The sequence below is a fragment of the Bos javanicus genome, chromosome 20 (assembly GCF_032452875.1).
Source record: "Bos javanicus breed banteng chromosome 20, ARS-OSU_banteng_1.0, whole genome shotgun sequence".
Taxonomy (NCBI): Eukaryota; Metazoa; Chordata; class Mammalia; order Artiodactyla; family Bovidae; genus Bos; species Bos javanicus.
Window position 1 is genome coordinate 48,126,370 of NC_083887.1, and position 288,358 is coordinate 48,414,727.

Genomic DNA, 288,358 nt, shown 5'->3' on the forward strand with positions numbered 1-288,358 from the left:
GTCTTCTCCAACACCACGATTCAGAAGCATCAGTTCTTCGGTGATCAGTTTTTTTATAGTCCAACTGTCATATCTCATATTCATACATGACTGCTGGAAAAACCATAGCTTTGACTAGATGGACCTTTGTCAGCAAAGTAATGTCTCTGTTTTTTAATATGCTGTCTAGGTTTGTCATAGCTTTTCTTTAAAGGAGCAAGCATCTTTTAATTTCATGGCTGCAGTCACCATCTGCAGTGGTTTTGGAGCCCCAAAAATAAAGTCTGTCATTGTTTCCCTTGTTTCCCCATCTATTTGCAATAAAGTGATGGGATCGGATGCCATGATCTTAGTTTTTTGAATGCTGAGTTTTAAATCAACTTTTACACTCTCCTCTTTCACTTTTTTTAAGAGGCTCTTTAGTTCTGGCTAAAGTTATCAAGCCCATATGTTTATCTTTCAACAGAAATTTGCTGGCATAAAAAACATGTGTGCATTTATATGTAAGTTCTTTTTCACTGAGCAATTCAAGAGCAAGTTTTTATGAAAGGAAGGAATTAGACCAATGAGATAGGTATTTATTATTAGGAATAGTAGAACTTAATAAAAGACTCTGAGCAGAAAGTGGGTCTCCATGGGCAAGAAGGGAGAACAAGAAGAGGGGAAATATTTTTAATATTTCAGTTTTATTTTTTTCACCTGTAAAATGCCATTAATAATAGTGTTAAAAATTATATGACACAATACATATAAAAGTTTTATCACAGTACCTATAATTTTCTTACTGTTTTTTCTCCTATTACAGACTTTTCTAGTAGAAAACAAAATTTACATGACATCCCTTTTCTTCAGGTGAAGAACTATTTTAAAATGTCTTCCAAATTAATATCTATAATTTAATTACTTCTGTTTTGAAACCATCCTATTTATAATACAAATTAAACATAAATGAATCCTGGACATAAGATCCAGACAGAAAGAACCCCAGGGGCAAGATCAACATATTAGGAGCATTTCTTTCCAAATTCAAAAGCCGTGACTAAGACACTGATGAGGAATCAGATATTTTGACAGATCATTAGGACAAAATTATAGATCAGGTTCCAGGAGATAGGAAGTGTCCTGCTAAGCTTCCTTAACTTTGAATTGTAACTTTGAAAGTCTACACGGTAGGCTACACTATAATGAAATAGAGCGTTTCTCTCTTTCCCAGATTCTCATCCTTCAAGAGAACAGAATTCCTGACTTTAGACTGGGAATGAAAGTCTCAGTCAGTGACTCATACTTCTGGGAACAAGGACACCTTTTTATACTGTAAAACATTATTGAAGACTCCAAAGTGGTTTGTTTATGTGCTTTGTATTTATTGATATTTATCACATTAGGATCAAAGTATAATTTTAAAATGTAGTTTTTATTTGCATGTAGCAAAACCTAAAATATGTTGACACAAATAATGTACTTGATGCAAAAGGTATTTTCAAAGAACATAAATGTGAGGCATTGCACTGTTTAATATTTGTGGAAATATCCTTGGTCTGTTGTGATAGAAGACCATTAGAGTATAACATCTGCTCCTGCATTTCATATGCTGTGGTATTATAACATGTCATGAAATTTCAAGAAAATGTCACCATGCAGTCATCAGAGAGTAAGTATAAAAAAGTTAAGTAGCATCTTAATATCATTGTGAAAAATCATTTTGACCCAGTGGACCTCTTGACAGATCCCCACAGGTTGCCCAGTTCTGTTTTAAGAGTGCTGCTCTAACTTAATTTCTTGACAGTAGAAGTCAGTTATTCTCAAGAGTTGTGTTTCTTAGTATTTTTCTCTTCATTATCATCCTGCTAAAGAACACTTTTTATATATTTTTGTTAGTCATGCTCCCTTCATGAAATTAATAACCAAGGAAAAAAATTCTGTTGAATAAGATTAAACTCTCAAGAGCCACACATCATTGTAGTATAATATCTAAGGAAATGTTTCACACCTCTAAAGATAGTATTGCCCAGCTCAGATGGTATGCTCTGGAGAAAGTCACCATTCAGAGTCTCACAATGTATCTTCATTTTATTTGACTTAAAATATATGATTGGATGGTAGATGATAGTGATTATGCTGAGGACTGATAAGTAGGTAGGTAAGAAGATAGCAGATCAAATAGATATATACTCATAGTAGGCCCAGTTACGGAGAAGGCAATGGCACCCCACTCCAGTATTCTTGCCTGGAAAATCACATGGGTGGAGGAGCCTGGTAGGCTGCAGTCCATGGGGTCACTAAGAGTAGGCCACAACTGAGCGACTTCACTTTCACTTTTCACTTTCATGCACTGGAGAAGGGAATGGCAACCCACTCCAGTGTTCTTGCCTGGAGAATCCCAGGGACGGGGGAGCCTGGTGGGCTGCGGTCTCTGGGGTCACATAGAGTCAGACATGACTGAAGTGACTTAGTAGTAGCAGCAGCAGGAGCAGTTAATTAATTAATATGTTAGTTAACATAGTAATACATAGTTAATATGTAGACTTTATAAGATATGATTTTAAAAGTACAGAGATTAATTTGTTTAATGTCAAAGTGTGTATGTGTTAGTCACTGAGTCATGTCTGATTCTTTGTGACCCCATGGACTGTAGCCCACCAGGCTCCTCTGTCTGTGGGAATTCTCCAGGCAAGAATAATGGAGTGGGTTGTCATGCCCTCCTTCAGGGGATTTTGGTGAACATGGGAGTGCAGTTATATCCTCAAGATTCTGATTTCACTTTTTTTGGAATTTTACCTATCAATGGGCTTACAGGATTATATGGTAGTTCATTTTAATTTTTGAGGAACCACCATATTGTTTTCATGAATATTCTACCAAAGCACAAGTGATAGAGAAAAAATAGACAAGTGGGACTAAATAAAACTACAAAAACTTCTGCAATCAAAGGTATCAATCAACAGAATGAAAGAGCAACCTACAGAGTGGGAGAATGTATTTACAAATCATATATCTAATAAGAGGTTAATTTTCAAAATATATAAGGATCTCTTAAAATTCAGTAGAGGTCATCACTGTCATCCTCCTCCTCCTCCTCATCATCATCCGATTAAAAAACAGACAAAGGACTTGATGGCTATTTCTCCAAAGAAGAAGCACACATGGCCAAAGGGTATGTTAGACTGTGCTCAACAATTACTAAACATCACGGGCATAAAAATTAAAATTTTGGTGAGATATCATCTCACACATGTTAGAATGGTTGTCGCCAAGTAAAGAAAGAAAGATAACAATGTTGGCAAAGATATAAATAAATTGGAATCCTTGTACACTGTTTCAGTTCAGTTCAGTTGCTCGATTGTGCCTCTTTCTGATGCCAGACTGCAGCATTCCAGGCCTCCCTGTCCATCACCAACCCGTGGAGCTTTCTCAAACTCACTTCCATCAAGTTGGTGATGCCATCCAACCATATCATTCTCTGTTGTCCCCTTCTGCTACTGCTTTCAATCCTTCCCAGCATCAGGGTCTTTCCAATGAGTTGCCTGTTCACATCAGGTGACCAAAGTATTGGAGTTTCAAGTTCAGCATCAGTCCTTCCAATGAATATTGAGAACTGATTTCCTTTAGAATTGACTGGTTTGATCTCCTTGCAGTCTAAGGGACTCTCAAGAGTCTTCTCCAGCAGTTCAAAGGCATCAATTCTTCAGCGCTCATCTTTCTTTATAGTCCAACTCTCACATCTATACATGACTGCTGGAAAAACCATAGCTTTAACTAGACGGACTTTTGTCAGCAAAGTACACTGTTGGTAGGAGCACAAAATTGTACACTCGCTGAGGATGAACTTTTTTAAAAACTGAATTTTGAAATAAGTATGGATTCATAGGAAGTTGCAAAAAATACACATGTATATGTATATTATGTACTTCTCATTTAGTTTCCAAAAATATCATCTTTAATAATTATAAATCAATATAACAGAAAATTGCCATTGGTATAATACACAGAGATTATTCAGATTTCCCAAGTCTACATGTAATCATTTGTAGACACAAATGTGTACACATAGTCCTATGTAATTTTATAGTATGTATGGGTTCATATAACTACCACCACAATCAAGATACAAAGCTGTCCCATTAACAGAAGGCTCCCTCTTGCTTCTGTTTCATTGCCACATACTCCCACCCTCACTTCCATCCCTAACCTCTGGCAAACACTAATCTCTAATTTTTTTAAATTTTAAAATGCTATATAAAAGAAATGAAACAATATGTAATCTTTTGAGATTGGCTATTTTTTACTGAGTGAAATTCCCTTGAGTTAACACTAACTTTTTGAAATTTTAGTTTCTCTGCTGGCATTTGCCAAACAATGACATCATGCAAGATGCTGAGAATTAAAATTTTGCCCAGGAAGAGAGCCGAAGAGAAACAGGAGATCATTTTGTGTCTGAATAAAGATAGACAAAATTGGATCCTAGGGAGAATAAGATCCTGATAGAAACAATGAATAAGAACAGTCTGCCATAGCTGATTTTCCTCTTCAGGTCTTTGCTGCAGTGCTGTGGGTAGGAGCAGAAATACCTATATACAGAGCATCTGAAAATTACAGCAAGTAGCTAGCAGTCAGAAGTCTTGCAATTTTGAAGAAACAAGTGTTAGAATTCAATACTATCTAGAGATAAGGAGAGAATGGGTAACAAATATGCAAATCTTTCAGTGAAGGCCCCTGGTGGCTCAATGGTAAAGAATTTGCAGGAAACTCGGGAGAACCAGGTTTTATCCCCGGGTCAGGAAGATCCCTTGGAGGAGGAAATGACAACCTTCTCCTGTATTCCTGCCTGGAAAATCACATAGACAGAGGAGCCTTGTGGGCTACAGTCCATAGGGTCCCAAAGAGTTGTAGCATGCACTACATATGTGAACTAACACTGGTGCTCTTTATTGATGTTTTATTCCACTTAATACTTGTACTTTTTTGGTAAATATTTAAGGATTATAATGACTAATTTCATGAAGTTGATTCCAAAATATAATGATCACATCAAAATTTGCAATTAAACAGGTGGATATTTGCATAAACTTTTTTGTGTAATCTATCATAACCTAAGAGAAGTTAATTTATTTTTCTGAGTATATTTGCTTCCCTTTTGTTATGTCTGCACTTCCCTCTATGTTTGTTATAAATATATGGATCCTGTATTATTTGGTGGCAACAGATTCATAGAAGTTGCATTTTAATTTTTATCAAGACTTTCTGTATAACAAGCCTGATAATTTATGAGTTATTAAATATGTGTTGAGATCAATTTAACTGAATTTTTTTCCTTTAAGGCAGTTCTTTGCTTTTTATTTATTTAATTTTATTGATCTTTGTTCACCCTTCCTCATTAATATTTTCTAAGATATAATTCAGATAAACAAGTTTTCATATTTATGAACTGGGCATCAGGGATTTTTTTTCTCACAGACATACTTATCCCATTACATGCTATTGCAAATAGAGAATATGTTGAGCATTTCTGTATTTTGTTCTGTTCTTTTCTCATTTTAATCCTTTCTGCTTTTGTATTTTCTTTAATAATAGTATATACATATTTGTTTCCATTGTTTTGAAAAACAGAGTATTTGCTGTTCCTGTTGGTAACATAAATTTAAGTAATACATTTTACCATCTATTTTATTTTATTTTAAAAATAAAAATAAAGTTGATAATGTTGCCCATTATCAAATCATCTTAAGAATGATAATTATAGTTTAAATTTCTTCCTGATGTTACCTAAACAACTTTTATTTTCATGCTGTGAATTTTGGCTCTAGTTATTTCAATGATACTGTTAATAAATCATATAATTTTCATGAAATATATAACACTTATGTTCATTTTTGTTCTGATTTTTTTCATTTATTCAATTGAACCATTTCTCATCTTCTTATTGCTATAGTAAGCAGCATTTAGAAAATAAATCTATTGCTCAGTCTTTTATTTATATTCATATCTAGATTAAACAAATTTTAAAATTAGTAGTTTTCATTTGTAAGCATATATTTTCACTGTGATGTTGAAATAATTAATATAAACTCTATCCCTTCAGTCTGCAAGATCAACCCAGTCAATCCTAGAGAAAATCAGCCCTGAATATCCATTGGAAGGACTGATGATGAAGCTCTAATACTTTGTCCACCTGATGCGAAGAACTGACTCATTGGAAAAGACCCTGATGCTGAGAAAGATTGAAAGCAGAAAGAGAAGGGGATGATAGAGAATGAGATGGTTAGATGGCATCACTGACTCGATGGACATGAGTTTGAGCAAGCTCCAAGAATTGGTGATGGACAGGGAGGCCTGGCATGCTTCAGTAAATGGGGTTGAAAAGAGTTTGACATGACTGAGTGACAGAACTGAACTGACTCTTTTGATATTTTTTTTGTTAATGATTTATTATTTACCTGATATTTATTTTAGTCTATAGTAATGATTTTAGACAAAAAGCAAATTGAAGAAATTTTTAATTGGAATTCAAAATGGGCCATAAATCAGTGACGACAACTCACAAAATCAATAATGCATTTAGCCTAGCAACTGCTAATGAACATACAGTGTACTGATGGTTCAAAAAGTTTTGAAAAGGAGATGAGAGCCTTGAAAATGAAAAGTGCAGTGGCTGGCCATCAGAAGTTGACAATGATTAATTGAGAGCATCACTGAAGCTGATTATCTTACAACTACACTAGAAGTTGCCCAAGAACTCAACATCAACCACTCTACAGTAATTTCATATTTGAAGTAAACTGGAAAGGTGAAAAAGCTCAATAAGTGGGTGCCTCATGAGCTGACTGCAATTAAAAAAAGAAATCATCTCCTCTTATTCTACAACAACAATGAACCATTTCTTGATTGGATTGTGACCTATGACAAAAAGTGGATTTTATATGATCCACTGTTGATGATATGTGATCCACCAGTGATGGCCGGCTCAGTGGCTGAACTGAGAAAAAGCTTCAAAAGGCTTCCCAAAGGCAAACTTGCACCAAAAAGAGGTCATGGTCAGTGTTTGGTGGTCTGCTGCTGCTCTGATCCCACTACAGCTTTGTGAATCCCAGCAAAACCATTACATCTGAGAAATATGCCCAGCAAATGATGAAATGCACCAAAAACTACAATGCCTGCAGCTGGCACCGGTGAACAGAAAGGACCCAGTTCTTCTCCATGACAATGCATGACTGCACATTGCACAACCAATGCTTCAAAAGCTGAACAAATTGGACTACAAAGTTTTTCCTCGTCTGCCATATTCACTTGGCCTCTTGCCAACCAACTACCACTTACTTCTTCAAGCATATCTACAACTTTGTGCAGGGAAAATGCTTCCAAAATGAACAGGAGGCAGAAAAGTCTTTCCAAGAGTTTGTTGAATCCCATAGCACAGTTTATGCTACAGGAATAAACAAACTCATTTCTCATTGACAAAAATGTGTTAATTGTAATGGTTCCTATTTTGATTACTACAGATGTTTGGAGCTTAATATAATGATTTAAAATTCATGATCTGAAGCTACAATTACTTTTGCACCAACTTCATATATTTATGTCTTTCTTCTTATAAATTTTATGTTTCTCACTATTTTATTTAATGTCATTAATCTGGTAATAATTCTTGTTTCTGATTACTTTTTTGATATAGTGTCATTTTCCATCAATGTGTTTTTGTTCTTTTTTCAAGTTCTTAATTAGTGACATTCTGTAGACTATCACGTCAGCTCTCTTTAGTTTCTTTGATTATGTAATTTCTTTCTGCTCAAAATTTGTTTTCTAAGGTTCATGAAATAAAGTTTTTACATGTTTATTTGCAAGACAATTTTTTAGTTCTTCTATAATAGTTATGAATAGTATCATGCTGATTCTTCTTGGCTTCTTCATATGGGATGAGAATGGCTCCATAGCCCTTCTATTTGTAAAATCATAGGGAAATCAAATTGTTCTTATTCTGCCTTTTGCTGTATTTCAGTCTTGTATTTTTTATTTGGAGTTTCCACTTGAATGCTTGTTGTAGACAATCTGCATCTATCAATGCATTCACTTATTTTATTGTCTATTCCAGGAAGAAAGAATGAAACAGTTGGAGGATTTATGCACTAAGCTGGGTGACTTTGGCCTTTCTTCACTTTTTCCAATTTTCTATCTAAATTTTGCTAAATAACATCATCGGACTGACACTTTACCTTCATTTGGAAATATTTATTGCATAAGACATTCCTCTTTGTTTTAGATTAATCTCTTGAATCAGAATATTTCATTAAGTTGAATTAGTTTAGCTTTAGGAGAATAATAGCCTTAGCTAATGATGGGGAAGTAGAACAGAAGTTGAATTTGGAGTTCTTGCAACTATGACACCGCATGTGTCATCAGTAGTGAAATACTGAGCTTTCCTGAGACCCTTTTGAGCATTTTCTTTCTGAGTCACTGGCATCTACATTTGTTATTTTATTCCCTTTTTCTTTTGGGAAAATAATGTAATGGAGATAATACATTTTAGAAAATTATTTTCCTGACATTCTCCTAATTTCCTCCCAGAGAGAAAAAGAAAGTGTGAATTTTGGGTAATTCTTTTGGCTTCTGGTGGACTGCCATTTATTAATCATGTAGAAAAAGTGCATTGTTTTATTCTCTCAAAGGAAATATCAGCAAGGCATTTTCCCCTGCCATTATTATTGTTTTATTTATTGCTATTCAATCACTTTTTTGAGTTATTATCTTTAAGAAAGATAATATTCTAATATTGAAGTGTTATCCAATCACCTCAATGCAGATCTCTGTAATAGTGAAAAAGTCATTCATCGTCTGGATTTTGTTTTTAAATTTAATTATTCAAATTCATTTGACTTTGTATTTACTTTATATATATATAAAATTTCTAATTATATAAGCACTGGGGCAATTGCACTTGTGATGCCTCCTTGAAGTGGCATCACTTCATGTGGGCTTCCATTTCCTTCTCCTTCTCTTATATTTTATATTATCACTTAATCACTATATACTGGCTCATTTATGTATATATTATATATTATTATTATTTATTTTATTTTCCTGGTGGTTCAGATGGTAAAGTGTCTGCCTATAATGCAGGAGACCCGGGTTCAGTCCCTGGGTTGGGAAGACCTCCTGGAGAAGGAAATGGCAACCCACTCCAGTATTCTTGCCTGGAAAATCCCACGGATGGAGAAGCCTAGTAGGCTACAGTCCATGGGGTCGCCAAGAGTCAGACACAACTGAGTGACTTCACTTTCACGTATATATTTTTAAAAATTCAGCTTTATTGGGATATAATTGACATATCACATTGTGTAAATTTATATTGTGCATGTCTATTTGATAAATTTATATGTTGCAAGATGATTACCCCCATAATTAGCTAATACACCTTCCTGATACATATAACTTTTAGCCTCTCAACCATTTTCAAGTATGTGTTTCACTAGTGTTAAATAAATTGACATTGTTGGGCAACCTATTTCCAGAATTCTTGTCATCTATCAAAACCAAAACTCTATACCCTTTAAACAGCAATTCCTGTACCCCTCTCCTCACAGCCCTGGCAACAACCATTATGCCTATTGTCTTATAATTAATTTTAAAAGTATATATTATGCTAAATATTTTGCAAACTTAACACTATTTAATTTTTCTCCCCATTAAGAAAAAAAAAAAAAGAGGTAACTTAGGGTAAGATTTTATCTAGTGTTTTCATTACCATGCTTCTCATGCTAGAAACATATGTTTCAACATATAATTTTGGAATGAATGACACCTTCCAAAAATGAAACTTATCCCAATTTTATTTTTGATGATGAAAAATAAATGTTTGAAGAGCATTCAACTAAAATGTTCTCAAAAGCTCTTGAGTTATGGTTTCATTAAATTCACATACTTCCAAAAAACTATAAAATGCATGACATTCAATTATCTTCATCACTCAGTTGTGTCCAACTCTTTGTGATCCCATGAATGGTAACCTGCCAGGCTCCTCTGCCTATGGAGTTCTTCAGGCAAGAATACTGGAATGGGTTGCCATTCCCTTCTCCATGGGATCTTCCCAACCCAGGGATTGAATCTGGGTCTCCTGCATCGCAGGCAGATTCTTTACCTTCTGAGCCAAAATGTGACATTCATTTAGGTACATGAAAATGGAAAAGCTTATTTATTAATGAGCTTCTGTATTTTATATAACATAAAATACATCATCTATAAGAACATATGTATTCTACCAAAATGTTATTTTATTATATTGTCTGATTTATAAATCCTTTAATTTAGGAATCATTTTTAACATTTTGGGGGAATTACTTTGAAATTTTATCATTTGAAACTTATGTTTTATGAAAAGTAAGGAAAACATACCAAATGTTAAGAATATTCATTGCTCAGTAGTATTAAAGTCAACTTTAGTTGTAATTAAAATTTTACAGTTATAGTTTTGTTTTAATCAGATATTAAATGCTAATCTTCTCATGTATTATAATTTGCTGAAAATTTTAATACTTATCACTTGGGAATCTTATAAAAACTGTAATAATAAAATTGAAAATAATCATTCACAATTGGGAATGAGTATTAGATGAATAGATTGGCAATGAGACAGAGATGGGAATAAAGAGAAGTTGCTGTCCTTGAAGAGTTGCCCTGAATCGATGTCTCCCACATGGTATTAATAGTATGTAATAAGGCTTTCTCCTAAAAATACTCTGTTGGTGATAATTTCTTAAATCTCATTTGTACAACAGAGAAATCTGGATGAACAAAAAATGAGAAGAAATGCCAGCTATTTTTATAATTAGTTGGGAAAAGAACACAGGTTGAAAATTTTTCTAATAATTTCTAATGGCAATTATAGTTTCCTTAAAAGGTGTTTAACTATATCAGTATATTTTGATTAGAGAAAAGCAGGGGGAAGGAAACTAAATGACAAATGATATAAAATTTTGCAGTTCTCAGTTTTGTTCATGCATTAGAATTACCTGTGTGTGTGTCTGTTTCCTGTTTCGGTGTTTTCCAAATAAAGAAGAGTAAAATGACTTTGGTCTCAAGAATAATTTTATCATTTTTATGAATGTCATTTTTTCTTAATATACAAAAAAATAGACATAAAAGCTTATGTAAGCACACACAAAGAAGTATGGATATTTATCTCTAAAGAGTTTGTTGATCCTATTGGGAAAATGAGATCTTCCTTTTCAGGCAGGTAGTTTCTTATTTGATATTTTAGCTCAATCAATTGTAATTAAATTGAGACTAATTAAAATGGGAAATCAAAAACAAATGAATTGACAAGGTGAATCATTCCCTTAAGACTAAAAAGAAATTTAAAATTAAAACTAATTTTCTCAAGCGAAGAGAAAATTATCATCATTATAGGTCAAATACCTAAGGCATTGTGAAGTAGTTTTATTGTAAGAAATAATGAACAGGGGGCTCCACATTATTAAGATTACAAAGGAAAATAGTTGGCCAAGAAATTAATTTTAGCTTTTTGTTCCTATAATTATGACTATCATACTTATTTATTAAACAATAACTGTAGAGATGTGCCTAAGGTATCAGAAAGTGCAGCAAAATCAGAGTTGTTATTGTATCATTGCAATTGTAAATCATAATTTTAGTTTACAGATTTTATGTGTCTGTATTAGTCATTTTAGGCAAATATGAAACATATATTTTTTGTTTGTTTGTTTTACACTGTCCTCAAAATTGAATATGTAAGGTTCTGAGTTTTGGTTCTCTAACATGTTGAGAATAGTGTGCATGTGTGTGTGTGTGTGTGCATGTGTGTGTGTGTTAGTCACTCAGTCATGTCTGACTCTCTGCGAATGCATGGACTATAGCCTGCCAGGCTCCTCTGTCTGTAGAATTCTTCAGGCAAGAATACTGGAGTGGGTTGCCATTCCCTTCTCCAAGGGATCCTAAAATAGCATACGGATTTATAAATGAAAAATCAGTTGTAGATGGAGTGATAAAATTTTGCAGCTTTTGTAAGTTGTTGTTTTAGTATCTTATTTAACTATATAGTTTTAAACTAAGCTTTTATTATAAACATATGTGTATTGGTAGTCTCTTCCTTTAGTTATCATAGTATACCTAATGGCTACTTGAGTTTCTGTTTTATTTGCTTAATGTCACACTTTCTGTTACTGAAGGAAGTAATTTCCCAAAAAATGACTGTGAAGAATTTAGATGCATATAGTTCAGCACACAATCAGAACAGAAATGTGTTGACTAATTTTCTAGGCCAATGGCAATTATATTAATATTTCCTATTATATTTTAGGCATTACTTCTAGGTTATGTGTTGTTTTACACTTTTATCCATCAAATTTTGTCACATATGGTTAATTAAGTTTTAATTTTCCTGCAAAATAATATTGGTGGGGCAGACACAGTATAACATATTCTAAGATCCTTATACCATAGGGATTTCCTTCCTTATACTAACTTACAAAGAGTGTTTTTTCTTTATATTTCATTTGTAGAAATGCTCTTCTGGCCACAAAAATTGCTGAAGAGGAAATGTGAAGACTTTATATCCCTCATCTTTACTTGCTGAGATTAACCAAGTGATACTGCTAAGTTTAATATATAAATAAATCATATTGTTACTATTAATTAATGATTATTTAAAATTTTAGTAATATATATGACCCATCATATGAAACTACAGAGAATAGCATTTCATACCAAACTTTGTGAAATTCTGATTATCTGAGATTTTACCTTTTGTTTCCACAATTAACATATTTATTTTCCTACCCAAATTATACATAATTAGTAAGTTGATAAACTCTAGCATATATTAACAATTAATTTGTCCTAAGCATTTTACCTTACATATCTGTCACAATAGCTCAAGAGTAGCAGTGCTCTTACTGGCATTTTGAAACTAAGGAAGCTAAAACTTATTGGCATTTCACTATTAAAGGACATGTATTAATATGAGACTGACTTAGGATTTAAACCTAGAGATGTTTGATTCCATAAACTATAATTATAATCAACTGAGTATAGCAGATATTTCCAGGTGTTATGATTTCCTAGAATTGCAGCCTTTCAAATTATTCTGGGTAAAACCCTCCAGATGTATTGAAACATGAAATATTGTACAAGTTTAAATTGTACAGTGTAATGATTTGACACACATATCTATTGTGAAATATTTATCCCAATAAGGTTAATTAATCTGTCCTTTACCTCATATAGTCACCATTTTGTCTTTGTTGTTATGATAAAATCATTAAAGCTCTTCTCTCATAGTGACTTTCAAGTATACAATACAGTGTCGTTAAATATAATCACCACAACCTTAGATCCTTCAAACTTACTCATAACTGAAAGTTTGTAACCTTTGACTTGGTGTTTTAAGTTTTGTAATAACTTTGTCATATAATTTTGTTAGTTTTCATCAATAATATTTGAATTTTGCCACTTCTGAAATTAAAATCCTTAACAGAATATATGTGAGTGTGTGTGAGACAGAAACAGAAAGAGAATGTATGTGCTTATGTGTGATTTTTTGTGCCCAACATCCATGCTCCTCTTTTGCTAAACCTACAGTTTTTGGGAAATCACCACTTCACTACTCTTATATATGTGATCCAAGTGAAACTGAAGCTCTGTTCATTCTTGCTGCATTAGTGAATACATGGCCCAGTATTAATCATCAGTTTATTCCAAAATCTAGCAATAGTCCTGGTTTTGGGGATAAGGGCTGGGAACTGTAATTAATACAGTGACACCCATTTCCATGATATTTGATAGTACAATAAACTGGAAAATTCTGAAAGAGATGGGAATACCAGACCACCCGACCTGCCTCTTGAGAAACCTGTATGCAGATTAGGAAACAACAGTTAGAACTGGACATGGAACAACAGACTGGTTCCAAATAGGAAAAGGAGTACATCAAGGCTGTGTATTGTCACCCTGCTTATTTAACTTCTATGCAGAGTACATCATGAGAAACGCTGGGCTAGAAGAAGAACAAGCTGGAATCAAGATTGCCAGGAGAAATATCAACAACCTCAGATATGCAGATGGCATCACCCTTATGGCAGAAAGTGAAGTGGAACTAAAAAGCCTCTTGAGGAAAGTGCAAGAGGAGAGTGAAAAATTTGGCTTAAAGCTCAACATTCAGAAAACGAAGATCATGGCTTCTGGTCCCATCACTTCATGGGAAAAGAAGGGAAACAGTATCAGACTTTATCTTTTGGGTTCCAAAATCACTGCAGATGGTGACTGCAGCCATGAAATTAATAGACGCTTACTCCTTGAAAGGAAAGTTATGACCAACCTAGATAGCATATTGAAAAGCAGAGACACTACTTTGCCAACAAAGGTCCATCTAGTCAAGGCTATGGTTTTTCCAGTGGTCATGTATGGATGCGAGAGTTGGACTGTGAAGAAAGCTGAGCACTGAAGAATTGATACTTTTGAACTGTGTTGGAGAAGACTCTTGAGAGTCCCTTGGACTGCAAGGAGATCCAACCAGTCCATTCTGAAGGAGATCAGCCCTGGGATTTCTTTGGAAGGAATGATGCTAAAGCTGAAACTCCAGTACTTTGGCCACCTCATGTAAAGGGTTGACTCACTGGAAAAGACTCTGATGCTGGGAAGGATTGGGGGCAGGAGGAGAAGGGGACGACAGACGGTGAGATGGCTGGATGGCATCACTGACTTGATGGATGTGAGTTGAGTGAACTCCCGGCGTTGGTGATGGACAGGGAGGCCTGGCATGCTGTGATTCATGGGGTCGCAAAGAGTCGGACACAACTGAGCAACTGAACTGAACTTAATCTCTTTTTTTTACTTCTTTTGTGATTGCAACTTTTGTGGATATTTTAAGCTTGATTTTCAATACAGTATAGATAGGGTCTAAGAGAGAATTAAAGTAAGATGCTGAGATATTGAACCTCTGGCTCCAGATATCACTGAAGATAGCTTAACGTCATCTTAATGTTTTCATATGTCAATAATTTCCATTGTTTGTTTAATGCATAATCTAGTTTGCCAGGCACAGTTTTATTCTATTGATGTGTAATCTACTCTAGTTAGCTTAATCACACAGAAATTCCTTACACATTATTAGGTTTTAAAATTTACAGAATGAAAAAGGAAAAATGTTTGAATCTGCCAGGCAGGAAAAGTGATTAAACTTTATCATTGCCCATCCTGTAACCTCACTGATGGTGGGAACTGTTCATTGGAAACCCCACTACATAACCATATGCTTCTGCTACTCTACTTATAAAGAGATGGCCTCTTCCCAGAAGGGTGTTATCTCACATTGCTCAATTCTGTCTTCACATCTACATGGAGCATCTACATGGAAGAACACATCCTGTGTGTCTCTTAGCTTTGAGAAAATATTGGAAATGTTTTCCTTTCCTTTCTTTCTAGGCTCTGTGGCACAACAAAACACTATAGAAAATACTGGAGCAGGTTCTGAGTCAAGCAATATACAATACTGGCAAAATTAGCAACTGAAAGGATCCTAAAGCCGAAAGTGCAGTTTTGAATCATTCATCTCATAGTTTGACATCCTCACCTCTCCAGCTTACCTTATCAGCTCAATGTGAGCCTCTGAGAATGACTGTTTTTCAAGTCCAGTTAGTTCTGAGGATCTTAACATTTAGAATGTTGTTATCCAATTTTCATAACTTATGAAATATTAGAGATCAAAAAGTCTTTTTAATAATTAATTTGGAACCTCAGTTCATATAAGAAGAAATAAGCTAAAATACAATCCATCATCTTGCCTTAGAACATAGATTACTGGTGACATCAGATTGTTTAAAAGAGCTCGGAGGGAAATCATTCTAGATTCCTTCAATACCCTTCTGCTGGTGTGCCAGAATAAAGGCCCCATAACAATCCACATTATCAGAGTGCACTCTGCATTTTTCAACCCCACACAAATTCCCAGAGGAATAGTTTGGTGTCTCTAATGAATATTGTAATAGCATCAAAATTACAGATTATCAACTATATGAGTTGCAAAACATATGACCTATTTATATTTTTACACTAAAATTATAAAATCAAAATTTCTCATCATGATGTAAAATATAAACACTCAAAACAAATTGCTGGGCTTTGCCATGGTTAGAGGACAAACTGCTTTATCATGTAGTTCTGGTTGATGACAACCAGTGAAGACATATTTGTCCTTCTCAGTTCAGTTCAGTTCAGTTCAGTCACTCAGTCGTGTCTGACTCTTTGCGACCCCATGAATTGCAGCACTCCAGGCCTCCCTGTCCAGCACCAGCTCCTGGAGTTTACTCAGACTCACATCCATTGAGTCAGTGATGCCATCCAGCCATCTCACCCTCTGTCGTCCCCTTCTCCTCCTGCCCCCAATCCCTCCCAGCATCAGAGTCTTTTCCAGTGAGTCAACTCTTCGCATGAGGTGGCCAAAGTACTGGAGTTTCAGTTTTAGCATCATTCCTTCCAAAGAAATCCCAGAGCTGATCTCCTTCAGAATGGACTGGTTGGATCTCCTTGCAGTCCAAGGGACTCTCAAGAGTCTTCTCCAACACCACAGTTCAAAAGCATCAGTTCTTTGGCGCTCAGCTTTCTTCACAGTCCAACTCTCACATCCATACATGACCACTGGAAAAAACATAGCCTTGACTAGATGGACCTTTGTTGGCAAAGTAGTGTCTCTGCTTTTGAATATGCTATCTAGGTTGGTCATAACTTTCCTTCCAAGGAGTAAGCGTCTTTTAATTTCATGGCTGCAGTCACCATCTGCAGTGATTTTGGAGCCCGAAAAATAAAGTCTGACACTGGTTCCACTGTTTCCCCTTCTATTTCCCATGAAGTGAGGGACCAGATGCCATGATCTTCATTTTGTGAATGTTGAGCTTTAAGCCAACTTTTTCACTCTCCACTTTCACTTTCAGTCCTTAGATATTGATAATTTGGTTCACTACTCTCAGGGCAGATTATATTTGATATCTCTGTCTATATCAATGGCCAGTAACCCTTCCTTCAATATGTTTAAACCATGCTAGAATTCTAAGTGTTACTAGATTTGTTCTTGCTTTAGAACCTTGTCCTTCATATTTTCTGTCTGTAATGTCCTGTGTCCAGGAGTCCAGTTCAACTCACATATGAGTCCTTTTTGTTATTGAGATCTTAGCTCAGATATCACCTCCACATCTAAACTTTCCTTAACCACCCAATCTGACTTGAATTCCTGACTCCAAGAAATAGTTACCCAGCATTATTTAGTTTTCTTTTTGTTTTGTTTTAATCACTCTCTGAAATTATACAATTAATGAATGTTTCACTAGGGTATTGTCTGCTCCATTACTGGAATATGATGTAATTAAAAGCAGGACCTCATCTTCTTCAACCCTGTTTTAGTACCCAAATTGCACTAACATATTAATAGAATCATGGACAAATATTTATGGAATGGGTGATAGAATGACTTTACAAACTAAAATGAGAACTTCCAGGACAATTTTTTGAAACATTTAAATTCATCTATTTTGATTTTTTAATTAAAATTATTATTTCTTTTTTTAATATAAATTTAGTTATTTTAATTGGAGGTTAATTACTTAATAGAGATTAAATGTAATTTGATCCTGAGTCTATTATCCTACTCATTATAATTTTTTCAAGAATTTATAGAGTACTGTCTTTTTGCCTTCATGCCCTATATATAAACATAGTTTTATGTCTCATTATAAAATATAATTCTCCCCCAAATAAGCATTACCTCATTGATTACATCTCTATCCTCTAAAATGTTACAAACACAACCAGTTCAAAATAATCCATGCCCAGTCTTTGAATTTTCATAGCGACTAATTATACATCTTAGTGCTTGTTTCCTATTTCTCATCATTTTTTTGTTGTAATTATCTACCCAGCAAGATTTACCCACCATTATTGTAGTCAAGTTGTACTGACATTTTTTTTCCCCCAAAAAGCACTGCTTTTAGGATCCTCAAAGCAAGAAATATTGTGTGAAATATGACTTTTTGTCATTTGTATTTACATAAAGTATTATTTAGTTACCTTTTTCAGCTATAAGAGAAGATATATATTCTATTTAAAAAGAGAAAAAAATTTTCTCTTGTCTTTTCAAGAAATAGAAAAAATGTTTCTGAAAAACCTTAACAGGTTTAGGCTGATAAGTAAATGTAGAAGAGATTGTCATATGTGAGTTCATTACAGTGTAATTATTGACATAGTAGTCTCATAATGAGTAAATAGAAAAATATTTTCTACAGCTTTATTCATTTTTTAGTGCAAGGATTCTGACAAAATATGTATATATATATTACTTATATATACAAAACTTATAGAAAACATTGAATGATTTTTCATGACTGAGATAAAGAACATCCAATAATGGATTATTCAAAAGACTTGGCATTTTAAGTGATAAAAATTAATATACTCCATCTTTTTATTAAAAAGGAATAGTAAATAAGCTAAAATGTAGCAAAATAAAATGTTTAACAAACTGGATGATTCATGCTAGTGAATAGGTTCTACTACTAAAAATAATAAAGATAATAAATTAGACAAACATTCATATAGACATTTCCTGGTGGCTCAACTGGTAAAGAATCTGCCTGCAATGCTGGAGACCCAAGTTCAATCCCTGGGTTGGGAAGATCCCCTGGAGAAGGGAAGGGCTACCCACTCCAGTATTCTGGCTTGGAGAATTCCATGGACTGTATTGTCCATGGGGTTGCAAAGAGTCGGACAGGACTGAGCAATTTTCACTTTCACATTCACTTACAATTTTAACATGTCATTGATTTTATATGAGATATGCATTATGTTTATTTAATATCTTTTGTTTATTCATCATAGATTGCATAACATGTAACTTGCACAATGTCTTATTACAAGCAGAAAGAAACAATAGGTGTGATATTATACATCAACATCACGATATTGATCATCACATAAGCATGTTGATTGTTTAATCCATTAAGAAAATAAAGATAAAATTCTTCGATAACTTTATTTTTATATTATTATTAAAATGCAGTTTTTCTTGTGGAACAGATTTTATTTTGAACATTATGAAATACTTTCTAGCAGTTAAAGAGAAGGCTTTTAATAAAATAAATATTCTTTGTTGACTCTGCCCATGATTTTCTTTCTGTCAAATTAACAATAAAAAGCAAAATATTATGATAGTCTTTAATGTTGAATTTGAAGCCTATAATGGTGTTTAAATATGTAGTCATTTTGCTCTGTTACTTACAGTGTGACAATTAAGCCATATAACAGTATCATCTTAACATATATTGCCTGCATTACTCAACATTCATGATTGAATTTATTTTAAAATATTTCTTGTTAAACTTCTCAGTTTAGATTTAAGCTCTGTGGTGGATGTTGGGATACAATAATGAACATGACAGGAGAATTGTTCTGGCAGCAGAGTAGGAAGACAGTCAAATAAGCAATTGTATTAAAATGTGGTAAATATAATATTAAGATTCACAGTGTACATATTACACAGAGGCTTACTGGGCAGATTGAAGATTTGGAAATACTGAGGATATTTAAAATGAAACTTAAACTTGTTTGACTAAACCAAAATTAGATTCGTTACACATTCTCAGCACCAGCTGCTTTTGGAAATCGCTTGGGTAGACTGTAAAAAACACTAATATATGGGTTCCATCGTTAGGGTTCCTGTTTTATCACTATAGGTTAAGAACCTAACCATTGTATTGTTTTCTTGGGATGACCCTAACATGGAATTTTAATTTAGAAACAGTTATAGTGTGAATTATGTCTAGCTTCCCAAATTCATATGTTGAAATCCTGTTACCAGTATGACTATATTTGGAGATAGGACCTTTTATGGAAGTGAAGTTAAATGCGATAGGTCATAAAGGTGGAACCCAAAACAATAGGACTGGTGTCCTTGTAAGCAAAGGAAAAGACATCAGAAATCTCTCTTTTTCTCTGTGTGCTTGAACATAGAAAAACATACCAGGGAAGCCCAGTGAGAAGGTAGCCATCAGCAAGCCAAGGAGAGAGAACTCTACATAAACTAGTCCTGCTAGCATCTTGATCTTGGATTTCCAGCCTCCAGAATTATGAGAAAACAAATTGCTGGTTTTTATGGCATTTAGTTTGTGCAGTTTTGTTATAGCAGCTCAAGTGGGCTATTATAGAATTTTTCTGTCAAAGAAAGTGGTATGTATAAAATTTTAAATCTGAGAAGCAACTCAAAATTTCAAAAACGGGTAAATTTAGAATGGATACCGGAGTCCATGTGATATTTTCATTTAAGAGATTGCCATCAGGAAAGAGATGATGGTGACCTTGATTTTAACAATGGGAGTGTAAAACATGTTAAGGACTAATGATTAAATTTTTCTGTGTCTCTAGTGAAAAGTGAAGTGAAGTTGCTCAGTCATGTCCGACTCTTTGTGACCCCATGGACTATATACAGCCCATGGAATTCTCCAGGCCAGAATACTGGAGTGGGTAGCCTTTCCCTTTTCCAGGGGATCTTCCCACCCAGGGATCGAACCCAAGTCTCTCTCATTGCAGGCGGATTCTTTACCAGCTGAGCCTCAAGGGAAGCCACTGTGTCTCTAAGTGCTTCACAAAGTACTTTATGTTCATTGAGATAGGAATCAATTATTCTACATTTAAAATTTTTACAAAGTACTTCATGTTCATTGAGATAGGAATCATTATTCCACATTTAAAATTTTTTCACAATATCTATCAAAATATTTTGTCAGAGATATTTAATATATATGTGAGCATTAATTGAAGTTTATAAAATTAAACATTAATTATATATCATACAGAACCTATCCTAGTTAAGTGATCTGGAAATTTTCCTGCTTTTATTATAATGTTATAGAACACAAAAAGAATACATATGGCTTTGTTAATATATTATTAAATAATTAAATTAAAAACCAATTTTTAAAAAGTTTTGTCTGCAATCAACCAAGAATGTATTAACACCTTGTATAATTAGCAAGATGTTTATCATTATCAACACATAATGGATTTTTAAAAATTGATGTATGTTGAAATGATGATAAATGGAAGGTATTCAATATTGAATGGAAAATTGACCATATAAAATAAAAAGACAAGTACCCAATTTTATGCTAAAACTTAATGTTGCCATGTTCCCTTAACCCTGGCAATCTTTACACCAGAAAAACCATGTAGAAGCATATCTAGAAAATAATTGGCATTTTATCTCTGAGTGAAAACAATATCATCTCTGTTACTGATGTGTGGACAGTAGTCACCTTCCTGTAAGAAGAAGAAATTAATACTTATTAATAACTTTCCTCACAAATACAAGAAGGAACTTTAAGTCCCAGATTTCTTATTCCACTCCTTGTGTGATCTTTCAAGGGTCAATTAGCCTTTTGTGATATGTTTTCCTTTTTAATTGTAAGATGCAGAAAAATATACTCACACTTCAGAATCATTATGAGAATGAAATGAAATAATTTGTGTAAAGTATGGCACTATTATATAATATTTCAAATAACTCCTTAAACATACACACATGTTTTTGTAAGCAAAACTAGTATAAAAGAGGAAAGTAATGTGATTGTAATCTGAGTGATAGAAAAATCATGAGAATACTAAATATTAAACTTGATAGGAGGTTAGAATTTGAGCAGAGTGATTTTCAGTTCATCTTTTTTTTAGAATTCAGAATTTAACATTTTGATTCTTCACCACAGTGAGAAGAAATGAGCAAATGAAATCTCAAGGGAAATTCCTCTTTGATTCTCTGCTTTAGATCTTTTCTCTCTGTTTGGGATCTATATTGCATATTCTTTCTTTGATCTCTGCCTGAAAAGGCCACTGACAACAGATATAAACTCTGGTATGAAAAGTCCTACATGAACACATGCAAGAGAAAAGTTTAAAAGTGAGTGTAATAAGCATGTTTTGTAGATACAATAAGAACTACAATCAATTCAACTAGCGTATTTTAAAATAACTGACTATCCAAGTATTAATAATGAGTCTACTTACATACCCATCCTTTCTCTCTCATACATTAGTATTATAAGTTTCATAATTATACAAAAATGTTACCTCAGTATTAGAAGTAGAATGTAAATAAAGAAAAAACCTAATAAAGAATATTAGAAATACCCACATTTTAAAAAGTCTTCAAATATATTGTAGAAAAAGTAAACAATCATTTAAAATGGGTCAAAATTACAAAGATGAACTCCATAGAAAATGGTGAAAATATCCAATTGATATATGAAAATCTTTGCTATGCTCAGTTGTTCAGTTGTGTCTGACTCTTTGCGACTCCATGGACTGTACCCATCAGGGATATATGAAAAGAACATTTATTAAGTTACTAGTCACGGAAAAGCTTATCAAAAAAGTCAAAAATTATTGTCAATGCATAGGTTGTAAAATTAAACAGTGTAGCTATATCTAGTGCCTATTAAAGAAGAGTGTATGGGAACTCTAATACATTATTGATGGGAAGAGTAAATTGCTAAAGTCATTTGGAACAATATATGGCAGTAAAGAACTTTTATAAAAAATTAAATATGTTTATTATACATTCAAATAATATCACTTTTGGGGAATTATTTTGCAGAAATAAAGTCTACTATATATAACTTTCAGGTTTCCCTTGTGGCTCAACTGGTAAAGAATCTGCCTGCAATGTGGGAGACCTGGGTTCAATCACTGGGTTGGGACATTTCTTTAGAATAAACACTCAAACATGCACACACACATCATGTTTAGTACTGATAAAACAAAATCTAGAATTGTTATATTTAGGAACATTACCTAAACTTCTCATATAACCATATGATGAATTGAAATCAGTAACATATGAACTAAATCAAAAATTTTAAAAAATATTACCACAGACTTCCTCTTTTTAGGCACTCTTTTAGGTCTTGATGATAGAACGATAATTAAAACTGTTGAACTAAAAGACTGTATAATTGCTAGTTAATATGAAAGCATGATATCTGATAGACAAAAACATAAAGGGTTTACACCGACTCCCAGGCTCTTCTCCAATGATGTCCGACATATGGTACTCATGAGAAATACTGGAGCTAGTTAAGACACTGGATAAATCTCCTTCCATAGGGCAATTGTGGAGCAGGGAAGCAGCTGCTACTATAGTAAAAGAATGAACACTCACCCAGATTATTTTATTCCAAGAAGCAAAAGCCTTAAACTGGCAGGACAAGGGTAGCAAATTTGTTACACCAAAGGAACAGAAAAGAATGCCAAAGCTGAAGAAAGGGAAAAGAAAAAGTCCTTTACCCCTGGAGAGGGGAAATTATCTTCAATGTCATCAGAGGACTCAGTGTGGGGGAAGTGATGAGTTGTGTTAGTCACTCAGTAATGTCCGGCTTTTTGTGACCCCATGGGCTGTAGCCCACCTGGCTCCTCTGTCCACGGGATTTCCCAGTCACAAATACTGGAATGAGTTGCCATTCCCTTCACTAGGGGATTGAACCCAGGTTTCCCACATTGCAGATGGATTCTTTACCATCTGAGTCACCTGGGAAAGGATAGATTCCCTGAGAAAACCCTACAACTGTGACTCAGTGACCTAAGACCTGCCTGAGACTGATACTGGGACAGGACACCAAAAAACCCTCCTCTGCTCCCTCCCCAAGCCCCAGACCAGGTTAACTTTGGCTAACAAACAGCAGTCTACAGAGGAGAGAAGAACAAGTAGAGACACAAACACATACCAAAGACTTAAAGCTGAGGATAGAAATGAACATGGAAAAGATTTTCTAGAAAACCAAATCTTATGTTAAGCACACTGTGACACTAGAGGAATTTGAAAGCAATGATGAAGGAAGACAATGACAATATCCAAAACCAGTTCCACTTCAGACTAGTAAAATAACTAAAATGAAAATCTTAACACCCTTAGCAGAACAACATGCATGATCATGAAGAATTTCAACAGAGAGACAGAAAGAAGAGAGAAATGGAAAGGTGAAATGTAAAAATTATGGTAACAGAAGTGAAGAATGCCTTCAAAAAACTTATCAGTAAACAACACAGCTGAGGAAAGAATCCATGAACATGAACTTAAATGGTTGGAAATTACCCAAACTAAAGCAAACAAAGAAGAATAGAGTATAAGGAAACAAACCAAACAACAGAAGAAAACAATCAGGGCAGAGCACCCAAGCTCTAGCACACAACATCAAATGCCTTACATGTTTGCAACTGGAATCCCAGAAGATGAAGAGAGATGCAAAGAGCAAAAGATGTTTGAAAACTTGATGAATCAACATTTTCCACAAAAAATAAAAGGCATCAAAAAACCACAGATCCAAGAAGTTCAGAGAACAGTAAACAAAACAAATGTCAAAAAAAAAAAAAGAAAAGAGTAAATTCACTTTATACTATAGTAGGGGAAATTCGGAGAAGGCAATGGCATCCCACTCCAGTACTCTTGCCTGGCAAATCCCATGGACGGAGGAGTCTGTTAGGCTGCAGTCCATGGGGTCGCTAAGAGTCGGACACGACTAAGCGACTTCACTTTCACTTTTTACTTTCATGCATCGGAGAAGGAAATGGCAATCCACTCCAGTGTTCTTGCCTGGAGAATCCCAGGGATGGAGAATCCTGGTGGGCTGCCGTCTATGGGGTCGCACAGAGTCAGACATGACTGAAGTGACATAGCAGCAGCAGCAGCAGCAGCAGCAGCAGCAGCAGCAGGGGAAATTACAAAGAAAATAAAAACAAAACAGAAAATTATAGGTGGAGAAAAATAGAGAAACGGGACACAAAGAACAAATGGAAGAAATACAAAATTAAAAAGAAAATATTTTTATCAAATCACAATAATTATATCAAAAATAACTTATCTAAAAATATCAGATTGTTTAGACACATTATACCAAAATTATGAAAACCAAAGATAAGACAGAAGTTTAAAGGAAGCAAAAGAACATGTTACATACAAAACAATGATAAGAAAATAAGCAGATTTCTCATCAGAAACTACATAGATTTGAAGATAATAATTTGATATTTGCAAAGGATTAAAGGGATAAAAAACAACAACAACAAGCAGCGACACACAGCCCCACCACAGGGCCGGCACACCCACAACCCCCTCCCACAGAGGGGAGGCGGGGGGCTTTCTGCTCACGTGCTTTGGCAGTTGCCACGGTGGCCACTGTGCACTTGCGGGGAGCAGCGGCTCGGAGATCCGGTACCCCAACTCAGCAGTGGCCACAGGACTGGAAAAGGTCAGTTTTCATTCCAATCCCAAAGAAAGGCAAAGCCAAAGAATGCTCAAACTACTGCACAATTGCACTCATCTCACACGCTAGTAAAGTAATGCTCAAAATTCTCCAAGTCAGCCTTCAGCAATACGTGAACCATGAACTTCCAGATGTTCAAGCTGGTTTTAGAAAAGGCAGAGGAACCAGCAATCAAATTGCCAACCAGCAATCAAATTGCCAACATCTGCTGGATCATTGAAAAAGCAAGAGAGTTTCAGAAAAACATCTATTTCTGCTTTATAGACTATGCCAAAGCCTTTGACTGTGTGGATCACAATAAACTGTGGAAACTTCTGAAAGAGATGGGAATACCAGACCACCTGACCTGCCTCTTGAGAAATCGTATGCAGGTCAGGAAGCAACAGTTAGGACCGGTCATGGAACAACAGACTGGTTCCAAATAGGAAAAGGAGTACATCAAGGCTGTATATTGTCACCTTGCTTATTTAACTTCAATACAGAGTACATCATGAGAAATGCTGGGCTGGAAGAAGCACAAGCTGGAATCAAGATTGCTGGGAGAAATATCAATAACCTCAGATATGCAGATGACACCACCATTATGGCAGAAAGTGAAGAGGAACTAAAAAGCCTTTTGATGAAGGTGAAAGAGGAGAGTGAAAAAGTTGGCTTAAAGCTCAACATTCACAAAACGAAGATCATGGCATCCGGTCCCATCACTTCAGGGAAAATAGATGGGGAAACAGTGGAAACAGTGTCAGACTTTATTTTTCTGGGCTCCAAAATCACTGCAGATGGTGAGGGTAGCCATGAAATTAAAAGACGCTTACTCCTTGGAAGGAAAGTTATGACCAACCTAGATAGCATATTGAAAAGCAGAGACATTACTTTGCCAACAAAGGTCCGTCTAGTCAAGGCTATGGTTTTTGCAGTGGTCGTGTATGCATGTGAGAGTTGGACTGTGGAGAAAGCTGAGCACCGAAGAATTGATGCTTTTTAACTGTGATGTTGGAGAGGACTCTTGAGAGTCCCTTGGACTGCAAGGAGATCCAACCAGTCCATTCTGAAGGAGATCAGCCCTGGGATTTCTTTGGAAGGAATGATGCTAAAGCTGAAACTCCAGTACTTTGGCCACCTGATGCGAAGAGTTGACTCATTGGAAAAGACTCTGATGCTGGGAGGTATTGGGGGCAGGAGGAAAAGGGGACAACAGAGGATGAGATGGCTGGATGGCATCATCGACTCAATGGATGTGAGTTTAAGTGAACTCCGGGAGATGGTGATGGACAGGGAGGGCTGGCGTGCTGCAATTCATGGGATCTCAAAGAGTCGGACACAACTGAGCGACTGAACTGAACTGAACTGAAAAGGATAAAAACAAAACACAAATAATATATGTCAACCAGGAGTTTAATACCAGCATAATTATTTTTCAAAATTGCAGGGTATAAAAATTTTTCAAAATAAAAAATCTCTCTCACAAACACACAGAAAAAAATACTATTAAACTGAACTGTAAGAAACACTGAATGAAATTCTTCATATAAAATTATTACATTTTTCAAAAACCTGTGTTAGTTGATATAACAAAGTAAAACCTTTTCTTAAAAGTTAAAACTAAATTTGAAATATTTTTCTTTTATTTTTATTTCAGTTATATTAAAAAACACTTGAAAAGGAAAAGTGTGTCAGTGTATTATTTTTTTAGAGCATGGTTATAAATGAAAGTATGGGAAAAATAGAACATAAGATAGGAAAACATATTTTGGAATTATACAGTTATAAATTTCCTAAACTATAAACGAAGCAGTATAGTTACTTAAAAATAGGTTGTGATTAATTAAATATAAATATATATTGAAAGTCCTAGAGCAATCACTAACAAAATTACAAAAAGGGGGTTAAATTGTAAGCCAATATTAGAGAGAAAATGAAAAAACGGAAAGCTCATATATTCAGAAAAAAAAGGGTAGAGAAATACAGAAGCAGAATACAAGACAAAGGGAAGAAATAAAAAATAATAGAAGAGATTTTAATCAAATGACAATCTTTATATCAAAAGTAACCTTGATAATAATACCAAATAAAGGAAAGAGATTTTCAGATTAAAGAAAATAAGTCCGATTATATATCTACAATATTAGCATTTTAAATATAAAAATATATAGAGGTTAGCAATATATATCATGAAAGCATAAATCCAAAGAAAATTAGAGCAACTATGTTAATATAAGAAAAGCAGACACCAAATCAAGAGATATTACCAGATATAAACAGTTATCACGTAACACAGAGAAGTCAAATTAAAAAATTATTAATACATATAAAATTATTCACCCAAGCATAGGTCTTCAAAAAAAATACACATGAATCAGCAAACAGTGCAGATAATATTAATACATTTCAAATGTGAGGGTGAGGAATAATTAGGTATATCCTAAATCTTGATCTTTATTTCAGATACAGAAATTAAAAAACCCATTGGGCATACACACTGAAGAAACCAGAATTGAAAGAGACATGCATACCCCAATGTTCATCACAGCACTGTTTATAATAGCCAGGACATGGAAGCAACCTAGATGTCCATCAGCAGACAAGTGGATAAGAAAGCCGCGTTACATGTACACAATGGAGTATTACTCAGCCATTAAAAAGAATACATTTGAATCAGTCCTAATGAGGTGGATGAAACTGGAGCCTATTATACAGAGTGAAGTAAGCCAGAAAGAAAAACACCAATACAGTATAATAATGCATATATACGGAATTTAGAAAGATAGTAATGATAGCCTGTATGTGAGACAGCAAAAGAGACACAGATGTATAGAACAGTCTTTTGGACTCTGTCGGAAAGGGAGAGGGTGGGATGATTTGGGAGAATGGCATTGAACATGTATATTATCATATGTGAAATGAATTGCCAGTCCAGGTTTGATGTATGATACAGGATGCTCGGGGCTGGTGCACTGGGATGACCCAGAGGGATGGGGAGGGTGGTGGGAGGGGAGTTCAGGATGGGGAACACATGTACACCTGTGGTGGATTCATGTCAATGTATGGCAAAACCAAGCAATATTGTAATTAGCCTCCAATTAAAATAAATAAATTTATATGAAAAAAACCATTTGTATTTTGAATTCCAAAGAAAGGCAATGCCAAACAATGCTCAAATTACCTCACAATTGCACTCATCTCACACTCTTGCAGAGTAATGCTCAAAATTCTCCAAGCCAGGCTTCAATAGTACATGAACTGTGAACTACCAAATGTACAAGCTGGATTTAGAAAAGACTGAAGAACCTGGAATCGAATTGCCAACATCCATTGGATCATCGAAAACACAAGAGAGTTCCAGAAAAACACATACTTCTGCTTTATTGACTACTCCAAAGCCTTTCTGTGGATCACAACAAACTGGAAAATTCTTAAAGAGATGGGAATACCAGACCACCTGACCTGCCTCCTGAGAAATCTGTATGCAGGTCAGAAAGCAACAGTTAAAACTGAACATGGAACAACAGACTGCTTCAAAATAGGGAAAGGAGTATGTTCAGGCTGTATATGTCAGCCTGCTTATTTAACTTATATGCAGAATAACCCATGAGAAATGCTGAGCTTGATGAAGCACAAGCTGGAATCAAGATTTCCAGGAGAAATATCAATAACCTCAGAAATACAGATGACACCACCATGAAGGCAGAAAGCAAAGAGGAACTAAAGAGCCTCTTGATGAAAGTGCAAGAGGAGAGTGAAAAAGTTGGCTTAAAGTTCAACATTCAGAAAACTAAGATCATGGCATCCGGTCCCATCACTTCATGGCAAATAGATGGGGAACCAGTGGAAACAGTGTCAGACTTTATCTTTTTGGCTCCAAAATCACTGCAGATGGTGACTGCAGCCATGAAATTAAAAAATGCTTGCTCCTTGGAAGAAACGTTATGACCAACCTAGACAGCATATTAAAAAGCAGAGACATTACTTTGTCAACAAAGGTCCCTTTAGTAAAACCTATGGCTTTTCCAGTAGTCATGTATGGATGTGAGAGTCAGGCTATAAAGAAAGTTGAGCAACGAAGAATTGATGCTTTTGAACTGTGGTGTTGGAGAAGACTTTTGAGAGTCCCTTGGACTGCAAGGAGATCCAACCAGTTAATCCTAAAGGAAATCAGTCCTGAATATTCATTGGAAGGACTGATGCTGAAGCTCCAATACTTTGGCCACTTGATACGAAGAACTGACTCATTTGAAAAGACCCTGATGCTGGGAAAGATTGAAGGTAGGAGGAGAAGGGAATGACAGAGGATGAGATGGGTGCATGGCATCACTGACTCAAGGGACATGAGTTTGAGTAAACTCCAGGATTTGGTGATGAACAGGGAGGCCTGGCATGCTGCGATCCATGGAGTTACAAAGAATCAGACACGACTGAGTGACTGAACTGAACTGTTATTTTGAATAACCTATTAAGACAATGAAATTAGATATGTTTTTGAGAAGCTTAAGATATGATTCATACTACAAAAACAAAGTACATAGTTTTAAAAATTATAGAGGACACAATACAACTACCTGTTGTTATATAGAAATACATAAATCTATACAGATAGATGATATGGGCATGATGAGAATATATTTAGAAGAATATTTAATGTTACTTATATATGTCAATAATATATAACAGAAAAAAGGAAGATGATAATGTTATGAATAGAAGTATTACAGATATAATTATATGTTTTTTTTTCTTTTAAATTTTTTTTTATTTTTTTATTTTTCATATCGCATTTTATTTTATTTTTTTAAAACTTTATATAATTGTATTAGTTTTGCCAAATATCAAAATGAATCCGCCACAGGTATACATGTGTTCCCCATGTATTTTCACCATTTCACCATTACTATTCAATATAGTTTTGGAAGTTTTGGCCACAGCAATCAGAGCAGAAAAAGAAATAAAAGGAATCCAAATTGGAAAAGAAGAAGTAAAACTCTCACTATTTGCAGATAACATTATCCTCTATATAGAAAACCCTAAAGACTCCACCAGAAAATTACTAGAAATAATCAATGACTATAGTAAAGTTGCAGGATATAAAACCAACACACAGAAATCCCTTGCATTCCTATACACTAATAATGAGAAAACAGAAAGAGAAATTAAGGAAACAATTCCATTCACCATTGCAACGGAAAGAATAAAATACTTAGGAATATATCTACCTAAAGAAACTAAAGACCTGTATATAGAAAACTATAAAACACTGGTGAAAGAAATCAAAGAGGACACTAACAGATGGAGAAATATACCATGTTCATGGATTGGAAGAATCAATATAGTGAAAATGAGTATACTACCCAAAGCAATTTATAGATTCAATGCAATCCCTATAAAGCTACCAATGGTATTCTTCACAGAGCTAGAACAAATAATTTCACAATTTGTATGGAAATACAAAAAACCTCAAATAGCCAAAGCGATCTTGAGAAAGAAAAATGGAACTGGAGGAATCAACCTACCTGACTTCAGGCTCTACTACAAAGCCACAGTTATCAAGACAGCATGGTACTGGCACAAAGACAGAAATATAGATCAATGGAACAAAATAGAAAGCCCAGAGATAAATCCACGCACATATGGACACCTTATCTTTGACAAAGGAGGCAAGAATATACAATGCATTAAAGACAATCTCTTTAACAAGTGGTGCCGGGAAATCTGGTCAACCACTTGTAAAAGAATGAAACTAGAACACTTTCTAACACCATATAATTATATGTTTATATAGAATTTTAATTTCTAGATAATTCTGAAAAAAGCTGCAATTTGAATCATTGACATATCTGGTAGCAAAATTAAAGTGTTATAACAAGATATTACAATGATTTTTAATCATATATATACCTATATTTCTATTGCAAACATGATAAATATTAATATAATTACCTTATAGAAGACTTTCAAATAAAAATGCATGTATACCATATGTATAAATACATAAAACAGGCAAAAGAAAATTGAGCCATATATAACAGCCAAAATAATTTCTCATAACATTTTTTAAAATGTACTCATGGAGTAGAGATGCTCTAAGTGTAACAATCTTTGTTTATGATTATCTATATGTGATGGGATTAAGGTGCTTTGTTCTTAATTTTTTTCTATAGAACTTTTTACTAATGGGTTTCATCATTCTTTCTTTGAAAGATAATATGTCTGAACATAAGGAAGCTATGTCTAAATATCTTCTTACAGATAATCATTGATGTACTTATCTTTTCTCATACCAAGTATTGGAAAAAATAAATTCCCATGTATATCATATACAAATTAATGAATTTGTATTATGCTGTAAATGAAAGGCACTTGAATTAGAATTGCTTAACACTTGAATGGAAGTGAAATTTCCTTAAAAAATAAATATGTTTATACAAAATTCTCTAAAGTCTATACCCAGCAGTCATGACTATTTTTTATTTGCTGGTGATATAGAGGGTATTTGTCTCCTGACAAAACCAACACCTAATTGGAACCATTGAGCCAGGGAAAGAGCACAGAACATGACCATTCTTATCCTTAGGTATCTCAGTTGAACTGGAAAGAGAAGTACACAGCAGAAGTTTAATCAGTAATTAAAAACTATATTCTTGAAGTGGAGCTTCCCTTGTAGTTCAGTCAGTAAAGAATTCACCTGCAATGCAAGAGACCAGAGTTTGATTCTTGGGTCAGGAATATCCCCTGAAGAAGGAAATGGCAACCCACTCCATTATTCTTGTCTGGGAAATCCCATGGACAGAGGAGTCTGGTGGGCTAGAGTCCATGAGGTCACAAGAGTAGGACATGACAGAGCTACTAAACGACCATTATTACCATTCTCTCAGTTTAATTCAGTTCAGTCTCTCAGTTGTATCTGACTCTTTGCCACACCATGGACTGCAGCACACCAGGCTTCCCTGTTCATCACCAGCTCCCAGAGCTTGCTCAAACTCATGTCCATCGAGTCAGTGATGTCATCCAACCATCTTGTCCTCTGTCATCCCCTTTTCCTCCTGATTTCAATCTTTCTCAGCATCAGGGTCTTTTCAAATGAGTCAGTTCTTCACATTAGGTACCCGAAGTATTGGAGCTTCAGCTTCAGCATTAGTCTTTCCAATGAATATTCAGGACTGATTTCCTTTAGGATTGACTTGTTGGATCTCCTTGCAGTCCAAGGGACTCTCAAGAGTCCTCTCCAACACCACAGTTCAAAAGCATCAGTTGTTTTGGTGCTCAGCTTTCTTTATAGTCCAAATCTCACATCCACACATGATTACTGGAAAAACCATAACTTTGACTAGAGGGACCTTTGTCGACAAAGTAATGTCTCTGCTTTTTAACATGCTGTCTAGGTTTGTCATAGCTTTTCTTCCAAGGAGCAAGCATCTTTTAATTTCATGGCTGCAGTCACCACCTGCAGTCATTTTGGAGCCCAAGAAAATAAAGTCTCTCACTGTTTCCATTGTTTATCCATCTATTTGCCATGAGGTCCTGGGACCAGTTGCCATGTTCTTAGTTTTCTGAATGTTGAGTTTAAAGCCAACTTTTTCTCTCTCTTCTTTCACTTTCATCAAGAGGCTTTTTAGTTCCTCTTCACTTTCTGCCATAAGGGTGGTGTCATCTGAATATCTGAGGTTATTGATATTTCTTCCAGCAAACTTGATTCCAGTTTGTGCTTCATCCAGTTTGGCATTTCACATGATGTATTCTGCATATAAGTTAAATAAACTGAATAACAATATATAACCTTGAAGTAATCCATCCCCAATTTGGAACCAGTTCATTGTTCCATGTCCAGTTCTAACTGTTGCTTCCTGACTTGCTTGAAGATTTCTCAGGAGGCGGGTAAGGTAGGCTGGTATTCCCATCTCTTGAAGAGTTTTCCAGTTTGTTGTGATCCACACAGTCAAAGGTTTTGGCGTAGTCAATGAAGCAGTAGATGTTTTTCCGAAACTCTCTTCCTTTTTCTATGATCCAACAGATGTTGGCAATTTGATCTCTGCTTTCTGTAAATTTAGCTTGAACATCTGTAAGTTCTTTAAATACATGTAAAGGAAAGGAACATGTTTACGACATCTTGTTGATTTACGTACTCAAAATCAAAATTTTGCACTTACATAAATTGAGCATCAATTACTGTGAAATATATAAAAACCAAATTAGAAAAAGCCCAAATTCCAACAGAAATTGTTAAAAGCCTTGAACAAGTGTTTCATAGAATAGGAACCACATATGTTCATAAAGCGTATGAGCAAATATTTAGTTTTAATAGTAATAGACACATGTACATTTAAATTAGGAGTACATGTACCACGCATTGATATGAAGAGTTGAATTGTTCTCAATGTCGTATAGATAAAAAGCTTGTCTATAGGTGAGGGAAAGAAGTGAATGATGGTATATACATATAGCCGGATGTCCAAATATGGTTGCCCCTTGAATAACATGTTTAGGAATACACAAGCTATTTTAAATGCAGATTTTTCAATAGTATTTAAATCCTATAATATTGCACTGTCTGCAGTTGGTTGAAATATAGAGTTCATATAAACAGAAAATACCCAATAGAAGGCATTTCAACAAATCTTTAATAAAGAATGACAGAGTAATTTACCATTAACTATTGCCATCTAATTTTACAGAACATGGAGCTACATTCCTGTACTTTTGTTGTTGTGTTTCCTATTACTGAAATAGTCTTAAGTACTAAAAGGATGGGTGCTCTGTGTCAAGTGAAATGATTGGGTATAATTGTCAGGTAAATCATATGAAACCAGATCATCTCTGAACCAGCTCTTGTTGCCTTCTTATTTGGTTATTCTTAATGTCCTGGCATATGCAGTTGTTTTTACAATTGCCAATTTCACTTGCCTACTCTGTTTCTTCCCGCCACCCCGCCCCCGGCCCCCTAAGACACAAGCTTGCAGAGAACTGTCTCAGCATAGGTATCAACAAGTGAATGAAAAATTACCCATGCAACACTGTTGGGACTTTATTGACTTAACACTGTATGCATATTTCTTCCATCTTAACATACTACAAGAGAATAGTAGATAATATACGGTATATTAGTGTCATGCAAGCATCAGAGAAAAATCCTGAAAAAGCAGAAAATCTTTTACAAATGATGCTAGAAGTTTGCATAAACATGACTAGCTTCTACAGAAATCTACCACCTATCCCCTGAACAAAGAGTCTGGGACTATAGAGTGCATTTTAAAATTAATTTATCTTCTAAATGCACAAAAGATGAGCCAGAACAGGAAGAATCAGACTGTAGTCTGACTTTGTGAGGCATGTACTGCTTAGTCAGATTATTCTTTTATTCCTAAAGCACAGAAGGAAATGGGAAGAAAAAAGCACTAGCAAGTGGGCGTGTTAAATAAAATAAGAAACAAGGCATGCTTGTTCTTCTACTTCTGCTCTGCTTCTGTTCATGCCTCAGTAAAACTCCACAGAGTTAATGCTAGGTTCTTTCCAATAAAAATAGAAAATGTTTCTACCATGCAGAGGATGGTGAAAGGGACTGAAAGATTTTCCTATAATAATCTCCAGACTGAACAGAGAAAGCTCAATTGGAAATTCTGTTCTTTTTATCATAAACCTATGAGGAAAAAAAATGTAGTATTCTGCTTCATAATTATATAATGATCTGCTTTAAGAGTCTGGGTGTTAAGAGTGCTTAATTTGAATAGGCTGTGGCTCCTAGAGTTTAGGGAAGACTGGGATAAGCTGACCTGCTGGTAATGCAGCTGGTGTCCGACGTCTTTCAGTTGACTGGTTTGAAGGCTTAGAGAAATAGATAGCTTATGACACATGAGTTTGCTTTCACAAAGTGCTAAGGATATATTTTCAGCAGAGCATACTAGGAGCCATTGAGTTGGCAGTTATTCAATGAAAATAATTTCTTGACTGTGTCCAGATTCTTATAGGAAACTAGAGGATGCAATGCTGCCAGATTGTGGGAAGCATTTTATTAAGGATCATCAAAAGAGCTGTTTCCAAATTGTTGCTGTTGTTGTTGTTTAGTCCCTAAATAATGTCCAACTCTTTTGTCAACCCATGGACTATAGCCTGCTAGGCTCCTCTGGCCATGCAATTTTTCAGGCAAGAGTAGTTTAGTGGGTTGCCATTTCTTTCTCCAGGGGATCTTCCTGACCCAGGAATTGAACCTGCATCTCTTGCATTGGCAGGTGCCTTCTTTACTTCTAAGCCACCAGGGAAGCCCCTATTTCCAAATATATCACCCTAAGAAACATCAGACTACTTGATATGTTCACAAAAGTATATTTATAAACCAAGCTTCCTTATCTAATATTCAGGTCTGGGGCACAGTTTCTTTCCTAGAGCTATGTTATACTCTGTATCCTGTTATACAGGATCTAATACATGAGCAATAAGATTGCACCTAGGTAATCACGTACTGCCTACAGAATGCTTGCCAGTTCAAATTCTAGGACAGGGCAGGAAACAGTAGGTAGATCTCAACAGAATCAGCCACAAGCCCTACTATTTAGCTTAGAAATGTTCTTCTTTGGTTGTGGTTGAATGGCTTGTTTGTTCAGTCCTTCCATCATATCCAATTCTGTGATCCCATGGACTGCAGCACACCAGGTCTCCCTGTCCCTCACCATCTCATGGAGTTTGCTCAAACCCAAGTCCAGTGAACCAAAGATCCCATCCAACCATCTCATCCTCTTTCATCCACTTCTCCTGCCTTCAATCTTTCCCAGCATCAAGGTTTTTCCAATGAGTTGGCTATTCACATCAGGTGGCTAAAGTATTGCAGCTTCAGGTTCAGCATCAGTCCTTCCAATGAATAATCAGGGTAGATTTTTCTATAGGATTGACTGGTTTGATCTCCTTGCTGCCCAATGGACTCTCAATTCTAGTATCACCCAAAAAAACGTTTGGCACAAAATAATTAATAATTGTGTTTAAGTACTCATGCACAGATAGTTCTTAAATGTCTCTATGCCTGGAAACAGCCTGTAGCTTTTCAAAGTGTATGGATTCTTATGTCCTTCAAGTCAGGGATATAATGTACTGTTCAATAGCATTGACTTCACTGTTTTTAGCCGTATTCTCAGTTTTTGTTTGTTTGTTTTGATTGTGCTCTCTGCCTCAGGATGCTGAGCCCTGTGGAATGATCACATGGCCTCCCTTAAATGAATAATTTTGTTTGAGTTTGATCAACATGATGCTTAGGAGATGAAAGGACAGATAAGGAATTAGACCAGGATATTGCTTCACTTCTCTCTTTTGTGTTTATTTGCAACAGTGACTGGATGCCTCATTGACTTCTGCTTTCTCTATTGAACCCTCCTGGTTTACCAGTGAGTCTTTGCAGAGAAAGAATATCTAAAAAAGAGAAAACCCTGAACATATTACTTCAACTCCTCATCTTTAGTGTTATGTGATCCAGTGATTTAAAGAGTTGAGGGATGTTGCATCATTGCATCATTAATTAAAATAGCATGAACTCAGCCCTCAAAGTCACAAGCTATTTGTAAGCAAGCATCATTGTAATTCCTATAGTACTTACTTCTGATTCAGCAAAGCTTAAAAATGCCTAAGGGCCTGTGAGAAGTTCCATAAGATTAGTTAATGAATATTAAAATATGTGGATTTCAATTTTAGATGGTAAGAGCAGAAGTGAATTTTTAGTGGATTAAAGCTGAAGTGACTCAGGAGGTCATTCTGTACTTTGGTTATCCACTGTGGTGCAACAACTGAAAAACAATAATTGTTTTATTACATATCATAAGTTTATGGGTCAGAAATTTGGGAAGGGCTAAGCTGGGTGGATCATCTGTTCTATATGCTGCCAATGAAGGTCATCTGACAGTACTCATTGGTGAATGTCTGGTCTGGAATGTTCAAGATGGCTTCACTTGTATGCCAATTGACTTGGCAAGAATAACAGGAAGGATACACTTACGTGAGGTGGTCAACTGGAAAATCTATTCATGACTCTTGCAACATAGTGGCTGAAAAAGATTGGAGTTTTAATAAGGTGGCTAAAGGGCTTCAAAGTGAATATTCTCAATGAGTGAAACAAAAGTTAGTTAGCCTTGTAGCGTCTATCCTCACAAGTCACATAATGTTGAAATGAACAGCATGAGAATAATGGCTGTGTTACATCTTTGTTGAACTTTACAATTTACTAGCTGCTTTCACAAACTGTTAAATTTCATTCTTTTTTTTTTAGTATTTGTTTTTTTATTTAAATTTATTTATTTTAATTGGAGGCTAATTACTTTACAATATTGTATTGGTTTTGCCATACATCAACATGAATCTGCCACGGGTGTGCATGCATATCTTAAAGCCACCACCCTATAAAAAATGGTAGTAGGAAGTCTATCCTTTTGGCAGAAGTTTGAACAATACATCTAATTTTCCACATTGCTTTGAAAGAAAGATGTTATCGACTCATAGTGGCTAATTTGTCCAATGGAATAACCTGAGGAAATAACATTATATTCTTCCTACCATGAAACAAGTAGCATTTTTTTTCTTTATTGAGATAGACATATGTCCAGGTATGGACTTTGCTTTCTTTGTTCAAAGTGTTTCTATAAGCACCGTTTCTTATCTAATAACTTCAATATCATGCTATATTTCACAACACATTTTTCCAACTTTATGACAATGAAGTAAAGAAGTGAAGTCACTCTGTCATGTCCAACTCTTTGTGACCCAAGGATTGTAGCCTGCCAGGCTCCTCCATACATTGGATTTTCCAGGCAAGAATACTGGAGTGGGTTGCCATTTCCTTCTCCAGGGGATCTTCCTGACCCAGGGATTGAACCAGGGTCTCCTGCATTACAGGCAGACTCCTTAACGTCTGAGCCACCAGGGAAGTTATAGAAAAGTGGGACCGTGAGATTATGCTTATGGATCTTGATATGTTTTCCCTGATTCCAAAGTGTCCAGACCAAGAAAAATGTGGACTGTCTTACTAAGGACTCAGCTCCAATGTCAGCAAAGAGAAAAGCAGCCTTACTCTAGGAGATAATGTCCTAATATAACACATACACCGCATGTGATTCCACAAGATATGAGCCTTGGTTTAAACCAGTGGATATCTCTCCAAGAGCCAAGATATAAGGGCCAATAACCTGTTATAAAAGGGTAAGTGTGGCTTTCCTCACCATTAGACCTAATAACTCATCAATGATTGAGCCTCTGTGATTTTGGTGGTTCTAAGGCCCAAGGAGTGAGTAATGTTACCAGGAACAGTCATAATTGTAATGTATTAGAAATTGAGGCAGCTCCATTTAGGTTGGGCTTCCCTGGTTACTCAGTGGGTAAAGAATCTGTCTGCAATGCAGAAGACCTGGATTCTATCTGGAAGATCCCCTGGAGGTTACCTATGCCTCTAAACCAAAAGACAGAATGAGATTGTACTCTCTAAGGTCATCAATTGTGACAGATTCTTGGCCGTTATATCCTGGCTCTTGAAGTCAGGGAAAGTATATCAACATCCATCAGCATAATCCCACTGCCCTGTGAATTAGGTTGTAGTAATATATCAATGCTAACTTTCTTATACTGATGCTTGTATTGTGGTTACATAGGATAATATCCTTGTTTATAGAAAATATAAACTATTTTGGGCTGGCAATCTCCTCTTAAAGGTCTCAGGAGAAAAAGGTCTTTGTACTGTACTTATCTTTTCCCTAAGTTAATGATTGTTTAAAATTTAAATAAAGATTTTAAATACTTTAAAAAGCCAAAAGATATAAAAATGATTAATTAATTTGGTAGAAATTCTATGGTATGATTTCTTTATACTGGCTTCATTTCAAAGTGATGCAGAATAGAATGACTTTCACCTGTGTAAGGAGACAAACTTTTGGATAATTTTCCTCAGATGTTTGGGAGGAAATAGGAACTGGGATAAGGGAATTTGTAGTAATCTATAAAGAAGGACAAATTCCAGAGTTTGTTTTATTCAGTTGCTGCTAAGTCACTTCAGTCGTGTCCGACTCTGTGCAACCCCATAGATGGCAGCCCACCAGGCTCCCCCGTCCCTGGGATTCTCCAGGCAAGAACACTGGAGTGGGTTGCCATTTCCTTCTCCATTGCATGAAAGTGAAGTCGCTCAGTTGTGTCTGACTCTTAGCGACCCCATGGACTGCAGGCTACTAGGCTCCTCCATCCATGGGATTTTCCAGGCAAGAGTACTGGAGTGGGGTGCCATTGCCTTCTCCTTTATTCAGTTAAGCGATATAAAATCTGGTTTCACCATCCTATACTTTCTACTACTTGTAACTCCCCACTCTTTCAGTATTTTATGTTTGCAATTTTTTATGCACATCTGAAATAAACTAGTATAATGAATTTATAAACAGTGTTATTTAAAGGAGATGCTCTATGTGTTTGAAACATTTTAAAAGTGACTTTTAAATACAAGTTATGAAAGATGGTTCATAAATTAAAGTTATTATACTTAAGATTAATATTTTATATTCATATTTTCACATGTCAGTGAGAATAATAGTACTTAACATTTTGACATCTGATTGTATTATTATCTCATAGTTGTTCAATTTGTAATTATTTCAATATAATTAAGGGTAATTTTATTTTTGAAAAGCAATTTTCACTTGAAAATGGAAGTGAAGAGAAAAATATGACAATATGAAGAAATTTGCTTAACACTCTGTAACTAAAGCAAGCATTTATCCTTTATGCTATAATATATATTTATATAATTTTGTCTTAAAGATCATTTGATAACCTAAATATAAAGCAAAACCAGTGATTAATTGTTTCATCGTATTTAAAATAGGATTTCAAACAATCTTTCCAGAAAAGAGTAAAGAGCAGAAAAAATATATCAATTAAAAGAATTGGATATGTGGCACATATATGTAAATGGAGTAAGAAAAAAATAACCATCAATTTTGTTCCTGAAAAAGCTTTGAGTTTCAGCCCTGACTTCCTATACCTACTATTGGCATGACTTGGATAAAGATGATCGTGATCTCAGCTAAGCCTTTCAGCATTCTAAACTGGGGCATCAACTGCATAAGATATAGGATGCCCTCTCCATTTGATCACATGTAAATTTGCCAATAAAAGTATTGATGAAGTTATTTATGGAGGTTCCCCCAAGAATCAAGCTTCTAGGAGAATTGAATTAAAGTGCTAGTAGAGTGGTTCTCAATACTCACTGTAACTCTAAATTGTAGAAAAATGTTTTTAAATACCAATATTTGGGGGCCACGTTCACAGATTCAGTTCATGTGGTCCAAAATAGGACCTAAAAGAAGTGAAAAGCAAAGGAGAAAAGGAAAGATATAAGCATCTGAATGCAGAGTTCCAAAGAATAGCAAGAAGAGATAAGAAAGCCTTCCTCAGTGATCAATGCAAAGAAATAGAGGAAAATAACAGAATGGGAAAGACTAGAGATCTCTTCAAAAAAAATTAGAGATACCAAGGGAACATTTCATGCAAAGATGGGCTTGATAAAGTACAGAAATGGTATGGACCTAACAGAAGCAGAAGATATTAAGAAGAGTTGGCAAGAATACACAGAAGAACTGTACAAAAAAGATCTTCACGACCCAGATAATCACGATGGTGTCATCACTCACCTAGAGCCAGATATCCTGGAATGTGAAGTCAAGTGGGCCTTAGAAAGCATCACTACGAACAAAGCTAGTGAAGGTGATGGAATTCCAGTTGGGTTATTTCAAATCCTGAAAGATGATGCTGCACTCAAAATGCCAACAAATTTGGAAAACTCAGCAGTGGCCACAGGACTGGAAAAGGTCAGTTTTCATTCCAATCCCAAAGAAAGGCAATGCCAAAGAATGCTCAAACTACCACACAATTGCACTCATCTCACACACTAGTAAAGTAATGCTCAAAATTCTCCAAGCCAGGCCTCAGCAATACGTGAACCGTGAACTTCCAAATGTTCAAGTTGGTTTTAGAAAAGGTAGAGGAACCAAAGATCAAATTGTCAACATCCGCTGGATCATTGAAAAAGCAAGAGAGTTCCAGAAAAACATCTATTTCTGCTTTATTGACTATGCCAAAGCTTTTGACTGTGTGGATAACAATAAACCATGGAAAATTCTGAAAAAGATGGCAGTACAAGACCACCTGATCTGCCTCTTGAAAAACCTGTATGCAGGTCAAGAAGCAACAGTTAGAACCAGTCATGGAACAACAGACTGGTTCCAAATAGGAAAAGGAGTACTTTAAAGCTGTATGTTGTCACCCTGCTTTATTTAACTTGTATGCAGAGTAGATCATGAGAAATGCTGTGCTAGAAGAAGCACAAGCTGGAATCAAGATTGCTGGGAGAAATATCAATAACCTCAGATATGTAGATGATACCACCCTTATGGCAGAAAGTGAAGAGGAACTAAAAAGCCTCTTGATGAAGGGAAAAGAGGAGAGTGAAAGTGTTGGCTTAAAATTCAACATTCAGAAAACGAAGATCATGGTATCTGGTCCCATCACTTCAGGGGAAATAGATGGGGAAACAGTGGAAACAGTGTCAGACTTTATATTTTTGGGCTCCAAAATCACTGCAGATGGTGATTGCAGCCATGAAATTAAAAGACGCTTACTCCTTGGAAGAAAACTTATGACCAACCTGGATAGCATATTGAAAAGCAGAGACATTACTTTGCCAACAAAGGTCCGTCTAGTCAAGGCTATGGTTTTTCCAGTAGTCATGTATAGATGCCAGAGTTGGACTGTGAAGAAAGCTGAACGCCGAAGAATTGAAGCTTTTGAACTGTGGTGTTGGAGAAGACTCTTGAGAGTCCCTTGGACTGCAAGGAGATCCAACCAGTTCTTTATGAAGGAGATCAGCCCTGGGATTTCTTTGGAAGGAATGATGCTAAAGCTGAAACTCCATGCAGTTATTCTTTTATACTTTTTTTTTTCCTTTCAAGCAATTTAATTATATTGATGTCAATTGTTGATTTTTAAAAATTACATGTTAATAAATTCAAAATAATTAAATATGTGAAGAATAATTGTTTTACTCTGAAAATCAAAGTACAGGTATCTCCCACTTTTTGAGCATTCTCTTTATACCACTTCACTTTTATGAAAGACCTACATTACTACCTATTTTTCTTAACCTAAAGAAATCCAAAGAGGATCTTTGACTTTACAGGAAAGAAAAAAGACAAAAAGCAAATATAGTGTTCAATGTCTGTTTTGTAGCAGGCCTCTATGATAGAGGAAGCCAACACTCTGAGGGACAGTGACAATGCCAAGCTCCTTCCCCAGGAACTACACTTAGTATCACAGCATCAAGCCACCATGATTTTGAACTATGTGATCATGTGTGCTTTACCTCAGTTTATTTTGTGTGTGCATTAGTAAGATGTATCCTAAGGTAACCACATCTTTACTTTAGGCCATTTTGCCTCAAGAAAGATTTCACAGGACTGCTCTAAATGGCAACCCACTCCAGTGTTCTTGCCTAGAGAATCCCAGGGACGGGGGAGCCTGGTGGGCTGCTGTCTATGGCGTCACACAGAGTCGGACACGACTGAAGCGACTTAGCAGCAGCAGCAGCAGCAGCTCTACTTTCAGTTAGTGAGGGAACCCTATATTTGAAAAATGTAGCTTGTAAGACAAACATTATTAATTAAATATAATCTCCACCTAGTGTCAACTTGCTGAAACAACAGTCATATGATGCATTGATTCTACAAATACTGAAATCACACGAAGTTATCTTTAAAATAATTTAGTCCATCCTTCTCAAAATGTAGATGACATTACAAAAGTAGGTGCTTTATTTCTCCAATCACATAGGTATATGGAACTAGAACCACATACATAGGTAAGTAAAAAATATATTTATATCTGCTAATGGGAAAAAATAAATGAGCTTCACAGGTGGCACTAGTGGTAAAGAATCTGCCTGCCAATGCAGGAGACACAGGGACTGTGGCTTTGATCTTTGTGTCTGGAAGACGCCCTGGAGTAGGAAATGGCACCCGACTTGAAGACATGACATCCTACTCCAGTATTCTTGCCTGGGAAATTGCATGGGCATAGGATCCTGGCAGGCTATGGTCTATGGTACTACAAAGAGTCAGATACAACTGAGAACAGTAGAAAAATAGCTTGGTCCATATTATTTATTAACCCCGGAACTTCCATGAATCATCAATCCACAAAATAATTTACTGTAACTTAGTCACTAAGTTTATCTGTGGGTAGCCTGTTCAATAAATTATCAGGAAAGAGAGACTCATCCAACTTTTCACTACATAATGCACTGAATTTTTAAACAATATTCTCAGGGCATGCTCCATATGCAGAATACAAAATAATACAAAAATAATTATTCAAATATAAGTATGATTAATGACTGTATGAGTAATTTAAACTTATACATTAAAAGTAAAATAATTGAGATAAAGTTGTAAAAAAAAAATAAGCATGTATAAACACGAAGTGTTAAATATATGTGGGTGGTATAGATTGATAAAGTCTTGACCTGAAACCTTTCTCCTGTAGTGAGTTATATGATGCTCAGTAGCCATTGGAGATAAAACAATGTTGCATTTGAAGACTGGAAAATTTTCCACCTATGCAAAATGTGAATTTTAAATACAGCAAAGTATTTTAGTTAATAATACAAATTTTGCAGCCAGATATCTAGATGGACATCCTGGATCAGCAACTTACTCATTATAATACTTAAATACTCCATTTTACTTTCTAGTCTTTAATTATGTTTTCATCTTAAAATTAGGCATAATAATATCTACCTAAGAGATCAGGGAGGGTTAAATAAATGAGTTACTGTGTGTAAAGGGACACAAAACAATGTCTGGAAAATAGAAGTTTCTTGATATTTTATTAACTTAATTTTATTGCAGTAAAATACATTAAAAAATTATAAAATACATTAGGTGTAGAATTTAGCAAGTAGTAGCAGAGTATTAACATTTAACATTACCCAAGTCAAGAAATATATTGCTGCCAACAACACTGAAGACTTTCTTTTCTCCTTTCCAAAATCAACATTTGTCTTCCTTTTCCCCAAAAAAACTGTCCTCTAACTTCTAATACTGTAGACGTTGTACCTCTTTTTGTAAATATACATGTGGAAATATGTATTCAGTATGCTTTCCATAACAGCTAATTTCTTTGCCTTAATATGTTTCTGAGAATCATGTGATTTTCTATAACTTAATTTCCTGTTTTTACTTTTGTATTGTATTCCTTCACATGAATATAATACATTTACTGTAAAAACACAAATGAAATATTCTGTTTTATTCTGTTAGTGATGTTTATTCATGAGCAGAACAAAATTTTCTTTTATTTTATGTAGTGTTATTTACCATTTTTTTTCTTTATAGTTGCTGCCTTTTTGTCTCAATTAAGTCATTTTTCCCTACTTTGGAACTTGAAATTATTGACCTGAATTATTTTCTTGAAAATGTTCACTTAATTTCATATTCATATATATAGTTCACTTAAAAATAATTTTATTTTTTAGGCAGGAGATAATTTTATAATTTCTTCATAGATACATAAATACTCAATTGATAGAATACCATTCTTTGAAAAGATTGTCCTTTCCAGATTGCTCTACAATGTCACGTGTGGTATAAACCAAATGTTCATATATATATCAATCTATTTCTGGACTTTTCTCCCTAGTTCATATGTTTATTTGTCTCTTCTTGCACCAAAACCTCATAATATTATTTGCTGTAACTTCATAGCATATCTTGAAATTTGGTGAAGGAAGGTCTCTGACTTTGTTGGATTTCAGTATTGTCTTGGATGATCATATTCCTTTACATTGCTATGTATATTGTGAAGTCACCAACTTTATTTCTGTAAAAAAAAAAATCTGGGATGTATTTGGGGTTTTTAAAATTTTTAGATTAATCTGGAGAACATTTTTTATCATTATAACATTATGTTCTGACTCATAGACTTTATAAATCATCTAATTTTTTTTTAGTGTCTCATAATATTTCAAAGTTTTCTTCATAAAGAGCTTGCACATCTTTTAGATTTGTTTGCAGGTCTTTTTTTCTGGTTTTATTCAGAAATAATTGACATATATCACTGTGTATGTTTAAGGTATACAGAAGGGTGATTTGGTTTGCATGTACTGTGAATTGATTACCATATTAAATTCAGTTAACATGCACATATGCCAATAGACACAATAAGAAAGAAAAGGAAAACAAATTATTATCATAGAAATCTTAGGATTTACTCTCTTTAAAAATCCTATATTTTATCTTATAATAATATTAGCTATAGTTATCATGTTGTAATTACACTGATGACTCAGACAGTATAGAATATGCCTGCAATGAGGGAGGCCTGTGTTCAATCCCTGGGTCAGGAAGATCCCCTGGAGAAGGAAACAGCCACCCACTCCAGTATTCTTGCCTGGAGAGTTCCATGGATAGAAGCACCTGGTGGGCTACGGTCCATGGAGTCACAAAGAGTCAGACATGACGGAGCAACTAAGGACACTGACTTCTAAGGGAAGATTCTAAGTTTTGACAATCTTTCTCCAATCCCCTCTTGCTTCATCTTCAGCCTTTGATAACTACAAGTTTTTTCTCCTTTTTAAATTCTGTATAGGAGTGAGCTCATACAGTATTATCTTGCACTGTCTAACCTACTTTACTTTGCATGATGCCTTCAATATTTCACCCATTTTTATGGCTAAACAATAATCCATCATTCGTGTGAATATAGATTTATATATACATACATATGTATGTTCAGTTCAGTTTAGTCACTCAGTCATGTCTGACTCTTTGCAACCCCATGGACTACAGCATACCAGGCTTCCCTGTCCATCAGCAACTCCCAGAGCCTGCTGAAACTCATGTTCATTGAGTCAGTGATACCATCCAACCATCTTACCTTCCATCATCCCCTTCTCCTTCTGCCTTCAATCTTTCCCAGCATCAGGGTCTTTTCAAATGAGTCAGTTCTTCCCATCAGCACTGGAGTTTCAGCTTCAGCATCAGTCCTTGCAATGAATATTTCCTTTAGGATTGACTGCTTCGATATCCTTACAGTCCAAGGGACTCTCGAGAGTCTTCTCTAAGACCACACTTCAAAAGCATCAATTCCTCAATGCTCAACTTGATCTATAGCCCAAATCACACATCCATGCATGATTACTAGAAAAACCATAGCTTTGATGAGACAGACCTTGGTCAGCAAAATATCTCTGTTTTTTAATATGTTGTCTAGGTTGGTCAAGCTTTTCTTCCAAGGGGCAAGCATCTTTTATATCATCTGCAGTGATTTTGGAGCCCCAAAGGTAAAGTCTGTCACTGTTTCCACTGTTTCCCCATCTATTTGCCATGAAGTGATGGGACCAGATGCCATGATCTTAGTTTTTTGAATGTTGGGTTTTAAGCCAACTTTTTCACTCTTCTCTTTCACTTTCATCAAGAGGAATTTTAGTTTTTCTTCATTTTCTGCCGTAAGGTTGGTATCATCTGCATATCTGAGGTTATTGCTATTTCTCCCATTAGTCTTATTTCCAGCTTGTACTTCATCCAGCACAGCATTTCACATGATGTACTTTGCATATAAGTTAAATAAGCAGCATGACAATATACAACCTTGACATACTCCTTTCCCATTTTGGAACGAGTCTGTTGTTCCATGTGTAGTTCCAACTGTTGCTTCTTGACCTGCATACAAATTTCTCAGGAGGCAGGTAAGGTGGCCTGATATTCCCATCTCTTGAAGAATATTTCATAGTTTATTATAATCCACACAGTCAAAGTCTTTGGCGTAGTCAATGAAGCAGAAGTATATGTTTTTTCTGGAACTCTCAGCTTTTTTCGATGATCCAACAGATGTTGGTAATTTGATCTCTGGTTCCTCTGCCTTTTCTGAATCCAGCTTTAACATCTGGAAGTTTACAATTCACATATTGCTGAAGCTTGGCTTGGAGAATTTAGAGCATTACTTTGCTAGTGTGTGAGATGAGTGCTATTGTGCGGTAGTTTGAGCATTCTTTGGCATTGCCTTTCTTTCGGATTGGAAGGAAAACTGACTTTTTCCTTCCTGTGGCCACTGCTGAATTTTCCAAATTTGCTGGTATATTGAGTGCAGCGCTTTCATAGGATCATCTTTGAAGATTTGAAATAGCTCAACTGGAATTCCATCACCTCCACTAGAGATAGCGATGCTTCCTAAGGCCTACTTGACTTCACATTCCAGGATGTCTGGTCTAGGTGAGTGATCATACCATTGTGGTTATCTGGGTCATGAAAATCTTTTTTGTATAATTCTTCTGTGTCTTCTTGCCACCTCTTTTTAGTATCTGCAGCTTCTGTTAGGTCCATGCCATTTCTGGTCTTTATTGTGCCCATCTTTGTGTGAAATTCTCCGTTAGTGTCTCTAATTTTCTTGAAGCGATCTCGTCTTTCCCATTTTATTCTTTTCCTCTATTTCTTTGCATTGATCACTGAGGAAGGCTTCCTAATCTCCCTTGCTATTCTTTGGAACTCTGCATTCAAATGGGTATATCTTTCCTTTTCTCCTTTGTCTTTAGCTTTCTTCTTTTCTCAACTAGTCGTATGGCCTCCGCAGACAAATATTTTGCCTTTTCGCATTTCTTTTTCTTGGGGATGGTCTTGATCACTTCCTCTTAGACAATGTCATGAACCTCCATCCATAGTTCTTCAGGCACTCTGTCTATCAGATCTAATCCCTTGAATCCATTTGTCACTTCTACTATATAATTGTAAGGGATTTGATTTAGGTCATACCTGAATGGTGTGGTGTTTTTCCCTAATTTCTTCAATTTAAGTCTGAATTTTGCAATGAGTTCATGATCTGAGCCACAATCAGCTCCCAGTCTTGTTTTTACTGACTGTGTAGAGCTTTTTCATCTTTGACTGCAAATAATATGATCACTCTCCAGACCAGAATACTGGAGTAGTTAACCTTTCCCTTCTCTGGGATATCTTCCCAACCCAGGGATCAAACCCAGGTCTCCCGCATTGCAGGCCAATTCTTTACCAGCTGAGCCACAAGGGAAGCCCACATATGTATGTATAACTTCTTTATCCGTTATCTTTTGATGGACTCTCAGACTCAGGTTGTTACCATATCTTAGACAGTGTCACTATTGCAGGTATGAAGATGGGATTGTTTCCTTTGGATATATTCCCAGGAGTAGAATTACTGCATCACACTGTAGTTCTGTTTTTAATTTCTTGAGAATCTTCCATGTGTTTCACGTAGTGGCTGTACCAATTTACAATCCCTACAGCAGTCCAATATGGTTTCTTTTTCTCCATGTCCATGCCATCATTTTTTTATTGTATATATTTATGATAGCCATTCTAATAGATTTGAAGTCATATCTCATTGTGGTTTTAATATTCATTTCAATAATGACAAGTGATTTTGAATTTCTTTTCATGAACATGTTGACCTTTTATATATATATTCTTTAGATAAGTTTCTATTCAGGTTCTTTGCTCATTTCTTAATTGAAGTATCTGGGATTTGGGGAGTTGTTATTTATTTATTTGCTATTGAATTGTATGAGTTATTTATATATTTTAAATTAATCCCTTATCAGATAAATGGTTTGCAAATTTTTTCCTCCCTTTATAGATTGTTTATCCTTTTGTTGACGATTTATTTTGCTTAACAAAAGCTTTCTAGCTTGATGTAGTCCTACTTGTTTACATTATATTTTGTTGCTTGTGCTCTGGTATAATATCCAAAAATCATTACCAAGACCTGTTTCAAGGAGCTTTACTCCTGTTTCCTTCTAGGAGTTTCATGGTTTTAAGTTTTACACTTAGGTCTTTGAACTATTTTGATTAATTTTTGTGAGTGGTATAAGAAAGGAGTCCAGTTTATTTACATGTGAATCTCCAGTTATCATAGCACTACTTACTAAACAGACCATATTTTCTCTAGTGAGCATTCCTGGCACCCTTATCAAATATTGCTTGACTGTTTATGCTTGGGTTTACTTCTAGGCTCTCAATTCTGTTTCACTGGTGTATTTGTCTGTCTTTATGCCAGTACCATACTCTTTTTGATTATTGTAGCTTTAAAACAGCTTGAAAACAGGAAATGTGATGTCTCCTGTTTGGATCTTCTTAGTATCGCTTTAGCTGTTCAGTGGTCTTTTATAGTTCTATATAAATTTTCACAGTATATTTTCTACTTCTGTAAAAAGTGTCATTAAAGTCTCTGTGGGGACAGGCTAAACCTATAGATGACCTTAGATAGTATTGACATTTTAACAATATTAATTCTTCCAATTCATGAATAAAAGATACATTTAAATTTAATTTTATCTTCTTTGATTTCTTTTATCAATGTCTTATAGGACTTGAAGAGGTCTTTCACTTCCTTAGTTAAATTTATGCCAAAGTATTTGGGTGGTGTCACTCCCTCCAATATTTTTGATTGTACATCAAATAGTATGATCTTTTACAATTTTCTAATGCTTTGATTCTACTGATTTTTGTGTATTGAGTTCAGGGACTTTGTTGAATTCATTTATTAACTGTTGATTTGTATAATTTAATTATAGATCACTTTAACTCAATGATCATGGTTTTTAAACATAATGGTATTTATGGTTGTTATATTTCTTTGCCACCAATCCTTTGATTTCCTTTTTATTCCCCCTTATTGCAATGGCTAAGACTGTGTGTACAAGATTTAATATGGATGAAATTTGTAGATTGCAGAATCGTTATTTGTGCCTGATCCCAGAGGAAAATTTTCAAACTGCTGATAAAATTATGTAATATAGGTCAGTAGTTGATCTCTTATTATCAGATTAAGAACAATTTATTTAGGTCTGGATATCTTAAGACTTTTTTGAGACAAAAATGGATGTTAAAAATTATCAACTGTGTATGCATATATTGAGATGATAACGTTTATTTTTAATAATATTAATATGGTAAATACATTGTTTCTTTAGTAAGTTAAACTTATATTCTGAGGTTGAAGTAAAATTGGCCATGACTTAGTACCATTTTGTGCATGATTTGATCAGGTTCATTAATATTTTCTCAGGGATATTTCATCTATTTATCTTCAAGAACTCAAATGCCCTTCACAGGTTGTTGAATCAAGCTTATATTGGCCTTATAAAATGAGATTATTAATATCATTCAGCTAAAAATATTTTTTATTTAAATTTTGACTACTTTCATGTATGGTTTATTTGGAAATGTTTTGCTTGATTTCAAGCATATGTTGATTTATTCTTACTTAACTTTTTGCTATTTATTTCTAGCTTAACTCTACTGTGTATAAAGATCACAGCTGTATGTTTTGAAACATTTATAATTAAATAATTAAGCGCCAAAGAATTGATGCTTTTGAACTGTGGTGTTGGAGAAGACTCTTGAGAGTCCCTTGGACTGCAAGGAGATCCAACCAGTCCATTCTAAAGGAGATCAGTCCTGGGTGTTCTTTGGAAGGAATGATGCTAAAGCTGAAACTCCAATACTTTGGCCACCTCATGCAAAGAGTTGCCTCATTGGAAAAGACTCTGATGCTGGGAGGGATGGGGGGCAGGAAGAGAAGGGGATGACAGAGGAAGAGATGGCTGGATGGCATCACCGACTCGATGGACATGAGTCTGGGTGAACTCCAGGAGTTGGTGATGGATAGGGAGGCCTGGCGTGCTGCAATTCACGGGGTTGCAAAGAGTCAGACACGACTGAGCTACTGAACTGAACTGAATTCCAATTATATAGCTGCCTCCAGTATTAATACCTGGAAACTTCTTCAGACAGAAGAACCTAGCAGCAACAATCCATGGGGTCAAAGAGTTAGCCACAACTGAACATACATGCACACACATTATATAGCTGAAGAAAAGTCAGAGTATATGACTTACTTGTTGGGAACATTATTCTATATCTGTCAATCTAAATTAGGAAGGGCTTTATATGTATAAAATAAAATTCTAGGTATAGAAGTCTAGTTTGATGGCTTGTTTCAGCACATTGAAGGTTCCATTTTATAATTCTCTATGATTCAACATTAGTTTCTATTGAGAATCAGCTGACAAACTTAGTTTTCTCATTTGAAGGAAGTTGGCCCTGGCTTTTTCTGGTTTGATGCTTTTTTTGGTTTTAATGCTTTTACCTAGATCTATCATTGTGTTTGATTTCCATAAGTTCTACCAGGGCTGAGATAAGAGTAAAACAAGTGAAGTGTGTAGGTTGCAAAAGATGAGGAGGTAGGTACTTATCTGAGAATCATGCAAGTGGACACACATATTTCTGTGTTTAAGTATGTGTATGCTATATATGCACACATATGTAGTTTAACTTTTTTTTTTTCCCAGCAGGAGAATAATTCTGACCTTTGTAGCCAGCCATTGTCAAATTAAAAACAATATATTACCCAAGATTTTTGTATCATCATTGTCATCAATATTATCATCACCATCTTTATTATTGTTATTGATGTTACTTACTTACTTAAAGTCACTCAGTTAAGTCAACTCTTTGTGACCCCATGCAACTATACAGTCCACGGAATTCTTCAGGCCAGAATACTTGAGTGGGTAGCCATTCTCTTCTCCAGGGAATCTTCCCAACCCAGAGATCAAATCTAGGTCTCCTGCATTGCAGGTGTTAATTTCATAATTACTAAATTTATTTTGATAGTATTAAAAATTGTAGAAAGTTACATTCAACAGTCTTTCCCTTTGGATGAATTGGTAAAAATAGAATTAGCAAAAGTTAAGTTCAACAAAGTGTTTTATTTTAGGTGAATGGATTCTCAGACCAAACATACTGAGTTTGAAACCATCACAGGTCTAAGACACAGAAATAAGATCTTTCTTGGCCCAGCAAAGTATTAAGGAAGGTAGGAAGGAAGTTGTAAAAATGAATGCCATTATGATGATGGGGGAGGAGGGATTTGAGTCCTTGTCAGATGTTTAAGATAAAAACAGGGCCATTATTTCTTCATAAGCTCTGATTTTATCACTTGGAAGACAAGAGATATGGCTCTAACCTGAGCTTGTAGACATAGACACAAGTTTAAGCACATCATGTGAGTTATTGTTTTTGTGTTTTATTTTTTATATTTTTTGTTTGTTATTCTAGCCTAATCACTGTTGGTCATTGCCTTTTCATTTAATCACTCAGGCAATAGACATCATTTCTACTTTTGCTCTCATAATCTAACTTGCCCCCTGTGTGATTTTATGCTGATCAGGACTCTCTTTCTATCAACATCAAGGATTTTCTGAAACATTTGACCTGACTCTTAGTCCTAAATCCTCAAATTGGATTATTGATTGCTGTCAGTGTCCCTTTCCCTGTTGGTAGTCCCAGAAGAATATGATTCTTCAGCCTCCTATTAGATCATGTTTCAAAATCCCCTTGCACCACCTCTTATCTAAGGCAGTCTGCGTGGTACAATACCTTTTTAATTAAATCCATACACTTAAGGCGTTACAAATGATGCTGAGAAAGTCTTAGAAATAACTTACCTGAAAAACTTGAACAGAGGGCAAAAAACAAGAAAGACGGAAGAAAAGAAGAAAAAAAATGAACAAATTGTCTCATGGTTCCACTTTTATAAGTCTCTTGAATCCTACTGCAGGCCTGGTTTCTAATACTGGAAACAACCAGAGAAAAGTTTTAATAGCATTGGTCACTCTCTGTTTCTCCATTCAGTTTCTTTTCCAGGGCTGGATATTTCGCTTGTTCTGGCTTCCAAAATTATTCTGACTCATGCTCTTTTCAGCTATTCCTTTCCCCTGGAAATGTTCTTTTATTTGGCATTTCAGGATTTCAAAACTGTTAAGTGATCTGAAGTTTACTCTTAGGATACATTTATTTCTCCAGACTCTTTTGTGAAATGAGATCACTACAGACATGTAACTGGATTTGCTTTATCACTCAATCAATACTTCTTTCACAGAAAAGTGGCAAGAGGAATCTCAGGGAAAGCAGTGGCTATAAGGGAAAATGAGTTTGAACAGAAATGGGGGCACAAGGGCATACAGGAGAATTCTTTTTAAAGTAACATAGAGAAATAAAGGTTTACAGGATGAGAATTATTACATCTACAAAAATTTCTTGAGTCCCTTTCTTTCTTTTGCAGTCTGTGTTCTTTCTTTAGATCTCTTGCATCTAATCACCAGTTCTCTCTGACCTATTTATTCTTTTACTATATTTTGCTGTTTTATTGAAGAGAACATCGACTCCAATTTCCCTGTCTGTCCTAGTTTCCCTTTCCTTTTTAAGTTAGTTCTTAAAAATTAACAAAAGCCAGGAATTCAAGTAACTGAAAAATTTTTGATATAAATTCACTTATATGAGAGTTCCAAATACATGCACTGCCTAATACAATTTGTACAATGATCCTGATTACTGTGAAGGTTTTATTATTGTTGTTGTTAATAAAAGTCTTATTCTAATTCACTAATAAGAAAACATGGATACTGAGAAAGTGACTTACAAAAATCAAAATGATTGAATGAAAGAAGGGACAGATACAAATTAAGACTCTTAAATGCAAAATTTTTAACCATCATTAATTTTTTCCAAAGAATGTGGTATTGTATTTTCTTTTAAAAATACACACAAAATAAAACTAACAAGTAAAGCCCAAAAATAATGGCAGGAAGAAACTTTCTTTCTCACTGGATCTTTTTTATTAAATAGTTTTAAGCATTCACAAGTATAGAAAGTATTTCCTTCAAAAACACATAGTCATAATTTCATTATTTTGTGTGTTTTGCATAAATTATTGACTGTAGCCTTTTCCACATTTAACTTCAAATGGGTAATTTTATATATGTATGATTTAGATGAAAGTCTTTTAAAAAAAGACCAAAAATTCTTGAAGACATTCAGCTGAAAGAAATAAACCAGGCTCAGAAAGACAAGTCTTAGATGAGGTATCTAAAGTAGTCAAATTTATAAAATCAAAGACTAGAGTGGTGGTTACCAGGACGCAGGAAGGAGGAGGAAACAAGCAGTTATTACTCAACATGGATATATTTTCAATTAAGATAAATAACCTCTATGGATTTGCTGTACAATATTGTACCCATAGCCAATAATAGTGTTATGTATACATACAACTTGTTGAGGGTAGATCACATGTGCTTATCACAATAAAAATTTAAATATCTGTACATAGATATTTACCATCTATATTTTTTATATGTCTTTAAACATAGCTAACTAAAGGCAAAATTACAAACATAAACAATTTAAAAATCAACAAACATAAAAAAAATTATTTTTCTTCACAATTTAATGCTATATGAGTTTGGAATTCGGGGGAAATTTGTTTTGAAATATGATTTTTTTTTTAATTTTAGAGGGTGAAATTATATGGTTATATCTGATGCTAAGTCACTTCAGTTGTGTCTGACTCTGTGTGACCCTATGGACTACAGACTGCCAGACTCGTTTGTTCATGGGATTCTCCAGGTAAGAATTCTGAAGTGGGTTGCCATGCCCTCCTCTGGGGGATCTTCCCTATCAAGGGGCAGAACCCACATCTTTTATGTCTACATGCATTGGCAGGTGGATTTTTTACCACTAGTGCCACCTGGGAAGCCCATATGGTTATATAGAGGTATCAATTTATGTGATTCATTTCTAAGTTAAATTAATAGTTATTTCAAACAAAAACCATCTCAATCGTTCATTGTTATTCATTATTTGACATTTTTAAGACCATAAATTTTTGCTATAATTGAGTTTTGCAATCTGTTATGAAAGTTGGAATAATAGGGCATTTGAAACAAAGAATATTTAAGAATTAAATTAAAATAAGTCCTATGAGAATGCCATCAAAATGTCAAATATTATTATAATAGTCAAAAATGGCATATTGGTCTTTTATTAGTTTAACTGGCTTTATTTATGTAGCAGCTGAAAAAAAATTTCTGTAAAATTTTACACAAACTGTTCATTAATTAGTCATTTATATTTAAAGATCATTTAAAATTATATTCATATATATAGATTTTTATTTTTTTATTTTAAAGTTTATTATTGTAGAGAAACTTTTTGCATTATATTAAATTGAAGCTAAAAATATATTCCTACAATTGAATATAGCATTGTACATTTCTTCATTTTTTTAAAGTAATCACATAAAAGTCCTGAAAGAAAACATTTATTCTAATTTCAGAGGGAGGTTCAGGAGGGAGGGAACACATGTATACCTGTGGCCAATTCATGTTGATGTATGGCAAAACCCATCACAATATTGTAAGTAATTAACCTCCAGTTAAAATAAATATTTCTTTAAAAAAGGTAGACACCTATATATATTCCTGAACATTCTTTTAATGATAAAATCTTGATTGTTATAGAAAAGTCCAAACGTTTTTAATAAGTTGTCTATACAAGTTAGCAAATGTGTAAGTATATGTTACCAAGTAATATTTGATATATAAGATACAAATAAATGTTGGTGAAAACTTTTTAAATATTATTTTTTAAAAATCTTAGTTTAACCAGATACGACAATGATATCTCACTTTATACTTCCCCCTCAATGCAAGGCATGCTTTGCCTTTTCTGTTTCTAATATTTATAAACATTCCGTTTCTAGCACTACTTCAGAAAATAATTTTAATTGCAGGTTTGGTAGTGTATTTTTATAGGGTTTTATATTTTTTAGAGTAATTTTAGGTTCACAGAAAATTTGTGGGAAGGTAGAGAGATTTCACATGTACCTCCTAACCCAACATGTGCATAGTCTTATGCATTATCAGCATCACTCACCAGAGTGGAAGCTATGTTATAACTGATAAAGCTATGTGGATACATCATGTGTGTTTGTTAGTCACTCAGTCATGTCCAGCTCTTTGCGACCCTATAGACTGTAGACTGCCAGACTCCTCTGCCCATGGAATTCTATAGGCAAGAATACCGGAATGGGAAGCCATTCCTTTCTCCAGGCGATCTTCCCAACCCAGATATTAAACCTGAGTCTCCTGCATTCCCCACAGATTCTTTACTGTCTGAGCCAGCATAGAAGCCCTCTGATACATCATGATCACCCAAAACCATAGTCAACCTTACAGTTCAGTCTACATACTGTACAATTCTATGTATTGTCGACTCTTTGCAACCCCATGGAAACAGTAGTCCACCAGGCTCCTCTGTATATGGAATTTTTCCAAGCAAGAATACTGTAGCAGGTTGCCATTTCCTACTCCAGGAGATCTTTCCAACGCGGGGATTGAACCTACATACCTTGCACTCTTGCACTGGCAGGCGGATTCTTTACCACTGCACCATCTGGGAAGCCTATACAATTCTACAGGCTTGGACAAATGTTGAATGACATATATTTTTAATTACGGTATCACACAGAGTGTTTTCACTACCCTAAAGATCTCCTGTGCTTTGCCTATTCATCCCTCTTTTCACTCAGTCCCTAGCAACTACTGATCTTTTTACCTTCTCCATAGTTCTGGCTTTTCCAGAATGTCACATGGTTGTACCAGATACATCTTTGCAAATATTGTCTCCCAATCTGTGGCTAGTGAAATCCAGCTTAACAATTATTTATTTTATGATGATTCACTTTGGTGTTGTATCTGAAATATCATTGCCAAATCCAAGGTCATCCAGGATTTCTTATATGTTATCTTCTCCAAGTTTTATAGTTTTGCTTTTTGCATGGAAATCTCTATCATTTTGAGTTACTTTTTGTGATGGGTGTTAATATAAATTGTGAAAACTCAACATTCATAAAACTAAGATCATGGCATCCGGTCCCATCACTTCATGGCAAAAAGATGGGGAAACATTGGAACAGTCACAGGCTTTATTTTCTTGGGCTCCAAAATCTCCGCAGATGGTGACTGCAGCAATGAAATTAAAAGATGCTTGCTCCTTGGAAGAAAAGCTATGACCAACCTAGACAGCCTATTAGGAAGCAGAGACATTATTTGGCTGACAAAGGTCTATCTAGTCAAAGCTATGGTTTTCCCAGTAGTCATGTTTGGATGTGAGAGTTGGATCATAAAGAAAGCTGAGCACTGAAGAATTGATGCTTTTGAAGTGTGGTGCTGGAGAAGACTCTTGAGAGTCCCTTGGAGAGCAAAGAGATCAAACTGATCAATCCTAGAATAAATCAGCTCTGAATATTCATTGGAAGGACTGATGCTGAACCTGAAGCTCCAATATTTTGACCACCTGATGCAAAGAACTGACTCACTGGAAAAGACCCTAATGCTGGGAAAGATTGAAGGCAGGAGGAGAAGGGGGCGATAGAAGATGAGATGGTTGGATGGCATCACCAATTCAATGGACATCAGTTTAAGCAAGCTCCAGGAACTGGTGATGGACAGGGAAGTCTGGAGTGCTGCAGCCCATGGGGTCACAGAGTCAGACACAACTGAGTGACTGAACTGAACTGAACTGAACCTAATATATATTGTATTGTGTTTTCAATTTTAGATTCCATTTGTTTATTGCTGATACTTATGAAAACAATTAACTTCTGTATATTAACTTTGTATCCACAAACTTGCTATACTTGCATACTTCCATGAGGTTTTTTTTTGGTTTTTTTTTTTGCCTATTTTCTCAGATTTTCTACATAGACAGTCGTGTCAGTGATTTTTCAGTAGAGTATTTCAGTGCTGTTTGGTGAAATCTCAAAGCAGAACACTCCTCTGGAAAATTTTCTAACTAGTACTAATTTACCACTAAATAAATGGGAGTTGTGTAATCCAAATGATGCTGCTGACAATATGTATGTATATATGTATTTGGGTGGGTGTGGGTATGTGTTTTGTGTGTCTTACCAAGGTATCCGAGTACTTTCCATTTCCTCTGATTAGTTTTAATTAATATTATGTCACCAATAAAGAGGACTAATGTGATGTTCTACAGACTATTTAAGGGTTGTAGATCTGGTATAAGATAAACCATAAAAATACTAAGGGACCTACCACAGTTGTGATACTTTAGGAGTTTTAGTATTTCTGTGACACCCTGGGATATTCTTTGCAAAATTAAAGACAAGATAGATCAGTAAGTAATTCCTACCACTTTAAAAGAAACACAACACATGGGAGATTTCCTTGAGGTTTTTAGGACATATATTTAATGCTTGGAGAAAACTCTTAAACTGAGATAATTTATCAAGCTACATAAAGAGCTGCTTATTTTGAGCGTTTTCCTGAACATAAAAGGTCTCTTCTGAAAGTCAACACTTTAGGACAGCAGCTTTTCCACTCCTGCCATGTGAATAAAGTGATTCCAAGGTATTGAGGGTAAATGTGGTAAGAAGTAAGGCTGGTGAAACCAATGACAAGGCCTAATAACATATTCACTCACTGAATACCTTAGAGTTCTGGCTTAGAGTTCTGGCTCAAAGACCTCCAGAAGATAAGTATGTACCATTTGGCAAACATCTCATTGCATGCTATTGGCTCCTTCTAGAATCTTTACATCAATTTACCAAAAAGGCAGCATTGACAACTGAGTTTAAGTTCAGGTGAGCCCAGAAGACATCCACTATAGACTGAAAGTGGTTAGTTTGAAACTGGGAAGGGGGTCCAGAGGGCACATGTAAACTACACAAAAGATGGTCAAGCTCCAGTGTTATCTTCCATTATTGCACCGATAATTCTTTGGCAAATTGCAACTATGGCCTTACTGAGATTTCCTATACCTTCCTAATGGAGAATGGAAAAGCCCAAGGTTAAATCAAGGATAAGGTAGCTTGGTATGTGTGTGCATGTCATGGTCTGCTTATGTTCTGTAGTCCTAAGCAAGCTCAACCTTGAAAGACAGCGGTGAAGAGTGTATTCTCAGGAGGCAGAGTTTAGGCAGTGTTACTGATAATCCACTTTGTATAGAAAGAGAATTAGCCTGAGGAAATGTATACAAGAAGCTTATGGATGGGCCTATAAGATGCAAAATATTCTGTGTGAATATTTTCATCAAGAGTTAATGCCCTTCATAGAGCATCAACTGAAGTAGAAGCACTAAACCACCAAGTGCACAAGATACATATTAAATTAAATGTCATTAAATGTCAGCCAGTCTTTGTCACTTGACATCCTGGTGCTTATGCTATAGATCATGAAAGGAACAGCCATGGTAGTACAGATGGAGATCCAGGAGCATGTTATCTTAAACCAGTGTGCTGTAGTTCTTCCTGGTGCTGAGTATATGACATGTCAGTACCAGAGAACAGTGCTGAGCCCATTGTAAAGCATCATCCCTCAAGTAGAAGGTCCAGTTATGCTGTGTGTGTGCTCAGTCGCTCAGTCATCTCTGCTTCTTTGTGACACCATGGACTGTAGCACTCCAGGCTTCACTGTCATGGAATTCTCCAGGCAATAATATTAGAGTGGGTTACCATTTCCTTCTCCAAAGGATCTTCCCAACCCAGGGATTGAACTCTCATCTTTGGCGTCTCCTGAATTGACAGGGAGATTCTTTACCACTTCACCACCTGAGAAGCTATTTGGTTTCAATTTGGTTACAATAAATTCCTTAGAATCTGGAAAGGACAATGGCTTGTCCTGAATTGTCATGTATTCTAGAAATAGTTTTGCTTTCCATTTGTGCCATGGCTCAGCCAACCCCACTACTTAAATACATACCAATGTGGGATCTCCTATAACATATTCTCAAAAAAAGGACCCTTCACAGCAGAAGTACTGCAGCAGTGTGCACATGACCTTGGTTTAGCCACAGACTTCACTGTCCTGAAGCTGTTTGTCTGATAAAGCAGGTTAATAGCCTATTGAAGAAACAACTGAAGTGCCAACTTGAAGATGACTCTTTGAGAGAATGAGATTCTTTATTCAGAATGTGGAATAATCCTTAAAGCAATGGCTGTGATACAGTGTCTTGTTTCCAATAAATGGAATGCATCTTTCTGGGAATGAGTGGAAGTACCAGTGGTTCCACTCACCAGCATCCCAGTGACCAATTTGTGCTTCCTGTCTCCTCTAGACCAAATGTTTAGCGGGTCACTTCCATAAGGAGATGCACTAAGATTATCACTATTTACTTAAAGATATTACCCTTATGGATTTAAAGCTGTAACTGCTACCTAGTGTCTTTGGGCACTTTGATCAGCTGGTCCAGAAGGATGTTACTATACTGGCAAAGGTGATCATCATGAGGACTGCTGTCCCATAACAGGCCAAGGTAAAATGTTCTTGGCAGTCAGGAAATCCTGTGGGTATTTCTTAGTAATTTTTTTGCTTAACTTTAATTGTAAATGAGTCAGTAAATAGACACAACTTGATACAAATACAGTGACCAAGGTTGGAATCCTTAGGGATCAGAATTTCCACCATGCAACCACATAGACTAGTAGAAGCACTACTTAAAGGTAATAGGGGTGGGCAGCAGAAAAGCTAGACGATGTGTATCAATTACAGCCTTAGATCAACTCTAGCAGCATGTACTGCAGTTCTTTGTAATAATCTTTCTATTATAAAGTTTCTCCTAAGTTGTGGCCAACATTTGGCCTTGATGCAATGAAGCAAATGTGAGAACAAAGCAGATCTGAGCAATACAACATGTTGACCATGGTGGAGACTAATGATGTCCCATTTAAGTCCCCTTTATTAGGACAATGTATCCTAGCCTTGAGAGTTATCTCTTACTGATTCACAGCTCCCTCCCTTTCAAAAGGTTACTGTTGTCCAAAAAGGATATGTTATGTTCATTGCAGGCAGCAACCTACAGTCAATGATTGGCTGACGAGGATGCTTAAGCTTTCCTCCTGCCTCAAGCTGAGACCCATTTGTTGAACTCTTCATGCTCCAGAACATCGCATGGAATCAGAAGCTGCTTCCTCACTATGATCTCATTCAACTTTTGCCCTATTCTTCTTACTTCACTCCCTCTATTTTGAGATGGAGAGAAAATTCCTTAAACAAACCATGGTCAACTAAGACCCTGTATCAGCTTCTGCTTCCAGGAAAGCCAAACTAAGACAATTTGTCACCATAAGGTTTTAAATTTAAGGTACAGATTTTACACTTTCTCCATTGTAATCCATTAAAGATACAGTAAGGCCTTGAACAACCTGGGGGTTAGAGGCACTGAGCCCTGCAAAGTTGAAAATATAGTTATAACTTTAGAGTAGGCCCTATGTATCTGTGGTTCTGCCTCTGTGGATTTAACCAACCCTGGATCATTTGGTACTGTAATGCATATTTATGGAAAAATATCCACATAGAAGTGACCCCCTTGCACTTTCAACCTGCAATGTTCAAGGACCAACTGTGTATGTTCCTGCCATTGCTCTATAGGTACAGGTTTCTACAAAACCTGTCACTCTGTGATTTAGTCCCTCAGTTGTGTCCCACTCTTTACAACCCCAAGCACTGTAACCCACCAGACTTCACTGTCTATGGAATTCTCCAGGCAAGAATACTGGAGTGGGTACCTCTTCTCCAGGGAATTGTCTCCACCCAGGGGTCAAACCCACGTCTCTGAGTCTTCTGCAGTGCAGGCAGATTCTTTACTTGCTGAACCATCAGGGAAGCCCCTGCCTTTGGTCAGCTGAGTAGCTGAGTAATCCAATAATGGTATCTTCTATTATATCACACAGTACAATTTTCAAATGCTGGGAAGAGGGGTAATTTGCTTGGCTTTGGTAGAGAATAAATATTCTAGCCTTTCTCTAACTGTATCTCCTACTATTGTTTCAGGCACTTGAAGAATGGATTCTTGTACACATGACCTCAGGTCACTTCTGCAGACTCCAGTCCAGGCTCCCAGGACTTTGGACTTCTTACCACAAAACTCAGCTAAAGTCTATGCCTGGTATTGGCTTTTTTCCCAAAATGTGTTGCCAAAGTGTGAAAGAATCATACTACTGGGGAGTTCATCCCTGGGAGAAGCATACGACTGGTGAGTTCATCCCTAAGCCTGAAAGTTATGGCAATTGGTCCTTTCAGTTCAGTTCAGTTCAGTCACTCAGTCGTGTCTGACTCTTTGCAACCCCATGAATCACAGCACACCAGGCTTCCCTGTCCATCACCAACTCCCGGAGTTCACTCAAACTCATGTCCATCGAGTTGGTGATGACATCCAGCCATCTCATCCTCTGTCGTCCCCTTCTCCTCCTGCCCTCAATCCTTCCCAGCATCAGGTTCTTTTCCAATGAGTCAACTCTTCGCATGAGGTGGCCAAAATATTGGAGTTTCAGCTTCAGCATCAGTCCTTCCAATGAATACCCAAGACTGATCTCCTTTAGGATGGACTGTTTGGATCTCCTTGCAGTCCAAGGGACTCTCAAGAGTCCTTTAGAAAGTGCTAAAGTGCTGGATGGGAATGTCCAAGAAAGCAAGTGCAAAGACACTTGTCACTTAGTATAGTCCTAGAGGCACTGGTGTCCAGGGTGCTGGCTCTTCTCATATCATCAGTGTTCCAGAACAGAGTTCTTAAAGCTCATACCTGTTCTTCTGAAGACTATAAAGATATCTCTTCAAGGTAGGAGAATTGGACATTACTTACTTAATAGCTTTAGCTTGTTTATGTATTTTAATTATTTAATCAAAATATGTGGGTTTTATACTCTTCAAAATGTTGGGTTGGACTTAGTATTGCAATCATTAGTTTAGACCTTAATTTCTATAGCTGAACCCAGGTAGCGTCTTTGTATAATAGAAAGCATTACAATATGTCTAAGCATTCCGCATGCACAATTTTTTCTCCTTATTCATCTTCTTCATCTACACATTTTTATACTTACATGCCCCTGAATTGTGAAATGCACATTAACTCATCTTTTTAATAAATACATTTCATTTTATTCAATACTGTCCCTGCTACTAACCTCATTATGTCTATTTGTATTATTTCTCTGTTTTTGACATAGTTTGTAACACCTCTCTACTTTGTATCATATGAGAACCTTATTAATATTCCATTTACTTGCTCTTCTAAAATTCTTAATTAAAATGCTAAACAGGATATTAAATCAGATGGAGTCAAAGAATGACCTCTGTGACAGACCATAAGACAACTTCCTCAATGTAATATATTGCTATTTATCATGTTTCTTGATATATTACTTCAGATAGTTTTCCATGACTGTGAAATCAATTTAATATTTTCTTAAAATACAGTTCTACTTTAAAACTTTACTTATGGATCTCAAAGTCATCATTATAACCTGTAAGAAATAGAATTCTTCCATTTTATAAAAAGCATTAAATAAACACTTGTCCTAATCAAGATTCACTTTAAGAAATATTTTATTTTTCAAAGCACTATCCTGAACCATAATTAAAGTATAAAACATAGACTTTTGCTTTATTATAACTAAAAAGTGGGATCGTTGTAGGGAAATATGAATACCTTGTAAGAATGGGTTCAACACATGTCTATAATGTCCATTCTTTCCTTCTAAGCTCATTTTATTAGGGAACTGAGGTTTCTACTTGACGACCAGAGACTTACTTAACATTTAAAAAAATAGCTGAATAAAATTCACTTTCTCACTAACTCAGAAGAAACTTGGAAGATTCTGACAGTCATTCAACATGATGTGGAAATCATTATTTCAAAACAATGGAAAAATTAGAATTGTTTTACATATTCATACAATTTACTTGAAGCACTGAACAAAACATTTTTTAAGGTGTATTGTCAGTCATGTCCAAATCTTTGTGACCATATGGAATGTAGCCCACCAGGATCCTCTATCTATGGGATTCTCCAGGCAAGAACACTGGAGCAGGTTGTCATGCCCTCCTCCAGTGGATCTTCCTGAGCCAGAGATCAAACCCACGTCTCCTGTGTCTCCTGCACTGCACACTGATTCTTTACCCACTGAGCCATCTGGGAAGCCCCCTCCTTATTTAAAAATACCTCAACTAAGTATCATGTTTTTCTAAAACCATAAGGGGAGTGGTTACAGATGTCATATTTTCTGGTTGTGAGTCTTTCTTTATATATAATTTGGGGTCAGGTGGTACCTAGCAAATTTTTTAATATATTCCAGTGTGTATTACTTTGTCAATATCCCTAAAATATAGCAAACATCCTAACATACATTTAAAAGGACAGGGGTAAGAATAAAAATGTTACAAGGCACCCCAAAAGGATCAAATCTGGAAACATGTATTCAAAAATATTTAAACATTCACAAAGAATAATCATATAATCAAAATGACTATAATTGAATTGTTTTAATAAACCATAAGACCTATAAAATTTGAATATTTATAAACTATAGGACACATATTTTCAGTCACAAACACTGGAGATTATGAATAAACATTTTTTCAAAAGCTTATGCTTAGCTTTGTGGAATGCCATTAACATTCCCCAGTTTTATATGTCACTAATTGAATATATATTTGTTGAAAATCTATGATACATGAGGCTTTTACAAGTAAATAATGGGCACAATACTGAATAATGAAGGACAATGTTTTTGTCCTCATAGACCAAAATGGGCAGAATTTTATAAACTAGTGAATATTATGAGCATTCCAGAGAGTGAAAGTATTGGAAATATAAGCAGCATAATTGGAGAGACTGATTAAGAGACTGTAGAATTAGGAAAACAGATATGTCGTCATGATTTTTGCCGAACTTCTGGAATTTAATGAGTTGCATGTGTATATCTTACAATGAATGTCTATTGGCTTATGAAGAATTCCAAATTGGGCCCCTAGAACAGAGGAAAAGACTCCAGAACTCTACCATGTTTCATGCTGAAATAATTCAGCACTTGGCAGAGACCAGAAATAATTTTAGTCATGTTAATACTTTAAGTTGTGAAATTTTATTTTCTATAATGAAAACTATAGTATGATAATGACAATGGTGATTATTATCTACATAGAAGTATAGGTTAAGATACTATCATTCCCATGTCTGTTATTATATGCAAAGCACCATTGTATATACATTTATAACATTCCCTTCTTTTTTTTAAACTATTGTAAACACAGATAACTTTTTCAATTTCATCTTAACTCTATTAAATGTCTTCAGTCAGTAAAGAGTATATATAAAAATATATGTGTGAAAATAAATTGAAAATAGGTAAAATAGTAAACTGTGGAAAATTCTGAAAGAGATGGGAATGCCAGACCACCTGACCTGCCTCTTGAGAAACCTGTATGCAGGTCAGGAAGCAACAGTTAGAACTGGACATGGAACAACAGACTGGTTCCAAATAGGAAAAGGAGTACTTCAAGCGTGTATATTGTCACCCTGCTTATTTAACTTCTATGCAGAGTACATCATGAGAAATGCTGGGCTGGAAGAAGCACAAGCTGGAATCAAGATTGCCAGGAGAAATATCAATAACCTCAGATATGCAGATGACACCACCCTTATGGCAGAAAGTGAAGAGGAACTAAAAAGCCTCTTGATGAAAGTGAAAGAGGAGAGTGAAAAAGTTGGCTTAAAGCTCAACATTCAGAAAATGAAAATCATGACATCTGGTCCCATCACTTCATGGCAAATAGATGGGGAAATAGTGGAAACAGTGTCAGACTTTATTTTGGGGGGCTCCAAAATCACTGCAAGATGGTAATTGCAGCCATGATATTAAAAGACGCTTACTCCTTGGAAGGAAAGTTATGACCAACCTAGATAGCATATTGAAAAGCAGAGACATTAATTAGCCAACTAAGGTTCGTCTAGTCAAGGCTATGGTTTTGCCAGTGGTCATGTATGGATGTGAGTGTTGGACTGTGAAGAAAGCTGAGCACTGAAGAATTGATGCTTTTGAACTGTGGCGTTGGAGAAGACTCTTGAGAGTCCCCTGGGCTGCAAGAAGATCCAACCAGTCCATTCTAAAGGATATCAGCCCTGGGTGTTCTCTGGAAGGAATGATGCTAAAGCTGAAACTCCAGTACTTTGGCCACCTCATGCAAAGAGTTGACTCATTGGAAAAGACCCTGATGCTGGGAGGGATTGGGGGCAGGAAGAAAAGGGGAAGACAGAGGATCAGATGGCTGGATGTCATTACCGACTCGATGGACGTGAGTTTGAGTGAACTCCGGGATTTGGTGATGGACAGAGAGGCCCGGCGTGCTGCAATTCATGGGGTCGCAAAGAGTCAGACATGACTGAGCGACTGAACTGAACTGAACTGAACTGAAAATAGTAAAAAGAAGCAGAAGTGCAGTAACAATGTAAGATAGTCTAAAAGTATTCCTCAGCATCTTTTCCTTATTTCTGGTGTATCTATGTTTTGCCACAAAAAATAAGAAATTATGTAATAATGATTTGTATTTTTGTGTATCAAATCTAGAGCTTTAAAAAAAGTTAGGTATTTACACTTTCAGCTTATTGGGTCCAAACTATTTTGCCAACCCCATTAAATTCCTTAAATCAGTTGACTAATTAAAGTCACAGACATTCTGTCCAGGGCTTCAGAGTCTGACAGTTATTTCTTCAAATATATGACCCGTTGTTGAATTATAGATTTTTGCTGTGGGAAATTATTATATTAGTGGTGGTCATGTATTCATTGACTTTATGTCTAAATGGAAAAACTGAAGGCTATTATACATATTAAAGTGTAGTGGAAGGAACTATAGAGCTTGACCATTCTCTTAAAACCAATACTTACTTCATCTTTTCATTGTGTGAATATAATACCCATAGACTGTATCTGGCATCTAAATGTCAATTTAACCTTCAGGCTTCACAAATTTCATCCACATTAAACTACATCTCATAAGTGCAGAATGTCAGAGTCCAAATGCATGCTCTAGATCTTTACTAATAATCACTTTACTGTTCAGGAAAAAAAGTTAATATTACAGTGTTTATATTCTGGACTCCTAGAGCATAAGTCAATTTTATTTCATAGATGAGTCACTTAACAAAGGAGCTTGTTCAGGAAATACTGGTTTCACGTCTATGATAAAGAGAAAATAAAATGTGTGGAATGGAATCAGGGTATGGAAAGATCAAAAGGCAAGTTCACACTAAATGATGCCTCTTTTCATTCAAGTAAATGTCAGCTATCAGTTTCAGCACACTGTTCTGATTTTTAAGAATTGAGCTATGAATGCAATGGAGAATATGATGAAAAATAAAGATCATAAAAATTTGGGAATTAATAAAATCCTTCATTGCAGGAAAGAAGGTGATTACTTTTAGCACACAGGACATAGGGGTCATTTTCAGGGGATATCTTTGGAAATGTAGCCCTTTAAGTGGCATTTCATTCTGTAATATTAAAAAGTAATTTTTATAGACCAATTTTTTAATCTGAAGTCAAGTGAAACATAGAAATATTCTTTTATCTCTTTACCTTCGGGATAGCCACCCAAAGGGTTTTATTGATCTAAAACACAAGAGCAATTTGATGGTCCCTAATCAGAGAGGTACAATGGAAACAATTGAAGATAAAAAAGGTTATTAAACTACACTTTACTCCCAAATCATATGGCAGCTTTCCTGGAAATAATCATTTATAAGACATCAATGTCAAGTAGTAAGTTTCATAGGTATGGAGTGTATAGAAATCTTCCCTGATATGTGAATTTTATCTCTGAGGTTTCCAGAAATGATATGTTACATAACATGAAATCCTCATGGAATCACTAATATTTGCAATAATTTTGATCTAATAAAATGTTCAGTTTTATAATTCATTTGATTCATTTTAATTATTGGATAATCTTTTTTACTGTATTACTTTAATCAAAAGTGGCAAAACAAAGCAAACCTGAAGATTGAAATGTGCTTCATAATTAAGGATTATCTATCACACACAAAAATATAAGCTTTACTTACATAAGAAAAATTCTCAAATAATTACTTTCATTAGAACACTTTTGTTTCTGAACTAAACATAGTTTAAAAATCTAAAAATAACATGACTTTATGTTTCAACTTGATTTAACATAAAATTTAATATAAATTTAAAAGAAGATGAACTAGTTTATAATTATTACATTTTGGCCACATGGTCTTACTTGGACCTAAGTGTACAAAACAATTCCTGGTTAATAGTATCCATTTAGGATAGAGATGGATGTTCGTACTGATGTCCCAACTCCAAATGCTGTGGCCAGTAAGACATTCATTAGCCTACTTCAAAATTGGAAAGTATGACTATTTAAAGATAGGTTAAATCAGAATCATAAAAAGGATGTCCACTACACAGGATTTTTTCAACCTCTACTCTGCCTTCCTCACAGTTTGACTTTTGTGCCAAGGTAGAAATTTTCTCCAGAGATCCCCTCGCATATTCCACCTTGTGTCCTTCAGTTCAGTTCAATTCAGTTCAGTCGCTCAGTTGTGTCCGACTCTTTGTAACCCCGTGAATCGCAGCACACCAGGCCTCCCTGTCCATCACCAGCTCCCAGAGTTCACTCAGACTCACGTCCATCAAGTTCGTGATGCCATCCAGCCATCTCATCCTGTTGTCCCCTTCTCCTCCTGCCTCCAATCCCTCGTAGAATCAGAGTCTTTTCCAATGAGTCAACTCTTCATATGAGGTGGCCAAAGTACTGGAGTTTCAGCTTTAGCATCATTGCTTCCAAAGAAATCCCAGGGCTGATCTCCTTCAGAATGGACTGGTTGGATCTCCTTGCAGTCCAAGGGACTCTCAAGAGTCTTCTCCAACACCACAATTCAAAAGCATCAATTCTTTGGTGCTCAACTTTCTTCACAGTCCAACTCTCACATCCATACATGACCACTGGCAAAACCATAGCCTTAACTAGAGGAACCTTTGTTGGCAAAGTAATGTCTCTGCTTTTGAATATGCTATCTAGGTTGGTCATAACTTTCCTTCCAAGGAGTAAGCGTCTTTTAATTTCATGGCTGCAGTCACCATCTTCAGTGATTTTGGAGCCCCCAAAAATAAAGTCTGACACTGTTTCCACTGTTTCCCCATCTATTTGCCATGAAGTGATGGGACCAGATGCCATGATCTTCATTTTCTCAATGTTGAGCTTTAAGCCAACTTTTTCACTCTCCTCTTTCACTTTCAAGAGGCTTTTTAGTTCCTTTTCACTTTCTGCCATAAGGGTGGTGTCATCTGCATATCTGAGGTTATTGATATTTCTCCCGGCATCTTGATTCCAGCTTGTGCTTCTTCCAGCCCAGCATTTCTCATGATGTACTCTGCATAGAAGTTAAATAAGCAGGGTGACAATATACAGCCTTGATGTACTCCTTTTCCTATTTGGCTCCAGTCTGTTGTTCCATGTCCAGTTCTAACTGTTGCTTCCTGACCTGCATACATATTTCTCTGGCATTATATGCCCATTCTTAAATGAACCACTAGCACCCAGAAAGGAATGATCCTGGTTATTTAAACTAATGCAAATTAATCACTACCCATGGGGAGTGCTGCGGGGAAAGGTGTGGATAGGTTCTCCATAGAAGAAAGAAACCAATTATTAAGCAGGTAACAAAGTGTATTTTTTACACCAACAATATTGGGAACAGTTGACTTATTAAGAGAAACTGTGAATCAATAAACTTATTCAACCCCTCCTGCAAACCCAAGGGGAGGAAAAGAGAATTATTCAAAATGAGGAGATTACATATATTTTCTGAAAAGATAGCCTAACGTTGATTTTTTTTAAAGCTAGTTTGTCCCAGAAAGTAGGGCAGGATTTGAAGATATTTTTAATAATATTCTGTCTGTCATGAATTTGAAATAAACAGTACTAAAATATATTTGAGTGATTTGAACAGTGCTGACATGCCTCCTACTTTTTTACTTTAAATCATGACTATCTCTTTTAACCTTTGGTTTTAAGCCTTTAAGAGAATCACTTTATATTTACATAGCATATTCAGTTTGGGGAACAAGAAGCAGTCCATAAATTGATTTACTAACTATAGACCATGTTCTGCACTTAATTATTCACCATTATATTCCTCTTTGGAGTCTAAGGACAAAAAAATATATAATTTCTCCCCATACTGAAATAAATTCAGTCATGTCTGCTGGGCTATTTGGAAACTATTCAATAGAATAAATTAACACTCAGTAACAGCTTAGAATTGCTACCAAACATTTTAACGATAGAAATACATCAAAAGTCTCTTGCTGATATCTAACTATAGAGAAGTAAGAGAAGCGAAGAAAGGAGGAGATAGGAGAGGAAGAAAAAAATAGGAGAGGAGAGGAAAGGGGAGTACAGAGAAAGAAAAAAAAAATGAGTCTTAGGAAAGAGAGTAAGAAATATTTTAATCCCTTTTTAAAAGTTTGCTGCTGCTGCTGCTGCTAAGTCGCTTCAGTCGTGTCCAACTCTGTGTGACCCCATAGACGGCAGCCCACCAGGCTCCCCCGTCCCTGGGATTCTCCAGGCAAGAACACTGGAGTGAGGTGCCATTTCCTGCTCCAATGCGTGAAAGTGAAAAGTGAAAGTGAAGTCACTCAGTCGTGTCCGACTCTTTGCGACCTCATGTTTAGTGAGGTTAAATTAACTGCTTTATTTAGAAAAAAAAAGAAAAAAATCAAGTATGCCATTTTTCTGGTGCTTTAATTATAGAGCCCCAAAATGTATATTCAAAAATAATAGTCAACTTTTGGATAAGAAACACATAATATTCATCGTTATAGTACTATAACCCTCATCTTTATTCAAATAATCTCCTGTAATTTTTTATATGAGCAATAAATTCTAATACAATGAAGTCTTTGAGATGAAATAAGGTCCTATAGTGTCTGATTCAATCAGAAACTCAACCAAATATTATCTCAGATTTAACACAGATGTAATTTTAAGAAAAGGCAGTGAAAGACTCTGTTCTTAACAGGCAGAACTTGGCTTGAATGTACTGCTTACTCTGTTAAAATTTTGTTGTTATTCAACAAATTTAAATTTCTTTGATTTATCTGAAGAATAGCAATGATAAAGTATATCTTTGTTAAAACATCTAGATGTACATATACAGGTATTGTAAATGAGTGTGTGTGAGGCTCAATATGTGTGTGCTTCTTGTACAGACAGGTTTGTATGTATACAAAAAGCATAAAATTTAAGTCAAAATATATTATTATAACAACTAAAATTGGCTGTGATTTATATTAATCAGTACCTTAATATCTCAGTCTGTTTTCAGTAGTGCCAAATCATTTTATAAAGCCTTTTACAGAATATGAAAAATGAATTCAAAGTTTATTTTAAACTTGACTAATATTATCTGAAATTTGCTTCATATATGCAGAAGCAAACAAAAAACTAGTACTCGAGAAGAACAAGCTGGAAACAAGCAGTTTAAAATGATAAACTATTTTACCTAGTTCATTACATTGAATTGCAATATAAGTTTGAAAATAACAAACTCAAAGCCATGCTAGTATGTTTACCATATGTGTGAAAATTTGTAAGTAATATTTCTGGATTTTTTATTGATTAGGAGAAGGCAATGGCACCCCACTCCAGCACTCTTGCCTGGAAAATCCCATGGACGGAGGAACCTGGTGGGCTGCAGTCCATGGGGTCGCTAAGAGTCGGACACGACTGAGCGACTTCATTTTCACTTCTCACTTTCATGCATTGGAGAAGGAAATGGCCACCCACTCCAGTGTTCTTGCCTGGAGAATCCCGGGGATGGAGGAGCCTGGTGGGCTGCCGTCTATGGGGTCGCACAGAGTCAGACACGACTGAAGCGACTTAGCAGCAGCAGCAGCAGCAGAATTGATTAAGTACTAAATATTAAGTACTACCTTTGAGAAGCTCTTTAAAATAAATTTTGGTTAAAATCTAGAGAACTTGATTCATAATCATTATAATTTATCCATGCAACATGTACAAACAATACGAGCATTTATTATTTATTGATGATCTTAAATAGATTCAATTTGAAATTCAGATAAGTGGAAAACAGCCATTGACTTGACATCCTTTCATTAAAATTGGTGGATATAATGACCAACTCTGAACTATCCACAGTTTCTTGTTGCCTGGTTGTTGTGCTACTATATGGAAAGGCCCACTTCTGTATTCCATGTGTAATTATCTGGTTTAAGCTTATTACTTATAGGTTTGGTGAACATATGCATAAGCTCTGAATTTATTTTTTATGCTATAAACCGATTTAAAGTGTTGAATTTTGTAAGTATAGTTCTCATGTTAAGATATTTAGTTTAAAAAGTCAACACTCTCCTATAACATTTATGAAGAATATGGTTAAGTACTCATTATAATTTCAGAGGCCCAAAATAATTCCCAGTTTTATCTGCATATAACATTCTCTCCCCTGAACTAGAATGAACTTCACAGAAATAAACCTGAATAGCTTAGGTAAGGGACAGGGAGCACTGATACTGATCTTTTCCCTTGGAAGATCTTTCTGAGTTCTGTATGGCTTAAACCTAAATAGAACCTTCTGTTACTAGAATTGTGGAACAGCCTATATAAGTTATTTGTTGTCTTCCTCTTTTTCTTTCTTTCCTTCTTCCCTCTCTTGTCTCCTCCTTTCTCTCATGTATTCATGCAGCAGACCTTACTTGTTTAACATGAACATGTGGCTAAAAGTTGATAGATTCACCATGGCTACCTTGAAAGAACCATAAAGTGTAATAATTTTTGGCCAGTTGTAGAAATCTATTTTCCAAATTTCACATTGTCACAGACAGTCATGGGTCTGTTTGGCAATCACTGCATAATTAATGGGCTATTTTATTGGCTTCTATTGACTCTCATATAATTTAGTTAGAATCTATGACAATTCTTATCACCCCCATAAAATCAAGCCTGCATGCTGACTATGTAATACTGGTTTTTTTTTTTTGAAAAGTTAGTTCTGTATTCATACTGATAATTCCAATTTTTCCCATAACTAATAGCTTTCATTTCATGTTAAAGAGAGGACTCTTTAAACTTCTAAAACTTCTGAAACTTCCTAAAGTGATTCTAAACTTGTTCAAATAAATATTTTTTATTCTCTAAAATCTAAAATTAAAAATTTAGATCACATACAACTCTAGTAGATTTAGATACTTATGCAAATAATTTATGTATACTAATAAGTCCATGTACCTGAATAATTTTGCAATAAGTTCATGATCTGAGACACAGTCAGCTCCCAGTCTTTTTTTTTTTTTTTTGCTGACTGTATAGGGCTTCTACATTTCAGCTGCAAAGAATATAATCAGTCTGATTTTGATATTGACCATCAGGTAATGTCCATGTATAGAGTCATCTCATGTGTTGTTGGAAGAGGGTATTTGTTATGACCAGTGCATTCTCTTGGCAAAACTGTGTTAGCCTTTGACCTGCTTCATTTTGTACTCCAAGGTCAAACTTGCCTGTTACTCCAGGTTATCTCTTGACTCCTTACTTTTTCATTCCAGTCCCCTATGATGAAAAGGACTTATTTTTTTGGTGTTAGTTCTAGAAGGTCCTGTAGGTCATCATAGAACCATTCAACTTCATGTTCTTTGGCTTTACTGGTTGCGGCATAGACTTGGATTATTGTGATACTGAATGGTTTGCCTTGGAAATAAACAGAGACCATTCTGTCGTTTTTGAGATTGTACCCAAGTACTGCATTATGAACTCATTTACTGACTATGAGCACTACTGCATTTCTTCTAAGGGATTCTTTCCTGTAGTAGTAGATACAATGGTCATCTGAATTAAATTCACCCATTCCCATCCATTTTAGTTCACTGATTCCTAGAATGTCAGTGTTCATCCTTGCCATCTCCTGTTTGATCACTTCCAATTTACCTTGATTCATGGACCTACCTTTCTGAATTCCTATGCAATATTGCTCTTTACAGCATCAGAGTTTCACCACCAGAAACATCCACAACTGTGCATTGTTTTTTCTTTGGCTCTGCCACTTCATTCTTTCTGGAGCTATTTCTCCTCTCTTCTTCAGTAGCCTGTTGGACACCTACCAACCTGGGGAGTTCATCTTTCAGTGTTATATCTTTTTACGTTTTCATACTGTATATGGGGTTCTCAAGGCAAGAATGCTGAAGTGGTTTGCCATTCCCTTCTTCAGTGGACCACATTTTGTCAGAACTCTCCACCATGACTCATTCTTCTTAGGTGACCATACACAGCATGGCCCATAGTTTCATTAAGTTACACAAAACTGTGATCCATGTGATCATTTTGGCTAGTTTTCTTTGCTTGTGGTTTTCATTGTGTCTGCCCTCTGATGGATGAGAAGAGGCTTGTGGAAGCCTCCTGATGGGAGAGACTGGCTGTGGGGAAAATTGGATCTTGCTCTGGGGAGAGGAGCCATGCTCAGTAAATTTTTAATCCAATTTTCTGCTGATGGGTAGGGCTGTGTTCTATCCCTATAGTTTGGCCTAAGGCCTTACTATGGAGGGGTAATGATGTCCTCCTCCAAAAGGACTTATGCCAGCATCCCTTGCCTCTCAAAACTGCTGCTGCCAGTGCTCCTGACCCCGAAGCAGGCCACTGATGACCCACGCCTCCAAAGGTGACTCCCAAACACTCACAGGCAAGTCACCTCGCTTATATAATTGATATGCAGAGCACATCATGTGAAATGACAAGTGGGATGAACAAAGCTAGTGGAGGTGATGGAATTCCAGCTGAGCTATTTCAATTCCTAAGAGATGATACTATTAAAGTGCCACACTCAATATACCGGTAAATTTGGAAAACCCAGCAGTGGCCACAAGACTGGAAAAGGTCAGTTTTAATTCCAGTCACAAAAAGGAACTGACAAAGAATGTTCAAACTACTGCAGAATTACACTCATTTCACACGCTAGCAAACTAATGCTCAAAATCTTTCAAGCTAAGCTTCAACGTTATGTGAACTGAGAACCAAGGAATTAAAGAGCCTCTTCCTGAAGGTGAAAGAGGAGAATGGAAAGAGGAGAGTAGAAAAGCTAGCTTAAAACTCAATATTCAAAAAACAAAGATCATGGATCCGGTCCCATCACTTCATGGCAAATAGATGAAGAAACAATGTAAACAGTGACAGACTTTATATTCTTGAGCTCCTAAACCACTGCCAACAGTGACTGCAGCCATGAAACTAATAGATGTTTGTTCCTTGGAAGAAAAGCTATGATGAATCAAGACAACATATTAAAAACCAGAGCTATCACTTTGCCAACAAAGTCTAGATAGTCAAAGCTATGGTTTTTCCAGTAGTCATGTACAGATGTGAGAGTTGGCCCATAAGGAAGGCTGAGCACTGAATAACTGATACTTTCAAACTATGGTGCTGGAGAAGACTCTCAAGAAAATCAACACTGAATATTCATATGAAGGACTGATGCTGAAGCTGAAGCTCCAATACTTTGGCCACCTAATGTGAAGGACCGGCACATTGGAAAAGGACCTGATGCTGAGAAAGATTGAAGGCAGAAAGTGAAGGGAGTGACAGAGGATGAGGTGGTTGGATGGCATCATTGACTCAGTGGACATGAGTTTGAGAAAACTCTGGGAGATAGTGAAAGACAGGGAAACCTGGTATGTTGTAGTGTATGGGGTCACAAAGAGTCAGACATGACTGAGCAACTGAACAGCAAAACAACAATCATAATATAATCTGAAATACTTCACTCTGAAAGTTTGAATGAAAATCTTGCTCACTAGCATAGTGGCAAATTCTACCTCATATAGCTATTCGTTTACTAATTATATGATTGCAAATCTTATAACCAGAGAAAGCCGGGAAAACTATTGGTTTAGTGCCACATTTCAATTACTGAGTAATATACTCAGTTTGTTTACATTGATATAATACCCTGGAAAACATCAACACATTTCATATAATCAGTAAGTATACTATATGTTTTATTGAAAAGTAGTTCTGAGATTCAGTCATCCATTCTTTTGTGACCCCATGGACTGTAGCCCACCAGGCTCCTCCGTCCACGGGATTCTCCAGGCAAGAACACTGGAGTGGATTGCCATTTCCTTCTCCAGGGGATCTTCCTAATCCAGGGATTGAACCCAGGTCTCCTTCATTGCAGGCAGATGCTTTAACCTCTGAGCCACCAGGGAAGCCCATTCATATAATATATACACAATTAATACTATATTATCAGATATTATGATATTATAATGAGATATATAGTAACTATTATAACATTGTGCAGTTAACACAATATCTTTAATGAAGATTGAGGAATCATCACTATCATATCAGCAGATTTCTAAATGATCACAATGTAAATAGGGAAATATCTTATTGTCTCTGTAATATAACCTTTTTTCAAATGCCTACAATATAATAAACTTGTAGGAAACTATAATCATATGCATTTTTCACTGTAACTATCTCTCATAAGTATATATGTTTTATTTCACCAACATTACAGGTCATAATACTGGTAAAATAATATGTTGATACAAAGTTAGAATTAAGAACTATTCTTTTAAAGACTCTGGTGGGCATTGATTTTCTTTAAGTAATAATCATAATAAATCAAAAGGGCAGGAGGAAACTTTTGGAGGTGATAGATATGTTTATGATGATTGAAATGGTGGTTAGCAAGAGATGGGGAAGGGAAAATAAGGGTTATTTTTCAATGGATGTAAGTTACAGTTATACAAGGTGAATAAGATCTAGACATCTACTGTAAACCATATTGCCTGCAGTTAACAAGTAGCTTAATCAAACCCTTAAACATTTATTAAGGGGGTAGATTTCATGTTCAGTATTCTTACCAGCCTTTCATGGATCACAACCTTGTCATGGCAAAGGGGCTTGCATAACTCACTGGAGCTATGAGCCAAGCCATGCAGGATCACTAAAGATGGGCAGGTAATGGTAGAGAGCTCTGACAAAACCTGGTCTGCTGGAGGAGGGAATGGCAAATCACTCCAGAATTCTTGCCTTGAGAACCCCATGAACAATATGAAAAGGTAAAAAGATATAACATTGGAGGATGAGCCCCTCAGGTTGGAAGGTGTCCAATATGCTTCTGGGGAAGAGCAAAGGACAATTACTAATATTTCCAGAAAGAATAAAGTGGCTGGACCAAGGCACAAGCAATGTTCAAGCAATGCACAAACGAGTTGTGGATGTGTCTGGTGGCAAAAGTAAAGTGATGCTTTAAGAATAATACTATGTAGTAACCTGGAATGTTAGGTACATGGATGAATCACAAGCTGAAATTGAAGATTGCCAGAAGAAATATCAACAAACCTTAGATAGAAAGATAATACCACTCTAATGGCAGAAAGTGAAGCAGAACTAAAGAGCTTCTTGGTGAGGGTGAAAGAGGAAAGTGAAAAAACTGGCTTAAAACTCAACATTCAAAAAACTGAGATCATGGCATCTGGTCCCATCACTTTAAGGCTGAAAAAGTGGAAGTAGTGACAGATTTTATTTTCTTGGGTATCAAAATCACTCTGACAGTGACTGAAGCCATGAAATTAAAAGATCCTTGTGCCTCAGAAGAAAGCTATGACAAAGCTAGACAATATACTAAAATGCAAAGACATTAAACTGCTAACAAAGATCCATATAATCATAGCTATGATTTTTTCCAGTATTCATGTACAGATGTGAGAGTTGAATCGTAAAATGGCTGAGCACTGAAGAATTGATACTTTTCAATTGTGATTCTGGAGAAGACTCTTGAGAGTCCCATGAACTGTGAGATCAAATCAGTCAATCCTAAAGGAAATCAGCCCTGAATATTCATTGGAAGGACTAATGAAGCTGAAACTCCAATTCTTTGGCCACCTGATGTGAAGAGCCATCTCATCGGAAAAGACCCAGATGATGGAAATGATTGAAGGCAAAAGGAGAAAGAGACAACAGAGTATGAGATGGTTGGATAGCAACACTGACTCAATGGACATAAATTTGAGCAAACTCCAGGAGATAATGAAAGACAGGGAAACATGGTGTGCTTCAGTCCTTCGGTCATAAAGAGCTGGACACATCTTAGTGACTGAACAACGATTCTTGACACACATACACAAAGCAAAGAGACAAGAAAACTTTTGGAGATGATGAAAAGTGAAAGTGAAGGTCACTTAGTCGTGTGCAACTCTCAGGTGGATTCTTTACCAGCTGAGCCACCAGGGAAGTCCAAGAATACTGGAGTGGGTAGACTATCCCTTCTCCAGCATATATTCCTGACCAAGGAATAAAACTGCGATCTCGTGCATTGTAGGCAGATTCTTTACCAGCTGAAGATATGCATGCTTATTTCCTTAATCACTGTAATGCACACATACATGGTTTATGAATGTAGTCAAGTTCATCAGGTTGTAGGCATTAAATGTGCTGTTTTTTGAACATCATTTATACCTCAATAAATCTATTTTTAAAATCCACTTAGAAAAACATGTACTCAGGCTAGAGATATAGGCTTAAAATTGTAAGATGCCTCAGGGGCAATGCATTTATCTTTTGTAAAGATATAACAATATTTTGCTTTTAAAGTGTGAAGTATGTCTATGTTTAATAGAAAGAACTCTGAATTTATCTTTTTTCATCAAATTTATACATAGATGGGACAACTGTGAGTTGAGAAAGCAAGTCATCTAATTTCCCTTTCTAAGCCAAACATCTATTCTTAACTACAAGGAAATATATTCTAACCAAAATTAAAAAAAAAAAAATCAGCCTCAGATATATAAAATTTCCCTCAATTTTTAAAGAATATAGAAAAACAAGAAAATTATATTTATATATATGTTCTGCATTAGCACACAAAAATTGAATTTTCCATATAATGAAGAATTAGTGTGAAACAGTAAGAGTACAGAGATCATGGTAGTTATAATTGCACATAAGTGGTAAGAGTATGATAGGAACTCTGAAGGAAAATTGAGTTAATCTCGGAAAATTATATGTGTGTGTGTGTATATATATATATATATGATATATATATATATATTCTTTTTTCTACCTACCTATCATCTATCTATCCATTGACTACCCCAGAATATTCTAGGAAATATAAGAATATATAATACACACTACCACTCACATCCTTTAAGTCATAAGAACAGTTACCTTGTTAAAGTCATGTAGCATATAGATAACTCCACTCTATAATTCTGAGTGAACATCAGTGAAAATAAAAAATAATGCTTTAGTATCTTTATAGAAATATATTTGACCTCAGTCAGTTCAGGTGTCTGAAAAAATTAACCATCAGCCTCTGTGAACCACTAATTTATGGAATGATTTCCATTCCCAGAACATTTAATTTAATTTCTAGGAAATGATTCACTTTGCCAGCCTCTTTTTCCTTTTTGTGATATGTAGGTAAATGTGTGAATTGAATATAAGTAAAGAAAAAGATAAACATGTTGAACACTCTCCTACCAAAGAAGTCTGCAAGCATAACATGTTTTCTAAGTCATGTACAAAATCATGATGGTTTTTCTTTTATATTTTTCTAATAATAAAATTATACTTTGAATATTTCAAGTATGATTATTTTCTTCTAGTTTTCAACTCATTTTCAAATTAAAGTATTGATTGTTTTTTCTGAAATTAGGAGTATAAATTGTGTGTTTCAGTCATTGTTGAAAAATTTAAAAATAAAAAATAAATGTAAAGAATATTAAATTATCTGAAGACTTGGCATACATAAAAAAATGAATCATATTGTTTTATGACTTGCCTTAAGGTTATATTATTTATTATAATGATATAAATGTCACTTATTATTTGTAGAACATACAATAATAATATTCATTTTAAAGTTCTCATACTCTAGATATGTGTGATTATGTGTGTTTAGTAGGATTGTGTGTGTTTAAGTGTTTGAGTATGTGTATATTCTCTTACATTTGTATTTAACAAAATGTTCTACAATGAGATTTTCTATTATTTTCATTGATTAATAATTTTTTTTGTTCTAGTACATTACTTTTTGTAAAGAAGTAATGTTTTTAAACATAAGATAGTAAAACTAGTCTGTATTTTATCAAATACAGTCTGCATTTACTATTTGTGTTTTTATTCAAATTTTGAAATAACTTTATACAATTATAAAATACACTTGTGACAATAGGGTATATTTAAATATAAATTTTATTCAGAACCATTTATAATATTGATTTAGCCAAGTATTCAATCATATTGTGTATTACATTTTGATCAGTATTGAATATTTATAATGGAATTAACTTCCAGAAAACTATTAGTAAATAATGTGTCATTTGGTGTTTTTCAGTGAAATGGAATATGCATTCTATTTTAGTTTCTATCTTGTTTCTATCTTGTTCCAAACATATATAATTTCTATCCTATTATTGTTGATATATGAGAGTTATTGACTTCTATAATTTTATGTTGTAACAGGGTAGTGTGTCAAACTCTTATATTTCTTTATGTTCTAATTTTACATTAGCTTCTTGTAATCTTTCCAAATAGATAGTCATATTCTTTGTTAATTAGAGCAACTAGCCAAAATCCATCAGTTTTCTTCATGATTCTTTACTTCTTGCAGGACATCATTAAATAATTGTGGTGAGCATTCCTTCTTATTTTCAACTTTTTCGTGAACTCCTGCTAGTGATTTACCATTAAGTATTTTACTGTGTAGTAGGTTGATTTAATCATTTCAGTAGTCTCCTTTATCTCAAATTATGTATTTTCTTTTGTAAAACACCCCGTTGATTTATGTTTGAATATCTTTTCAGAAATTTCTTGGTGATAAGTATCAAATGATTAATCTTCAGATAAAGTGAGATAAACCATAGTATTTTATTTCCCAAAGAACAGTATATGAAGCCTGAACTTAGCTTAAGTTTAGTATTATTGTGGGATCCTTTATTAAATTATAATTGTTATCCAGGTTTAGATGAAGTCAATTAAGTTTTTACTTTTTAAAATGTGATTCTTATAGTCCAGACATGCACTGATAAGATACTACTAAAACCACTACATACACTACTGCTTCATTTTCTAATTCTTTGAACTGATCAAATTCACGAGAAAATACAATCCATTTATACCCTGCTTCTGGGATTCTTCCTCTTTGTGCTGCCACTTCTTCATTTAATTAAGATTTCTATAAATCGCACTATCCTCTACCTCTGCCTTGCATTCTTTTCCTTGGAAATTTTCATTTCTGAATAGGTTAAAGTGATTTCAGTCACTACTCATTGTTTACTATTATTCAAAAACTTTCAAAGTAGAAATAGCATCTGAGTGATTAAAATTCTACTTACAAGGCAAAAAGATGGCCACTTAAACTTTTGGTTAGTATAATTTTAATCTTGTGGGTTAGGAGACTGAATGTGTGGTGTAAATCTTGACTTCCTCCTTGTTTCAGTTAAATTCAATGTGTTCAAATTTGTATACCATAAAATATGGATAGTTTAATATTTCCTCTACACATCTTTATAGTAGATTGTTTACAAAAATGACTGTAATTATCCCACTCTTTGTAATCATGTCCCTTGCAAATTGATTTTGCTTTACTTTCCATCAAGAAAAGAAGTCTACTCCATTCTTTGAGCCTAAGTTGGCCTTATGATTTATTTTGTTGGTTGAGTCAGTCTCTTAAGTCGTGCCGGAAGCATGTCAGGCTTCCCTGTCCGTGACTATCTCCCTGAATTTGCCCAAACTCATGTCCAATAGTGATGCTGGAAACATACCTAGAAGTACAGAGATAAGATCACAGCCTGTGTTTAGGTATAATAACAATAACCAATGTTAAAGTGATACAGAATATGTAAGATTTATGATGCATAGGCTTCCCTGATAGCTCAGTTGGTAAAGAATCCACTTGCAATACAGTAGACGCCCGTTCAATTCTTGGGTCTGTAAGATCCTCTGGAGGAGGGGATAGGCTACCCACTTCAGTATTCTTGCCTTCCCTTGTGGCTCAGCTGGTAAAGAATCTGCCCGCAAAATGGGAGACCTGGGTTCGATCCCTGGGTTGGGAAAATCCCCTGGAGAAGGGAAAGGCTTACCCACTCTAGTATTCTGGCCTAGAGAATTCCATGGACTGTGAGGTCCATCGGGTCCCAAAGCGTCAGATATGACTGATATTCACTTTCACTCTTTTTCAATTTCATAATTTATGTGCATGCTTAGTTTCTAGGACACGTCCCGACTCTTTGTGACCCCATGGACTGCAGCCCACTAGGCTCCCCTTGTCCATGGGATTTTCCAGGCAAAAATACTGGAAATACTGGGTTACCATTTCCTCCTCCAGGGGATCTTCCCCACTCAGGGACTGAACCCGAGTCTCTTGCATTGGTAGGCAGATCACTTAGCCACCTAGGAAGCCGTTAAGCTTTATATACAGTATGCAAATGTATTAAAAGATAATAAAATTATATTTTAGGAAATCCAAAAGTTTACATTAGCCCTAGTTCTGGGTAGAATACGGAGAAGGCAATGTCACCCCACTCCAGTACTCTTGCCTGGAAAATCCCATGGGCGGAGGAGCCTGGTAGGCTGCAGTACATGGAGTCGCTAAGAGTCGGACATGACTGAGTGACTTCACTTTCACTTTTCCCTTTCATGCATTGGAGAAAGAAATGGCAACCCACTCCAGTGTTCTTGCCTGGAGAATCCCAGGGACGGGGGAGCCTGGTGGGCTGCCGTGTCTGGGGTCCCACAGAGTCAGACACGACTGAAGTGACTTAGCAGCAGTAGCAGCAGTAAGTAGAATAATTAGACTCTTTTTCCATTCCATTGAAGAAAATATCATTAGCCCAAACTCATTTGTTAAAAAAAAAAAAAGTCTCATATGAAGGCCAGTAATTAATGGTATATAATTTGTGTGTATTAAAGATCAGTTTTTATTTATTATTCCTGATACAAGCTGCTTCCAATTTTATTTAATGTGTTTATGCTTTCTTGTGAGTTTCAATTTGAATCAAATAGAATCATATTTTATTTTTACATTGCTTTTTATAGCTAATAATATTCTGTTATAGTGTGCCTCTCATACAAATTTTAATACTATTAAATCGCTATTTAGCATTTTGTAAATTTAGATGACTGAAACATTTAACTACAATATTTAAAAATACAGTACATAGAATTTCTAAATATTGTGAAAAGCTTGATAATTTTATGGTGAAAGGGAGAAATAAAGTCAGTCAGATATTAAAAAATAATAAGACAAAATCAGAAAATTCTCTAAGACTAAAGAAAATAAAACATTGTGACTGGAGTACAAGCATTTTCAGGAGATAATTGAAGGGAATATAAACATAAAGTGGAGAAGGAAACGGCAACCCACTCCAGTATTCATGCCTGGAAAATCCCATGGACCGAGGAGCCTGGTGGGCTACAATCCATGGGGTCGCAAAGAGTCGGACACGACTGAGTGACTTCTGTGTGTGTGTGTATAAACATAAAGACTTGGAACTAGAAAATTGAGAAATGTGAAACATTAAAAAAAATCTTTTTTTTTTGTTGTTGTTGTTGTTGTTTTGAATTTGATAAGTACTACTTACCACACCTTGCTCTTCTTACCATTTATGCTGTTGGTGGTTAATTTTATACACCAACTTGCCTAGGCTAGAGCACCCATTGGTTTAATTAAACGTAAAGTGTTGTGAAGGCATTTTGTAGAGGGGTTGACATCTACATCTATAACCTGACTTTAAGAAAAGTAGATTACCTTTGACAATGTGAATGAGCCTCATCCAATCAGATGAAGAGCTTAAGAGCAAAAACTAAATTTCCTGAAAGAAATTCTATCTCAAGACCATGATATTAGCCTCTGCTAAGTTACCTGATGAATTTTGGACTCACTCTGATATCAATTTCTACCTGAATTTTTGAGATGACTGGCCTGAGTTACGAATTACGTACTCACCAGCCCTAACAATCACATGAAAGTGAAAAAGTGAAAGTTTTAGTCACTCAGTCATGTATGACTCTCTGTGACCCCATGGACTGTAGCCCACCAGACTTCTCTGTCCATAGAATTCTCCAGACAAGAATACAAGAGTGGGTAGTCATTGCTTTTTCCAGTGGATTTTCCTGACCCAGGGATTGAACCTGGGTCTCTGGCATTGCAGGTAGATTGGTTACCATCTGAGCTCACATGAGCCAATTCTTAAAATAGAAAAGCCTATAAATATATGTGTGTGTATATATGTATAGATACAGACATAGACCAATCTATATGTATACATATAGATGTAAATGCAGGGTAGATATAGATGACCTGCCCAGTGGCTCCCCAGTGGCTCAGTGGTAAAGAATCTGTCTGCCAAATGCAGGAGACTCGGGAGATGTGAGTTCAATCCTTGGGTTGGTAAGATCCCCTGGAAGAAGGCATGGCAACCCACTCCAGTATTCTTGCCTGGAGAATCCCATGGACAGAGGAGCCTGGTGGGGTCCATGAACTAGCAAAAGAGTTGGACAGGTCATAGCAACTAAACAACAGTAACAATAGATATAGACATAGATATATCATATTGGTTCTCTGGAGACCCCTGACAAATAAAGGCATGTTTCCTAAACAAAATATTCACTTTTGTCCCAAATTTCTGATGTATTCAAACTCCAAACCCTTTTTATTTCCATCAACTTTTATTTAAATTGTATTTATTCATTTATTTATTTTTAGTTGCTTTAGGTCTTCATTGCTATGCACTGGTTTTCTCTAGTTGAGGTGCATGGGCTTCTCATTGCAGTGGCTTCTCTTTTTGCAGAGCTTGGGCATGGGCTCTGGGGTACTCAGGCTCAGAAATTGTGGTGCTGAGACTTACTTGCCCTGCAGCATGTGAAATCTTCCAAGATCAGGAATCAAACTCTTTTCCTCTGCATTGTCAGGGGAATTCTTAACCACTGGACCACCAAGAAAGTCCATTCACCAACTTTTATTTTTTACTGCTACTACTGCCTTATGGCTCCCCCTCCCCCATCTTGATAATTATATATTTTCACTTTGCTCATATGGATTGTACCCATTCGAACATGGTGCTTTTGGGAAAACCTGGACTTCATAACCCCAGCCTTGGACTAGAGTCCTTCGGAGAATCCTAATGTTAAAATTTCCCTCATCTTTTGCTTGTCTGTAAAGTTTTTGATTTCCCCTTCATTTTGAATGAGATCCTTGCTGGGTACAATAATCTGGGCTGTAGGTTATTTTCTTTCATCACTTTAAGTATGTCTTGCCATTCCCTCCTGGCTTGAAGGGTTTCTATTGAAAGATCAGCTGTTATCCTTATGGGAATTCCCTTGTGTGTATTTGTTGTTTTTCCCTTGCTGCTTTTAATATTTGTTTTTTGTGTTTGATCTTTGTTAATTTGATTAATATGTGTCTTGGGGTGTTTCGCCTTGGGTTTATCCTGTTTGGGACTCTCTGGGTTTCTTGGACTTGAGTGATTATTTCCTTCCCCACTTTAGGGAAGTTTTCAACTTTTATCTCCTCAAGTATTTTCTCATGGTCTTTCTTTTTGTCTTCTTCTTCTGGGACCCCTATGATTTGAATGTTGTAGTATTTAATATTGTCCCGGAGGTCATGCTGGAGAGGGTGTGGAGAAATGGGAACCCTCTTACACTGTTGGTGGGAATGCAAACTAGTACAGCCACTATGGAGAACAGTGTGGAGATTCCTTAAAAAAACTGGAAATAGAACTGTCTTTTGATCCAGCAGTCCCACTGCTGGGCATACACACTGAGGAAACCAGAATTGAAAGAGACATGTGTACCCCAGTGTTCATTGCAGCACTGTTTATAATAGCCAGGACATGGAAGCAACCTAGATGTCCATCAACAGATGAATGGATAAGAAAGCTGTGATACATATACACAATGGAGTATTACTCAGCCATTAAAAAGAATATATTTGAATCAGTTCTAATGAGGTGGATGAAACTGGAGCCTATTATACAGAGTGAAGTAAGCCAGACGGAAAAACACCAATACAGTATACTAACGCATATATATGGAATTTAGAAAAATGGTAACAATAACCCTGTATACACGACAGCAAAAGAGACACTGATGTATAGAACAGTCTTTTGGACTCTGTGGGAGAAGGAGAGGGTGGGATGATTTGGGAGAATGGCACTGAAATATGTATAATATCATGTATGAAACGAGTCGCCAGTCCAGGTTCGATGCATGATACTGGATGCTTGGGGCTAGTGCACTGGGACGACCCAGAGGGATGGTATGGGGAGGGAGGAGGGAGGAGGGTTCAGGATGGGGAACACATGTATACCTGTGGCAGATTCATTTGGATATATGGCAAAACCAATACAATATTGTAAAGTTAAATACAATAAAATTAAAAAAAATAAAAATATAAAATTTCCCAACTCTCTGATCTTTTCTCAAATCAGAATTTTCTGGTACTGTCCCCAATTCAGTTTCTTACACCCTGCATGCATCCTTTGTAACATTTCCCACAATTTGTAATTGTAATTGCATATTTTTTAAGTTTGATATTTCACTCCACTCAGTTCAATTCAGTTGCTCAGTCATGTCCAACTCTTTGCAACCTATGGGCTGCAGCAGGCCAAGCTTCCCTGTCTATCACCAACTCCCAGAGCTTGCTCAAACTCATGTTCATTGAGTCAGAGATGCCATCCAACAATCTCATCCTCTGTCGTCCCCTTCTCCTCCTGTCTCCAATCTTTCCCAGTATCAGGGTCTTTTCCAATGAGTCAGTTCTTCTCATCAGGTGGAACTGATGCTTTTGGGATCCAAAGGCTGACGGATTTTGACTCCACTACTAATGAGGAGAAGGCAGAAAGTGAAGAGGAACTAAAAAGCCTCTTGATGAAAGTGAAAGAGGAGAGTGAAAAAGTTGGCTTAAAATGCAACGTTTAGAAAACTAAGATTATGGCATCTGGTCCCATCACTTCATGGCAAATAGATGGGGAAACAGTGGAACAGTGTCAGACTTTATTTTTGGGGCTCCAAAATCACTGCAGATGGTGACTGCAGCCATGAAATTAAAAGACGCTTACTCCTTGGAAGGAAAGTTATGACCAACCTAGATAGCATATTCAAAAGCAGAGACATTACTTTGCCAATAAAAGTCTGTCTAGTCAAGGCTATGGTTTTTCCTGTGGTCATGTATGGATGTGAGAGTTGGACTGTGAAGAAGGCTGAGCGCCAAAGAATTGATGCTTTTGAACTGTGGTGTTGAAGAAGACTCTTGAGAGTCCCTTGGACTGCAAGGCGATCCAACCAGTCCATTCTGAAGGAGATCAGCCCTGGGATTTCTTTGGAAGGAATGATGCTAAAGCTGAAACTCCAGTACTTTGGCCACCTCATGCAAAGAGTTGACTCATTGGAAAAGACCCTGATGCTGGGAGGGATTGGGGGCAGGAGGAGAAGGGGACGACAGAGGATGAGATGGCTGGATGGCATCACTGATTCAATGGACGTGAGTTTGAGTGAACTCTGGGAGTTGGTGATGGACAGGGAGGCCTGGCGTGCTTGGATTCATGGGGTCACAAAGAGTCCGACACGACTGAGCGACTGATCTGATATATATATATATTTTTAAAGTGGTTTGTTTTTGCTTGCATCAGCTAAGTCTCAGCTCGTAGATGTATCATTATTTTTGTTTATTTTTTAAATTTAATTTAATTTAAATTTTTTTGTTACTTTACAATATTGTATTGGTTTTGCCATACACCAACATGCATTTGCCACAGGTGTACACATGTTCCCATCCTGAACCCCCTCCCACCTCCCTCCTCATACCATCCCTCCGGTGGCTCTTGGGAGAAGGTCTTCCCCACACTGAAGAGAATACCTCAAATGGATCAACCAGGTAAACAGGAGGTGTTTAGCCAATGCTAGCTAGTGGTATGAAGACCTGACTGCAGCTCCATTGGCTTCTCTGAGTCTGGTTGGATTCTGGTCAGTATCCTATCCTCATAACTATGCTTTATTCCTTACGACCATGTGAAAGCCTATTGCTTTCAGCTCCTTGACCTAATCTAATGTGATGATTCATATCTTTCTTTTCACATCTCCCAGTACATAGATTCATCATCTTACTTCCAATAGGACTGAAAGATTAGCTGAAGAAATTCAATATTTTCTTTTAGAAAGAATATATATTATGATGTGGCATTGTTTTTAATTTTATTTTATTTTTAAACTTTACATAATTGTATTAGTTTTGCCAAATATCAAAATGAATCTGCCACAGGTATACATGTGTTCCCCATCCTGAACCCTCCTCCCTCCTCCCTCCCCATACCATCCCTCTGGGTCATCCCAGTGCACTAGCCCCAAGCATCCAGTATCATACATCGAACCTGGACTGGCATCTCGTTTCATACATGATATTTTACATGTTTCAATGCCATTCTCCCAAATCTTCCCACCCTCTCCCTCTCCCATAGAGTCCATAAGACTGTTCTATACATCAGTGTCTCTTTTTCTGTCTCGTACACAGGGTTATTGTTACCATCTTTCTAAATTCCATATATATGCGTTATTATACTGTATTGGTGTTTTTCCTTCTGGCTTACTTCACTCTGTATAATAGGCTCCAGTTTCATTCACCTCATGTGGCATTTTATTTTTGACTTTCAAGAGTTTATTTATGTAGTCAGGTTAGTAATACTTAGGGTTTTATCTCTGCATTTTCAGTAAGTCTAAGATTGTCGGAAGAAATATCAATAACTTCAGATATGCAGATGACACCACCCTTATGGCAGAAAGTGAAGAGGGACTAAAAAGCCTCTTGATGAAAGTGAAAGAGAAGAGTGAAAAAGTTGGCTTAAAGCTCAACATTCAGAAAACGAAGATCATGGCATCCGGTCCCATCACTTCATGGGAAATAGATGGGGAAACAGTGGAAACAGTGTCAGACTTTATTTTTCTGGGCTCCAAAATCACTGCAGATGGTGACTGCAGCCATGAAATTAAAAGATACTTACTCCTTAGAAGGAAAGTTACGACCAACCTAGATAGCATATTCAAAAGCAGAGATATTACTTTGCCAACAAAGGTTCATCTAGTCTAAGGCTATGGTTTTTCCAGTGGTCATGTATGGATGTGAGAGTTGGACTGTGAAGAAGGCTGAGTCCTGAAGAATTGATGCTTTTGAACTGTGGTGTTGGAGAAGACTCTTGAGAGTCCTTGGACTGCAAGGAGATCCAACCAGTCCATTCTGAAGGAGATCAGCCCTGGGATTTCTTTGGAAGGAATGATGCTATAGATGAACTCCAGTACTTTGGCCACCTCATGCGAAGAGTTGACTCATTGGAAAGGACTCTGATGCTGGGAGGGATTGGGGGCAAGAGGAGAAGGGGACAACAGAGGATGAGATGGCTGGATGGCATCACTGACTCGATGGACATGGGTCTCGGTGAACCTCGGGAGTTGGTGATGGACAGGGAGGCCTTGTGTGCTGCGATTCATGGGGTTGCAAAGACTCGGACATCACTGAGCAACTGATCTGATCTGATCTGATCTGAGAGGCAATGTGGATAGGATAGCATTTTTATGAATGTTCAAAAAGAGTATTATAAGCATTAATATTTCAGGATACAGCCCTATTGCAAATGGATGAATGAATACATGAATGGATGGGTGGGTGGATGATTGAGAAGATGATAATGAAATATGTGTCACACAAACACAGCACATATTCAAAATACAGTTTGATTCTAGATAATCAATGGAAACGGAGGAGGCAATGGCACCCCACTCCAGTACTCTTGCCTGGAATATCCCATTGATGGAGGAGCCTGGTACGCTGCAGTCCATGAGGTTGCTAAGAGTTGGACATGATTGAGCGACTTCACTTTCACTTTTCACTTTCATGCATTGGAGAAGGAAATGGCAACCCACTCCAGTGTCCTTGCCTGGAGAATCCCAGGGACGGGGGAGCCTGGTGGGCTGCCGTCTATGGGATCACACAGAGTCGGACACAACTGAAGCGACTTAGCAATCAATAGAAAATATGGAAATCAAAGTTTTTTATGTTAATAGTGTAAACACAATTTGACTTTCTGATAGATATTTGTTGAGAGTTTTAAGGAAATCATGTCTTTCATCCATTTCCCTACTGTTCTACAATTTATTTATATTTTAAAATGTATACATCTATTTCTGTCTATACTTTAAGAAAGATATTTCACTTGATTAAAAAACTTGCTCAGTATTTTACAGAAAATAGGAGACAAATATGGTCTGGAAGCACAAGGCCTTGACACTATTCTTTTATTCTTTCTATTGTCCCTGACTGTCACATTTATATATTTCTGAAATAGAATTAAGTAATCAGAAATAATGAAAACTGTCAATACTTTGGTTTTCAAATAAAAGGCATAGAAATATGTTCTGACACAATTTAAAATGTTTTATGGTTTTATTTTTCATTCATTTCATATTATCTTCCTTAGTGATAGTTTGAATAGTCTAGAATTTATTGAAATAATTATATTGCTAACCTGTTTTATTGTATTACATGACCAAACAGATTTGCAACACCTTTATTTCTTATAGTTACAATTAAACTGCTTTCCTTTATGAATGTATCCAAGTATACTTATTTAGTTATAAAGTACATGATTGCACATGTTACTGCAACCATTTGATATTTTATAATAGAATCGATAAGTAATGAAGCACCTTAGTAATTATGGGATTTACAATGTTTAAACTACAAAATATACTTGCTACTATTTAGAAAAGACATAGGAATAATTTGCATAATTTACACTCATATGATTCACTTCTAAGTATAATGTGATGTACAGTACTAGGCTGATTAATTTTTCCTTGGTTTTTATCCAGAATGTGGTCAGAGTTTTAGTGAATTAATTTGACCACCATTATGTGTAATGGGCTGAAGTTACATTAATCTACTAAGTGATAGACCCATCAAAGCTTATGAAGAACTAATTCATCTGAATAAGAACTAACAAAATTAATTATATTTTCAACACAAGGAAAGAACACTGCATAGTGTTATAACTTAAAATTAAATTTTAGGCTATATAAAGATACTTTTTTTTCAAAACATCAGTTAATTTTTCATAGGATGATAGTAGTTGAAACGTGGTGGGTAGTGTTTATTAGAGAGAGTACATAATTATATTAACCCAGGTGTAACAAATGTCCAAAATGTACTATTATTAATTTTAATGCATAATAAAGTATAAATTACAACTCCATGAAGAGAATTAAAACTGAAGATTATAAAAGATCATTAAAGATTCAATTTGGTAAACCTTTCTTATTCATTAATAATCCTACAAGTGAGAAATCATAAGCACTGGGAATGTACCCTTAGCCAGAAAAATTAAATTTTCTACATTAAATCTTAATTTTTTATATTAATATAAGTACAAACACACATAAACACACCATACATATACCATACACACAAACACCCCACATAATTTACTTAACATGAATAATATTTTAAGGAATATATACATTAAATATAAAATTATTTCTGATGCTTTTATCAGAATCAATTCTAGATTTCTGATACTCTGGCTAGAGTTGATTCTGACAAGAGTGTGCTTTTTTTTTTTAACTTCAGGGGTTATTTAAATAATTTTCAGAATTTTTAAATTTATGACATATGTGATGGACTGAATACTGTGTCACCTCAAAAATGCTTTGTTGAAATTCTAATCTCTAAGTTGATGATGAGGTGGAGCCTTTGGGGTATGATTAGACTGTGAGGCTAGAACCCTCATGAATGGACTAATGACTTTATAAAAGAGACCCCCAGAGTCCTCTTGTCCTTTCTGCCACGTGAAGACACAGCAAGAAGACAGCTGTCTATGACCCAGAGAGGGGGTCCTTAGCAGGTACGTGCCTTGATCATTTCCTTCTCGATCTCCAGAACTGTGAGAAATAAATATTGATTCACGGCTTCCCTGATGGCTCAGTGGTAAAGGATCTGCTTGCCAATGCAGGAGACATGAGTTCAATTCCTGGGTGAAGAAGATCCACTGGAGGAGGAAATGACAACCCAGTCCAGTATTTTTGCCTGGAAAATTCCATGGACAGAGGAGACTGGTAGGCTACATTCCATGGGGTCGCAAAATGCTGGACACAACTGAGCATGCACAATCAAAAAAGCAAACAAATACATAGTCTATGGCAGTTTGTTACAGAAACCTGAATGGACTAAAATAGCATATATTTGAAAAATATGATCAGTGAGAGATGCATGGTTTAAGTTTGAATGAGTTTGATTATTATGAAATGATGTTTATAATAATGCCACTTGAATGCAGGGAGTATACAGATTTGATACAATTACTTAGTGTCAAATATTAGTCATGTCTTTCAATTTATGCCAAACAAATTCAACTTTACAACACTAATATTGAACTAATTTGAAGACATATTAAAACATAAAATCAAAGGAGAGAATGAAGCTTGACAGATTTACTGCAGAGAAACCGAAAGATTCTATATCACCAAGAGAATGAATAAAGCTAAAAGCAAATAATAAAATCAAGAAGATACTTGAATTATTTTTATATTTTCACATAATCTTTATTAAGTTATAAAAACTAAATATTAATTTGGAATTGAATAGCTGTCTACATACACTTCAAACATGATAATTTGCCAGCTTTCTCTTACTTTCCCACCAAGAAAATCCACATGTAGGGTCTGAAATTTATTGCCTGCAACTTCCTTTCTCTCTCTTTCACTTTTCACAGACATATTTTTTTATAAATATATAATTATATGTATAAAGTATTATTCTCTCAACTTGTTTCTTTGTGCAATAGGGGAAAAACAACAGACTTTTTTTGTGTGTTGACAGATAATGGATAAAAAGCTACTATATATGCTGTGTAATTCTTCATATATCCTAAAAGACATGGACCAAATTATTATCTATCTCTCTATAGTTCTCCTTTCACTCTTCAGTTCAGTTCAGTCATGCAGTCGTGCCCAAATCTTTGTGACCCCATGGACTGCAGCACACCAGGCTTCCCTCGTCCATAACCAACTCCCAAAGCTTGCTCATACTCATGTCTGTTGAGTCGGTGATGCCATCCAAGCATCTCATCCTCTATCATTCCCTTCTCTTCCTGCCTTCAATCTTTCCCAGTATCAGAGTCTTTTCCAGTGAGTTCTTCACATTAGGTGACCAAAGTATTGGAGTTTCAGCTTCACATCAGTCCTTCCAATGAATATTCAGGACTGATTTCCTTTAGGATGGACTGGTTGGATCTCCTTGCAGTCCAAGGGACTCTCAAGAGTCTTCTCTAGCACCACAGTTCAAAAGCATCTATTCTTTGGCACTCAGTTTTCCTTATAGTCCAACTCTCACATGCCTACATGACCACTGGAGAAACCAAAGCTTTTGCTAGACAGACCTTTGTTGGCAAAGAAATGTCTCTGGTTTTTAATATGCTGTCTAGTTTGGTCATAACTTTTCTTTTAAGGAGCAAGCGTCTTTTAACTTCATGGCTGAAGTCACCATCTGAAGTGATTTGGGAGCCCCCCAAAATAAAGTCTTTCACTGTTTCCATTGTCTTTCTATTTGCCATTAAGTGATGGAACCAGATGCCATGATCTTCGTTTTCTGAATGTTGCATTTTAAGCCAAATTTTTCACTATCCTCTTTCACTTTCATCAAGAGGCCCTTTAGGTTTCTTCGCTTTCTGCCATAAAGTGGAGTCATCTGGATATCTGAGGTTATTGATATTTCTCCTGGCAATCTTGATTCCAGCTTGTGCTTCATCCAGCCAGGCATTTTGCCTGATGTATCTGCATATATGTTAAATAAGCAGGGTGACAATACACAGCCTTGATGTATTCCCTTCCCAATTTGGAACCAGTCTGTTGTTCTGCATCCAGTTCTAACTGTTGCTTCTTTTTTTTTTTTTTTTTTTGAGTTTAGTAACTGTTGCTTCTTGACTTTCACTGTTATTTACTCAAATTTTGCCCAGGTGATTGATATCCACAGTTTTTCTGGGGTGAATATAATTTTGTGATTTCTGAGCTAGGTGAGGCCCACCCTGTTTATTGTCTAGTTTCCTGAAAGGAGGGCTCCTTTTGTAATAGATCTGTGACTTATTTGCATACTGGATTCTCTGCCACTGTTGACTTTGTCCTGTCTCTGCCATATGTCTGCTTCAGATCCCAAAACCACACAGCAGATCTGCTTCCTGAAGCACAGTTGTCTTTCTCACATCATCCCATCATTCCCCTAATTCATTTCTTGTTTTTGTGCCACACAAGTTCAGGAACTTTTGCTATGCTCTTTGTATTGTGGAATACCTGTACTGTGCTGACCATGAATATGGTCTTACTTTCCCTGACTCTTTGAAATTCTGATCCCTGATTACCAGCAAAATAAACTATAATAAGTAAATCTATGAATCTGAGTTGATCACACATGAATTTAATAAGAGAGTTTTAGGATGATTAGGACTTACTGAAAATAAGACTATACTAATTTAATATTGACATGATACTTTAAAAGCATTAATCCTGTAAAGCAGCAACTTGAATACAATTCTGAAGCATTCTGTAGCTTATCTAAGCTTGTAAAATTCTGTGTACGAATTTACATGAATGTGTTGATGAGATTCCAACAAAATTCCACACTGAATTTTGATCTGATTTAAAACTGATTATGCTTTGAAAATATTTCAAAGAAAGAGAGGACAGGTTTTCATGTGTTCTGTCCCTTACAACCTGTGTGACCTTGACAAGTTGCCAATTCTCTTTGAATTTTGTTTTTCTCTTCACTCAAATAGGAATAATGCCTAGAGAATTCCAAGGACAGAGGAGTCTGGCGGGCTACAGTCCATGGGATTATAAAGAGTCGGACACAGACTGTGTGACTACCTTTCTTTTCACTTTCCTTTGTCTCACAGTATATTATTAGAATCATAAGGCATAACTTTCTAAAAAAGATATATTACATGCTATAAATTACTTCTTAAAAAATAACATCATCAGTTTCTTTAAACTTCCAACTAAGGTAGAAAGTCTCCTCTTAAGCATGCTTCAACATTCAGTGTCATTTTATTTGGAGGAACCACCGGTAATTAATTAAGATTTGGGAATTCATTGTCACAGCTTGTACTTTCTAAGCTCTCACCCATATGAACTGCACTCATTTCCTTTGCACAGCTTGACCTTTTCTAATTAATGCACAGGATTGCCTAACTGCAACTTGCATTGATGTGCTGTGCCTATCAGAAATTGAAAAAGTTCCAGTTCTATAAATTTCCAAACACTCAAACTTAAAAATATACATATCTTTAAAATTGTAGTATGTTGGATAGTATCCAAATTATTCTTAGTTCATTATTTCCTACATTTCAGGAGTGACTATTATGGAGTACATTTCTTACAATTGCCAAATTGATGTTTTATAAGTATTTTTTATTCTTTAGCCAATTGCTTAGACAATTCTAAACAATTTTAAGTAATATATCTCAAGCATTTTCTTTCTTAATTTCTCTTAACAACATATCCTAAGTGTAGAACTCATCTTTTCTTATTTCACAAACAAGCAGAGGATAAGATTTAATTTTTAAAGAAAACTGAAGGTTCAAAAGAAGATAAAAACAGATCATAAACCACAATTACTACTCAAGTTCAAGGAACTTTAGGGTCACTTATTGAAATACTTCTCTGGCTAGCCCCTGGGCTCATCCATCCTCCCACTCCCAATATGATGTGAGCCAGCCTGTGTGTCTCCACCAAGGCCTTTCCAGCACCCCCTCCTAGAATTCAGATTAAAAAAAAAAAAAGAAGAACACCAAGTCATCAAAAAACACAGACACAACTCAGAAAGTTTGCAAGTACCTGTTTTTCCTCCTCTGATTACCAAGCAAAATTACAATGGATGACCCAATAAAACACACCAACTTTTACCTATGACTTCATTATTCCCTGGAACATCCATGTATGCAATTACAATTTTAGAAAAGATTCAAAACAATTTTTTTTAAAGAGAAAAAAAAATACCAGGTTGTAATATAAGTTGCTATGAGCTGACACTTATCTTGCCCTTTCCTTAGAAAAATATCCACAGCTAGGAGAGACGTGCCCTGAGAGGAGGCAGGAAGGTAATTGCCTGCTATTTTAGATGAGATCGGCAAATTTCAAAGTAGAAATATTAGTACCATACATCTTATAAGAAGGGGAAACTGAAATTTCCATCCAATGTCCTTTTGAGATGGAAGAAAATGGTAATAGAACTTTAGATGGAGTGAGAAGGGAATAATCAACTTATTTGTTTTTTACTTTTCAAAGCTTTAATATTTGGGAAAGATGTTCATACTATACTTTTAAGGGAAAATATGGAGCAGGAAATGGCAACCCAGTCCTGTATTCTCGTCTGGGAAATCCTATGGACAGAGGAGCCTGCAGGCCTACAGTCCTTGGGGTCGCAAAGAGTCGAACACGACTGAGCAACTGAACGAGGGAAAACAAGCATGTAATGAAACAGCATACTGAAGAAAAATATGACTGAAAAAAAAATGCTACACAGTCACACATACCTATATACACAAGGCACACACCCTGGCATCACAAGTCTATGTCTACAAAATGAGTCACACTTAATGTTAAAATAAGAGGACTTGGATCCCCACCAGCATGCTTTCTGTTGCCTGTAATTGCCACCCCTGAGAAGCCTTCCTCCCTGCTTTTGGCTGTCCATTTGAGAATGCCCACCTGAGCTCGCCATAGAGCTTGTCCTGCAGTAACTTTGTGGTTTCTGCCACGATAATTTTCTCCAACTCAGATCTTCCACAGCTGATGACTACCCCTCAGAGACCACCAGGAGGACCCTCTGAAAAGCCTCTGCTAATGGTGTCCCTTGTGAAATTCCAGTTCCATGACAAAGATGTGACATCCAAACTCTCCAAAGTGAGAGAGAAGTGTTGGATTGCATGTAGAGCTGGTAAATTGGATCTTTCCACAGTTCCCTGCCACAAATTGTCACTTAGGTTTCTAAGCAACATTGTTCATTTTCATTGCTTTATCAAATTCATATAATTTTTTTTCACTTCTCCTCTTCAGTCTTTTTCCTGTAGTGTCAACAAATCAACAAAAATACTAAAACAAAATCAACCCCCCAAAAAATCCCTTTAAAAATAGAAAAGAAAAAACTTTCCTGTCTAGTAAACAAGAGAAAGTAGGTACAAAGCTATAGAGATTTATATTCTATCTAGACATTTGTCTGGTTTTATTTTTTTGTCTCCTAACATGCACACAACAAAAAATAATTTTTGAAATAAAAAAAAAAATGTCACTTTTGGTTTCCAAATAGAATCTGGCAAATATTAATACTATCAAACCATAATACTAATAACTATATTTAGTTAAATGACTTCTATTCATATTCTGAAGAAATGAATATATATTTGCTTTGAATCTATTTAACAAAAGGGCCAGTTCTGGTCACTATTTTCCTAAAGTAATAGAAAGAATTTCCTAAATCACAGAGAAGAGGGAATAGTGAGAGAAAAGTCTGAAAAAAAGTAACAGATTTGAAATTAATGCATTTACCCCTGCATTATGAAAATAAGTACAACGTATATTTATTTATGGGATTCCCTGGTAGCTCAGATGGTAAAGAATCTGCCAGCAAAGCAGGAGACCTAGGTTTGATCCCTGGCTTGGGAAGATCCCCTGGAGAAGGGCATGGCAACCCACTCCAGTATTCTTGCCTGGAGAATCCCCATGGACAGAGGAACCTGGTAAGTTCATGGGGTCCCATAAAGTCAGACTTGACTGAGCAACTAAGCATACACACACAAAAGTATTTATAAAAATTCTATAAATACATACAATAAAATGCTAAAATAATACTATTACAATGTGATTGCATATTTATATTCTCAAGAGTCATGAAAATGTGTATGAGAGAGTTGGTGGTGTTGGTTTAGTGGCTAAATCATGTTCAACTCTTGTGACCCCATGGACTGGAGCCCTCCAGGATCCTCTAACTATGGATTCCCCAGGCAAGAATACTGGAGGGGATTGCCATGCCCTTCTCCAGGACATCTTCCCAACCCAGGGATCGGACCCATGTATCCTGCATCTCCTGCATTGGTAGGCAGGTTCTTTATCACTAGCACCACCTGGGAAACCCCAGTTGTCTATATTAGAAGTAATAACATGACATTAAATGAAAATGCAAGTCACCAGAGGAATGATGTTCAGCATGGCTTGATCGATGTAAAATTATAGAATAAAAATCATTATATTCTTTTTACTCTCAAATGAAAAACTTAGCTTACCTTCAAAGTTTAAAGGGCATGAATCTTCTGATATGATTGGAAACAAAAGCACTGGTGAAAATATTAACTCCTACACTATTTATAACTGTTACAGTGACATTACCTACTCAGTTCTTGCTACTACTGTGCATCAAGTATTATATATATATATATATATATATATATATATATATATATATATCAGAAGCAAGAAAGATGAGGAAAGTATGGAATTTTAGCAAGAGCTATATTTATGAGTCCCTAGGAATAGACTTTTAGTTCTCCTTAAGAAATTTCTGCTTGTTTACAAAGATTCATATATGGTACAGTGAATCTATTTTAAAGCAGAGATTACATAGAGTATTTAGCTACAAACAAGATATAGTTGAAGATATCTAGAAAAAGGTAGTATTTTTTTCCTAATTTCTTATCAATTCTCTTACTACTAAACATCATCACAGCTTTTCTTAATCATCTCTCCCAAGAAACTATTAAACACAAGAGATCACTCTTATTTCATCTGTTTTGATTCTTGATTGCAAGCTAGTTTCTCAAATGAATACCAGAGTTATAAGGGCCCAGTGTGAATCACCAAACTCATTGAATGAATTTATGAAGAGTGAGCCCAAAGGAAGAAATGCCAAGACAAACTCTATATGCTCTGCTGGAGGAACAAATGTTCCTTGGGGTTTTCAGTTTCCCATCCCAATCCCAGCTGACTGCAGATCACTGTAGGGAAGAAACCCATGAGAGAATGTGACCTGATCAGTTTAAGGATTTGAAGCCTGATCAGTTTAAGGATTTGAAGACTATCAGGTAACACAGCCTAATAAAAAGAAATCCACAGGGAAAGCAAAAGTTAAAAAAACAAAAAAGAGTTGATTTGAAAGTCAGTGGAGAGAATTCTGTACCAAGTGCTGAAGGAAGAAGAAAGCATATGTCTCTAAAGGGTACAGAGATATGACTGCAATGGTCTGTGCACATTATTAGAAAAACAAATATTCCTATGAAACAAGGCAGAATGGGTACTGGGCTGCCAGTTAAAGTATCAGAAATGGCACCACATAAAACAACTGTGTTGGAAAGGAATTTGTAAATAAGAAACCAGAATTCTATAGACACTTACCAGATTGTCTGACCATATTATGCATTTAATTTTACCTTTTCCTAAGAGAGCAAAAATACCACAACTCAATTCAGAGATATTCCAGGTTATGTTCAGAATTATGAAAGATAATTGAATGGACAAAGATCATCTTCAAAAGACAGTCAATAGAGGACCAAGTTCACCAGAAGTTCATACACTGGCCTGAGCACACAACTAGGAAGCTCCATAATCTCTGTAGTCTCCAACACTAAATTTTTACATATATTAAATCAGCTAACAGACTTTTAATATAAGATATATTTAACTAAGATACCTGAAGTCTAAATACTACAACGCTGGTACTGTGCAATAAGAACTGGAGGTAAAATTCAAACTCAAGTTTGAATACCCTTCATCATGACACTGTGCCATTTCTTTGAATGCTGAATGCAATATAAGATAGGAAAAGTGGGCTTCACAGTTGGCACAGGTAAAGAATCTGCCTGCCAATGCAGGAGACTCAGGTTCGATCCCCAGGTCAAGAAGATCCCCTGGAGAAGGAAATGGCAACCCACTCCAGTATTCTTGCCTGGGAAATCCCACGGACAGAGGACCCTGATGGGCTACAGTCCATGCAGTCACAATGAGTCAGAAATGACTGAGTACACACACCCCAAGTAGAACAAAGTTGCAAGCATGCCTTTCCCATTTGAGCTCCCCTGTGCCTCAGTCAGTAAAGAATCCATCTGAAATGCAGGAGAAGATCCCCTGGAGAAGGAAATAGCAATCTACTCCAGTATGCTTGCTGGGAAATCTCATGGACAGAGGAGCCTGGTGGACTACAGTCCATGGAGTCGCAAAAGAGTCAGACATGACAATGACTAAACAACAACAGAGAGTTAATTTCAGAATAATTTCCTCTACTACTGCCTTCAACTCTCAGAGTCAATATCCAGATGATTATGGAGCATTACCTGAAAGAAGTTGTACAAGCATGACCTAGAAACTTAGAATTTCCCCATCAGGGACCTACAGAAAATTAAGTTTTAATGTCTTAAAGTGTTCATTATGTATAATGAGAACTTCTTTTGCATCTAGTATATGGTACAAGTAACATACATGGGACACCTGAGGGACAGTCACTCAAACAGTGTCCTCTGTTCTGTGATTCAGAATGGGGAGACTGAATTTGCTTAGTCGTGTCCAACTCTTTGCCAGGCTCCTCCATCCATGGGGTTTTCCAGGCAAGAATACTGAAGTGGGTTGGCATTTCCTTCTCCAAGGGATCTTCCCAACCCAGGGAACGAACTCAGGTCTCTTGTACTGTACGCAGACTCTTTACCATCTTCGCCACCAGGGAAGCCCCAGAGACGGAAAGTTAGTGTCAAAAAGCTTGCCATCAGGCTGAGAGCCTGGTGTCATAGAAGGAAGATGTTTATTTGGATGATAAAATGCCATTTTCGCCTCAGAGTTCACTCTGGGTGATCAGAGTCCCAAGGCTCTGATAAAGAGGCTTTGGATGATTGTGACAAGCACTGGACATGAAAATGCCTAAGGTCTAAAAGAGGAACCTGAAAAAATTATAACACTTAAAGACTGATGGCAATGCAGGAGAGGTGTTCAGTGACAGAATATGACAAAGCTTGACAGTGTTTCCCAGGCAACTTTGTGGGACAAGCTAGAGTATCAGTAAATTCAGTGAAGATAAGGCAATGTGCAAATGTAGGCTGTTTGGACATCTCAACCAGTAGGTAGTGTGGCTTCTGAACAACAAATTTTCATTACTGTTGTCTTTCTCTGTTTTTTCAGCTTCTGCTGCTGTCACCACTCTTCAGTTAGAACAAAGTCTGCCTTGAAATCAAAAGTAATTATAAACAGATATGCAAGCTCAAGTTTCCATAGAGGTTCAGTCCTCTGTAAAGGATATAAGTCATTCCATCATTATCAAGAGACTGTTCATCTTCTGGTTGAATAATCTGAAATCCCTTAATCTTAAATACATATTTTGCACTTTAATGACTTAATCCTTTTAATTATTCTCCTTTGTACTTTCCCAAATGATCCTGATTTACCCAAGTTGGAGGAACTATAACAGAATGGAGATACAACTACAAAAATTACTGACTAAAATGCTGACAACTGTAATCTTGCCTACATTTCTATAGGAAAATTATTTCTATATTTTTAGTATATGCCCTCCATAATTTTTGTTTTAAAGTTGATAATATAGTAAATATTGGTAACTCATACTTAGTACATTGCTTCTACTATATTGCCAGATTTTTCATTGTTTTTCTTCTTCACTGCATCTTTTTCTGTTAATTTTAAGAAACACTGAGTATGTCAGGAAACTATCAAATTCATTTTGAATTTAAATAGTCTTCCGTGAATGACAAGAATGTCTTCCATTCTGTGGTTATTTAAGTACTCATAAAAAATGCTTTCTATTGTAAACTTATGAAAAATTTAAGTACTAAGTCAATGATGGTTTTCTACAGAAACCATCTGATTTTTTTTTTTCTGACTATTTTCCTCCAATAAAGAATTATCTTTTACCCCTCATTATTTAATGGTTATAGTGATCTTAGATATTTATTGTGCTTATGATAGATCATATAAAAATAAAACAAAATTCTGTAATTATAATATTTGTCTGATCATAAAATAATATTTTAATAACTGCTCAGTGATATAAGCTTCTGTCTGTCTTTGTGCATTACAGAAAAATACTAATGATTAACTTTTATTTCAAATCAATGTTAAAACATATAAAGAAAAAAAAGAAATCAGGAAATATTATTACTGGAACATCAATGTCACACTTCTACCACGTTAGCTAGTTTTTAAAGCTCTATGATATAAAGAAGGATTATAGACTGATAGATAATATTTATGGAGCAATATGTTCTTGGACTAGATTTTTCTGCTGTTTTGAATAAAAATTCATTGATTTTCTTTGACATTTCATTATGGTCTTCAAAATACACTTTGACAGTGTGTTCATTTCCTAAAAGAATGACATTGGCCAATTGATCTCAGTCAGCCTTGAATAAACAAAGTGTAAATTGTCACATTGCTTCTCCATTATCTTTAATTTTTAATTTTTTACAATGTGCTCCATTATGATGTGTGTTATTTTTTGTGTGTGTTAAATATTTATTTTCAGTTCTGTTAGTGCTTTATGGTATGCCTTCTATTCATAGAAAGTAGGTAAGTTATTAAAAAAATGTTTATTTAATCTCTTGATTAAAATAGTAGCCTAGATATTGCCTTCAGAATGCCAGAAATATAAATTATGAGTAGATCTTGAGTTATCAACGGATAATGAGAATGTTTACAAATAATTGTGTAAGTGCAACTTCTTTATGAAACAAATAAAAACACAAGCACAGAAATCAAAACTGTAATCAAAAATCTTCCAAAGAAATCTCAGAACCAGATAGCTTCACAGGCAAAGCTATTTTTTCCTACAAAAAGCTAATTTAAAAAAAAAAAATATTTAGGGAAGATTAATACCTGTCCTACTCAAACTTCCAGAAAATTGCAGAAGAATGTAAATTCCCAAATTCATTAAATGAGGCCACCATCATCCTAATACCAAAACCAGACAACGATGCCATCAAAAAAGAAAATTATAGGCAATATTACTGATGAACATAGATGCAAAACTCCTCAACAAAATTCTGGCAAACAGAATCCAAGAACATGTTAAAAAAATCATACATCATATAGAAAGGGGCTTTATCCTAGGGGTGCAAGGATTCTTCAATATTCACAATCAATCAATGTGATACACTGAATTAACAAATTGAAATATAAAAACCATATGATTGTCTCAATAGATGAAGGGAAAGCCTTTGACAAAATTCAACACTGATTTTTGACAAAAACTCTCTAGAAAGCAGGCATAGGAGTATACCTCAACATTAATAAAAGCCATTTATGACAAACCCAAACATCATCCTCAATGGTAAAAAATAGAAAACATTTCCTCTAAAATCAAGAACAAGAAAAGGGTGCCCGCTGTCACCTCTACTATTCAATATAGTTTTGGAAGTCCTCACCACAGCAATCAGAGAAGAAAAAGAACTAACAGGAATTCAGATTGGAAAAGAAGTTAAACTTCACTATTTGCAGATGATGAAATCTGCTAAATAGAAAACCCTAAAGGTACCACCGGAAAGGGAATGTCAGTAGAAGTGACAAATAGATTCAAGAGATTAGATCTGATAGACCGAGTGCCTGAAGAACTATGGACAGAGGTTTGTGACATTGCAGGAATCAAAACCATCTCCAGGAAAAAGAAATGCAAAAAGGCAAAATGGTTGTCTGAGGAGGCCTTATAAACAGCTGAGAAAAGAAGAGAAGTGAAAAGCAATGGAGAAAAGGAAAGATATACCCATTTGAATGCAGAATTCCAAAGAATAGCAAGAAGAGATAAGAAAGCCTTCCTCAGCAAACTATTCAAAGAAATAGAGCAAAACAATAGAATGGGAAAGACTAAAGTCTCTTTAAGAAAATTAGAGATACCAATGGAACATTTTATGCAAAGATGAGCACAATGAAGGACCTAACAGACAAAGAAGATATTAAGAAGAGGTGGCAAGAAAACACAGAAGAACTGTACAAAAAAGACATTCATGACCCAGAAACCACGATGGTGTGATCACTCACTTAGAGCCAGACATCCTGGAATGTGAAGTCAAGTGGGCCTTTGGAAGCATCACTATGAACAAAGCTAGAGGAGGTGATGGAATTCCAATTGAGCTATTTCGAATCTTAAAAGATGATGCTGTGAAAGTGCTGCATTCAATATGCCAGCAAATTTGGAAAATTCAGCAGTGGCCACAGGACTGGAAAAGGTCAGTTTTCATTCCAACCCCAAAGAAAGGCAATGCCAAAGAATGCTGAAACTACCACATAATTGCACTCATATCACACGCTAGTAAAGTAATGCCCAAAATTCTCCAAGCCAGATTTTAGCAATACATGAACTGTGAACTTCCAGATGTTCAAGATAGATTTTAAAAAGGCAGAGGAACGAGAGGTCAAATTGCAAATGTCCATTGGATCATCAACACCCGAGGTCAGGGGAGGCGGCTGAGAGGAGCAACCCTACGTCCAAGGAGTGGCGGCTGTGGGGGCGCAGAAAGGCCGAGAGGAGCTACTCCATGTTGAAGGTCAGGAGGGGCGGCTGTGAGGAGATACCACTCCTACAAGGTAAGGAGCAGTGGCTGCACTTTGCTGGAGCAGCCGTGAAGAGATACCCCACTTCCAAGGTAAGAGAAGCCCAAGTTAGACGGTAGGTGTTTCAAGAGGGCAAAAGAGGGCAGACACACTGAAACCATACTCACAGAAAACTAGTCAATCTAATCACACTAGGACCACAGCCTTGTTTAACTCAATGAAACTAAGCCATGCCGTGTGGGGCCACCCAAGATGGGAGGGTCATGGTGGAGAGGTCTAACTGGAGAGAATGTGGTCCACTGGAGAAGGGAATGGCAAACAACTTCAATATTCTTGCCTTGAGAACCCCATGAACACTATGAAAAGGCAAAATGATAGGATACTGAAAGAGGAACTCCCCAGGTCAGTAGGGGCCCAATATGCTACTGGAGATCAGTGGAGAAATACCTCCAGAAAAATTAAAGGCATGGAACCAAAGCAAAAACAACACCCAGTTGTGAATGGGACTGGTGATAGAAGCAAGGTTCAATGCTGTAAAGAGCAGTATTGCATAGGAACCTGGAATGTCAGGTCCATGAATCAAGGCAAATTGGGGGTAGTCAAACAGGAAATGGCAAGAGTGAATGTCGACATTCTAGGAATCAGCGAACTAAAACAGACTGGAATGGGTGAATTTAACTCAGATGGCCATTATATCTATTACTGAGGGCAGGAATCCCTTAGAAGAAATGGAGTAGCCATCCTGGTCAACAAAACAGTCCAAAATGCAGTACTTGGATGCAATGTCAAAAATGACAGAATGATCTCTGTTCATTTCCAAGGCAAACCATTCAATATGACGGTAATCCAAGCCTATGCTCCAACCAGAAATGCTGAAGAAGCTGAAGTTGAATGGTTCTATGAAGACCTACAAGACTTTTTAGAACTAACACGGAAAAAAGATATCTTTTTCATTATAAGCGACTGGAAAGCAAAAGTAGGAAGTCAAGAAACACCTGGGGTAACAGACAAATTTGGCCTTGTAATACGGAGTGAAGCAGGGCAAAGGCTAATAGAGTTTTGCCAAGAAAATGCACTGGTCATAGCAAACACCCTCTTCCAACAGCACAGGAGAAGACTCTACATATGGACATCACCAGATGGTCAACACTGAAATCAGATTCATTATATTCTTTGCAGCCAAAAATGGAGAAGCTCTATACAGTCAACAAAAACAAGACCAGGAGCTGACTGTGGCTCAGATCATGAACTCCATATTGCAAAATTCAGACTTAAATTGAAGAAAGTAGGGAAAACAACTAGACCATTCAGGTATGACCTAAATCAAATCCCTTATGATTATACAGTGGAAGCGAGAAATAGATTTAAGGGACTAGATCTGATAGATAGAGTGCCTGATGAGCTATGGAATGAGGTTCATGACATTGTACAGGAGACAGGGATCAAGACCATCCCCATGGAAAAGAAATGCAAAAAAGCAAATGGCTGTCTCAGGAGGCCTTACAAATAGCTGAGAAAGAAGAGAAGCAAAAAGCAAAGGAGAAAAGGAAAGATATAAGCATCTGAATGCAGAGTTCCAAAGATTAGCAAGAAGATATAAGACAGCCTTCCTCAGTGATCAATGCAAAGAAATAGAGGAAAACAACAAAAAGGGAAAGACTAGAGATCTCTTCAAGAAAATTAGAGATACCAAGGGAATATTTTATGCAAAGATGGGCTCAATAAAAGACAGAAATGGTGTGGACCTAACAGAAGCAGAAGATATTAAGAAGAGGTGGCAAGAATACACAGAAGAACTGTACAAAAAAGATCTTCACGACTCAGATAATCACAATGGTGTGATCACTCACCTAGAGCCACATATCCTGGAATGTGAAGTCAAGTGGGCCTTAGAAAGCATCACTACAAACAAAGCTAGTGGAGGTGATGGAATTCCAGTTGAGCTATTTCAAATCCTGAAAGATGATGCTGTGAAAGTGCTGCACTCAAAATGCCAACAAATTTGGTAAACTCAGCAGTGGCCACAGGACTGGAAAAGGTCAGTTTTCATTCCAATCCCAAAGAAAGGCAATGCCAAAGAATGGTGAAACTATGGCACAATTGCACTCATCTCACATGCTAGTAAAGTAATGCTCAAAATTCTCCAAGCCAGGCTTCAGCAATATGTGAACTGTGAACTTCCAGATGTTCAAGCTGGTTTTAGAAAAGGCAGAGCAACCAGAGATCAAATTGCCAATATCCACTGGAACATCAAGAAAGCAAAATAGTTCCAGAAAGACATCTATTTATGCTTTCTTGACTATACCAAAGCCTTTGACTGTGTGGATCACAATAAATTGTGGAAAATTCTGAAAGAGATGGGAATACCAGACCACCTGACCTGCCCCTTGAGAAATCTATGTGCAAGTCAGGAAGCAACAGTTAGAACTGGATATGAACAACAGACTGGTCCCAAATAGGAAAAGGAGTACATCAAGGCTGTATATTGTCACCCTGCTTATTTAACTTCTATGCAGAATACATCATGAGAAACACTGGGCTGGAAGAAGCACAACTGGAATCAAGATTGACGGGAGAAATATCAATAACCACAGATATGCAGATGGCACCACCCTTATAGCAGAAAGTGAAGAGGAACTAAAAAGCCTCTTGATGAAGGTGAAAGTGGAGAGTGAAAAAGTTGGCTTAAAGCTCAACATTCAGAAAACATTCATGGCATCCGGTCCCATCACTTCATGGCAAATAGATGGGGAAACAGTGGAAACTGTGTCAGACTTTATTTTTCTGGCCTCCAAAATCACTGCAGATGGTGATTGCAGCCATGGAATTAAAAGATGGTATGACCAACCTAGATAACATATTCAAAAGCAGAGACATTACTTTGCCAACAAAGGTCTGTCTAGTCAAGGCTATGGTTTTTACAGTGGTCATTAATAGATGTGAGAGTTGGACTGTGAAGAAAGCTGAGCGCTGAAGAATTGATGCTTTTGAACTGTGGTGTTGGAGAAGACTCTTGAGAGTCCCTTGGATTGCAAGGAGATCCAACCAGTCTATGCTAAAGGATATCAATCCTGGGTGTTCATTAGAAGGACTGATGGTGAAGCTGAAACTCCAATACTTTGGTCACCTCATGCGAAGAGTTGACTCATTGGAAAAGACTCTAATGCTGGAAGGGATTGGGGGCAGGAGGAGAAGGGGACGACAAAGGATAAGATGGCTGGATGGCATCACTGACTCGATGGACATGAGTTTGGATAGACTCCGAGAGTTGGTGATGAACAGGGAGGCCCGGCACCCTGAGGTTCATGGGGCTGCAAGGAGTCGGACACAACTGAGCAACTGAACTAAACTGAACTGAACATATGGTAATGTTTGAGAAGCAAACACTGGAGGAAAAATGACTACTTTTTACTGAAATCTCATTTGAGCATTCACGTTCTGCTTCTCATAATGGTGGAGTAGTTTGATCATTCTTAGTGATGTCTCACTCACACATATACACACACACTGAAAACACACTGACGTGTAGTTTAAAAATACGTAAAATCCCTAGAAAGTGACATAATTCAGGGGAAAGGTGGAAAGTAAATGAGGTAGAACATTTGAAAAAGAAGAATAAAACTGCCATTGTGCTTATGTCAGGCTGTAATTTATCACCCCTTATGATATAGGACAACAGAAACTCAATTAGAAGACATGGTGATGCTATTTTAAAAGGTCAAAAAAGAGTCTTTATGAAACGAGTCGCCTGTCCAGGTTTGATGCACGATACTGGATGCTTGGGGCTGCTGCACTGGGACGACCCAGAGGGATGGTACGGGGAGGGACAAGGGAGGAGGGTTCAGGATGGGGAACATGTGTATAACTGTGGCAGATTCATGTTGATATATGGCAAAACCATTACAATATTGTAAAGTTAAAAAATAAAATAAAATAAAAAGACTACAGAGGGAGAGATTTCTGGAAAGTGGAATCTTAATAGAAACTGTTTGAAATACTGACTCATCCCCAAAATTCCCAAGGATGTAGTAAATATCAAGAATAATTGTCTTAATTTGGGCTGCTAAAACAGAGTACCATAGATGGTTTAAAAACAACAGAATTTTATTTCTCAGAGTTCTAGAGGCTGTAAGTAAAGAATATAGTGCCAAAATGGTTGGGTTTTTGGTGAAGGCCCAGTTCCTGTTTTGCAGATAGCCATCCTCACATGGTAGAAAGGATGAGAGATCTCTGTGGTCTCCTTTATGAAACTGTTAATCTCATTCATGTGGACTTTATGCTCATGATCTAATTATCTCCCAAAGTCCCGACCTACTAATACCATCACATTGGAAGTTAAGATTTTAACATGAATTTGAGGAAGGACACATTCAGCTCATAACAATAATAATGGAAGATAATTGGTGGAAGGCAAAAAGAATGGAGTAAATAATTCAACCACTGCCCACTGCAAGAGAAATCGACCAGGAAAGTCAACTATCAGATAGAAAAAATATGAACACTGTTCTGGGGAAATTAAAAGAATCCAGAATATCCATAACATATCAGTATTTTTTGGTATATAATCAAATTTTGTAACCCATGAAGGAAAAGATAAATGTGACCTATAACCCATAAAAAAAAAAGACAATTGAAATAGATTATGGGATTTTTAGATGATGAGAAATAGATCATGAGATTTTTGGCCATTATCTTTGCATATCATTTCTATCCATTTTTCTTATCCCTTCTCTTCTGACATTGCTATAGTGGATACATTGGTGCACTAAAGAGTATCCCTCAATTCACTTTTTTCTCCTATGATTCAGAATGCATAACAGACAAGTTTGCTGATTCTTTTGCCAGTTCAAATCTACAGTTGAGTTCCTCTAGTGAATCTTGTATTTAAGTTATTGTACTCTGAAACTACTGGAGAAGGAAATGGCGACCCACTCCAGTACTCTTGCCTGGAGAATCCCATGGACGGAGGAGCCTGGTAGGCTGCAGTTCTTGGGGTCGCAGAGTCGTACATGACTGTGCGACTTCACTTCACTCAATACTTTTTATCACTGGTGAAGGGAATGCGACCCACTCCAGTATTCTTGACTGGAGAATCCCATGGACAGAGGAGCCTGGCTTGCCACGGTCCATGGGGTTGCAGAGAGTCAGACATGACAGAAGTGGCTAAGCACACACTCTGCAACTACAAAATTACAATTTATTTTTATTTCTTCATTGATATTTTATATTTAAGGAGACATTATCTTCATACTCCCCATTATGTCTTTAAACATTGCTTTCTTTTGCTCTTTTAAACATACTTATAATAACAGATTTTAAGTTTTTTCTCCTAATTCCACCATCCATGCCCCTTAAGAGGCAGTTTCTATTGTCTACTTCCCATGAATCACTCTGGCTTTATAAGCAAGGTGACTGGTAGGAGCTTTAGCTCTTCAGCTTGCCTCTTTCAAAACAGAAATTTTGCACTCCTACAGGGTTGGGGCAATAGCAATAGGAGTCTGATGATTCTCACCATGCCTTTTCTAGGATAGGGTCTTTGCCCTTCATAGAGGTAGAAAATATGGACCTCTTAGTTGCTGTTTCCTGAAACAGTACCTCTGCAGCACAGAACTAGGGAGATGAGAATTACTGGCAGTTTATCCCTTCTGAGGAGAAAATGGCCTTAAACAAGGGGCTGAAGATAGAGAAAGATCTTTATTCTCATAGGAACCTATCAGGGGTATAGCTTCAGTCAGATTGAACTGGGACAAGTTGGGAAGGGAATGGGTCATGGCTCACATGTCACAGACACTTACTGTTTTTACTGAGATTTAATATTTCAGGAAAAACTATTTCTACATTATGTCTGTATGTCCTTAGGATACCATTCTGGAATTCATCTCAGCACAAGCATATGAAATGCAATATTGCCTCATTAAATTATTATTATTAATATCATGTTCATAATTCTGGTCTTTTTTCTCAAGAGATGTATCAAGGATATGCTCACTATTATGATAAATGTAACCTATTTCTTTAATAATATTCAGAGTATGTAATTTTAAAAACAATAAAGTCACAATTTTTAAAATTATAAAATTGTGGTTTTATGATTCAATTTAAATTAGACTTTTTCCTAATACCTGATTATTTTTCTTCTTTTTAGAAAAAGAAAAGGAAAAAGTAAATGAAAAAAAAATGAGATTATATATTAAAAGAAAAAGAAACAAAGGGAGTATAAAAAGGTAAGTAAATTGGGATAACTTTTCCCTTGAATATTAAAATTTCTGAAATCTGAATTAAGTCATACCTAATTGGTGTAACTACCCTAAATAGATGGGCTTCCCAGGTGGCTCAGTGGTGAAGAGTCTGTCTGCCAATGCAGAAGATGCAGGTTTGATCCCTGGGTCAGGAATTTTCCCTGAAGAAGTGGCAACCCACTCTGGAATTCTTGGCCTGCGAAATCCCATGGACAGAAGAGCTTGGCAGGCTATAGTTGCAAAAGAGTCAGACATGATTTAATGACTAAACAACAACTCTAAATAGACACCTTTATTAGTTAATATTATATGATAACAAATATATAGCAAATGTAAATACATTATATAATAATACAAATATTAGTATTGCTCTTTGTTTACAATGTAGCAATCCATGTTTCTTTTTAATTGTTTTTAGAGTTATTTGCTTCTGTCAATTAGACTTCAACTCTTTAAAGTTTCCACTTTTACATCGGTCTACCTTATCAGATACTTGCCATTAGCACTATGGACATTTTTAATATAGTAAATAAGGTGGTCATTTGATAGATAAGGGTATCTATATTTTTATCATGTAAATAAATTCCAGTGTACTATTGTAAATAATGATTGCTAGTTTATAGAACAATAATGCTAAATATTAAAGATGAAGCATGTGAGTTTGAAAAACCATCAACATTGTACTGTATAATTTTTAATTTGAAATTTCAATAACACTTTATATCATATCCATCTAAGTAGCACATATTTTTTAGTGTTGTCTAATGTAGCACATATATGGAATGAAAATAGTTTTAAAAGTGAAAGTGAAAGTGTTGGTCACTCAGTTGTGTCTGACTCTTTGCAAACCTGTGGACTGTAGCCTGCCAGGCTCCTTTGTCCATGGGATTCTCCAGGCAAGAATACTGGAGTGGGTTGTCATTTTCTTCACTGGTGGATCTTCCTAACTGGGAGATTGAACCCAAGTCTCCTGAATTGCAGGCAGTCTTTACTGTCTGAGCCACCAGAGAAGCCCTAAAAATAGTTCCAGGGCTTTGTGAGTGTCTTTTCTAAAGTTTATAAATGGAAGACCTATTTTTCTATTGGTAATTTATTGCTAAGGAATTGGGTCAGTTATTTAAAAGTTATTCTTCAACATAATAAATGTTGTCATTTTATGTAACATAATTACATATAAATGACAACTCTGACAAATAAAGTCAAAATACTTTCATGAAAACTAGGTAAAGCTTCAGCTGAATATTAATTGTAGGTGTCCCTTTTATACTTTAAGATAGCTGAAGACTTTATAGATAAATATATTGCAATGTGTTTATTAAAACTGTTCAGAGAAAAGACTAAGATAAAACATGGCTGTAAGCAAAACCAATAAGGTATGCATTTTAAAATTATTTTTAGTTTAGAAAATACAGAATATTATGCTATTGGAAATTTTAGAATCTTATAATCCATATACATACTTTTCTCATGGTGATAGCACAGGTAAAAGAAGAGAATATCCTAGACAGTCTATAGCTCCCAGGAGATGAGAGACATGTGAGGCAGAGCTAACCCTCAAGACCTATAGCATGAAGCAGAGCTTCCTAAAAATCCCAGCCTGAAAAATATACTAACCCTCTACCAACCTGACACTCTATAAAAATGCATAATTTGTTTTCTAAGACACTGACTTTCAGGTAGATTTTATGCACTATTATTATACAATTAGCTAACTAATTCAAGCTCTCTTTCTAAAGCTTAAATCCATTCTTCAAAGCATTATGATCTGTTCTTACAACAATTACTCGATTGGACCCATCTTCCATAAGGAACTCAACAGTGTAAAGGAAACAAATATATTTCAGTTTGTATTTATATTTCTACTATCAAGGCTTGATATGAGCCAACTTTGCCTCAGTTGGATAAACAAGCCCAAAGCTCTCCACCTACCTAGAAAGCCATTTTCAAACAGTTTCCTTATTTGGTAATGGCCTTCTCAATCCCTCTGGTGGAGGAAATCTCTATAAGAGCACCATCAGTCCACATAAGAGATAAATGAGAAGTATCGGTGTGTCAACTGATGAGGGACACATGGATATGGACACAACTTTGTTGCTTTACAGAACAATCTAAGTTGAGATTTTATACGTTCCCTCAGAGGATTTTTTGTTTTATTTTCCCTCAGAGATTTTAAAGTAAAGTTGAATCCTACTTTCCCATAGTATAAACCTTTTTTTCATAATGTTCTTAACTTTCTCAATTCTCACCTCACCAATTATTCTTCCTGAGACTACCTCCTAAAGGAACTATGTGCACAATTATCTTAGGATCTTCTTTGGGAGAATCTCAAGCTAAGGGAGTTGGTGCTGATAAACAAGGCTATATTTTAAGGATGACAGGTAAAATAAGGTTTGAAGAAATTGATTCATTTTAAAAGTTGACTAAAACACACTCTGGTGGAGTTAAAGCTCTGACAAAGAAGGAATGGGACTGTGAGAATTGAGATAGGAACATTTGAACTTCTAGTTTCCCCTAGGTTAAGCCTGGGCTTAACTGATAGAAAGAGTCTTTTTCATCTAGCTATAGCAAAGCAGTCTCCCACTGCCTGTAAACCATGAAAAGGCCTCAAAAGATTATTTTATCCTCCTCAAAACATAGCTTTTCCTCCATATTGCTTCTAAGTAAAATATTAAGTGGGAGAAGAAATAGCCTAAGCAATTAAAAAACATTCTCTACTTTATGAGGAAATAGATTTTTATCAAAATAAATTAGAAAAGGTGGGTGGGGAGAGGGAAGAAAGGAAGAAGAAACGATGGAAGAAGAAAGAAGGAAGGAAGAAAAAAGAAGGAATAAAATATAAATGAAAGTAAAAGGAAAAATAGCCAAAGCAAGCTGCTGCTGTTGCCGCTAAGTCACTTCAGTTGTGTCCAACTCTGTGCGACCCCATAGATGGTAGCTCACCAGGCTCCCCCATCCCCAGGATTCTCCAGGCAAGAACACTGGAGTGAGTTGCCATTTCCTTCTCCAATGCATGAAAGTGAAAAGTGAAAGTGAAGTCCCTCAATCATGTCCAACTCTTAGCAACCTCATGGACTGCAGTGCACCAGGCTCCACCATCCATGGGATTTTCCAGGCAAAAGTACTGGAATGGGGTGCCATTGCCTTCTCTGCCAAATCAGGCTACTAATTACCAACAGGAACCAGGAGAATATATATTGATGTTAATTTTAAGAGTGAACTAGGTGGCATGGGAGGCTGGATAGTGGAGATATACTGATATGAGATCATTGTCCTATAACTCAGAAACCTGACCTATTTGTAGAATGACTGCTTCCAAAAGAGATAAAGATGTGAAACTACCAGTTAGTGTTTTGAAGCAGGATTGAAAAGACTTAGGAAAGCATGCATTGCAGGATACATTTATTAAAAAACAGAGAAGTATCAGATGTACGCATTCCCCAGAAGGAGCCAAAGGACACTACCTTCATTAAGGTGATCAAAAAATACAAAGGAATCATCAATATTACTCAGCATCTCATTGATGGCAACTAAAAACTATACAGGAAAAAGTGCCACCAGCCAATTAAAGGAGACTAGTGGCTGTTTGAAAATAAAAATACTTTAAGGTCCTGAATTTCTGTCTATAAAAAATATGCTCACAGAATTTTTCAGCTACCAAGGAGGGTGTATTCTCTAATGTCCACTGTTATATGGACCCAGCTCATCTCACAATAGGTCCAGAGCTTCCATGGACCCATCCTGTTCTCTTTCCCCTGTCTTTCACTACATAATATGGAAATGTACTGGGCTGAATATTCTCAGTAGTTCTAGGAGTTAGTAGTGGAATTGTCGGAGAAGGCAATGGCACTCCACTCCAGTACTCTTGCCTGGAAAATCCCATGGACAGAGGAGCCTGGTGCGCTGCAGTCCATGGGGTCGCTAAGAGTCAGAGACGACTGAGAGACTTCACTTTCCCTTTTCACTTTCATGCATTGGAGAAGGAAATGACAACCCACTCCAGTGTTCTTCCTTGGAGAATCCCAGGGACAAGGGAGCCTGGTGGGCTACCATCTATGGGATCACATAGAGTAGGACACGACTGCAGCGACTTAGCAGCAGCAGCAGCAGCAGTGGGATTGTAGTAATGGAAGCCAAGTTGAAGATCTAGAAACTGCTTTCCCTTTAGTCAAGAAAGTCAATGAGAGAAATTGAAAACACATCATATTAAACAGCAAAGATTAGTGTTATTCTTAAAGTTGAAAGTGGAAAATATTCTGCAAGCCCTGGGAAGTGGTAAGAAATAAACCCTACAAAGTTTCAGAGACTTGTACTAGAGAGACATTTTTAATATCCAATGGTTTGGAGACAACATCTCCAAGAATAGGATAAGTTATTGCATGTTGTATTTATTATCATGAGGAGCGAGGCACAGCATATGATGACAATCATTTTCAGACAACAGGTATTACAGTTGGACATATTGCTCCAACTGAGTGACTCAAGAGACTGCTGTATTTGAGTGGGGTCCAAAGAACGGGAGAACTCTTCAACAAGTTCAGGCTTTGGTACAAGCTGCACTATACTCCCCAGCAGTGTCAGAGTCAGTGAACTGTGCACTGGTCAGTGCAATCAGCAATCTGATCCAGCAGACTTTATAATGCTTGTGTTATCTGTGGTGCATAGGAATGGCATATGGTGTCTCTGGCAAGCTCTGATCTGAAAGATATTATACAGATTCCTAGGGCTCTGAAACAAGATGACCTGCAGCATATAACATTTGTCCATTCCGAAAAGAATGTCTGAGGGAATTCCCTGATGGTCCAGTGTTTAGCACTCAGCACTTTCACTGCCAAATGCTCAGGTTCAATCCCTGCATGGGGAACTAAGATCATACAAGCTGAGCACACAGCATAGTCAAAAGCAAATAAATATTACTCAGTCATTAAAAAGAATACGTTTGAATCAGTTCTAATGAGGTGAATGAAACTGGAGCCTATTATTATACAGAGTGAAGTAAGCCAGAAAGAAAAACACCAATACAGAATACTAATGCATATATATGGAATTTTTAGAAAGATGGTAACGACAACCCTGTATGCGAGACAGCACAAGAGACACAGATGTATAGAACAGTCTTTTGTACTCTGTGGGAGAAGGAGGGGGGCATGATTTGGGAGAATGGCATTTAAACATGTATAATATCATATAAGAAACAAATTGCCAGTCCAGGTTCAATGCAGGATACCAGAAGCTTGGGCCTGGTGCACTGGGATGACCCAGAGAGATGATATGGGGAGGGAGGTGGGAGGGGGGTTCAGGATGGGGAACACATGTACACCCGTGGCGGATGCATGTTGATGTATGGCAAAACCAATATAATATTGTAAAGTGAAAAAAAAAAAAAGAAGGTGGCAAGAATACACAGAACTATACACAAAAGATCTTCATGACCCAGACAACCACGATGGTGTGATCATTCACCTAGAGCCAGACATCCTGGAATGTGTAGTCAAGTAGGCATTACTACAAACAAAGTTAGTGGAGGTGATGGAATTCAGTTGAGCTATTTCACATCCTAAAAATGATGCTGTTAAAGTGCTGCACTCAATATGATAGCAAATTTGGAAAACTCAGCAGTGGCCAAAGGACTGTAAAAGTCAGTTTTCACTCCAATACCAAAGAAAGGCAATGCCAAAGAATGTTCAAACCACTGTACAATTGCCCTCATCTCACATGCTAGTAAAGTAATGTTGAAAATTCTCCAAGCCAAGCTTCAACAGTACATGAACTGTGCACTTCCAGATGTTGAAGCTAGATTTAGAAAAGGCAAGAGGAACCAGAGAGCAAATTGCCAACATCCATTGGGATCATTGTAAAAGCAAGAGACTTCCAGAAAGACATCTACTTATCCTTTATTGACTACACCAAAGCCTTTGACTGTGTGGATCACAACCAACTGGAAAATTCTTCAAAAGATGGAAATACCAGGCCACCTTTCTTGCCTCTTGAGAAATCTGTATGCAGGTCAAGAAGCAACAGTTAGAACCAGGCATAGAACAACAGACGATTCCAAAATGGGGAAGGAGTACATCAAGGCTATAAATTATCACCCTGTTTATTTAATTTCTATGCAGAATACATCATGTGAAATGCTGGCCTGGATGAAGCACAAGCTGGAATCAAGATTGCAGGGAGAAATATCAATAACATCACATATACAGATGACACCAACCTTGTGGCAGAAAGTGAAGAAGAACTAAAGAACCTCTTGATGAAAGTGAAAGAGGAGAGTGAAAAAGTTGGCTTGTGATTCAGCTGGTAAAGAATCTGCCTGCAATGTGGGACACCTGGGTTCTGTCCCTGGGATTGAGATGATCCCTTGAAGAAAGGAAAGGATACCCACAGCAGTGTTGTGGCCTGGAGAATTCCATGGACTGTAGGAGTCCATGGGGCTGCAAAGAGTCAAACACAACTGAGTGACCCTCACTTGCACTTTCAACATTCAGAAACTAAAATCATGGCATCTGGTCCCATCACTTCATAGCAAATAGATGGGGAAACAGTAGAAACAGTGATGGACTTTATTTTCTTGGGCCCCAAAATCACTGCAGATGATGACTGCCACCATGAAATTAAAATACACTTGCTCCTTGGAAGAAAAGCTATGACCAACATAGACAGCATATTAAAAATCAGTGATGCTTCTTTCCCAACAAAGTTCCATCTAGTCAAAGCTATGTTTTTTTCAGTACTCATGTATGGATGTGAGAGTTAGACTATAAAAAGAGCTGAGCACCAGTGAATTGGTGGTTTGAACTGTGATGTTGAAGAAGACTCTTGAGAGTCTGTTGGACTTCAAGGAGGTCAAACCAGTCAATCCTAAAGGAAATCAATCCTGAATATTAATTGGAAGAACTGATGCTGAAGCTCCAATACTTTGGACGCCTGATGCGAAGAACTCATTGGAAGAGACCCTGATGCTGGGAAAGATTGAATGCATGAGAAGAAGGGGACAACAGAGGTTTGATGATTGGGTGGTATCTTCGACTTGATGGACGTGAGTTTGAGCAAGCTCTGGGAGTTGGTGATGAACAGGGAAACCTGGCGTGCTACAGTGCCTGGGGTCTCAAAGAGTCAGACACGGCTGAGTGACTGAACTGAGCTAACTGAGCTGAACAAAGACACTTTATTTTAACAGTCAGGCACAGGAGTAGGTTACCCTGGGGCATGCCATTATATATGATTTTAATAACAAAATCAATGCCAAGAAAAGGTTAAAGTCAAAGGAACATTTCCAATCCAACATAGATTTAGAATTGGCTTTTCCCTGCAACAATTACCTGTACCAAGAATGTGTCCCTTTTGGAAACAAATTTGTTGTGTATGTTATTCAGTTCAGTTCAGTTCAGTTCAGTTGCTCAGTCATGTCAGACTCTTTGCGACCCCATGAATCACAGCACTCCAGACCTCCCTGTCCATCAACAACTCCTGGAGTTCACTCAAACTCATGCCCATCGAGTCGGTGATGCCATCCAGCCATCTCATCCTCTGTCGTCCCCTTCTCCTCCAGTCCCCAATCCCTCCCAGCATCAGAGTCTTTTCTAATGAGTCAACTCTTTGCATGAGGTGGCCAAAGTACTGGAGCTTCAGCTTTAGCATCATTCCCTCCAAAGAACACCCAGGGCTGATCTCCTTCAGAATGGTATGTTATTAGTTAAGATGAAACCATACTGGAGTGGGATGGGCCCCTAATCCAATAGGACTGTTTTCTTTATTAAAAGGGGAAACTTGGACAGAGAGATGCACATAAGCAAAATGTCATGAGAACTAGGAGTTTAAAAATATCTGAGCTTCCTTCTCTTTGGGGGGACAGATTTCAAGGGGGTGTTCCCCATAATCTCTGAAAGAAACTTCTGTAGTATTTAATGTTAGGTTCTTCTAACTATAACTGATTTATTAACACAGTTTTTATTGATTTCCTTCCTTTCCTTTTCATACTTTCTTACACTGTCACCATGTTACATTTGGGCAAGAAATCACCATGGAGCACTCTACCAAACCTTCTAAGCTTAAGATATATTCCTTTCTATCTTTTGATGTTTCTTGTGTTCCTTCACTAAATAAAATACTTGTAATCAAATACTTACATCAGGATCTGCCTTGAGGAACTCAGAGTAAACATAGGACGCCAGAAAGCTTACCTGGAAAATGGAACTGTGATCACGACCACATTACCATTTTTTTGTTTTGTTAGATCAGCAAAAATGTAAGGTCATGGTTTTTTCTAGAAGTATCTCTCTGGATAGCTGCAGCGTATAGCTGAATTAGTACTAAAATGTACTCAGCTCTTTTTGGAGAAACAACTAGAACTGGTGGACACTCCTGCTCACTACTGGGACACAAGTAGAAAACAGTGCTTTGATATCTATTTTCATCAACAAATTTACAAAAATGAAAAATATCCATTTGATAATATCTAGTATCGGACACGACTGAAGCGACTTAGCAGCAACAGTATTGGAAAATGGGTAAAACATCCTCATTAACTTCTAGAAACGAAACAAGTTGAAGCATCACCTTAGCAAAATGTTTTGGTGGGTGGTTGGGAACCCAACCCAAATCCCTCAGTCCATAGCTCTTATATTGGTCATCCATCTCTCTGGACACTTTGCATACCTGTCATTTTGTTGTTGTTTTTGTGACTCAACTTCCATCCTTCTCTGTTCTTTTGGAAGCCTGAAAATGATTTTTCCAATGGAAGGCACTAGCTTTGAGAAATGGGAGAAGAAAAGAACTTATGCGCTCCTGTCCTTTGGCTTCTGGATGTGACTCCAATGATATTGAGGCCGAGTGCAAGTCCTGCTCAGGCTGTGTGGTTCCAGCCCTGAGAATGACTAAGGGTGGCTGTCACCCTTGATGGACAGAGTGTTTGGGTCCTGCAGCAGCCTTGGTAGTAAGACTTTATCAAAGGCTCTTGTTTTGGTGGAAGCAATATCAGTGGGTGTTTTTAAGTTTTCCTACCAGGATAGCATAATATATAATGTGGGTACTTGGGTTTTTGGAAAGCTGTGAGGGTGTGGTAGGTATGTTCTTAGGCAACCAAGACAGCAGCATAATTTCTTGAAATTTCAAGTACAGAGGAATTATGTGATGTGGGCAACACAGTTTTGCTATTTCAGCCTAGAAATGGTAGGTGTTACTGAAATTGTTAATTTTGAAATAATCTCAGTTTTTGAATATTGTTCTCGTAGTTCTTTTGATACTCTTGTAACTTATTCTCTGTTTCAAATCTTCCCATTTGAAAGTGAGAAGATAGAGTGGTTTGTTTTCTAGAACAAACTTTAATTGCTAGATTTCTTATCCCTGTTTCTACGTCATCCTTCTTTCATAAGTTGGCCCACTTTCTATTCGGCTTTCTCTTCTATTTCTTATTATTTAAATATTTGTTTCCCTTGAGGATCAATTACTGGCTTACTTTTCAGTGCTATATATATGTACACCCTGAGTGTACTAAATACCGAATATTCCCTCATATCCTTATCTCATGTGAAGTCTCACTATGAGGTCAAGAGTATCAGTTGAAAATCTCCTCTTGGCATTGCAAAATAAACATTCAAATTGATATTATCATGCTCACAGTGTTCTATCAGTATGTTTATTCTGCTATTTCAGTCTGTTTCATAATTATCCAGTTTTTAAGTTATATACTGGATTTATTTCTTTGTAATTCCTTCTTTCTTATTCTTTCAGACCAATTTTTCACCTAATTCCATAGCTTCTGGTTTCTGAGTATCTTTTGAAATCCTTCCCTGCTGCTTTGTTATTTCATTCTTGATTTGTAATAACATATCTCGAAATTCAGTGTTTAACTCCTCTAATCACCTTCAGCATTTCTTCCATAGTGGCTTTACAAATGAGAAATTTAATTGCATACCTCTCTTTGTTAAAAGTTCTATTGAGTTACCAAAGTCGTCAGGAAAAGCTCAAAGCTTTTTAGTGAGACAGGAAAGACAATCAAGAACACAGCATGCGTTTACCTTGCTTGTCTTCATCACTAGCCACTGCTTTCTTTGCACTTTTGGGCCCAGTCTCATTGAATCGTTTGCATTTCTGTTATTCTGCTATGAACTCTCTCTTCCTCAGTGTTCATTTATTTCTTTTTATCTTATATCTGGAATGTCTTTCTCCACTTCATTTCTTTGGCTAACTCTCAGTCATTGCAGGATCATCTCAGGCATCCAAGTGTGTAGGAAGACATTCCTATGAGAACTATACATTGCTTCTCTAAGTACAATAACTCCTGATGCTTATTTCTCACAGTCCTTGTTTTTTCTAAATTTTACTCACTGGCTTACTGATCTACCATTTTAAAGTGTAAGTTCATGGGGGATTGCACTGTTCCCAGCTCAATATGGAATTTCATACACATTTTATAAAACTTTCTTTCCTAATGTCATTTTTCTCTACTTGCCAAGTAGCTACATCTTACCTTTTAAATTATTGTTATTTTATCTTGACTATCTGTTTTTCTTTTAATGAACATGTTTCAGAGTGATATACATCCTTTAAAATCAGGATTGATAAGTAAGTATTTTTGTGTGTGTCTACCTATCACTGTGTACTGAATAATATGTTTCTTAGTAGACATTTTAACATTTATTCTAAAACATTTTCTGGGAAAATATTCATAACATTTTATTCTAGGAGTTCAGAAACAAAAAAACAAAAAACTTATGATTGTTGTGACTTATTGCCTGAACTTAAGTACATTTTTAATTCATGTGAAAATAATAATATGATAATTGTTAGCAAATTTCTGAATTAATGATAGTAAGTACTTGAGGAACACAGAATAAAATCTTTGTGTAGTCAGTCCATTAGCGCCAAGTTCAAATCCTGTTATTTGCTAGATATCAGACCTAGGAGACATTTGCTGCTGTTGTTCACTCACTAAATCATATCTGATACTTTAGGAGGCATTACATGAACTCTCTTAATCTGTTTCCTCATCTGTAATTAAGTATAATTATTATGACCACCTCAAGGATTTGATGAAGAGTAAATAAGATACATTGTACAGGACATGATGATCAAAAACATCCCCAAGAAAAAGATGCAAAATGGCAAAGTGGTTGTCTGAGTAGACCTTACAGATAGCTGAAAGAAGAAAAGAAGTGAAAGGTAAAGGAGAAAAGGAAAGATATACTGATCGGAATGCAGTGTTCCAAAGAATAGCAAGGGGAGATGAGAAAGCCTTCATCAGTGATCAGTGCAAAGAAATAGAGGAAAATAATAGAATAGGAAAGACTAGAGAGCTTTTCAAGAAAATTAGAAATAATAAGGCAACATTTCATGCAAAGATGGGCACAATAAAGGACAGAAACCATATGGGCCTAACAGAAGCAAAAGATATTAAGAAGAGGTAGTAAGAATAAACAGAACAACTATACAAAAAAAAAAAGGTCTTAATGACCCAAATAGCCACAATGATGTGATCACTCACCTACAGCCAGGCATCCTGGAGTGCGAAGTAAAGTGGGCCTTAGGAGGCATTACTATGAACAGAACCAGTGAAGGTGATAGAATTCCAGCTGAGCTATTTCAAATCCTAAAAGTTGATGCTATGAAAGTTCTACACTCAATATGCCAGAAAATTTGGAAAACTCAGCAGTGGCCACAGGACTAGAAAAGTCAGTTTTCATTCCGATCCCAAAAAGGACAATTCCAAAGAATGCTCAAACTACCACACAATTGCCCTTATTTCACAAGGTAATGCTCAAAATTCTTCAAGCTAGGCTTCAACAATATGTGAAATGAGAACTACCAGATTTTCAAGCTGGATTTAGGAAAGGCAGAGACGAATCAGATATCAAATTGCCAACATCCATTACATCATAGAAAAAGGAAGAAAATTCCAGAAAATCTACTTCTGCTTCATTGACTACACCAAAGACTTTGTGTGGATCACAACAAACTGTGGAAAATTCTTCAAGAGCTGGGAATACCAGACTATGTTATCTGACTCCTGAGAAATCTGTATGCAAGTCCAGAAGCAACAGTTAGAAATGGACATGGAACAATGGACTGGTTCCAAATTGGGAAAGGAATACTTCAAGGCTCTATATTGTCACCCTGTTTATTTAACTTATATAGAGTACATCATGCGAAATACTAGACTGGATGAATCTCAAAATGTAATCAAGATTTCAGGGAGAAATATCAATAACCTCAGATACACTGATGAGTCCACCCTAATGGCAGAAACAAAAGAGGAACTAAAGAGCATCTTGATGAGGGTGAAAGAAGAGAGTGAAAAAGCCGGCTTAACATTCAAAAAACAAAGATCATGGCATCTGGTCTTATCGCTTCATGGCAAATTGGTGAGGAAAAAAATGCAAACTGTGACAGACTTTATTTTCCTGGGCTCCAAAATCACTGCATATGGTGATTGCAACCATGAAATTAAAATAAACTTGTTCCTTGGAAGAAAAACTATGACAAACCTAGATAGTGTATTAAAAAGCAGAGATATCACTTTGCCAACAAAGTCTGGATAGTTAAAGCTAAGCTATGGTAGTAGCTTTTTCCAGTAGTCATGTACGGATGTGAGAATTCGATCATAAAGAAGGCTGAGCATCTAAGAATTGATGCTTTCACACTGTGATGCTAGAGATGACTCTTGAGAGTCCCTTGGACAGCAAGGAGATCAAACCAGTCATTCCTAAAGGAAATCAGTCCTGAATATTCATTGGAAGGACTGATGCTGAAGTTGAAGCTCCAGTACTTTGGCCATCTGATACGAAGAGCCAACCTGTTGGAAAAGACCAGGATCCTGGGAAAGATTGAGGGCAGAAGGATAAGGGGGTGGCAGAGGATGAGTTGGTTGGCTGGTATCATCGACTCATGGACATGAATTTGAGCCAACTCTGGGAGATAGCGAACGATAGGGAAGTTAGTGTGTTGCAGTCCATGTGAAACCAGAATACGAGTTCTTATTCATGGAACCAAATGTTGGGGGAATTTGTAATGTCCTTGGTTCTGTCTCACCACAGCAAAAATTTGAAGCTACAGACGAATCAGTGTTACAGTTCAGTTTTATTAGGGAAAACAAATAATAGTATACCCTGGAGGAGTGACCATGGGCTGACCCAAAAGATGAAGAGAAGAGAGGCCCCAGCTCAATTTTGGCCCCTCTTTTTACATGGTCTTTGTCCTCCCTCTGAGCCTGCCCTATGTAAATTGGGCTACCCAGGAGGGCTGTTTGTTTTATCTGAGGTCCTCACTCCAGTCCTTGGACCTTCTTTTGTTCTAGTTACACAGGCTTTATATTTTATATTTTAGCCACTGCCGTTCTGGACTCCTTTTTTCCTATTCTAACTACCTAATGGAGAAGGCAATGGCACCCCACTCCAGTACTCTTGCCTGAAAAATCCCATGGACGGAGGAGCCTGGTGCGTTGCAGTCCATGGGGTGGCTAAGAGTCGGACACGACTGAGCGACTTCACTTTCACATTTCACTTTCATACATTGGAGGAAGAAATGGCAACCCACTCCAGTGTTCTTGTCTGGAGAATCCCAGGGACAGGGGAGCCTGATAGGCTGCCGTCTGTGGGGTTGCACAGAGTTGGACACGACTGAAGTGACTTAGCAGCAGCAACATGAAGAATGAACTTCAGGAGCAGGCAAACACTCATGGTAGCAAGTGAATAGGATTTACTGATTGAAAAGGAAAGTACAAAGTTCCCAGCACAGACACTGAGAGACAGTAAAGAATCCCCCAAAGACAGGACTTATAGCAGTTTACATCCTAAGAAGTATTAATCTGTACATTTTTGGTTGACTCCTGTCCTTAAAATTCATAATTTCTAACCAATCTCTTTAAAGGTCAAAATGGTTAATTTGACATCTTTGTGGCATTTCTTGATCCTCAGATTAAGTCTCCACCCTTTTACTTGCCCTCTGGCCATTTTACAATGGACCAAAAATATGGGCTTCTGAGATGTATGGGCTAAAGATTAATAATCACCAGTAGTTTTTCCCTCAGTCACATGGAACAGTAGTTAATTACAGCCCTTCCCTCGATCTGAGTGCTGATTATTTATTAGACCAAGGACACATTCCAGAAATTTGGGACAAAGGGTATAGCTTTAAATTATGGAGTGAGATGTTTATTGAAAACAAGACCTAGGTCTCAGAGTCCTACACTGACTGCCTATCAGTTTCTACCTCAGTATGTGGTGAGATAACTGGGCATTGCTCCAGAAATCGTGTGCTCAGCCTGAAGTTGCCCTCTTACGCCTACGTAGGGGCCTTGGTTCTTCAGAAGAGCTCAAAGATATTGTTCTGCATATTCCTTGAGGAGGAACCAGGATCTTGCCCCAAGGCTGCACTATTGTTTCTTGACTGTTCCTCCCTTGTTTCTGTGTCCCTTCCCTTTCTTGATTAACAACCATTTGAATCTGTGTTTTGGAAATCTGCAAAGGTCAAAGAGGCTGAATGAAACCTATTTTCTATGATCAAGAAATGAGGGACACAGAAATGGCTTGTATTCAGAAGCCTCACAAAGCCCTGCTTGGTTTCAAAAAGAAATTGGCTCATGCAAATAAAAGCACTCAAGGATATAGCAAAACCAAGGAGATAGTAATTTCAGTAGAACGTATAACTAGAGAGAGGGAAACAAACTTGGAGAAGTGAAGTTTCCCTGATTCAGGTATACAGTCATTGCTAGAATACTTAAATTTCAAAAAATTGGTAATTCATTGCCAAACTACTTTTTTGACTAGAGAAATAAAACCATAAGGTTTAAGAAGGTTTATGCTGGCCTTATAAGGAAAGTTTGTATATTCCTTGGTGTAAAATAAAATTTAGAAAATGAAATAATATAATACGTGAATAATTGGTGCAGACTGTTTCTTTAAGCAAGCAGCCACACCATTCACCCTGAATCACAAGTCCCTTAACTCTGGGTTGTGACTTTGTGCTAAAGGGCAGACTGGTATGTTTCCTCCTTAACTGTGAAATTCTTCACTTTTATTGTTTCTCACTTGCACTTAAGACCCTATAAATGTTGTATTATTGCACTATTATGTAACACAATAGCTGTTATCTCTCACTTCTCTATGCTGATCTATGCAAGGCACCTTCTGTCAAATAAGTCAAGACCTCTTGCCAGATGAGAGTGATTCATCAAAACTGCTGAGCTTTTTCATAATCATCATCCTCACAATGTATTACTAAAGACCATTAGCAGCCTTTAATTTTTCAGGTTTGATGCAGCATAAAAACTTTATGTTTCACTGCTTCTCTTTGTAAAGAAATCAATGGCTTTAAAGCTAAACTACTCATGACAAACATGTTAGATTCATTAGCATCTGCCCTGGTTGTCTGTGTGGAGGTTATATTGCAAACCTGATTTGCATTTTTATCTTCAAGGAGCACAAGGTTTGAATTGCCTAAATGTTTACTTAATTATTGCTCCCATTTTCTTCCACACCCATTCACCTCAAGCCCTCTACAAGTAGAAAGCAAGACTAATTAGTATCTAATTGATATTTTTTCAATAGTGCAATAGAATCTCTCTCAATACAAAGAAAGTCATTTCATTATACACTGCAGAGAACACTTAATCAGTCATAATAGCAAATATGAGAGCATTTGTTAGTTTTTCAATATGATGTACTTTAAATAAGAAGCACCTGGTTGCCTTTGCTAGGTTTTATTTCTTAAATAGGAAGAGCTTATAACTACTCATTTCTTTTTCACACATTTACAGAGAGATTATTGTATAATCATCATAGACACAAAATGAATAAATTTCTCTCAAGAAAACCAACGTCTATGAGAGAATCAGATTCAGAAAAAAATAATTTAAGTATATGATAGATTTGTACAGAGTATCATAGAATCACAGAAAAGGGCAGATTTGTTCAGTCTGAACAGGTCAAGGATAGATTCCTGGAGGAGATGACACATAAACCAGAGAGAATGCAGCAAATTAGACACCAACGTGAAGGGAGGATAGAGCAAAAGGCGTTCCACACAGAAATGTATTCAAATATCATAGTAATTTTTCAATATACTTTTAGTAAAAGGTACATTAAGGAAGTTCCCTGGCAGTTCAGTGGTTAAGACTCAATGCTTCTACTGCAGGAGGCATAGGTTTGGGTTTAGTCCCTGGATGGGGACTAAAGAAAGAAAATCCTGCACACTGTGTGGTATGGCCACTAAGTGACTAATAATTTCACTTTTTTCATGTGTGTGTGTGCATGCTTAGTCACTTCAGTTGTGTCTGACTCTTTGCAAATCCATGGACTGTAGCCCGCCATGCTCTTCTGTGTGTATGTGTATGTGTATATATATATACACACACAAGTAAATGTTTCTTATAATTTCATATAAAATGCACTTATATGTCAAGTAAAATTAAAAAATAATGTAGTTTTCTTTTTAACAAATATAGTATATGAACTTCATTCTGTTGTGAATAATTTTCTCCACTCCCTGAAGTTGAGATGACATGTGACTTGCTCACCAACAGGTCCTCCATGTCTGTTGACTCAGGGACTTTGACAAAACTGAGTAAACAATGAAAACCTACACTGATTCTTCAGATGGTGATATTGGAGAGTAGAGAAAAGCATACTTAACAATTCATGAGCATTGCAGATCTGGACAAAGAGGAAAAATGATCAGAGATGATTAGATTTGAGATATTTGACAATTGAGGCTTCCCAGATGTTGCTAGTGGTAAGGAACCCACCTGCCAACTCAGGAGACATAAGAGATGCAAGTTTGATCCCTGGGTTGGGAAGATTTCTGGAGGAGGAAATGTCAATTACACCAGTATTCTTGCCTGGAGAATTCCATGGACAGAGAAGCATGGTGGGCTAAATTTCATGGGGTCATGAAGACTCAAACATGACTGAAGTGATTTAGCACACTACCAGCACAACCCAAAGTAGTATCTTGAGGTACATATTTATCCAAATAAGACTTAATGGTTTTGTCTCTTCAGTGATATATCACTTTTTAAATTTTAATACTAAATATAACTAAAACTTAAAAATTCCTTAGAAAGGCCTTGAGAAATATTGGAATTCACCAGCTAAAGACTATGAAGAAAACAATTCACAGTTAGGCCTATTTGGATTTTGGTAACGAAAGAATATGAGAATCAGTGCTATTTTGATAAGAGGAAGTTACTAGCGGCTTTTTAAAACAGGAATTGGGATTGAGCTGGATGATTCTAAGTGGAGGTTAAGGAAACCAAAGATACTTCTGGTAGGAAGGAGGGACAATTAGGTTATTGAATAGCTTGTTAGATTCCAATCTACAAGAGGAAGCTTGGCTAGTGCTGTCAGTTTAAAAAGAAATAGAAAATGAAGACTGCAAATTCTTCTTTTTTTTTTTTTTTCTTTAATTTGTAGTATCTGTCTGGGGCTTCTCAGGTGGCTCTGTGGTAAAGAGTCCACCTGCCAGTTCAGGAGACACAGGTCCATTCCCTGGGTTGGGAACATCCTCTGGAGCAGGAAATTGCAACCCATTCCAATATCTTGCCTGGAAAATTCTGTGAATAGAGGAGCCTGGAGGGCTACAGTCCATGGCATCACAAAGAGTCAGAAACAGCAACAAGACAACAACACTATCTGTATTATTTTAGAAATTGTCACAAACTGGTCACAGAGAAACTTTGATGTTTGAGTATATACGAGTATATATGAGTGTTGTTTGTAATGGCCTAACTGCTTGCTGCTGGTGGCCAAGGCTGAATATGCTCATATTTTGTTCTATTGAATATTTCTAATTGCATACATTTTCAAAATTGTACTGATGAGAAGTTAGACTAGAATATGTAGCTCATGTGTTTGTGACTGCAGGATGTATTGTTTAATCATGTTCTGTGACAATGCCTACACAGTAGTATTTAAGTCTTGGGACAGAATGTATTGGCCAATTACAATACAGGTAATTTCCCATTTCTAAGTAATTATGAGTCCTAATAATACCCTCAGAAAGTAGAGACAGAAATTAACAAACACGGACCAGAAAAGCATATCTCAAAGAACAGCCAGGTCTGCTCTTTAGAGCCAACTAGTCATTTTCATTAGACTGTTCAGTGATCATTCTATCTGATCATTGTGTTTTGTTTACAGGTGCAACAGAAAGTGTTTGCTATACCACAAGTTCCCATGGACTAGCCAAGGGAAAATCAGGGCCCAAGTGATGGTCTAAGGCAACACAGACTATTACACTACTTGCTTGAGACTCCAGACCAGACTTGTGGGCATATATGATTAAAACAGGTCAGAAACAAAACTCAGAACTCTGTTTCAGTAACATTATTTTACAACTGGATTCAGCTCACACAGCATCCATGAGGAGGGAGTAGCATATTATTCTTCCAGAGAGCTCACTTATAGCGCATTTTCCCTATTTTGGAGTTCTCTGGATATCCTAAATTGTATTGATTGAGTATGACATTGGCAATGGATATTTTGAGTAAAACCAACTATGCAAAGTTCTTTAGTGATAGTCCCAGTGAAAAGTGTATCCTTGGCACTGGAAATGATGTTGGTATTCCCTAGGTGAGACTCTTAAGTGTTTTGTATTGATTTTTTAAAAAGAAACCACTGTTAAAACAGTGTTCTCTTCTAAGGAAAAACCTCAATCCATCCTGAAAATAAGCTAAAAATGACCAGATCATATTTATAGTCCATTCCTAAGGGGAAAGACTAGAGATCTCTTTAGGAAAATTGGAGGCATCAAGGGAACTTTTTGCACAAAGATGGGCACAATAAAGGACATTTGTAGAGACCTAGTAGACACTGACAAGATCAAGAAGAGATGGAACAAATACATGGAAGAACTGCATAAAAAAGATCCAAATGAACAGAATGATGGCGGTGGTGTGGTCAACCACTCAGAGCCAGAAATTCTGGAGAAGGAAGTCGAGTGGGCCTTAGGAAGCACTGCTATTAATAAAGCTAGTGGATACAATGGAATTCCAGTAGAACTATTCAAAATCCTAAAGGATGATGCCATCAAGGTGTTGTATTCAATATGTCAGAAAATCTGGAAGACCCTTCAGTGGCCACAGGACTGAAAAAATCAATCCTCATCCCAAAAAGGGTAGTACTAAGGAAAGTGCTAACCACTGGATAATTGCACTCATCTCCCATGCTAGTAAGGTCAAGCTTAGCATGACCCTAGCATGACATACTTAAAATATTGAATGCTAGGCTTTAGCATTATGCAAACCAAGAACTTCCAGATGTCCACACTAGATTTAGAAAAGAAAGAGGACCCAGAAATCAAATTGGCAACATTTGCTGGATCATAGAGAAAGCTGCTGCTGCTAAGTCGCTTCAGTCATGTCCAACTCTATGCGACCCCATAGACGGCAGCTCACCAGGCTCCGCCGTCCCTGGGATTCTCCAGGCAAGAACACTGGAGTGGGTTGCCATTTCTTTCTCCAATGCATGAAAGTGAAAAGTGAAAGTGAAGTCGCTCAGTCGTTCAGTCATGTCCAACCCTTAGTGAACCCATGGACTGCAGCCTTCCAGTCTCCTCCATCCATGGGATTTTCCAGGCAAGAGTAGTGGAGTGGGTTGCCACTGCCTTCTCCAATAGAGAAAGCTAGAGCATTCCAAAAAATATCTACCTCTGTTTCATCAATTATGTCAAAGGCTTTGACTATGTGGATCATAATAAATTGTGGAAAGCTCTTAAAAGACAGACTTCCCTGGTAGCTCAGACGGTAAAGCGTCTGCCTACAATGCGGGAGACCTGGGTTCTATCCCTGGGTCAGGAAGATCCCCTGGAGAAGAAAATGGCAACCCACTCCAATATTCTTGCCTGGAAAATCCCATGGACTGAGGAGCCTGGTAGGCTACAGTCCATGGGGTCTCAAAGAGTTGGACACGACTGAGCAACTTCACTTTCACTTAAAGACATGGGAATACCACCATCTTATCTGTCTCCCGAGAAATCTGTATACAGGCCAAGAAGCAACAGTTAGAACCATGTATGGAACAACTGATTGGTTCAACATTGAAAAAGGAGTGTGACAGGGCTGGCTGCTCTCACCCTGTTTATTTGATCTATGTGCTGAGCACATCATGAGAAAAGCCAGGCTGGATGTGTTACAAGCTGGAATCAAGACAGGCAGGAAAAATATCAACAACCTCAGATATGCAGATGATACCATTCTTATGGCAGAAAGCAAAGAGGAACTAAAGAACCTCTTGATGACAGTCAAGGAGGAGAGTGAAAGGGCCAGCTTAAAACTAAATATTAAAAAGACTAAGATTATGGCATACAGGCCCATTACTTTATGGAAAATAGAAGGGGAAAAGGTGGAAGTAGTGACATTTCCTCTTCGTGGGTTCTAAAATCACTGCAGATATTGACTGCAACCATGAAATCAGAAGACAATTGCTTCTTGGCAGGAAAGCTATGACAAACCTAGACAGTGTGTTGACAAGCAAGACATCACTCTGCCAACAAAGGTCTGTATAGTCAAGGCTATGATCTTCCAAAGTGGTCACATATGGTTGTGAGAGATCACCGTAAAGAAGGCAGAGTGCCAAATAATTGATGCTTTCAAACTGTGGTGCTGGAGAAGATTCCTGAGAGTCTCTTAGACAGCAAGGAGATCAAACCAGTCAATTTTAAGGGAAATCAACCCTGAATACTCATTGGAAGGATTGATGCTGAGGCTGAAACTGTAGTATTTTGATCATCTGATGCAAACAGTTGACTCATTGGTAAATTCCTTGATGCTGGGAAAGATTGAAGGCAGAAGGACAAGAGGACATCAGAGGTTGAGATGGCTGGATGGCATCATTGATGCAATGGACATGAACTTGGGCAAACTTCAGGAGATGGTGAGGGACAGAGAGGCCTGGCTTGCTGTAGACCATGGGGTCACAAAGTCAGATACGACTGGGTAACTGAACAACAACAACAAGGGCAATTGATTAGTTTGATTAATACTATTTTTGGAATGGTCATAGCTAGGACATTCTGGGATTTTAAACTGGTGTTTTGATTGACAACCCACTTTAATTATGTCTACCTATGTAACAGCAAACCACCTAAAACATATTTTAATTGATTTGTCACATTTTCATGAGAGATTGTCTAGAGGTCAGGATGCCTCTTTCATCAACGCTTTCAAAATAATCAAAGCCCACCCCAAAAGCATACCTACCGTATATGCAAATATATGTTTTTATATTTTGTTAGCTGGAAAGCTTGCATAAGGATGAGCAATCTGAGTTGATTTTACTTCTAAGAGATGTTTGTACTTTAAGGATGAATTTATGTCTGTGATATTGTAGTCAGCTTTATACTCATTTGGTAGGACACTGACACAAAACACTAAATCAGAGCTATTCAAAGAAGTTCTTATAAGGTCTACATTGGGGATAAATATTTCCCTAATGGAGTGAGTGGGTTCAGGGTGTTACAGTGATGAATGGTGATATGAAAGGCAAGTGACAATGAGGGCATTAGCAAATCTCCAGAGACTTTAATTTATCCTGTGAAGTGTATTGTGGATGTCAATGACTGACGAGGATATTACTCAATTATTTTGCCCATTTAAAAATGGATTTGTTGACAGCTATTATGTCAGTCCATGCATAAAGTTGAATGGTTCTATGAAAACCTACAAGACATTTTAGAACTAATACCCAAAACAGATGTCCTTTTCATTATAGGGGACTGGAATGTAAAAGTAGGAAGTCAAGAAATACCTGGAGTAACAGGCAAATTTGGCCTTCAAATACGGAATGAAGCAGGGCAAAGATTAATAGAGTTTTGCCAAGAAAATTCACTGGTCATAACAAACACCCTCTTCCAACAACACAAGAGAAGACTCTATGCATAGACATCACCAGATGGTCAACACTGAAATCAGATTGATTATATTCTTTGCAGCCAAAGATGGAGAAGCTCTATGCAGTCAGCAAAAACAAGACCAAGAGCTGACTGTGGCTCAGACCATGAACTCCATATTGCCAAATTCAAACTTAAGTTGAAGAAAGTAGGGAAAACCACTAGAGCATTCAGGTATGACCTAAATCAAATCCCTTATGATTATACAGTGGAAGTGAGAAATAGATTTAAGGGACTAGATCTGATAGATAGAGTGCCTGATGAACTATGGACTGAGGTTCATGACATTGTACAGGAGACAGGGATCAAGACCATCCCCATGGAAAAGAAATGCAAAAAAGCAAAATGGCTGTCTGGGGAGGCCTTACAAATAGCTGTGAAAAGAAGAGAAATGAAAAGAAAGGAGAAAAGGAAAGATATAAACATCTGAATGCAGAGTTCCAAAGAATAGCAAGACGAGATAAGAAAGCTTTCTTCAGTGATCAATGCAAAGAAATAGAGGAAAACAACATAATGGGAAAGACTAGAGATCTCTTCAAGAAAATCAGAGATACCAAGGGAATATTTCATGCAAAGATGGGTTCGATAAAGGACAGAAATGGTATGGACCCAACAGAAGCAGAAGATATTAAGAAGAGATGGCAAGAATACACAGAAGAACTGTACAAAAAGATCTTCATGACCCAGATAACCACGATGCTGTGATCACTGAACTAGAGCCAGACATCCTGGAATGTGAAGTCAGGTGGGCCTTAGGAAGCATCACTATGAACAAAGCTAGTGGAGGTGATAGAATTCCAGTTAAGCTATTCCAAATCCTGAAAGATGATGCTGTGAAAGTGCTGCACTCAATATGCCAGCAAATTTGGAAAACTCAACAGTGGCCACAGGACTGGAAAAGGTCAGTTTTCATTACAACCCCAAAGAAAGGCCATGCCAAAGAATGCTCAAACTACCGCACAATTGCACTCATTTCACACGCTAGTAAAGTAATGCTTAACATTCTCCAAGCCAAGCTTCAGCAATATGTGAACCGTGAACTTCCTGATGTTCAAGCTGGTTTAGAAAAGGCAGAGGAAACAGAGATCAAATTGCCAACATCCGCTGGATCATGGAAAAAGCAAGAGAGTTCCAGAAAAACATCTATTTCTGCTTTATTGACTATGTCAAAGCCTTTGACTGTGTGGATCACAATAAACTGTGGAAAATTCTGAAAGAGATGGGAGTACCAGACCACCTGATCTGACTCTTGAGAAATTTGTATGCAGATCAGGAAGCAACAGTTAGAACTGGACATGGAACAACAGACTGGTTCCAAATACAAAAAGGAATATGTCAAGGCTGTATATTGTCACCCTGTTTATTTAACTTATATGCAGAGTACATCACGAGAAACACTGGACTGGAAGAAACACAAGCTGGAATCAAGATTGCTGGGAGAAATATCAATAACCTCAGATATGTAGATGACACCACCCTTATGGCAGAAAGTGAAGAGGAACTAAAAAGCCTCTTGATGAAGGTGAAAGTGGAGAGTGAAAAAGTTGGCTTAAAGCTCAACATTAAGAAAATGAAGATCATGGCATCCAGTCCCTTCACTTCATGGGAAATAGATGGGGAAACAGTGGAAACAGTGTCAGACTTTGTTTTTCTGGGCTCCAAAATCACTGAAGATGGTGATTGCAGCCATGAAATTAAAAGACGCTTACTCCTTGGAAGGAAAGTTAGGACCAACCTAGATAGCATATTCAAAAGCAGAGACATTACTTTGCCAACAAAGGTTCGTCTAGTCAAGGCTATGGTTTTCCCAGTGGTCATGGATGGATGTGAGAGTTGGACTGTGAAGAAGGCTGAGCGCCGAAGAATTGATGCTTTTCAACAGTGGTGTTGGAGAAGACTCTTGAGAGTCCCTTGGACTGCAAGGAGATCCAACCAGTCCATTCTGAAGGAGATCAGCCCTGGGATTTCTTTGGAAGGAATGATGCTAAAGCTGAAACTCCAGTACTTTGGCCACCTCATGTGAAGAGTTGACTCATTGGAAAAGACTCTGATGCTGGGAGGGATTGGGGGCAGGAAGAGAAGGGGACGACAGAGTGAACTGTCGTCTGAGTGAACTCCGGGAGTTGGTGATAGACAGGGAAGCCTGGCGTGCTGCGATTCATGGGGTTGCAGAAAGTCGGACACGACTGTGTGACTGATCTAATCTGATCTGATCTGATGCTTATTTTAACCTGAAAAGTATGAAGTCTTTAAAACATACTCATATTAATATGTTTTAATTATACACAATTAGCCTAAGATGACTTTGCTTCTCTTTTAGCATATTCATTTTTTCAGTCTAAATTTGGTAAACAAAGTAGATCTCACAATAAATGAGAAATAATTAACATTTAAAGAATGTCAAATAAACTATCTCCATTGTTATTTAAGGTGAAGAAGAAAATCTTTTACTTCCCTGTGGCCATAAAATTTTAGCAAATTCACTTATCTTAACATCTAAACAGTTTTATTAATATGAATTTGAAGCCTGAATCTGGAAAGGGCAAAGTAAAAGAGAATTTTCAGAAAGGATAAGATGTGAACAGAAATAATAGATACTTACATGCAAGAAATAGTTACAGGTCATGTTTTATTCTCAGAAATAAACATCAATGATTACTAGAAACGTTTAATATTTCTTTTCTAAAAATAAGAAATTTGAGAAAAAAGATTTCATTAAATTATGGCCAAACATGACAAAGAAAGCCCAATTATGATTCCATTATTTTATGAAATATTGGCTTTTGTTATGTATGATATTTTAATCCAGTTAAAAAATCTTAAAAAAAAAATCTTGACATGTATCTTACACATGTGAATATAAACACTATGTTGTATTTGTTATATAAATTATTGTCATGAAAATAATGCAATATAAAATACTGTAATGTAAACTATTGAAAGTATGCAAATAGTAACTTTACAGATCATAGCTTAGCTTTAAAATAAAGCCATCATTGTCAACATATTAAATAAAACACAATAAATATATAGTATCAAATATGACATCTTGATGAACTACAAAATTCTCTTGAAAGCTATATAAACCATACTTGCTATTATGAACATATTTTTATATTTTTTAATGATTGCTCACCATACAGCCTCAATCATCTATATTAATTAACACCTTTAAAAAACGTAACCAAAATTGATTTCCTCCAGACACAGAGAAAGCAAGAAGACAGTAAACTAAGAACTGTCTAGTTTTCTTCCCTGAAAACATTTGTCATATAACTTTTACAGACTCCAAGTTGGCAGAGCAAATACAGATAAAACATTATCCAAAGGATTTAGCACATTCTCTTAATTTTTAGCTATTCTATAATTCTATAAATATGAGAAAGTAATGGAAAATACACTCAGTGACCAATGTCGTTAGAAATTGTTCAGGTAGATTAAATATTGAAGACATCTGAGCTATTCTAAGTGATTTAAATGAAGAATAAAAGGGAAAAAGTGTGAAAGAGTAAACAATGAAAAGAAAGCCTGGCAATTCTTGATGCAGTGCTGATAAGTCCAAGAAAGAGGAAGATGTGCTAGATATTTAGGTGAGAAGTCACCATATAATTAGTGTAAAACCCACACCTTTAAATTTGGTCTTTGCTATTTTTTTTTAAGTCTAGAAATTACATTTTATACCTTCGTTGAAAAAAAACATGTTACTTAATACTTGGGGAAAGAAAAAGCTGAGTTTCTTGCTGGCTGATTAAGAAGAAGCTCTACTCTATGGTGCTACATTACTAACAAATCACAGTGCTGAAAAGGTTTGGAATGACATGTCAACTAAAAAGATATAAAATTTGAAATTTTCAAGTTAAGTTTTATTTGGGGCAAAATGAGGACTGCAGCTGGAGAGACAGCACCTCAGTGAGTTCTGAAGCTACTCCAAAGAGGTCATGTGGGAAGGTCAACATACAGGATTTTGGTGAGGGAGAGTTCAATGCCTCAAGTGCTTACTTTCAGTTCAGTTCAGTCGCTCAGTCGTGTCAGTCGTGTCCGACTCTTTGCAACCCCATAAATCGCAGCACGCCAGGCCTCCCTGTCCATCACCAACTCCCGGAGTTCATGCAGACTCAATGTCCATCGAATCAGTGATGCCATCCAGCCATCTCATCCTCTGTCATCCCCTTCTCCTCCTGCGCCCCATCCCTACCAGCATCAGAGTCTTTTGCAATGAGTCAGCACTTCTCATGAAGTGGCCAAAATACTGGAGTTTCAGCTTTAGCATCATTCCTTCCAAAGAAATCCCAGGGCTGATCTCCTCCAGAATGGACTGGTTGGATCGCCTTGCAGTCCAAGGGACTCTCAAGAGTCTTCTCCAACACCACAGTTCAAAAGCATCAATTCTTCAGCACCTAGCTTTCTTCACAGTCCAACTCTCACATCCATACATGACCACTGGAAAAACATTAGCCTTGACTAGACAAACCTTTGTTGGCAAAGTAATGTCTCTGCTTTTGAATATGCTATCTAGGTTGGTCCTAACTTTCCTTCCAAGGAGTAAGTGTCTTTTAATTTCATGGCTGCAATCACCATCTGCAGTGATTTTGGAGACCTCAAAAATAAAGTCTGACGTTGTTTCCATTGTTTCCCCATCTATTTCCCATGAAGTGATGGGACTGGATGCAATGATCTTCGTTTTCTGAATGTTGAGTTTTAAGCCAACTTTTTCACTTTCCTCTTTCACCTTCATCCAGAGGCTTTTTATTTCCTCTTCACTTTCTGCCATTAAGGGTGGTGTCATCTGCATATCTGAGGTTATTGATATTTCTCCCAGCAATCTTGATTCCAGCTTGTGCTTCTTCCAGCCCAGCGTTTCTTATGATGTACTCTGCATATAAGTTAAATAAGCAGGGTGACAATATACAGCCTTGACATACTCCTTTTTCTATTTGGAACCAGCCTGTTGTTCCACGTCCAGTTCTAACTGTTGCTTCCTGAACTGCATACAGATTTCTCAAGAGGTAGGTCAGGTGGTCTGCTATTGCCATCTCTTTCAGAATTTTCCACAGTTTATTGTGATCCACACAGTCAAAGGCTTTGACATAGTCAATAAAGCAGAAATAGATGATTTTCTGGAACTCTCTTGCTTTTTCTATGATCCAGCAGATGTTGGGAATTTGATCTCTGGTTCCTCTGCCTTTTCTAAAACTGGCTTGAACATCTGGAAGTTCATGGTTCACGTATTTCTGAAGCCTGGACTATTTTGACATTAATTTACTAGCGTGTGAGATGAATGCAATTATGCGGTTGTTTGAGCATTCTTTGGCATTGCCTTTATTTGGGATTGGAATGAAAACTGACCTTTTCAGTCCTGTAGCCACTGCTGAATTTTCCAAATTTGCTGGAATATTGAGTGCATGACTTTCACAGCATCATCTTCCAGGATTTGAAATAGCTTAACTGGAATTCCATCACCTCCACTAGCTTTGTTCATAGTGATGCTTCCTAAGGCCCACTTGACTTCACATTCCAGGATGTCTGGCTCTATGTCAGTGATCACACCATAGTGATCATCTAGCTTGTGAGGATCTTTTTTGTACAGTTCTTATGTGTATTCGTGCCACCTCTTCTTAATATCTTCTGCTTCTGTTAGGTCCATACCATTTCTGTCCTTTATCGAACACATCTTTGCATGAAATATTCCCTTGGCATCTCTAATTTTCTTGAAGAGATCTCTAGTCTTTCCCATTCTGTTGTTTTCCTCTATTTCTTTGCATTGATCGCTGAGGAAGGCTTTCTTATCTCGTCTTGCTATTCTTTGGAACTCTGCATTCAGATGTTTTTATCTTTCCTTTGCTCCTTTGCTTTTCACTTCTCTTCTTTTCACAGCTATTTGTAAGGCCTCCCCAGACAGCCATTTTGCTTTTTTGCATTTCTTTTCCACGGGGATGGTCTTGATCCCTGTCTTCTGGTACAATGTCATGAACCTCAGCCCATAGTTCATCAGGCACTCTATCTATCAGATCTAGTCCCTTAAATCTATTTCTCACTTCCACTGTATAATCATAAGGGATTTGATTTACGTCATACCTGAATGGTCTAGTGGTTTTCCCTACTTTCTTCAACTTAAGTCTGAATTTGGCAATAAGGAGTTCATGATCTGAGCCACAGTCAGTTCCCAGTCTTTTGTTGACTGTATAGAGCTTCTCCATCTTTGGCTGCAAAGAACATAATCAATCTGATTTCGGTGTTGACCATCTGGTGATATACATGTGTAGAGTCTTCTCTTGTGTTGTTGGAAGAGGGTGTTTGCTATGACCAGTGCATTTTCTTGGCCAAACTCTTTTAGTCTTTGCCCTGTTTCATTCCATATTCCAAGGCCAAATTTGCCTGTTACTCCAGGTGTTTCTTGACTTCCCAATTTTGCATTCCAGTCCCCTATAATGAAAATGACAGAATGTGGTCCACTGGAGAAGGGAATGGCAAACCACTTCAGTATTCTTGCCTTGAGAACCCCATGAACACTATGAAAAGGCAAAATGATAGGATACTGAAAGAGGAACTCCCCAGGTCAGTAGGTGCCCCATATGCTACTGGAGATCAGTGGAGAAATAACTCCAGAAAGAATGAAGGGATGGAGCCATAGCAAAAACAATACCCAGTTGTGGATGTGTCTGGTGATAGAAGCAGGGTCCGATGCTGTAAAGAGCAATATTGCACAGGGACCTGGAATGTCAGGTCCATGAATCATGGAAAATTGGAAATGGTCAAACAAGAGATGTCAAGAGTGAACGTTGACATTCTAGGTATCAGCGAACTAAAATGGAATGGAATGGGTGAATTTAACTCAGATGACTATTATATCTATTACTGCAGGTAGGAATCCCTCAGAAGAAATGGAGTAGCCATCATGGTCAACAAAAGAGTTTGAAATGCAGTACTTGGATGCAGTCTCAAAAATGACAGAATGATCTCTGTTCGTTTCCAAGGCAAACCATTCAATATCACAGTAATCCAACTCTATGCCCCAACCAGTGCTTACTTTACAAGAAGAAAAGAAGGTTATAATGTCATCATGAAAGGATTTATAGCTTCTTTAGACATAAGAGATTCGAACATTGGGATCATGAAATACCTGAAAAATATCTAACTGTCTAAAAACCTGTCCCACCGGATTCCCTGGAGCACAGAGTGCCTCACTCCACCCTGAATTCCCTCAGGGGATGTTGAAGGTCAACAGCTACAGCAGCATGGTGTTCAATATTGGCAGAGGCAGATGTCGAATGCACTTGTTGGTGTTCAGTCAGTGGCAAAAGCTCTTGCAAAGTGCCAATTTGTAGTTGACACACGGAATTATGGATTGGTGCTCTTTCAGAAGTAGATGTGTTTAGAGATGTTGAGCTTTAGCTGAGGAAGCATGTTTCCTGGAGTTTGGTCATGCTAGTGGTAAAGAACCTGCCTGCCAATGCAGGTAGATGTAAGAGACATGGGTTCGATCCCTGGGTCAGGATGATCCCCTGGAGGAGAGCATGGCAACCCTCTCCAGTAATCTTGCCTGGAGAACCCCATGGACAGAGGAGCCTAGCAGGTTGTAGTCCATAGGGTTGCACAAATTTGGACACTACTCAAGCAACTTAGCATGCATGCATTACTGGAGTTTGGATACTGCTGATTCTCTTTCAGTCACATTGTTACTGGAGTGAGGCTACTGCTCACTGGATCAATTCCCAAAGGACAGGGCTATCACTATGTCACTGGCTTTCAAAATCTGGTTACTAATGAAGGCTGATTTGATTGATAGTATTGACTGAATTGTGTCTGCCCACTCCATCAGCAAATGCTGAAGCATTAATTCTTAAAGTGATTGTACTTAAAGATAGGGCTTTTAAGAAGGTAATCAACGTTAAATGATATCATGAGAATTGGGGCCTAATCCAATAAGACTGTTGTCATTATAAGAAGAGAAAGAGACACCAGGAACATGTATGTACAAAGAAAAGGCAGTTTGAGGTCACATTGAGAAGGTGACCATCTGCAAGCCAAGGAGAGGGGTCTTCACCAAAGTAATGCTGCTGGAATGTTAATCTTAGATTTCCATCTTGCAGAGCAGTGAGAAAATTGATTCCTGTTATTTAAGCCACCCAGTCTGTAGTATTAATATCATTCTATTACAGCAGCTCTCGTTGACTAATATAACCCAGTAGGGCTTTAAACCAGTTTATATGCTTATTTACTACTATGTGTTAATAAAACTCAGCATTTTCTAAAAGAATTGGGTTGACACTGAGCAGGTCATTGTGGAGCTTTCCCAGGGGAATCACTCCATGTTCTCTACCTCTTGTTTGTATAAAGCTTTAGCCTCCTAGGCTTTCCCTGGGTTCTAAAGAGCAAATATACTCACAGAAGGGAGAAAATGCAGAACAAAGGAAAATAATAATAGTTAAGCCATAAAACAAAATCAAAGACCTTTAGTTCCTGCTTAAGGGCTATAATATCCTAAGCCATACTCTTGAGTTGTTTTGCAGTTACTAAATCCTCACCAGGTTTAAGAAGTTAACTTCATGCTGATATAAACCCCAGCATATAAATCCTAGACTGGTTGGAACCTGAAGATTGATGATTGAAGTTCCGGAAACAACACCCTGTTACCTCAGTTCAGTTCAGTTCAGTTCCTCAGTCGTATCCGACTCTGTGCGACCCCGTGGACTGCAGCGTGCCAGGCCTCCCTGTCCATCACCAATTCCCAGAGTTTACTCAAACTCATGTCCATTGAGTCAGTGATGCCATCCAACCATCTCATCCTCTGTCTTCCCCTTCTCCTCCCACCTTCAATTTTTCCTAGCATCAGGGTCTTTTCAAATGAGTCAGTTCTTCTCATCAGTTGGCCAAAGTATTGGAGTTTCAGCTTCAGCATCAGTCCTTTCAATGAATATTCAGGACTGGTTTCCTTTAGGATAGACTGGTTGTATCTCTTTGCAGTCCAAGGGACTCTTAAGTGTCTTCTCCAACACCATAATTCAAAAGCATCAATTCTTCGGTGCTCAACTGTCTTTATAGTCCAACTCACACATCCATACATGACTACTGGAAAAACCATAGCTTTGACTAGATGGACTTTGTTGGCAATGTCGTGTCTCTGCTTTTTTATATACTGTCTAGATTGGTCATAACTTTTCTTCCAAGGGGCGAGCATCTTTTAATTTTATGGCTGCAATCACCATCTGCAGTGATTTTGGAGCCCCCCAAAATGAAGTCTGTCACTGTTTCCATTGTTACCTCACCATCAACCAATCAAAGAACTATGCATGAGTTGAACCCATATCCTGCGACACTCCCTCACACTCTCTTTAAAAACCTACCCCTGAAAGGCAAGCCTCTTGAGCATGAGCTGCTCAGTCTTCATACTTGGCCCTATGTTGGATGCCTTGCAATAAATGCTGTACTTTCTTTCACAGCAACTCAGTGTCAGTAGATAGGCTCTACTTTGAAAGTGAGCAGAATCATGTTTGATTTGGCAACAGGATTTATTTTCCTGAGATTGCCACAAAAGCACTGAAAAGCTTGCTTCCAACATCTTATCTTTGTGAAGCAGAGTTTTCTGCAGTGATGGCAACCAAAGCGAGATTATGGAGTAGACTGTACATAAACAGCACACTTCTGGTGTCACTGTCCTATCTCCCATCACCCCTAGATGGGACTGTCTAGTTGCAGGAAAACAAGTTCAGAATCCCTACTGATCCTGAATTGTGGTGAGCTATATAATTGTTTCACTATATATCACAATGTATCAATAACAGAAATAAAGTACACAATAAATGTAATGCACTTGAATCATCCCCAAACCACCTTCACCCCCAAGTCCGCAGACAAATTACCTTCCATGGAACCAGTCCTTGGTGACAAAAAGGCTGGAAACTGATATTCTAAATCTATCCTATATAGACAAGCTCCCTTTCTTTTAGATTGTAATGTCATTGCAAAACGTGGTCAGCAGCAACATATTCTTTCTCGGAGTAAGCCAAAAACAAAACCCCTGAGCCTTTTTCTGGAGAAGGTAATGGCACCCCAACTCCAGTACTCTTTCCTGGAAAATCCCATGGACAGAGCAGCTTGGTGGGCTATAGTCCATGGGGTCCCAAAGAGTCAGACATGACTGAGAGACTTCAGTTTCACTTTTCACTTTCATGCATTGGAGAAGGAAATGGCAACGCACTCCAGTGTTCTTGCCTGGAGAATCCCAGGGACGCTGGAGCCTGGTGGGCTGCCATCTATGAGGTCGCACAGAGTCGAACACAACTGACGCGACTTAGCAGCAGCAGAGCCTTTATCATATTCTACAGCTAACTCCTAAAATTTAAATCAGTTTTTGGTGTACTAAAGGCATTTAATATAATAATTCAAATGTAAACTAACATTGAGTAAAAGCATAATTAAAAGGATAAAGAAAACAAAACATGCAAAGGAGAATGAGAAAATTGGTAGTCCCAGGTTTCTAGAATTTCCTTCTAATAGCCTCGGGCACATGCAATTTACTTTAGGCTACTTGCTTTGAAAAACTTACATCCGCCTTCAACTTCTCACATTAAACAAAAGTGACAAGATTATATCATTCAAAATCACACTAAGCACACTTAAAAAAGATTAATATAAAACTAATATAAAACCAACATATCAGTTTAGTGAATTAAAGTGACAGGAATCTCAATGCTGAATTTTGCCCATCATTGGTTCAAAGCACTCTGTATGTCAGGAAGTTAAACTGTAAATTAGGTTATTAGTCAGTAGGTCTAGAATGAGATTTTTCAAGGGATTTTTCCCTTGAAAATATTGAAGGGGAATAAACAATACTATTCTACATTAATCATATTTTTCTCTAGACAGGCAAATTTTATTCTTAAAATCAGAACATTGTGTGGTGCTAAAACCATATTCATAAATTCTAAAATATTGACCCCCTCCTTTTTTAGCTCCAATGAACTCTACAGGTCTTCTATTAGGAAATAAAGTCATGTTTATAATTATACTATGATAAATTACACATTAAGTTAAAAATTCAATAATATCCAGCACCTATCATGTGATTAAAGGTAAAGTTAAAACATAATTTAATCTTTTATTAATTAATAAATTTATTTATTTGGCTTTGCTGGGTCTCAGTTGCAGCCTGCATAATCTTTTAGTTGCAGGATGAGAACTCTTAGTTGTGGCATGCAAACTCTTAGTTGCAGCATATGGTATCTACTTCCCTGACCAGGGACTGGAACCCAGGCTTCCTGCATTGGGAGCACAGAATCTTAGCCACAGGATCACCAAAGAAATCCTCAAAGAACATAATTTCTGCTTCAGTTGGTTTGTGGGCAAGTGGGAAATAATATTTTGTCTGCTATGTAGAAAGAGGAAAGAGGCAAAAAGGAACATTTATTTAAGCTGGAGGAAATCTGTAGGTCCCAATTTTAGGATCTGTCAAGTTACTAAAAACATCTACTCATTTATTTATTTTGAATTCATTTGATTGCCTATGACATCCCAAAGATTCCCAGTATAATTTCTGAAAACCAACCTAAACCAAATTTATTTACAGAACAGAAATATCTCATACCAGAAACACTATGTTAAGCAGCAAGATATAAAAGATCTTCATGCCCCAGGTAACCACAATGGTGTGATCACTCACCTAGAGCCAGACATCCTAGAATGTGAAGTCAAGTGGGCCTTAGGCAGCATCACTATGAACAAAGCTAGTGAAGATGATGGATTTCCAGTTGACCTATTTCAAATCCTAAAAGATGATGCAATTAAAGTGCTGCACTCAATATGCCAGCAAATTTGGAAAACACAGCAGTGGCCATAGGACTGGAAAAGGTCAGTTTTCCTTCAAATCCCAAAGAAAGGCAATGCCAAAGAATGTTCAATCTATAGCAGAATTGCACTCTTCTCACAAGCTAGCAAAGTAGTGCTCAAAATTCTCCAAGCCAGGCTTCAACAGTGTGTGAACTGTGCACTTCTAGATGTTCAAGATAGATTTGGAGAAGGCAGAGGAACCAGAGATCATATTGGCAACATCTGTTGGATCATGGAAAAAACAAGAGAGTTCCAGAAAGATATCTACTTCTGCTTTACTGACTACGCCAAAGCCTTTGACTGTGTAGATCACAGCAAACTTTGGAAAATTCTTGAAGAGATGGAAATAACAGACCACCTTACCTGCCTCTTGAGAAATCTGTATGCAGGTCAAAAAGCGACAGTTAGAACTGGACATGGAACAGATTGATTCCAAATTGGGAAAGTAGTACGTCAAGGTTATATATTGTCACCCTGCTTATTTAACTTATATGCAGAATACATTATGCAAAATGCTGGGCTGGATGAAGTACAAGCTGGACTCAAGGTTGCCAGGAGAAATATCAATAACCTCAGATTCGCAGATGATGCCTCCCTTTTGGCAGAAAGTGAAGAGGAACTGAGGAGCTTCTTGATGAAAGTGAAAGAGAAGAGTGAAAAAGCTGGCTTAAAACTCAACATTCAAAAAACAAAGGTCATGGCATCTGGTCCTATCACTTCATGGCAAATAGATGGGGAAACAATGGAAACAGTGACAGACTTTATTATCTTCGGCTCCAAAATCAGTGCAGATGGTGACTGCAGCCATGATATTAAAAGATGCTTGTTCCTTGGAAGAAAAGCTATGACCAACATAGCATAGTAAAAAGCAGAGACATTACTTTGCCAACAAAGGTCCATCTAGTCAAAGCTATGGTTTTCCCAGTAGTCATATATGGATGTGAGAGTTGGACTATAAAGAGAGCTGAGTGCAGATGAATTGATGTTTTTGAACTGTGGTATTAGAGAAGACTCTTGAGAGTCCCTTGGACTGCAAGGAGATCCAACCAGTCCATCCTAGGGGAAATCAGTCCCGAATGTTCTTTGGAAGGACTGATGCTGAAGCTGAAACTCCAATACTTTGGCCACCCGATAAGAAGAACTAACTCATTTGAAAAGACTCTGATGCTGGGAACGATTAAAGGCAGGAGGAGAAGGGGGTGACAGAGGATGAGATGGTGGGATGGCATCACTGAGTCAACAGACATGAGTTTGAGCAAGTTCCAGAAGTTGGTGATGGACAAGGAAGCCTGGTGTGCTGCAATCCATGGGGTTGCAAAGAGTAAAACATGACTGAGTGACTGAACTGAACAAAACTGATGAGTATGAAAAGTAGGCTTTGCTCCTGGGTTCATGAAATGAAATATCAGATCATATTGATCAGTCAACTAATGGATAAATCAAAATTCCTAATCAGGATGTTTCTGCAAATAAAGAAATGGAGAAAAAATACAAACATTTGAAAGATACAAAGAAAATGATGAATACAAATGATGAATAAAGGCATGAAAAACTTTGGGTGACTTGAAAATTTAAGAAATATATGTTGAATTATAAATGTTGTACCATTTAAAATTAGATATTAATGATTTTGCCAGTTCTATCATTATTTCTTCCTTCTGATCTATGCTGCACCTTCTTCCGTCTTCTTTGTGTCCAATAATGCTAACAAATATGGTCTATATTTAAGTGGACCTTTGCCTTAGGTGTTTGGCCGGATCATGGCATTGCTGGCACTTTCAAGAAAGAGAGTGACATTCAGGTTATTTATTTCCCCCAGTTCCCTTCCTGCAGACATAGATTTTCTTTGGTTCATTTTAGATTCATAATTTAACCAGCTAGCAGATAGGTGGGCCCACTACTGGCTAGGGTAAGTTACCAGGTACATTGGGATGCTGCCATACAAACAGAACAGTGATGAATATATTCAGAACCCAGGAAACTGACTGGAATGTCTTTTATCACTTTTGTAAAATTCTGGCCAATGATACATTGCAAAATCCAATAAGAGACATCATTACCAAGAATTTAGTTTCCACAAAAGTGAAGTTTCACCTGGATAAGCAAAGAATCCCCAGCCACCAAACTGCCAGCCCAATGTACAGGTAGACTTGTTTATTTAGTTACGAAATCATGTTTGTTTCTTTTGAGATGCTATGGACTATAGCCTGGCAGGCTCCTCTGTCCATAGGATTTCCAAGGCAACAATACTGGAGTAGGTTGCCATTTCCTTCTCCAGGGGATCATTCCCACCCAGGGACTGAACCTGCATCTCCTGCATTGCAAGCAGATTCTGTATCACTGAGCCATCTGGGAAGCCCATATGGGAAACATTGACCTAGGATTTAGGAACAGCTACAGAAGCAGGGGAGCTGCCTTGGTCTCTCAGGGGTAAAGAATCTTCTTGCAGGGCAGGAGGTGCAGATCAGTCCCTGGCTCAATAAGGTCCTCTGGAGAAAGAAAAAGCTACCCACTCCAGTATTCTTCCCTGGGAAATCCTATGGACAGAGGAGCCTGCCAGGCTACAGTCCCTGGGATTACGAGAGTCAGACATGACTAAGTGAATAAAAACAACAGAAGCAAGGAATGAAGCAGCTGTGTTGTATTTGCATGTTTTTCCTTTGTAATACCCTATCTTGTGTAAAGAACACTGGAAACTCACCTCTTAGGTTGCACATGTAACTAGCATTGAATTTTCACCAACTCTGAACCATAGAGAGGTCGAAAGAATTTGTGTGCCTTTGACAAAGGCACAGAAAGAATAAAATTATACACCGAGGGGCAAGCTGGGTACACTGTGCCCACTCTGTCAGTTTCTCTTCAGAGCCATGCTCTGACCTTGTTTTTTGTGCCTGAGGGGACTGGGCTATGTGGACAAAATCAAAATTGGCTGTTTCTTCTTTCTGACTTCCTGTCAAGCATTAGCTCAAAACAGCTTTCTCTCTCAGATTGAGGTTAATTCCTCCCTCCCTTTACCTTTCAGGCCTGAGGTGGTGGTGGAGCTCTCTTATTACCATTCCCAGTGGTCCACCCCTTATAGTTTCCTTACACATGGTCCACATCTTTACAAATATTCTTTTCAATACACTCTCAGCAAATTACAAGAGTATAAACTTTTGATTTATCTCCTACTCTATTTGGTGCGTGTGTGTGCTGTACCCTAAGTCACTTGACTCTTTGCGACCACGTGGACTGTAGCCCACAAGGCTCCTCTGTCCATGGAATTCTCCAGGCAAGAATACTGGATTGGGTTGCCATGCCCTCCTCCAGGGAATTTTCCAGACCCAGGGATTGAACCCTCATCTCTTTATGTTTCCTGCATTGGCAGGCAGGTTGCTGCTGCTAAGTCGCTTCAGTCATGTCCGACTCTGTGTGACCCCATAGACAGCAGCCCACCAGCCTCCCCCGTCCCTGGGATTCTCCAGGCAAGAACACTGAAGTGGGTTGCCATTTCCTTCTCCAATGCAGGAAAGTGAAAAGTGAAAGTGAAGTCACTAAGTCGCGTCCGACTCTTAGCGACTCCATGGACTGCAGCCTACCAGGCTCCTCCGTCCATGGGATTTTCCAGGCAAGAGTACTGGAGTGGGGTGCCATTGCCTTCTCTGCTGGCAGGCAGGTTATTTTCTACTAATGCCGCCTGGGACGCCCTAGTAGTAGGGTAATTTGTTAGCAATATTTTCAAGAATTCTGAGTTGGTAGTATCAGAAGTATCGCTTTAGCTATAAATTACTACAACGTTTTCAGAGGGCAGTTTGATCATATGTATAAAACTCTTGAAAAACACTGTTAGGGTAGGCAGAATTGTGGTATAAATGGTACATCAAAATTTAACAACTTAAAGAATAAGAAATTTACTTATCAGGTAACAGTCCTGGGCAGGTGTGCAGGACTGCAGAACACTTTTCTGCCACATAGACATTAAGAAGCTAAGGCCTTAGCAGATGTTCACATTCAACAAATGTTTCCAAGGTCACCAAGCCAGTCAAAACTATTCTTGGGCTTCCCTGGTGGCTCAGATGGCAAAAAAAAAAAAATATCCGCATGCAAAGCTGGAGACCTGGGTTTGACCCCTGGGTTGGGAAGATCCCCTGGAAGAGGGCATGACGACAAATTCCATTATCCTTGCCTGGAGAATCCCCATTTCGAGAGGAACCAGGTGGGCTGCAGTCCATGGGGTTGCAAATAGTTGGACACAAATGAGGGACTAAGCATGGATGCACACCTGAAACTAATGCAAAATTTTAAATAGGCTAATCCCTTGATAGGAAGCAGTCTTTTCTAAGTCAAGAAAGTTTCTGAAGAAAATAGTCACATAAATACGCATGTATAAGTTATGTATCATATTCTAACTTTTATAACAGGAAATTAGAGACAAAGTGCTGGTTCTAATATCAGTGACTGGTTAAATGATTAGAGCTCTTGCATTATTATAAAGCCACTTGGAATTACAATTTAGAATATTTACGTAAAGCTCAACATTCAGAAAACTAAGATCATGGTATCTGGTCCCATCACTTCATGGGAAATAGATGGGGAAACAATGGAAACAGTGTCAAACTTTATTTTTTGGGCTCCAAAATCACTGCAGATGGTGACTGCAGCCATGAAATTAAAAGACGCTCACTCCTTGGAAGGAAAGTTATGACCAACCTAGATAGCATATTGAAAAGCAGAGACATTACTTTGCCAACAAAGGTCCGTCTAGTCAAGGCTATGGTTTTTCCAGTAGTCATGTATGGATGTGAGAGTTGGACTGTGAAGAAGGCTGAGCGCCCAAGAATTGATGCTTTTGAACTGTGGTGTTGGAGAAGACTCTTGAGAGTCCCTTGGATTGCAAGGAGATCCAACCAGTCCATTCTAAAGGAGATCAGTCCTGGGTGTTCTTTGGAAGGAATGATGCTAAAGCTGAAACTCCAGTACTTTGGCCACCTCATGCGAAGAGTTGACTCATTGGAAAAGACTCTGATGCTGGGAGGGATTGGGGGCAGGAGGACAAGGGGACGACAGAGGATGAGATGGCTGGATGGCATCACTGACTCGATGGACGTGAGTCTGAGTGAACTCCGGGAGTTGGTGATGGACAGGGAGGCCTGGCGTGCTGCAATTCATGGGGTCACAAAGAGTCAGACATGACTGAGCAACTGAACTGAATTTGCTACTATGTGTTTATGTATTATTCTAATCTTAAAATATTCAGTATGTATATTTTTTAAAGGTGGCAAAGAAATAGTAACTACATCAAATGTGGTGATCTCTGTGTGTAGGTTTTAGAATTTCTTTAAATGCTTCTCATTTCAAAATGGTTCTATAATGATTGTATATAATTTTATAATCAAAATAAAAAGTGCAGAATTATTTGTAATAGTTATATAAGTATGTCATTTGAACTACTTTAAATACAAATAAGTAGCCAATTATTTTTACAATGAAAAAATATATTTTACACTTTCTCACTTGTGGAAAAAAAGGAGCAGATTTTCCTCCCACATGTGAGAAAATAATCACCTTGGGAAAGAGGCAAAACATGCGACACTTTAGTGCAAACCGAGACTTATTCAGAATCATGTCATGTTCTGAAAACAGAAGTTTATAATAGAAACTGTTTAGTAACATTAATCACAGCATTTGGTAGTCTTGCCCATAATGTCTAAACATTTATTTAAAGTTCTTGTTAGGGTTATAAAAGTACCTCATACAGAGGTTTATTGAATTTGTATTAAAATACCAAAAACATTTTGTTTTATTATCGTCCAACTAGGGCTTCCCAGGTGGCTCAGTGGTAAAGAATCCGCCTGACGATGCAGGAGCCCCAAGAGAAGCAAGTTTGATCTTTGAGTCAGGAAGATCCCCTGAAGGAGGGAATGGCAACCACACCAGTATTCTTGTCTGGAGAATCTCATGGACAGAAGAGCCTAGTGGATGGGGTTGCAAAGAGTCAGATACAACTGAGCAACTGAGCAACTGTGCATGTACTCATTGTCCAATTAAGAAGGAATTTTAATGGTATTGACAAGACAATAGTTACATTAAAACTACATCTCAAGTAAAACATATTCGACTTGATAAAAATATGAAAGAGTCTTAAATGTTGTGAGAATTCCATTTTCTTCTCTTTTTTTTTCTATTTTTGGTGGCCTACATCCCTCTCAAAGTTTATGGAATTAAAATTTTTTAAGCAGGACAAACTCCAAAGTTCAGTTTTCTCCCAGTAGATTAATATTAGAATTTCTTTAATAGTCATGATTTTGGTTCCTCTTCAATTTTCAAAAATATTCAAGTTCAAAATAAGAAGAACTAATTATATATGTATGTCTATGTGCATGTATGTATCAGATCAGATCAGTCGCTCAGTCGTGTCCGACTCTTTGTGACCCCATGAATTGCAGCACAGCAGGCCTCCCTGTCCATCACCAGCTCCCGGAGTTCACTCAGACTCACGTCCATCGAGTCAGTGATGCCATCCAGCCATCTCATCCTCTGTCGTCCCCTTCTCCTCCTGCCCCCAATCCCTCCCAGCATCAGAGTCTTTTCCAATGAGTCAACTCTTCACACGAGGTGGCCAAAGTACTGGAGTTTCAGCTTTAGCATCATTCCTTCCAAAGAAATCCCAGGGCTGATCTCATACATTGCACATGTGTATGAAAAGCAGTGAGGACTGTCCCTAGTAATTAACTTATCAAACCCCTCTGATTGCCAGAGTGGTGATATTACCTGATATATTAAGTGCAACTTTATTTCTTTCTTGGTTAACTACTGCCACATGTATATCATCATCATAAATGATATCAGGAAACTTATTTAAATAGCATTCTCTCCCAAATTCATCTTTAGCACTAAGAGGAGAAACTATGTAACTTTCCTCCCATAAATAACAGTACTATTTATCCCAAGTACTAACAGATAAGGATTTTACTATGATGCTTTTAGCACAGCTAGAAGTTTAAAAATAATCTATTCATACTGTGTAATAACAGTCTATATTCATTTTCCCCAGAATATAAAAAATATAGTTAGTTATTTTTTTATTAGTTTTTTTTTGCTATTGTTGCTATTTGAGTCAAGATCTAAATATGGTCCCTTTTGAAGTTTTATGACAGCATCTTCATCAGTTTATCTTTTCATGGCAATTTTTAATTTATTCATTATTTAGGTATGGTCACTAGTACTTTCCCACTTTCTTGATTTAGATTATTTAATCCTCATGGTGTCATTTAATGTATCCTTCTATTGTAAAACTTTTCTATGAACAGGAAGTTAGATTTTGAGACTTGATAAATTCTGGTGAGGTCATCTTGAATTATTCAAACAAGTCAAGAATGGGATATTGTGTTAACTACCTTACAGGAGTTAGAAACTTTTTCAAAATTCTTTGAAAATTCTCAGATGGAATATGGATCTGTGGGAAGAGACACTAAGCACCTATTTATTTCTGAGTTTATTTTTTGTAGCCAAGGATGCAGTACTTGACTACACACAGCAGAAGCAAATGAATTTAAATTAGTAGGGCTTTCCTTGTCCTCTTCTTCCTCTCTGGGGACACTCTACATGCAGACTTGAATTGAAAATACAGCCACATTATCTTTTTATATTCAAGATTGAAGCATCTTCCTAAAAGATTTACACTACTAATCTCTGCACTTCTCTTAAAATAAATACTTATAAACATTGTTGTTCTCTGGTAACTGAAGCAACTCAGCCTCATCTAGGCCATGTCCTCACAGTGGGGGCAGCAGAATCTCTTCCGAGGTAACCCTGAACAATACCCCGCTTTCCAAGATCCCAAAGAGTCCATTTCTACACAGAATTTGTTCAGAGGCATGGGAAAAGTGATAATATTTGGCATGTCCAGACTGAGTGTAGCTGCACATGTTTTTATTTTAAGCCTTTTGTATGGTATTTTAAAAAACTAAATGAGACAATGATGGATTAGCAATTCATTTACATAATACATTGAGATGATATTTTTTTTTCTGATAAAGACAGCAGATCAATTCAACTTGTTACCTGAAGAATTAATGCCAAGATAATAAGACTGGCATAAATGAATCAGTGGTTTCAGGTTTGCGTGCAATACTGTTTAGAACCTCTGCTTCCTGTCTGTACAACAAACACATCTATTAGGTGAGAACTGAATGTTCTATTAATCTCTCTAAAACTTTGAGTGAAGCTTCATTTTTATTAAATTCTGATAATAGTTTCATGAGTGAAATGTGGTAGCTATTAATGTTTTATGTGTCCAGTTCTTTGTGACCCCATGGACTGTAGCCCATCAAGCTCCTCTGTCCATGCAGATTTCCAGGCAAGAATACTGGAGTAGGTTGCCATTTCTTTCTCCAAAGATTAACATTTTAGTATATGGCTTAAAGATTAATCAACAAATACTCAGTACATGTTGCATGGAGTCATAGTAAGCCATTTGTACAAAAGATTCTTATTGAATTAGATGACTTTTATGCATTTTTCTAGTTGCATGTATCCCCCCATCACTAAAATCATATATATACTGACCTCCCCCCAGAGCTGTCTGAGATGCTATCTCCTGGGCTATAGTCTTCATTTGGCCCCAGATAAAACTTATCAACTCTCACATTGTGCAATTCCTTTCAGTCGACAATCACATATTTTACTGATGATTTCACCTAGCAATTTAATTCTTTATATATACTTGGTTGGACTTCCCAGGTGGAGCTAGTAGTAAAAAAAACCCACTGCCAATGCAGGAGATGTAAAAGATGAGGGTTCAATCCCTGGGTCTGGAAGATCCCCCAGAGGAGGGCCTGGAAACCCACTCCAGTCTTCTTGTCTGGAGAGTCCTATGGATAGAGGAGCCTGGCAGGTTACAGTCCATAGGGTCCCAAAGACTCAGACGTAAATGAAGGCACTTATCACAGCGCAGCATATATATTTGGTTGGGGTAGATAAGGATTATTATTATTTTTTTTTTTTTTTTGAGTAACTCAGATGTGAATGACTGCATCATTATTTGGTAAAATAAATGTATTTCTCTATTTTCTTGTAAAGAATAACTTGTTGGATCTTCCCTGGTGGCTCCTTGGTAAAAGGTCTGCCTACCAATTCAGGAAACATGGGTTCAAGCCCTGATCTGGGAAGATCCCACATGCCGGCAGAGCAACTGAGTCCACACATCACAACTACTGAGCCTGTGCCCTAGAGCCTGTGAGTCACATCTATTGAAACTTGCACTTGAGCACTTGCTCAGCAACAAGAGAAGTGACAGCAATGAGAAGCCTACGCACCACAACCAGAGAGCAGCCCCTGCTGGCCACAGCTGTAGAAAAGCAGCAACTAAAGACATCAGTTCAGTTCAGTTCAGTCGCTCAGTTGCATCTGACTCTTTGTAACCCCATGAATCGCAGCACGCCAGGCCTCCCTGTCCATCACCAACTCCTGGAGTTTACCCAGACTCATGTCCATTGAGTCAGTGATGCCATCCAGCCATTTCATCCTCGGTCGTCCCTTTCTCCTCCTGCCCCCAATCCCTCTCAGCATCAGGGCCTTTTCCAGCGAGTCAACTGTTCGCATGAGGTGGCCAAAGTACTGGAGTTTCAGCTTTAGCATCATTCCTTCCAATGAACACCCAGGACTGATCTTCAGAATGGACTGGATGGATCTCCTTGCAGTCCAAGGGACTCTCAAGAGTCTTCTCCAACACCATAGTTCAAAAGCATCAGTTCTTTGGCCCTCAGCTTTCTTCACAGTCCAACTCTTACATCCAAACATGACCACTGGGAAAACCATAGCCTTGATTAGACGGACCTTTGTTGGCAAAGTAATATCTCTGCTTTTCAATATGCTATCTAGGTTGGTCATAACTTTCCTTCCAAGGAGTAAGCATCTTTTAATTTCATGGCTGCAATCACTATCTGCAGTGATTTTGGAGCCCCCAAAAATAAAGTCTGACACTGTTTCCACTGTTTCCCCATCTATTTTCCATAAAGACCTGCCACTGCTAAGTCGCTTCAGTAGTATCCAACTCTGCAACCCCATAGATGGCAGCCCACCAGGCTCCCCTGTCCCTGGGATTCTCCAGGCAAGAACACTGGAGTGGATAGCATGGCCAAAAATAAATACATTAATTAATAAATAAAATAACTGTTTATATTTCTGGTCAGTTTGGTTTTTTAATCTACTTAATATCTCTGTCTCCGTTTCCTTATTTGACTATTAATAGAAAAACAATTTTATATTTTTTTGAGAAAATATCCCAGCCTAATTCTCACTGTAATTGAATGATGACCTCCCTAATTTTCCTTCAAATTTAGGAGTGAATATAGTGGCTCAAATAGTAAAGAATCTGCCTGCAATTCAGGAGACCTGGGTTCAATCCCTGGTCTGGGAAGATCCCCTGGAAAAGGGAATGGCTACCCACTCTAGTATTCTTGCCTGGAGAATTCCATGGACAGAGGAGCCTGGCAGACTACAGTTCATGGGGTCACAAAGAATCAGACACAGCTGAGCGACTTTCACCTTCAGTTTCATGTTACCCCAGCCTGGTCCATTAGAGTCTTAAACCTTTGTGAAATATGATTAGAAAAGAAAAAGATGCAGCAGAAATAAATCCTGTTTCATTTTCTTATACTCTGGCATAGAGGAAAATATATTTTCCAGCCTCCCCTTCATTCAGGTGGGTCCATGTGTTTGAATTTTTGGCAAGCCAGATCAGAGTGCTTTCCCTATGTTTTCAGTCTCCTCCCCTGTTGTTGAAACACTTAAGGCATGATTTAAAGAAAGTAAGACTATAGGATGGAAGAGAGCCCCTTGACCTGCATCAGGTATGGCTTGAGCAACAAATAGCATTTTCTTGTGTTAAATAACCATAAGCAGCTGTGTGTTTATGACTGCATCAATCCTCACCTAATCTGACTAGCAGAGATGGGTTATGCAACCTTAGGTCAATAAGATAGTCTAGATTGTTGTTAAAACTATTGTAAATGCAATTAATTTCTGTCTACTGATATTGCCAAAATAGTAGAATGTAAGTTTGTGATTATTGTTGTTCAGTCACTCAGTGGTGTCTGACTCTTTATAACCAAGCCAGGCTTCCCTATCCTTCACTATTTCCCAGAGTTTGCTCAAACTCATGTCCATTGTGTAGGTGATGACATCCAACCATCTCATCCTTTGCCAACCCCTTCTCTTCCTGCCCCCAATCTTTCCCAGCATCCAGTGAGTCAGCTGTTTGCATCAGGTGGCCAGTTCTGGAGCTTTAGCTTCAGCATCAGTCCTTCCTTAGGGTTGACTGGTTTGATCTCCTTGCAGTCCCAATTTTCAGACCTGTCAAGTTAATAAAAACATCTACTCATTTATTTATTTGAATTTATTTGATTGCCTATGACATCCCACAGATTTCTAGTATACTTTCTGAAATCCATGCTAAAGCATATTTATTTATAAGATGGAAATATCTTGTACCAGAATCACAAAGTTAAGCATCAAGTTATGAGTATGAAAAATAAGCTTTGCTTCTGATTTCATGAAATATAAGACAGTATGGATCAGTCAACTAATGGATAAATAAAAATTCCTTATCATGACTTTTCTGCAAATAAAAAAATGAAGAAATAATACATAATTTGAAATATATAAAGACAATGATGAATATGAATCATGAATAAAGGCATTAAAAAGCATCAGTTCGAAAGCATCAATTCTTCAGTAGTCAGCCATCTTTATGGTCCAGTTGTCACATCCATTGCATGACTACTGGGAAAACCATAGCTTTGATTGTATGGACCTTTGTTGGCAAAGTGATGCCTCTGCTTTTTAATATGCTATCTATGTTAGTCATAGCTTCTCTTCCAAGGAGCAAGTGCCTTTTAATTTGGGGGCTGCAGTCACTGTCTGCAGTGATTTTGGAGCCCAAGGAAGTAAGGTCTGTCACTGTTTCCATTTCTTTTCTGCCCTTAGTTTTCTAAATGTTGTTTAAGCCAACTTTTTCACTCTCCTCTTTCACCTTCATTAAGAAATTCTTTAGTTCCTTTTTCCTTTCTGCCATAAGGGTGGTGCTATCTGCATATCTGAGGTTATTGATATTTCTCCTGGCAATATTGATTCCAGCTTGAGTTTAATCCAGCCCCACATGTCATATGATGTACTCTGCATATAAGTTAAATGAGCAGGGTGACAATATACAGCCTTGATGGACTTCTTTGGAAGTCAACTTGGGAAGATTCAGCTCATTTTATTCAACTATCTGAATATTCATCTGTAGCTGCATTGGAACATTTCAGTTACACTTAAGCAAATACTTTTTTTTTTCCCCCCTAAAGCCAGCATGTGTCCTGTTATTTACATTTTGAAGAGCTAAGATTGATGACAGCCAGAGAATTTTCAATAGGTTTTCTATAAACTTGTTATACCCAAATTTTGATCTTTGAATATGAAAGCTCCCATTTGATTGATTTACTCTGTGAATACAGAAATGATAATGAATAGTGAGTCTTCTCTTTTAAATCTCACCGTAGTCAGTATGATTCTAATCCTGAAAACATTTTGTGTTTTGCTTCTTGGTGCAGCTTAATTGAAATTAATCTCTGGATAGCTTCTGTTAATCTTCATTTGCTGTATTAAAGTATACAAACACATACAATCGCACATTACATCTTTTAAAAGTATAATTTAGAAATAGTAGTTAAATCCTGATGCCTTAGACAATTATAATGCCCATGCTTGTGTTGAGCACATCTTTGTTTTATGAATATTTTTAGCTATGAAAATATTATAATCCTATCACATACCTGCTGAGCTCTAGAAAATCTCTGCTCTTTAAAAATCAATTTTACAAACTTATTTTTTTTGTTTTGCCAATTTTATTACACTAAATCTTATAAGCTCTAGGTTAAAATTAAACTACAAAACTTCCTGAATCTTATTCTTATTGATTTTTTGCAGACACAGCTTTAAAAATCGTTGTTATACAAACAGTACAGGAGAATTTTGTCCTACATATGAAAACTCTCACAGATTATTTATATTTAGGATTATCTATGTGAATTTGAATCATAGATGTCTCAGTTTAATTTAGTGCCTGTGTTTAAGACAATTTTTTGTGTGTCAGATCACAAATCAGTTGGTTTCAATATTATGGCTTATTATACTTATTATGGCTTATTTGCCTTATTTATTTGCCTAATTATTATCAGGGTCCCCAACATTGGTTTACATGTACTGAGATGTAAAATATTTTTCTATAGAATATTAAAATGTGAATTAAGAATAATATTCTCTAGGGAAGTGCTTAATTTATCTTAAGGAGAATGTTTTAAAAAATATAGGCTGATTTTCTGCACCTATAATCTAATTAGCAACTAGAAGCTTTAGCTGTGTTTTTTTGTTTTTGTTTTTTTGAATCATAATGTTTCCAGAACTCTCATAATGATGTGTCCATATCAATTCATTTATTGATTAATAACTATATACAGCAACTGGATTTACTGTGAACTATGTACATGTATGTGTGTGCTTAGTCACATCTGACTCTTTGTGACCCAGTGGACTGCAGCCCATCAGGCCCCTCTGTCCTTTGAACTTTCCTAGCAAGAATATTGAAGTGGGCTGACAATTTTCTACTCCAGCAGATCTTTCCAACCCAGGATTGAACCTTTGTCTCTTGGGCCCCCTGCCTTGGCAGGTGGAATTTTTTCCTCTGTGCCACCAGGGAAGTAAACTATAGCTCTCACTTATAAAATGTTGACTGCAGACTGGAATCAACACTACTGGAATATTTCACTAATGTAACTGAAAAAGAGAACTGTTGCTTTTCAGCCTCATGGCTGAATGCTATCAATCATATAATTAACTATATCAGGAAGCAGAGCCACAAAACAAATGAACTAAAATTTCAAGACCTCTTATTTATGTGGACTGCTTTGCTTGGTTTCCAAAAATTGTGTTACAAATACATGTGTTAAATTTTGTCCTGGAGATGCTGGCAAAAAAAATTTAATGCAATACAACAACATAAATGAGTCAAATTAGTATCTCAAACAACTTAGGGACATCTGCCATTACTGTAAAATTAAACTTTCAATGTTTTCATGTAAGTCATTGAATAGCATAGCATAAAGAGAGAAGTAAGTAGGGATCTGGTATTTATAATCATGACATTGGAAACCAGTGCACTATATAAGAATATTTCAACTGAGAATATCTTCCAAATAAAAGCATGACTTGGTATACATCACAACCTCTTATATACAGGGCTCTTAAAATGCAATCTGGAATCTGGTTATCTGTAGTAAATACCCAGTGTGCCTTGATTATAGGTAAGTCTATTGGTGCAAGGTGAATTACCCGTGGCTTATGCAAGTACAAGGTTTTATCATAGATGTCTTCATGGGTAGATCACACCATTTGACTTAGAGAAAGCCAAAGAACACTTAAGGATAGCTAATTAATACCCAACAGCTACACCATGTGGTGAACAGTTATCAGTGACAGAAATAACAAGAGTGAATTATTAGACACCAAAGACCAGGATTTTCTTAAGGACTTTCCTTTAGATTATATAAAATAGGGGTTACAAACACCAATCTTCAATAAAGTTAGATTTTCTAATTTTTCAAGGGCTGCAAAAAAAAAAAAAAATCTACATATTAAAATCTATGTTGTTGTTCAGTCACCCAGTTGTGTCCAACTCTTTGTGACCCCATGGATAGCAACACGCCAGGCCTCCCCATCCCTCACAATCTCCTGAAGATTGCCCAAGTTCATGTCCATTGCATCAATGATTACATGCAGCCATCTCATCCTCTGATGCTCTCTTCTCCTTCTGCCCTCAGTCTTTCCCAGAATCAGGGACTTTTTCCAGTGAGTTGGCTGTTCACACCAGGTGACCAAAATATGGGAGCTTCAGCTTCAGCATCAGTCCTTCCAAAGAGTATTAAGGATTTCCTTTAAGATTGGTTGGTTTGATCTCTTTGCTGTCCAAGGGAATCTCAGGAGTCTTCTCTAGCACCACAGTTCGAAGGTATCAGTTCTTTGGCACTCTGCCTTCTTTACGGTCCAGCTCTCACAACCATAATGACCACTGGGAAGACCATAGACTTGACTATAAGAACCATTGTCAGCAGAGTGATATCTCTGCTTTTCAACACACTGTCTAGGTTTGTCATAGCTTTTCTGCCAAGAAGCAAACATCTGATTTCATGGCTGCAGTCACCATCCACAGTGATCTTAGAGCCCGGGTAGAGGAAATCTGTCACTGCTTGGCAGGCAGATTCTTTTACATTTATTCTTCCACATTTTCCCCTTCTATTTGCCATGAAGTAATGGGGCCAGATGCCAAGATCTTAGTTTTCTTTTTGTAATATCAAAAGACAGTCCTGTTGTACTCCCTTCTCAGTCCTGAACCAATCAGTTGATTCATACTGGGTTCTAACTGTTGCTTCTTAATGCCCACCCACGTTTCTCAGGAGACCAGCATGGGCTATCTTAAATTGAAAATATTGTCTATTTTAATTTTAAAAGCAACAGGGATTCCAAGGTGGCTCAGTGTAAAAGAATCTGCCTGCCAAGCAGGAGACGTGGGTTTGATCCCTGGGTAGGGAAGATCCCCTGGAGGAAATTTCAACATACTACACTATTCCAGCCTGGAGAAGCCTATGGACAGAGGAGCCTGACGGGCTGCAACCCATAGGGTAGTGCAGAGCCAGACATGATTGAAGTGAATTAGCACACACACAATCTAAACAAAATACAAGACTTTCTACTACATGAGTAGCCAGAGCATGATTTAAAGTGCCCAAGGGTCTTGGATAATACAGGAAAATGTTTTGTGACCAAAGAGGCCTAATGCTTACCTTGTGCATGCTAAGTCGCTTCAGTCATGTCCTATCCTTTGCGACCCTGTATACTGTATCCCACCAGGCTCCTCTCTGTCCATGGGATTCTCCAGGCAAGATTACTGGGGTGGATTTCTATGTTCTCTTCCAGAAGGTCTTCCCGATCCAGGAATCAAGCCTTCACCTCTCATGTCTCCTGCATTGGCACATGTGTTCTTTACCGCTAATGCCGCTTGGGAAGCCCAGTCTGCTTTGCTCAGTTTTAGACAGGCTTCAGAATCTGACCTGTGTTTACCTAGAGGATTTACTCTAGAAAATGTTTAAACTTTTTCTCTGCCCCCTTGAGATATAATCTGCTAAAAAGCCTTTTACAGACCAAGAATGTCTTTGTAAGGAACATGGGAGCCATCCTTTTGAAATGTAAACATCAAGGAAAATAGCACTCTTATCTTTCTTTGTAAGAAGGTAGAAGACTAACTGTGATGGGCACCAGTTAGCAAACAGAAATGGCCTTAATCAAAGAGAAGAGCTTACAAACTCAGGAAAAACTGAATGGACCTGAGTTGTCCCATAGATCAGACTTGCTCTTAATGCCCTCTGGTACTTTTCTACTAGCTTGCCTTTGTGCTCAGTCGCTCAGACCTGTCCAACTCCTTGAGACCTAATGTTGTGCAGCCCACCATGCTCCAGTGTCCATGGAGTTTTCCAGGCAAGAATACTGGAATGGGTTGCCATTTCCTACTCCAGAGGAACTTCATGACCCAAGGATCAGACACGTATCTCTGGTGTCTCCTGCATTGCAGATGGATGCTTTACAGCTGAGCCACTGTGGAAACCCAGTATTTAAAATTCCTCCACTTCTCAGATTTAAGTTCATAGTGAGTCCTGTCTCCCCACTCTTATTGCAATAGCCATGAATAAAGTCTTCTTTGACTACTAAATTTTTTCCAGGGCACCTTTTGCTATGACAGTGGGTTCAACATTTTAAACTTAATATATAGAAACAGGAAGAATGCATCTAATTATACTCCAGACATGGTAGACTTGTTTGTTCAGGTTATATAAGGCAGTTACCTCTGTACTAATGAATTTTAAAAACATTGAACAGGTTTTCAGACAAGAGTGATCTAGTTTTCTGCTATATTTCTCATGACTAGGAGAGTATTTTGCAAATAATAGGCAGTCACTGCCCGTGTTTTGAGTGAGGCGAATGTGATTTGGATAAATAGCCCTCTTCAAGCCACCAAACTAGTTACCTTATGAAAATAAAACCGGATAAAATGAAAGGATTTAAAAATGAGAGGAGTCAGAAGTAGTACATTCTAGAGGAAAATGAACAAGTTTTAGTAAGCTGGATGTTACTTCATATACTTGCATGTGTGCTCAGTCACTTCAGTTGTGTCCAAGTGTTTGCAACTCCATGGACTCTAACACCAGGCTCCTCTGTGCATGGGATTCTCCTGACAACAATACTGGAGTGGGTTGCCATGCTATCCTCCAGGGATTGAAGCCATATCTCCTGTGTCTTCTGCACTGCAAGTGGGTTCTTTACCACTGAGCCACTGGGGAAGCACATAGTTCATAAACAACTACATCCATTTATCAATTACATGACCACAGACAAAGTTTTTATCCTCTTCTATAATAGTGTGTTTGCATATTTAGATTAGGGAAACAATAGAAGCAATGCTATCAAATATGAAAGGAAGGCTCTCAATATTTGGTAGTTTCCTATAGCATTTCAAAGTAATAGCTACTGTATATAATTTATTATTTTCAATTGATTGCTTTAAAATAATCATTCTAAATGACATTATACTGATTTATATTGGAAGGATATGCAATTATTTTGGAAAAATATTGAATAGAGATATTGAGTTATAATTTTCTTTTAACATATTGAAAGAGCAAGAGAGTTTCAGAAAAACATCTACTTCTGCTTTATTGACTATACCAAAGCCTTTGACTGTGTGGATTGCAACAAATTGTGGAAAATTCTTGAAGAGATGAAAATACCAGATCACCAGACCTGCCTCCTGAGAAATCTGTATGCAGGTCAAGAAGCAACAGTTAGAACTGGACATGGAACAACAGACTGGTTCCAAATCAGGAAAGGAGTATGTCAAAGCTGTAAATTGTCACTCTGCTTATTTCACTTATATACAGTGTACATCATGAGAAATGCCAGGCTGGATGAAGCACAAGCTGGGATCAAGATTGCCAGGAGAAATATCAGTAACCTCATATATGCAGATGAAACCACCCTTATGGCAGAAAGCAAAGAAGAACTAAGGAGTCACTTGATGAAAATGAAAGAGGAGAGTGGAAAAGTTGGCTTAAAACTCAACATTCAGAAAACTAAGATCATGGCAGCCAGTCCCATCACTTCATGGGAAATAGATGGGAAAACAGTGGAAACAGTGTCAGACTTTATTTTTTGGGGGTTCCAAAATCACTGCAGATGGTGACATGAAATTAAAAGATGCTTTCTCCTTGGAAGAAAAACTATGACCAAACTAGACAGCATATTAAAAAGCAGAGACATTACTTTGCCAACACAGGTCCTTCTAGTCAAAGCTATGGTTTGTCCAGTAGTCACGTATGGATGTGAGAGTTAGACTATAAAGAAAGCTGAGCACTGAAGAATTGATGCTTTTGAACTGTGGTGTTGGAGAAGACTCTTGAGAGTCCCTTGGACTGCAAGGAGATCCAGCCAGTTCATCCTCTAGGAAATCAGTTCTGAATATTCATTGGAAGGACTGATGCTGAAGCTGAAACTCCAATACTTTGGCTACCTTATGTGAAGAACTGACTCATTTGAAAAGACCCTGATGCTGGGAAACATTGAAGACAGGAGAAGAAGGGGACAACAGAGGGATGAAATGGTTAGATGGCATCACCGACTCAATGGACATGGGTTTGGGTGGACTCCAGGAGTTGATGATGGACAGGGAGGCCTGGTATGCTGCAGTCCTTGGGGTCACAAGGAGTTGGACATGACTGAGTGACTGAACTGAACTGATCCTATCAGATCTTTGTGTTAATTGTTATTGTAAAAATGATGGATTTTCCCCAAAACAATGTGAATTTAGCTCAGTTGGTAAAGAATCCACCTGTAATTCAGGGGACCCTGGTTAGATTCCTGGGTCAGGAAGAGCCACTGGAGAAGGGATTGGCTACTCACTCCAGAATTCTTGGGCTTTCCTGGTGGCTCAGCTGGTAAAGAATCCCCTTGCAATGCAGGACACCTGAGTCTGATCCCTGGGTTGGGAAGATCCCCTGGAGAAGGGAAAGGCTACCTACTCCAATATTCTGGCTTGGAGAATTCCATGGACTGTATAGTCCATGGGGTCACAAAGAGTCGGACACGACTGAGTAACCTTCACTTAAGTGTCACTTAATGTGAATTTACTTATACTTCAGAATTGTTTCAAGATTTATATTGACTATCATATTTCTGCTAAGCCTGCAATTAGGATCAATCACTCTCTCTGTTCTTTCAAACCTTTTCTATACTCGTTATGTGAAACATATTTCATTGCACTTTAGTTGTCTATCTTTGATTAAACTGAGACCTTCTTGATGTAGGAAATATGATTTTTTGATTGCTGTTTCTTGAAGACCTATCATTGTGTCTGGTTCATGATACACATTTAATATTCAGTTGTTGGTTGGTTAGCTAGCTAGCTGAGGTCATTTTTCTCATTTTGTTCAAAAGTGAGTAAAGCATGAGCAATTAAGAGAAAGTCTTAAAAAGGAAGGCAAAATTATGTTTAGCCCTCTCTGAAGATAACGATATCAGAAAAGGTTAATGAGTTCAAAGAATTTAGGTGACAAGAATATACCATAGACAATTTATTGTTGTCACTGAAGTTTTATTTATTGCCAATGAAGTTGACAGATGCAAAGGAGAGAATACACACACACACACACACAGACACACACACACGTACCCCACACTGTCTCACTTGTGCCATTTTTGACAAAGTGAATTTGTCAGATGTTGCGAAATTGTAAAATGTGTTAGGGATATTGTAAAGATTTCTGTTTGTTTCATTCCACAAATTATAGTTTACAAAGATGGACAGCTTCTTGGTTTTGAACAGACACCAAAATGAATAGCTTTTAAAAATGCTAGTGTTTATTTTGTTATTTCTCTGAGCCAGGCACTGACTACATATTTTCCATTCCATTTAATCTACACATTAATCCTGTATAGTAATTACTATTGGATCTCCAGATGTCTTGAAAAGAAACTTATGATTAGAGAATAATTCTGCATAAAGTCCCTCAACTAGTATAAGGTAAATCCAAACTTGGTTGGGTATAGGGATTTATAAAGCTTATATGTTTATAGCAATAGTTGTATACAACTGTCCTAATGGTACAGCTAAACCTGCATAGAATCTTTAAATCTTTGCAACTTATAATGCTGCTAAGTCACTTCAGTCGTGTCCGACTCTGTGTGACCCCATAGACTGCAGCCCACCAGGCTCCCCAGTCCCTGGGATTCTCCAGGCAAGAACACTGGAGTGGGTTGCCATTTCCTTCTTCAGTGCATGAAAGTGAAAAGTGAAAGTGAAGTCGCTCAGTTGTGTCCGACTCTTAGCGACCCCATGGGCTGCAGCCTACCAGGCTCCTCCGTCCGTGGGATATTCCAGGCAAGAGTACTGGAGTGGGTTGCCATTGCCTTTTCCGCAACTTATAATAGAGGACCTCAATAAAAGGATGCATATATCTGCATTGTGTAATAACCTTGGCTTTAGCAGAGTAGAGCTTCCCTTGTGGCTCAGCTGGTAAAGAATTTGCCTGCAGAGTGGGAGATCTCAGTTCAATCCCTGGGTTTGGAAAATACCCTGGAGAAGGGAAAGGCTACCCACTCCAGTATTCTGATCTGGAGAACTCCAAGGACTGTGTATTCCAGACTGGAGAACTCCAAGGACTGTGTATTCCATTGTCACAAAGATTTGGACACGAGTGAGTGAATTTCTTTAGCAGAGTACAGGAAAACAGTGGATATACCTGAAATATAGGTAGTATGCTAAAAAATTGCTTTGATCTAAAAATAAGTCTTAAGTAGTCTTTGCCCCAGAGGAGGCTAAACTAAGGAATAATTCAGATTGGAGAAGAGTAGTAACTTTTCTAAAAGAACAAAAAGTGATTATCTTGAGACCTTTGGAGATGTCATATTTGCATAAATAACAAAAGTTTTGAGTAGATTTTTCATTTTACAGCTAATAGAGAATGTCATATGAACTCATTATAAAGAAGAAAAAGTGAACGAAAGAAAAAGAGAGACAAAGGGGAAGAATTTTATAACACACATTATGGGCAACCAAATTAATGACAAAACTTCATTTTCTTTAAGGCTAAAAAATTAGAAGCATAGAAACACAAATCATACCTTAATTAGAACAAATTAATTACTAAAAATGAAGAAAACAATTTGCAGTAGCTTCATTTTTCCTAAAATTACGTACTAGTTTCTATATGCATTTCTAGCAGGATTACAATTTCTGTTTATTAACGTTTGTTGCCAAGTACTGTATATCATCCATAATTCTGGGTTATTAAATTCCTGAAGCATGCAAGACAGCAAACTTAATAGATTTTATGCAAATTGTTATATAACAAAATAAGAGCAGATGGTACTCATCACATCAGAATCTTTCCACAATAGTTTCATATTTTTGTTAAAATTAAACAAAACATAGAGGTAATTCTGTGGCTTTTAACATTTTAAATCATTACTTTTAACCATTTTTTTAGCCAATGTCCTAGTCCTTTGTACCACATTATGGTATAATTTCTGTCTTAACATTCTTTTGATACTAAGTACATTACTATCTTTGACTTTTTGCTAATATTGTAGGGACAATTCATGTATATAAACGTTTTGATTGTAAAATAATCCATAGATATACAGAGGACAAAATTCTGCTTAGGATATAGCTCAATAATTAAAGTATAAAAAATGAAGTGTTAAAGTTACTAGTGTTATATTTAGATTTATGAATACATAAAATAGGGGCTTCTGAAGTCCTGCTAGTGGTAAAGAATCTGCCTGCCAATGCTGAAGACACAAGAGATGCAGTTTCAATCCCTGGGTCAGGAAGTTCCCCTGGAGTAGGAAACGGTAATCTGCTCCAGTGTTCTTACCTGGAAAATCCCATGGACAGAGGAACCTAGAGCGATACAATCCAGGGGATCACAAAGAGTCAGATATAACTGAGCACACACACACACAGAGTACATAAAATAGGCATATAGACACATGCACACAAATGTATATATTTATAAATCATGTCTTTTCAATTCTGTTTTCTTTTCATATTCAAGAAATACAATATAAAGAAAATTTCTTAAGAGCAGTTATATTTAGACCAAAAAATTGAATGCAATGCACATTTTATTTAATTCTGTGATTTTACAAATTTATATATATTATCAGAACATTATATTTCATCATTTCACTGAACTTTTTACAAGATGGATTTTAGAATTATAAGAGTGCAGATAAACTAATGATTTGGTAGGAGATTCAATTCTATGTTCATTTAAATTTAGAAAATTATATAAGACAAATTGTCATTTTGGGCATATGGAAAGAACTCATATACATAAGTTGTGATAGTTAAAGTAAATCCAAGGCAGGTCACTTTGAGAGTTCACTGGCTTCCTAAAATGAAACCTATACAAGGGTATGGAAAGATGAATATGTGAAGCTTAAACATACACAGTAATTCTCCTCTCTGTATAATGAAGAGTTTAATTTGAAATGTAACAGAGCAAAACAAAGAAAGAAACATGTATCTTTATAGAACACAAAAGAACCTACAGAGTCCTGTTCCTGTTTTATTTCTTTGTGCTATTGTTCAGTTGCTAAATCCTGTCTCACTCTTTGGGACCCCATGGATTGTAGCACGCTGGTCTCATCTGTCCTTCACTATCTTCTGCAGTCTGCTCAATTTCATGTCCATTGCATCAGAAATGATATCTAACCATTTTCTCCTCTGGCACCCCCTTTTCCTCCTACCCTCAGCCTTTCACAGCATCACGGTCTTTTCCAGTGAGTCAGTTCTTCACATCAGGTGGCCATAATATTGGAGCTTCAGCTACAACATAGGTCCTTTCAATGAATATTCATGATTGATTTCTTTCTTTCTTTTTTTTTTTAAGATTGACTGGTTTAATTTCCTTGCAGTCCAAGGGACTCTCAAGGATCTTCTCTAGCACCACAGTTCAAAAGCATCAATTCTTTGGTTCTCAGCAATCTTTATGGTCCAGCCATTATCCATACATGACCACTGAAAAAACCAGGCTTTAGCTATACAGACCTTTGTCAACAAAGTGATGTCTCTGCTTTTTAATATGCTGTCTAGGATTGTCATAGCATTCCTTCCATAGAGCAAGCATCTTTTAATTTCCTGGCACTGGTCACCATCTGCAGTGATGTTTGAGCTCAAGAAACTAAAATCTGTCACAGCTTATACTTTCACCCCTTATACTTTGGCATGAATTGATGGAACCAGATGCCATGGTCTTAGTTTTGGAATGCTGAATTTTAAGCCAGCTTTTTCACTCTCCTCTTTCACTTTCATCAAGAGTCTCTTTAGTTCCTCTTAACTTTCTCCCTTTAAAGTGGTATAATTTGTATATCTGTGGGGGGAAAAAGACCTTGATGCTGAGAAAGACTGAAGGCAGGAGGAGAAGGGTATGACAAAGGATGAGATGGAGGGATGGTATCACTGACTCAATGGACATAAATTTGAGCAAGCTCCAGGATATAGTGAACTATAGGGAAGCCTGGCATGCTTCAGTCCATGGGGTCGCAAAGAGTCAGACATGACTGAATGATGGAACTGAAATGAACAAATATAAGATCATTATACTGAAAAATCACATTTCTATATACTAATAAGCATGTGGAAACCAAAATTTAAATGTCAGTGTCTTTTATCATTGTTCCAAAAAATGAAATTTTAGGTATAAACATAACAAAACATGTACAAAATCTATATACTGAAGATGACAAATGACTTGTTGAAATAAGTTGAAGACTCCTTAAATAAATGGAGTATTAGAAGACTTAACATAAAAAAGGTGTCAATGTTTAATGAAATCCATACCAAAATCAAAGTAAAGTTTATTTCTTATGGATATAGACAAGATTATCCTAAACTTTATATGAAAATTCATAGACCTTAGAATACCTGTAACAAAATTGAAAAGTAATAAGAAAGTGGGTAGATTACTTTACCTGTTAGTGTGGCCAAATATATAGCTACAATAATTAAGAGAGTATGGTATTGGCAAAGGGATAGATACATAGGTCGAAAGAACAAAATTGAGAACCCAGAAATTGATCCACACAAATAAATATGCCCAACTGTGTTTTGACAAAGGTATAAATGCAATTCAAGTGAACAGGATAGCCTTTTCAACAAATTGTGCACTTGGGCATCTATCACAAAAAAAAAAAAAAAAAAAAGCAGATAAATAAACAGAACCTAAACCTACAAACCAAATATCACACAATCTATATAAGAACTAAATCAAAATGCATCAAGGACTTAAATGTTGAACTATAAAACTTCTAGAAAAAATATTTGGATCTAAAATAGATAAATAGTTGTTTAGGTTTAATATCAAAAGTTCAATCAAAAAATTGATAGACTTCATCAAAATTAAGAAAAATTGCTATGCTAAAAGTTAAAAGAGACAGAAAAGCTACATATCAGTGAGAAAATATTTGTAAACAACTTATTCAACAAAGGACTTGTATCTAGAATAAAAACCTCTTAAGATTCAACAGTAAAAGAAAAAAAATGCAGTGGAAGAAAGGCAAAATTAGTGCAGAGACATTTCAATGAAAACGATATACAGATGGAAAATAAACGTATGAAACAATCATATTATTAACCATAAAGGGTATGTAAATTAAAATCATAATGAGATATTATTATACAACTACCAGAATGATTGAAACAAATAAAATAAAAAGAAATACGAAAACACCATAGTCTATGGAGGATGCAGAAAGAAAAAGAAAAGTCAAACTCAGAGCTGAAAGAAGGTAGACTAGAGATAAGCCAAATAGATAATAGAAAAACAATGCTGCTGCTGCTGCTGCTAAGTCGCTTCAGTCGTGTCCGACTCTGTGCAACCCCATAGACGGCAGCCCACCAGGCTTCCATGTCCCTGGGATTCTCCAGGCAAGAACACTGGAGTGGGTTGCCATTTCCTTCTCCAGTGCATGAAAGTGAAAAATGAAAGTGAAGTCGCTCAGTCGTGTCCGACTCTAGCGACCCCATGGACTGCAGCCTACCAGGCTCCTCCGTCCGTGGGATTTTCCAGGCAAGAGTACTGGAGTGGGGTGCCATTGCCTTCTCCGAGAAAAACAATAGAGAGAATCAATAAAACAAAAATTGGCTTTGTAAGAAGATTAATAATTAAATTGGAAAACTTTAGCCAAACTGACCATGAAAACAAAAAAAAAAAAAGAGGAAGATTCAAATTACTAAAGTAGGAAATGAAAGTGGGGACAGGACTACAAACTTGAAAGAAATAAAAATGAATAAAAGAGAACTGTGAAAAGTTTTTTATTGTGTTCAGTCACCAAGTCATGTCTAACTCTTTGGAATCCCACAGACCACAGCACGCCAGGTTTTCCTGTCCCTCAGCCTCTCCCTGAGTTTGCCCAAAGGATTTCCCTGGTAACCCAATGGTTAAAACTTCACCTTCCAGTTTAGGGGATGCAGTTTTAATCCCTGGATGGCAAGTTAAGATCCCACATACCTCATCGCCAAAAAAACAAAACATTAAAGAACAGAAGTAATATTACAACAAATTCAATAAAGACTTAAAATGGTTCACAATAAAAAAATTAAGGATGTAATGTTATCAATAAAATACTGGCAAAAACAAATCCAGTGAAGCAGATTTGAACTCCAGTTAAAAGAGTTATACACTAAGACTGTGGAATTGATCTAGGAATATAAAATTGACTCAAGATAAAATTATCATTCTATGTAACATAGTATATTACTAGAATAAATGATATTATAGTATTAATAGATACATAAAAGAGAGACAAAATCCAATGCTTTTTCTTGATGGAACAATAAAAAGATAAGGAATAGATGAAATTTTTTTCAAAGAGATAAAAAGCACCTACAAGAAACACTGCTAACAAAATATTCAATCATGAAAGATTGAATGCTTTCCCATTAATGTCTGAAACAAGGATGTTCACTCTCATCACTTCTATACCACAGATGCTATAGAGGACACTTAGGCAAGAAGATGAGATAAAATGCATCCAGGTTAGAAAGAGAAAGAAACTATTTGCACACACCATGATATTATGTGTAAAAAAAGTCCTAAGGAATTCAAGCACCTGTTAGAGCTAATAAACAGTTTCTGCAAGTTTGCAGGATATGATATAAATATACAAAAATCAATTGCATTTCTCTTTTCTGGGAATAAGTATACAAAAATGATACTAGGAAAAAAAATCTACTTACAGTAGCATAACAAAGAAAATTACTTGGGAGTAAATTTAACAAAAGAATTGCAAAACTTGTACACTGAAAATTGTAAAACATTGCATAAAGACATTAAAGATAACCTAAATAAAAGAAAAGACATCTCAAGCTTTTGGATAAATAATGCTCCACAAATGATCTCAGATTTAGTGCTATCATTATCAAAATCCCTGTTGGATTCTTTGAGGAATTTATAAGCCAATCCACAAATTAAAATACAACTTCAAGTAAACTGTAATAGTCAAAGCAATCATGATAATTACTGAGTAGACAAATTTATTCTTTCCAATTGCAAAAATTACTATGAAACTAACATAGATTTCCCACCTGAATTTCCAGCCTGCCGTCTTATCCTATAAATTTGAGACTCATGACTGCTGCTTCAACTCTCAACTGGATTTCCAGTTAGCTGGCCTGCCCTGTAGATTTCAAACTTGTCAGACTATAATTATGTGAACAGAATGGAAACCGGGAAGGATTTATATGTTCCAAAATTCATTCTTTTCAAGGAAACCCCAGTTTCAGTGGCGAAGGCCTTTCAAGTGATTGGATGAGACCTCCCGGATTATCAAGGGCAATTTCCTTTGCTTAATATCAACTTATTATACATATTAATCACAAAATGCCCTCACAGCAATATCTAAACTATCATTTGATCAAAATGACCACCGTAGGTAAACAAAGTTTACACATAAAACTAACCATCACATTGCCTTATGTGTTCATCAAATTAAAACACACATGGAAAAAAATGTGTAAAGATCATTGTGTTTTTCCATTAATACAAACTGAATTATTTTTTCTCTAGTCATCTTTGACTACTTTACAATGTCCAAATGTGATTTGCTTGTTCCAGGGTTTACAAGATGAATAGATGATATAATTCAGGAAGAAGGAAAGATGAAGAAAGGTATTAACATTTTTCAAGTTAATTACTTCCATTTTAAAGCAGTTAGTAAAAAAACAGTGTTCATTGTAATAAATAAATAGAGATGAGTAGGAGATAAGACTAGAAAAACTCATATCACTGAAATAGGAAAATAAAATTTATGACAAAAATATATTAGTATTAAGAAATAATTAAAAGGAATGTTTAGGGTGATAACAAAAATAATGATAATTATAACAAAAACTTTCTACAGTTAAAATTATTTTCATATTTTATATACATTTAAACAATGATTAATTCTTATTTTTTCTCTCTAAATTTCTATATATAAAGCTGTTCTTTATAGAATTAATCTAAAATTATTATTTATATAAATATATTGATTTCATATTTTCTCATGTGTATGCAAATATTATATTTATTTTTACTTTCTGATAAAAATAGTTTTCATTGGATAACTATGCCTCTAAGGAAGAAAAATATTAGGGCTGAAATGGAACAATAATGTAAAGCTAAAATGAAATTGTAAATTCCAATAAACAGCATTCAAAAGTTAGATTAATGTGTTTGCCTGCAAGGCCTTTTATTAATACCTAAGTGAACTGAAAGTCACTCAGTCATGTCTCTCTTTGGGACCCCCCGCAGTCCATGGGATTCTATAGGCCAGAATACTGGAATGGGTAGCCTTTCCTTTCTCCAGGGGATCTTCCCAACCCAGGGATCGAACCCAGGTCTCCCACATTGAGGGTGGATTCTTTACCAACTGAGCCACAAGGGAAACCCAAGAATACTAGAGTGGATAGCCTATCCCTTCTCCAGCAGATCTTCCTGACTCAGGAATCAAACCCGGGTCTCCTGCATTGCAGGCAGATTCTTTACCAGCTGAGCTATCAGGGAAGCTCATTTAAAACTAAGGGGGCTGCTAAGAAAAAACAATCCATGTGATTTAATTATGAGTCAAATTTTTCTACTTATAAAATGTGGCTATTCTTACATATGAGATAGATAATACTACACATCCACATTCTGTGACTTAAATTGAACAAAAAAATCAAACTACTTGATTTTTTAAAAGATGGCTAATATGTACACAGTTTGTTGTTGTTTAGTCGCTAAGTCATGTCTGAATCTTTTGTCACCCCACGGGTGTAGCCCTCCAGGCTCCTTAGTCCTTGGGATTTCTCAGCTAAGAATACTGGAGTGGGTGCCATTTCCTTCTCCAGGTAATCTTCCTAACCCATGGATGGAACTTGTGTCCCCTGCATTGCAGGCAGATTCTTTACCACTGAGCCACCTGGGAAGCCCTTTGTTGTTGTTTAGTCCAACTCTTTGTGACCCCATGGACCACAGCTCATTAGGCTTCCCTGTCTCTCACTATCTCCCAGAATTTGCTCAGTGGACTTATGTCCATTGAGTCAATGATGCTATCCAGCCATCTCATCCTCTGTCACACTTTTCTTCTCCTTTCCCAGTCAGGGTCTTTAAAATGAGTCAGCTCTTAGCATCAGGTGACCAAAGTATCGGAGCTTCAGCTTTAGCATCAGTCCTTCTAATGAATATTCAGGGTTGATTTCCTTTAGGATTTGAGTCCTTATGGTCTAAGGGACTCTCAAGAGTCTTCTCACCACTGATTCAATGCTTAATGAATGTGAATCCATTTAACTGGCTTAGTTAATTTGTGATTACTCACCCTAAACCACTTTTGCTATTCTAATGCTTGAGCAATCCTTGTGGTAATTTAAACATTAGAAGTACTAAGATGATATGGAATAGCAGTGAGTTTTTATGGTTAGTACTAACGGGCCAAGTTGATGGGAGACCTTCGATTTTCTATTCTTGAATAATTTTCCATCATGTAGTGCACACAAGCTTGATTGTTTGGAAACTTCCAGCAACATTTATAGTGAAGTGGAAGTACTATTTCAGGTACCATCTTTACAAATATTATATAGCTAGTAGGAGCAGATTAAGATGCAAGAAGAAACATTGCAATAATTTGGGAAAAGTTGAGCAAGTCACTTATATCCTCTATCTTTAGTGTCTAGACTGCTTAAAGAAGCTATTGAGTTTGCTTAGCTATTTCTAAAATGTGACTCCATGGAAGTATTTGACATGTCTTTAAATGGCACATGAAATTTACAAATGGTTACATCTGCATTTAAAAGTGAATTAGAAAATTCAATTTCTTTTCTAACATTTCAACTACCACTACTGAAAATAATCAATGCATGAAAATATTTTATTCCTGCAATGGAATGCTCAATACTGCTTTTCATAAGTAGATGTTTCATTATAGACACAAAAAGAAAAAATAACTTTAATTAACTTTCAGTATAAAAATCAATGACCATAGCTGAAAAAATATATTGGTCTAAGTCCAGTTCAAATTACAAAGGAATTTTCTCAGTTGTGACTTTATGCTTCAAATATTTCTTCAGGAATATAACTTTGTGGTATACTAAACTGAATATCACTCTTCATTGTCAAGAAAAAGGGAAATTGATTTTGTTAAATAAGCACACATATTAATGATTAAAAAGATATATAGGTGAATCTGTATAAAAGCATACAAAGAAACAGCAGTCCACGAGAGAATTTTTATAGTGATTTGAACAACCATGCTCTCTATAATACAAAAATAAGGCAGATATATATACTTATAAAGGTCAAGCCTTTGGAAGATATATAATGTACAGGGCACATCTGGCAATACTTTATCTACTTAGCTCAGTTTGTAAATACATTGCACTGTCAAATAGGAAATTATTTAGTTTAATACTCATTTCTAAATTTCATGGAACCTAAAATTCCCTTTTTCACTATTAAATGCAAGTAAAGTTCAGATCAACAATTATTTCAAGTATTCCCTAACCATTGCTTTCCTGGTAGCTCAGATAGTAAAGAATCTGCCTGCAATGCAGGAGACCTGGGTTTGATCCCCAGGTTGGGAAGATCCCCTGGAGAATGGAATGGCAACCCATTCCAGTATTCTTGCCTGGAGAATTCCATGGACAGAGGAGCCTGGCAGGCTATAGTCCATAGGGTCACAAAGCAACAGACATGACTGAGTGACTTTCACTTTCACTGTCAACCATCACTAAATACGCATAGCCTATTCTCAAGTATCAGACACTATTTTGCCTAGAGATTTTCTTGTAGCACAGGAGTCAGCAAACTTTTTCCCTTAAATAGTTTGCATTTTGTGGCCGACTGGTCTACATAGTAACTCCTCAGCTCTGTTGTAGTATGAAAGTAGCCATAAGTCTTACATAGAGGATGAGTGTAGCTATTTTCTAATAAAGCTTTATTAATAACAACAAGTTATGGACCAGATTTGGACTTTTGGTCCACAGGTTATAGCTTATTAACCCATCTTAATTCAATAGGGCATGCACTATTGAAAACTATTTCTGAGGATACTATGTTAGCTACTTCCTACACAAAATGAAGCATCAGTATATTATTTTCCTAATTTTATGAAACCCCTGTGCAATTGTATTCATATAGATCTCTGTAAAAAGCAACACATTTTATTATATTGTTTAAGTCTGGGGAAAATTAGAATACTTTTGAACTTTTAAAAGTTTTATTTGGTTATTTAAGCCTGAAGGGAGAATAAGGAAAGATAATTGCAACTAACCATGTGAATGCAGATAATAAGGTCTAATACTAGTTATAGACCACTCTGTGGCATTTAAGTGATTAGAACATAGAGCACATTGAGTTTGAAAGCAACAGAGGTTTGTTTTAGAACTGAAGGCAACTAAATAAAATTCCTGTCAAGAAAAGCTGCTTGTAAATGAAATCACATTTAAAATAAACTGCCTCTGACCCCCCCCAAAAAAAAAAAAGAACATAGATTTATTATCTTCAAGTATAATAGCGGTACTTCAGAAATTGTCTCTTTTCTATTAAGAATTTGGTTTTAGAGAACTAATATCGGGCTTAATTATCTTTCCTTATAGAAGACTACCAGAGAAGGCAATGGCACCCCACTCCAGTACTCTTGCCTGGAAAATCCCATGGATGGAGGAGCCTGGTAGGCTGCAGTCCATGGGGTCGCTGGGAGTGGGACACAACTGAGCGACTTCACTTCACTTTCACTTTTCACTTTCATGCATTGGAGAAGAAATGGCAATCCATGCCAGTGTTCTTGCCTGGAGAATCCCAGGGATGGTGGAGTCTGGTGGGCTGCCATCTATGGGGTCACACAGAGTTGGACAAGAAGTGACTTAGCAGCATGGAAGATTACATGAGAATCTATATTAGCCCATTTTTCTCCTAATTATGTATTTTCTTATTGAAAAATATCACAAAAAGAGAAAATCTCAAATCTAAATCTCTTAGACTTTTTTTTAACACTCTAAGAAACATGAGAAATGCTGGGCTGGAAGAAGCACAAGCTGGAATCAAGATTGCCGGGAGAAATATTAATAACCTCAAATGTGCAGATGACACCACCCTTGTGGCAGAAAGTGAAGAGGAACTAAAAAGCCTCTTCATGAAAGTGAAAGAGGACAGTGAAAAAGTTGGCTTAAAGCTCAACATTCAGAAAACTAAGATCATGGCATCTGGTCCCATCACTTCATGGGAAATAGATGGGGAAACAGTGGAAACAGTGTCAGACTTTATTTTGGGGGGCTTCAAAATCACTGCAGATGGTGATTGCAGCCATGAAATTAAAAGACACTTACTCCTTGGAAGGAAAGTTATGACCAACCCAGATAGCATATTCAAAAACAAAGACATTACTTTGCCAACAAAGGTCCATCTAGTCAAGGCTATGGTTTTTCCAGTGGTCATGTATGGATATGATGTTGGACTGTGAAGAAAGCTGAGAACTGAAGAATTGATGCTTTTGAACTGTGGTGTTGGAGAAGACTCTTGAGAATCCCTTGGACTGCAAGGAGATCCAACCAGTTCATCCTAAAGATCAGTTGTGGGTGATCATTGGAAGGACTGATGCTAAAGCTGAAACTCCAATACTTTGGCCACCTCATGCAAAGAATTGACTCATTGGAAAAGATTGGAGGCAGGAGGAGAAGGGAACGACAGAGGATGAGATGGCTGGATGGCATCACCGACTCTATGGACATTAGTTTGGGTAAACTCCGGGAATTCGTGATGGACAGGGAAGCCTGGTGTGCTGCGATTCATGGGGTCGCAAAGAGTCAGACAACTGAGCGACTGAACTGAACTGAGCTGAACTGAAGAAATATGAATCAATGTATCCTACCTCAAACAAAAAAGTCCCAAAATTGGTTAGCTACATAATTGATCTGATTACTAATTAACAGTGAAAAATCATACATCTGTTAGAAGTGTTTCACATAAAAGATTTGGGAGAATAAAGGCTAAAGATATATCACTCTGTTAGAGCCAGAAGTGTGTCTCACAAGTGAGGGCATGTTCTAGAGACAGTTTGTAAAATGTAAGGCTCTCTATGTTTTTAAAACAGTTTGATTTCTGATACCACTTTAAGATATTGTACACAACAGTGTTGTAGGAGTAACCTGGGATTCTTCTTTGACCTGTATTTGTATACATGTCTCCATTACGTGTAGAAAGACAAATACAGACAAATTTCCTGTAGAGAACTGAGTTTGTAATGTCTAAAAAGAAATGGTGAGCTCTGCAAGTAGATCTGTTTAGGTGATATGGAAACATGAACTGAACTACAAGTGTAGAGAGACCTATGGCCCATTTGGTGCACATGAGAAATGCAGATGCAATGCAGAATTTACTTACTGAGTATGTAAACTGCTAGGTATATGAAGATGAGGGAACCACGGACTGTCCCTTGGAAGAATTCAGTGAGGTAAATTAATCAACACAATCACAATGCTATAAAGCAAAGCAGGATAGATGGGACCAAAGGATTGTGTTCTATGGATAGAGAAGATGAATTATGTCTGTACTCTGGGTGTTCACACAATACCTTTTGAACTGAGATGAGATTGGAGTGCTTTATGCAGTGACATGTAGAATACCTCACTGTGTTATGTGCAGAAGTTTTATATAGTGAGAGGGGAAAAGGGAAAACAGAAGAACCTATAAACTGGGAATAAAGAAATATTCTACCATGAGAGAAAGGGGCAAAACAGAACAAAACAAAACACTGACTATTTTTGGAGAGAGTTTTATTATTTTGTAGGATATTCCTTAGCTTGGCTTTATCTTATGTTTCTTCATCATTAGATTCTGGTAATCTGTTTTTGGCTGGAATATCACAGAACTGCTTCTGTGTCCTTCTCAGTGCAATACATTAAGAGACATCTGACATCTCATTATTGGTGATGTTAACTTTTATCTCTTGGATAAGGTAGTGTCTCAAGATTTTCCACTGTAAAGCAGCTTTTTTACCGTTTTTCACCAATAATACCTTCAGGAAATAAATTCAGACTTTGCAAAAAATTTATTTTTCATCATATTTTTGACTGCTAATTTTTGCATTCATTGATGACTTTTGCCAGAAGAATCTTTTGTAACTACTACAGTTGCTAAATTGTGATCTTCTATATCTAGCATTGCCTTCCTGCATACTTAGTTGGAATGATACCATAGTAAGAAGTTTTACTTTCTTATGTCACTTATTTATTAATTAATTTATATCAGTATGGACTCATAGATTCTTATTTTTTAATGGGTTGTAATTCCTTACTCTCACTATTTGTGTAATGCTCAAATAGTCCCCAGTTTGGCTACTGTGAGTACTTCAGACTGACTCCTGCTTTCATTTCACATGTCTTCATCATTCTTTGTCCACTTCCTTATTGGCCAGGAATCTTAGAAAATGTTAAGATTATGAAACACAAAGAAAGACTGAAGGACCATTCCAGATTAAATTAAAAATTAAGGACAATTGAACGCAGCAAATGTTATGAGTTGAATTCATGGGTGGAATTTTCCCTGCTATAAAAGAAATTCATAAACAATACAATTTGAATGGCTGGATAAGAAATAATGACATTGTATATATATATGAATTTTCTGCCTTATACAATTATACTGTACTTAGGTAAGAAAATGTTCTTGTTTTTGTCGTGTACCTAGTGACACAATTAGAAATAAAGGGGCATCATGCCTGAAACTGTGCTGTCAAATATTTCAACATTTCAGAAAGAGACATATGGAAAATTTTAAAAAGTGAATGTGAAAAACAACATCTAGCGATTTTGTATGAAGGGACATGGAAATACTTTGTACTAATATGCAAATTGTATTTGTGTGAAATTATGTAAAAATAAAACCCTAAAAACTGTACAAGTTCAGAGACAGGACTATAGGCTAAGCCCATATGTGTTCAAGTGCTTATAAAGTAATATGCACATATGTTCACTCAGAACATAGTTACACACTTGAAGACTGAATAATTTTATGCTAGATTGTGATTTTGTGGGCCTAACCTATTCTTAGATATAAGAAATATGATATCTAGTATTTTATTGATTGATTAATCTACTAGTTTTTATTTACCCCAGGCTTTGGGAGAAAATAAAATAATGTCTCAACTCTATTCCTGTTTAAGAAAATAAAAAATTGTCTGGATGGTGATAAAAATATAATGTTTAACCTAGAGCAATCATAGATAAATTAACAGCTCTCAAAACCAAATTCTATATAACATACTAAGGAGTAATATATAAAGAGTACTTGTATTTAAAGATTAGAAGGAGTGGTACAGATCCTATAGTAATAATCAGACAATTATTCAATAAATTAGAGTTACATGAATATGAACATTAAGAATATAAAAGAGCAGATTGAAGTAAAATAGGATACATTCACTTTAAGTGCTTAAGCACAATTGTATTCCTGACTTCTTTGCTTTCTCAAACTTAATTCTCTATTGTATCTAGACAAAATTTTTCGCTTTGATATTTACTAGTGGTTTTAACACAGATAATTTGCCAAAAATATAGATTGCTTAGCAACTGCCTCATTTTATGGTAACTATCAAAAATGACATTGTCTGACATTTAAAATTATTTCACCTTATTAAAAGTAAGGCAAGACAATTTAATTTAGTTGAAAGCCTCATATGGAAATAGATATACAGGGTGAATTCCACTTAATTTCAGCCATAAAACCAGAGTTAAATAAGATGTAATTGTTAGATTCCAAGGTCACTAACAAATATACTTCATTTTGAAGGTATTTATATACACTTCACACATTATTTTAAAAATCTTAATCTTGGATAAAAGAATTCCTTGCCTATGATTAGTATTCAGGAAGTTAGCAAATCCTGTGAATTTAAAAGTGAAATATTTTTGTACATGTGATTTATACTTTTAATTTCACCTGTGGGTAGATTACATTTAGCTTTTATTAGATTCTCAAATGAGGCTATGGTGAAGATGTGTATTATATGGTCAATTCATATTTTTATCTCTGTGGATTCCTCAGAGCACTCTCTGAAGTGTATCATTTTAAAGCAGATTGCATAGTTACACAAGAGCGAAGTAACTGAGATCACTGTCTTTATCAAAGATTTAATAATCAACAAAACATCTATACAACCATCTAACAGCATAAAGTTTAAGATGCAGCAAGTATTATAAAAGCCTCTAAATTTTGCAGTTTAAAAAATGATGTCTCAAGGTCAATAAAATTAGAACAAATATGACCTTCTTTTTAACTACACCAGGGTTCCTGTAGCACATAAAAAAATAATTTGAATACTGTATAAAATTGCCCTGAAACATATGCTAACTCTGGTAACATACTGTTAGGCACCTCAGTGCAGTGTAATAAGCACTAATATTGTAAGTATGAGCCTTGTGATAAACATTAAAAAATATTTTATGTTATAAGTGGCTCAAAAACCATGACTCTTTTGTATCATATAAATCAAATAAATGCTGCAATGGCAACCAGAAGAGGAAATGAAAACTTAACCTTGAGCATAAACAGGAGACCCCACACCACTATACATGAGGGAGGGCTACAGAAAGCAACTGATGCCCAACAAGGTCTGGGAAAGATGCCTAAGGAGGATGATTTCAGGAACTATTCTCAAACTAAGGCCAAGAATATTTCTCTAAAGTGAGTGTCACTCACTGAGAGAGACAATAAACAAGCAACCTTCTTTAACACAAGAGCAGTTACTTACAAAGGCTGATGTTAAACGATTTCCATGAACTCCTTTTTGATGCAACACAGAAAAGTCAGGGATAATGGAGGTAAACGAGGAAATATATAAATGCCTATGAGTCTGTTGTTTAGGGAATAATTGGGAATATCTTTGCAGTTGGCAAGACCTCTTAGCTTGGAGAAAACAAGGAGCTAAAATAAATCATTTGCACACACTAAATTTTCTGCCTTGAATACTACCTCTCCACATTTCCACACATATTTCCTGCAAACAGCTGGTTAGAAAAGAACTCATGTCATTAAACAATGTTTTATAGTTAAAAAGTAATTTGCACAAGACATTAAAAAACTATAAGAATATAAGAAGAAAGAAATAGAAACCAAAAAATGGCAGATAAAAAAATGTTGCTCCCCCCCAAAGTTTTGCAAAAGCTCAAATGAGATATAAAAGCTCAAGAATGAGATATCATAGTATCTGAAGTTGAGGTTATAGGTTAGAAAAAACAAGAGAAACTACAAAAGAAAATTGTTATCACATTCTAAACAATTAAAAAGGAAAATAGTGCCCAAAACATTAAGGACAGATTACTAGCTTGAGAAAGCTAGGACAAAAAAGTAAAGATAGAGTTTAAAAATTATTATACACAGAATTACATATGTTTACATAATTGTTTATGTATGGATGATAGAAATGAATATAACTGTAGTGTATTCATAAAGGGTGCATGTAAGGGGGCAAAATGAACAACCTGAAGAGGGAAAAGACATTTATTGATATAATTCCAGTAGAAAATTCACAACTAACATACACTTGGATCACAAAGAAAAAAGACATTGTCTCACAAGATAAATTGCCAAAAGACCAGGGTTTGGCACACTATGAATTACACCCATATAAATAACAAATGGACTTTATCTTTTAAAACTTTTATTTCTTCTTCTGTGTGCTCCTTATGTATGTTATATACTAGTATTCTGCTCAGGTTTGGTAAAGTTCTGGTTATCAACTTGCATGCATGGCTATAAGAGATGGACCATAAGAAAGGCAGAGCACAGAAGAACTGGTGCTTTTCAACTGTGGTCCTGGAGAAGATGGTTGAGAGTCCCTTGGATAGCAAAAAGATCAAATCAAATAATGCTAAAGGAAATCAACCCTGAATATTCATTGGAAGGATTGATGCTGAAGCTGAAGCTCCAAGACTTTGGCCACCTGATACGAAGAACTGACTCATTGGAAAAGATTCTGATGCTGGGAAAGATAGAAGGCAGGAGGAGGAGGGAGTTACATAGCATGAGATGGTTGTATGGCATCACTAACTCAATGAACATAAATTTGAGCAAACTCCAGAAGATAGTGAGGGACAGGGAAGCCTGTTGTGCTGCAGTCCATGGGTCTCAAAGACACAACTTGAAGACTGAACAACTACCATGAGAATTGCTTATATGGCAAGTAAATTAACTCTCAGTTGTGATATTAGTATATTTTTAGACATATTGGCATTTAACTTGTACTCAAATTATGTTTTATTAACAGATTTATGAATCAAATATTTTGTGATTTCTGGATTCTAATATTATACAGATTAATTTGTTAAATTCAAATATATCATTGAATTCTATTTAGTCTTTGGGTCCTGTAATGTTTAAAACTTGTTAAAGCTTGAAGATCATTATCATTTTTAGAAATCCCATTTGTTTTCTACTACTATTATGGCTTTTTCTATATTTAAATATACAATAGCTCTGATTTTTTAGCATGGTTTTGCAAATGAAATAGCATGTATAAGTATGAATACAAGTTGTAGTTTTTTATTCAATAGTATGTTGAAGTATCAATAAATAATTCTATGTAATAGATAATGTTTGTAGATTGTGAAATTTGAAATTTGAAAAGTGAAATAGGTGTATAGTTATCTTTTCTGTTTTTTTTTTTTTGGCTCAGTAGTTGCAATGCATGATCTTAAACACCCCATGATTTGTGGGATCTTTGTTCCCAAACCAGGAATCAAAACTGTGTCCTCTGCATTGGAAGATGGATTCTTAACCACTGAACCACCAGGGAATTCTCTATAGTTGGGTCTTACATTTTTATCTATCTGGCTATGCTATAAATTTTGACTGGAGCATTTATTCCATCTACATTAAGAGCAGTTATTAATAATAACAATAATGCCATCTTATTCATTGTTTTCTGGCTGTTTTGTATAATTTTTGTAACATTCTCCCTTTCTTGCTGCATTCTTTCATTACTTGATGATTTTCCAGGGTGGTATGGTTTGATTAATTTATTTTTATTTTTTGTGTAAATACTGTAGGCTTTTGCTTTGTAGTTACCATGTTGTTGTCAGTCATTCAGTCGTGGCTGACTCTTTGTGACCCCATGTACTGCAGCACACCAGGTTTCCCTGTCCTTCACTGTCTCCTGGAGTTTGCCCAAACTCACTTCCATTGAGTTGATGATGCCACATTTACATCTCATCCTCTGTCGCCCTCTTCTCCTCCTGCCCTCAATCTTTCCCGGCACCAGAGTCTTTTCCAATGGGTGGACTCTTCACATTAGGTGGCCAAAGTATTGGAGTTTCAACTTAAGCATCAGTCCTCCTAATGCATATTCAGAGTTGATTCCCTGTAGTACTGACTTGTTTGATTTGCTTGCTGTCCAAGGGATTCTCAAGAGTCTTCTGTATTACCACAGTTTGAAAGAATCAATTCTTTAGTACTCAGCCTTCTTTATGGTCCAACTCTCACATCTGTACATGACTACTGAAAAAAACCATAGCTTTGACTTTATGAAACTTGGTGGCAAATTGATGTCTCTGCTTTTTAATATGCTGCCTAGGCCTGTCATGGCTTTTCTTCCAAAGAGCAAATACTTAATTTCATCACTGCAGTGCCATCCACAGTGATTTTGGAGCCCCCCAAAATAAAGTCTTCGTTGTTTTCCATTTTCCCCCTTCTATTTGCCATGAGATGATGGGACCAGATGCCATGATCTTTATTTTTTAAATGTTGAGTTTTAAGCCAGGTTTTTCACTCTCCTCTTTCATCTTCAACAAGAGGCTTTTTAGATATGTCATCTGCATATCTGTGGTTGTTGATATTTCTCTCAGCAATCTTAATTCTAGCTTGAGTTTCATCCAGCCTGGCATTTCACATGATTTACTCTGCAAATAAGTTAAATAAGCAGGGTTACAGTATAAAACCTCGACATACTCCTTTCCCAATTTGGAACCAGTCCATTGTCCCATGGCCGGTTCTAAGTGTTGCTTCTTGACCTGCACACAGGTTTCTCAAGAGGCAGGTAAGGTGGTCTGGTTTTCCCATCTCATGAAGAATTTTCCAGTTTGTTGTGATCCACACGGTCAAAGGCTTTAGCATACTCAATAAAGCAGAAATAAAGGTTTTTCTGGAATTCCTTGCTTTTTCTAGGATTCAGTGGATTTTGGTGATTTGGTCTCTCATTTCTCTGCTGTTTCTTGCACATCCTGTAGTTCTCAGTTCATGTACTGCTGAAGCCTGGACTGAAGGATTTTGAGTACTGCCTTTATAGCATGTGAAATGAATGCAGTTGTGCAGTAGTTTGAACACTCTTTGGCATTGCCCTTCTTTGGGATTGGAATGAAAATGGACCTTTTCTTGTCCTGTGGCCACTGCTGAGTTTTCCTAATTTACCAGCCCCAGGAAGCTTACATAAAACATTTTAAAGATTAACAATCTATTTTATGCTGATAACAACTTAACTTTGACCAAAGACAAAAAATTTACCCTTTTATGTTTTTGATGTCACTTTATTTTATATATTTGGATTCTTTAACAGTTTTTAATTGCTTATATTTTTAATATTTTTTCCTTTAACCTTTATACCAGAGATAAGTGGTTAACACAATACCATATTGCAGTTTTAGTTTTCTAAATTTGACTATGTTGTTACCTTTACCAAAATGTTGTATATTTTCTTATGTTTTCATGTTCTAATTAATGGATTTTTAGTCCAGCTGAAGCATGTCTTAATGTTTCTTATAAGTCAGGTCAAGTAATGGTGAATCCTCTTTTTCAGACAGAGTACTCATATCAAGTTCCTGTTGTTGTTTCAGCACTTTGAATGTTATTTCACTCTTTTCAGGCCTGTAAGTTTCCTGCTGAGAAATTTACCAATGGTCTTTTAAGAGTTCCCTTGTAAGTTATAAGCTTCTTTTTTCTTACTGCATTTAAGTTTCCAGAAGTCTTTGCTTTTTGACAGTTTTATTTTCATATGTCTTGGAAAATATATCTTTGAGTTTATTTGATGACCTGTGAGCTTCATAAACTCGGATATTCAAATCTCACCCTAGATTTGAAAAGTTTTCAGATGTTATTTCTTTAAATAAGTTTTAGCTCCCTTTCCCTCTCTTTTTCCAGAAATTTATTGCCTGCTCTTTTAATGGTATCCCCTAGATCACACAGATTTTATTCACTCTTTTTCATTATTTTATGTTTGTTCTCCTCTGACTGGATAGTTGCAAAATTCTTGTCTTCTAATTCACAGCTTCTTTCTTTTTCTTGATCCATTTTTTACACTGATGTTCTCTATTGAAAATTTTCATTTAATTCATTGTATTCTTCTCCAGAATTTGTTTCATTCATTTTTATGATTCCTATTTTTTTTTTGTTAAACTTCTCATTTTATTTGTGACATTTTTCTTGAATTTAATTATCTTTCTGTGTTTTTGTTTTGTTTCTTTTTGTAGCTCACTGAGCTTCCTTAAACAGTCATTTTGAATCTTGAGCAAATGGCATGTCTCCATATTTTGGGGGGTGGTTACTGAAAGATTATTGTGATACTTTGGCTGTGTTATGCTTTCTTGACTCTTCATAACTCTTTGAAGTCTTTTTTTTTTTTAAATTTTTGGCTGCACTGAGTCTTCATTGCTTGGCATGGGTTTTCTCTATTTGTGGTGAATGAGGGCTACTCTTCTACTCTTCACTGTTGTGCTTCGGCTTCTCACTGAAGTGGCTTCTCTTGTAGAGCATGGATGTAGGTGCCCAGGCCTCAGTGGATGCAGCATGTAGGCTCAGTAGCTGTGGCTCTCAGACTCCAGAGACTGGGCTCAATAGTTGTGTTGCATGGTTTTAGCTTCTCTGCAGCGTGTAGAATCTTCCTGGACCAGGGACTGAATCCATGCCCCCTGCATTGGCAAGCAGATTCTTATCCACTGCATCATGAGGGAAGTCCTCCTTGAAGTCTTATATTGCTATCTTAATAGTTACACTAGCAATCACTTCTTCTAGCCTTTATTAATTAACTGTGGGAGAGAAATAACTTTCATCAACCCCTAAGTCTTTCACAGACCTCTAATGGGTATGCCTGCTCCATATTTGTGGCAGAATTCGTAAGCTTGTATACCTTCTCTTGATACTACAAAGCACAAGGCTGGGTGTTGACAGCTTTTCTTTTGCTTTCTCAAGAGTGGAGTTAAATCTCAATTTATGGTCTCTCCTTGACCCACAGATTCAAGTTAGTTTTCTGTGTGTGTTCACAATTCAACAGACAAAGCTCACTATAACCACCATTTTGAACAAACATAGTCAGACCTAAGGTGGGGTGTGTCTGGATGAAGTGTTCAGAATACTGGGTGTGCTTATGGGCCATTTTGAGGGACCCACAAGTGAGGTATTTCCAGCAGCTTGTGGCGGTCTTCTTGATGGAGTCCATGTGGTAGTTAGTAGGATGCATATCCCTTGAATGTCCCCAGAGTGTCCTATCTGCCACTCTCTCCTAGCATCTTTTCCAAACATTCATCTTGCAACTCAGTACTCTTAATAAGGCAAAAAAGAAATAGGCTTCTTTAACAGTGTCCCACACAGCTTGGAAAGCCAGGTACTCACTTATATGCTCTCATTCTCCCCTGTAGGAGAAATGGCAGGCCAAGAAGATCTCGCTTAGCACTGAGCTGAGGAAAGATGACATGTATAAACACAATCTATTTATTTTATCCTCTCCAGTGTGTCCAAACATGTTTTTTTGTTCTTGTGGCAGTGTTTTCTGTTTTTACTTGCTTCAGTGCTGTGTTGGAACTTTTATACTGAGAACCTGGACTTCCACAAGGAACTCCACATATATCAAAGAAGGTTTTTTCCAGGAGCTTCCAGACTAATGCTGAGAGGACCTGAAGCTTATTCATGGCCAAGTGAAAGGTTCACAGACAAACCCAAGGTCTTTATGCCCATTACCTAGTACACAGGTGGGTCAAATCCCTCCTGGGCCTATTGACATATGATGCTGGATCCCACAAAAGTACTTTTGTCCATGAATGAACACCAAATTGTTGTTGCTGAGGAGGGAAATGATGACGGATGCATTATTCAGCCACATTTCTGATATCACTCCCACTCTACATCCTTTTATTGATGTTTCATCCATTTACACTAGAAGTAATTATTAAGAGCTTTCTATTCTTATTGTATTCATTTTTATGAATAAAATTCAATTTTCTGTTTTTTACTTCTTTTTTTCTCTCTTCTCTTGCTGTCTCTTTGTGGTTTTGCAATTTTTTGTTGTGGTATTTTTTACTTTTCTCTTTATATATTGTCTATGATGAGTTTTATCCTTGTGGTTACCATGAGGCTTGCATTAAACCTCTTAGAGTTGTAGCAGTCTATTTTAAGATGATGACAACTCTATACTTTTAGTTGTCTCCCAAACATACTTTTTTCAGAGTTTACTTTTTATGTTATTTATCCATTAGCACATTTCTGTGGTTGTGTATGTGTGTGCTAAGTCACTTCAGTCGTGTCTGACTCTGTACAACTCTATGGACTGTAGCCCACCAGGCTCCTCTGTCCATGGGATTCTCCAGGCAAGAATACTAGAGTGTGGTTATAATAATTCTTAATACTTTGTTATTTAGCTTTTATAAGGGTTTCCCAGGTGGCGCTAGCATTAAAGAACTCACCTGCCAATGCAGAAGACCCAAGAGACACAGGTTTGATCCCTGGGTCAGGAAGATCCCCTGGAGGAGGACAAGGCAGTGCACTCCAATATTCTTCTCTGGAGAATCTTATGGACAGAGAAGCCTGGCAGGCTACAGTCCATAGGGTCACACAGAAAAAACATGACTTAAGAGACTAGCATCCATGCATTAGAATTAAAAGTAATCCATGTACAATATTATGTCATTCCATGGTTGTCTATATGCTTACATGTATCAGTGAGATTTGAGGGTAGACTATTGACACGGTCTTTCTAAATTGGGAATGTGAAAGTAGCCACACAAGAGTAGGTGTGAACACAATTCATGACATAAATATTATAGGCACTTGGTACTGGCTTCTTTGATTACATGCAGTAGATATTGTTAAAAACTCCTGAGGATTAATAGGAAAAATAAACAAACAAACAAAACTTCTTCATATGTGTAGTGGATTTTCTGTTTCTGAATTTCATTGATTTGCTATCTTTGCTATCAAAATTCCTATAGCTCTTTGTTATATTAAAACTGAAGTATAATTTATAGAGATAAAAAAGTCCCCCTTTAGTTTTTAATAAAAATTTGATTATTTTACAGATGGTCTGCTTTCAAGATGTGAATTTCTTCCCTCATACCACCAATCACATGCTACCTTTAAAGGCAAGGTTACCATATCAACATATGAAAATTAAAATGCTTCAGTGCAAAAAAAAAAAAAATGCTTCAGTGCTTACATAAAGACCTAAATTTTTTCTTGCTACATGCTATTATTAGCTTGTCCAGACACACTGCATCACATCCCTAAGCACTAGATTTATTTGTAAAAAGAAAACTCCCAGATTCATGTCTTCAGCACAAACGTTCTTTTTACACAGACAGTGCTTATAGACAGTAGCCTAAGTGATATCTTCAGTATGGATAGATATAGATATCATTGACTTTTGAAGAATAAAAACTCTAATATTGGCCCATTTTACTAATCCTACTCCTCCTGTCAGACTTTTTCTGATGGTAAAAGTTTATTAGTCTTTCCCCATTTCAATAAATACTATTATTCATTAATTCACATACTCAGCAAATATTTGTTGGTTTATTGCTAGATTTTGATAATAAACTGGTAAGTGGAAGGTAAGTTGCTTTTGATTTCATGAATATTAGTCAAGAAGGAAATACAAATATCAATTAGTAGCACATTAAAGTTTTAATACTCTTTGTTATAAGGTTAGTAGTAGAACATTGATACCTCTGTAAGGATGTAATGTAGAGAACAAAAGAAACCCAACTAGAGGTTCAGAGAAACTAGTGTTTAATATAAGAAACATTAGAAGAAACTCTAAAGGATGAATTGAAAATATAGGCTAATAAGTTTTAATGAACAAGGATGGTGGGAGTAGCAGCAACAATTCAAGCAGAAGGCTAAGAATATGCAGAGAACTAATGGAAGACTCATTATATATATGGAGAGAAAGAATATTTTTTAATCAGCAACTTAAAGAATAATGTGATAGTCATTGAAATGGTGATAAAAATGTAGATTGAACATAGAAGTATGGTCATAAATTCTCTCCCAGACATACTGTATTAAATATGTCTTTGAAATAATAAAATGAAGACTTTGAATAAGTAGTTATCATTATATGTATAATGCTTGTAGGTGAGAACCAGATTTGAATTAAATTTCAGAATCCATTCATGTTTAGAAAATATTAATAGCTGAAGAAATTTCTCAGTGATTTGCACATGCTGGAATACTGAGCAATGACCTCGATTCACTCTACACATTAAGCACCCTAGGTGGCTCAGTGTTAAAGAATCTGCCTGCCAATGCAGGAGACACAACAGTTGCAGGTTTTATCCTAGAGTCAGAAGGATTCTAGGAGGAGGAAATGGTGACCCACTCCACTATTCTTGCCTGGAAAAACTTGATGGACAGAGGAGCCTGGTGAGCTACAATGCATGGGGTCCCAAAGAGTCAGACATGATTGAACACACACACATATCCCTTTCATTCTCTTAATATGTTTTACTGCTTTCACATCCTAAATGTTCTATCATCTTTATTGTCTTCGTACACAGTGCCATCACCAAATCAGAGTGGCACTCTCTTTTTGTGAAGTTTGTGTGGCAACAACAATCTGGAGTTGAATAGTGAACAGCTGGTACAATTGTGTTGATATACTCTGAAAAGGTTAACCCCAGTCATCATTATACCAGAATTATGTCAATAACCTAACCACCAAACTCTTAATTCTCATTTTTGCCTCCTTTAAATCTAGAGTTACTTCAAGATTGTTGTTCAGTCGCTAAACTATGTCTGACTCTTTGTGACCCCATCAACTGCAACACACAGGAATTCTCTGGCCTTCACTATTTCCCAGTGTTTACTCAGACTGATGTCCATTCAGTCAATGATGCCATCCAACCATCTCATCCTCTGTTGATCCCTTCTCCTCCACCCTCAATCTTTTCCAGCATCAGGGTCTTTTCCAATGAGTGGGCTCTTCGCATCAGGTGGCCAAAGGATTGGAGGTTCAACTTCATAATCAGTCCTTCTAGTGAATATTCAGGGTTGATTTCATCTAGGGTTGACTTGTTTGATTTCCTCGCTGTCTAAGAGACTCTCAGGAGTCTTCTCCAGCACCATAGTTCAAAAGCATAAATTTTTCAGCACTAAGCTTTCTTTATAGTCCAATTCCCATATCCATACTGGAGAAGGCAATGGCAACCCACTCCAGCGCTCTTGCCTGGAGAATCCCATGGACGGAGGAGCCTGGTAGGCTACAGTCCATGGGGTCGCTATGAGTTGGACACAACTGAGCAACTTCACTTTCACTTTTCACTTCCATGCATTGGAGAAGGAAATGGCAACCCACTCCAGTGTTCTTGCCTGGAGAGTCCAGAGGATGGCAGAGCCTGGTGGGCTACCATCTATGGGGTCGTGCAGAGTTGGACACGACTGGAATGATTTAGCAGCAGCAGCACATCAAACATGACTACTGGAAAAATCATAGCTTTGACTATATGGAACTTGGTGGCAAAGTGATGTCTCTGCTTTTTAATATGCTGTCTAGGTTGGTCATAGCTTTTCTTCTGAGGAGCAAGAGTCTTAATTTCATGACTGCAGTCACCATCTGCAGTGATTTTAGAGCCGAAGTAAATAAAAGTTGTCACTGTTTCCACTTTTTTTTCATTCTATTTGCCATGAAGTGATGGGATTGGATACCATAATTTTCCTTTTATGAATGTTGAGTTTTTAGCCAATTTTTTCACCTTCATCAAGAAGCTCTTTAGTTCCTATACAGTCTCTCCCATTAAAGTAATATCATCTGCATATCCGAGGTCATTGATATTTCTCCTGGCAATCTTGATTCCAGCTTGTGAGTCTTCAAGCCTGGCATTTCGCATGACGTACTCTGCATAGAAGTTAAATAAGCAGGGTGACAATATAGAGCTTTAATGTACTCCTTTCCCAATTTGGAATTAGTCTGTCCTGCCATGTTTGGTTCTAACTGTTGCTTCTTGACCTGCATACAGGTTTCACAGGAGGCAGGTAAGGTGGTATGGTATCTCTTGAAGAATTTTCCAGTTTGTTGTGATCCACACAAAGACTTTAGCATAGTCAGAAGAGCAGAAGTAGATTTTTTTTTTTTTAATTCTCTTGTTTTTTGCTATTATCTACTGGATTCTGGCAATTTTTATTTCTAGTTACTCTGCCTTTTCTAAATCCAGCTTTTGCTTCTGGAAGTCCTTGGGTCAATATTGTTGAAGCCTAGCTTGAAGGATTTTGAACATTACCTTGCTAGCATGTGAAATGAGCCTAATTTTACAGTAGTTTGAACATTCTTTGGCATTGCTTTCTTTAGGATTGGAATGAAAACTGACCTTTTCCAGTCTTGTGGCCACTGCTGAGTTTTCCAAATTTGCTGGAATATTGAGTGCAGCACTTTCACAGCATCATCTTTCAGGATTTGGAATAGCTCAACTGGAATTCTATCACCTCCACTAGCTTTGTTCGTAGTGATGCTTTCTGAGGCCCACTTGACTTCACATTCTAGGATGTCTGGCTCTAGGTCGGTGATCACACCATCGTGATTATCTGGGTCGTGAAGATCTTTTTTGTACAATTCTTCTGTGTATTCTTGCCATCTCTTCTTAATATCTTCTGCTTCTGTTAGGTCCATACCATTTCTGTCCTTTATCAAGCCCATCTTTGCATGAAATGTTCCTTTGGTATCTCTGGTTTTCTTGAAGAGATTTCTAGTCTTTCCCATTCTGTTGTTTTCCTCTATTTCTTTGCATTGATTGCTGAAGAAGGCTTTCTTATCTCGTCTTGCTATTCTTTGGAACTCTGCATTCAGATGTTTATATCTTTCCTTTGCTCCTCTGCTTTTCACTTCTCTTTTCACAGCTATTTGTAAGGCCTCCCCAGACAGCCATTTTGCTTTTTTGCATTTCTTTTCCATGGGGATGGTCTTGATCCCTGTCTCCTGTACAATGTCACGAACCTCATTCCATAGCTCATCAGGCACTCTATCTATCAGATCTAGGCCCTTAAATCTATTTCTCACTTCCACTGTATAGTCATAAGGGATTTGATTTATTGAGAGAATTATCTCAATTTAAGATTTTCAAAAAATTTTAATTTATTCCTGGTAAAACATGTGTGATATTAATTTTTTCCTCCTAGGATCTTCTAATATCTCCAATCCATTTATTGAACAGCCCTGTCCAATTACCGCTAAGTTAAGATGCTACTTTAATTGAATACTGAGTTGCATAGATTCTTGTACATACTTTTGTTCTAATATTTTACATTAATTCATTTGTCTCTTCTAAAATCAATGCTATCTTTTCTGAATATAGCAACATTATTGTAAATTTTAATATCTGGTCCAGAAAATCTACCACTGTATTTTTCTATCAAATAGAACTTATAATTTTATTACAAATGCTTTTCAATAAGTATTTCTAAAGTTCTCTTCAAGATAAGATTATAAAACAAAATTAGTAACAAATCTCAATACTTTGGAATTCTAAATGAAATTGGATTTTGATTACACAGCAATTTAGAATTACTAGCAACACAATTTGGAGAAGGCAATGGCAACCCACTCCAGTACTCTTGCCTGGAAAATCCCATGGACGGAGGAGCCTGGTAGGCTGCAGTCCACCGGGTCGCTGAGTCGGACACGACTGAGCGACTTCACTTTCACTTTTCACTTTCATGCACTGGAGAAGGAAATGGCAACCCACTCCAGTGTTCTTGCCTGGAGAATTCCAGGGATGGGGAAGCCTGGTGGGCTGCTGTCTATAGGGTCACGCAGAGTCGGACACGACTGAAGTGACTTAGCAGCAGCAACACAACTTCTCCATTTATTCAGTATGATCTTTAAACAAAATAACTTACTTTATTCATTAAAATATTGCATATTAATTAAAAATTAATTGTATTGTTATTACCTTCATTATAAATGAAATTTTTCTCTGTTAATATTGCTGCTGCTACTACTGCTGCTAAGTCGCTTCAGTCATGTCTGACTCTGTGCGACCCCATAGACGGCAGCCCACCAGGCTCCCCTGTTCCTGGGATTCTCCAGGCAAGAACACTGGCGTGGGTTGCCATTTCCTTCTCTAACGCATAAAAGTGAAAAGTGAAAGTGAAGTTGTTCAATTGTGTCCAACTCTTCTCGATCCCATGGACTGCAGCTTATCAGGCTCCTCTGTCCATGGGATTTTCCAGGCAAAAGTGCTGGAGTGGGGGGCCATTGCTTTCTCCAATGTTTAAATTATTATATAGGATATATGGATATATATGTATGTCCAGATATTTTAATAAATTATATTATTATATAGTTATAATATTTATGTATGGAAGTGCATACACACACACATATATTGGTTATTTTAGCCTCTTTTAATTTTCACATATACAACGCTATCTTCAATTTACAATCCTGTCTCTATTTTTTCAGTATTTATACTATTTACTGAGAATTTTTTTACCATATTTTATTAATTTTCTATCATCAAAACAGTCAAGTTATGATATAGCTGGCAACTGCTGAATGACTTGGTTTATTTGTGGGTTTTTTTTTTTTTTTGCAGCATTTTTCTCATTGTTTTGGCATTCTGAGATTATGTGGGAACTTTCTACCTAATTAACAGAACTACCATTATTAGGAGCCTGTCTTGGCACTTAACCCACGTGGTCATCTTTGCCAGCTGCAGGCCACGTTTTTGTTTTGGGTTTTACCATGTCAAATAGCTTTCACTTAGGCACTGTGAGATTCCAAATGTCACCCTTTTCTAAAAGCACATTATTATCCACCTTCAACTTCAATCTATTACCCTGAAATTCAGACTGTCCTTGTTAGTTTCAATTTCCAATTGCCTCTGGGAAATTAGGGAGCAAGCATCTAAGCTTGAGAAGGGAAACATTCCATGGGGTAGCTCTATTAAATGACAAAATGATTTAATGCTCCATGCTTTCTGCTAGCTTTGTGGTTTATTCAGTTCAGTTCAGTCGCTCAGTTGTGTCCGACTTTTTGTGACCCCATGAATGGCAGCACGCCAGGCCTCCCTGTCTAACACGAACTTCCTGAGTTCACCCAAACTCATGTCAATTGAGTCAGTAATGCCATCCAGCCATCTCATCCTCTGTTTTTCCCTTCTCCTCCTGCCCTCAATCCCTCCCAGCATCCGAGTCTTTTCCAATGAGTCAACTCTTTGCATGAGGTGGTCAAAATATTGGAGTTTCAGCTTTAGCATCAGTCCTTCCAAAGAACACCCAGGACCAATGGACTGGTTGGATCTCCGTGCAGTCCATGGGACTCTCAAGAGTCTTCTCCAACACCACAGTTCAAAAGCATTAATTCTTCAGTGCTCAGCTTTCTTCACAGTCCAACTTTTACATCCATACATGAGCACTGGAAAAACCATAGCCTTAACTAGGCGGACCTTTGTTGGTAAATAATGTCTCTGATTTTGAATATGCTAACTGGGTTGGTCATAACTTTCCTTCCAAGGAGTAAGCATCTTTTAATTTCATGGCTGCAATCACCATCTGCAGTGATTTTGGAGCCCCCAAAAATAAAGTCTGACACTGTTTCCACTATTCCACATTTATTTGCCATGAAGTGATGGGACCAGATGCCATGATCTTAGTTTTCTGAATGTTGAGCTTTAAGCCAACTTTTTCACTCTCTTCTTTCATTTTCATCAAGATGTTTTTTAAGTTCCTTTTCACTTTCTGCCATAAGGGTGGTGTCATCTGCATATCTGAAGTTATTGATATTTCTCCCGGCAATCTTGATTCTAGCTTGTGTTTTTTCCAGCCCAGCATTTCTCATGATGTACTCTGCATATAAGTTAAATAAGCAGCGTACAATATACAGCCTTGATGTACTCCTTTTCCTATTTGGAACCAGTCTGTTGTTCCATGTCCAGTTCTATCTGTTGCTTCCTGACCTGCATATAGGTTTCTCAAGAGGCAGGTCAGGTGGTGTGGTATTCCCATCTCTTTCAGGATTTTCCACAGTTTATTGTGATCCACACAGTCAAAGGCTTTGGCATCGTTAATAAAGCAGAAATAGATGTTTTTCTGGAACTCTCTTGCTTTTTCAATGATCCAGCAGATGTTGGCAATTTGATCTCTGATTCCTCTGCCTTTTCTAAAAGCAGCTTGAACCTCTGGAAGTTCACGGTTCACGTACTGCTGAAGCCTGGCTTGGAGAATTTTGAGCATTACTTTACTAGCGTGTGAGATGAGTGCAATTATGCGGTTGTTTGAGCATTCTTTGGCATTGCCTTTCTTTGGGATTGGAATGAAAACTGACCTCTCCCAGTCCAGTGGCCATTGCTGAGTTTTCCAAATTTGCTGGCATATTGAGTGCATGACTTTCACAGCATCATCTTTCAGGATTTGAAATAGCTCAACTGGAATTTCATCACCTCCACTAGCTTTGTTCGTAGTGATGCTTTCTAAGGCCCACTTGACTTCACATTCTAGGATGTCTGGCTCTAGGTCAGTGATCACACCATCGTGATTATCTGGGTCGTGAAGATCTTTTTTGTACAGTTCTTCTGTGTATTCTTGCCCCTTCTTCTTAATATCTTCTGCTTCTGTTAGGTCCATACCATTTCTGTCTTTTATTGAGCCCATCCTTGCATGAAATATCCCCTTGGTATCTCTAATTTTCTTGAAGAGATTTCTAGTCTTTCCCATTCTGTTGTCTTCCTCTATTTCTTTGCATTGATGGCTGATGAAGGGTTTCTTATCTTTCCTACTTATTCTTTGGAATTCTGCATTCAGATGTTTATATCTTTCCTTTTCTCCTTTGCTTTTCACTTCTCTTCTTTTCACAGCTATTTATAAGGCCTCCCCAGAGAGCCATTTTGCATTTTTGCATTTCTTTTCCATGGGGATTGTCGTAATCCCTGTCTCCTGTACAGTGTCAGGAACTTCCGTCCATAGTTCATCAGGCACTCTATCTAACAGATCTAGTCCCTTAAATCTATTTCTCACTTCCATTGTATAATCATAAGGGATTTGATTTAGGTCATACCTGAATGGTCTAGTGGTTTTCCCTACTTTCTTCAATTTAAGTCTGAATTTGGCAATAAGGAGTTCATGATCTGAGCCACAGTCAGCTCCTGGTCTTCTTTTTGCTGACTGTATACAGTTTCTCCATCTTTGGCTGCAAAGAATATAATCAATCTGATTTCGGTGTTGACCATCTGGTGATGTCCATGCATAGAGTCTTCTCTTGTGTTGTTGGAAGAGTGTGTTTCCTATGACCAGTGCATTTTCTTGGAAAAACTCTATTAGCCTTTTCCCTGCTTCATTCCGTATTCCAAGGCTAAATTTGCCTGTCACCCCTGGTGTTTCTTGACTTCCTACTTTTGCATTCCAGTCCCCTATAATGAAAAGGACATCTTTTTTGGGTGTTAGTTCTAAAAGGTCATGTAGGTCTTCATAGAACCATTCAACTTCAGCTTCTTCAGCATTACTGGTTGGGGCATAGACTTGGATTACTGTCATACTGAATGGTTTTCCTTGGAAACGAACAGAGATCATTCTGTCATTTTTGAGATTTCATCCAAGTACTGTATTTCAGACCCTTGTTGACCATGATGGCTACTCCATTTCTTCTAAGGGATACCTGCCCACAGTAGTAGACATAATGCTCATCTGAGTTAAATTCACCCTTTCCAGTCCATTTTAGTTCATTGATTCCTAGAATGTCGATATTCACTCTTGCCATCTCCTGTTTGACCACTTCCAATTTGCCTTGATTCATGGACCTAACATTCCAGGTGCCTATGTAATATTGCTTTTTACAGCATCAAACCTTGCTTCTATCACCAGTCACATCCACAACTGGGTATTCTTTTTGCTTTGGCTCCATCCCTTCATTCTTTCTGGAGTTATTTCTCCACTGATCTCCAGTAGCATATAAGGCACCTACAGATCCGAGGAGTTCCTCTTTCAACATCCTATCATTTTGCCTTTTCATACTATTCATGGGATTCTCAAGGCAAGAATACTGAACTGGTTTGCCATTCCCTTTTCCAGTGGACTACACTATATCTAATGAGTACAAGTCCCACATTCAGATTCTCCTATGGCAATACAATTTCACTTAGCTTCTACTCAGTTGAAGTGAAGGTTATAGGTGAGAATATACCATGTGCTCAGTGTATATTACTGATGAGCTTCTCAGAATCATTCAATATGCTAATAATCATCTAAAAAAATCACTCATCATGGAAACACAAATTAAATCTACAAAAATTTATCATATGCATCTACCAAATGCTTCACAATGAGAAAGACTGACAAAAATTTTTCAGGATATAGAACCCATTTGCCCATACACTGCAGGTAGCAGTAAAACTTCTTTCAAGGACTGTATGGCAATATCTCCTAAACTGAACTATGTACTTGTTCCACACTTCAGCAATTCTACTTCTCTGCATGTACATAAGAGAAATGAATGTCTATATCCTCCAACAGACAGTTATGAGTATAATCATTTATGCCCTGAGTATGTTCGTAGCATTTTCATTCTGATAGCCACAAATTGAAAGCTATCAAGTGCTCAACAATAGTAGAATAAACACATAAAATGTGCTATATTCATGCCCTATTTTATTATTCTATAATAAAAAGAATAAACTGCAACATGAGTACATTTCAAAGACAGTATGCTGAATGAAGGGAATTAGTTGCAAAAGACAACATACCCTATTACCCATTTTAATGACAAAAAACAAAAACAGTCAACTATCCTGAGTGATAGCAGTGAGAATACTAGGTATTTCCAGGGGTGTTGTCTGAGAAGAATCACAAAGAATCTGTCATGGGCATGAAAACAAACTTATGGTTACCAAAGGAGAAAGGGAGGTGAGAAGGCATAAACTAGGAATATGGGATTAATAGATGTAAAGTACTATATATAACATAGATAAGCAACAAGGACTTACCATATAACATAAGAAATATTCAGTACCTTGTAATGAAAAATAATCTCAGAAATTATATATATATATATATATATATATATATATATAAGAAGAATAACTTTGCTGTATACTTGTAAGGTATAATTTGCAGTAGTGTATATCAACTATAGTTCTAATTAAAAAAAAGGAAACTGTCATGTATACCATAAATGTTTTTAACCTTGATCTTTGTGATGATTACATGGTATATTTATATGCAAAAAATAATAAAAGAGTGCAGTAAAATCAATACAGTATTTACTTGAAGTATCTCAAATAAAGAAAATTAAGTGCATGTGCTATAAGTAATTTAAATATCAGTTGAGCATAGCTCTGGTCCTATTTGTGATCTTTCAGGCCTAATCATAGGCACTTACGAAGGCTTTACGTGGAGGGTCTCACATGGACTAGCTGTTTCCTACCCTCACCACCACGCTAGACTCAGTGCATAGCCAATGGACTGCATTCTCAAAGGGAGATACAGTCGAGGTGCTCCCTGGAGTGGCTGTTGTTCAGCCACTCAGTTGTGTCCAACTCTTTGTGACCCCTTGGATTGCAGCACATCAGACTTTCTTGTCCCTCACCATCTCCTGAAGCTTGCTCAAACTCATATCCATTGAGTCAGTGACACCATCCAACCATCTCATCCTCTGTCATCCACTTCGCCTACTGTCTTCAATCTTTCCCAGCATCAGGGTCTTTTCTAATGAGTTGGCTCTTCACATCAGGTGGCCAAAGTATTGTAGCTTTAGCCTCAGCATCAGTCCCTCCAATGAATATTCAGGATTGAATACCCCTGGGATGGGTCCCTGAAATGGAGAAGGGCTCAAAATAAAGATCCAACAAAGAGCCTCTAACAAAGCCAGGGAAACAATTTTATAGCTACTGCTTACTGTTCTGAAGTGATGGGACTAAAATTCACCAGAGATCTTTCACAGAGAGTTATGTTTGGTAACTTTATTGACTCTAAGCAGGTCACTGATGCTGAAGAGCAGCCTGTAGTGAGCTATGGAGACTTATGTTTTTAATGAAAAGAAATGTAAGGTCCTTTGGGATCATTTGCTAAACAGTCTTAAGACCTAGGAACTTGGGTCAATTCATCTCCAGGATGAAAGAAATAATCTTGTTAAATTTAGTAAGAGAGACCAGCACTTTCTGGGGCATATCACTACAGACCTTCACTATAGTCAGAATAGCCTGACCATGTCCACTTTGGCTAAGGAGAAGGGAGAGGAGGCAGATGAGAAAGTAGAAGGCACAAAGGGCCTGTGGATTTATGATTTCATTAGTCATCAATTTGTTCACGCAAACCAGGTTTCCATCTGCCTTTATTTGCATTTTTTGAGTGGATTCACTATCTGGGGAAAAGATTCCTTGGTCTCACTCTCATCATGTTATTATGAAGAGTGGACAATGGTCATCAACATTCCAATACCATGGCTGTTATGCTTCTATCCCAGCTTAAACCTCTTCCTACTGAATCCTCTGCCATGGAATTTACTCTCTGTAATTTTGCTAAAGCATATAGTTATAGAATGAGTGTGTAACCACAAAGAAAATAAAGGATTAAAAGTACAAAACGGTTTAATTTGTTTGTAAATCTTTCAGTGACCTTTATTTTCACTTTGCATTGCCTTTCTACCTCTTGGCTTTTCCCTGGGCCTATTTAGTACTTTTGGGTCTTCCTGGTTCAGTTCAGTTCAGTTCAGTTGCTCAGTCATGTCTGACTCTTTGCGACCCCATGAATCGCAGCATGCCAGGCTTCCCTGTCCATCACCAACTCATGGAGTTTACTCAAACTCTTGTCCATCGAGTTAACTGATCACTATTCCAAACATCTAGGGCTAGAAAAAGTCAACTTTTTAAACATTCTCATGAAATAATCAATGGAAAGACTGGGAAGAGCATGATCAAATTTGATGTAGTAATCTGAACTTTTATTTTTAATGTCTCAGACAAATTTAGAGAGAACATTACATTCTTCAAGGTATTTATGTACACAATTTCTATCCTTGTGCATTCAGAGGTATTGACTCACACAGCCATTAGTTCCTTATTATAGCATTGTTGACACTTCAGCACTTATTAAATTGTCCGATTTTTAACTACACGTTTCCATAGGGGAAGCAATATTCAGTTTGCCTTGTGTTCACATTTTTTTATTGAATCACAGTTTACATTGTAAAGTTTATTATTCATATATGAATCTGGGACTTATGTTCTCCAAACTTGGATATATGTTATTTACCAAGATGGTTTTGAATTTTATTCACTATCTTGTTACTAATTTTTAAAGTCATAGTATTGCTACCATATAATTAGTATAAAAATAATAAGTATATAATTTTATTTAATGTCAAAGCTATTGAAACAACTTGTAATGTTAGTACCTACAGAAAAAAGTAATGAAAATCACACAACATATCATTTGCAATTGCATGCATAATGAAATTTTAATTAATTTATTTTTAATTGAAGGATAATTGCTTTACAGAATTTTGTTTTCTGACAAACATCAACATGAATCAGCCATAGGTGCACATATGTCCCTTCTCTCTTGAAACTCCCTCCCATCTCCCTCTTTATCCCACCCCTCTAGGTTGAGACAGAGTCCCTGTTTGAGTTCCCTGAGACATACAGCACATTCCCATTGTCTATTTATTTTACAAAAGGTAATGTAAGTTTCCATATTGCTCTCTCCATATATCTCACCCTTTCCTCCCCTCTCCCCATGCCCATAAGTCTGTTTTATTAAATTAATAGTAAATTTAATAAAAATATACAATAAAAATTGTACTTGAATTATCAGAAAAAATGCAATTGTGGTGGACCAGAAAAGATTCTACACTTAAGGAATTATATTATTCTACCCCAAGTATATTATTTCTTTAAAGATTTAGACAAAGCCAAATATTATGAAAGCCATTATACTTGGACATACTTTTATTTTCTGACTACACGCATTCTTAAATTATTTTTATTGAATCTTTGCTGTAAAGGATAAAGTCATTATTAGTCTTATTTTCTCCTCCATTCTACTATTTGATATACATACTAATAACATTGTAATATTTTATATATCAGTTCAGTTCAGTTGCTCAGTCATGTCCGACTCTTTGCGACCCCATGAACCACAGCACGCCAGGCCTCCCTGTCCATCATCAGCTCCCGAAGTTCACTCAAACTCATGTCCATCGAGTCAGTGATGCCATCCAGCCATCTCATCCTCTGTCATCCCCTTCTCCTCCTGCCCCCAATCCCTCCCAGCATCAGAGTCTTTTTCAATGAGTCAACTCCCCGCATGAGGTGGCCAAAGTATTGGAGTTTCAGCTTTAGCATCAGTCCTTCCAAAAAACACCCAGGACTGATCTCCTTTAGAATGGACTGGTTGGATCTCCTTGCAGTCCAAGGGATTCTCAAGAGTCTTCTCCAACACCACAGTTCTAAAGCATCAATTCTTCGGTGCTCAGCTTTCTTCACCGTCCAACTCTCACATCCATACATGACTACTGGAAAAACCATAGCCTTGACTAGACGGACCTTTGTTGGCAAAGTAATGTCTCTGCTATGAATGAATATGCTATCTAGGTTGGTCATAACTTTCCTTCCAAGGAGTAAGCGTCTTTTAATTTCATGGCTGCAATCACCATCTGCAGTGATTTTGGAGCCCCCAAAAATAAAGTCTGACACTGTTTCCACTGTTTCCCCATCTATTTCCCATGAAGTGATGGGACCAGATGCCATGATCTTAGTTTTCTGAATGTTGAGTTTTAAGCCAACTTTTTATATATAGACTACTTTAATCTGCTAAAGTTTATCACTTTGCAATTTATTCTGTAATATTAAAACTTACATTATAAAATATATGTTCTATATTTGAGAGTATCTGCTTTTATGCTGATGATTTTCCTGTTTGGGGCAGTATTTATTTTGATAAACTTAATTGGATGCAGTTAATCATCAATAATATTTGTTCAATAAATAAGAGTTTTGTAATTCACAGTCGATTTTTATTTGAAAATAACTGCATCTTTTGGCTTATTTCTTCCCTTTGAACTTTGCGATCTTAGCATCAATTTACCTGTTGAAAAGCCTGATGCTAGTATGAAACACCCACTCATAATTGATTTGTCTTTTTTTGCCCTTTAGTCTGAAGTATTCTTCCCATGTCCTTGAAGATCTATTTAACTAAAAGGTATCTGAATGTTATCTAGAAACAAAAATGGTCCATATACCAAATTAGTCTGTTTAGTCCTGGAGAGGGAGGAATCTTGGTTTCATTATCGTGTTGTTGTTTGATTGCCAAATCATGTCTGACTCAGTAACCCCATAGACTACAGCATGCTAGATTTCCCTGTCCTTCAACTATCTTCCTGAGTCTGCTCAAACTCATGTCCACTGGGTTGATGATGCCATCCTACCACCTCATTCTCTATTGCCCACTTCTCCTCCTATCCTCAATCTTTCCCTGCATCAGAGTCTTTTCCAGTGAGTCAGCTCTTTGCATGAGGTGGCCAAAGTATTGAAAATTCAGCTTCAGTGTCAGTCATTCCAGTAAATATTCAGGGTTGATTTCACTTAAGATTGACTGGTTTGATCTCCTTGTTGTCCAAAGGACTCTCAAGAGTCTTCTTCAGTACCACAATTTGAAAAACATCAGTTCTTCAGTGCTCAGCCTTCTTTATGGTCCAATTCTCACACATGTACATGACTACTGGAAAAACCATGGCTTTGACTATATGAACTCTCTTTTACTGAGTTTTAAGCTTCATGAATATAGGGATTATGCATGTTTTGTTTATTTTTATTTCTCAAAAGTCTGTAAAAATGATCCATATAGAATAGTGATAAAGAAAAAATAATGATTTATACTTGCCTGTATGACATGCATTCCTTACCTAAATCTACCCTGAAAAAAAATTGTCTTTTCCCAGTGAAATTGTTATTTCATTATTTGCATCATTTGCTCAATAGCATTTAAAGACTAACTAAACATTTACTTTAAATTCTTATGAATGAACTCGCAACTGGGAAGTAACTGTCTTAAGATCTTTTTCTGTGGTTCCAAAATAATGCATCATTTGTAAAAGACATTATTACACTTTCAGTGCTTAAAATACAATGACAAATTCTTTAATATTAGAATAAATTCAGTGTATATAAGAGAAGCAAATGAACTACTCAAAGAAAACAATGTATTGTTCTTTATAATGTCATATAATTAGTTTAAATATTATTCATCAGGCCTCTAATAATTAACAGATGGTTTATTACAATCAAGAAGCAAAACTCAACAGTATAAAATGATTGTTCACTAAATATTTAAACATGACTAACAATATATTCAACTTATTTTCTAATAATCAAAACAAAATTAAAAAGTTCATAAGTCAGATTACATCGAATACTTTAGATATTACATAAACTCAGACAAAAAGCATTAATATATTATGGTAACTATAAAACAAATGATCACACTTTCATAAAAACTGAGTTTCAAAATTTAGCTACACTGAATTTAAATTAGGATTTTTTATTTCTGGTTTTCCTACTGTTTCACTTGTCCTGGATTGACACCACAGAATTTTTTAATTTGTTCTGATACTCTTTCAATAGTTTCTCCTGCTATGATAATCTATGTGGTATAAAGAAGGAAAATGATTCCATATCAAACTGGGGAAATCTACAAGAGATGTGTGGGTGACACTGTTTTTCTTAATTGAAGTGTTGTTGATTTACAGATTGTGTTGATTTCAGGTGTATAGCATAGTGATTCAATTATTTTTGCAGATTATATTCCATTATAGGTTATTATAATGTAATTGATATAATTTTCTGCACTATGTAGTAAATCCTCGTGGCTTACCTATTTTGCATGTGGTAAAATGTCCCTCCACTATTTCCTCTCTCCTTCGGTAACCATGAATTTGTTTCTGTATCTAAGTTAGTTTTGTTTTGCATATACACTCGTTTGCATTATTTTTTAAATTTCACACATAAGTGATATTATATAGTATTTGTCTTTCTCTTTCCAACTTATTTCACTAAGCAAAACATTCTCTAGGTCTATCTGCTAAGTCGCTTCAGTCATGTCCGACTCTGTGTGACCCCATAGACGGCAGCCCACCAGGCTTCCCCATCCCTGGGATTCTCCAGGCAAGAACACTGGAGTGGGTTGCCATTTCCTTCTCCAATGCATGAAAGTGAAAAGGAAGTTGCTCAGTCGTGTCCGACCCCCAGCGACCCCATGGACTACAGCCTTCCAGGCTCCTCCATCCATGGGATTTTCCAGGCAAGAAAACTGGAGAGGGGTGCCATTGCCTTCTCCGCTAGGTCTATCTACCTTATTGAAAATGGAATTTAAATTTCATTTGATTTTATGGCTGAGTAATATTTCAGTGTGTGTGTATGTGTGTGTGTGTGTGTGTGTGTTTATGTATATCAAATCTTAATCCAATCATCTGTTGGGTGCTCAGGTTGTTCATATGCCCTGACTATTGTAAATAGTGCACCTATGAACATTGGGGAGCATGTACATTTTTGAACATGTGTTTTCATTTTTTTTCCTTATATATACTCAGGAATGGAATTTCTGGATCATATGGTAATTCTATTTTTAGTTTCTTAAGGAAACCTCAAACTGCTTTTTACTGTTCCAGTACCAATTTATATTCCCAAAATCTGTGTAGGATATTTTCCTTTTTTCCATATCCTCTTGAATATTTATTTGCAGACTTTTTGATGATAGTCATTCACTGATTATTGAATTGAACCTCATACCTATTTGTGTAGTTGAGGGAAATTCAAATCTTAGCCAGTGACTGTTCAACTATTATAAGAATAGTTAATTTTCTCTTGCTATGGAATAGAGTTTTAATACCTTCTCTTTCATAGGGTTTTAATTTGATTAAATCATACTAATTTTCTCAGAAATAGTGCTATATTCATTTTTTCTTTTATTTCATATGGTGAACAATATTTAACAAAGTACCTGGGATGATTGTGTAATGATTTAGAACATTGATGTAATTAAAAACTGACAATAAATCCTATTAGCATCTCAAAATTAAATAGCATTACCTAGACTTTTTATCTTTCAGGAAATGAAAGATTGAATCTACTCATTTAGCTGTTAGAAATGTATATATAATTTATTATCTTAAAGCATGCTGTTGGGCACTTTGTATATACATAAAATACATTGAGAATTAAAATAACTGTCTTCATCTTGTCCTTCCTCCCTTAAAACTTGGCCATAATAGTTTATACGCCAATGATGATCTAAACAAAATTTAATTTATTTAGCTGTTTTAGCATTTACCTCCTCATATCTAAATAGCATACGATGTTGCTTCTTAACTTTTTTAAGAAAAGTATTTAGCACTTTAATATGGTTAAAGTTAATGGCGATTATGCCAAAGCCATGAAGCATACTATAAGTAAAATTTTCTCCATTAATTGCCTCACCTATTAGCTTGCTTGGGTTCTATGTGCTTATTGTTATTCCAATCTGAATTCTTCATCAGTTGTGATTGATCTTCTCAACATGAGTAATCATGTCAAAAAATCCATAGACTTTCTCCTAAGTAAAGTCCTTCGAACAGTGTCTGAAATACAATAAAAATAAAGCATTTTTAATATAATAGAATATTTTTATCCATTAAAAAGTGCTGAAATATTAATACATGCTGTGGATAATCTTGAAGACATGCTAGGTGAAAGAAGCCAGACTTAAAAGGCATATTTATATGATACTATTTATATGAAATAACCAGAACAGGTCAATCCATGGAAAAAGAGAGTAGACTAGTAGTTTCCATGGTGGGAAGGGTGACAGGAATGGGGAGTGTTTCCTGTTGGCTACAAAGTTTCTTTGGGCAGTGATTAAAAAAAAAAAAAAAAAGTTAATGGTAGTGATAGTTGTGAACTGAGTAAGTGCACTAAGATCATGGAATTATGCTCTCTAAAAGGATAGATTATGGTATATTAATTGTCATCATGGACATGAACACTTGGGAAAGGCTAATGACAGAGAGAAACAACAAAGAAGGCAGTTGGCTTTCTTCCACCTAAAGTAAAATATTCCAGGAAATGCTTATAACTTTTTAACATATGATCTTGTTTTGTTTGGGGAAGGACAACATAAAGAAAGATATTTGAATTCTCAATGTTTTTCTGCTTTTTTAGTTCTACAGTCAGCACTGATTGTTTATTATGGGTCTGACATTGTCTTATATTCTGAGAGTTCCAACAGGGAATTCAATTTCATCTTCAATGAGTTTATGCCTAATTGCTCTTTTTTTTTTTTCTTTACAAGTAGTCAGTGAATCTATCTAGAGACTTCTGGTCATAGAGAACTCCATTACATTGTCTTATAGGGGAGTAGGCTAACAGTTTGAGAAGCTCTACTAAGAATTGTTTTTGTACATTGAATTACATTAGCTCTTATCTCTTAACTGCAAGCCTCAGCTCTCTCTGTGAACACATATGTTGATTCCTCTCATACAAAAATATAAAATCTGAAGATACTTTAAATTTACTTGCCATGATCATATAAATTTAAACTTTCCAAATTCTTCTCATTCATATGGATTGATTTTGTTCTGTAAGCACTGTGAAATAAACCAGACAATCTCATCACATATCACTATTAAGCTGACCAGCATAGAATGAGATAAATCTCTTTGTGTACATTAACATAAAATTAGGGGGGAAATCATCCTTAGAATGGCGGGGGCGGGTAGGGGAAGGGAGGGGTTCAGAGGGAGAGAGAGAAAATGAAGCCATTAAATTAGAAAATCAGAAACTATTTCTATAATTTATCATAGTAACTCTTTCATCCCCTGTAATAGGAAATGGAAACTTACTCCAGTACTCTTGCCTGGAAAATTCTGTGGACAGAGGAACCTGGTGGGCTACAGTTCATGAGGTTGCAAAGAGTTGGATGTGACTGAATGACTGAGAAAACATCTGCCCCCAACACACACAACTCTTTAATCAATTATAAGATACTATCATCTCAGACACCACAAAGAAAATTTTGTATCAATGAAATTGCAGCATATTTAAATTTTAAATATGTAAAAATGTAGAAATAAGAGTTGATAAAATGAGGTCCCTCACATTTTTTAAATATAATAAACATCAGCATTTTCATCTTTCTCCCTTTGAGGTACTTGTTTGATTTGTGTGCTGATTCTATTTTCTGAATAATCTTACACTGTCATTGAAATAGAATATTCACTGAGTACACAGTAGCAAAAGGAGGAAATGATTACTTCTATCTGAGGTAGGCAGGTAGATTAGAAGAAAAAAAAAGTTTTAAAAGTAGAAAAAAAGAATAACTTGAGAGATCGTAATAGAAAGTCTTTCCAAGGCTGAAGGAACTTTCACAAAGTCAGGGAGACATGAACAGATTGGTGCACTCAGAAGAACATAGATCATTTAGTATTCCTGAAGCATAAGCTCAAAGTGGAATAGCGAGAACAAAAAAGATTATTTGATAGCAGATTGAATGGTGAAATCTCCAAACAAATGACTGGAAAGACAAAGCTTGAGAGTTCAGTAGTCTTATAATATTTATTTCTAAAAGATTGAGAGTGAAAAATAAAGCATCTAATAAATATCATTTTATTTGTATTACTCTCCAAACATGTGAAGGTAATATAAAAATAGATTTTCCCAATAAATAGCTAGAATAATTATCTTTTTTGAATTGACAATTGTGGCAAACACTAATGACTAACCAATTAAAAGTAATCTTAGAGTCTCATTGAAGTTGTTTTCTACTCTTTACTCCTGTAGGAAATTTAATTCAAACAAATGTCTGCATTAGTGTGGAAATTTTATAATGATTCATAATATAAGCAAGAAATTTCCAGTGCCTACATAGATGGTACATTTGAAGATTAGGGTCATCAATTAGTCCCATCACTTTATTGACGGGATATTATGTTCTATTTGTGCTGTTAGAAAAAATTTTTATAAGTATATTTCATACAACTGAGAACTTTATAATAGCTCATCAATAAATAGCTCATCAGTTTTCTAAACACAAGGAAACTTTGATTTAGATTCCAGAAACCACACTATTAAGGCTATATTCTAAAGTGGTAGCATAGTATAGATAAATACTGTAAGTGGAAGGGGAAAGAAATCAAGAAGTAAACCAAAGTATTGGCATGAAGCAGTTAAGTAATTGTGACTCTTGAGCAAATTATGAGACCTAGAAATAACTGAGACATAATCTACCAGTCATGTTCTCTTCACAGCACTGGAAGTTCAATGAGGTGATTAGAAGAGCTTATAAGGTTACTTTTTTACAGATATTTGGGTACTGCTTAGGATTACCAAAAGAATAATTTATTGCTCTGGAATTGGTAACAGGAAAAAAGCATTCAGTTTCCTGATCCTGAAGGATCAAGGAAAGATATCAGTTGTCCCCATCTGCAGAGAATGGTGAAAAGCCCAACACAGCCAACAAATAACATCGTGCATTTAAGGAATTCAGGGAAATAGATATTCAAAGTTCACACTCCACCAGCACTCAGATTTCTTGCTGATGACATCTTGCTGTGTGTACACAACCAAATGGTAAGATCTAGAGAAGTTGCTGAGGTAGTATACATACATCAGCTTCCTAGAGTACATAGCAGTGTGTGGAAGATTAGAGAATGTCGTTAGATGGACAAACCAAAGATATCCAACTGAATGAACCCTTTTCCTCCATACTCCAATGAGCATCTGCTCCTGTGTTTTACCCAGGTGAAAAACTTGCATCCTCAACACTGGTAGCTTATTACTTTCTTCTAACCAAGTCCAAATAGCATAATGCCTAAAGTACAAGAACCAGAAAAATGGTTGGGGGGATATCACAACAATTTAAGCAAACCCCAAATTAGTTATGACAAGAAAGAAGATAGTTGTCAGAGCTCTAGGCAAATCAGTGAATACAGAGGTAAGATAAACTCCATTTCATTATATTGTGTGTAGAGAGATATAGGAATTTCCACTTGGTTCCTATGTAGAAGACACTGTTGACATTTTACCAGTTATGCTGCAGTCTATGGGGTTGCAAAGAGTTGAATATAACTGAAAAACCACATATGTCTATTCACACTATACATCCTGGAAATGAAATAAAAACATGAAATGAATCTATGGCCCCATTGGACTGACTGAAAGAATTAAACCAAGATTCCTTTAGTCATCAACAATCTCCATTCTATGTAGGTCTGGTAACTTGAAAATGTCCGAATGTTAGTGTCAATTAAGAAGCAGTACCATAAACTCTCAAAATGTTTGGATACTTTTATTTACATTTTTCTTTTCTTGAGTATCTGTTATCCTGTTCAGTTCAGTTCAGTTCAGTCGCTCAGTTGTGTCCAACTCTGCGACCCCATGAATCGCAGCACGCCAGGCCTCCCTGTCCATCACCAACTCCCGGAGTTCACTCAGACTCACGTCCATTGAGTCAGTGATGCCATCCAGCCATCTCATCCTCTGTCGTCCCCTTCTCCTCTTGCCCCCAATCCCTCCCAGCATCAGAGTCTCTTCCAATGAGTCAACTCTTCACATGAGGTGGCCAAAGTACTGGAGTTTCAGCTTCAGCATCATTCCCTCCAAAGAAATCCCAGGGCTGATCTCCTTCAGAATGGACTGGTTGGATCTCCTTGCAGTCCAAGGAACTCTCAAGAGTCCTCTCCAACACCACAGTTCAAAAGCATCAATTCTTCGGTGCTCAGCCTTCTTCACAGTCCAACTCTCACATCCATACATGACCACAGGAAAAACCATAGCCTTGACTAGACGGACTTTTGTTACCAAAGTAATGTCTCTGCTTTTCAATATGCTATCTAGTTGTTCATAAATGTCTGAAATTTTGGTGAAAATTTTAGGGGAAGATTCAGGTTGGATCCATATGTCATTTTCTTAAGACCTTCCTCAAAATACTCAGATTTCTCTCTCAACTAAGGACCAGTGAGTCAAGGAACTGGTAGAGGTTTTGCACCTGAGTTAGTTTTTTGTCCTGCAGTCATAGAATTTTCCTGTTAAATATGTCATGCATCCCCTTTGTAGGTTGTCAGTTAATATTATCCTTGGGGATTCTGTGCTTTGTTAGCCATCACTACAGATCTCAGCACATATAACATTTTAATTATTTTTATAGTTAAAATTGTCTTGAGATTTATTGAGATATTTGTGTCCACCTTGTCTCTCAATATCAAGCACCACTAACTGCCTCTAGCACTCTTGGATCCCAGTGTTTCCATTGAGACTTAGGGAACCTAAGGCTGTTATAGGATCCTTTGGCATAATCTTAAGAAAAGAGTTGATGGCCAAAAAAATGGTGATGCCCTTCTTATCAAGGCCTTTCTTAATGCCTAATAAAGGAGTAATCTTAAGACTCTTGGAGAGCTCATGTTTAAAGACTGTCTGAGAAAGTAACTTCTAATATTTCAATATTAATAATACTTGCATCAATCCCTAAGTAATTAATATTGCTTCTAGTATTACAATCCAAATGAAACTTCTGGCTTCTTGCTATACATATCATCAAGACATTGCTGATATTTCAACCACATTGCTAATTGCTACAGCTCCCTGTGTGTATGAGGGGGGATTCCCTCATAGATCAGTTGGTAAAAAATCAGCCTGCAGTGAGGAGGATGAGGTTCAATTCCCAGGTCAGTAAGATCCCTTGAAGGAGGAAATGGCAACCCATACTCCAGTATTTTTGTCTGGAGAATCCCATGGACAGAGGAGCCTGGAAGGCTACAGTCCATATGGTCATAAGAATTGGACACGACTTAGTGACAAAACCACCACCTTGTTGTATATAGACTTCAAGCTGCTAATTATTAATATCCTTCTCAGGTGCGTTTCAAGTAAGGGCACCCTGTACATAACATGTCTTTTTTCTTTTAAATTTCATCTTCCTTTGTCTAGCATTCTCAGAAAGTCTAACATTCCCATACTTGTTTGCTAGATTCATGTCAGTTAAAGTTCGTGAAATTCTGTAACATTTTTGTGAATAGACTATCTTGATCTGGAGTCAACTTTGTTCTCATTTGATATACTGCAACCACTCCTGTGGCACTGAAAGTAATGAAGGGCAGTTAGCATGACTTCTGCAGGGTAAACGTCCCCAAGTCCATAAATCTGTTCCTTCAGAAAAGGTTTAGAAGTTGAACCTCCACTAGCAAGGGAAATCTAGAAGTACGTAGGGAAAAGGAGTCTAAATTTCTCAGTTGTGTCTTTATCTTCTAATATTCTTATCCCACATCTAAGAGACCTGTTCATTTCCCATCAGTACACTTCTTTGAGTATTTTATTGACACTTCATTTTTGCAATTCTTAGAGCAGGTTCTTTTTGTTGATCTCAGACATATTTCTTCAGCTTCAACTCTGTAGCTGAAGAAGATAAGGAATTCTTTATATCTGTTGCTGAGAATTTCTAATCTTCCATTTGTTACCTGAGTTAGATATTCACAGCCTTTATTTTGTTCTTTTACTTGAATATAAACTCAAGAGATCTTAGGAGTTGCCAAGTAAAATAAAAATTTTTATTCTTATTATTGTCAGCAAAAGGATGAAATTTCAAAGATACTCTCTCTCCCAAGCTGAGTCTTTAATTGCATTTCTTCCCATGCTAGTACCTGTAACATTTTGAGACTCTTGATGCCACTACTTCCCACAACTTACCAGTGTCCAATTTCCCCTGGAAACCATTTTCAATATGTGTGCAATTCAATCTCAGAATCCTATTTCTAAGGTTTGTTTCCTGGAGCCATTTTATGTACCAATTACTATTTCAGTTAAGGCTCACCAGGAAAAAGATAGCACATTAAAATTGGTGCTTTGTGGACTGTTTAATAAAGCAAATCTTTTTATAAAAGTACGTGCAAAATTTAGGAAATAAAAATAAGGGACAGAGGGGCCTAACAGAAACTGTGATCCTGTGGTAAGTTCAGAAATTTTTAATTTTTACTTTTTTAATTATGAAAATATGATAACACATTTATATGAGACTTGGAAAATACAGAACAATGTTACATATAGTTCCACTGTATATGACAATTATTTTTAAGTAGATAAATTAAGATTTTTAGTTGAAGCTTCAATATCAAACTCTCAAAAATAAATAGAATGAATATACAGAGAAGTAGAAAGATATAGTAGACCTGAAAGGCACAGTGAACCAATTCAACATAATTAAGACTTATTAATGTTCACACAGCAGTAGAACAAAATTTGACTCAAGTTCCCATAGACTAAACTAGGAGACACTGGAACATATCTAGGGACATAAAACAAGGTGCAAAAATTTCATGGTCTAAACGTATTGAAATCATGCAGTGTCTGTTCTCTTATCACTGTGGAACTATGTTGGAAATTAATATTAAAATATATTTGAAAATATCCCACATATTTTCAAGTGCAGTGTGACATTTACCAAGAAAGATCTTTGATTCGGCCATTGAAAACCTCAATAAAGTTATACTGAAGAAAACACAGAGAGTGATTGCAAAGAAGAAAGTATTTAAATGAGAAATTAATATCAAAATGAACAATTAAGGTTCACATAGCTTTAATAACTTTTTCCAAAAAAGTAGAAAACAAAAGCACCCTAATTTATAAGTATGCTATTTTCATCATGTGAATATTCTTGTCATGACTTAAACTGTCAGTATGACCTCAGAGAAGACAGAATGGAAAGTGATGCCCACAATTGGATCTAATGAGCTGGTCAGAGCCATCTATAGCTCTGGCACAACTACAACACTGCCTGAGGTGAGCAATAGCAGGAGGGCATTGCCACCATTAGACGAGCAAAGATAAGGGGTGTTATTGTCTGAACCAGAGATGGAGGTTATTCTAAATCAGAGATGAAGGTTGCATGGAGAAGGATATCTGAGTTGAATGCTGCAATTTTGTCATTGAATCTTGCAGAATGGAGTACTCATAACAATAAGTAACCTGATAATTCCTCTTTCTACCTGTAACCCCCGTGTTAATGTCATACATTTACTGAACTTAACTCTAAACCCTAGGTCAAGGTAGCCCAAGATGCAGTGTACTGGGGGCACTCTCCCAGGCACAGCAAATAGAAAAAAATGGACAGTCAATATAGAAAGTCAAAGAGAAGATTTTTTATTCAGTCGCTCAGTCATGTCCAACTCTTTGGGACCCCATGAACCTCATCATGCCAGGCTTCCCTGTCCTTCACAATCTGCCGGAGCTTGCTCAAACTCATGTCCATTGAGTCGGTGATGTCACCCAACCATTTCTTCATCTGTTGTCCCCTTCTCCTGCCTTCAATCTTCCCCAGAATCCGGGTCTTTTCTAATGAGTCAGCTCTTCGAATCAGGTGGCCAAAGTATTGGAATTTCAGCTTCAGCACCACTCTTTCCAATGAGTATTCAGGATTAATTTCCTTTAGGAAGGACTGGCTGGATCTCCCTGCAGTCCAAGGACACTCAAGAAAGAGTCTTCTCCAACATCAAAGTTCAAAAGCATCAATTCTTCAGAGTTTGGTTTTCTTTATGGTCCAAACCTCACATCCATACATGACTACTGGAAAAGCCATACCCTTGACTAGATGGACCTTTATTGGCAAAGTAATGTCCCTGCTTTTTAAAATGCTCTAGGTTAATCATAGCTTTTCTTCCAAGGAGTAAGCGTCTTTTAATTTCATTGCTGCAGTCACCATCTGCAGTGATTTTGGAGTCCAAGAAAATAAAGCCTGTCATTGTTTCCATTGTTTCCCCATCTATTTGCCATAAAGTGATGGGACTGGGTGCCATGATCTTTGTTTTTTGAATGCTGAGTTTTAGGTCAGCTTTTTCACTCCACTCTTCCACTTTCATCAAGAGGCTGTTTTGTTCCTCTTTGACTTCTGTAATAAGGGTAGTGTCATCTGCATATCTGAGCTTATTAATGTTTCTCTCTGCAATCTTGATTCCAGCTTGTGTTTCATCCAGCCCAGCCTTTTGCATGATGCACTTTGCATTAAGTTAAACAAACAGGGTGACTATATACAGCCTTGACGTACTCCTTGCCCAAATTGCAGCCAGTCCATTGTTCCATATCCAGTTCTAACTCTTGCTTCTTGACCTATATACAGATTTCTCATGAGGGAGGTAAGGTGGTTCCCATCTGTTTAAGAATTTTCACAGTTTTCTGTGATCCACACAATCAAGGCTTTAGTGTATTTAGTCAATGAAACAGAAATATATGTTTTCTGGAATTCTCTTGCTTTTTCTAGGATCCAATGGATGTTGGCAATTTGATCTCTGGTTCCTCTGCCTTTTCTAAATCCAGCTTTTTCATCTGGAAGTTCTCAGATTCCATACTGTTGAAGCCTAGTTTGGGAAATTTTGAGCATTATTTTGTGAGTATGTGAAAAGAGTGCAATTGTGCAGTAGTTTTGAACATTCCTTAAGCTTTCCAATACTTATTAGTTTATTTGTTTGTTTGGTCTTACCTACTTCAGAGTTGATTGTGGGTACCAAATGCAATTTTTCTACAGCTTTTAAAACTGTATTATTCAGTGCAGTTATCTAAACTGGAGTTGGCTGAATGATAACTTACCCTATTTTTTATTACCCAAAACAAGTAGTGACTGAAGTTTCAGACACTCATCTAGTACACAATTTTGAATGTTTGTGTACATATAGTAAATATTTTTTCTGAATTGGAAGAAAAAATACAAAAAATATGATTGTTCATAAGAATTTTACAACACATGCATTTGGTGGAATTGCTCTCCATTGTGTTGACTTTTCGTTGTCATGGAAATAAAGGCAAAATTACTTTATGTAAGTCTCTTAACTAGATCTGTACATTCCTATATATGACCCATATTTTCCTGTCAAAAAGATATAGTTACATCTCAAATCATGTTAATATGTGTATTTTTTCTCGAGTTCTTTCATTGGTCTTTTTCTCATCTCTCTAGATTGCACTGAAATCCAAACCACACCTTGATTTTTTTTTTCTGTTTTTTTTTTTTTTCAGTTTATTGAGGTATAGTTGACAAAATTTTAAGACATTAAATGTGTGCAACATGATAATTTGATATATGTATATATTGTGAAATTATTTTGAGTTAATTGATACATTTATTATCTCACATACTTAGCTATTTTCTTTTGATTGTGAGAACTCTTAATGTCTTTTAGCAAATTTCAGTTATAAAATATGAGTTTTATCAACTATAATTACCATGTTATGTATTAGATCCTCTGACCTTATTCATCTTATAACTGGAAGTTTATACCCTTCTACTGGCCTCTTCCTATGTATCCCCTCCTTAGTCCCTAGCAACAACCACTTCTCTACTCTGTTTCTATTAGAATGATGTGACTTTATTTTTTTTTAAGATTCCACATATAAATAATACCATGTAGTATTTATCTATCTTTGGTTTATTTCATTTAGCAAATCCCCTTTCAATTATATCCATATTATTGAAAAAAAAAAAAACAGAATGCCCTTCTTTTTTAAGACTGTATAATATTCCCTTATATAATATGTATATGTCATATATTCTTTATCTTCTAATCCATCAACTGATACTTTGGTTATTTTGATATCTTGGCTATTGCAAATAACGCTGCAGTAGACGTGAGAGTATAGGTGACGGAATTCTTTGAAATAATGATTTTCATATTTTGGACATAATCCCAGAAGTGGGGTTATTAGATCATGTTGTAGTTTGTTTCAAATTTCTTGAAAAACCTCCTTATTGTTTTCCACAAGGGATGTACCAGTTTATATTTCCACTATAGTGTACAAGAATTCCCTTTTCTCCATATTTGTTATCTTTTTCTTTTTTGTAATAGAAATTCTGACAGGTGTGAGGTGATATATCATTGTGATTTTGATTTGCATTTCCCTGATCATTAGTGATATTGATCACCTTTTCCTGTTGGCCACTTGTATTTAATGTGTCTTTGGAAAAATGTCTAGTCAAGTCCACTGTGCATTTTTTAATTCAGTTATTTGGGATTTGATGCAACAAAATTAGTTGTTAAAAACCTCAAAGGTAAGTTCAAAAAAATAGTAGCTCAAATGACACATCAGGTATCAAACTGTTGGGTCTCCACTTTTAGACAGTAAGAAAATGCAGCTCAAACCATTGTAATATGTGTTAAATCATATTTATAGGGTACAGATTCTTAAATAATTTGTAACTCATAAGCCCCAATTACATGTTCAAATATGGTGACCATGACAGATTATGTTGTGACAGTTTATTAATATTCTATCTCTTGCTTTATCTTATAATCAATAGTCTTTCATATAAAATTTCATCTTGAGGAACTAGTGTGGTGCATTAGCCTCTTTTTATCTACCTAATTTCTGGCTTTTCTGAATTCAGTAATGACTTCACATACAATTTGCAGTGTTCCATTAATATTTGCAAACCCTGTCAACATGTATGAATTCTTGCTGGTATCGATGTTCCTTCTCAAAAAAATATGATGGCCTCTGTGGACTTGGTTTATTCATCAATTGTAACCCTTTCACACACTTCTGCCCTATATTTCCACAACCTTGTCATTCCAAATTGCTTTGTACCCAAAACCATAAATGGTCTTGCTTTTCTCTAGTAACAATTTCCTGCCTTTTTAGATTTCTTGCTCAATTACTGTTGACACAATATTATGAGCCTCATGTCATTCTGACACTTTTAACGTATCCCTTCTCTTTCCACTATTATTTTTATCTCTAAACAGCTTAGATTTCAGATATCTCTATCCAAAACAAACTTTGTCTACACGATAAACACTTTTGACTATCTTACTTTCCTTGGTCTTAAAATAAGGTGACAAATTGTAACCTTGTTAACTTAAAGGTAAAGAATCTGGCTGGGAATGCAGAAGATGCAGGAAACACAGGTTTGATCCCTGGGTTGGGAAGATCCGCTGGAGGAGAAAATGTCAATCCACTCTAGTATTCTTGCCTAGAAAATTTCAGAAACACAAGAGCCTGGCCGGCTATGGTCCATGGAGTTTCAAAGGGTTAGACAACACGGAGCAACTGAGCACACACACAGAAACATGTCTTCCTACTTAAATTCTATAACTGACCTACAGATGAAGAAGATCAAGCCACCAATAGTTCTAATTCAAAATAAACTTATTATCATCACATTCTATAAACCATCTTCTTACAGTTGTAAGGAATGCATCTTTTTAATATAAATATTATGTATATGCATTTGAACTGTGGTGTTGGAAATGACTCTTGAGAGTCCCTGAGACTGCAAGGAGATCCAACCAGTCAATGCTAGAGGAAATTAGTCCTGAATATTCATTGCAAGGACTGATGCTGAAGTTGAAACTCCAATACTTTGTCCACCTGATGCAAAGAGCTGACTCAATGTAAAATACCCTAGTGCTGGGAAGGATTGAAGGTGGGAGGAGAAAGGGAAAACAGAGGATGAGATGGTTGCCTGGCATCACCAACTCAATGGACCTGAGTTTGAGTAAGATCTGTGAATTGGTGATGGACGGGGAAACCTGGCATGCTGCAGTCTATGAGATCGCAAAGAATCAGACACAACTGAGGGACTGAACTAAATTGACATATATTTGAGGCAATATTGCATTCTCATGGACTTACCTGATGACTCAGATAGTAAAGAATCTGCCTTCAATGGAGGAAATGAAGAAGGGAATGGCTACCCACTCCAGTATCCTTGCCTAGAAAATTCCAAGGGCAGAGGAGCCTGGTAGGCTACAGTCCATGGGTCACAAAGAGTCAGACATGACTAACTAATATTTTTCACTTCTATTCTTGTGTCTTCATATATCAGGGGATTCCTTAATCTCTTAGGTGAAGTCAATATCTCCTTTGTCCCATTCACTTAAAAGCTTATTTATGAAAAGTTAATTTTGACTAAAGTTAATCCAAACCAAAGAATGAAAGTTTGGAGCTGAGTGAAGAAAGACAGTACCACTTTCAGTGGACATTCTTCTTAAAGATCACACTTTGTTTGGTATTTTTTACCATCACCGGCTATGGATCACGTGCATTCTCTGTCCAGCCTTCTTCTCTCAGGAAGAGTTTAGTTTTTTTAGTTTGAGTCCATAATATGCATAGAATACAAAGTCACTCTTATGTTTTCTTTATCCAGTTTATTAACCAATTCCTCAATAACTTGTTGTTCAGTCACTAAGTCATGTCTAACTCTGTGACCCTATGGACTGCAACACACCAGACTCATCTGTCCTCCACTGTCTCTCAGAGTTTGCTTATGTAATGTCTATCTTATTGGTGACAATATCCAACCATCTCATCCTCTGCTACCCCTCCTCCTTTTGCCTTCCATCTTTCCCAGCGTCAGGGTTTTTTCCAATGAGTTGGCTCCTCATATCAAGTGGCCAAAGTATTGGAACTTCAGCTTCAGCATCAGTCCTTCCAATGAATATTCAGGGTTGATTTCCTTTAGGATTGACTGGTTTGATCTTGCTATCCAAGAAACTCTCAGGAGTCTTCTCCAGCACCACAATTTGAAGGTCAATTCTTCCATGTTCAGCCTTCTTTCTATCTAATTTTCACATTTGTACATGACCACTGGAAAAACCATAGCTTTGAGTATGTGGATCTTTGTTGGCAAAGTGATGTTTGTTTTTTAATATGCTGTCTGGGTTTGGATAGCTTTTCTTCCAAGGAGTAAGCATCTTTTAATTTCATGGCTTCATTAAACATGAAATTGCTAATTATGCATTAAACTACAAAACTGGAATAAAGACATACATGTGTGAGTAAGACACATTGTACTCCTTCAAGAAACCTGAACTCCAGGTTTTGTTTGGTCTGATAATTTCATACACTGTGACTATGAAACAATCTTTCGCTGAGTGATCATGGAAAGAATTTGGGCTTTCATCTGCCTCCCAAGTTCCTTTACAACATCCCCAGCTCTCCCTAAATCTCAACATTCTAAAAATGAAGATCATGGCAATGGTCACATCCCTTCATGGAAAATAGATGGGGAGTGACAGGTTTTATTTTCCTGGGCTCCAAAATGACTACAGACAGTGACTGCAGCCAAGAAACTTAGATAGCATTTTGAAAAGCAGAGACATCATTTTACTGAGAAAGATCCATATAGTCAAAGCTACGGTTTTTCCAGTAGTTCTGTATGAATGTGAGAGTTGAACAATAAGGAAGGCTTAGTGCTGAAGAATTGATGCTTTGGAACTATGGTACTAGAGAAGTCTCTTGAAAATCCCTTGAGCAGCAAGGAGATCAAACCAGTCCTGAGTCATAAAAGGGTTTTTCATTTTTATAACAAGCCACTTTCTGTCAAATCTGAGTTTGTGCCACTAGGGGTTCTAGACAGCCTCAGGGTGAGCCTAGTCTCCAGAAAGACCAAATGATTAGAGGGCAGGAATGGTCAGCCCCACCCTTGATTTCAGGGAAGAGAGGAGAGCTGGTTTGTTGTTTTTGTTACTATAGTTTAATCACTGTGTCTGATTCTTTGTAACCCCATGGACTGCAGCATGCCTGCTAAGTTTCCCTTGGAGTTTGCTCAAACTCATGTTCATTGAGTGATGCCATCCAAACATCTCATCCCTCTGTCATCCCCTTCTTTTCCTGCCCTCTAAACTTTCTCAGCATCAGGGTCTGTTCCAATGAATCAGCTCTTCACATTAGATGGCCAAATATTGAAGCTTTAACTTCAACATCAATTCTTCCAATGAATATTCAGGGTTGATTTACTTTAGGATTGACTGGTTTGATGCCCTTGCTGTCCAAGGGACTCTCAGAAGTCTTCTCCAGCACCACAGTTTGAAAGCATCAATTCTTCAGTGCTCAACCTAATTTATGGTCCAAATCTCATATCTTTAGATGACTACTGGAAAATCTTCAGTAATGCTAAAGAAGCTGAAGTTGAACGGTTCTATGAAGACCTACAAGACCTTTTAGAACTAACACCCCCAAAAGATGTCCTTTTCATTATAGCGGACTGGAATGCAAAAGTAGGAAGTCAAGAAATATCTGGACTAACAGGCAAATTTGGCCTTGGAGTACAAAATGAAGCAGGGCAAAGGCTAATAGAGTTTTGGCAAGAGAATGCACTGGTAATAGCAAACACCCTCTTCCAACAACACAACAGAAGACTCTACACATGGACATCACCAGATGGTCAATACCTAAATCAGATTGACCATACTCTTTGCAGCCAGATGGAGAAGCTCTATATAGTCAGCAAAAACAAGACTGGAAGCTGACTGGCTCAGACCATGAACTCCTTGTTTCCAAATTCAGACTTAAGTTGAAGAAAGTAGGGAAAACCACTAGACCATTCAGATATGACCTAAATCAAATCCCTTACGATTATAGTGTATGTGACAAATAGATGCAGGGATTAGATCTGATAGACGGAGTGCCTAAAGAACTATGGACAGAGGTTTGTGACATTGTACAGGAGACAGGGATCAAGTCCATCCCCAAGAAAAAGAAACACACAAAAAAGTAAAACAGTTGTCTGAGGAGGCCTTACAAATAGCTGTAAAAAGAAGAGACGTGAAAGGCAAAGGAGAAAAGGAAAGATATACCCACATGAATGCAGAGTTCCAAAGAATAGCAAGGAGAGATAAGAAAGGCTTCCTCAGCAATCAATGCAAAGAAATAGAGGAAAACAAAAGAATAGGAAAGTCTAGAGATCTCTTGAAGAAAATTAGAGACACCAAGGGAACATTTATTTCCCTAGTGGCTCAGATGGTAAAGCAGCTGCCTACAATGTGAGAAACCCAGGTTCAATCCTTGGTTTGGGAAGATCCCCTGGAGAAGGAAATGGCAACCCACTCCAGTGTTCTTGCCTGGAAAACCCCATGGATGGAGGAGCCTGGTAGGCTCCAGTTCATGAGGTCGCAGACAGTCAGACATGACTAAGAGACTTCACTTTCACTTTCACTTTTCAGGGAACATTTCCTACAAAGATGGGCACAATAAAGGACAGAAATGGTATGGACCTAAAGAAGCAGAAGATATTAAGAAGAGTGGCAAGAATACACAAAACAACCATACAAAAAAGATCTTAATGATGCAGATAATCACAATGGTATGATCACTCACCTAGAGCCAGACATTCTGGAATGCGAGGTCAAGTGGGCCTTAGGAAACATCGCTACGAACAAGCTAGTGGAGGTGATGGATTTCCAGTTGAGCTCTTTCAAATCCTAAAAGATGATACTGTGAAAGTGCTGCAATCAATAAGCCAGCAAATTTGGAAAGCTCAGCAGTGGCCACAGGACTGGAAAAGTTTTCATTCCAATCACAAAGAAAGGCAATCCCAAGGAAACTCCAACTACTGCACAGTTGCACTCGTCTCTCATACTACTAAAGTAATGCTCAAAATTCTCCAAGCCAGGCTTCAGCAGTACATGAACTGTGAGCTTCCAGATCAAGCTGGTTTTATAAAAGGCAGAAGAACCAGAGATCAAATTGCCAACATCCTTTGGATCATGGAAAAAGCAAGAGAATTCCAGGAAAACATCTGTTTCTGCTTTGTTGACTATGTCAAAACCTTTGACTGTGTGGATCACAACAAGCTGTGGAAAATTCTTAAAGAGATAGAAACACCAGACCACCTGATCTGCCTCTTAAGAAATCCGTATGCAGGTCAAGAAGCAACAGTTAGAACTGGACATGGAACAACAGACTGGCTCCAAATAGGGAAAGGAGTATGTCAAGGCTGTATATTGTCACCCTGCTTATTGAACTTATATGCAGAGTACATCATGAGAAATCCTGGGCTGGATGAAGCACAAGCTGGAATCAAGATTGCCAGGAGAAATATCAATAACCTCAGATATACAGATGACACAACCCTTATTACATAAAGCAAAGAGGAATTAAAAAGCCTCTTGATGAAAGTGAAAGAGGAGAGTGAAAAAGTTGGCTTAAAGCTCAACATTCAGAAAACTAAGATCATGGCATCTGGTCCCATCACTTCATGGGAAATAGATGGGGGATACAGTCAAAATAGTGGCAAATTATTTTTTGGGTTCCAAAATCACTGCAGATGGTGACTGTAGCCATAAAATTAAAAGACGCTTACTCCTTGGAAGAAAAGTTATGACCGAACTAGACAGCATATTAAAAAGCAAAGACATTACTTTGCCAACAAAGGTCCATCTAGTCAAGGCTATGGCTTTTCCAGTAGTCATGTATGGCTGTGAGTTTTGGACCATGAATAAAACTGAATGCTGAAGAATTGATGCTTTTGAACTGTGGTGTTCGAGAAGACTCTTGAGAGTCCCTTGGACTGCAAAGAGATCCAGCCAGTCAATCCTAAAGGAAATCAGTCCTGAATATTCATTGGAATGACTGATGGGGAGGCTGAAACTCCAATACTTTGGCCACCTGATGTGAAGAACTGACTCATTTGAAAAGACTCTGATGCTGGGAAAGATTGAGGGTGGGAGGAGAAGGAGAAGACAGAGGATGAGATGGTTGGAAGGCATCACTGACCCGATGGACATGAGTTTGAGTAAACTCCGGGAGTTGATGATGGACAGGGAGACGTGGCGTGCTGCAGTCCATGGGGTAGCAAAGGGTCGGAACTGAACTCAACTGAATTGGAAAAACCCATAGCTTTGACTATGTGAATTTTGTCGGCAAAGTGAGGTCTCTGCTTTTTTTATATGCTGTCTAGGTCGGAATTGCTTAAAAACTCTTGAGCAATAAGATTGGGAGAGCTTCTGAGTTAATAAACACAGTGATGTGGTGGCTGGGAGAGGGCATGGGAGCTTAGGTGCCATCCATCACACCCCATACCTTGCCCTCTGTGTTCCTTCCATTTGGCTAATTCTGAGTTGTATCCTTTAAAGTAAAAGTAAGTTATGTGTTTTTCTGTGTTCTCTGAGACCTTCTAGAGAATTATCAACCTTGAGGGGAGAGGGTCACAAGTATCCCCGAATTTGTAGTCAGCTGGAGAGATGTGTGGGCAGTCTGGGTACCCATGTGCAGTTGACCTTTAAAGTGTGGGGCGACCTTGTGAAACTGAGCCCCTAAACCTTTGGTATCTGATGTGAACTTCAGGTAGTTAACATGAGAATTGAATTGAATTGCTAAATATCAGTTGATGTTGGGGGATTTAGGAATCTGACAGGTCATGCAGTCATTGGGAATATAACAAACAGCTCAAAGACTGAAAAAAAATGATATTGTAACACTAATTTTCATGAATATTAGAAATGCAGAAATGGACGTTAATGTCACATGAATAGACATAAATGGAAAAAGAAAATATTTAACCTTCAGAGAGCATTGTAAAATATCTCTAAGTTTCTAAAGTTGAAACCATGATAAAAAATAAATAAATGTGTCCAAAAATCTGTCCAAAAAGCTTTGAAATCCTTTTCCAACACTCCAGAAGCTATTTTGTTGTAAGGCAAATTCATCTTGAATCACAGCCAAGTCCTGCTTTGCCAAAGGACCTTGTTGTAAATCTTATAAGGCTGGCCAGATACAAGGACCCTGAGGACATAGTTACAGCAAGATGAGAGTATATCTTCTTACATGACAGTCCAGGAGGCAAATGTTAATGTTCGGAAGCTGCAAAAAAACTCCACGAAATGGCAAACCTTTATTTAGAATGTGTCAACATTATCTCAATGGCTTTGAGGTGGTGTACTCTGGAAGAAATCAGTGAATAAGGAAGACCTGGTGGGAGAAACATTGTGGGAAATGAAGATAAATAGCTAGGCTAGGTGTTTACTGATATTTAACTTACCTTGAATTTAGGATGTAATGAACAACTTTGCAGAGAGATTGGCTGTTTATTTGTGGTTTATCTATCAATGTCATTTGTGTTTCTCATACATTATTACATATAAAGATATTGAGGTTAAATAACAAATACAGAAGTGGGACTAGGTTTTCAAACTTGTCTTCTCCTTCTTCCATTATGCTATTTTAAACTATCTGTTGCACTTACTAAACCAGCTTGAAATGTGATACTTAGCTATTATACGGTGTCTCTCCCCTCCCCCCAGTCATTCAGGCTGATCCCAATGTCAGTCTTCTCATGGAAAATGTCACACAGGCATTTTAAACAGGTTTGGAAATGATAGCAATTTCCAAAGAGTGCTCAGACCCATAAATTAACATGAAGCTATATTCTGCCACAGACCTTGAAGTGCTAATGCAGAGATAGGTTCATAAGAAAAGACATTGGTGTCAGAGTTGATAGAGTATAAGAGAAGCAAAACTTAATGCAGAATGTAAATCTGAAAAAAATAGTCAGTCATTAGGTTACTTTTTTATTTGGATTTATCAATGCCCTGCTCCCTGTTAGCAGATTCTTACAAGATTTTTAAAAGAAGAAACTGCGGCCAAATAGTCCATTTATATCTCCCAATAAGGCAGTCATCCATTTCTTAGTCTATTTTCCTTTCCTGAGAAAATAGATTAGACAATTTGGAAGAAAATAAGCATCTCTCCTTTTCTTCTTTTCTTTGAGCCAAAAGTTTAGAGGAAACCAGGGTCTTATTCACTAGCATCTATTTTTCTATCTTTAAGCCAAAGTATATAAATTGTATCTCAGTAAAGCTGGTTTTTTTTTTTTTTTTTTTTTAAAGTCTGGATACCAGGATTGATCATAATCTTCAATGAAAGAATTAGTCTCTTAGTTGTGTACAACTCTTTGGGACCTCATGGACTTTGTAGTCCACCAAGCTTCTATGTCCATGGAATTCTCCAGGCCAGAGTACTGGAGTGGGTAGCCATCTCCTTCTCCAGGGGATCTTCCTGGTTCAAGGATTGAACCTGGGCCTCCTATATTGCAGGCAGATTCTTTACCACCTGGGCTAACAGGGAAGCCCAATATCCATTGGCAAAAGAAACCAGGGTATTGAGTTGCTCCATCACTGGTAGTTTGTAATCCACGAACTTTTCTTACAAAACATGAGTACTGTGATCCTATGAGCAGTGTTCACAAATCATTATGGGCCTGTCAAAGGAAGTAAAGAGATGTCTACTCTCACCTCAGGTTGCTCACCACATCTGAGTCATGGGCTACTTCTACTTCTAGCCCTTCTTTCCACTTCTCTCTTTCTGTGTGTGTGTGTGTGTGTGTGTGTGTGTGTGTGTGTATGTGTGTGTGTATTTAACACTTTGCATGGGTTCTCTCTTGGAGAAAGCAATGGCACCCCACTCCAGTATTCTTGTCTGGAAAATCCCACAGACAGAGGAGCCTGGTAGCCTGCAGTCCATGGGGTCGCTGAGAGTAGGATAAGACTGAAGCGACTTAGCAGCAGCAGCAGCAGCATGGGTTCTCTCTAGGTGATTGTGATAAGGTAATATAACACAGTATACTTTCACTTTCATACTTCATATGTATACAAATCACAAAAGGCACAGACTATATAACTAAGTTGATTAATTTTGGTGTATTTCACTTGGAGATACAACAGAGCACTTTGGTTTAGAGCTTAGATTTCAGAGACCAACTGCTGTCATTTGCATCCTGGCTGACAATTACTAGCTTTGTGTCCTTAGACAAATTACTTAAGTTCCTGATTGAATTTTCTTATCTGTAAAACTAGAGCAAATACTACCTATCTATAAGTCTATTTTGAGAATAAAATAAAATACCACAAATCATTTATGGAGATACCCAATGTGTTTTAACTATTGTTATGAACTCAGTTACAAGCTTTATATTTAGTAATTTGTTTATAGGTTATGTAGGCAAATGCTGGGGCTTCCTTGATGGCTCAGCTGGTAAAGAATCTGCCTGCAGTGCGGAAGGCCTGGGTTCGATCCCTGGTTTGGGAAGATCCCCTGGAGGAGGGAATGGCTACCCACTCCAGTATTTTGACCTGGAGAATTCAATGGACTATGGTCCATGGAGTGCCAAAGAGTCAGACATGACTGAGCAGCTTTTACTCACAGGCAAATGTTGCCATAATTTATATTGTAATAGGAATTACTTTTTTTTTTTTTTTTACATATCTGTGTATCAAGTATTCCTTTATTTTAACTAAAAGAGTGTGTGGCTAAACAGCATATCACTTGTTAATCAGTGGGAAATGAAATTTTAACTATGGTAAAATATAACTTATGAGATTCCTCTTTATTTTGTGGCCTTTCTCACAAAGTTATACATACACAGAGTGACATTTTCTTGATTCCCATCAAGAGCCATGTTTGATGTCTGGAGCAGCATGCTTCATCTGGATTTATCTTAAGCCTCACAACAAACTAGAAAGTCAGAAATTATTATTTCACTTTACATATGAGGACACAGACACTCAGAAATGTTAATTGACTTTCCCAAGGCAATATAATTAATCATTGTCCAAATTAGAATTCAAACCAGTGTTCTGATTTCAAATCCAATTTTTTCTTCAGCTGTTAAAATTTTTACAGAGAAATATTTGTTAAGATTCTAAAAATATTTATTTGACTGAAAACGTACAGAAAGAAGGAATAAAGTCTTGAACTCTTTAAAAGTTTAGATGGTATCATTCTCCAGGTGAAGGAAATGACAGCAGCCCTAGGCAGGCATGCTTCTAGCACCTGCCTCTCTTTAAAAAGCAAGGTAATCCAACTTGAGAGGAGAGGGCAGGAAAGATAAGACCAAAAGTCTTAGGAACTGACAACTGAAGAGATAACTAGGTCTGAAGAGTCTGTGAAAATTTGAAGAATATACAGATATACTGAATGGCAAAAATATGTAAACTGGGTTTGGGAAGAAATTAGCAATAATAAGCAATTAGAGGTAACAAAACACAAGATGAAGCTGGGAGCTCTGGAAATGGCTCAGGCTATACGTCGATGGGAGAATGAAAATGATCTATAGTTCAAAGAGGATTGAATAACTCAATAAATACATTATAGATGTGGTGAACTATTTGCAGTTGGAAATTTTATATAACTTGCTAAGTGAGGTGTGTACAGGAAAAAGTAACTATGGTCATGTAGATAGACATTTGTGTTTTATTAAGTAAGTAAGTAAGTAAAAGTCACTTAGTCATGTCTGACTCTTTATAACTCCATGGCTTATACAGTCCATGGAATTCTCTAGGCCAGAATACTGGAGTGGATAGCCTTTCCCTTCTCCAGGGGATCTTCCCAACCCAGGGAGAGAACCCAGGTCTCCCGCATTGCAGGCAGATTCTTTACCAGCTGAGCCACAAGGGAAGCCCTGTTTTACTAGACAGGCATAAAGAATCTATTAATCAATAGGCAGTGATTTGCAATTAAATGTGCATCAGAATCACTAAATAGCCCCCTGGGCCCCATCCCCAAATGCTTTCAGATTTGTTAGGTTTTGAGGTGGGGCCTAAGCATTGGTATTTTTAACATGTTTCCAAGTGCTGCTGGTCTCAGGAAGACACTTCAAGGACCTCTGAAGCAAATTTTGTTATTTATAAATTTACTTTTAAAAATCTATAATTTGTCTAAGGTCACTATCATAGGATCAATATAAGTTAGACCCAGTTGCTTAGAAATAGAGTGGATTCTTAGATATAAACTTATTATTTTATCTTTGGTAATTGAGAACCTCATAACTACCTTGTCAATCAGGTTCTTGTCATCAAGATGAACTTACTGCACACCCAGTTTCCAAGTTTGTTCTAGGAAATTGGAGCATATTTTTTGAGATAATTTAAAGGAAAGAATTCTCATATACTTATGTAGTCTTTTACATATTTTTCTTTTACATGTTTTTCATGTGCTTGGGGAAGGGAGCACTCACAATACAAAAATACATTTGTGTGTGCATAAGTTTAGGTTGAGTGCACACATTGGTTTCACATCACACAGTAACAGATTGATCTTGCCTTGTTCAGCTGGCCATGGAGTTCTAAGGATGAATTTATGCATTGCACAACTAAAAGTGTGAGTCAAAATAGAACTAATACCTTAAGTCTTTTATTTTGATGCAATAAATTGTTAAGAAGAAAATGCCATTTAGATTTTGAGAAAATGATTTAAAAGCTATACATGAAATTCATCATTAATTGTAATGGGACATTTGTAGGTTTTGGTTTTAATTTCTGGAAAAAAGAAGGGAAAATATAAGCTGATTTAGATACATTTTGAATGGTGGTATAGCTGCTTTATTTTTTACCCTTTTGATGGAAAAGCATTCAGTTGTAAAAAATATGACCAAAATGAAGAATATAGTTTAATCTATTGCAGAAAAATAGTTTTAGTCATTTAATTATTCCAAAGGGAATTCCCTGGTGGCTCAGAGGATAAAGCATCTGCCTGTCACGCAGGAGACCAGGGTTCAATCCCTGGGTTGGGAAGATCCCCTGAAGAAGGAAATGGCAACCCACTCCAGTATTCTTGCCTGGAAAATCCCATGGACAGAGGAGCCTGGCCGGCTACAGTCCATGGGGTCTCAAAGAGTCGGAACTGAGAGATACTGGTCTCTGAGGAAACAAAGAATAGAGTGTTCTATATACCCAGAAAAGTAACAACAATAACAAAAATTTCACTAGCTCTAATCATTTTTTCCCTATAATAATTTATTGATGTGTACTTAAGAAATAATTTATGGAAGGACTCATTATTGTAAATGAGACTTAAAAATACTCAAATTCAAAATTTGTTACATGTTTAATTTGTTTAAAAATCTATTGAAATAATGTTAAAGTTGTATTTTAAATATGGCTTTGTGCCAAACAGCATTAAACAGTCCCTCTGAGTACAATGTGGTATGATATTGACTAGTCTAGGAGACAGGAGTCTTGTGCTGTGTCCAGAGTCTGAGTCACTTAGAGACCTTTGTAAATCATATTTCTATTTATTTGCTCATTTTGTCATATTTTAATTAAAGTTTCCATAAGTATTAAACTTTTTAATAGTACTTGCAGAACTAATGAAAAACATACATATTATGCAAATATCAATTTATTATTATGTAATAGTACATTAATTGCATATCTGCTTGGACTAGATGACCTTGCTTTTTGACTGTTTATATATTTTGTCTGGTAAGTATTTTCATTATCTTGTGAGGTTTCCTTGTGTGAGATGTTCTATTAGTCCAAAGGTTCAATTTTATGCACATTATGAACTCTGGGCCAACAGACCCTATAGATTAAAGAAATTTCTTCATATCATGCACATTAAATAAGTAGAAATGTGGAGTGGATAGTCATTCCCTTCTCCAGGGAATCTTCCTGACCTAGGGATTAACCCTGGGTTTCCCATACTACAGGCAGATTCTTTACCATCTGAACCACCAGGGAAGCCCTATAAAAATATAAATTATATCAAATAAATATAAACACTAAAATTAAATATTCTGAAATACATTTCTGGAAGAAAAATAATAACCAAATCTTTGTGATTATTTTAGAAAAGATTTCCTAGGACAAAAGAAGCAAAAGCATTAAAAGTATTAATAATTTGATTTCTTCAAAATTAAATTATATTAATAATTTTATATAATGTAGAGGCAACTCATAGTGTGGGAGAAAGTATTTGTAACACATGTAGCTGAAACAAAATCAAAGAATTTTGAACACGTACTTCCAAAAGGAAAATATACAAATGTCATTCTATAGCTGCACAAAAAGGTATTCAATATTTTTAGCCATAAGGAAAATGCAGATTAAAACCACAGTTAGTGCAACTACTGCTACTGCTAAGGCACTTCAGTCGTGTCCGACTCTGTGCGACCCCATAGATGGCAGCCCACCAGGCTCCCCCGTTCCTGGGATTCTCCAGGCAAGAACACTGGAGTGGGTTGCCATTTCCTTCTCCAATGCATGGAAGTGAAAAGGGAAAGTGAAGTCGCTCAGTCGTGTGTGACTCCTAGCGACCCCATGGACTGCAGCCCACCAGGCTCTACAGACATACTCAAGTGGCTTCAATTAAAACATGGTATTATTAAGTTTTGATGAAGGAAGACAAACATACTCTTATTTATGCTGCTGGTGGGATTGCAACTGCTTTGGTAAGGACATAAAACTTTGGCAAACAGTTTGGCAGTTTTTGACTAAGTGAAGGGCTTCCCTGGTGGCTCAGTAATAAAGAAAAAGTAAATGTGAAAGTCGCTCAGTCGTGTCCAACTGTTTGCGACCCCATGGACTAGTCCATGGGATTCCCCAGTCCAGTATCCCATTGACAGAGAAGCCTGGTAGGCTACAGTCCATGGGGTCACAAAGAATACTATATGACTCAGGAATTCCACTCATAGGTATAAAAATGAAAACAAACTAAATGTCCACCTAAAAGTGAATGGATAAAACATTTGTAATACATTCATTAAATAATATACCATTCAACAACAGAAAGGAACAAATCACAAATAACCCAAGACCCTGAGTAAAACTTAACATTATGTTGAGCAAAAGAAGTGATATAAAAAGACCACATATAATTCAAAGGTATACAATTCTAAGTAGATAAAAACTAAAATAAAAAGTACAGAAAGAAAATAAGTGTAAGGGATGTTGACTGTGGGGTGAGGCACAACTTTTACAAAGTGATATCAAGTGTTGTATTTCTTGATTATAGTAGTGGTGCACAGATACATCACTTTCAAAACTCACTGAATTGTGCAATAAATGTAGTTTTTTTGTTTGTTTTTACTTAAAAATATTGTAAAAAGCAATATAATCCATCACATGTATAGAATAACAGAAAAAAACAAAATGTATTACCATATCAGTAGATTCCAAAAAATAATTAGATAAAATTCATCATTAATTCATAATTCTTAATAAAAATTGAAAGGAATCTAGAAATGTAAGGAAACTTCCTCAAGCTGGTAATGAGAATCGATTAAAAAAAAAACAAGTAAGCAACAAATGAGCTTTCCAGGTAGTTATAGTGGTAAAGAACCAGCCTGCCAATGCAGGAGTCATAAGAAAGGTGAGTTCAATCCCTGGGTAGAGACGACCCTCTGGTGTTGGGAATAGCAATACCCTCTAGTATTCTTGCCTGGAGAATCCCATGGACAGGGGAGCCTAGGAGGCTGCAGTCATTAGAGTTTCAAAGAGTTGCACACAACTGAAACAATTTAGCATGCACATGTTGTCAATTAAAATAAGCACCATTTGTAAAGAAGCAACAAAAGGCTCAGTCCAGTTCAGTTGCTCAGTCCTGTCTGACTCTTTGCTATCTCATGGACTGCAGCATGTCAAGCTTCCCTGTCCACCACCAACTCCCAGAGTTTACTCAAACTCATGTCCATTGAGTAGGTGATGCCATCCAATCATCTCATCCTCTGCCACCCCCTTCTACTTGTGCTTTCAAATATTTCCCAGCATCAGTCTTTTCCAATGAGTCAGCTCTTCACATCAGGTAGCCTAAGTATTGGAGTTCCAGCTTCAGTATCAGTCCTTCCAATGAATATTCAGGACTGATTTCCATTAGGATGGACTGGTTGGATCTGCTGCTGTCCAAGGGACTCTCAAGAGTCTTCTCCAACACCACAGTTCAAAAACATCAATTCTTTGGCGCTCAGCTTTCTTTATAGTCCAACTCTAACATCCATACCTGACTACTTGAAAAAACCAAAGTTTTGACTAGATGGGCCTTTGATGATTTACTAAACATAATGGAACAAAGTATAAACATATGATCTAGGAAAAATGTGAATATAAAGATAAACAGCAAGTGCCAGAATTTTGAGAATTCCTAGGACTTTTTTGGTAGAGGTGGTGAGCAGAAATCACCAGGAGAGAAAAATTAACAAAATCATCAATACACTGGAATCACAATAGCTTTCACTGTGATTATACAGAGTGCGGGAGAAAATTAGTAATAAATTCGTAGAAAAATAAGCAAACCAGAAGTGTGGCAATTGTTAATCAGAATAAAATCATAATTATACTAGAAAAATTCACCACAGGACAGCATTAATAAAGACATAAATATGTAAAGTTGGAGTACGGACTTTTATCAAAAAAATTGTGCACATAATGTGATCAGGTGGGAAGTAAAATTGAGGCTGGGGATTTAAGAATGGTAAATACCCATCCATAAAATAAATGAACTAGAATAACTAAACATCAGTTCAGTTCAGTCGCTCAGTTGTGTCCAACTCTTTGAGACTCCATGGACTGTGGCACTCCAGGCTTCCCTGTCAATAAGGGTTAATGGGTTAACTAAACACTTTCACTTTTCACTTTCATGCATTGGAAAAGGAAATGGCAACCCACTCCAGTGTTCTTGCCTAGAAAATACCAGGGACAGGGGAGCCTGGTGGGCTGCCATCTATGGGGTTGCACAGAGTCGGACACAACTGAAGTGGCTTAGCAGCAGCAGCAGCAAACATGGTTAATAGTAAATAGTGTAGCTGTAATATTTAGAAATACACAGTGAAAAGTTGGAGAAACACAAACTTAAAGCAAAATAATGCCCTTAGAAATATCATTGGCAGTTTGAAGAGACTGGTGCAGGTACTTCCAATTTTTTGACTAGACTTTTTATTCACTGAAATAAAAATAAAATTGTAAAGGTGGTAATTATTTAGAGCAAACTGACTAGAATTTTAGAAAAACTGTACTTGAATTTATATGACAAAACATTAGGTCCAGAAAGATACATTAAGACAAAAGAAAATATTTTATTATGTATAACATAGTATTTATTATATATCATATCATACTGTTTATTAATGTAAAATACAGTTTGTCATATGTTACAATTTACTAAATACATAATACATAAAGAAAAAGGGGAGCAAAATATGCCACTCCAAAAATATGCCACTTGGGCATATTATTTTGTGTTATGATTACATAAGTGTCAATGCAAGAAGGAATACTTACTCTACTTTGCTCCCCTTTGAAAGCAGGAAGTAAATCTTCCATGTGAAGGTATTTTTCTCTCTACCAAGAGGGTAGAAGACATTCTATCACCAGAGAGAGAACTCAAGACCGAGCAGGTTGTGCAAAGTTTATTTTTTTCATTAGTTTGGTACCCCAAGTCTGAACCTCTTTATTTTGTCAAGTCTTTAATAACAATTGTTTCTTTGTCTAAAAGATATAAAAACTTTCTGTTTTGGTCATGTCTTCAAATCTCATATCTTTGAGATTCACACATGTACGAAAATATATTTTTTTTTCTGTTAATCTGGCTTCTGTCAATTATTTAACCCATCAAAAATGCTGAAGGGAAGAAGTGAAAAGTTTTCTCCTCTACACATATGTACTAGAAACAGTGGTGTGGAAAAGACATTTGGAACATGTCATGAAGTGTAGAAACACTATTAAAGACGAGAAAGTGGACATTAGCAGAGGATACAAGCTTACAGACAAGGAGAGAACTGACCATGAAGTGGACTTGATCCTTTCTCTTCAACAACATGAAGTTGTTCTCACAGCTTTCCATTGTTTAGAATTGACTTCAGATGAGAGGGGTCTCAGAAAAAAAAATCAAGAGAAAATATTGACTATAAATATGACTGATTGAATGATAAACTGGAATTGAGAAGTCCTTCAGTATCTAGGTGAAATATTTTGATATTTGGAAGATGGATTGTTTTGGAAATTTTAACTAATTAAATATTGTAACAATATAATTAAAATTTTAAATGTTTACATTTAAGACTATAAAGAAGACAGCAGCTATATTACCATATCATTAAAAAAAAAGTTTTCTCCATTTATTTAGTTATTTGGCTACCTTTGTGGTATCCATTTTTATTCTCTCATAATTTTCTCTTCCCCATTATCATTTGCTATCCTTTCATTTCCTTTTCATGGCTAATTGCATAGACTACAACTTCTGTTCTATGCTTGAATAATAGCAATGTAGAGGACTTACAATATATGTATGTATTTGATCTATCTTGATCCTGATAGCTCTTTGTTATCTAATTATATTGGCCAGTATTTGGCATTTAACCCTTCATAAGAATGGCATCAAGTTTCATGAGAAAACTTGTGATTTCTTTCCCTCTAAATTACACGATAAATTCACCTATTTGTGTGTAGTACTCTTTCCCCACTAGGAACATTATAATACATATGCCATGATGAAAGGGAAATTTTTTTCTACTAAACTATTACTGGTGTCATTTTGCTTTTAATTTGTTTAAAAATTCTAAAATATTTGTGTAACACACATGTAGTATTATGTAATATAATACATTCGCCCAAGTTTTAATTTTAAGGTTAATTCCTTTCTCTTTAAGCTTGAAAACGTTTCCCCAACCAGAGATTTGAAAGGAGAAAGAGGAGGAGGAGGGCAATGACAAACATAAGAGGAGGTCCAAAATGAAGATACCAGGAAAATAAATGATCCAAAAGAAACTTGGCCTCCTACTCATCAAAGTCTCTGTTACATGCAGTGGTGACACCGGTGTGCTGAACTTTATTAGCAGCTCTTGCTAGGTGCCTTACCAATCAATGGTCAATTGGATCAATTTCCTTTATAGCTGGAGGCATGGTGGTAGAGAATCTGCCAGCCAGTGCACCATACGCAAGAGACATGGGTTCAATCCCTGAGTTTGAAAGATTCCCCTGGAGGAGAAAATGGCAATCTGTTCCAGTACTTTGACCTGGAGAATTCCATGGACAGAGGAGTCTGGCAGACTACAGTCCATGGGGTTGCAACGAATAGGATGTGACTGAGCAAACACACACACACACACACACACCCACCACACACCCCTTTATAGCAGTTTGGTGGGCTACTGTCCATGGGGTTGCAAAAAGTAGGACACAACTGAGCGCGCGTGCGCACGCGTGCACGCACACACACACACACACACACACACACACACACACACTTCTATAGCAGTCTTCTGCACCAGGCTTACAGACACATTTTCCAATGTTCTATGAAAGGACATATGACACAAATTTGTCCTGTATAAATAGAGCAAAAATTTCTTTCTTAAGATAAGCACCCTTCTTGTTCCTTATTGTTCACCCTTTCTGCTTAGGATGCAAACCTGGTGGCTGGAGCTCAGACAACCTGAGCAGTAGGAAGCTGAGAGGAAAGCCAAGAAAATTGCAGAAATCTCAGTTCTGACCCTCATGAGCCATTTAAATGACTTTAGTTTCCTAATTGTTTAAAGAAAAGTAAGCCATAATTGTGTAAGCCAGTGATGAACAAGGTTTCTTGTTTCTCACAGCTGAATGTAATCACCGACTGCTGCAGTCCTCCCTGAAGTTTCAGCCTGCCTGCTGGAAAAGCTTTACTAGTGTGATGGTTCTCCCAGTCAGGGAGGTAAACAGTCCAGGTGCCAAGAACAATTTACTTATCCTGAGATGTACTGTCTCCCACCGATATTTGGAAGTTCAGTCATTACCCGCTTCTCATGGATAACCCTAGGGCATTATGTGAAAAAGTATTCCTTCAGTAATATGTGATATGTCCCTTCAGTTCCATCCTCTCCAGGATTCTGTTCTGCTGTTAACATGGTTAACTCCAAAATAAAGCATGCACTTTAACGACCAAGAATTTAGAAAGGAATGCTTTGTAATACGAGGATTCCATAGCAGGAGGTGTCAATGTATATCTCTATTTTAGAAAATCAAACATGCAGTTGCCATATTAGGGTCTGTGGCTCTGGAAAGAAGCTTTGAAGTTCCTGATTTGGAGGCTCATGGCAAGACACTCAGACGATCTAGAACATGGGTTAGGAAACTTCAGCCTCCAGGTGAAATCTAGTCCTACATCTGTTTTGGCAAACAAAGTTTCATTAAAATATAGTCACATGAATTTGTTTACATATTGTCTGTGGTTGCATTTGGACTAAAATGATAGACTTAAGTAGTGGTAACAGAGACCATGTAGTCCATAAAGCTGAAAATATACACTGTCTCCCCTTTACAGAAAAATGCTGCCAAATTTTAGCTTTTATTTGGCTTTTTATAATGAGGATATTATAAAATCCATACTAAATGAGAAAAATACATCTGAAACTACATCAAAGATTATTTTAAAGTTGGGTAAGGCAGTAACGTGTTTGAGAAGCTTTTGGCTAGACCTAAACAATGTAAACTTAAAACATAATCTTAAATTTTAAAGGATCATCTTCTAAATAGAAGGTTAAGTAAACTGTGTAGATATCTTTAAGATGTTTATTTATATATTGCATTAGTTGTTTTATTTTATATATATAAATATATATATATATATAAATATATATATAAAATCCTGACCTTCCCTGGTAGCTCAGCTGATGAAGAATACCTGCAATGCAGGAGACCCCTGCATTGATTCCTGGGTTGGGAAGATCTGCTGGAGAAAGGATAGGCTACCCATTACAGTGTTCTTGGGATTCCCTGGTAAAAATTCTGCCTGCAATGCGAGACACCTGGGTTAGATTCCTGAGTTGAGTTGTATATACGTATAATTACCATGATAATAGATAAAGCAATATTCCATTTTATATATACACCACATCTTTAGTCTGGATGGCTCCTTTCAGCTGGTTTATAGATTGTGTGATGTCCTTTGAGTTGCTCCCTCTTGACAACTGAACTCGCACAGTGTGATAACCTAGTGATTGCACTGTTTTCATTGGTCACATTTTTGCAAATAGGTAGACTCATTCATCGGAGAAGGTGATGGCACCCCACTCCAGTACTCTTGCCTGGAAAATCCCACGGACAGAGGAGCCTGGTGGGCTGCAGTCCATGGGGTCGTGAAGAGTCGGACACGACTGAGCGACTTCCCTTTCACTTTTCACTTTCATGCATTGGAGAAGGAAATGGCAACCCACTCCAGTGTTCTTGCCTGGAGAATCCCAGGGACAGGTGGGATTCTGGTGGGCTGCCGACTATGGGGTTACACAGAGTCAGACACGACTGAAGTGACTTAGCAACATCTTTAGTCATTCACCTGTTGATGGCCATTTAGGTTGCTTCCATGTCTTGACTGGTGTAAAGAGTGCTATCAACATTGGAGTGCATGTATCTGTTCAAATCAGAGTTTTCATTTTGTCTGGATATATGCCCATGAGAGGGATTGCTGGATAATATTGTAACTATTTTTAGTTTTGTAAGGAACCTCTATACTGTTTTTCATAGTAGTTGCACCAATTTACATTTATATTCTCACCAACAGTGTAGAAGAGTTCTCTTTTCTCCATACCCTCTCTGACATTATTTGTAGACTTTAATGATGGCCATTCTGATTGGTGTGAGATGATAACCTCATTATAGTTTTGATTTACATTTCTCTAATAATTAGCAATGTTGAGTATCTTTTCATATACCTGCTAGCCATATGTATGTCTTCTTTGGAGAACTGTCTATTTAGGTCTTCTGCCCATTATCTACTGTTTTTTGTGTGTGTTTGTTTGTTTTTATTGAGCTGTATGGGGTGTTTGTATATTTTGGAATTAAGCCTTTGTCAGTCACATCATTTTCAAATATTTTCCCCAGCCCATAGGTAGATTTTTCATTTTGTTGATGGTTTCTGTTACTGTGCAAAAGATTTTAAGTTTGATTGGATCTTATTTGTTTTTGCTTTTAATGCTTTTGCCTTGGGAAACTGATCTAAGAAAAAACTGTCACAATTTATATCTGAAAATGCTTTGCCTATGTTCTCTCCTGGGAGTTTTATGATGTCATGTTTTATATTTAGATCTTGACACCATTTGGGGTGTATTTTTACATATAGGGTATGAGAGGGTACTAATTTCATTGATTTACATGTACCAGTCCAGCTTTCCCAGAACCACTTGCTGAAGAGACTGTCTTTTCTCTATTATATATTCTTGCCTGCCTCCTTTGTAGAAGATTAGTTCCCCATAGGTATGTAGGTTTATTTGGGGGCTCTCTAATTTTTCCCCATTGGTCCATATGTGTGTTTTTGTGCCAGTAGCATGCAGTTTGGATTACTGTAGTTTTATAGTATTGTCTGAAGTCTGGGAGGGTAGCTTTGTGCAGCCTTGTTATTTTCACTCAGGATTGTTTTGACAATTCTGTGTACCTTGTATTTCCTATTATATATATTTTAAGATATTTGTTCTAGTTCTGTGAAAAAACATCATGGGTAATTTGATTGTGTGTATGTGTGTGTGTGTGTGTGTGTGTGCACACTCAATCATTTCTAACTCTTTGCAACCCCATGGACTGTAGCCCACCAGGCTCCACTGCCCATGGAATTTTCCAGGCAAGAATACTGGGACAGGTTACAATTTCCTACTTGAGGGGATCTTCCCAACCCAAGGTTTGAACCCATGTCTCTTGTGTCTCCTGCATTGGCAGGTGGATTCTTTACCACTGTATTACCTGGGAAGCATTTGATATGGTTCCCATTAAATTTGATGGGATTCTCATTAAATTTGATAAGAGTTCTCATTAAATCTGCAGATTGCTTTGAGTAATGTGGTCATTTCAACAATAATTCTTACAGTCCAAGAGTGTGGGGTATCCATTTCCTTGAATCATCTTCAGTTTTCTTTATCAATATTTTATAGTTCTCAGTATATAAGTCTTTCACATCTTTGATCAGGTTTATTCCTTAGGTATGTTTTAAAATAACATTTTAAATGGGAATTTTTAATATATTCCTTCTATTATTTTATAAGTGTAAAGAAATGCAATAGGTTTCTGTATATTAACAGTATATCCAGCTAATTTGCTGAATTCATTTATCAGTTCTTACAGATTTTGTGTGGAGTCTTTAGGGTTTTCTATATAGTGTATCATGCCATCTGCATATGAAGACAATTTTACCTCTTCCCTTCTGAGTTGGATACTTTGTCTTTTTCTTGTCTGATTTCTGTGGCTAGGACTTCCAATACTGTGTTGAATAGAAGTGGTGAGAGTAAATATCCTTGTCTTGTTCTAGAATTTAGAAGGAAGGCTTTCACCTTTTCAAAACTGAGTGTTATGTTAGCTGTGTTTTTGTCATAAATGGCTTTTATTATGTTGTGGTGTTTCCTCTATACCCACTTTGGTGAGAGATTTTTTAATCATGAATGGATGTTGAATTATCATTTATCATTTTTTAATCTATTGAGATGATCATGTGGTTTTAGCCTTTTCTTTTGTTAATATGGTATATCACATTGATTACTTTGCATATATTGAACCATCCTTGTAACCCAGAATGGGTGCAACATGACAATGGTGTATGATTCTTTCTATGTATTGTTGATTCAGTTTGAAAAAAAAAAATCATTGGAGAGTTTTGCATCTATAGCCATCAAAGATATTGGTCTGTAATTTTTTTTTTTTTTTTTGGTAGTGTCTCTATCTGGTGGTATTATCAGAGTGATGGTAGCTTTATAAAATGACTATATAAGTGTTCCTTCTCTTAAATCTTTTGAAAGAGTTTGAGAAGGTTTCTTTTTTGTATGTTTGGTAGAATCCCTGAGTGAAGCCATCTAGTCCTGGACTTCTATTTGCAGTGAATTTTTCAATGATAAATTCTTTTTTACTTCTAGTGATCATTCTGCTCAAATTATCTGTTTCTTCTTGACTCAATTTTGACAGGGTGTACGTTTCTAGAAACTTGTCCATTTCTTCTAGGTTGCCCAATTTGCTGGCATATAACTGTTCATAGTATTTTATTATGATTGTTTATATTTCTGTGGTATTGGTTGCTACTTCTCTTTTATTTCTTATTTTGCTTATTTGTGTAACTCTCTTTTCTTCATGATGAGTCTGGATAGAAATTTGTTGATTGTTTATTCTTTCGAAAAACAAACTCTTGGTTTTATTGATCTTTTCTATTATTTTTATGATCTCTATTTATTTCCTCTCTGATCTTTATTATTTTCTTCTATTGAGTTTGTGTTTTGTTTTTCAGTCTTTTTCTATGTTTTTGGTTATAGGTTAGTTTGCTTATTTAAGATTTTCCTTGTTTGCCTTGTATTGCTATGAACCTTCTTTTAAGAACTTCATTTGCTGCAATCCATAGATTTTTGTAAGACTGTGTTTTCACTGTCTTTTGTCTTGAGGTATTTTCTGATTTCCTCTTTGATTTCTTCATTGACCTATTGGATTGATACTACCATGTTATTTTGTCTCTGTGGAATCTTTTTTCCACATTTTTCTTTCTGTTGATTTCTGCTTTTATACTGTTGTCATCAGAAAAGGTAGAGAAGGCAATGGCAATCCACTCCAGTACTCTTGCCTGGAAAATCCCATGGATGGAGGAGCCTGGTAGGCTGCAGTCCATGGGGTCACTAGGAGTCAGATAGGACTGAGCGACTTCACTTTCACTTTTCATTTTCATGCATTGGAGAAGGAAATGGCAACCCACTCCAGTGTTCTTGCCTGGAGAATCCCAGGGACGGGGGAGCCTAGTGGGCTGCAGTCTCTGGGGTCGCACAGAATCAGACACGACTGAAGCGACTTAGCAGCAGCAGCAGCAGCATCAGAAAAGGTGTTTGAAAAATCTCAATTCTCTTAAATTTGTTGAGGTTTGTTTTGTTTTCAGTTCTAGTATGTGGTCTATCCTAAAGAATGTTTCATGCTGGAAAGAAATGTGTATGGATGTAGTGTCATGTGGATTGTGTTGTATTGTGTCATTTAGGATCTCTGTTGCCTTATTGATTCTCTGAAAAATCTGTCTATTAATGTGAGTGGGGTGTTAAAGTTCCTACTATTATTATGTTGCTATTAATCTCTTCCTTTATGTCTGTTAGTGTTTGTTATATAAATGTAGGTGCTCTTACATTGGGTGTATATATGTTAATGAGTGCAATGTCCTCTTCTTGTATTGATCCCTTTACCATATGGTGCCCTTCTTTGTCTTTCTTTTTTTTTAATACATGCTACATTTTATTTTATTTTATTTTTTTAATTTTTTTTAAATTTTATTTTATTTTTAAACTTTACAATATTGTATTAGTTTTGCCTTTCTTTATGGACATTGTTTAAACTCTTTTTGTCTAAAATGAGTATTGCTAACCCTGCTTTCTTGTTGTTTCCATTTGCATGGAGTATTTTTTTCCATCCTTTCACTTTCAAGCTATGTGTGTCTTTCACCTTAAAATGAGTCACTTATAGGCGGAATGTTGTAGGTTCTTTATTATTACTATTTTTTAAATCTGATCTACAACTCTGTGTCATTTGATAATAGCAGTTATCCATTTTCATTTAAAGTAATCATTAATAAGTATGTTTTAATGCCATTTTAAACCTTATTTTCTGGTTGTTTTTGTAATTCTTTTTTTTTTTTCAATTTGTGATTTCATGATTTTCTTTTGTATTATGCTTGAGTTCATTTCTTTTCGGGTTTTGTGAATTTATTATATATTTCTTATTTGTGATTACTCTAGTTTTTAAATGTGTCAACCTATAACTGTATCTGCTTGCTTTAGATAGATAATTATATAAGTTCAAACACATTCTAAACAATCTACATGTTTTCACTCCTTTTCTGAGCTTTGTGATTTTGATGTCTTATTTTACAACTTTATGTTTATCCTTTTGCTGTCAATTACAGCTATAATCACTTCTATAAAATACTTTTGATTGTTTATTTTTAAAAATTTTAATTAGAGAATTGTTTTGCAATATCACATTGGTTTCTGACATACAAGAACATGAATCAGCCATAAGTACACATATATCTTCTCCCTTTTGAACCTCCCTCCTGCTCACCCCATCCCATCTGTCTAGATTATCACAGAACAACAGGCTGAGCTCCTTGTGTTATACATCAACCTCCCACTAGTTATCTATTTTACACATGGTAATGCAAATATTTTAATGTTACTCTCTCAATTTGTCTCACCCTTTCCTTCCACCACTGTGTCCAGAAATCCATTCTCTATGTCCGCTTCTCTATTCCTCTCCTGCAAAAGAGTCATCAGTACCATTTTTCTAGATTCCATATACATGTACTAATATACAATATTTGTTTTTCTCTTTCTAACTTACTTCACTCTATATAACAGGCTTTAGGTTTATCCACCTCATTCCAACCAACTCAAATTTGCTCCTGTTTATGACTGAGTAATATTCCATCATATACATATATACATATATATGTATATGTATATGTATATTTTATATATTACAACTTCTTTATTCATCTGTTGATGGACATCTAAATTGGTTCCATGCCCTTGTTGTCATAAATAGTGCTGCAATGTACATTGGGGTGCATGTATCTTTTTGAATTATGGTTTTCTCAGGGTATATGCCCAGTAGTGGGTTTGATGGTTTTGACTGCTTCTTAATCTATGTACTGGCTTATTTCAGCAATTTTCAGCCCTTTCATATCCTTTCCTTTTCTACTGTTTTTCCTTTTTCTTTAGATTATTGCTTCTTTATTTAGTGAAGATCTTTCAATGTTTCTTTTAGATTTAGTTTACTATTGCTGTATTTAAGTTTTTGCTTGCCTGAGAAATTCTTAGTTTCTTCTTGTGTTCTAAATGGTAATCTTACTAAGTAAAGTATCCTAGGTTGCATATTTTTCCATTTCATGAATTTGAATATATCATGCCATTCCCTTCAGGCCAGTGAAGTTCCCATACAAAAATCAGCTCAGAGTCTGATAGGGGTTCCCTTGTAACTGCTTTCTTCAGAATTTTCTCTTTAACTTTTGGCATTTTAATTGTGATATGTGTTGGTATGGCTCTGTTTTCATTCATCTTATTTGGTACTTTCTGTGCTTCCTATACTTGATTAACTGTTTTCTTTCTTTAGATTTGAGACGTTTTCAGCCATAATTTCTTAAATACTTTTTTTTAATCCTCTTTTCTCTTTCTTCTCTTTCTGAAACACTGATTGACATGATTCATATTGTCCCATAGACCTCATATGTTGCTTTATGTTTTTTTTTTTTTAATTTGTCTTTCATCTACTGTTCTAATTGGATGATTTCAATTATTCTATTTTCTAGATCACTTATGTGTTCTGCATTATTTAGTCTGCTATTCATTGCTTTTAACTCAGAGTTTATCTTGGCAATTGAGTTGTATAATTTTGGTTGGTTTCTCTTTATAATTTCTAGTCCCTTGGTACAGTGATCTGTATTTCTATCAATAATCTTTTTTAATTTCCCTAGAATTGTTATCACCTCCTCTTTAAGTCTAGTAGACTAGAGAGGTCAGTTTCATTGTTTGCTCTTTTAGGAGATTTCTCTTTAAAAAAAAATTGGGAGAGCTTCCTTTGCTTTTTCATTTTACTTAAATTTCTTTGCCTCTATGAATTTAGGAGAAAGAGTTATCTGCTGTGGTCTTAAAAAAGGTATTTTTATCTGGGAACCTCCCTATGTAGACTCTGTGAGTCTATATTTTTTGATGCTAGGGCTGTTTTTTGTGTGGATGTCTACTACATCTTCCTACAGAGTTGCTGACCATTGCTCCTTGATACCGGAGAAGGCAATGACAACCCACTCTAGTACTCTTGCCTGGAAAATCCCTTGGACAGAGGAGCCTGGTAGTCTATAGTCCATGGGGTTGCTAAGACTCAACTGAACGACTTCACTTTAGCTTTTCACTTTCATGCACTTGAGAAGGAAATGGCAACCCACTCCAGTGTTCTTGCCTGGAGAATCCCAGGGACAGGGAAGCTTGGTGAGCTGCAGTCTATTGGGTTGTACAGAGTCAGACACGACTGAAGCGACTTAGCTGCCACCACAGCAGCAGCTCCTTGATGCTGAGTGTGACTGGTGTTATGGTGACCAGCAACTGCAATGAAGGTTGGTTGGGGGCTACTCTTTGATCTGTGGCTGCCACAGTCCTGTTGGAGGCAAGGTCTGCTCTCCAGTTGTTAGAGTAATCAGGTTCTGTTACCCTTAAGTGTGTGGTCTGTCCACAAGGAAATGAGAGCTGAAGCAAGGAGGCCCATGTAGTCACAGTGAACCCATCTCACCATCCTTGTAGGCATCCTTGGTTCTTCCCAGGTTGCATCTCTTTCTCCATTGTGTTGGTCCCAAACCTAGGCTGATGCTGGGGGCTGGGGTGTTGTGGCTGCAGAAATCAAGGTGGATGTGCTGCCACCTAAAACCTGGAAGGCTTCCATTGATAGAACTCTTCAGGACCTGTCTACCCCAGATCAGCTCCAAACTAGGAGGAGACGTAGGCAGGACTGGAGCACTTCTTCTGGGGAAGGAACTACTGCTTACTTCTCTTCAGAGGCTATCCATTAGGTACTATGATTCTCTGACACTGCCCACGACACATTGTGCAAAACAAAGTCCCCTGCTGCTGGACCTGCCTGCCCTGCTATAAAGCATTGATAATGTGCTCTGATATCAGCCCCACCGTTGCTTTGCAGGCCCTCATAAAACCCACACCACCAGAGTCACAATCCACCATGAGCATGCATGCTGATATGCATGGGGCTCTCACAGTATGTCTGTTCCCTGCCTTGCATGCACTGACATCAGGGCTTCTAAGGTGGACCCATCACCCTCCCTGTGTACACTAACAGTGGAGGCCCAGACCAAGCTGTCTGTATATAGCTGGACGAAGTCCTCTCCCAGGGCTTGTCCTCTGAAGCCTAAGGTTCATCACCTAGTTGCTGAATAAACTAGAAGCCCCACCTAGTGTGTGTTTCAGGCTGGGAAGTAGAGTGACCTGGCAGTAGTCAGTGCTAGTCTCTCTCTGCCCTGATTGCTAGCAAGCCAGTGCACATGCATACTCCTCATGAGTAGATTCCAAGTTCCTCTAACTCTCTTTTTCCTGGTGCACCTCTCAGTGAGCAAAGGTGGTTCCCAGAGCAAGGGAGCCTTTTATCTTTCAGCTCCCTCTGAGGGGCACCAGTCCCATCCCAATGCCGTTTTCTTTTTTTTTTTTTCTTCTCATACTAGTTGGTTACATGGGGATCTTTCTTGCAGCTTTGCTTATAGAAGAGATTTTCTACCAGTTTTCAGTGAGAATTGTTCCACATATAGATGTGTTTTGTTGTGTTTGTTGGGGGAGGCAAGTTGCATGTCCTTCTACTCCTCTGTCTTGATCTCCCCTGATAGGAGTCTTTGAATTGCTTTGCTCCTAGTTCAAAATAGCATGAAATGACAGAGTAGAGGGAGCACTTTGGGTTTTCAGGACCCTGATAGTGTTGTTTTTAAGTCTTTTCAATAAAGCAGAGTTATAAAAATCATTAAGGACAAATAGGAAACAATGTGGAAAGTTGTTATAAAATGAAACTGAGAAACAGCAAATAAACCAAGACTGTTGGGTAAAAGAGAATAATAGAAATTTAAAGGTCTCTAATTTGCAGTCAAACTGCAAACAGTCCCAGTCAGTTTTGTTCTTGCTGGTTAAATCAAGTATTAATGTGTTCACATCAAATAAATGAATACTCCAATAATAGATGTTGGCATTTAAAGGGTAATCACTTCAAGTTTGTGGAGCACACAAATTTAGACAATCAAGCTTCCTCTGAAGTCCAAAGTCCTTGTCTAGTTCAACAGCAGGGCAACTGAAGTCATGGCTAACTATACAATAAACAATCTGCTGCTAAATTTATACATTTTCTCTATCATCAGACAGAAAACATTTTGGATAATTCAGTTTTTATATCTTATCACCATAGTAAGATTTTGTTTGTTTTTGAAATATAGAAAATTGTAGCACAGAAATCTTCCTTCTGGAGATTGGCAAATGGAATTATATTGGACTTTTCTTTAGGAGTTATTGACAAATCAAAAGTGTATCTATAATGTTTTTCTGGACTTATCATTTGAACTTTATAATCAACTGTACCAGTTAGCATATAAATCAAAGAAAACAATCTACTCAGGGACTCTTCTTTGAGATAAAAACTACTTCCTACATTGGTTAGAGTCTTTAAGAATGTAATCACCTCTTAATGACGCCTTTGTATTACCAATTACCAGCAAAGCCCATCACATTAACATGAACAGTCTTGGATTAAATGCTAGTGTGGATATAACCATTGCTTCATAGCTTCATATATATCCTTTATGAAAACAGTATTTTGTAAAATAAATAAAGTGAAGCCGCTCAGTCGTGTCTGACTCTTTGTGACCCCTTGGACTGTAGCCTACCACGCTCCTCCGTCCATGGAATTTTCCAGGCAAGAGTACTGGAGTGGGTTGCCATTTCCCTACTCCAGAGGATCTTCCTGACCCAGGGATCAAACCCAGGTCTCCCGCACTGTAGGCAGATGCTTTACCATCTGAGCCACCAGGGAAGTCCACAAAATGAGTGACTAAATCAATGGCTTCAATATGGCATACAGCTATCATTGAATATGATAAATCTTATATTTTGTAATTTGTGTTATGTGTCATATTTTCACATATGGTATAGTTAGAAAGTTTTATTTAAAATTTAATATTACTTCCCATTAATGTATAATATTGGTCTCAGTTCAGTTCAGTTCATTCAGTCACTCAGTCGTGTCCCATTCTTCGACCCCATGAATCACAGCACGCCAAACCTCCCTGTCCATCACCATCTCCCGGAGTTCACTCAGACTCACGTCCATCGAGTCAGTGATGCCATCCAGCCATCTCAATCTCTGTCATCCCCTTTTCCTCCTGCCTCCAATCCCTCCCAGCATCAGAGTCTTTTCCAGTGAGTCAACTCTTTGCATGAGGTGGCCAAAGTACTGGAGTTTCAGCTTTAGCATCATTCCTTCCAAAGAAATCCCAGGACTGATCTCCTTCAGAATGGACTGGTTGGATCTCTTTGCAGTTCAAGGGACTCTCAAGAGTCTTCTCCAACACTACAGTTCAAAAGCATCAATTCTCTGGCACTCAGCTTTCTTCACAGTCCAACACTCGCATCCATACATGACCACAGGAAAAACCATAGCCTTGACTAGAGGAACCTTTGTTGGCAAAGTAATGTCTCTGCTTTTCACTATGCTATCTAGGTTGCTCATAACTTTTCTTCTAAGGAGTAAGCATCTTTTAATTTCATGGCTGCAGTCACCATCTGCAGTGATTTTGGAGCCCCAAGAAGTAAAGTCTGACACTGTTTCCACTGTTTCCCCATCTATTTCCCATGAAGTGATGGGACCAGATGTCATCATCTAAGTTTTCTGAATGTTGAGCTTTAAGCCAACTTTTTCACTCTCCTCTTTCACTCTCATCAAGAGGATTTTTAATTCTTCTTCACTTTCTGCCTGGTCACCAGAAAAACAGAGAAATCTCAGTTGAGGGGGATTCTTCAAAATATCTGACCAAACTTCCTAAAAACTCTGTTAAGGTCATCAAAGGAGAAGTAGGAGAAAATGTCACCATCCAGAAAGCTTAAAAAAGAGTGACAACTAAGTGCAATGTAGTATCCTCCATGATATTCTGCAACTGGAAAACAAAACATTTATTGGAAAAAAAATGAAAGCAAATAAACTCTGGTGTTTAGTTTAGAGTAATGAACCAATGTTGATTATTTAATTATGATAAATATACTACAGTTAACATATCAGGTATCCAATATGACATAAGATGTTAATAGAATATGAGTGAGGTGTGTATGGAAATTCTTAAAACTTTTCCATAAATTTTAAATTATTCTAAAATAAAGGTGTCATTAAAAATAAATCTAAGTATTGAAATTCATGTCTGAAATATAATTTTTTGCCAAATCACTAAAAAGCATAAAATTAATGACTTTTAATGAAATAATTTAGGGTGAATTCCTTCTTTATTTTAAACTATACTATTATACAGCTGCTGCTGCTATTATAAGCATAGTACAAATTCAGTAAATCAGCCAACTCCCATTTGGAATTTATTTTTGCTGCTACTGCTGCAAAGTCACTTCATTCATGTCCGACTCTGTGCGACCCCATTAGACGGCAGCCCACCAGGCTCCCCCGTCCCTGGGATTCTCCAGGCAAGAACACTGGAGTGGGTTGCCATTTCCTTCTCCAATATATATATATATATATATATATATATATATATATATATATATAAATATATATATAAAACTGAAATTTTACTGACAAACAAAATATTAATTGGGAAGCTCTAACTCTTAAGTAAAATAAAATATAAAAGTAATTTAAAAATTAATCATAGCACCTCATCAGTTTTGTGCATGAACATTCAACCTGTGTTAAATTGAGTAAAATACCAACTACTTAAACTCTGACAGAAGGTCAAATTAAGTGAATAATTTGAGTTATTTCTTCAGGAAAAAATGGCTATATTATGTTAAGTATTTTCAGTAACAATCTGACAAATTAGTTCATAAGTTGATTCCTCAAAGAGACTCTCAATTGACACATTAGTGAACAGAGAACAATAAGTTTGTAATCCCCAAATCAATTACTCATATCTTACCAGTTTCTCAGCAATATTTCATGTACTTCATTTCTAAAGAATACTTTTCTCTATAATCTACCATTTTGTGACAAGTTAAATTAGTTATAAAATGTTGTTGTTGTTTAGTCTCTTAAGATGTGTTCCACTCTTTTGTGATCCCATGGGCTGTAGCCCACCAAGATCCTTTGTCCATAGGATTTCCCAGGAAAGAATACTGGAGTGGGTTGACATTTCCTTCTCCAGGGGATCTTCCTGACCCAGGGATTCAGCTCTTGTCTCCTGGTTGTCAGGCAGATTCTTTACCATTGAGCTACCTGGGAAGCCCTAACAAATTTTAAATCAAGATAATAAAATAATCAAATTATTTTAGATTTTAAACAATGATCATTTTTAATAATGCCTTGGAACATGAATGTCTTTATATCTTCTACATAAATAATAGTACTTTATGAATCTTAATATTTTCTACATTAAATATAACACTTGATAAGATGATCAGAAATAAGATCATATTAAAAGCATGAACCTGTTAAATCAGAAGTCAAAATACTGAATCTTAATTTATTTTTCTCATTTTAACATGTTTCCCTCCCATGTCCACACTCAGTACTTGTTAAGTCAAGATCTGCTTTTCTTCAATATAATTTGAGAACATGTTAAATAAGTGTGTGAGTGAATAATTTAAACTTGAAATGACACTAAAAAATCCCCAAATACATTACTAATGGTTGAATAGGGTTACTCTAATACTCTTATAAGGCTTCACATTTAAAAATCCATTAACCTCGTAAGTAGTCATGACAAAAGTGGCAAGAGAAAAACCAAATATTTTAGCAATCGAAGATGTTTTATCTTCAGAGGATATGATATCAATAAGCAGTTTTGGTTGTTAGATAGAATATAAGAACTTTTTAAAATAAAATATTGCTTGTGTGTTTGTAATGCTATCTATATTAATGTTTTTATGTTATTAACAAATATGTCCCTAAAAATATGATATGACAGGGATACCCTCAAGTGTAAAATCCCAAGGAGTCAAACACTACATTATAATTACAACAGTGCCTGACTTTCCTAACACAGAACATGATGGGTAAGGAAAAATTATTTATTACTTTGTTGTTCACTTACTAAGTCATGTCTGACTCTTTGTGACCCAATGATCTGTAGCACACTAAACTTTCCTGTTCTTCGCTATCTCCCAGAGTTTGCTCAAACTCATGTTTGTTTAGTCAGTGATGCCATCCAGCTATCTCATCGTCTGTAATCCCCTTCTCCTTCTGCCCTCAGTCTTTCCCAGCATCAGGGTCTTTTCCAATGAGTCAGCTCATAACATCAGGTGGCAAAAGTATTAGAGCTTCAGCTTCAACATCAGTCCTTCCAATGAATATTCAGGGTTGATTTCCAATAGGATTGACTAGTTTAATCTCCTTGCATTCCAAGGGACTCTCAAGAGTCTTCTCCAACACCACAGTTTGAAAGCATCAATTCTTTGTTGCTCAGCCTTCTTTGTGTTCCAACTCTCACATCCATACATGACTACTGGAAAAACCATAGTTTTGACTGTATGGACCTTTGTTGGCAAAGTGATGTCTCTGCTGTTTGATACACTGTCTAGGTTTGTCATAGATTTTCTTCCAAGGAGCAAGTGTCTTTTAAATTCGTACCTGCAGTCACCATCTGCAATGATTTTGGAGCCCAAGAAAATAAAATCTGCCACTGTTTCCTCTTTTTCTCCATCTATTTGCCATGAAGTGATGAGATCAGATGCCATGATCTTCATTTTTTGAATGCTGAATTTTAAGCCAGCTTTTTCACTCTCCTCTTTCACCCTCATCTTTTGAAATTTTGGTATTTCTTTAGTATATTGGTTATTATATTTGTAACAAATTACATCTGGGCCATCAGGGAAGCCCATAACGAATGAAGAAGTTAACAAACAAGCATTTCTTATCTCACACACTTTCTGAGAGTCAGGGACTTGAGAGTGGCTTAACTGGTGATCTGGCTCATAATCTATCCCAAGGTTGAAATTAAGCTGCTCATGGGGCTGTGCTCACCTCAAGGTTCAACCATAGCTGGGGAATTCACTTCTAAGCTTAGTCACCTAACTGTTGGCAGGAGACTTTCATGCCTTGACATGTTGGCCTCTCTATCATGTTGCTCCCAATCAGGTTTCCCTAGACTGAGTGATCCAAGTGCAAATGGGAGCAGGTGGGCAAGAAAAAGCCCAAGTTAGGATTCCATAGTCTTTTATGGTCTAATCTCAAAAATGGAAGATCATCATTTTTTCCCATAATCATTTGGGACTGATATGTACCAGACCAATCCTGGTACAAAGTGGGAGGAAACTGCAAGGTTATAAATACCAGGACATGAATATCAGTGGAGGTCTTCTTGGAGGCTGGTTACTATAGCAACTCATTCTCCTTTAAGTGTGTGCAGTCCTTTTTGAATGTGTAGAGTGACCACCCATATATTGCTGAGATCTATTATAACCTTTGGATTTAAAATGATAGGCAACACTCATAAAAACCAGAACATTATTGTAGAAGTTTATAAAATGACAACACCAAAACACTAACAATTAGTTCTCCTTCCTGCATTCTAAAGTCACTGATAGTCTGTTTTATCTATTCAATGAAATTTTATGTAAAATAAATTTAAAGGTAGTCTACTGGTACCTGTTGAGGTAAACAGACATATGGTAATCATTTTTAGACTGCTTGGTTTTGTTGTTGTTGTTCTATTATATTAGAAGTTTTGAATTATGTAATTGAATGGGCCAGCTTTCTTGATATTATCAGCTAAATAATTATTTTGAAGTCAAAGTTATGGTTTTTCCAGTAGTCATATATGGATATGAGAGTTGGACCATAAAGAAAGCTGAGTGCCAAAGAATTGATGCTTTTGAACTGTAGTATTGGAGAAGACTCTTGAGAGTTCCTTGAACAGCAAGGAGATAGAATCAGTCAATCCTGAAGGAAATAAGCCCTGAATATTCATTGGAAGGACTGATACTTCAGCCACCTGATGCGAGGAACTGACTCCTTAGAAAAGATCTTGATGCTAGGAAAGATTGAAGGCAGGAGGAGAAGGGGACGATAGAGGATGAGATGGTTGGATGGCATCGCCAACTCAATGGACATGAGTTTGAGCAAACTCTGGGAGTTGGTGATGGACAAGGAGGCCTGGTGTGCTGCAGTCCATGGGTTCACAAAAAGTGGACATTACTGAGCAACTGAACTGAACTGAAATGAATGGATTGAAACACATACTATTAATTTTTTTTTTACAATAGTAAATCAACAGTAGAATCACATTGTTTTAGGCATAAAAAGTTATGTTTCTTTTAAATATAAGTTTTTGCAAATACTGTCCTACACAGTGACAGAGAGCAGTTAATTCTGAACTAAAATTCCCCTTAGCCATTTAATCCCAGTCTACTTTTCAAAGCATTACTCTAAAAAATGCTGCATGGTGTAATCTTTATGAGTTGAGAAGGTCAGTTCTGAAGCTAACCAAAATAAATAAATCTCAAAGATCTGTGCAATTACAATATCAATTTTTGAATGAAAGAAAGACAATAACCTTTTCCATTCTAATATTTCCAAAATCTGTTCTTTCCTATATTGCTCTGTTGCACCAGTGCACTGACTATCACTATGGGGAATTTTTAAAAAAAATAGTTATGAGCTGTTTCGAGAATTCAATAACCTGGCAACCCGCAGTTCATGACAGTTAGAGCCAGACTAATCATTTTGGAAATCATTTGGATATCATTTTATAATACCAGTGAGAGTAAAAGTGGCAAATTATTTAGCTCTATATTGTGTTAATTCCATAATTAAGTAATTGGACTTGGAACAAACAGTTTACTACTTCCGCTTTAATTAACATTTCACTATATAACTATAATACTCACTAAAAGCACTATCTTCTGCAATAGAGAGCCAATTATGATATGCATTATTGTAAGTAATAAAATGTTTTACTAATCAAACATTTATGTGGTTCAGACATTTTTATGCAATGGCAATTATAAGAAAAGGAATCAGGTTACCAGTGACAAATGTTTTTAATTAGAGTTGAACATGTCCAGATGAGTCATATTTTGTGTTCCTATTTAAAATATTATTTCCTTAGAGAAACTTAGATTACTCTTAAAATTCATTTAAATATTTTAAGGTTCTAGCTAAGAAATGTTATTCATATGTGGTGCTATTTTATGATGACATGGTTTTATTACTAATACAAATTAAAGTACTGAACTTATTCATTTGGTGGGCAAATTTATTTATAAACAAAGTTTTTATAAGCATAAAGAATTATAAAACATTATGTAAAACATTATGAAATCTGATTTGCATTTTTAATTTAGAGCATCCCTTGGCTTAGATTACTTACACAACAAATATATCACTAAAGGTCTCATAAATAATATAAAATAGAGTAATCTTTTCCTTATTGAATTAATATTTGGCTCAATTCACACAGATCAAAATCCTCTCTTAACAGAAGAGTATTTCAGGATTTCAGATACATGATTGTAGCTAAATTTTTTGATTACTGAAATATTTCATAATCGAATTTTTCAGTAGGATTTTTTGTTAGTTGATAAATAGCTATTCTATACTTATCTATTTTCTGGAAATATTAATGTGAGATTGGTATTAATTATCCCTTAAGCATGTGGTAAAATTTACCAGTGAAGCCAGCTGGGGCCAAAGTTGTGAGAAGTACTGTTATTACAAATTTAATGATTAATATTGTTTAGAGGTCAGTTCTCAACAAATTCATTTGTAGATTTAATGCAATCGCAATGAGGTAGTGGTTGTTGTTCATTCAGAGTCATGTCTGACTCTTTGTGACCCCATGGACTGCACCATGCCAGGGTTTTCATCTCCTGGACTTTGTTCAGACTCATGGCCATTGAGTCCATGATGCCATCCAACCATTTCATCCTCTGCTGCCCTCTTCTCCTTTTCTTTTCAATTTTTCCCAGCATCAGGGTTATTTCCAATAAGTCTGCTCTTCTCATCAGGTGGCCAAAGTATTGGAGCTTCAGTTTCAACATTGAATACTTAGGGTTGATTTCCTTTAAGATTGACTGCTTGGATTGCTTGTAGAGATCTAAGAGTCCTCTCAAGTGTACAAAAGCATGAATTCTTCAGTGCTATACTTATATAGAAAAACCATTGCTTTATTTATACAGACCTTTCTTGGAAAAGTTGTGTCTCTGCTTTTGAACACGCTGTCTAGGTTTGCCATAATTTTTTTTCAAGGAAGAAAATTTTAAATTTCATGGCTGAAGTCACTGTCAGCAGTGATTTTGGAGTCCAAGACAATAAAGTCTGTCACTGTTTTTATTTTTTACCCACCTATTTGCCATGAGGTGATGGGACCAGATGCAATGATCTTAGTTTTCAGAATGTTTGGTTTTAAGCCAGATATTTAAATTCTCCTCTTTTACTTTTATCAAGGAGCTCTTTAGTTCATCTTTGCTTTCTGCCATTAGGACGGTGGCATCAGCATATCTGAAGTTGTTGATATTTCTCCAGAAATCTTGATTCCAGCTTATGATTCATCAAGCCTGAAATTTCCCATGATGTACTCTACATATAAGTTACATAAGCAAGATTACAATATACAGCCTTGACATACTCTTTCTCAATTTTGAACCAGTCCATTGTTCCATGTCTGGTTCTAAATGTTGCTTCTTGGCCTGCATACAGGTTTCTCAGGAGACAGGTAAAGTGGTCTGGTATTCCCTTCTCTTTGACAATTTTCCATAGTTTGTTGTGATCCACACAGTCAAAGGCTTTGGCACAGTCAACGAAGAATAACTAAATGCTAAAAAAAATTTTTTTTCAGGAATTCTCTTGCTTTTTCTGTGATCAAAGGGATATTGGCAATTCGAGCTCTGATTCTGCTGACTTTTGTAGCCCTGCTTGTACTTATGGAAGTTCTGAGTTCACCCACTGTTAAAACCTATTTGAAGGATTTTAAGCATTACCTTGCTAACATGTGGAATGAGTACAACTGTATGGTAGTTGGAACATTTTTTAACATTGCCCTTATTTGGGATTGGAATGAAAATGGACTTTTTCCAGTCCTGTGACCACTGCTGAGTTTTCTAAATTTGTTGGCATATAGGTGGTTCAGATGGTAAAGAGTTTGCCTGCAATACAGGAGACTTGGGTTCAATCTCTGGGTCAGGAAGATCCCCTGGAGAAAGGAATGACAACCCACTCCAGTATTCTTGCCTGGGAAATCCCATTGTCAGAGGAGCCTGGTGGGCTAAAGTCCATGGGGCTGCAAAGAGTTGGACACAACTAAGCAATTGAACGAGTAACCCCACATCTGAGGAGCAGTGGCTGTGCAGGCACAGGAGGGCCGAGAGGAGCTACTCGATATTCAAGGTCAGGAGGGGTGGTGGTGAGGAGACACCCCTCATCCAAGGTAAGGAGCAGTGGCTGCACTTAGCTAAAGCAGCTGTGAAGAGATATCCCACATCCAAGGTAAGAGAAACCCAAGTAAGACAGTAGGTGTTGTGAGAGGCATCAGAGGGCAGACACACAAACCATAATCACAGAAAACTAGTCAATCTAATCACACGGACCAGATTGATTATATTCTTTGCAGCCAAAGATGAAGAAAGCTCTATACAGTCAGAAAAAACAAGACTGGGAGCTGACTGTGACTTAGATCATGAACTCCTTATTGCCAAATTCAGACTTAAATTGAAGAAAGTAGAGAAAACTACTAGCCCATTCAGGTATGACCTAAATCAAATCCCTTATGATCATACAGTGGGCGTGAGAAATAGATTTAAGGGACTAGATCTGATAAACTATGGACAGAGGTTCATGACACTGTACAGGAGGCAGGGATCAAGACCATCCCCATGGAAAAGAAATGCAAAAAAGCAAAATGGCTGTCGGGGAAGGCCTTACAAATAGCTGTGAAAAGGAGAAAAGTGAAAAGCAAAGGAGCAAAGGAAAGATATAAGCATCTGAAAGCAGAGTTCCAAAGAATAGCAAGGAGAGATAAGAAAGTCTTTCTCAGTGATTAATGCAAAGAAATAGAGGAAAACAACAGAATGGGAAAGACTAGAGATCTCTTTAAGAAAATTAGAGATACCAAGGGAACATTTCATGCAAGGATGGGCTCAATAAAGGACAAAAATTGTATGGACCTAACAGAAGCAGAGATATTAAGAAGAGGTGGCAAGAATACACAGGAGAACTGTAGAAAAATGATCTTCATGACCCAGATAATCACGATGATGGGATCACTCACCTGGAGCCAGACATCCTGGAATGTGAAGTCAACTGGGCCTTAGAAATCATCACTATGAGCAAAGCTAGTGGAGGTGATGGAATTCCAGTTGAGCTATTTCGAATCCTGGAAGATGATGTTGTGAAAGTGCTGCAGTCAATATGCCACCATATTTGTAAAACTCAGCAGTGGCCACAGGACTGGAAAAGATCAATTTTCATTCCAATCCCAAAGAAAGACAATGTCAAAGAATGCTCAAACTACTGCACAACTGCACTCATCTCACATGCTAATAAAGTAATGCTAAAAATTCTCCAAGCCAGGCTTCAGCAATACGTGAACCATGAACTTGCAGATGGTCAAGCTGGTTTTAGAAAAGGCAGAGGAACCAGAGATCAAATTGCCAACATCCGCTGGATGATGGAAAAAGGAAGAGAGTTCCAGAAAAACATCTATTTCTGCTTTATTGACTATGCCAAAGTCTTTGACTGTGTGGATCACAACAAACTGTGGAAAATTCTGAAAGAGATGGGCATACCAGGCCACCTGACCTGCCTCTTGAGAAACCTATATGCAGATCAGGAAGCAAGAGTTAGAATTGGACATGGAACAACAGACTGGTTCCAAATAGAAAAAGGACTACGTCAAGGCTGTATATTGTCACCCTGATTATTTAACTTCTATGCAGAGTACATCATGAGAAACACTGGACTGGAAGAAGCACAAGGTGGAATCAAGATTGCTGGGAGAAATATCAATAACCTCAGATATGCAGATGACACCACCCTTATGGCAGAGAGTGAAGAGGAACTAAAAAGCCTCTTGGTGAAAGTGAAAGAGGAGAGTGAAAAAGTTGGCTTAAAGCTCAACATTCAGAAAACGAAGATCATGGCCTCCGGTCCCATCACTTCATGGGAAATAGATGGGGAAACAGTGGAAACAATGTCAGACTTTACTTCTTGGGGCTCCAAAATCACTGCAGACGGTGACTGCAGCCATGAAATTAAGTTATGACCAACCTAGATAGCATATTGAAAAGCAGAGACATTACTTTGCCAACAAAGGTTCATCCAGTCAAGGCTATGGTTTTTCCTGTGGTCATGTATGGATGTGAGAGTTGGTCTGTGAAGAAGGCTAAGCGCTGAAGAATTGATGCTTTTGAACTGTGGTGTTGGAGAAGACTCTTGAGAGTCCCTTGGACTGCAAGGAGATCCAACCAGTCCATTCTAAACGAGATCAGTCCTGGGTGTTCTTTGGAAGGACTGATGCTAAAGCTGAAACTCCAATACTTTGGCCACCTTATGCAAAGTGTTGACTCATTGGAAAAGACTGATGCTGGGAGGGATTGAGGGCAGGAGGAGAAGGGGATGACCTAGTATAAGATGGTGGGATGCCATCACCAACTCCACGGACATCAGTTTGAGTCAACTCTGGGAGTTGGTGATGGACAGGGAGGCCTCGTTTGCTGCAATTTATGGGGTCACAAAGAGTAAGACACGACTGAGCGACTAAACTGAACTGAAGCAATTGAAACTTTAACAGCACTATCTTTTAGGATTATAAAGAGTTCAGCTGAAATTCCATCACTTCCCCTAGCTTTGTTTGTAATGATGCTTTAAGGCCCACTTCACTTCACACTTCAGGATGTGCTCTAGGTAAGTGATCACACCATCGTGGTTATCTGGGTCATGTATCTTTTCTGTACATTTCTTCTATGTATTATTGCCATTTCTTCTTCATCTCTTCTGCTTCTGTTAGGCCTTTTCCATTTTTGTCCTTTATTATGCCCATATTTGCATGAAATATTCCCTTGGTATCTCTGATTTTTTTTCAGAGATCTCTAGTCTTTCCCATTCTATTGTTTTCCTCTGTTTCTTTGCATTGTTCATTTAAGAAGCTTTTCTTATCTTTTTGCTATTCTTTGGAACTCTGGATTCAGTTGGTTATATCTTTCCCTTTCTCCTTTACTTTTTGATTCTCTTGTTTTCTTATCTATTTGTAAGGACTCCTCAGACCGCCATTTTGCCTTCTTGCATTTCTTTCTCTTGGGCATTTTGGTCACCACCTCCTGCACAAGGTTAAACACCTCTGTCCATAATTCCTCAAGCACTTTGTCAGATCTGATATAATCAGAATCTGTCTCTTGCACTGTATATTCATAAGGCAATTGATTTAGGTAATACTTGAATGGTCTAGTAATTTTGCCTACTTTCTTCAATTTAAGTCTGAATTTTGCAATAAGGAGTTCATGATCTGAGCCACAGTTAGTTCCCTGTCGCATTTCTGCTGACTGTACAGAGCTTCTCCATCTTTGACTACAAAGAATATAATCAATCAGATTTCAGTGTTGACCATCTGTTGATGTCCCTGTGTAGAGTCATCTATTGTGTTGTTGGAAGAGAGTGTTTATAATGACCAGTGTGTTCTCTTGGTAAACTCTGTTAGGCTTTACCCTGCTTAATTTTGTACTCTAAGGTCAAACTTGATGTTACTCCAGGTATCTCTTGACTTCCTACATTTGCATTCCAATCCCCTAGGATAAAAAGGAAGTGTTTTATTGATGTTAGTTGTAGAAGGTCTTGTAGATCTTCATAGAACCATTCAATTTCAGCTTTTTCAGCATTAGTGGTTGGGGCATAGACTTGGATTACTGTGATATAGAATTGTTTGCCCTGGAAACAAACTGAGATCATTCTGTCATTTTTGAGATTGCACTCAAGTACTGCATTTCAGACTCTTGTTGACTGTGAGGGCTACTCCATTCCTTCTAAGGGATTCTTGCCCACAATAATAGACACAATGGTTATTTGAATTAAATTTACCCATTCTCATCCATTTTAGTTTCAGTTCTGTTCATTTCAGTCGCTCAGTCGTGTCCAACTCTTTGTGACCCCATTAATTGAAGCACGCCAGGCCTCCCTGTCCATCACAAACTCCCGGAGTTCACTCAAATTCACGTCCATCGAGTTGGTGATGCCATCCAGCCATCTCATCCTCGGTCATCCCCTTCTCCTCCTGCCCCCAATCCCTCCCAGCATCAGAGTCTTTTCCAATGAGTCAACTCTTCGCATGAGGTGGCCAAAGTATTGGAGTTTAAGCTTTAGCATCAGTCCTTCCAATGAACACCCAGGACTGATCTCCGTTAGAATGCACTGGTTGGATCTTGCAGTCCAAGGGACTCTCAAGAGTCTTCTCAAAAAAAAAAAAAAAAAAAAAAGAGTCTTCTCCAACACCACAGTTCAAAAGCATCAATTCTTCAGTGCTCAGCATTCTTCTCAGTCCAACTCTCACATCCATACATGACCACTGGAAAAAACATAGCCTTGACTAGACGGACCTTTGTTGGCAAAATAATGTCTCTGCTTTTCAATATGCTATCTAGGTTGGTCATAACTTTCCTTCCAAGGAGTAAGTGTCTTTTAATTTCATGGCTGCAGTCACCATCTGCAGTGATTTTGGAGCCCCAAGAAATAAAGTCTGACACTATTTCCACTGTTTCCACATCTATTTCCCATGAAGTGATGGGACCAGATGCCATGATCTTCGTGTTCTGAATGTTGAGCTTTAAGCCAACTTTTTCACTCTCCTCTTTCACTTTCATCAAGAGGCTCTTTAGTTCCTTCTCACTCTCTGCCATAAGGGTGGTGTCATCTGCATATCTGAGGTTATTGATATTTCTCCCAGCAATCTTGATTCCACCTTGTGCTTCTTCCAGCCCAGCGTTTCTCATGATGTACTCTGCATAGAAGTTAAATAATCAGGGTGACAATATACAGCCTTGACGTAGTCCTTTTTCTATTTGGAACCAGTCTGTTGTTCCATGTCCAATTCTAACTCTTGCTTTCTGATCTGCATATAGGTTTCTCAAGAGGCAGGTCAGGTGGCCTGGTATGCCCATCTCTTTCAGAATTTTCCACAGTTTATTGTGATCCACACAGTCAAAGACTTTGGCATAGTCAATAAAGTAGAAATAGATGTTTTTCTGGAACTCTCTTCCTTTTTCCATCATCCAGTGGATGTTGGCAATTTGATCTCTGGTTCCTCTGCCTTTTCTAAAACCAGCTTGACCATCTGCAAGTTCATGGTTCACGTATTGCTGAAGCCTGGCTTGGAGAATTTTTAGCATTACTTTACTAGCATGTGAGATGAGTGCAGTTGTGTGGTAGTTTGAGCATTCTTTGGCATTGCCTTTCTTTGAGATTGGAATGACTCCTAAAATGTTGATGTTCACTCCTGCCATCTCCTGTTTGAACACATCTAATTTACCTTAATTCATGGACCTAACATTCCATATTCCTATGCAATATTTTTCTTTTTAAAAAATCAATTAATTTATTTTAATTGGAGGCTAATCACTTTACAATATTGTAGTGGTTTTTGCCATACATTCACATGAATCAGCCATGGGTGTACATGTGTCCCCCATCCTAAAACCCCGGCCACCTCCCTCCCCATCCCATCCCTCAGTGTTTTCCCAGTGCACGGGCCCTGAGTGCCCTGTCTCATGCATCAAACCTGGACTGTTGATCTATTTCACATATGGTAATATACAGGTTTCAGTGCTGTTCTGTCACATTATCCCACCCTTGCCTTCTCCCACAGAGTCTAAAAGTCTGTTGTTTACATCTGTGTCTCTTTTGCTGATTTGCATGTAGGGTCATCATTACCATCTTTCTAAATTCCATATATATGTGTTAATATACTGTATTGGTGTTTTTCTTTCTGAGTTACTTCACTCTGTATAATAGGCTCCAGTTTTATCTACCTCATTAGAACTGATTCAAATGCATTCTTTTTAATGGCTAATTCTCCATTGTGTATATGTACCATAGCTTTCTGATCCACTCGTCTGCTAATGGACATCTAGGTTGCTTCCATGTCCTAGCTATTGTAAACAGTGCTGTGATGAACATTGGGGTACACGTGTCTCTTTCAGTTCTGGTTTCCTCAGTGTGTATGCCCAGTGGTGGGATTGCTAGGTACTGTGGCAGTTCTATTTCCAGTTTCTTAAGGAATCTCCACACTGTTCTGTATAGTGGCTGTACTAGTTTGCATTCCCACCAACATTGTAAGATGGTTCCCTTTTCTCTACACCCTCTCCAACATTTATTTTTCATAGACTTTTGTATAGCAGCCATTCTAACTGGTGTGAGAAAGTACCTCATTGTGGTTTTGATTTGCACTCTCTGATAATGAGTGATGTTGAGTGTCTTTTCATGTGTTTGTTAGCCGTATGTATGTCTTTTGAGAAATGTCTGTTTAGTTATTTAGCCCACTTTTTGTTTGGGTTGTTTATTTGTCTGGAATTGAGCTGCAGGAGTTTCTTGTATATTTTTGAGATTAATTATTTGTCCGTTGCTTCATTTGCTATTACTTTCTCCCATTCTGAAGGCTGTCTTTTCACCTTGCTTACAGTTTCCTTTGTTGTGCTGAAGCTTTTAATTTTAATTAGGTCCCAATTGTTTATTTTTGCTTTTATTTCCAATATTCTGGGAGGTAGGTCATAGAGGATCCTGCTGTGATTTATGTCAGAGAGTGTTTTCCCTATGTTTTTCCTCTAGGAGTTTTATAGTTTCTGGTCTTACATTTAGATCTCCAATCCATTTTGAGTTTATTTTTGTGTATGGTGTTAGAAAGTATTTGAGTTTCATTCTTTTACAAGTAGTTGACCAATTTTCCCAGCACCACTTGTTAAAGAGGTAGTCTTTTTTCCATTGTATATTCTTGCCTCCTTTGTCAAAGATAAGGTGTCCATAGGTGTATGGATTTATCTCTGTGCTTTCTATTTTGTTCCATTGATTTATATGTCTATCTTTGTGCCAGAACCATACTGTCTTGATGACTATAGCTTTGTAGTATAGTCTGAAGTCAGGCAGGTTGATTCCTCCAGCTTCATTCTTCTTTCTCAAAATTGCTTTGGCTATTCGAGGTTTTTTGTATTTGCATACAAATTGTGAAATTGTTTGTTCTAGTTCTCTGAAAAATACTGTTGATAGCATATTCCTATGCAATATTTCTCTTTATAGCACCATACTTTACTTCACAGCAGACACATCCACAACTGAGCCTTGTCTCTATTTTTCTCAGCCTCTTCATTCTTTCTGGGACTATTTCTCTGTTCTTCCCCAGTAGCCTATTGAACAACTACTAACCTGAGGGACACATCTTTTTTCCAAGGTTGTGTCTTTTTGCCTTTCATACTCTTCGTGGGGTTCTCAAGGCAGGAATACTGAAGTGGTTTGCTATTTCCTTCTACAGTGGTCCACGTTTTTTTTTTGTCTCTACAATAACCTGTTCATCTTGGTGGCCCTGCAAAACATGGTTCATATTTTCATTGAGTTACACAATACTGTTATCCATGTGATCATTTTGGTTACTTTTCTGTGATTGTGTTTTTCATTCTGGAGTCCATGTTGCTGCAGTTCTTGCTTCTTCTCTGATGACTGAGAATAACAAGCTTGTGCAAACATCCTGATGGGAGGGACTGGCTATGGGGAAAACTAGGTACGAAGATGGTTGAGTAGAAGGATATGCCCTCTTCTCCTGTGAGAACACCAAAATCACAACTAGCTTCTAAACAAGCATCAAAAGGAGTATGTTGGAACTCACCAAAATAAACTACCCCACATCCAAGGACAAAAGATAAGCAGCAACAAAACAGTAGAAAGGTCACAATCACATTAAAATCAAACACCATGAGTATCACAGACTCTATGAGAGTACAAAAAAATCAGGCCTTCAGTCACAATATAAAACCATAATTCTTATTTTTAATAAGTAGCCAAGCTGATTATAATATTTATATGAAAAATTAACAGACTTAGAATAACTAAACAGACTGGAAATGATGAATAGACTTGATTGTAAGAATTTCAATAAAGCCACAATGACCACTAGAGTGTGGTATCTATGTTAAGAAAAATCAAATAAATCAATGAAATAAAAAGAAAATCCAGAGATAATCTGACTTCTACTTTCAGCAAAGATGCAAGGCAGTTCTGTGGTGTTTGTATGATAATATAAATAATTATCAAATCCTCCTACATGTGACATTCTAAAATTAAAGACGAATAATATGTAATATGTTTAACCCCAAACATTGCAACTATGAAAGTTCTAGAAGAACACATATCAAACAATATCTTCATGGTAAGGACTTTTAATGAGAGTGACTAAATCATTATGTATAAAGAAAATTTGCTAAATTGACTTCATTAATATTAAAACAACTGATCATCAAACTTCAGTTCAGTTCAGCCACTCAGTCGTGTCTGACTCTTTGTGACCCAATAAACTGCAGCACGCCAGGCTTCTCTGTCCATCACCAACTCCCAGAGTTCACTCAGACTCATGTCCATCGAGTCGGTGATGGCATCCAACCATCTCATCCTCTTTCATCCCCTTCTCCTCCTGCCCCCAATCCCTCCCAGCATCAGAGTCTTTTCCAATGAGTCAGGTCTTCAATGAGCTGGCCAAAGTACTGGAGTTTCAGCTTTAGCATCATTCCTTCCAAAGAACACCCAGGACTGATCTCCTTTAGAATGGACTGGTTGGATCTCCTTGCAGTCCAAGGGATTCTCAAGAGTCTTCTCCAACACCACAGTTCAAAAGGATCAATTCTTTGGCACTCAGCTTTCTTCACAGTCCAACTCTCACATCCATACATGACCACTGGAAAAAACATAGCCTTGACTAGACGGACCTTTGTTGGCAAAGTAATGTCTCTGCTTTTCAATATGCTGCCTAGGTTGGTCATAACTTTCCTTCCAAGGAGTAAGCATCTTTTAATTTCATGGCTGCAATCACCATCTGCAGTGATTTTGGAGCCCCAAGAAATAAAGTCTGACATTGTTTCCACTGTTTCCCCATCTATTTCCCATGAAGTGATGGGACCAGATGCCTTGATCTTCGTTTTCTGAATGTTGAGCTTTAAGCCAACTTTTTCACTCTCCTCTTTCACTTTCATCAAGAGGCTCTTTAGTTGCTTTTCACTGTCTGCTATAAGGGTGGTGTCATCTGCATATCTGAGGTTATTGATATTTCTCCTGACAAGGTCACCATTTATAAAATGAAGTACCAGATATGAAGTTGCAGAAATACTCATAGCATATATATCTCAGCAAGAACTATTATATAAAATTTATACTGTGATGTATGTTGGAGAGTGTTTTGCCTATGTTCTCCTCTAGGAGTTTTATAGTCTCTGGTCTTACGTTGAGATATTTAATCCATTTTGAGATTATTTTTGTGGATGGTGTTAGAAAGTGTTCTAGTTTCATTCTTTTACAAGTGGTAGACCAGTTTTCCCAGCACCACTTGTTAAAGAGATTGTCTTTAATCCATTGTATATTCTTGCCTCCTTTGTCAAAGATAAGGTGTCCATATATGCGTGGATTTATCTCTGGGCTTTCTATTTTGTTCCATTGATCAATATTTCTGTCTTTGTGCCAGTACCATACTGTCTTGATAACTGTGGCTTTGTAATAGAGCCTGAAGTCAGGTAGGTTGATTCCTCCAGTTCCATTCTTCTTTCTCAAGATTGCTTTGGCTATTCGAGGTTTTTTGTCTTTCCATACAAATTGTGAAATTATTTGTTCTAGCTCTGTGAAGAATACCGTTGGTAGCTTGATAGGGATTGCATTGAATCTATAAATTGCTTTGGGTAGTATACTCATTTTCACTATATTGATTCTTCCAATCCATGAACATGGTATATTTCACCATCTATTAGTATCCTCTTTGATTTCTTTCACCAGTGTTTTATAGTTTTCTATATATAGGTCTTTAGTTTTTTTAGGTAGATATATTCCCAAGTATTTTATTCTTTCCCTTGCAATGGTGAATGGAATTGTTTCCTTAGTTTCTCTTTCTGTTTTCTCATTATTAGTGTATAGGAATGAAAGGGATTTCTGTGTGTTGATTTTATATCCTGCAACTTTACTATAATCATTGATTAGTTCTAGTAATTTTTTGGTGGAGTCTTTAGGGTTTTCTATGTAGAGGATCATGTCATCTGCAAACAGTGAGAGTTTTACTTCTTCTTTTCCAATTTGGATTCCTTTTATTTCTTTTTCTGCTCTGATTGATGTGGCCAAAACTTCCAAAACTATGTTGAATAGTAATGGTGAAAGTGGGCACCCTTGTCTTGTTCCTGACTTTAGAGGAAATGCACTGAGGAAACCAGAAGGGAAAGAGACACGTGTACCCCAATGTTCATCGCAGCACTGTTTATAATAGCCAGGACATGGAAGCAACCTAGATGCCCATCAGCAGATGAATGGATAAGAAAGCTGTGGTACATATACACAATGGAGTATTACTCAGCCATTAAAAAGAATACATTTGAATCAGTTCTAATGAGATGGATGAAACTGGAACCTATTATACAGAGTGAAGTAAGCCAGAAAGAAAAACACCAATACAGTATACTAACACATATATATGGAATTTAGAAAGATGGTAACAATAACCCTGTGTACAAGACAGCAAAAGAGACACTGATGAATAGATAAGTCTTATGGACTCTGTGGGAGAGGGAGAGGGTGGGGAGATTTGGGAGAATGGCATTGAAACATGTATAATATCATGTATGAAACGAGTCGCCAGTCCAGGTTCGATGCACGATACTGGATACTTGGGGCTGGTGCACTGGTACGACCCAGAGGGAGGGTATGGGGAGGGAGGAGGGTTCAGGATGGGGAACACAGGTATACCTGTGGCGGATTCATTTCGATATTTAGCAAAACTAATACAATATTGTAAAGTTTAAAAATAAAATAAAATTAAAAAAATTTATACTGAACACTCAGAAATCAATAATTGAAAGTCAACACTTGAAACTAAATACATCAGAATATGGATACTTCATAGAAGAAAATGAAAGAATAGATAATAAGAAAGTTACAAGTTATGCAATATCATTATTCATGAAGAAAATGCAAACATAGTCAAATATCACCTACACTCAATAAAATAAAAGATACTGGCAAGATAAGTTAGAAAATGACTGAAACTTCCCTTTTTCTCCTAAGAGTATATCATTGGAAGACTGTGGAATAATCTGGCAGTGTTTTTTAAAAGTAAAATTAAAGATAACCTATTCTATAATTCATCCCTATGGATTTATCCCAAAATAAAAATACAAATCAACAGAACAACTACTACACAATGATTCTTGCAGATCTTCCTGTAGCCAAAAATGGGAAATAAACCAAATGCCCAGCAAAAGGAAAATGGCAAAAGAAATTGTACTGGGTATAAATGCCAAAAACATAATCAAATATTGCAGTATTATTCAAAATGGACAAAACTGTGAAATAAGCTAAATGTCTCCTAATAGTCTATTACATAAACAAAGTATAATTTGTATGTGTGAGGGACTACTATTATGTAGTAAATAATATAGCATGCATTTTGGTACATACAACTACATTAATTAAGAACAAACAGAAAAGATCATATACTATATGTTTGCATTTCTTTGGAGATGAGATAAAATTTTACCATGGTGTAAAAAAAAAAAAAAAAAAAAGCAAAGCCTTCTGGCCCCAGATTGCTTATGATAATGAAAATTAACAGGAAGCACCTGTGAAGGAAATACCTGGGTCAATGGAAATCTAAATCTTAATTGGGTTTTGATTAGATTTATCAGAACTCATCGAATTATACACCTAAAAATGTGCACTTCAATGTATGCAAGTTTTTAACTAAAATAGAAGATTCATGAAATTATGTTTCCACTTAAAAATAGTAACAAAGGAAATTATTAACTACACTTTGTCAGAATTACATTACTTTGAAAGTGAAAGTGTTAGTCCCTCAGTCATGTTTGACTCTTTGTGACCACATGAACTGTAACCCCCCAGGCTCCTCTAGCCTCAGGATTCTCCAGACAAGAATACTGGAGTGGATTGCCATTTCCCCACCTCTAGGGAATCTTCCTGGGAGAAGGCAATGGCACCCCACTCCAGCACTGTTGCCTGGAAAATCCCATGGATGGAGGAGCCTGGTGCTAAGAGTCACACACGACTGAGCGACTTCCCTTTCACTTTTCACTTTTCACTTTCATGCATTGGAGAAGGAAATGGCAACCCACTCCAGTGTTCTTGCCTGGAGAATCCCAAGGATGAGGGAGCTTGGTGGGCTTCTGTCTCTGGAGTCACACAGAGTTGGACATGACTGAAGCGACTTAGCAGCAGCAGCAGGGAATCTTCCCAATCCAGGGATCCAACCTGGGTCTCCTGCATTGAAGGTGGACTCTTTACCCTCTGAGCCACCTGGTAATACTTTGCCATTAAATAAAAACAAGTTAATCAGTTTCCTAAGTGTTCTCCACAACCCAGAACACACAAAGAGATTCACAGAGTTGGGTAGAGAAGAAAAGGGGAAGGTGGGAGATAGAGGTGACTTGGTGGAGAAAAAGGAGAGTCAGAAGGGGGAGAGAGCAATGATCTCTTGCTCTCTCCAGTGATCTCACTCCCAAGTAAAAATGGGTACTGAAGATTGGATTCTTAAAGGTACAAAGTTGATAACAAATACCAAAAAGCAAAGATTAAAAATCTAGAGTAGAAGTTAGATTCTCAAAAATATAATATTAAAAAAAAATCACAAAAATTATAAAATATATATATATGAAGTTTTCTTTAAAAATAGGGTCTTTTTTTGCAAGGTAATAGTAGGTTATAAAAATGAAAATTAAAGGAGTAATAGAGGACTTGAAAATAAAAAAGTTTTTTTAATTTAAAAAATGATAACAGTAAAAATATATCTAGGACTTTCTCTGGAGCTGTTGCAGACAGTGTGGGGTCAATTCATTTTCATATAGTTCCTTGGTCCAGCTTGTACTTCTCAAGGTCTAATAGGCCCCTTCCTATGTAGTTGGCACTAACTACAGGGTTTTAATCTATTGCACCTGTCACTTTGAAAGCAGTTCTCTGTTTATTTTAGCTTCTTCTGTTTGCTGGTCTTTTCAGTGTCTAATTTTTGCACAAGGGGGGTGATGGTGGTTACGTTTTTTAGGCTCACTTGTTCAGTCATGTGGGGAGGGAGGAACACTGCAAACAAATATCATGGGCACGTGCTCACGGTGATTCAGCCACACTGGGTTTTCACCCATTCAAGGCGAGTGTGCTTTCTCAGTCTACACTGCTCAGGCTCTAGGTTGCTCTGCCAGGAACTGTATGATGCTGGCCCTGGGTTGCATGCACTCCTTAGGTCTAAGCCGCTCAGGTTCAGGTTCTCGGGTATTCCACAAAGGCGCAGAGTTGGTTGGGCCTGCGTTTTGTGCCCGTCCCAGGTCTGAGCAGCTCAGGTGACCAGGTGCTTGGTGAGCACAGTTGCCCCCAGTTGAAGGCTGCGACTATCACCTTCCCGGTCCCAGCCATTCAGTTTTCTGGGTGTACAATGGGCACGCCTTCTCAGGTGTGCCATGTATCTCTTCTGGGGAGCTGATCTCTGGCTATGACCTTCCCAGTGGATGTTGACTGTCCAGATCCCAAGAAGTCTTGGTTAGCAATGAAGTCTGCTTGCCATTTGGTATAGGATGCCTCTCTGGGGCCGCAATTGCCCCCTTCTGGCTCTGGCTGCCCTCGCCTGCCTGTCTCCGGCAGGGGATGGAATGGTCCTCAGCCGGCTAGCTCTGCTCAGTCCTTTGTTCTGTGAGTGGGCCAGGCAGTGTCTTAGGTTGGGGATTTTCATGGGATAGCTATCCCACAGTCTGGGTTGCTATCTCAAGCTAGTTCCCTCAGATTGCCCTTGGGGATTCAGGCCCAGTCCTTACCCTAAGCAATACAGCCAGAGACTCCCTGTCCAGCCCCTCCTTGCTAGTGGGGGATATGAGTGTCTGGGCTGCTGGTCTGCTGGGAGTTGCTGTTAGGCATGTAATCTGTGGGTTTTAATTATGCAGATGACATGATCCTCTGCATAGAAAAGCCTAAAGATGCCACCAGAAAATTAATAGAGCTAATCAATGAATATAGTAAAGTTGCAGGATATAAAATCAACACACAGAAATCCCTTGCATTCCTATACACTAACAATGAGAAAACAGAAAGATAAATTAAGGAAACGATTCCATTCACCATTGCAATGAAAAGAATAAAATACTTATGAATATATCTACCTAAAGAAACTAAAGACCTATATATAGAAAACTATAAAACACTGGTGAAAGAAATCAAAGAGAACACAAATAGATGGAAAAATAGACCATGTTCATGGATTGGAAGAATCAATATAGCGAAAATAAGTATACTACCCAAAGAAATCTATAGATTCAATGCAATCCCTATTAAGCTACCAACAGTATTTTTCAGAGAACTAGAACAAATTATTTCACAATTTGTATAGAAATACAAAAAAACCTCGAATAGCCAAAGCAATCTTGAGAAAGAAAAATGGAACTGGGGGAATCAACCTGCCTGACTTTGGGCTCTACTACAAAGCTACAGTCATCAAGACAGTATGGTACTGGCACAAAGACAGAAGTATAGATCAATGGAACAAAATAGAAAGCCCAGAGATAAATTCACGCACCTATGGATACCTTATCTTCGACAAAGGAGGCAAGAATATACAATAGAGAAAAGACAATCTCTTTAACAAGTGGTGCTGGGGAAACTGGTCTACCACTTGTAAAAGAATGAAACTAGAACACTTTTTAACACCATACACAAAAATAAACTCAAAATGGATTAAAGATCTAAACATAAGACCAGAAAGTATAAAACTCCCAGAGGAAAAAGGCAAAACACTCTCTGACATAAACCACAGCAGGATCCTCTATGACCCACCTCCCAGAATATTGGAAATAAAAGCAAAAATAAACAAATGGGGCATAATTAAAATTAAAAGCTTCTGCACAACAAAGGAAACTATAAGCAAGGTGAAAAGACAGGCTTCAGAATGGGAGAAATAATAGCAAACAAAGCAACAGAAACAGAATTAATCTCAAAAATATACAAGCAATTCCTGCAGCTCAATTCCAGAAAAATAAACGACTCAGTCAAAAAGTTGGCCAAAGAACTAAACAGACATTTCTCAAAAGACATACATATAGTTAACAAACACATGAAAAGATGCTCAACATCACTCATTATCAGAGAAATGCAAATCAAAACCACAATGAGACACTATCTCACACCAGTAGAATGGCTGCTATCCAAAAGTCTATGAACAATAAATGCTGGAGAGGGTGTGGAGAAAAAGGAACCATCTTACACTGTTGGTAGGAATGCAAACTAGTACAGCCACTATAGAGAGCAGTGTGGAGATTCCTTAAAAAAACTGGAAATAGAACTGCCATACAACCCAGAGATCCCACTGCTGGGCATACACACTGAGGAAACCAGAAAGGAAAGAGACACGTGTACCCCAATGTTCATCACAGCACTGTTTATAATAGCCAGGACATGGAAGCAACCTAGATGTCCATCAACAGATGAATGGATAAGAAAGTTGTGGTACATATACACAATGGAGTATTACTCAGCCATTAAAAAGAATACATTTGAATCAGTCCTAATGAGGTGGATGAAACTGGAGCCTATTATACAGAGTGAAGCAAGCCAGAAAGAAAAACACAATACAGTATACTAACGCATAATATGGAATTTAGAATGATGGTAACGATAACCCTGTATGTGAGACAGTAAAAGAGACACAGATGTATAGACCAGTCTTTTGGATTATGTGGGAGAGGGCGAGGGTGGGATAATATGGGAGAATGGCATTGAAATGTGTATATTATCATATGTGAAATGGAGCACCAGTCTAGGTTCGATGCATGATACAGGGTGCTCAGAGCTGGTGCACTGGGATGACCCAGAGGTATGGGGAACACATGTACACCCATGGCAGATTCATGTCAATGTATAGCAAAACAAATGCAATATTGTAAAGTAAAATAAATAAATAAATAAAACAGATAAAAAATAAATAAATTAATTAAAAAATTTAAATTGGATGTTATATTTTGAAAATGTTTCTGTATTTAAAATTTTACAACTCAAAAAACTCTGCTAAAATACATTTATAAATATTTAAAATGAAGATTTTTTTAAAGACTATTATTTTTAAAAAATAGTATTTTAAGTGTATTGGGTCCTTTGTAGAGATGTGATGCACCTGGCATATAAAGTGAAGTAAATCAGAAAGAAACAAATACCATAGATTCATGCATGCATGTGGAAATTAGAAAGATGGTATTGATGATATCATTTGTACAAGAGAAATAGAGACATAGATGTAAAGAATAAATGTATGGATACCAGGGCAGAAAGGGGGTGGGTTGAGAGGAATTGGGAGATTGAGGTTGACACATAAACACTATTGATACTATGTATAAAATAGACAACAGATGAGAACACTGTATAGCAGGAGAAACTCTACTTAAAGCATTATGGTAACCTAAATAAGAGGGAAATCCACAAGGAAGAAATTTATGTATATGTATGTCTGATTCATTTTGCTGTGCTATAGGAGCTAACACAGCATTATAAAGCAACTATGCTCCGATAAAAATAATATTTTAAGTGTGAAGGATACATTCACAAATAATTTCAGTGGATTTTAAATTTTAAATATATATAATTCAATTTATGGTTTGACTACCAGTTTCAAGGACTTGAATATCTAATCTCTTTGGCTTTTTAAAAATAATCAGTTTCATCTATCTTTTAAATAACCTGTTAATGACACATTTTTTTAACCAAGGAAGATTGACAGATGAAGCACTTATAAAAGATAAAAATGTAAAGATAGTTTTATGACTTCACTTATGCTGTAAATCGAATTTCCTCAGATCTATTAAATTGACCACTTTGACTTGAATCCAGAGTTTGGAAGTTTCCATGGCAAACTTGAATGTAATTTGACAAATTAAGTATAATACAGTAACCAAATTTTAAAAATAAGCCCTATTTTGCTTTGAAGTACTGCTACTGCTGTGTCTCAAAAGTTTTGAAATGTTGTTTCCAATATAATTTGCCTAAATGTTTACTGACTTTCCTAATGGATTTTTAAACTCAATTCTTCAGTAAAATATGTGGGAATTTTTATCATCTTATTCATTTTTATATCTTCTTTTGATTTTTAGTGTTTTATAATGTTATCAGAATATAATCAGAATGGCACTATTGTATTAGAACTCACTGAGTCCCGATTTATGATCTTTTTCACATATAATTTTTCATAACATCATATTAGGTCTCAAAAAAGTATTTTCTTCTGTGTAAACTTCTTCCTTGTAAAATTAAAATTCAATCACTCATTTGTTCAAAACCAGACATTTTATTGAAATTTGAGAGAGATGTAGTAAAGCTGCATTTATCCTTTTCCTTATTTTTTCCTTTTTCTATGAATTACTTTATTCTATCAGTTGCTTCCTTATAAATATTGGAATTTTTTTTGTTAATCAGGTATCAATCAGTTCAGTCCAGTCACTCAGTCATGTCTGACTCTTTGTGACCCCATGAATCGCAGAACGCCAGACCTCCCTGTCCATCACCAACTCCCAGAGTTTACTCAAACTCATGTCCATCGAGTTGGTGATGCCATCCAGCCATCTCATCCTCTGTCGTCCCCTTCTCTTCCAGTCCCCAATCCCTCCCAACATCAGAGTCTTTTCCAATGAGTCAACTCTTCACATCAGGTGCCCAAAGTATTGGGGTTTAAGCTTTAGCATCAGTCCTTCCAGTGAACACCCAGGACTGATATCCTTTAGGATGGACTGGTTGGATCTCCTTGCAGTCCAAGAGACTCTCAAGAGTCTTCTCCAACACCACAGTTCAAAAGCATCAATTCTGCAGTGCTCAGCATTCTTCACAGTCCAACTCTCACATCCATACATGACTAATGGAAAAACCATAGCCTTGACTAGACGGACCTTTGTTGGCAAAGTAATGTCTCTGCTTTTCAATATGCTATCTAAGTTGGTCATAACTTTCCTTCCAAGGAGTAAGCATCTTTTAATTTCATGGCTGCAATCACCATCTGCAGTGATTTTGGAGCCCCAAGAAATAAAGTCTGACACTATTTCCACTGTTTACCCATCTCTTTCCCATGAAGTGATGGGACCAGATGCCATGATCTTAGTGCTCTGAATGTTGAGCTTTAAGCCAACTTTTTCACTCTCCTCTTTCACTTTCATCAAGAGGCTCTTTAGTTCCTCTTCACTTTCTGCCATAAGGGTGGTGTCATCTGCATATCTGAGGTTATTGATATTTTTCCCAGCAATCTTGATTCCAGCTTGTGCTTCTTCCAGCCCAGCGTTTCTCATGATGTACTCTGCATAGAAGTTAAATAAGCAGGGTGACAATATACAGCCTTGACGTACTCCTTTTCCTATTGGGAACCAGTCTGTTGTTCCATGTCCAATTCTAACTCTTGCTTCCTGACCTGCATATAGATTTCTCAAGAAGCAGGTCAGGTGGTCTGGTATTCCCATCACTTTCAGAATTTTCCACAGTTTATGGTGATCCACAGAGTCAAAGGCTTTGGTGTAGTCAATAAAGTAGAAATAGATGTTTTTCTGGAACTCTCTTGCTTTTTGCTTTTTCCATGATGCAGCGGATGTTGACAGTTTGATCTCTGGTTCCTCTGCCTTTTATAAAACCAGCTTGAACACCAGGAAGTTCACGGTTCATGTATAGCTGAAGCCTGGCTCAGAGAGTTTTGAGCATTACTTTACTAGCATGTGAGATGAGTGCAATTGTGAGGCAGTTTGAGCATTCTTTGGCATTGCCTTTCTTTGGGATTGGAATGAAAACTGACCTTTTCCAGTCCTGTGGCCACTGCTGCGTTTTCCAAATTTGCTGGCATATTGAGTGCAGCACTTTCACATCATCATCTTCCAGGATTTGAAACAGCTCAACTGGAATTCCATCACCTCCACTAGCTTTGTTCATAGTGAACAAAGTGCTTTCTAAGGCCCACTTGACTTCACATTCCAGGATGTCTGGCTCTGCCGGCGTCCAGCTCCAGCAACCAGGGAATCTGCCTGAAGGGGTGAGCAGTGTTGGCAGGGGATGATGTAGCCTCTGACACAAAGTACAGGACTACATATTTATTTCAAGCTTCAGGTTTCCTTTTATACTTTGACAAAATCATTAGGTCAGAGGTTTGACATTTTTAGTTTCCCCCACCCAGATTTATTGTCTACAGAAATCATTGTTGCCCTACAAACAGAATTCCTACTTCAGTGATTCTCTCAGAATCAGGTTTATTATCTATTATCTACTTCCTCTTCTGTGTCCTTGTGATTAAATTGTAACTCATGCTTATGCCTGGGCTGCATACCACATTTGTTAGTTTATTTCTTATCTTTCTAAATCCTGCTTGCCCCTGGCATCCTGCTCACTATCTCCTAAAAAGGCTTCTAGATATTCTTAATTATTCCTAAACTCAGCAAACTTCTTTTGCCATAAGCATTCCCCTCACAAACAGGTCTCAGATAACAATCCTTCCCATGGCCTCAAGCTGCAGCCTGCATGCTCATCCTGGAACATTCTTTGTAAAGATCCTTGAACAAATGTCAGTGGTTAAGTTTATGGATTATTTTCTGGGCACAACTGCAGAAGGCTTTTTGGTTTCTCATGCTCCTCTCAAGAACAATAAACACCTTAACATTCTTTCCAGCCAACTCAACCAAAGAAAGGAAGAAACAAGTCAGAATCACAAGAGCCAACCCCTTCATCCCTGGACCGTGCCTGCAGGATGAGGAGAGGGAATTGCGGCCGTGCCTCCATTTTGTTAGTAATGCCTAACATGGCTCCCGACATGTCTCTAGGTGAGTGATCACACCATCGTGATTATCTTGGTCATTAAGCTCTTTTTTGTACAGTTGTTCTTTGTATTCTTGCCACCTCTTCTTAATATCTTCTGCTTCTGTAAGGTCCATACCATTTCTGTCCTTTATCGAGCTCATCCTTGCATGAAATGTGCTCTTGGTATTTCTAATTTTCTTGAAGAGATCTCTAGTCTTTCCCATTCTGTTGTTTTCCTCTATTTCTTTGAATTGATCGCTGAGGAAGGCTTTCTTATCTCTCCTTGCCATTATTTGGAACTCTGCATTCAGATGCTTATATCTTTCCTTTTCTCCTTTGCTTTTTGCTTTTCTTCTTTTCACAGCTATTTGTAAGGCCCCCTCAGACAGCCATTTTGCTTTTTTGCATTTCTTTTCCATGAGGATGGTCTTGATCCCTGTCACCTGTACAATGCCACGAACCTTTGTTCATAGTTCATCAGGCACTCTATCTATCAGATCTAGTCCCTTAAATCTATTTCTCACTTCCACTGTATAATCATAAGGGATTTGATCTAGGTCATACCTTAATAGTCTAGTGGTTTTCCCTACTTTCTTTAAGTCTGAATTTGACAATAAGGAGTTCATAATCTGAGCCAAAGTCAGCTCCCAGTCTTGTTTTTGCTGACTGTACAGAGCTTCTCCATCTTTGGCTGCAAAGAATATAATCAATCTGATTTTGGTGCTGACCATCTGGTGATGTCCATGTGTATATATCATTGAGTATATATTGGTTTATTATCTGTGCACTTTAACTTATTTTAAGCATTTGTACTAAGACTCTGCAGCGTATTGTTTTTCACCTTAACTTTTGTCTGATGGAAAATATGTACCATTGGGATTCTTTTGTCATGCAGTTGTCTTTTTTTTTAATTCTTCCTTCTAAACTCATATTGCCTAATATTTAAATCCAGTCTGAGAATCTGCCTTATTAGTTAACTTTACTCATTTATGTTTACTCTAGTTATGTTATATTTGGACTTGTTTCTTTCAAATAAATTATCCTCTCCTATATACTCTTTTTTTTTTCTTCTCTGCTTGCCTTCAAAGTTAAAGACCAAAGTTTTTTTCTGCGTGTTTCAAATTTATATGTGTATATAATATAAAATCCACCGAGATTATCTGATTATCCACTGAGAAAAATAATTTTCTCCTGATTAAATCTCCCCAGTCCTTGTTTATGCTGTAATATTCTACAAACCATCTGGCAATACAATTAGATGTTAACAGTGGTTTTAACATTTTTGTTGTAACTTAAGTCACTCAGTATTTACATAATAATTTTCATATTATCCTATAATTTGTCTAATATTCTGGCATAGACTTCATACAAATTGTTTTAAAATAAAATTTTGTTACCTATTTATATATACTCTTTAGATATATAAGCAGTTTTAAAATATAACTTTTTAGAATAAAATATTAAAAGGAAGAAGTCACATTATGTATAACCACAGTGCATTATCTTATACTGATGAAATAATTGGCCCATTCTGCAGTAGTTAAGTATCAGGTTTATATTCAAGGTTTTAATAGTTTTTTCATCTGGAAATGATTGTCCAAATTATTGTGATATGAATAAATGGGTGTAGAACTTTTAGATATTAAGTTACAAACAGCAAGTTTCTTTACTTTCTTTTTCAAAATGTGCAAATAGGAATATTCAGTTTTAGCTAAATGAGAAGTCTTATCCCACAACTTTCAAGTGCTGTTTTCTTAAAAGTCCCATACCATGCAACGACTTACTCACTATTTTGATGTAAAAAAATGTTTTGTCTTATTTTCTTTTTACATTCAGTTTGTAGAGATGAGCAAAATGTTAACTGCATCTGCTACTCCATTTATTCACAGTTGAATTTTAAAATTCATAAAATTATTTTTCTCAATTGCTGATTCATATCAATTTATGTTTTTTAGTAGTGTAGTGAAAACGTTACTTATACATTTTTACTACATTCAAGCTATATTTTTATCATTATGAATAGATGGGGGAAACATACAAATTTAGAGTCAAATTTGTCATTAATAGTGTTTTTAAATGAAGAAAAATTAGTATACAAGTATTTTATTATGTGTTTTAACTCCTACTCACAAGTCCTAGAGGTAAATTAATTTTGGCATAAAGGAAATATGTCAACCTCCTGGTAAATTTGAGAACTATTCTAAAGTGGTTGGTCATTGCTTAAATTCAAATTTATACTTCTTTTAGTTTTTGTTCTTTATTCTTTTTTTGTTGTTGTTCACTGAAGGGATGCAAAGCACAAAATGAATTGTTTTCAGATTAAATTTACTTCTAATTTTTTTTCTAATTTTAAAACTATTGAATCAATATTTTTCTTTGAATTCTTCTTGAGTGCTCTGACAATTTTTTGCTCATGTATACTTTTTTTTTTTCATGCTTTGGATCAGGAATATTTAGACTGAATGTTAGAATCCCATAAAACTGTATATATTCTACATACTATATATATGTGTATATATATAATATATACACATATATTTATTCATTTTTACAGAGAATTGAAAGTATAAAAGTGTTATTTGCTCAATTATTCCTGCCTCTCTAAGACCCCATGGAGTGTAGCCTGCCAGGTTTCTCTGTCCATGGAATTCTCCAAGCAAGAATATTGGAGTGTGCTGTTCCCTTCTCCAGGGGATCTTCCCAAACCAGGGATCAAACCCTGGTCTCCTACATTGCAGACAGATTCTTTACCAACTGAGTCGCCAGGGAAGACTATTTCAGAGAACTGGTGGCTAATTTCTTTGATGTATAATATTATGTTATAGGCTTCCTTGGTGGCTCAGCAGTAAAGAATCTGCCTGCCAGTGCAGGAGACACAGGTTCAATCCTCTGGTTGGGAAGACCCCTTAGAGAAGTCAGGGGCAACCCACTCCAGTATTCTTGCCTGGGAGATCCCATGGACAGAGGAGCCTCAGGTTACAGTCCCAGAGGTCTCAAAGAGTCAGACACAACTTAGCAACACAGGAGTGGGTATCCCTTCCCTTCTCCAGGGGATCTTCCCAACCCAGGAATCGAACCAGGGTCCCCTGCATTGCAGGTGGATTCTTTACCAACTGAGCTATCAGGGAAGCCCAAAAGCAACAACATAATAATTGTCCACCATTTTTAAAGATTATTCACTATTTGTAGTTATAAAATATTGGCTATGTTCTCTGTATTGTGTAATATGTGGTAGTAGTTTACTCTGTACATACGAATTTGAACGTTTTAATCCCATGCTCCTCTATTGCTCCTTCCTTCTTCCTTATGTTCTGCCAAAAAGGTTCATTTAACATTGACTAATTTACATTTTGGAGAAGGCAATGGCACCCCACTCCAGTACTCTTGCCTGGCAAATCCAATGGACGGAGAAGCCTGGTGGGCTGCAGTCCATGGGGTTGCGAAGAATCGGACACAACTGAGCAACTTCGCTTTCACTTTTCACTTTCATGCATTGGAGAAGGAAATGCAATCCACTCCAGTGTTCTTGCCTGGAGTATCCCAGGGACGGGGGAGCCTGGTAGGCTGCCATCTATGGGGTCGCACAGAGTCGGACACGATTCAATAGTTTCAATTGGTTTACTCACTTGACTCTAAAGCTGTGTGTTTTCTTACTCATTTGTTTCCTTCTCTATGCCTTTATTTCTTTGTTGTGACTTTTCACTTGTTCATCACTGGCCGTTTCTTGATTTAGCAGCTCACAACATTCATAAAAAAAAAAAAAAAAGTTGTTCACAGAACATCTAATGTTGGAGAGATTCATTATGCTGACATTTTATAGTCTTTCCAATTATACTTTCTTCACTGGTTGTCCTCAAGTATCCTATTTATCTTTGTAAGTACTTTTCTTAACTTTACAGAAGCTTTTCATCAGGAACCCATTTTTAGGCTTTATTAAAATCAGGCATGTACAATACTTACCATTTTAAAATTGTTCAGTAATAATTCTTTTCTCTCTTACTGCTTATACCATTTAGGAAAACTGAGAAAGGGAAATGGCTTTGCTTAATATCTCATTGCAAATAAGCTTTAGTACTTTAGTTTGAAAATATCTATCTTTGGCTAAGTATTTCTTTAATGAGTTAAAAATTTTAAATACCACATATATATTCTCTGCTTTCATTGCTTTTTTCCTCCCTTATGTGACTATTTCTGTAAGGACGGGAGTTACATTTATGTTACATGTTAGACTAAGCCAATGCTTGTTAGGATTACCAGAGGGGTTTGATATAGAATTCTTTCTTTCCTTTTGAGTAAATAGAACAAAGGAGTCAGAAATTAAGTGCATGATTTTATGTTAATAACTGGTAATTGCTGAGTTGGTATTCAAGAATTATATAACTGGGCAAGTTCATTTCATAACACACAGCTTCAGAATTGAGCACCCTTTGCACCCAGTGAAAACTTTTGATGAAAGAGAAATGGGAAAATGCTTTCACTTAAATCAAAATCATCTTGAATGCCTTTTCCCCATAACAAAAGGAATGGGGATGTGGCTTATGTATGCTTGGGTGTACTCCAATATGTCAATTATAAAACACTCCACTTACCTATGTTAGGGGTAAGTAAATTGTCTAAGGGAGGACAGGCATGTGTTTTAGAAATAACATTCTTCATTATGGAAACCAGTAGTGGAGAAAATATGTTTCTCAATAACTATTCCCATTCTCATAAACCACTAGGCTTCAGCAATAAGACTATAGTTTAATAGATATGTGGTTAACATGCTTAGGGGGTAGAGGTGGCCTGTAGGAGGGCAAACCTGGATCATATTTGTGAGAACATTTCTGTTACACTTCTGTGTACCTTCCTGGGACAATGTGAGACAACCTGGATATTTGCCCCTAAATGTTTCTAAAACATAAGAACAGTACACTGACCACATGAACTCCAAAACCATCATGTTTACAAGGCTGAAAATTTACTTGCTCTTCTACTTTCTTCCCAAATCATGCCCAGCTACATTTACCATGAAAGCTCAACAAAGCTTCTGCAATAATGAAAACATTATGGTGGTCTGAAAACCAGATGGTGGCTAAAGTTATTCCAGTGATTAAGAAAAAAAAAAAAATCAGTAAATAGAAATGCTTCATTTGAATGTATATCCAGCCCTAATGTCTCATAGTACAGTGAAATTGAATTTTAAGTGTTAAATCTTCTTTCAGGTAAAATCACAAAACAAAGGAAGAATTACAAAATTAGTTTCTCTTGCATCCATGTGTTACCATCCTAAGGACATGGAAATCCAGAATTCATCTTCCGTATCTTTGCTTCATATCAGGTCTTAGAGACCTACATATGTAGAATTTTATCTTTTCAGTGTTGTTACACCAGGCTAACTCCCACAGAAATATGAGTATTTCCTTAAGGACTTCAGAAAGTGTTTAATTTCCATGTTAGTCTCTGAATGTACTTAACTTTCAAAGTACTCAAGGAATTAGTAGGTCACTCAAGCATTACTACCCTGGCCTTATAATTTCCACAACTAGCAAGCCACAGAAAATAGCAAGGAGAGATAGCTAAAGCTAAGTCACTTCAGTCGTGTCCGACTCTGTGTGACCCCATAGACGGCAGCCCAGGCTCCCCCGTCCCTGGGATTCTCCAGACAAGAACGCTGGAGTGGGTTGCCATTCCCTTCTCCAATGCATGAAAGTGAAAAGTGAAAGTGAAGTCGCTCAGTCGTGTCCAACTCCTAGCGACCCCATGGACTTCAGCCTTCCAGGCTCCTCCACCCATGGGATTTTCCAGGCAAAGTACTGGAGTGGGGTGCCAGAGATAAGAAGGCCTTAAATGAACAGTGTGAAGAAATAAAGGAAAACAATAGAATGGAAAAGTTTAGGGATTCCTTCAAGAAAATTAGAGATATCAGAGGAATATTTCTTGCCATAATTGACACAATATAGGACAGAAACGGTAAGACCTAACAGAAGCAGAAGAGAGTAAAAAGAAGTGTCAAGAGTATACAGAAGAACTGTACAAAAAAGGTGTTAATGACTCAGAAAACCATGATGGTGTAATCACTCACCTAGAGACAGACTTCACAGGAGTGTGAAGTCAAGTGCGTGTTAGGAAGCAATACTACAAACAAAGCTAGTGGTGGTGATGGAATTCTAGCTATTTCAAATCTTAAAAGATGATGCTGTTAAAGTGCTGCACTCAACATGCCAACAAATTAGGAAAACTCAGCAATAGCCACAGGACTAGAAAAGGTCCATTTTTATTTCAATCCCAAAGAAGGGCAATGCAAAGAGTGTTCAAACTGTTGTACAATTGTCCTTATTTCACAAGCTAGCAAGGTTATATTCAAAATCCTACAAGTTGGCTTCAATAGTGTATGAACTGAAAACTTTCAGATGTACAAGCTGGGTTTCAAAGAGGCAGAGGAACCAGAGATCAAATTGGTAACATGGAGAAATCAAAGCAATTCCAGAAAATCATCTACTTCTTCTTAGCTGACTATGCTAAAGCCTTTCACTCTGTGGATCACAACAAACTGTGGAAAACTCTTGAAGAGATAGGAATACCAGAACACCTTGCCTGTCTCCTTAGAAACCTGTAAATGGGTCAAAAAGCAACAGTTAGAACCACACGTGGAACAACTCACTGGTTCTAAATTGGAAAAGGAGTACAATAAGGCTGTGTATCGTCACCCTGCATATTTAACTTATGCAGAGTATATCATGCAAAATGTTGGACTGGATGAATCACAAGCTAGAATCAACATTACCAGGAGAAATCTCAAGAACCGCAGATACACAGATAATACCACTCTAATGCAGAAAGTGAGGAGGAACTAAAAAGCCTCTTAATAAGAGTGAATGAGGAGAGTGAAAAAGTTGGCTTAACACTCAACATTCAAAAAACTAAGATCATGGCATCCAGCCCCATAACTTAAAGGTAAATAGAATAATAAAAAGGGAAACAGTGACAGATTTTATTTTCTTGGGCTCCAAAATCAGTGTGTATGGTGACTGCAGTCATAAAATTAAAAGATGCTTTGTCCTTGGAAGGAAAGCTATAGCAAACCTGGACAGCATATTAAAAAGCAGAGACATCACTTTGCCAACAAAGGTCCAGATAGTCAAAGCTATATTTTTTTCCAGTAGTCATCACAGATGTGATTGTTGGACAGTAAAACAGGCTGAGTGCCAAAAAATTGATTCTTTTGAACTGTGGTGCTGGAGAAGACTCTTGAGAGTCCCTTGAACTGCAAGGAGATCAAACTAGTCAATCCTAAAGGAAATCAACCCTGCATATTCATTGGAAGGACTGATGCTGAAGCTGAAGCTCCAATACCTTGACTATCTGATGTGAAGTGCTGACTCATTGGAAAAGACCCTGATGCTGGGAAAGATTGAAGACAGGAGGGGAAGTGGGTGGGGGGTAGAAGATGAGATGGTTAGATAGCATCACTGACTCAGTGGACATGAGTTTGAGCAAACTCTTGGAAAAAGTGAAGAACAGGAAGGTTTTGCATGCTGCAGTCCATGGGGTTGCAAAAAGTAGGACATGACTTAGCAACTCAGTGACAACAGCAACAAAGCAAGCCTCAAAGTACCCAGTACCAATTATCACAGTTACAATTATGTTGCCAGGAGATAGCACATAATATTGCCTAAGGCTTTAAAATAAAGCCTGAACATGAGGGGATGATAAAACAATAAGAAAATATTGGTTTCTGCTTCACCAAATTAATAGTCAGTGTAAGCACACTGTCCTGAATTAAACTTCTGTGGCTTTTAAATTTAGTTGAGAGGAATTCCCAGCTCAAAAGTTATATTCATATGATACATATACACTAGCTATGGGAATATTTCCACCTATGCTTAACTGTATAATTCTCATTTCTGTTTGAACCCCATTTCTAATATGATAGTACTAGATTAACAGTACCAAATTCTATGAAGATACATAGCTTGCTCTTATTTTTTAGACCATGTTGCTTAGTCTTGTGTGGCAGTGGATTTCCTTAGGAATAAAAAACCTGCCTGAGAAAGGTTTCTCTGACATTTATACTGAAGCATTCAGGAGTCACCTTCAGACCATGCACTGAGAGATGGCATTTCAGGGTGGGCAGAAGCAACCATAAAATTCAGGTTAGTGCCTTCATGTTCCTGCATGGAGATTCCCTGAACAGAGGACACGACTCAGCTAGCCTTGCAATAACACCTTACATCTGAAACCTCACCAGCACATATGATCACATCAGAATTTAGCTGACTTGTAGCTGGAAAAGAGTTAACGTTGTTCAGCCCCCAGACCCATTCCCAATGAACAAAAGGCCCTCTGCCCTTGAGAATCCAGTGTCTGCCTCCCATATACATGCTTGAGAGAAGTCCTTTCTTGCTAAGCTGCAGGAATCTATATTTTGAGGCTGGCCACACTTACTAAAACACTCTCCAGACCTGCAACTTTGCTTGTCCACATCTACTATGTACTAGAGGGGTAAAGCCAACAATATGGACCCTGGGATCAAATTCCTGCCTTAAAATATCCTGGAAACAACAGTCTTGCTGGTGTACTATCTTCTGTTGAGGTCACATATTTCTTGTGATTGCACTCACGTGCTCCATTGTGGTTCTTGCTGAAGTTCAGTCTGCAGGGGTTTCAGCTTAGGTACCTAACCTATGGAGAGAGCCCTTTGTCTGTAGAGTGAGCTTCATCTGCCATAGTCCTTTAAAGTCAAAATTGCTTGTGGCTGACTTAAATTTTCATACACAGTTCACAGACACCAAAAGCTAAACTAGAATTCATCAAATTGTACACTCCAATAGGTAACTTTTATTGTATGTAAATATAAACTTAATTATAAAAAAATGATGTAGCAAAATAGACAAGAAACAATCCATACAGACAGAAAAATGTCACTGGTTGACTGGGACTGGGAGTCAGGAGAAGAATTGACTACAAAAGGACATGAGGGAACTATTCAGGGTGATGGAAGTGCTATACATCTTGATAACAATGGCATCTACAAGACTGTACGCACATTTTAAAGACCTCATAGAACTCTAAACTTTAAAAAAATGACATGGCATGTTAAGTTATTCCAATAAACCTATTTTTTTTTAAACCTTGCAGTTGGTAGATATTTGTAATTGTTCAGTTGTTTGTTTTTATTTAAACAATCTTAGGCTTAGTAGATGTTTTTATTCCTGCTCACTTTTAGACTCCCTGCCCACTTGTGGTGACTTTCAGCATCCCAGTGCTCTACCCTGTGACTGCTATTACTGTGCATGAGTCTGAAAGCTGTACCTGTTTGTATGAATGTGATGAGTCACATCTAAATCAACTGTCTCAAACATAAAATTAAGCATTTGGTCTCCCTCTACTTTTCCCCGCATGGTGTTTCTGGTCTAGAGAAGCACAGTTGGTAAGAATCCCAACTTAAGTGTTTCTTAACACATTCATATAGCTTTTCCTGTGCTTATCTATCTATGTTACTTCGTGCAGTTTACCCTTCTGTACATATGTTCCAGCAATTTTATCCTTTGGCCAGAATACTGTAGCAGTCAGGGTTCAATCAGTGAAGTAATTACTAGGAGATACACACACACACATATTTGAACTGGTTATAGAGCTTGACTTTCAAAAACATAGGCATTATTTAATCAGGTTAAGCCCTCTCTTTCAGGCTATTTGTTGTCTTTGCTTCTGAGGCTGGAAATTACCATGAAATTACCTGGATGTATGTCCATCCAGATGGATAGACAAGTTCCCCATAGACTGACTAAACTTTAGGTAGGTTTCTTCCATATTTTAGGCCCCTGACTTCTCTTTCCTTTTTTCTTTCTGTCTCTTTTTTTATTCTTTTTTTCTCTTTTCTTTCCTTTCTTCTTTGCTTTTAACTTTCTTTTTTTTTCCTGTTTTGTTTTATAACATTTACCTTAGAAAATTTGTAATCCTAAATCCTTTATCTGTCCTTTGACAAATACACCTTCTTAAAACCTTTAAAAACTTCTAAAGCTTCTAATAACTATGCTAGATTTCTAATCCAGTAATCTCTTTCTCAGAGATCCGGGAACCCTGTCCTTGATATGTAATTATCAGGAAATATAGGGCCCTATTTCCTAGTTTCTGAGGAATGAGAGGACTTCACTTCAGCCAGCCACTTTGCTCCATGTTCCAAAACTAACTCCTGTTGTGAAAATAGGAAAGTCTAATTTTCCTTCGGGTAAAGCCAGTTAGAAAACACAGATAGCCTACCATCTTCTCTTCTCCCCAGCTATTGCCTTGCATAAAGTTCTACTTGCCTATTAATTTTATTCAGTATAATGTTGGCTGTGACATAGTCAATATGATTGGCTGTCAGGAGAGGAAAATGGATGTAAAGTGGGGGCAGCAAGATAAAGCTGGATTCATGAGTTTGACCCCCACACAGTAAGGCTTATCCTCTACCCTAATGGTGTGGATACCCTGTGGAAACAGGATTCTTTATCTGGAAGTAAAAAATACACATCTTCTTGAGGTGGAGAAGCTGAAGGGAGGTTTAAGGGAAATTGGAAACGATGCAGGACAGCTGGCGAAAGTGAAGTCTCTCAGTCATGTCAAACTCTTTGTGACACCATGGACTGTAGCCTTTCAGGCTCCTCCGTCTATGGGATTTTCCAGGCAAGAGTGCTGGAGTGGATTGCCATTTCCTTCTCCAGGGGATCTTCCCGACCCAGGAATCGAACCCAGGTCTCCCGCATTGCAGGAAGACGTTTTACCATCTGAGCCACCAGGGAAGCCCCAGGATGTACCCCAGGACAGCTGGTACATCATACCAATTACATGAGCAAACACATCACCAGCAACTCATGTTAACTAAGATATGGAAACAACATAGATGACCATTGACAAGTGAATGGATAAAGAAGTTGTGGTACATATGTACAATAGAATATTACTCAGCCATAAAAATGAATGACTGTGAGTCATTTGAATTGAGGTGGATGAACCTAGAGCCTGTTATATGGAATGAAGTAAGACAGAAAGAGAAAAACAAGTATCATATACTAATATATATATATGGGATTTAGAAAAATGGTACTGATGAACATATTTGAAGGGCAGGAATAGAGATGCAGATGTAGACAGTCTTCTGGACACAGAGGGGAAAGGAGAGGGTGGGATGAATCGAGAGAATAGCACTGGCATATATACACTATCATATGTAAATTAGATAACTGGTGGGAAACAGTTATATAACACAGGGAGCCCAGTCTGTCACTCTGTGATGACCTAGAGGGGTTAGACGGTGAGGGTGGGTAAGAGGGAGGCTCAAGTTGGAGCGGATACATATATATACATTATGGTCGATTCACATGTTGTATGGCAGAAGCCAATATAACATTGCAAAGCAATTACCCTCCAATTTGAAAAAGAAAAGGCTGCTGCTTCACTTCCACCCTCCAAATCTCACTTAAGAAATTCTATCATGCATCGAACCTGGACTGACGACCCAGAGGGAGGGTAGGGGAGGGAGGAGGGAGGAGGGATCAGGATGGGGAACGCGGGTATATCTGTGGTGGATTCATTTCGATATTTGGCAAAACTAATACAATATTGTAAAATTTAAAAATAAAATAAAATTACTTTCTAGTTGAAAAAAAAAAAAGAACTGGTAAAGATTAAGGAAAATATCTGGAAATTATATATATAAAAAAAAGAAATTCTATCATGGCCTTGGACAGCATGAAAGATGCCGGAGAAGGAACTCTGGGAAATATGGATCCGCAGCTGAAACTCCAGTACTTTGGCCACCTCATGCGAAGAGTTGACTCATTGGAAAAGACCCTGATGCTGGGAGAGATTGGGGGCAGGAGGAAAAGGGGACGACAGAGGGTGAGATGGCTGGATGGCATCACTGACTCGATGGACGTGAGTTTGAGTGAACTCTGGGAGATGGTGATGGACAGGGAGACCTGGTTGCTGCGATTCATGGGGTTGCAAAGAGTCGGACACGACTGAGCGACTGAACTGAACTGAGCTGACAACACTGCAACAACCATACTCTTTTGCTTTCTATCAGTAACAAAAATAGTTCCCCTGCAAGGCTCCTTTTTTATGTAATACCCTCTAAGATACCTATCCTCAGTTCCCTCAGTGTCACTCGTTTTCATTATTATACAAGATGACTTACTAGAATAGAATCGATTATTCTCCTCTTTGTCCTCCTTTAATACTTTTTTCATATATTTAACTGATGGTTTATCAAAATGCATTAAAGATAATTTTATACACAAATCTATATGTGCAGGAAATCTGCCTGCTTAAGGCGTAGAATTGTGCTTAGAAGTATGGAGAAACATAGCCAAGCTTTTTTGAATAATGTAAATGGAAAAATATAAATGAATTAACAACAAAATCATTACTAATCTTCCTTTAACTTATTTCTATTTAGACCAGTCTTCAATAATTGTCTCATATTTTCTTTTTAGAATAGGAATTCATCAAACTCCAAATTGACATGTTCTCCATATTCTCTGGCGGTATACCCCCCACCTCTTAAAAGTCTGCATATCAATTATAAATTTTTAACTTGCATTTCTTTTTGCTACATCAACTCTCCACTCTGAAATGATTTTTTTTTCAAGTTTCTTTAAAATAAAATGAAATCTTTAGTATCACTCTCTGCTGCTGCTGCTAAGTCGCTTCAGTCGTGTCTGACTCTGTGTGACCCTAGAGACAGCGGCCCACCAGGCTACCCTGTCCCTGGGATTCTCCAGGCAAGAACACTGGAGTGGGTTACCATTTCCTTCTCCAATGCATGGAAGTGAAAAGTGCAAGTGAAGTTGCTCAGTTGTGTCTGACTCCTAGCGACCCCATGGACTGCAGCCTACCAGGCTCCTCCATCCATGGGATTTGCCAGGCAAGAGTACTGGAGTGGAGTGCCATTGCCTTCTCCGAGTATTACTCTCTAGGCAGTAATTATTTGGTCTCTCCCCTTAATTTTACTATAACATATTGCAAATGTGGATAAAATTTCTCACATCTTTCCCCATGATTTTTCACTCAAGTACAATTAGGTTTTCCTCTACCACTGATTGTAATGATTCTAATTAATTTGTCTCACTTTTAGAGATATTTTTAATGTAAGCAACAGAAAACCTGGTTCAGAGTAACCACAATAAATATTGCTTATTTTTCCCACAAAAGGTATAGTTCATATGTAAACAGGGCAGTTGCCCAAAGAAGTCAAGGAGAACCAGGGTCCTTCTACATCAATGCACCTCCATCTTTAAGGTGTTTTGTCCTCAAATTTGAACTATGCTTGTGCACCATCAAAATGCTACTGCCATTTAAGAAATGTGAGACGCACACCAAGAGTCAAAGGAAACTATAGGCCAGTCTGTCTGAGTAACTTTCCTGAAAGTTTAATTCTGTAGCTTCTTTTTGTGTATGCTTTCATAATGTAATGTTAGACGACTGTCTTCTTGTTGGGTAGTTTCTTTTGTAAATTTACTATTAAGAAGTCGTCTTTAAAGAAACAAATGATATTTTCACTGAAGCTATATTTTCTTTCACATAGATAATATTACATAATTTTCTTAGGCCTAACATTTGACTATGGTATTTTTCATCCCTTTACTGTCAATTATTTATTTGAGCTTTTTTAAAATAAGCAATCTATGTTTGGGATTTGTAAAATTAAATTTGATATTTCACTATCTTTAATGAATTCATTTTATTTATCTTGATTACCTATGTAATTGTAGTCCAAACGAAATTCTTGTATTTGATTTTGTTTTACTTCTTGTTTTCTACGCCTGCTTTCTTTTGGACTGATATATTTTGCTACTTTGAAATTG